We start from the raw sequence: 212,184 nt of genomic DNA, 5'->3' as shown, positions 1-212,184 counted from the left end.
CCCGCCTGAGAGGAAGAGAATGGTTTAGGCCTAGGGGCGGGGTCAAGGGGCGGTCATCCCTGGTTGCCATGGAAGCCAGAAATCGCCAACAAGGCGGCTGAACTGGGGTTGTCTCTAGGCTCTGCGAACGCGCGTGGCCCGGTGGGTCGCTCCGGGGAGGGCAGCCTGAGCCGAGGTGCCCTGCGGAGATTGCCAGATGGAGAGCGGCGGCGGGGGGGCGGAGGAGTCCCGGGAAGCTGTTATTGCTGCGGGGAAGTGTAACGGAGCTCCGGGCTTCTACTTGTTTGAACCTCTCAAATCCTGGGTTTCCTGCTGTGGCTGCGCGGAGTCCGAGGGTTCATTCAGTCGTCGGGCGGTACTGAGAGGCCAGCTCCTGGCGGGACAGTCTTCGCCCCAGGGCACCTGTCGCGAAGCGAGGTCCAGGCACTCCTGGGATTTCTAGCGAAGTCAAACAATTTTTCGTAGTAATCAGCACTCCCTGTTTGCCTTTTCACCTTCACTCTCTCACAGGATTACAGTTATTCCAAGGATACCTATAGAGCATTACGTCATCATTTTGACAGCTAAAAGCTTTTGCTTGCTATTTTTTTTAACATTATTAATATTTGCAGTACGTTAATGTTAGGTATAACCCACATAGCCATAAATTCTTTGAAGTTCTCTGTAATTAAGACACAATATACTTGAAAATTGGATTTTGTGTAAGTGACAACTGAAAACTATAATACAATGAGATAAATTCTACAATAATGATGCAAGTTTTACATGGCTTACCACCTTTACTCCTTTTTCAGAAATGTCTTAAAGAAGGTAGAATCATTCCCAGGGGGCTGGGGATTTAGCTCAGTGGCATAAGCACCTGCCTTGCAAGCAGGCAGTTGTGAGTTCAATCCCCGGTACTGATAAAAAGGAAAAAGACAAAAAAAGAAAGAAAGAAAGAAGATAGAATCATTCCCATTTTACACAGGAGGAAGCCTGAATGGCAAAAAGTTCAGAGGCTGTAGTCCTAAAGAGAGTACAGGAATTTAAATGGAGAAAACAATACAGTATAAAGAACTGGAGAAAGAACTGGAGTTCTCATCACAAAGCCATACTTGTGTGACCTGAAGCCACATTTTCCTTATCTATAGAGTGGACTATCTCCTTCCCACTGGTGGGTGAAAATAAAGTGAAGGAATTGATGGAAACTGTTGATAAGGTCCCATGAGTGTCATGGATATCGTCAGGCCTGGGATGTGGTATTAGCCAGTGCAGTTACTGCCTTCCTCCTCCGGGTGTGTGATGGGAACATCATGAATTCCTAGTCACCTCAGCTTAGACAAGCTTCTTAGGTACAGTGTCTGTCTTATCTGTCAGTAGGACGGAGCCACAATAATACACACCTGCTTTGTATCAGTTCCCACTTCTTTGCCTTCTCCCCAGGGATCCACCAAGAGGCCTTTCCAGATCCCTAGACTTGTTAATAAGAATTAAAAGCAAGGGAATGTGTTAAAGGGCCTTGTAAAGTTGTTTGTAATATGAATAGTCTGCTTCTAGGGAAAACGATTCTTTTATGTCCAGAATTAAAATTAATATGCCAAGAATTTGTTTTTCCAGTCCTCCTTGAAGGAAATGGCTGTGTGACCCACCTGAACAATGAGAAGATGATAGTGTCTTTGAGAAACATTTGAAAAAAGTGCTCGTTCCAACTAAAAAGCAAAGAAAACTCTCTCTTCCCTTTCTTTGCTGTCATTATTGGGAGAGAACATGATGTTCAGTACTCCTAACCTTTTCAGACTATCTTCTAGGCACCTTGTTAGGAGAAATAATACTACTAAGTCATTTAAGAAATGTGTTCTTAACTTGCAAGCAAACTACTTCGGCTGAAGACTAGAGTTAGCCAACATTGAAAGATGGATTGTATGGCTTCATGTGAAGGGAAATCTCGAACAAAACGTTTTCTAATCATCAGTTTCTGAAATGATTCCTCTGATGGAGAGACTTTTATTTGCATATGGTTGCATGCCTAGGACAGAGTTACTATTTTAAAAGTCAATTACTACTTTAAAAATCTATGGCAAGTTTTGGGATTTAAAATGAGAATTTGAAAATTTAGAACCATTTTAATAAATTTAAAGCAGAACTTTCTTTCCCTTGTGTGAAGCAACATGCTAGCCTTGAAAACTGCCAATATAGTACTCTGACATTCGACATAAAAGCAGAGCTGATCTACATTCATACACACACACATGTACACAAGCTCACATACACACAGTGTCTATGAATTCTCAATCCAATGGCCACAACAGGACCACAAACTAGGAAAATGCCTTTTAGTGTTCTTAAAACTAATAAAAAGTTTAGAGATTTCTAAACATTTCCAAAAAATAGGTGTTCTTTAGAAAGAGAATCCCAATTTGAAAATAGTGATGCTGGCATCTACATTCAAGAAGTTTGTTACTTCATGAAGCAGCCTGGACAGTGGATGAAGAAGGCTTGGTTGTCAAAATACTTTCTAAAGAAAGTCTCAACATAAATTCCAGCTAATGTTATTAGTCTTCTCAAGTAAAACAAAAACTCCCAGTTCTAAAGAATGATCAAAGTAACTCAGTGTTTAATGCTCGATTCAAGGGATACTCAATGAATGCCTACTGAGTAGTAGGCATTCTGTTCATGACTTCTAAGAACTGAGGACACAGAAGCAAAATGTGTAAAAGTTGCGCTCGGGGGCTGGGGATTTAGCTCAGTGGCATAAGCGCCTGCCTTGAAAGCAGGCAGTCGTGAGTTCGATCCCCGGTACCAATAAAAAGGAAAAAGACAAAAAAAAAAAAAAAAGACAGATCTGGTGTACATCATTCATCAGATGTTAAGGGGGCTGGGGATTTAGCTCAGTGGCATAAGTGCCTGCCTTGTAAGCACATGGTCGTGAGTTTGATCCCCAGTACCAAAAAAGATTTAAAAAATTATTTAAAAAAAAAAAAAATGGGGCTGGAGATTTAGCTCAGCGGCATAAGCGCCTGCCTTGTAAGCAGGCGGTCGTGAGTTTGATCCCTGGTACCGATAAAAAGGAAAAAGACAAAAAAAAAAAAAAAAAAAAAAAAAAAAAAGTTGCGCTCGATTGACTTTACAGTCTGATAGAGGAATGTAATCCTGCAGAGTAGTAACCCAGAGATGTCAGCTCCAAATCATCAGAGACTGTAAATGTTGACTGATTTGGAGGAAGCATCTTTCAGATGTCATTCAATGAAAAATCCTGAGTTAGCAAGCTCATCTTGGATTATCCTGGTGGACTCTCAGTATATCACTTGTATCCTTATAATGGAGAAGTGAAGAAGATTTGACTCAAACAGAAAGAGAAAGCAATGCTACTCTAGTCACAGAGACTACAGTGATACAGCCACAAGCCACTGGCCACTGAGGAATGGTAGTGGCAGTGGAAGCTGGAAGGGACAGAACACCAAATTCTTCCCTGGTGTTTAGAGAGAAAGAACAACCTTGCCCACATTGACTTCAGTCCAGTAACACTGATTTAAGACATGTAGCCCTCATCTTTGTAAGAAAATAAGTTTATGTTATTTGAGTTACTAATTTGATTTAATGGCCACACAAAGTTAACTCAAAGAAAAATAGAGATATTTAAGTAATAAGAAAACTTGTTATTTAAAATAGCTAAAAATAAAGCAGCTGGTATGAATGGTATAGAGCAAAAATATCAACATTTATTATTCATCACTAGTAAATCTATGTTTTACAGTCTTAAAAAGGGTAAGACATTCAGAAACCGTGGAACTGGGCCTTGGATAAACCTGAACATCTGCATTTGGCAATATGCTTTTGAGTATCTCATCTGCTGTATCTTGTGATCTCTTCTGACACATGAATTTTCACATATTACTTTGGTGAGCATTATAAAAATGTCACTTCCATATATATAAATATATACTTAGCTCACTTGCAGTGAAAACCTCCCTGACTCTGTTTAGTTGATAGAGAATAATGCTAAATTCATCTGAAAGAAGAAACAAAAATAGCCAATAAATGTAAGAGTATGCAGCAAGTCATACAGGATTCATTAATAAGTAACCCAATTTTTAAATATAATTCTATCATATAATATTAGTCTTACATATGTTACTCTTTTATGGAAAAATTACGAAGTGTTATACAAAGACGCAGAATAAAAACTAATAAAGACATTCATGAAGCAATAAAGCAATGTAAATGTCAGTTTTGTCAAGTGACCTACAAAATTAATACAAATCAAATTATACTTTTCATGGAATTTAAAAGGAGTTTGTATATGGATGCCAAAGATCAAGCAATATCCCAACATATTTCAGAAGGAGAACCTAAAAGAACACATCCTACCAAATATAAAGACTTTATATAAAGTCATAGTAACTAAAATATACTGTAGTATTAGTACGAGGATAAATTCCCATGTTTATAGCAGCACAATTGAAACAGCCAAGTCTTGGAAACAATCCAAATGTCCATCAACTGAGGAAAAGATGCAGCATTTTTATACAGTAGAATACTAGTAAGCTATAAAGAAGGATTGCATCAAAGCTTTTATAGGTAAATCAAAGTGACTGAAGACCATACTCATGAGTGAAATAAACTCACATCTGTAAATATATTGTCTCCCTAGTGTAGTAAAATACAAGAGTAAGATCCAAATTTTACAATAAATATTGTGAAAGGGTAAGAAACTACTCAAAAGGAAAAAATAACTGGGATAGGGAAAAGGAAAAGGAAAAAGAAGGGAAGAGAAAAAAGATATAAATTTGGACATATACATAAGATGATTATACTAATTATTTCTTGGAAAGAAACAGTTAATACTCATGATTAGATCAATTTTGTATGTCTATATCTGGAAATCTAAGCAATCCTTTTGAAGATAACATATGCAGTATAACAACCATTATTAAATTCCTATCATCTTGTTTTGAAAGCCTATATTATTATTTGGGGCTTTTTGTTGTCATTGTTGTTTGTCTCTTTAGCTTTTTGTTTTTCTTGTCTGTGTTCCCCCCCTTAAAATAAAAAAAAAGTTGGGGGCTGGAGATTTAGCTCAGCAGCATAAGCGCCTGCCTTGCAAGCAGGCAGTTATGAGTTTGATCCCCATTGCCGATAAAAAGGAAAAAGACAAAAAATAAAATAAAATAAAAATAAAATTTTAAAAAGTAAAGGATAGATAAATTGACCACTACATTAAAATGGTCAGTGCAGAAGTGTTCAATTTGCTTAACATAACCATAAAAAAAGTGCTTAATATACCATTTCGTGCTCAGTAATTAACAAAAATAAAGCAGCCCAGTTCTTCATTAATCAAAACACAGTTACATTAACAAAGAATACAGTGCAGAGAATTTAAGGTAGCAAAAGAGGTAACTGAGGCAGCTAGAAGCCACTGCAGAGAGCAATTACTACCCTTAGGACTGAGGGAACAAAGGGAAGAAGCTGGTCTGACAACTAAGCTGAAAGGAATCCTGGAGGGCTGGAACCTAGGCTTTTGCCTTGATGCTGCCATAGCTCAGGAGCAGAGAGAAGAGATCCCGGAGAAAGATGTAGGACTCCAGGGAGAGAGCGCCCTTGGCCACCACTAGCCATACATTGAGAGATCAGCAGAAGACTGCAGAACTGTGACTGCCCTCCGAGGAGAGGCCTCTGCCCAGCTGCTTCAGGTGCCTCTAAGCAAACACAATAAAGCCTGGGTCTGCTCGTGCATAAAGAAGCTGGAAATGAAACGACCATAGCTGTCACCATCTGCCGCTGTCCACACAAGGTGCCAGAACTCCTGAAATGTACCCTCATTAACAGAAACTCAAAAGAAGCAAGCTATCAAAAGGAAAATGTAATGTGTGGAGTTCTAGTTCCATAATAATGAGTCAGTACTGAAGGTGGCTTTGGAGCTTAAAGAACGACCTTTATAACTGACGCAATGTCAGTCGCTGAGGAGGAGGTTGATCCTAAAGAACTCTTTACACTGCTTGTAGGAATTCTGTAGAGCTGTATTGGCAAAATTTGCCATTACTCCATAAAGTTAAGGATTTGCCTACCCTGTAGCCCAATAATTCTGTGCCAGGTTTAATAACCTAGAAAATCTCATATATAAATGCAGTTGAAAAAAGTTGCAACAATTGTATATTTTCATTCTTATTAGAGAAATATTACAAACGCACTTCAAACAATAAAAAAAATAGATTTTGGCAATTCACTAAAAAATGTATATATATATATATACATATATATATACATGTATATATTTGATAAATAAAGTTAAATGACTTTATCTTAGAAACAATATTTTTTAAAAAACAAAACAATACTGAGTGAAGAATAAGTCAATCCTAAGAGACTACACATAGCATTATGCCATATTTTTAAAGTGCTAAAATAAGAGCTCAAAACTAAATGTAAGGCTGGGAATGTAACTCAGTGGCTTGGCTGACTTGACTTGACTACCACTTGAAGGCCCTGGGGTTGTTACTACCCCAGAAAAAGAAAAAAAAATCTTAAATGTATATACATGTGTGTATTGTACTACTTTTAAAGACTGTGCAGAAGAGAATAGTAAACATGAAACTTCAGCTAGTGATAACTTCAAAAGGGGAAAAAGATGAGAAAGAAGAGGAATAGAATGAAAGTTACAGAGTATAACTGCTTTATTTGGGGAGAAAGTGAACAGTGATTTCAAAAACATATTATTCTGCAAACTAACATATCTTAAATCACTTGCTATACATATCTGAAAGAAAAATAAGTGGCACATATCTAAAAATGTAAATCCTCAAAAAACAGGAGAAGTTATAAATATTTTTTGAAAACATTATTAAACTATCGTAACTAAACTGTGTGGAATAGACAGTGAAATAGGTGGATTCTTTCAAAAGAAAGGTTTAGCAAAGGTCCCCGTATATGAAGAAATTAACTGATTAGTAAAGGAAGTATCTCTAATTGGTGAGGAAAACATAGGAGTTTTTCTAAACCCCTACCTCATTCCTTATCTCAAAATGAATTCCACATGAAATTAAAGCCTATTTTTAATGAAGCCACAACAAATCAGAGAAAAATAGTTATGAATATTTATAATCTGGCCCGGAAAGAGCTTCTCCAAGTATACCATGAAGCTTAAATCCCAAAATTAAAGATTGATAACTTTTGTACTTTTAGAAACACAGTATCCATGTGACCAAAAGCACCACTAAGATTCTGTAAATTTACAGCAAAGACAGTAAATAACCTGTACCAATCCTGATTTTTCCACTGAGGACACCTAGAAAAGTTAGGCATAATGTTTTTAAAATCCTTCTTAAGTTATTAGAGAGTTACTGAATCATAGTATGAATAATTTATATGGCTAAGATCTAGCAGAGGAAGGAAATCTAAAATGCATAGACAGTATTCCTGGTCACCCTCCACAGACAGTATCTCCTTGTCCAAAAAGAGTTGAAAGAGGAAAAGTAGCATTTTTGGAAGCAGCCTCACAAAGCTGGAGGAGAAAGTGTAAACTCTGACACATCCAGGGGGAATGGCCTTAGTGAACAAGCCCTGGTTCTTTGGGTAGGAACATCTTAGAGATAAGGATGAGTAAACAAGATTGTCACACAAGAATCAAAGTCAGTTTATAACCACCTGTCTTAGCTACTTCTCTCTTGTTGCTGAGACAAAATACCCAGTACCCAAAGCTAAAGGGAAAAGGATGGTTTAGCTCACAGTCTGTAGAGGTTTCCGTCCATAACAGACTGGCTCCAAGGCAGAGTGGCTTGGCAGAGAGGCATCATAGAGGAGAAACAGTTTAGGGTGAGCAGAAGTTAGTGAAACAAGCAAGGGAGAAGACAAGCCTCATTCTGTCTCTTCTATTGTATCCAGACCACTAGGATTGGGGTGCCAAGCCAATCGGTGGACTGATTTAGTAATCATGCACCCTTAATACTAGAACCCTTAATCCTAGCATTGAACCATGAATCAATCACACAAGCTAGATTCAGCTTCCTCTGAAAAAGTCCCACCTATGAACACATGAGACTTCAGAGGATAATCCAAACACAAATCATAACATCACTATTAAAGCCTAGTTGGCATCATCTACTAAAGCTGTATATAAATGCAATCTATAAACAAGTAGTTTTAGGCTTCAGTATCTACCCACTGAATCTAGACATGTAAAAGAATGATCATAGAAGTGTCATCCATAATACCGCAAAGCTGGGAATCATCTAAAAGTCCATCAACAGTTGAATCATAGCATGTCCATGCAACAATATTATGCAGCAATAAATATGAATGAATTGCTACATGTTACAATATAATGGTATCAATATAAAAGTGAATGAAGAAGCTGGACACCTATCTTCTATGATTCTTTTTATATAAAGCCAAAAATACAGTATTAGAAGCAGGAATAACAGTTAACCTCTGAGGAAGAAGCTTTTGGAGTACTAGTAATATTCTTTTTTCTGGTTTGGGGGGGGTTTTTTGGTGTTTGTTTGTTTGTGACCGAGAATCAAACTCCGAACCTTGCACTTGCCAGACAGTTGCCATGCTGCTGAGCTGTGTCCCATGTTCTATTTCTTAACTTGGGTGTGGTTCATATTTACTTTGTGATAATTCAGATATTGACTTACAGATTTAAGCAGTTTTGTATGCTTTGTGTATGTTACAATGACAAATATGTACACATGTGGTTGGAGGTAATAGTAAAATTAAATCTAGAAGTATTTATCCAAATTATGATTACCTGTTAATAGTAGTGAGATTACAGGGAACTAAACTTTTCCATGTCACATGGTTTGATATTATATGTATTTTTTACAGTGAACATATATTTGATTTGAAATTTGTAAAGAAATGATAAAAATACATCAACAACCAGAAAAGACTAATAATCCTTTATTAGTTCACAATAATCCTTTTCAATAGGCTGGTGAAACTTTGTCACGTGATTCGTATATTGTGCGAATACATAGAAAACCTGTTAGTTTCATAATCATCTGAAAGCCTTTATTTGAAACGGGAAAAAAAGGCATGCTTGTAACAGATCCCTAGGCCAGTTTATGAGCTTCGATTTCCCAGCTGTCCACAGTTCTGCCTCATTGCTTGGGGACGTGCTTCATTGATTCCTAAAGCATAGCTCCAGACAAAACCAGAAATTTGTAGAGCAAAGGAGTTCTCAAATCACCTCTACAGCTGTGAAAACCGGGTCTATCCCAACCCACCAGTGAGGCTGGCATGGTTAAATAAGGTAATATGTGTGGAAGTGTTTTGAAAAATAGGACCTGGCATGCAAAGGAAAAATATTATTTAAAGGTTCATCGTGGAAGCTTTTGGGGTATGAATTTCCCTGACCGTCAAGAAACCAGCAGAGAGAATTCAGTGATTTTAGGACAACTCTGCATTTCTAGATTCCACAGGATGGTAGTGTGTTCCCTAAGACATAACATCCTTTGCTTTGATCCTTTCTGAATCCTTGTTTTGTACAAAGCTCCCCTGTTGCATAAACTGTTTTATGTTTGATCATTTCTAGCTGCGTCTTCTGGGTTTCCAGTTTCTCCTTGTTGTTATACTTAGCTATAACACGTTCAGACAAGTGAGATGCTCTTCTTGTGTGTCATCTTCACCTTGAGATGTCACCTCCCAAAAGTGAATCCTTTGGGACACTAGTTCCATGAATCGCTTTCCAAATAAAGTTCTAAGATACCTGTAGCTACCCTGCTTTTGAGAAGCAATGATGAATTTGAGACTCTCATTCTTGGAGAAATATTGCTATTAAAAAATCTTCACATTTTAAAACCCAATTTTACTTGTAAAAAAAGTTCTTTGGTCAGAAAATTGAAAAAGTTGGGATTTTTACTTGATATTTACTAACATACAAAGCTAATGTGGTAGAAATGATAAGTTCAGAAGCACTGTTTTCAAACCAAAAAATTACAGAGGAGAAGAAACTCTTGTAAATAGTTGAGAAACTGATTTCTAGTACTCCGTTTATTATTACTGAAGGGCTTATACACAAAAGGCCTTGATTTCTCCTTAAAAATATGTGGCATTCCATCTTATGATATACAAATGTTTTGATTCAGAATGTGCTTAAAGCTTTCTCAGTGCCAAAGTCATTATTGCTGAAATAAATTAATATTGTATGAACAGGAAAGGCTGCTCCCTTAGTGGTTAAAGCAGTAGCCTAGATTTCAGGCGATCTGATTTTTATTTGTAGTCATGCTTATGACTTCGCAAATTTAATTTAAAATTTATTAGAGTTCCTTATCTATACAAGAGAGGTTATGGTAGAAGCTATTATTAAATTACTTATGACAGTGTCTGGTATTATTATTATTAAACTGTCCCATTTTGATATCAAGTAGTGAGATCCCAACATAAATATTCAAGTGAGTTTCATCTATAAAAGAGCAATCACAGCTATCCAGCGAAGGCTCGGTTGCTAATATTTGTTGAAAAAATTTTTGCTGTTGAGTTAATGGAGAGAATATAAACTTCCTGTCTAAAACTGAATGAAGATTTAATGTGCAAAGGAGAATCATTTTCCTAAAGAAATGTAGCTGAGTTCAATAAAAAACATTGGATTAGCACGGGTACACACAGAGCTGCCGGTTAATATGACATGCTGGGTGGTAGTTAATTTCGAAAAACTGAAATTTCCTGGAGAGACTGTCTACCTAAAGTCTGTGGCGGGCTAGAAATCCTACCTGAGTTTCCAGCCCGTCAGTCTGCCCTGCAACTTTCAGACTTTCCGGCACGCACAGACCCAGGCACCAATTTCCTAACTCACTCTCTCCCCACTAAAGCCTAGTGGCTGTTTTTCTAGAGAGCTTGGACTGATACATGCTATGCAAGGTACAAAATGGATCATTAGATATCTCATTAGTATTTATGCTACCTTATGCTACCGAGGAATTAGGAAATTCCTAATTCCTCCTCTTTTGAACACCTGTTAGGAACTAGACACCTCATGCAGAGTTTCAGCAGGCTACATCTAATTTCATCTTTGTGTTCGGAGGAAAGTAAAGAGAACTAGCTCTAAAAATATCACAAATTTCAGTTTATAAATTACTTTTTAGAACAGGAGATTATGAAAGACAGGCTGGAGATTTAGAGAAAATAAAGCAAGAGTAAGGAAATGTAGAAATGAAATAAAAGAAAATAATGGGAACAAAGAAGGTGCTTTGAAAATCCCTTGTCATTTACCTGGGAAACATTCTGAATTGTCTTGATCTGAGTCTAGTTAGCTTTTACCAAGGAAAGTTTAATTTCTATGTAAGGGAATAGAGCACACTTTTCTCTATCTGCTCGGTGTTCTACTGCCTCCTGGAATATTCAGGAAAGTTACTTAAGGATCTATACTAGCAAACGTGAATATAATGAGAGTAATAAAACATGCGTTTCATTTCACCTCTGCTTATTACCAACTTGGCGGCCTTGAGCAGGCCCCTTAGCTTCCGTTTTTCTTACCCTTAAAAGAGAAATAAGAGTGAACGCCTCATAAAAGTACTATGAAGCTCAAGTTAAAAGCTATTATTTGTAAAATTCTATAAAGTATACAGAATATGCACTTCCTTGTTTTTCTTTATTTGAATTTTGTGGCTCTTTTCCTTTTCCTTTTCCCTACGGTTTATTTATAACAAAAATAGGCTGAAGAAAAGCTACGTTTTTGCTTCTAAAAGTTTGTAAAGTACGGACACTATAAAGTTCCTGAAAACAAAGTTAGAGATCTCTAAAAGCTAGAGTACCAAGTTTTTTATGGAATTTTTAGAATTGCCAGCACAGAAATTAAAATCTGAGTCAATAGACTACGCAATACATTTGCAACTGCTCAGTATAAAAGAAATCTGTAATGAAATTACTCAGTAACACAAGTATATCAGAATATTAAATATAGGAAAGAGACATTAAGAAACAGAAAAAATGAGAAGGTATAACATAGAACTAGAGTTGGAGAGAGGAAAGAGAGAACTTTGAAGAGACAATATTTTAAAAGGGAGAGCCTTTTCCCAGAACTAATGAAAACATTAAAATATGTGTATGGAAAACACAATGTATTTAGCAGAACAATAGAAAGCATAACCAGGTCCATTGTGGTAAAACCTCATAGCACACCAAAGACAGAAAATGTTTTGCACAGTATATGCTAATCATAGGCTCAAATCCATTTACTTTCTTGTAACCAGAAAAGTCCAAATAAAAACTTGTGACACCATGTTACATGTAATTTCTGTTTTTAAAGCGCTTTACATTTTTCTAACGTGTTTTCTTTTTTTCCTCCCTCTCTGTATCAGGCCAATTCATTTCTTGCTGGAAGTCATACCACAAAGCATTTTTGCCAACTATTTATGTTCTTTCCTTACTTAGGTAAAGTAAATCCCACACTTTCTCAGTGGGGTTAAGGTCAAGACTCAGAGGGGAGCCACTCCTTCCTAATTAGTTCCCCAGACTCCTCTTTTTTTTCTCCCTTTAAATGGCCACAACAGTCTAGAAAAATGTTTGGAGTCATAATCCCCCTGATAAATGAATCCCTGATCAAGCAGCTGGTTTCCAGAAGGGACCCCTGGCTGTGCCGCAATTATGCTGAGGCTGAACTCCAGTAGTTCAGGTCACAGCTGAAGTACTTCAGGGAAAATACCTATCTCTGAGCTTCATTGTGCAACACACTAAGCTGAGCGATTCTTGCTTCTCCCTGCCAAAGCCCTCACCCAAAACATCAGTATTCTCCTTAGGTAATGAGAAAAATACTTAATGATGTGAATACTTGTGAAGGTTCTCTGTTGGTGACCCGTGGCAGGGGAGGAGCCAGGTTTTCAGAGTACTGGCAATGTAAAGTCCAACTGAGATATCTTGAAAATGACTTTCAATTTCTGAAAGGTATTTAAATTAATTGACTTAATTTCTGAGGTACTGAGTAATTATCTATGGATGTTTAGTTAGTTAGCCATGTCCTATTTTGAGATTTCGCAGATAAAAATCATTCTAGAGCAGAGAAATGTACAAAGTTTTATATGAGATTAAGAAACATACCAAAAAAGGAGTCAGAAAAGGCTGTATCTTAAATATTTTTAGAAACAAGGGCAATTTAAAACAGAATTTTTCATCTCAGCACCAGCTGAGTTTGTAGTCCAGCTACCTTTCTGCAGCTCTTACCAAGCCAATTATTTTCCCTCCCTGATCTTTCTAGGATGATAAAAGTGTGCTCACGGTCCATGGGAAGGCACAGTTTTTCTTCTTTTGACCCTGTCAGGATTCTATCAAATATGAAGCTGAGTTTTGCTAGTCCAAAGGGCAATAGTAACTTCCCTAGCATAAATTTCTGTAATTTAAAGGTAACTTTGCACTAAATTACTGACACCATTAATTTCAGGGGTAAAAAGAAGAAATCAAGTCCTTTTGGAAAATATAGCATGTTTTAGAAGACAATGAGACATTTCTTGCGTGAGGAGAGATGCCAGTAAGCCTGATTCAGAGATAAGTGATAAGAGACAGGCTCCTAGAAGAGGTTTGCAACACATAAAACAGAAAAGGAATTCATAGCCAGAGTAAAGTGTACCTACTCTAGAAGGTTTCTACTAGAATTTCCTAGAGCTGCTGTAAAAAACTGCCACCAACCTGGTGGTATGATGCACCAGCAGTGTATTGTGGCATAGTTCTGAAGGGGGGAAGTCCGACATCAAGTTGCAAATAGAGCTGCACTCCCAATCCAGACTCTAGAGGAAAGTCCTTCCTTGCTCTTCAAGCTTCTGGGGGCTTTAGGAGTTCCTCGGCTTGTGATCACGCTATCACATTATCTATCTCCATCATCACATGACCTCCTTTTCCATGGATGCTCCTCCTCCACGTCTCTTTAAACATTCATCACTGGATTTTGAGCCCATCTAGATAATTTACGCATGGCTCACCTAAAATGCATCCTCAAAGATGAATTTTCAAGTATCATATTAAGAAATTCCAGAGGATAGTGGAGGCTCCCATTCAACCCACTACCATTATTATTGGGCTCCTAGTAAAAACTGATCTCTAAGTTCTTGATTTGAGGCAATCTCCTAGAATTTGAATATATAAAATAGAATAAAGTGCAAAAAGATGATTCAAGATATAAAACATAGCAAATCCAAAGATTAAAGCAGTAAATGGAATTAAATTTATGGGTGTAAATTACTTTGAGGCCTTCAAAAAACAAAAGATTTTAACCCTTTTAAGATTACAGAGACCATGATAGTCTTGTCAGATACATTATTAAATGCACTATATCTTTTGCTGATATAGTCTTTGTGTTGCATATATTTTAAGTGCATTATATTTGTATTATACTTATGATATCGTTAGGTTTTTATTTTCATTAAATTTTCTATTAGTTACTGGTATTCAGAATTGTAACTGATTTTTGCCTATTAAATTTGTATCCAGGAGGGGCTGGAGGTTTAGCTCCACAGGCATAAGCACCTGCCTTGCAAGCAGGCTGTCGTGAGTTCGATCCCCGGTTCCGATAAGAAGGAAAAAACAAAAAAACAAAAAAAAATTGTATCCAGGAGAGCTGCTAAGTTCACTTTTTAAAGTTAATGAGTCATCTATAATTCTTTAGGATTTTCATTGAGCACAATTATATTAATTTCAGATCATCACAGTTTCAATTTTTCATTTCTGGCTATTGTACTTTTCATGAAGTTATGGTCATAGATAGAATTCCTATTACATCAATGATATAATAGGATAGTAGGAATTCTTCTCAACGCCAAAAGAAAACTTTCAATTTTTACCATTAAGTATATTTGCTGTATTATACTTATATTATATTATATTATATTATATTTGCTGTAATGGTTTTGTAAATTCCTTTATCAGATGAGGGGAGGTCTTTTCAATTTCTCCTTTGCCAAAAGGATTTTTAAAAATTAGGAGTGGATTTTGAGTTCTATTGTATTATAATATTTTCTTCTTTCCTTCACTTGTGATGACCATAACTTTTATTCTTTAATTTAAATGTAGCATATTATATTATTTAATTTTATAATGTCAAACTAACCTTGCATTCCTTTATCATGACTTTAAATCATTTTTCCCTGTTAGTCTTTCTCTCACATGCACATTATAGTTATGTCCTTTTAAACTCTACAGGATATTATTATTTAATACACTTAATGTTCACGTATTTACCCACATAATCATCACTTTCTTTGTCCTGACACATCAGCCTCCATGGCATTACCTTTCCCTTGCCTAATGTACAACTTAAAATTGCCTTTTGAGTGGATCAAAGGATGGTAAGTCAAATTTTATTAGTCTGAAAATATTTTTGTCTCCTTTCTTATAGAGTATTGTCTCTGTCTACAGAGAGTGAGCATAGTTGTTATTTTCTTATAGTTCTACGGAAGATTTCACTCCTAGTGTGACACCCACTTAGGCAGTTGAGAAGTCAAGTGTCAGGCTGCCACTTCTTAAATGATAATCTAACTTTAAGGTCCTCTGTATGTCTTTAAAGTTCCACATTTTCTCAGAATGTTATCTGTGTGTGGACTTTTTATAATTTGTTTAACATTCATTATGACTTGAATCAATGGATGAGATGGTCTTTCTTTAGGTGAATTTTCGCTACTTAGCATTACAAATATTGCATCTGCCTTGTATTCTCTTTCATTGTGTTTTAAAACTCAGTTTAGACATTTCTTAGATCTCTTCACTTTATCCTATATGTCATTGAACGTTTGTTTCAAATTCTTAATTCTTTTTGGATATTGTCATTTGGATCATTCACATCTTTCTTATCATATGCATCAAATCTGTTGTGGTTTTCATCTTAATTATTTTAATTTTCATGTTAAGAAATACCATTTGATATTAGTATTGGCTACATTTTAAAACGTTTGGTACAGATGAAATCCTCCCAGAATTTTCCATGTATAGTCAGTTGACTCTGAGGCTGCAGAATCTGCAGATTGCACGAGAATCCTAATAAGATGAGGAATTGGCCTCAACAGAAGTGCTAGGGGAAGATGAGAAACCAAATGTAGAAATGTTCTTAAAAGGAGCCATCTCCCAAACCTAAATTGTTAAGTAAGAAAACCCTAAGAACTATTTAACTATATGTCCTTTATACTTAACTGGAGTTTCAGATGAGTAGAAACAGCGTACCAACAAGTATTAAATTTGCAAGTTTCAAATGGTCATTACCTGAACCAGATAGGTTTTTGAGAAAGGATTTTGATTTTTTAATATAGAAAGGAAAGTTGGCCTCCTGAAATATAATTACTGTCTTGGTAATCAAAATCTTTAAATGTGTATGAATTATTGTAAGGTTTTCTTTATTTCACCATTTTAAATATAAGATGTTGGGTCTGTCTGTTCAAAATAGTTGTTTTATGTCATCCTTTAAAGTACTTTAAAAATAAAACCATTTGAAGAAAGAGTCTATGCACACATCAAAGAATACTTAGAAATACTAAAATCCTCTAATACTTACATAGGCACAGTTTTAAAATTCACTTTGGTCATGCACAGAACATTGTAACACTCCAGAAATTTAGCCAAAGAAAGGATGATTGTGTCTCCTTTCTTTCTGCCCAAATGGGAAGGTTTCACAGGGAAGGCTCCTTAAAGTAAAGAAAAGGGTCAAATCCAATTAAACCTGCAAGGGAAACTTTGAGAGGACCAGTGCCATTAGGCTACACTGGAATGTGGCCAAAACATAGGGTAATACTTCAACTCTTAGAGAAAGTGCCAGGGGGATATTTAACAACTGCAGGTGGCCAAATGCTTTCTCATGCATCTCATCAGAAAAGTCATTTGTGGCACCACTGTTCACTGACCTAAAGTAATATTACTTGACTAACTGAAAATTCAATTTCTAAGTTTAAGCTCTAACCTTGATCAGGTATCAATTGAAACTGCTTCTTTCTAGGATAATAAATATGAAAATGAAAGGCTTCTATTACTAAGTGAAGTTAGAACGTTGGGGACAATCACCATATCAGTCTGGCACTGGACTTTCCTTAAATGAAAAGCTAGTGATCTTTTTGGCCAATAAACTGATCCTGGATATTCATGTTTTTAAATTTTCTTTCTCTGCTTAGGAGACTTTATGAAACTGTAACCCAGGATTTATTCTCCATAATATTTTCCCATTATATGCAAATTTTGTGTGACTTGAGTTTTCTGATTTTCCAAAGCCTACATAAGAATGATCCTCACTAGTTTTTTGATTGTACAGATGCCTCTGTGCTGTGAATTATGACATGGTGCTGTTTCTCACTTTTGCTTCTTTCTATCTTTTAAATATTTTTTTCTATTTAGTGCTCTCCTATATCCTCCACTTCAGGGACTGAGGGGGCAGACAAACACTTTGTGAACCGTGGTTTGAAGGTGATGGAAGATGCAGGCCAGCAGTGACACAATACATCCACCTGGAACCCTGCAGAGGGTATTATGTGAACAAATGCACATAGTGAAACCTAAAAAGGTTCCCATTTTAAATGCCCAATGCATGAGAGCTCTGCTTTTACCTGCTGTGATTTAAAAGGCTAGAGGCCTCATTTCAAGCCTCTAAAATTCAAAGTGACAGAAACCTACAAATTTTTATTGCTGTGCATTTAATAAAATTTACATTTACAAGCTGTCAGTTTGAAATGTCAGATAACTAGTCCTTTTGCATTCAGAGGAGCAGATTCAGGGGTGCTGGGTGCTCATTACTACCTTCTTACACGTTCCCTAAATACTCAGAGTAATCCTTCAATCTATGACTCTTGATATCTCTTACTTCGACACTTCACAAAAACACCATTGAGCTTGCAGCCAGGTCAACAAAAGGAATTTACTGTGCGACCATAAAGCAGAGTGTAATTAAGAGCCCCTTTCTGCTTGTTTTAATGTGCTAATATGAGAACATTAGAGCCCAGGCACAGCCTATTGCTAGGTGTCTGCAGCAGCTGCCTAGGTTTTTGGTAATTTACTTACTCAATTATGTCAACTCTCTTAAATCCACAACACTAGTGGGTGGTAAGGTACAGGGATAATAAAAAAACATAGAGTAGGAAACCCCTTTAATGCATGTTTTATGTGCATCTTGGGTAACGTTTTTTTTGTTTGTTTGCTTTTGAGAACAAGAATTAAAGATTGTAATTCTGGGAAACTCAGCCCAAGAAAAAATGTGAATGAGTTTAAGACACCTTTAAAAATTATGAGATGTCTAATAATCCTATGATTATGTGCTGCTCTGAAAAAGAATATTAAACAGAATGTTCAACTCAGTATTACAAAAACAGATTATCTAATGGCTTCCAAGGGGGAAATATGAGAACGACCATTCATAAAGTCACTAAATAGTCATAAATTGTACACATTTCCTTATTCTCCATAAATGAGAGACAGAAAGAAATTGGAGAGAGATATGTTTGTAGAGCTTTATAAGGATCACTTCTAATAACATATCTTCAAATTATTTGCTATCAAAGTAAATTGGATATTATTTTCAGTCGGTCATGAGATAAAAATGTGCACTACCCTAAAACACTTAATTTTTCTTAATTTCCAAAATAACTCTAAGTACCAACCTCAAAGTTTTGAGTTTTGCAAAGTAACTTGCTTTGTGTTCACATCAGCATACAAACTGGAAAACAATATTCCACATGAAAATTCAACCTGAATTACTTACACATTATTCAAATATAAAAGATAAACTATTACATCAAATACAAATTACCAACTTATCCTAGGAAATTTAAATCACCTTATTTTATATTTAATTTATGTATCTTGAAAATGGGATATTCATACTGTAGGGTTTAGCTTAATGTGTTGAAATAAATTGAAACTTGGAGAAGAGCTTAAGCAGATTTTTCTGGTATTTATATAGCATTTATCATTTATATAACATTTACTATTGATGTATTTTTTTCAATATACTAGGTCTCATGTCTGGTAAATCAATAATTTCCATTACACATCTCCAAAATTGCAAAATAATTTATAAATATATACTGATTAGTTTTAATTGTAAAATAGCTGTCCTTACTCTTTTCTCACTAAAACTTTTATACTGCACTAGACAAAGTGACATAAAATAAAAGGAAACACAATTTTCTATAGCTGCCTTGGTACAATATCTTTAAAATTATTGCATGTATGTATTTTGGTCCTAAGGAAAATTTATTTCCTTTTGGTCTCAAGAAAATTGAAGGTACAAAATATTATACCATACTGAATTAAGTCTCATGCAATAATATATTCAGTAATGTAATTTTCCAAAAACAAGTTTTTGCTTCATTTTTATTTTCACTTGCTAGAGATGAATTAAATTGTTGGAAAGGAAAACTGAAATTTTGTTTTTAAAATGCAAAGTGAAACTTGAAAATGCCTGAGAGGAAATAGAATGACAAACAAACCTTTAGGTTACCTTCTCCCTCTTTTTTCCTTAACAATGAAGTCACTTAGGTAAAGCAAACCTCCCGAGTATTCCCTGTACACAAACCACTGAACTAAACCCTGTGTGAATTGTACGTGCTCTTTACATCCACGCTGAGCTACTTGATTCCCTGTTAATTTAAATCCATCTGAAACAGTGTACAGTGCTCAGAGTATGTGATCAAAAATACCTGCCACAGAATAAAATAATTTCACTCCTTCAAAACATAAAGATGTATTTTTATGGTAAATAATAGCAGTGGTATATGTAAGATAACAAGTGTCATTGACTCATTACTAGAATAAAAAAAGAGAGAACATTTTGCCCTCTTTCAAAAGCTCAGAGCAAGCTCAGGCTGAACACTATTTTCATGTGTGCCTTTCTCAAACACTTAGTTTCAATGTCTGTTTAAACACTAGGTTTCCTGGTATAACATATGCATTGACTACACCAGGTCTCCACTGATGTGACAGGTTGCCTACAAGATAACTGGATTCTAAGGAACTGAAATAACATCAATATTAATATAATTGTATTTACTAACCTCTCCTCTTGCCTGGCATAAGTGTTAGCATTACAAGTCAGACTGCACTGAGCAGCAATCTTCAAGAAAATTGCTTCAAATTGGCCTTCATTAGCTCTCATAGCACTGAAAATCTACTCCAAGTATATGCCTGTAGCAGGAAAGGCAGTAGCAACAGCTCCCCATTAAAAAGACAACACATTACTTCATCACATTTGGTAAATACTATTAAAAAAAAGAAAAAAGAATCCTCCACCACTGAGACTGTTAGGACCAAATTTAAAATCCAACCTGCATGGCCAGTTGTAGAAAATTGGAAAATCATAGCTGAGCTTTTTAATTCTTTTACATAATATTATTCGTTATAAGTAATCAATACTACATAGTGACAAGGAATAAAGAAACTAAAGTTTTCATAGAAAACTCAAATGTAATGTAATACCAAACACCAAAAGGAAAATACATTTCAAAGGGAAGAAAAAAATTCTTCTGTTCACAGCTCTGCTTTGAAGAGTGTGCTTTTTCTCAACATCTGCATAGTAAAAGGGAGTTTAATTTCCTTGGTCAACTATGCTTTTTGAAAATCCTGCATTGGCAGTCTTGGAAATGGAAGGAATTTTTCTCAGGGATTAATTCTCAGCTCTTCCTAACACTCAAAACCCTGAATATCTTCAGTACACAAGCCAGGGAATTTGGTCTTTGGAGTTACACATTTTAGCAAACAAATGTTTTGAAAATATTTTTTTCAGCAGACAGAGACCACACAAACTGTATGGCATACAAATTATCCGATATGAAAGTGATAGGCATGCTAACTTCCCCAGTTGAGCTCCCTCAAGTTTACAATTTGAATGTATTCCAGCATTTTGTCTTTTATATTGGCATTCCCACTTCTGAACCTACCACTGGTTAGGTTCCAAAAAATAATGTTTCAAAAGACAACAGTAAAGTAAAACATTTTGGATCTAGCAAAGACCACCTTCTTGAAAGCCAAGTATTTTTTCTCAAAGTCTCAAGTTCATAGCCAGTTCTATCATTTTGACTTGAAATGTTTTAATTTATTAGAGTTTATTTTAATAAGGTTGTGTGAATTCCTCTCTGTTTAGTAAAACATGGCTATTGACAGCCATGGAGGATGAAGCTTAGACAGTGGTTATTCTTGAGTCTTAAAGCCAGGGGATCCTTGTTTTATCATTTATTATTCTTATGAGTGTAAGTAGGTTACTTATACTTCCTTTACCTTGATTTTCTTATCTGTTAAATGGGGATGATTTCAAAGATTTTTTGTAAGAAAGGAGATGAAGAGAAAGGTATTAAACATGATGCCCAGAATATAAAAAGCACTTACTTGGGGTGGCTATTATACCATGTTTAATTTGATTTTTTATTAAATGGGGTAGTCTTAGATCAAAATGACAAGTCATATCTTCTAAAACTATCAACATTAAATTCAATTGATCTATCACAATTGATCTGTCAATTGATCTATCACAGACTGACTATACTCACCAGATAAAATACAAAGCTTGGATTATTCATAAGTGCTTTTCACCAAAAAGCAAAGTAAAGCACAACGAAGGCCAAATTTTTCCCTCCAAAAATATCTGTTATCTATTCCTACACAGAGGATGCAAAGAATGACAGTGGTGTTGTTTTGCTTTTCCTCAAAACCCTTTGCCATCCTAAAGACAAGTACAGCCACTTTTCCTGTCTCCTGCACACATCCACCTTACAGGTGGCTTTCACTTGCCTTACATAGTCTACTGCCTAGCAGAATTCGAAAGACTTGCTCTGTGTTCTAACTCCAGAGTCAAATAAACTAATACTTTTGTAGGATTTACATTTGAAAAAATATATATATGGGAGATGGAGCTCTGTAGTTTTTTCTTCTTTAGTTTTCTTGACTACATGAGCGATTTTTTCAATCCAGGTAATCTGAATTATTTCTCTTACATCCCAACACCTATCAGGATGCAAGCTGATTTATTTCTAGGGCAGGTTACCTGTTCTGCACTGGGTGAGCCATTTCTAGGAACTCAGTATTGTGTTGTTATTTTCACTTTTGTGCCTGGGAATAAACCCAAGGTGAAGGCCACAGTGTTCTGTCGTGTGGGTAAGAATTACTTCAAACACAAGGCAGCAGGGCAGCTTCAAATTAGATTTCCTACCTGTAGCAAAGTGGAGAAAACAGCTCAGGCAAGCCAACGGGGGGGAACCCAGGGTTGGAGTGGATTTGTCACCTGGTCTCTGAAAAGGCCCTGGCCGGAGGAAGGACCCTTCTGTCCTAAAGCCAAGGTCAGAGACAACCAAGGTTCGGGGCTCACAGTGAGTCCTGCTCTTCTTGCCTCCCCCACCTTTGGAGGTGGCACTCTGGTCAGTGGGAGTTGGAGCTCCTGTGCCTGTATAAAGCACGCCCATTCAGCTCAATCAGGCCCATAAAAGCCAGGAAATGAACCAGTTCAAGTTCTCATAGCATGTTAATGTGCCCACAAATGTGCCTCCTTGATACACTTAACAGCTCAGGTAGTAATGAAAGAATGCCGTGTAGAACACATCGTGGCTAATTAATATGCCGGCTTGTCCTCTCTAACTGTGCCAGGGCTTGTGTTTTAGGTTAATGTAACACTGCAATTTTTTATATAAATAGTTGATGTTTTATATGGAATTTCATGTAAAAGAAACTAAGCAGGAACGACAAAAAGAGGGAAGGAAAATTCTAATCATACTCCTGCTGAATTTCATGAGCGCCATAGCCTCCCTCCCCACCCCCACGATAAATTGCCCAGTTTTGACAGAGAACTTTCGGTGCTGGCATGATCATGCGCCGGCCAATAGATGGCTTCGAATCCACACTGGGAAGATGACCATCTTCCAATTTCAGCCACTTCTGTCCGTGAAACTGCCAGGTGTGAAAGTCCCAGCCTGTTTGTCAGTTTGCAAACGAGGGCAGCCTGCAATACAGACATGAATTTTAAAGTCTTCACTATTCCTGGTGAGGTTTGGTTGTTTTTCTAGCAGAAGCCAGAGGCCACTGAAGATGTTTTTCCACCAATTTTTCATAAGCATTTAAGCTAAGGAATTGGGGTGTGTGTGGGGTGGGGTAAGACACGGTTTTCTCTGGGAAGGAAATGAGAAATCACCGCAGATAATTCACCTGGCTAGCGAAGGGCGGCGTGCAAAGCCTGCGCTTAGGAACCGGGACAGCTTTACCCCTCTCCCCCGGTTGCGGATGTCTCTAGCTCCGTATAGACGGCAGGGACCTGGCCGTGCGCAGGGACCCAGCCCACGTGTAGGCAAGAGGGACCCCGCGCTTCGCAGCAAAACGCCGCGGGGTTCCAGGGAGGTGACACTCGCGGCCCCCCGACCGATAGCGTCCTCCTGCACACCCGGGCCCAGCTCGCCCCTTCCAGGCAGCCCCCGGACTCCGGGCTGCGAAAGCGCGGCAGCGCCGGGCAGCTCCGCGCCGTGCAGGGCCTGGAGCCGCGGCCGGGCCGGCCGGGACAGCACCGCGTGCGCAAGCTCGGAGCGCGCCCAGGGCCGGAGGAAGTGGGCCTCGGCCTGACCCCTGCTGCTCACCCCGGAGGTGGTTTTCCCGGGAGTCCCGGCGGCCCTGGCTCAGCAGCTCCCGGGAGCGGCGGAACCGAGGCCAGACTGCACTCGCCTGCTCGCAGCACTGGGCTTCGTGCTGAGGGCGCAGGCACCGCAGGACGGGTAAAAATGCTGATTTCTGGGCAGCGCCCCTGTCCACTGAAACTGCGATCCAGCGCTGCACTGCCCACTGAGGTCCGATGCATGCTGAGGCTGGCGCGTGCTCGGCCCCCGTCGCAGGGAGCTTTTCCGTTTTGGGGACATCTTCCTGCCCTGCAGGAGGACCCCAAACCCCAAGAGGGTCGGGGCCACGAAACCCCTGCCGGAAGTGGCCCCTCCTGCCCCGGGGCTCTCACCGGACAGGCTCCGCGAGGATTTGGGAAATTCGCCACCACAATCCCTCCTACGTACATGAACCCACTCCCCCTCCACTTGCCCCACACGGATCGGGCAGGATTGCTGGCATTCCCGGAAACTGCGATTGTTAATGGAAGGGAAAGGAGAGTCCAGCATCCGGGCAGAGCGCAGCGGCGGCGGCGGGCAGCCTCCTCTTGGGCTGATCTTGCGAGGCGCAGGGGACACCCACTGCTTAGCGCCGTGGGAACCCATGCTGCGTCTCTGTCCCTCCCCAGTTCCGCCATCCCCACCCCATATTCGCCTCTGTCAGATCTCCTTCTTTACCCACGCCACTGTGCCAATGACCCTCATCCAACCACTACTCAGGATCGCGACTGCCCAGTCCCTCCTACCCGCAGCGCTGCGAGAGGCCACTGGTGGCACCACCACTGCAGGGTACCTCTAGTCCTCCCGCACGCATCACAGCCAGCTCCTGAGTTTAGAGAGAAGCCATCCAGAGGCTGGGTGGCCTTCTAGTTGGGAATCCATAGGAAGAAAACTGAGCTGGACTTTTTATGCAAGCGTTAAATCGTGGATGGATTATGCCTTGCTCCTACCTGAAGGATGGGGTAACAGTGGTAGTGAGTGCTGCGCTGATGGCCCTGGGCCACCCTGTTACTGTCCCCACCTTTTCACCTGAGACTTACTGGGGGTACTAGGGGGACACTTTCAACCCCTTCTGGTCTCTGCCCTGTGGAATCCTGGGGATGGCCCTGCCGTTCCTCTTCCTCTCTTTCCTCTTGCAAGCAGTTTTTCCCTTTACAAGGTCAGTCTCACCATCAGTAAACACTGGGACAACACCACTTTCCTTTTCCACAAATACTCAGAGAATCCTACATGTCAGGTACTTTGCCTGGAACTAGGGAAGGTGGCAGACAGTCAGGGGCAGGGGCAGGAGCCAGCCCTGATGAATTCAATGGTCTGTACCTTGGCCCCTTCAAGCACAGAACTGGGGGTAACAATGTTCCACACCAAGCGGCAGGAATGTGTCACCTAAGGGACAGAGGCAGCTTGCACCCTGGAAAGCCAACTGTGGGTCCCGTGAACAAGCAAGGAAAGCCCAAGTCCTTGTTCTCCCAGGCCTTGCTTGGGGCAATAATGCCCAACGCCAGCCAGGTGACATCTGGCTCTGAGTCTGGCCTGCTCAAAGCACAGACCCAAGTGCCCAGGGAAACCATCTCCGAAGACTCTGGAGGGTGGAAAGAGGCCATGGCTGTTGCCAACAAATACTTGTTAGTATTTTTGAGCGCTGTGGTCTGGGGGTGGAGAGGAGAGCAGACACCAAAGGGCCTCATGGTTTCACCACTTTCTGTTGGGGATCCTCTGATCACGAGAGAAATTCCAGTAGAAAGTGTCTCAAACTCAGAAAGTCCTTCAGTGAATCCACAGAAGATGCCCCAGAAGTGATTCAGATGGTTTTCTAGGAAGGCTTAAAAGTGAGACTTCAAGGCCTGGGGATTTAGCTCAGCGGCAGGCAGTCGTGAGTTCGATCCCTGGTACCGATAAAAACGAAAAAGACCAAAAAAAAAGTGAGATTTCTTGTGTCCCAGAAGGTTCTTACTAACTCCCACCCTCCTTTGGGAGATTATGATCTGATTTAACACCAGGGGTTCCCATTTTTCCAGTACTGTGTGCCAGACACATCATCAGTTCTGAGTCTGAGAAACAGCCAGTGAATCCCACACTGGCCCGCAGTCATGCAGCAAATACTTCAGGAGACCTGGAAAGTGATCCAGATTTTTGCTCAGGATTGTCTTCCAAGAGGGGCATTGTGAGTTCCAGATAACTTCTGCTCTCTCACCAGCACTTTATGAAAGGCTGTCAAAGGTCCCACTTAGTTCCACCCTCAGACTGTAAACCGACATCTCTGTGACAGCACTGGGAGTGACAATGGGAAGGTCAGCACAGTGTCTCATCCTTCCTGAGCACGCTGGGCTGCGCTGGGCAGCTGACCATCGAGGCATGATTAGTAGCCTTTCCTTCTGCAGATCACAGGCCTACATTCAGTGTAGGCCAGAAGCTGCCTTCCCTACCTGAAGGGCTTGAAGACAAGCTTCCAAATGTTCCCAGAACCCCAGAGCTTTCCCTACAGGGAAACTGCTACATGAAAATTGTGATTCTCCTTGGCGAGCGGCAGCTGGCTTCAAGAGGCTGTGACTGATGCAAGACCACCCAGCTCGCCTTGTCAGTCTTGAACTCAGATCACCCCTAAAGTCCTTGTCTCTGAGCAATCACACTTGGTTACCAGAGAATGGACCGATTACCTCATCCTCCCCTCTACTGGCAGCGTTCCCAAGAAGGACTAACAGCCAACAGTATTGAGCACTCACTATCAGGCATATATGTTGTTTTAAAGCAAACGCTAAGCACTCACCAGGTATGGTTCTACAAGCCTGGCAAGTTTTTATTTAAGCTTCATAACAGCCACATGGCATAGGTGTGTTATCCTCATTTTAACTAAGAGGAAACAGACACACACCGACTACGGACTGTTTCAAGCTTACCAGGCTACCGAGCTGACACTGACATCCAGAGCTCTGCCTGGGAAGGAAAGGCTCCGCCCAACTACTGCCCTAAGCAACACTTACAGCTTGTCTCCTCAAATCTCCTTCCACTGTCTGTGGTTTATGATAGCCTCTGTATCTGTCTGAATCAGACAGATTCCAAGACCTGAGATTCCTTCCCAGATGAGCAGGGGTGTCTTTCAAAAATAGTTAACATATATTGAGTGCTTACTCTATGCCGGGCGTCGGTAATTGAGTGATAATTAGGTCAAGCACTGTTCTGTGCCATTTTAACTCATTTAATCCTCAGCAAAACTGTATGGAATACCTTCTATTGCTGCACTCAATTTTCAAATGAGCAAGCAGAGGAAGCCTGATATCAGTAAATCAGCAACAGGCAGAGTCGGGGTGACTCCAGTTGTCTGGCTACAGATAGCTCCATACTGGATGTAAAGATCTAGAGTCCCCTGCTCTGAGGCTTCTGCACCACAGTAGAGCATCTCTTTTCTTCCCGATATATTTTCAGGGAGGTCTTCGGTGGTTTCCCCCGCTGGGCGAAACCTTTAGCCTCAAAAGGAAGAACGCAGCTGCCTATACTCTCGTGGGTCTCCAAACTGGTTTGAAGGAGCGGTCCAAGCCCCCTCCTCTTGCCTGAAACTTGAATGGCAGCCCTCTCTGCCTTTGGGCGGCAGTTTTTACTGGTCAGTGGTGCCGCTGTGCAGGCTTTTCTTTACCCATGCCTTGTGAACTGTAAAACTTTCACAAACATCTTTCCAGTTGCGCTTTTGGTGGGAAAACGTGCGAAGAGCCCTTTATTCTGGCACTTAAGGCACTGAAACTGAATGATTTCTGCTTCAGAGCAGGCTAAAAGTATAGGGCGAAAAACCCTCTACGACTTGAGAGTTAAATGTTTTCAACTTCCTTGGTGAGAATCTCCTATGTATTTATATGTCTCCAATTTATTTGTACCTAAAAAATGCGTTCCTAAGACATTTATTTTAATCAATAAAGTCCCGCTTTGGGGGATACGTTGGGAGAGGTGGAACCGAGAAGCCAAATGCCCCAGCGTTTACACTGGCCGCGGTGCGCAGCTGCCTCCTCGTCTCTCCTCCACTCCCTCCCAGGTGGCCCCCAAGGCGTGGGCTGGGTTAGGAACCACGGAGGCTTCGCAGACACTTCGCGAGGACCTAAAAAGTGGGAAGAAACGTCCCGGGCATAGGTCCGGCGCGCAAAAGCCAGAAGGGAAGCGGCGCCGAACTAGGCGCACTGCGGCTGGAGGGCAGGCGCGCGAGTGGCCAGGACTCGGAGAGCCGGAGCAGAGACTCTTGCCAGGTTTTTTGACCTTGGTGAAAGGCACACAGACCTTGTCCGATTTCTTTTCTTCAACGCCCAGTTTCTCTAATTGGCGCCAAGTCTCGCAGACCCTCCCGGTCAAAACCGTTTCTGCGCCGGTGGAAGCGCGCTGAGCCCCTGGCACTCAGGCGAAGAACGGATCCCCGGCGCTCAGACGCGCCCCTCCTCCCGGCTCCGCATTAAGGGCAACTTCTAAAATTCGCTGCAGCTGTCTGAGGAACTGGGGCGCTGGTCCCGCCTGCTCGCCTGAGGGGTCCCGCGCCTTCGCACCTGCCGCGCTCCTCCACTAGCCGCGGAGCCCCGGCTCCAGCGCTCTCCTACTCGCGCGGCTGAGTCTCAGCGAAGGTTGGCGCCTCTGGACCCCTTGGCGAGAGGCTTATTGGTCTGAGCCATCTTCAGATGTGAGGGTTTTCAGGACTTCGAGGTTCTGGGACCTATTCCTAAAGCAGAGGTAGTGAATTCTCAACTGACGTTGCTCGGCCCGATGAGCAAAGGGCTGTAGCGTTGAGACGTTAAGGAGGCTCCGTAGGGCCTCGAAACTCAACGGAGTAGATCTGTGTCTCCAGCCCTTTATCTGCAGGCTTCCTCCGAGCAAGGTCTGCAGACCAGGTTAGAAACAAAACAGCCGCGCAGCAGATCTGGCGGCTCCTCGGCGCCCCGTGTCCTCATCAACAAAACGGTTACCCGAAGATGCTCCAGTCCCTGAGTCCCCACCGAGCTCAGGTTCTGCCTGTGGGGTGAGGGGGCACCTTCCTTGCGGGGAGAGCCAAGGCTGAGCGGTCAGCAGATTCTACCGCACCCCTCGAGCCCTTCCGGCGCCTCCCGCTCAGGCACTGGCTGGCCAGTCCGGCACGTGGACGCGCAGGCCTGAAGGACAGCTCCGCGTGGCGCAGGAGGAGGACCGCCGGCCCCAGGCCCCAGGTTTCTGCCGCCACATATGGTCTGTGGATTTAGGTGTCAAAAACCGGAGAATTAGAAATGGTAATTTTCCGTCATTATGGCTGAAACGCGATCTGTCACAACAACTGGAACATGTCTCGGAGCTAGCGAAAATAATGTTCGTGATTAGGAATCATTATGCACGTCAAGCCGAGTCCATTAAGTTGTAGGGAGAAATTAGCCTTGACGGGCGGAATCAAACTACAAATATACAGGCCTCGCCTCCAGGAGGCCCGAGGGGAGGAGGTGGGCCGGAGTCGTGTGTTTTCTTAATAGGAAACTGACCAGAGAATTAATACCCTTCCTGGCCCCCTGCGGGAGCTCCCCCCTCCTTCTTCCCTGGACAACCAAGTCCACACCCAGGGAACGGGAGGGGGCAGGGGGTGCGGAGGCAGGGAAGCCAGCAGTTGGCAGCTGTGAAGTCCCACAGGCCCCTGGCCAGTTCCCTGCCACCACTTCCAAACTGTGTGACCCTGCCCAAGTCACTTGACCTTCCTGAACTTTCCTCACTGGTCTGTAAAGGAAGGATAATCCCACCCACTTCACGAAGTGCTCAGGAGAATTAAACCATACTGGCAATGGCCAGTGCCTTACACTTAGAGGTCTGGGAGCCTGTGACAAATCTCTTTTTCCTTCTTGGAGCCGCAGTCTCTGAGGTGGGGACCCTGGTGAGGTGGTAGAGATAATGGGGGAGCAGGGTGAATGCATGTTGGGGGGTGGGGTGGGCGGATTCAGGCCATGTGCCTGGAGCTGAAAAAGTTTCCAGTCATGCCCTGAGAAAAGCAACCGGAATCTCTGAAATGAGAAGCAAATCAGACAATGGCATCAGACACTATGCGCTGTCTCTCCAGAAAGGAAAAGAAGAATCAGCTGGATTCTCAGCCCTGATTCAACCTGCTGCAGCTGCCAGCCCTTTGGGGTCCATGGGGTCCCCATTGTCCACAAGCTCAGCGACAAATGGTGTGCAGCAGAGGGAGCAGGATTAAGGAGACTTTCTTTCTCAGGATGCCATCTCTGTCCCTACCAGAAACAAACCTGATTTATTATTCTCTGTGCCCCCCCCCCAGATTAAAGGAAGGTGAGAAAGAAGGGGACCAGTTACCAGGCAGGATTCTAGAAAGACTGGTCCTGTCCAGCCTTGGGTGCCAGAGAAGCTTCTGGTGCAGGTTATTAAGCGCCAAAGAGTTTACCTATATGATCTCCAACTGAATCTCTGCTTTTCTTTCTTTCTTTCTGTCTGTCTGTCTGTCTGTCGTCTTTCTTTCTTTCTTTATTTTTTTTTTCTAGGGAGACTGAAAGCCACCAGCTAGGGAACTCACCTGCTCATCTCTGGGAACCTGACATCCAAGCTTGGCTCCACATTGCTTTTTTTCAAGCTGCCCAGCTCTAACCAAGCAAACTTTCCTGACTATGTATATATGTTTACTTATGTATATGAATGCTCAGGTTAGAACCCAAGGGCTGGAACAACCACTATTTCCACTGAAATATCTCTTCCTCAGCCCAATTTATTTTTAAAGTACATCTCACAAATTCAGCCTCCCAGAGAGATCACGAAAATGAGATGCAGCTGAGGAGCGTTGCACAGTTGGTTTGCAGTCTGACAGAGCTTGGGTGCTTCTTTAACAACTCTCGTGGTGCCTCAGTGGCTGTCACTGGTAAGTGTGATCCCTCTGCGGAGGCTGGGGGAGGGGCAAATACAAGTGTGGTCTGTGCTGAGTGTTTGGAGCCAAGTAGTCTAGGTTTGAACCCCAGCTCAGCCAGAAATAGCATAAAGTTTATTCCCAAAGTGGGGAAATCAGACTCCAGCTGCTGGAATGAATGAATGGATGAAGTATTTCTTTTTTTTTTTTATCGGTACCAGGGATCAAACTCATGACTGCCTGCTTGCGAGGTAGGCGCTTATGCCGCTGAGCTAAATCCCCAGCCCCAAGTATTTCATTTCTTGCTGTGCAGGAAACAGGTCATGCACTAAGAGGCTGGTTACTGGGGCACAATAACTGATACACACAGGATTGGAAAGTTGCATCTGAGAGAAAATCAGAAGCTGCTCCCAGCTCCCTCTGGCAACTTCTGAGTGTTTCTAGGATCTAACAGTGTCAGTCACCTGGAGCTCAGCCCCACTTGGCTCCCGGGGGCACCTGTGTCTGGAGCTGCAGTCCACAGATAGCTTTGCTTTTGCTCCTCCCTGCAGCCTGGCAGAGTTGCCTGCTGGGCGGTAAGGAAAGGGCCTTGGAGGGAGGAGAAGGGAGGGGAAGGTGCCCCAACTGTGAGCCTGAGATCGGGTCTCCTATCCTATTGTCTGCATTTTGCAAAGCAGAGAAGGCTTCCTAGTGAAGGGGTGCAGAAGGGTGAAACCTGCGCCTCTAAAAGAGATTCCTCACCACACAAATAGAGAGTGAGGTGGCCCAGTGATGCCCACCCAGCAAGAGTGCTAACAAATATCTGGCAAGCCCATGGCCTTCCTTGAGTAACCCTCCAAATCCAATACTTTTTTCGGAGCTCCTCCACAACAACCTGAAAGGTGCTTTATTTTGCTTTTCTGCCTGATCATTTTTGCCTCACAGGAGGCAGTGAACTGCTGGCTGTGTATCCCTGGTGCAGAATATCTGAACAAACAGGTGAGCAAGGGAAGAACGGAAGCAGGAGAGCAGGACTGACAAAGGTTCCACAATGAAGATTGTCCTCATTTTTAAAAAAGAAATCTCTAGGTTTATAGTTCCTCTCTGAGCTCTCTGTTAAGCTCTCCCTGTGCAGAGCACACATTACAGATTCCAGTTGGTCTCCATATACTCTGTGACTGTCCTGCCTGTGTGTGTTAGGGTTGTAGCATCATCATGACGTCTTCTTGGACCCAGCCTTCTGCACAGGAGGACCAGCATGTCCAGGCAGTGCCTGGCTGCAGGCTGCAGTGTGTGGACAGTAATTATTGTAATTCATACAAATAGCAATAGTCTTAGGAAATAATTATTTTAAAGGAATTATATGCATCAAAAAGCAAAGTTCATCCCACAAAGAGTGCATATGTATCTATAGATACATATATAGATATGTATGTACACACACACATATATATATATATATATATATATATATATATATATATATGATGAGAGAGAGACAGAGGGAGCCTGAGGATCTGAACCCAAGGCATGGTACAAATGCTTTATCTCCCCACCACTGAGCTACTCCCCCAGCTTGCTAATGAATTTATTTTTTATTCTATGTATATATGTTTATTTATATATATGAATGCTCAGATTAGAATCGAAGGGCTGGAGTACCCACTATTTCTACTGAAATATTGATCCCTCAGCCCAATTTATTTTTATAGTACAATATGGTAGCTGCGTTTGCAAGGGATAAGAGAAACTTGTTGCTGTGAAGATGGTTTTCTGTGGAGGCTGACTGTTCTCCTTTCATCCTTTCTATACCTTTTTTAATGGCACATTTCCTTATGTAACTTTGCAAACTTATCAGTGAGGCTACAAGTATTTAATGACACCAGCTGCTTAAGGAGCACATGACTGGCTCACTCTCCCATCTGGCTGGGAGTAATTATTTTTTCAGCACAGTAGTACTAGCTAGGCCTTCATGACAGTTGGCTCCAAACCCAGGCACTGCGCCTGTGGGGATTTGCAGGCTGATGTTCTCACCGCCTTCCCTCTTGGAGTGTCAAGAAGACACCTGGCCCGAGTCCCTGGGACTCAGCTTTTCCAAAGAATCACTCCTGGATGTCTTAGCAGTATCTTGGCTTCTGTGACCCCTCAGGAAACCAGGGCTACCTGCGGTGAGATTGAAAGCAAGTGTCAAGAGAACCCATTTCTTGAACTGTGAAAAGATCTGCAGTAGAGATCTTCGGAACTCAGGATGTGCCAGGCCCTGCCCTGGGAAGGCTGAGCCAGCAGCTATCCCAGCAAGTCTTTAGGTAAGGATTCCAGCTCTCCACAGAGGCATTAGCTACACTCACTCCAAGGAGCACATCTGGGCAAAGGTGCTGTCCTGGGATGGGGGAGGCCTGCTCCCCTTAAGGGAAGCCCCATCACCCACCTGACCACTGCTAGGTTTTCCAAGGATGTTTCTGTCCACTCTGCCTCTATGCCGGGGCTGTGCTCTGCTGGCCAGCTGGCTGACCCCAAGGGGAGGGTCTGTCCAATTATGAAACCGGACCATGTCCCCATATGCCATGGAAATGGGAGAGTGTTTCTTCCTTCAAGTCAGAGGTACTAATGTGCACCTTCTTAGGGTCAAGTAGGAGAGGACTGGGATGCTCTGTGAAATGTGCTGGCATCAGAGCTGTGCTCAGACACCAGGAAGAATCTTAAGGGTTGAGGCTCAAAGAACTTGACCCCAAGGCAAATGCAGCATTCCAGCTTTGCTTGGTCCCCAGAGCCCCCACCCAGCTGGCAGACAGAATAAGGGCAGCTTGTCTAGGGTCCACAGAGCACAGTTGCCAGCTTCCCTTCAGTCTCCTTGCACTCTGAGGTGGGGAAGGGTTTTGCAGGTGATTCCAGCCCTCATTCTCACGTCTTCCCACAGCCGGGTCATCCCACAGATCCCTGGGTCAGACACCCTCAGCTCAGACACTGCTACTTTACCAAGATCCCTGGATGTTAAAAGACATCTAGGAACCGAGGGGCCAGCTCGGAGGGACTTTAAATTCACACTCAAAGTATGAGTGACACAGCCAAAGCCTGTGACCTGAAGCAGGAAGAAAACGTGGGTTTGGACAGGCCTTGGTCTTTTTTCTGCTCTGTGACCCACAGGTCTCTTCTCTTTCCTCGACCTCTGGGAGGAGGTGTGTGTCTAACTACTATATCCACAGGTTGGGTACAGTAGGGTCACACTGGCCAACCTTCCCAGGGGAACGGGACAGAAGGAGAGGCAGCATCCCTGGCCTCATCCTGGAAGGGCCAGTCAACCATTCATGGAGGTCAGTCACCTTGTGACAGCCTCAGCTCCTCCCAGTGTGGTTGGTGCATGCCGAAGCAGAACTTTTACTGTTTAGTTTTTGAATCCTCAGGAGCATCAGTTCCACTGAACTCTTCCCCAAAACACAAGGCAAAAGCAGATAGAGCAAGATAACCCAGGGGTGTCTGAGTCCTGGAAGCTTGTGGAGACACTTCCAGACCACCTCTGCCTTGCACTTGAGCGCTTTGGCCACTTCTGAATCTACACAGCCTTGTCTTACTACCTCTGACCGCACCTTAGGTCAAAGCTTCAGGGACACAGAGATCTGGAGTCCAAACCGTGGGCACTGCCTGCACCCACCCACCCACCGCGGAAGCCTCTCGCCTGAAAGCTGCAATTTTGGTGCCATGGTGCAAAAAAACCAGCGCACAGCTCAGCCGCACCTCCCAAGGAGACCCTAGTGCATACGAGGGAAGGGATTCAAAAATGTTAATAAGCTTATTAAAATGAACCGTTTTGCTGGCTCACATATACAGCGACGCGCCCGGCATTGCTTGCTGATGGAGAAAGCACTTTGGCGAGTTTTTCTCTCATTAATGCGTTTTCCATCCAAGGTTAGGGCACTCTCGGGACTTCAGCGCGGCCCAGAGGCGGGACGGGCTCAGGTCCCCTCCCTGCTGTGCGGGGAGAAGTCCACCTCGAAGAAGAGCTGGACTTCCCGAAAGAGCTGACCTGGAAGGCTGACGGAGGAGGCCTAGAGATAATGGCCCTCCGGCACAGGCCTTCCGGGAAGTAACCGGGCGACCCAAATCCTCCAAAACAAAACCCTATCGGTCCCCAAAGAAAAGCTTAGGTTGCTCAAGAAAGCCAAAACTCGTCATCAAAGGTAGAAAGGTGTTGCCCCCCCCCCACCCCCAGCGCGTGGACGCTAAACGTCACCCAGGAGCCTTAGGACTTCTATTTTTTTAAAAAAATAGATTTCCAAAGCAGAGAAGTTAGTTTCCTCAGAGTCACCAAGTTAACGCCAGCTGCGGTCGGCGGCGTGTGCAGACCCCACTGTGCAGCCCCCAGTCCAGGGGTCGGGCCGGCCTGGGCTGGCGCCGCGGGTGGCTGGGAGGAGAGAGACGCGGGGACTCACCGAGAACTGCTCGCCCCGCCGAGCTTGAATATGCAACTGCAGGAAGCCGGGCGAATGCCGGCGCCGGCTACGCGGTCGGTGCGGAGATCGGGGCACCTACTCTGGGTTCTGCGGCTCGGAAACCGCGGGCCGGCGCGGCCGGACACTGCAGGCGGGACGGTGGCACCCTGCGGAGAGCGCACGCCCGCCGTTCCGGGCTGGAAGGGCTCCCACGAGTGCTCGCGAAACTGCTGAGCCGACCCCGAGCTTACCTCGCCCTCAGCCTCGCAACTCTGCCCGTTTTCTTTGAACCGGACTCGCCAAGGGGAGCAGAGAGTCCCATTCGGTGGCCACGGTTCCGGGTTGGCTCGGAGTGGACCAGAACCCCACTCGGGCCTCTCTCTCTGCAGCGAAGCATCACAGGACTCGGACGGGAGCGGGACTGCAGGCCCCTTTCCAGGGCTCACTCTGCCAAGCTGCGGTGCATTTAGACCCTGGGTGATGCTCCGCACCCGGCAGCCCAGCTTTGAGGGCCCCAGGAATCACTCCTGTTTCATAAATGCTTAAGGGATTGAGGGAGCCAGTTTATGCTGAATAACTCCTGTGTGTGACTCCAGGGGAAGAAACCAATTTATTAGATGATGTAACCACTTACATTATAACACAGTTTTTGCGTTCCTGCTTTGGTATTTTTTTAGAAAAGAAATTTAAAACATTTATGTCAGGAGACCCCCCCCCAAAAAAAAACTGTATAGGGGTCTCCAGGTCTTTGACAGACCCTAAGCTAAGCAGAACACCAGACACTTTTGAATCCACAAAGAATACAGGGGCTCAGCACTATCCAGAAGTTCCAGATAATAGTAATATAATAACCACAACAATAGGATAATACCAGTGATACAATGCTTAATGGTTTTCAAAGTCACTCTCGTGATCCATGATCCGACCACTGTGAAGCCAAAGGAGGACTGTGCAGCTGCTCAAGGGCAATGACTCACCCACCCCAAATCATAAAATGTGCCTCTGGGCTTTGACCACCCTGACTTTTCCTCCTGTGATGATGGAAAGGTCACGCTGTCACTTTGAGCCTCAGTTTCCTTTTCTCTGAGAGCGAGGCCTCATCTGCTAGACTACAGGCAGCCTCCGCAAATACAGGCTTTTTAGTGCTTTCTCCGCACAACAGCCAGACAGCCACAGTGTTGCTCTGATGTTGCTGTTATTCTTACTAAATACGTTTTGCTTGCTCCCTAGGCCTCCCTCCAGTTAAGAGCCTCTGCTGTTGTTTCCTTCAAAGTGGCTTCTGCAGCAGCCAAAGGCTTGGAGCAGGGGCAACAGCCATTGCTGCGCCAGCTCTGAGTCCTTCTGACTCAGAGAGCACTTCGCAGTGTTCCCAGCCTCTCCTACAGTCCCCATGCAGATCTGTGCCACTCCTAATTAAGACAAAGTAAGATGGGGGCCCTAAAAGCGAAAGTCCTACAGCTGTCTTGGCAGCATCCAGCACCCCTGCTCCTGTGTATTTCACGTCCTCCTAAACAGGACTGTCTCCCTACCCGCTATTGTCCATTGCAAGCCAGTGTCTCCTCTAGGAGCTCCTGGTTTGGGGAAATGTCAGATTCTGTATTTCATGCTTCGTTGGTCTTGGCTTTTTCTCCAGCAAAGCAGGAGCCTTTCTGTAAGTGTGTTGTTGGATTTTGCAAAGTCTGGAGGCAGAGGCCAGAATCCACATCTTGCTCCTGAAAGTCAACTGAATCTCAGGTCAGGAAAGTGGATTGCCATCTGGTCTGGTGGCACCAAGCTTTTGTGGCCTGTTGGTACTCAGATTTGCAGAACCTCTGCTTTGGGATATGTGTGGGCCTGGTTCCACCCCAGGGAACACTTGGCTACCTTTGCCCATATCCCAGGGTCTGATCCTGAGATCCCATCCCTCTGAGAGCAGAGAACCAGGAACCTGAGCAGCAAGCTAGGATCCCCTCCATGCCTGGCCCCTTCTGATCTGCCCAGTCTCACCAGGTTCTAGATGCTGACATTATGGAGTCACTCTGGTCCCCAGGCATGGGGACCATGTCTGAGATCATTTTAGACAACTGTCTCCTGTGAAATCAGACTTGACACAACTCTCTCCCTTTTCCCAATGCAGGGAAGGAGCAAGGATGCTGGGAATCCCTGAGACAGAAAATGGAACTCCGCTTTTACTCCCTGCATAGCCAAGGTACTGTCTAAGAATCTGAGTCCCACAAGCCTGAGCTTTTGGAACAGGACGTAGCTCGAGATAAACAAGGCTAGAAGGCCTGAAGTGTTGCAAGCTTGTGTGCGGGGGGGGGGGCACGTGTGTACACACACACACACACACACACACACACACACACACACAACTGTGGACCTTTGGCGGCCGAAGGTCCTACACTTGCTTCCCAGACCAGGATTATAGACAGCCTGAGTCCTTAGGATCCATTTCAGCCTAGGTCACCGTGCATGCTGCCCACTATCCCAGTCATTCCTGTTGCCTTAGTTTACCTGTCTGTAAAGTGGGTGGGCTAAAAAGAAGGCCAGTTCTAATACACAGCAAAGGCAGAAAGACCAGAAGGGTGAGAGGGTGAGTGGTGCGGGGCTCAGGCTCAGCTGTTTGTGCTGAGGTGTGGGTGACCGGGTCTCCCGGACACCTAGCACACTTGGCAGGTGGACGAGGAGTCAGGGTGGCAGTGGCATAGAGCAGGGCCAGTAACGCTTCTGGCAAAAACAAAACAAAACAAACAAATAAAGCGGGAAGGGAGAGTTGGTAGTGGAGAAGGAAAAGGCAGTAAGAAAATGCAGAGAATGACACTGAGTTTCCCACCGGGCCAGCGTGAGTAGCCCAGGACCGCTGGGAAATCCTGGCAGGCAGTGGAGGAGACCCCAGAGGACCCAGGCCCCTGCCTCCAGGAATCCGCCCTCGAGGTGCTCTGGGCAGCGAGGGGAACAAGGCCGCCCTGAGGAGCACGCTGGATTCATCTTAGCCTTCCTTCGGGGGTCAGCGCTGGGCTCCCCGAGGATTCGGGCCGGGCGGGAGCAGGAGCCGGACTCCGCCCTCAACGGTCCGAAGAGGATGGGGGGTCTGGGCAGAAGGGGACGCTGTCGGGTCGCAGCCCTGGACCCCCCGCGGATCCTTTTCCTACACGGAAGGAACTGCCAGGTTCTCCCGCCTCCAGGTCCGCCAGCGTCCAGAACAAATTACGCTTGCAGGACGCAGCAACCAGCAACCGCGGTGCCACTTCCAGAAGGAGATGAAAGTGGATCCCCTGCTGGAATCCCTCCCTGAGTGCCGCTGTGCGGCCGCAGCCGGGGAGGAGCCTGTAGGACTGTCGGAAAGGAGAGTGCATTTGTGATCAACTAGAAAATTAACATCGAACATGAAAATAGTTTTAAAAGAAACAAAATGATTGCGGGAATCCTAGGGAGGTAGCTGGATGGGGTGTGGGTTGGGGCGTGCGTACCCCGAGGCCTGCCCTTGACATTTGTTTCCGGAAACGGGGAATCCTTTCTGTAAATCCCCGGTCCCCACGCCGCGCAAGGGGTTGCGGCCTCAAGGCCAAGTCCTTTGCAGTTAATTCCCAGGTCCGGAGACCTGGAAGCCACAGAAGGCTGCGGCCTGGGCGTCTCGAAAATCGGCCTTCGCTCTCCAGGTGAAAATGAAAGAGGTCCCGGCCAGTTTCAAGGTTTCTGGCCTCACGCGGACCCGGACCGCGGCGCCTGCCCCGGGGCACTAACTTTTCCTTGCTGGCCGACGACTGGGCGAGATCCGGGGTACTGCGCGGGGAGGGGGAGTGCTTGCAGTATCAGCCTTGGGGTGTTGTTAATCTGTAAAATGGGATAATAAAAAAATCCTTCACCTGCCCATCCGTGCTCTGGTACTAGGCTTCCGAGTGCATCAATGGAGACATTGTCACCAAAGCAGGAAAAACGCATTTGGAGTCGGCAGGGTTTCAAACACGCAGGTGATACGCCCTGGAGATGAGCTATTCGTGTCTAGTTTGCTCCTAAAAGCCTCAGAATTTCAGCGAAAATCTGTGCCAGCCCATTCTTGGAAGGAAATAAAGACCCGATTCCTGAAGGGAAGGGCTATAAAAATAAAAGGCAGCAAGAGAGGTCACAGAAGGATCCACAGGTTGGGGTAAGGATGGAAATTGGCTGTGGGTGTAACTCCGGGCGCTTCAGATAACAACCCCAGGGATTCGCTCCCGGATTTGGTAGATTCCCCCGTGGTCCTGCGGAACCTCACGCACCCAGCCACCCGGGCGCGATTCCCTGCTGCAAGCTGAGCGGGGCGAAGGTGGGAGCAGGGAGGCGCGGTCTTCATTCAGGGCAGAAAGGGGGCAAAAGCCCGGCTCCTTCCAGCTCACCTTACTGCTTCCCCCCCAAACCACACCGACAAAGTTTCAGAAAAAACACTGCGTCCCGGAGGGCATGTTAAACTAAAAGTTTATAAATTAAAGGAAAAAAATACAGCGAATAGAGCTTCCAAACTTCACAATCTTTAAAGATAATACTCTAGTAGAGTGCACAGTGCCCTTAAGGAGGCAAAAAGCTGCGAGGCTGACAGGACAGAAGGGGTCACCTGTCTTGGAACAGGTGAAGGGGTTAGGGAGTCCCAGGCCAGGGCAGTGGGCGCATCGTGGAAACAGGGCCAGGCGCAGGCCTTCGGGCGCCGTGGAAAGGCTGGCCGGGGATCTTCACATTGAATATAAAAATGACCGTTATTTGAATACAAACAACTGCAAAGTGCTACAGGTCTGAACCTCCTTTGAAAAATAAAAGAAAGAAAGCAGATTTCTGCCAAGAACCATTTGGGCGTGCCCTCCTAGTTTCGGGCTCCCAGGTACCCCGTTAGGGCGCAGCCTTGGAGTTTTGCGAAGGAAAGTTGCGGTGGTCCCTTGTCCGCCCCTGCTCACAAGCTCCCTCCCTTACATTCAGCACCCTACAGAGCTCCCCTCCTGACCTCTGACACCAGGGAGAGGTGGGGCAGAGTTCTGCATCACCAACCCTTCACGATGCCAATCAACTCCTGACCCGGGCTGCCAGGGTTGCGCACTCCTTTGTCACAAATGCAATTTTCAAAAATAAAAGGTATGTAGATACACATAGATCGGTAGCATGGATACCATGAACTAGTGTGGCCTAGCGCACGAAGCTCCCGGCAGGCCCGAAATTCTGGGAACTTTCAGGCTCTGTGGTCTCCAGGAGTCCTCTCCGCCCTGGGGAAAAACAGTCCCCAGGCAGACACAATTCCAAATCCCAATCCTATATTGTCGCGGTAATAAATAATGTCCTGGGGCTTGCAGGCAGGAGAGGGGCGAGCAGAGCCCTCAGGCAAGGACAGCCTTAGGTCCAATTAGAAAGAGGCGCCTCTGCGCAGACTCTGCTCCGCCACCAGGTCGTACGTGCCAGCCAGCGGACTCCAGCTTGGTTGCATCCTCCTCCTCCTCCTCGTGTCCACTTCTCCGGAGGCCCCCGGGAAGAGCCGTCCACGGCCGGCCGTCTGAGCTGCGCGCAAGCTTCCGTCTCTGCCTCTGCAGCCGCAGCCGCAGCCGCTCACTGGGTGCCCGCGGCGGCCGCGCAGGTGGAGAGCGCCCAGCCTGGCAGGCAGTAGTAGGGGTAGTAGTAGGAAGGCTGCAGCGGCAGGAGCGAGGGCGGCCGCAGCACCTCGCCGGGCAAGTACTGTCTCTGGTCGTCACGCACCAGCACCTTCACCGCCACTTTCTTGGCCGCAGGCGCCGATGCCAGCAGGTCTGCGGCCATTTGCCGGCGCTTGGTCTTGTAACGACGGTTTTGGAACCAGATCTTCACCTGCGTCTCGGTGAGCTTCAGCGAGGCGGCCAGGTCAGCGCGCTCGGGCCCGGACAGGTAGCGCTGGTGGTTGAAACGGCGCTCGAGCTCGAAGACCTGGGCGTGGGAGAAGGCGGCCCGCGAGCGCTTCTTGCGCGGCTTGGGTGCCGCGGGCTCTTCCTCCTCCTCCGCCGCCGCTGCGCCGGCCGCTCCGCCGCCGCTCCCGCTGCCGGCCCCACCGCACAGCCCCGGCACGCGTGCACCTCCCGGGCCCACGGCATCGTCCTCGGCTCTCGGGCTGCGGTCGCCTGCGGACCCCCGTGGGAACAAAAACAAGACACTATCAGACGCGCAGAGCTGAGGCTCGTTTTCAGCTGCACAGGTCCCTCGGGCAGACGGGGGCGGGAATGCATTCTGCTCGCAGCGAGGCGGCAGGGAGGTCCCCTATTGCTCTGCCTGTGACAGCTAGGCCTTTTCCTCTGCCGGCCATCTACCCAAGCTGCAGGAAGCACTAGCTCCCTGCGCGCTCTGGGCTCTGGCCCCCTTCAGCGGCGCGGGGGCTCTGGGCCTGAACACCCGTCGCCAGGTCCGCAGCCCTCAGCGCTGCGCTTTGGCTTGCGTCTCTGTCTCCCTGTTGGGGTTTAACCAACTGACTTCCAGGGTGACACACGCACGAGTCTATGTCGCAGCATGCGCGTCTTCGCTACACCGAAGGCGGGCGGACAAACCTGGAGCCTGAGGTACAGGGATCCTCAACCATCCTGGACCCCCACAGGGCCTCAGACGGGCTTCCCTCCGTCACTTGGCCTGAGGCTGGGTGGTGAAGGGGTCCCGGCTCTGACGCCAGCTCCTCTGCAGCTTCCCCTTTGCCCACCCTCCACACCGCCCTCTCTAGGAGTGAGGGCTCCCGCTCCGGGAAGTCTGAGGCCTACAGCAGCCTTCGAACCCAGAAAGGGTGGACATACGGTCTTTCTGTGCCTGCCTGCAGCCTGCAGCCGAGAAGCCCCTCTCCTGCATTCCATCGGGAGGAGCTAAATATTTGGGGCCTCCGCCCCGCTATTTCCGAGTCCCCAGCCCTGGGACTGAGACACTAGATAGACCAGCCCTTTGCCCAAATCCCTGGCTTCTCAGCCCTGGTTCAGTTAAAGGCAGCTTTCGCTACCTACTCTTGGTGATATCAGAGTGGTTCCTGGGCCCTCCAGTCATTAAGGAGTCTGGACCCGGGCAAAGGCACCGTCTATCTGAGGCCTCTGGACTCCTCTAGCAGTCTGAGGGAATGAGGCAGACCCAGCCAGGCGCTGGTCCTGAACGCCAAGCTTTAACAGCGGATCTCCCCCAAGCCCATGCAGGGCGATTCCGAGGAGGACTGGGACTCGGAGGAGCCCTCGGTCCTCTCTGCAGCTGGGTCCTTTGGTGATGAGAGCAGCCCTCGCTAGTGGTCAGAGCTCCAGGACAGGGCCAGAACTGTACCCCCAGTGCAGGCAAGGCCACCCCGCGGGCCTGGTGACCTCTTCTTCCACACGGCCCAGCCCAGTCGTACCTGAAATGCTGGCTGACATCTCGCTGTCACTGCGGCCCGCGACTTCCTCCTCCAGGTCCTTGGCTGCGTGCAGCTCGCAGGCGCCCGGTGGATCGAGGCCCAGGATGCCCCCGCCGCGGCCGGGCCCGCTGGCTCCCGGCGCGTCCGTGCAGCGCCGCCGGCCCTCGTTCTCCTCGCTGAGCGCAGAGTCGGAGTCCCAGCCGCCCGGGCTCTCCGCAGTCTTCCCCACAGCTCTTCTGGTCTGGGCAGAAGACGGCCGCAGAGAGTCTTCGGCGCCCCCCAGCGCGCCCGCGTCCGTCTCCCCAAAGAGCCGCCAGCAGCAGACGGCGGGAGCCGCGGCCACCGCCACCGCCGCGCCCCCGGACCCGGGGGGCCCCTCCGGCGCGGCCAGCCCGCCGCGCTCCTCCTTCTTGTTGAGGATCGCCTGGATGGAGAAGGGCGTCAAGGTGTTGGCGCCGCGCACAGCCATCTGCGCCGCGGGCCGGAGTGGCCGCTGGGGCGCGGGGCGGCTCCGGGAGGGGCGGAGACGCTAGGGGGCCGCGCTCGCCTGGCCCCTGCAGCCCCCTCCCACGCGGCTCGGCGGCCCCCGCCCTGCGCTGTCCCAGGGTCGGCGCGGAAGCTGCGACCCCCGCCCGGAGACCCCCGCCCCCGACGCAGCTCTGGACGCTCGGCTCTCTGCGCGCAGCTCCGCGGTTATCTCATCGGCCGGCGCCCTCGGGGCAGGCGAGGTCCGCCCTCGGGGAAGTGGAGGGGACGGGCCTGGGACCCCTCGGCTCCGCGGTCCCTTTGCCTGGGCGCCGCTCTCCTCTGCCCCGGCCGGATTCCTTTCCTGGCCGGTCCGCGCTCTGCCCTGCCGGGCTGGCTCCTCGGACCCACCGCCCTCCCCCGCAGGCTGCGGCGGCCGCTGGATTCGCAGAGAAGCAGGGCACCTCTTTACCCGGTGCCCTGGATTTATCTGTTTCTTCTCTTTCCTTTGCTTGCGTTCCGCCGTCCCCCGCCCCCTCCCCAACCCCGGGTGTCATTCCTCACCCCTGAGTGACAGCCCCGGGCCACGCCCCTTCGCGGGGCCGTCCAGGGCGCTCCGGGCCGCGGATTGGCTGGCCCCGGCTGGGAGACGTTGATTTTAAGAGACAAAACTGGGCAAGTTGAGCGCCTGTGGACAGGGTCTGACTTAACCCCTTCGCGCCTGAGCCTGGTCCTCGAAGCATCCTCTACTGAGGAGGACGCGCACCTCCAAAGCTGGCCTCGGGCTTCTGCAGACGAACCTATCCGCTGCTGAGCTTTTCTGCAGCGCGGGTGCGAAGTTAGGTCAACATCTGTGGCGCAAACCCAAGATAATGCAGTGACGCGCATGGTTTCTGTTCTGTAGGCAGAACCCTGAAGTCCAAGGACAAAACGCTTCTTAATCGCCAAAATTTCATTACTTCATCACTACTAATTCTCTTCGCAGGAGTTATCAGTTCCTTTAAAGCATGCCAGAAATTGTTTTCCTTCCTTGCTGTCTTTGATTTGCTCCGATATCCGGAGAGAGATTAAAAAAGATTAAAAAAAACTTCTTACAGCTAAAACTGAAGTTAGAGGAGGAGGAGTTGAAAGGCGTCTTGGGGGAGTTTCCAGGTGCACGGTCATTTTTCCGTCAATATTGACTTTAATTGGGATTTGTTAAAGATTTACACGAAGAAAAAATACTTTTCAATTTGTTCTTCAAGTTTTCTGTTACTTGTAAATGGAATAGAGACAGACAATGTATTTGTTTACAAGAAAATCTGAGAATTAACCATAGCAATGACCCAGCACTGACATTTAAAATAAGAAATGTGTGGTTTTATCTAACAGAGCCAAGTAAGAAACACAAACGTTGCCGGTACATCAAAACATATGTTGCTTATTTATGTTATTATTTTTAAATAAAAAAGGTTTGTTCGTGTAATGCATTTGACTGTCTTGGATAAATTTCACCAAAGACTTAGCAGCATCAGCTACACAGACTCGAATCTTTAGACAAATGCAAAGAACCGTGATTTTAATTTGACACGAAGCTGAATCCTGTGTCTTGAACACAGGTAATCCTTCCTCGCTTGTTGGCTTTTCTTTCTTTTTCTGCTCAGCCACCGGGTTCGCCTGCACCGTGCAGACCCCGGGAGAACCTGAGGGAAATATCCAACGTGAAGAGCTCTTGAGGCTTGATCAGTTTGGAGGGAAAGGTGTTTAAATCTGGTGCGGCCGGGCCCTCTCTGCAGGCCAGGCGAAGAGCAACACAATTGCTGTCCAGATTTCCAAGAAAGCCTTCCCCACCCCTCCCCTGACCTTTTCCTGTTTTTTATAAACGCTGCCCCCGCTCTCCAGACCTGGCAGGGATGTTGGAGAATTTGGCGTGGCTATTCTCCGGGGGACAAGACTGACAGTGCCCACAGGTAAGACAAGCAGTGGGGAGTAGTGAGCAGGTGACCAACACAGTGGCCAGTTTTGTGGGGTAAGGACTTGATTGCACAAACAATAGAGTGACTCTGGGATGTAAAAATAGGCAAAGATATTTGGGGTTACCTGACCGAGTGCTAGAGGAAGTTTGGGAGCTATATTATGCTTGAAAGTAACTACTAGGTAGTCGACCAAAAAAAAAAGTCTTTTAATAGAAATTCAAATCAGGTTTGGGTAGGAGTTTTCAAGGCAAGTAAAGACAAGTTTGGGATGGTCCTGGCTTGTTCTGGCTTTCTGCAAGTGACTGCAATGTTCGGAAGTGGCTGTGTTCCTCCTACCCAGAAGGCGACAGCAGCAGTGTGTCTTTGGGCACTGACCCATTGTGGTCTGGCGGCCCTGGGGTAAAGCACTTCGGTCTTGAAATACAAGTTGCTCATAGCTTGGGTTTGGGTGAGGATGAAAGGCTTTGGGGGACGGCGGTGGAGCGCACAGAGACACCCCAGGGTGTAGGCGCGATCAAGGCCCGCCTCGGAGATCAGTACAGCGGCCTCGCTCCGGCCCTCGGGACCGCTTCCTCCGGGCGGGTGGCCGCACTGCCCGGGTTCGCGGCGCCACGATCGGGCCTAGGCTGCCCGGCGTCAGGAGCCCTCGCCTGGCGGCCGCGCCTCCCTCCTCGCCCGCGGCCTCGCGGTTCCCGCTCTCCCGGCCTCCCGCGCCCTTCTCTCCGTCTTCTTCAGCTCGTCCAAGTCCGCAGCAGCTCGGTTCCTGCGCGCCCACTGCGCCGCTCCCTCGGGTGCTCAAACTGCTAGGGCCTCCGAGCACGAGCGGGAGACCAGAGCGAGGGGTAGGGTGGCAGAGGGGACCCTGGCCTCTGGCGCATGCCGCGCTGCAGCTTCTGGGGCTCCAAGGCCGCGGGGCCACCTGCGCCCTCCGCCGCGCACCCTGCGCACCCGGGCTAGTCTGGCGCCGGCTCCACCTCCACGCCCTGCGCCTCTGCAGCCTGGAGGTGGACGCGATGCCCGCGAGCGCAGTCCCCACCCGCAGGCCTAGGGCAGAACTGAGCCTCCGGCGTCCGGTAGCGCAGCGGGCCCGGGTCACCGGCGCCCTCCTTGGTTCGCGCTGTAGTCGGGAGCTACCGCGGGCCCCAGCAGCTTCCTCGTTAAACGGCACTGCCGACTCTGAGCCCAGACCAGTGCCTGCGGCTTTATTTAAACCACACAGCCATGAGGGTGCGGTGAGCACGAAACACGATTATCACCCCACTTCACAGCCACGGAAACGGCGACTCGTGACCCACGGTAGGGGGCGACACCAACATGCAGATCTGGTTTTGTCCGATGCCAAAGCCGGTGGTATTTTCCCCTAGACCCGGGCTGCTCATTAATCTGCAGACTTTTCTAATTATTCATCAGAAAAGGAGCCTCGGCCTGCTTTAAGGAAATGAAAGGAAGTGTCCGTGTCCGAGCAGGCCTAGCTGGTGAGTTGCTCTTCTGTTTCCCAGCAGCGCGCCAAGGCCCCGCGCGTTGGAAGCGAAACTTCAATCAAGGCAAAGGAATCAAAGCGTTTCCCGGATAATCAACAAACTACACCCTGTAGAGGAGGGAGGCAGCCAGGTGGCGGGAGCTGCCTGGGTTCAGGGAGCGGGTTCTGCTGTGCATGTAAGGGGCCAGGAGGCGACCCCATGGAAGACGCTTTGCCTTCGGGGTTTAGCGTTCCTGCCAGTGAAAAGCCGGGGCTCGGCGATTGCTCCGGGCCTCGGAGAGCAAAGGCGCGGGCTGCGCGCCCGCCCGGGACGGTGGAGAGCGAGCGCCACCTCGCGGCCTGCGAACCGGCATACGGGAGCGGTGCGGGGAGGGCTGGCTCCTCCGTCTTCCGGCAGCCAGGCCTCGCCTCTGTGGTTCCGCGCGGGCTGCTCCAGCTGCCTACCCTGAGTTCTCCGAGGCGCACGGTGCAGCGCGCGTGCCCTGGGTATCGTGCTAGAGCCGTAGGAATGTGTACTGGGGCCTCATTTATTCAAGCTACCAAGGAGGGATTTCCCGCAAAGCCTCAAGACGCGCAAACGCACCCATCCGTACCCTGGGTCCCTTCTCCGGTTTCTCAGCTCGATTGTCTGCTGGCGTTTGGAGGCGGGGCGGGGCGGGTGGAGGCGGGGCGGGGCGGGTGGAGGCGGGGGTAGCGCAGGAGGGGAGCAGGTGTGCGAGAGCAGATGCGGGCGCTGGCTGCTGTCGCCTGTGGTGTTACTGAGACAGGCTTGTGACTTTGCAAGAGGAGAAGCTTCCAGATCGATGAGGAAACTGATCTCGGCCTTCTTGGCCTTCTTGGGAAGGCGGCCAGCTCTTGCCTATCTAGTCTCAGGCTCTGGAGGTTGAAACCTCTTAAATCCTCTCAGCAGGCTCATCCTCTAGCAGGGGGACACCATCCCAAGACAAGAGCCCTGGGAAGACCTGAGAGACAGGTGGGGGCTGCGGAGTAAAAGCAGAGCTCCGGCCCCACTGTGCACTGAGTTAGAATTGAAGTAGGAAAAGATACCTCGGAAGCTGGGCGCGTTGGTGCACCACTGTACTCCTGGTTCCCCAGGAGCACGAAGCGAGAGGATCACAAGTTTGAGCCAAACGTGGGCAGGAAACCTCTCTCTCAAAAAGTAAAATAGGTCTGGGTTGTAGCCCAGTGCAAAGGCCCTGGGTTCAGTTCCCAGTACCAAAAAAACCAAAACCAAAACAAAACAAAAAACACCTTGTGCAAATGAAGACATTTGAAAGGTTAGGGATTTGCAAAGACCGAGAAAGAAATTTTTCCAGAGAGGGAAATGAATGCAAAGAAATTATCACCTGCAGTGTGACACCATTAGAATGGGAGGTCTCCAGAGACAGGTGGTAGAGATGGAGCGCTCGGAACCAATTAATGCCCTTATAGGAAGGAATGGGATCGAACCCTCCATCCGTGTCTCTGACTCCATCTCTGTCCACCCGGACCCCTACGGTGACACAACAAGAAGGCGTCTGTCTCTGGACACCGAAACTGATGGGCCCTTGATATGGGACTGCCAAGTCTTCTGAACTGTAAGGGACAAATGTTTGTCACTTAGGTCCTCCAGTATGTGGTATTCTTGTTAGAAAAGCCCTGGCTGACGGAGACATAACCACAGCGCGTGTGCAGACCCCACAGCACGCTTCTGTGGCTGGAGCATGGCTGGGGAGGCGCTGCGGTAAGAGCTGGAGTCCAAGGGGTAACCAGATCGAGCTGGTTTCTGCAACCCACAGTAAAGAGCGTGAGTCTCATTCTAGGTATGTTGGGAAGCCACAGGAATATTTCTAAGCAAAGAGGTAACTGATGATGATTTATAGTTTTAAAATCATACACTGGCTGTTCTATGGTAAAAAGACTGTAGGGGACAAAAGGAGATTCAAGAAGCCCAAGTAGAAGCCAACACAAGACTCAGCTCTGGCTCAGTCCCAGCAGTTCGGGTTGGGGAATACTGCTGGAGAGTATGGTCATACTTCCCACGCACTTCGCCACTATTCAAAAAGTACAGTACTCTGTGAATGTTCAGTGGATCTGTCAGCATGAGTGAGAAATGCCGAGCAGATCCCGGAAGCCCGGGTGTGGCTGTGGATGGTTGACACTGTGGGGGCAGCCCCACCCCAGATATGGGTGGCTTCCATTAATAGGCTCTCAGCCTTCAGCCTCACTGCCCCTCCTGCTGCTGCAATGGTGGATGCCTGCCTCTGGCTTTACAGAGGGCCACCATGATGCTCCTGCCTCTGTTCCTGTCAAAGCCTGCTAGTAAATCCATTGTTTGCTTACACATACTGATTTTTTTGTTGTTGTTGTTGGTACCGGGGATCGAACTCACAACTGCCTGCTTGCAAGGCAGGAGCTTATGCTGCTGAGCTAAATCCCCAGCCCACACATACTGATTTTTATGTTTCCCTGTTCTTCCAGGAATGCTAACCAATACATATATGATTCAAGATCTAGCATTTTAACCTAACATCTACAAACATACAGTTCATCTGGATTAAATATATTAGGTGTTATTCCATCACCACCATCGGTCTCCAGAACTTTTTGATCTTGCAAAGCTGAAATTCGGTGCCCATGAAACACTGACTCTTCACCCACCCCTCCACCATCCCTTGGCACCCACCAATCTATGGTCTCTATTTTGTCCTGTCAAAGGGGGGGGTCTAGTCTACGGAGAGGAGAAAGGTAGAGATGCCTGTGAGCTAGTTACCTAGGTAACTGCCAGTGAGGTAATAGCAAGTGCTTTAAGCATATTGAACTTTCTTAATATGATTCTTTTTCCTGTGATTAAACTCAACTTCTGTGGAAAATTCTTTGAAGTTTTTGGAGCCTTTTCTTTTCTTTTTCTTTTTTTCCTTTTCTTCCTTTTCTTCCTTGTCTTGTCTTGTCTTGTTTTGTTTTGCTTTGTTTTTGAACCAAGGTCTCACTATGTAGTTCAGGCCAGGCTGGCCTTGAACTCAGAGGCCATTCTCTTGCCTCTGCCTCCCAGGTGATGGGATTATAGACAGGTGTCAACATGCCCAGCTGGAGGTGTTTCCTTCCTTCTTTAATTCTTGTTTGCATTAGTAGGTGTTTGCAGTACACAATAATCCCATGGGAGTAGGACATGTTGGATAAATCTAAATTCTGTTTATATCCCCTCGCCCTCCCTTTTCCTCCCTCCTGCTGTGTTTGGTCCCATTCCCATTTTGGAATGATTTCTCTGTTTCCTGTTACCTGTTATTTCACTCTCAATCCCTCTCTACCAAGCAGGAGACCAGCAGCTCACGGAGAGCAGGTAGGGAAGGCTGAGGGGCGTGAGAAGAAATAGTCATGTGGATAATAGGAGGAGAACAGCTGAGGCCACACTGGAGACTCACACCCCCTAATGGGAGTGGGACCAGTGAGTCACTTTCTCCAGGGACACTGCCTTGCTCTGGGCCGGGGCAGGTGGCTGCTGGGCTAGGCGCACTTGTAGGCTTACAGGCATGGACCCATGGGGCAGAGGAGGCACATGGGCATGAGGAGGCTGGTAGGACCAGTGGAGTAGGACTTCTAGAAGGGCTTTTAAAATCACTCCTAAGAGTGAAGAGCGTGGGAATCAGGTGGCCAGAGGGCTGGGTGCCTCCTTCTGAGCGCTCAGGGGTGCCCAGGCTCCCAGCAGTGCTGAGGCAGGATGGCTGGGGAAATCCGGTCTCTCAGATGCTCTGCTGTTTGTGCCCCTTGACCCCTGTCCTGGGCAGATGAGTCTCAGGTACTCATGGGACACCCTTCATGGCCTTGGCTCCTCTGTGCTGTCTCCCGCTCCCTTCTCTGGAGACCTCCTGCTCACAAGGTCTGGCTAAGAGCACATGGACACCAAAGTGTAACACCTAAGAGACCCCTCTCCACCTGCAGCTCGCCTGTAGAGAACCCGTTTTGTACAGCCCTAGGGGACTTCCCACCTGCTATTGTTTGTTTTTCCTCCTGGAAAAGAGGAAGCCTAAGGTTTTAGAATGATTTGCTCTTGGGCTTAACCTGAGTCCCTAAAGGAGGCAAGCTGCCACCCCATGGCAATAAAAAAGGAGGTTTGATTTGAAGTTCTGACTTTTCAGAGCAGTGAGTCCTATACTGCAGTCTTTGCAGCCCCTTCTTTCCTGTCTTTGCCCCCCTGTGTCTCCACCAATCATCATGGTTTACTTTAACACCATTATATAAGTATTTTACCTCTCCAAACTTGCACTAAGCTCCTGCAGAAGAATCTTCTTACAAATAGCATTTAAACCATGTGGCATAGATTTATAAAGATATAAATACACGGGACTCTATTGACTCTCGGTATACTGCATACAATCTCTCACTGAGTATGAACTTTGGCTCTTAGGAGGGGTGAGAGGTAGGCTCCCCACTGTGGTGACACATTGCAAGGACTTTGGAGATGTCAGGACCTACCAGTCTCTGCATTCTCTCTGGCTTCACTAAGAAACTGAAAAGGGACTGACCCAACAGAGAGATACCCCTAAGTCCACTGAGGTGTGCATTGCAACAGGCCCAGGCCCGGTTTTTGGTAACAGCCCAAACCCTTAGAAACTACAATAGTAGAATGGACAGATCAGCATATGATATATTTACAGAACAGGGTAGAATGCAGTGGTGAGAATCCACAGCCCACATCTACACAAACATGCTGATGGATCACCTAAGCTTTAAACTGTTTGTCATTAAGTCCTGCACCATGAACACTGTAGATTCTCTGCAAATATTTATTGAACGGGGATCTCATTTCATCCTTAACACAACCGAATGAAGCCAGCAGGTCAGGTATCAGAATTTCTTTTTCTGAGATCCAGAGAGGCAAGTGGTTCATTCCAGGTCACTCAGAGCCTGGCTGCCGAATCCGCCAGGTCCTGGAAAACAAACGTCAGCTCACCAGCATTTCGAGCTGAATAGCTGGTCCCACAGCCTTTGAACACAAATGGCATATTTTAGTGTCTTTTGTTGTTGCAAATCATCCTGAGAGTGAGTCTGGAGATGTTTGCTTCCTTGATGGGGTGGTTTGGACCAGGTTCTCCAAGGGGGAAAGGTTTTCAGGGCAAAGGGAGCAAGCTTGCTGGAGAGATTTATGCCAAGGGGTCTTGGCCAGCACTGTCACCCTGCCTGAGCAAGTGTGGCTCCTACAAAAGGGGGAAGCAGGGTGCAGAGGCAGCAGAACCTCTGAAGAGCCGACCTCGCCAGCTGTCCAGGAAGTGTCACAGCGAGCGATTTGCAGAGGTTCTGTGGAGTCCCTGCACAGATGCTGGCAACCCACCTGCAGACACGTGTCTCCTGTGAGTTCCAAGCAGGTTGCTGTTGAAGTATCAGGGCAGGCAAAAGCACCTTTGCTGGAGCTAATCCATCTTTGGATCCTAAGGAAGTCAGAACTTAGGGGTGGAAGGTGGACAAATTTATGGAGACCTGGTTTTTTAGTGAGTGCATGGATGTACTTTTTTAGTTTTAAGAATCTGAAGTCATTCCAATAAGTCCAACAAAGTGTCCCAGGGGAAGGATTTTGTTTTATGTTTTTGTTTTTGTTTTTGTTTTGGATGGGCCAAAGGACCCAGAGACAGGAGTGAATTTAACAATGCTGAATACCCACAACTTACTGCAGGGGTTTAATCTGGCTCATGGCTTCAGGCCATTTAGTCCATGTTAGCTGGCTCCAACACGGAAATATCATGGCCAAGAAGCCTGACAGAGGGGACCCTCTTACCTCACTGTGGCCAGGAATCAAAGAGGAGGGGGCAATGACCATATTTAATACCCAAGGTCATGCCTCTATGACTCAACTAGATACACCCAGAAGTATGTTTCTGTTGTTTTTAACACCCTGGTGGCTTCCAAGCCAATCAAATGACACAATTAAGCATAACCATCATATCTGGTGAAGGGTTAGGGGGATGTTAGGAGTCAGAATGTTGTTTGTATTGATTATTAAGCTTTTGTGTCTAACTCCAAATTGATCCTGCTTCTTGCATTCCACCCAAACATATACTGTTTCCACTGAGCTGGAAGTTAAAACTGCCATCTGGTGTCTTCAGGCTCCTCAGAGTTCTGAATTAACAGGTTAAAAAATGAGTCACAGCACTGGCAGGGTGATTGATCTAGACCTTAGGGTGTCTCTTAGTATTCCCTTGCACTGTGACTAAGGTCACCGGGAAACTGCAAGCCAGGTGAGAAGGAATGGGTGGTTCAGACTCCCGCTGACTGAAATGTGTTACTCAAGGATTTGAGGCTGCTGATTCATTCAGCCCTGTTAGAAGTGCAGATGGAGTCCTACAGCTGCCTGTGGACCCTGGTACATTGCTTCTCTGTTAGTGCCTGTTAACCTTAATAAATTGTTATCTTTCACAAAAGATAATGGAAACTGGTTCCATTGCCACAGTTTACCATAGACAGACACCATTACCATTTCCTCAGGCAATGCAGAGCTAATCTTAACAGGCAGAAAGGCCAGGACCACTGAGGGAGAGACTGCATCTACCTCTGGGAAGGGGGAAGGAGAGGTCACCTTTGCAAACAAAACTCACAGAGTAAGAGCCAGTGTGCACAGCCCTTCTGGGTTTGCAGGACACAGTGAGGCTGAGAATTCATCCTGTGTTGTAATATAGCCAGTCACAGGATGGAAGCATGTGTGTGACTGTCAGCACTCTGGCTACAGGAGAGGAAACTCTGCTACACTTTGGAGCCAGGAAAGCATATCCCTGAGCTTACCTGTTTCTTTCATCACTTCCTCTGCGATGATGCTAGGAGCAACCAGTGAACATCATTCCTGGTTTTCTTTCTTTTTATTTTTATTTTAAAGAGGGTAAGACTAAACATAATAGAACAGAAAAGTAGATCAGAAGAAAACAATGTAAGATTTCAAAGCAAGATAAAAGGATATCTACCATGGCTACCATAATGTCTTTTGTTTTCTTCAAAATAACTGTCTGTATCTTCACACACAATGAATTCATACAAAATAAAATAGCATTAAGCTGATCAGAACAGAGTGATAAAGTCATTATAGGCCTTCCTTCAAAACCAGGCAATAGGAAAATCAACAATGGCTGCCATAACGGCTCTTGTACTCATTCCACACCTTCATGTATGTTGAAATTAAACAATACAAAACAGACTAAAACCACTCTGAACAAAGAATAATAGCATTACTGGATCTCTCAGCATGAAGATACGGCATCTGCAAAGGATACCATTATGTCTGTTTTTCTTCAAAGTAGCTGTTCATTTCATCATGCATAATATCCTTCTCATATACTGGTTAGGGGAAGTTCTACGCATGTATAAGCCTCTACATGTATACCTATCTTTTCTGTATTAGAGGGAAAAAACAAAACAAAACAAATTACTAGAGAAACACGAAACAAAAAAGACAAACAAATAATAATAAAGCAAAGAGCCCAAAACAATGACGTTATAGGACTTCAAAACAAGTTGGCAGGAGCATAACTAGGGTGGTTATTTTACATAATATCTTCAAGAGTTCCTCAGATCATCAGACGCTAACATGCAAAATTGTTCCAAAGCTATAGTTGGCTGTTTTTTTCCAAGAACTTATGGAATTTGTAGCACAATCATCTTAGCTATCCTAAGTGTGATTGTATACTTTTAGATATTTTTCTCTTTTCCCGACCTTTTTCTTTTTCATCATTTTTCCTAAGATATTATGTTTTTCCTTTTGAGCAGATTCTTACCCTTTCACTGTATTTATTGAGGTTTTGGTATCATTATGTACTCTTACCATTTCTTACACTAGGGAGACAAAATGATATTTACACATGTGAGTTTGATTTATTTTACTTATGAATATGGTTTCAAGATGCATTCATTTATTTATAAATATCTCAATGTGATCATTCTTTATAGCTGAGTAGTACTCCATAGTATAAAAATATCACATCTTTTTAATTCATTCTTCAGTTGATGGGCATTTAGGTTGTTTCTAAAATCTGGCTATTACAAATTGTGCTGCTGTAAACATGAGTGCACTATGATATATTTTCAGTTCTTCTGGGAATATGTGCAAAAGTGGAATAGCTGGTCAAAAGGGACTTCCAATCCCAGCTTTTTGAGGAACTTCCAGACTGACCTCCACAGTGGATGTACCAGCCTACACTCCCACCAAGAGTACAGAAGAGTTCCTTTACCCCCGAAGCCTCTCCAGCATTTGTTGTTGGTAGTTTTCTCTATCGTGGTCATTCTTTCTGAAGTAAGATGGGAATCTCAGTGTGGCTTTAATTGCATTTCTTTAATGACTAATAATGCTGAACATTTTTTCATGTATTTATTTGAAATTTGTATTTCTTTATCGGAGAACTGTGTATTCATCTAAGATGCCCATTTTTGGACTGGGTCTTTGAATTCTGGGGGTCTGATTTTTTAAAAAATTCTTTATATGTTCTAGACAGAAGTCCTTTATCTGAGGGACAGTTGACTAAGAGTTTTTCCCAATTTGTGGGTTTTCTTTTTACTATGCTGGATATTTCTTTTGACATGCAAAAACTCTTTAGTAACATGTAATCCCAGTTATTGATTCTGTGAATATTTCATGTGTGGTTTGACTCTTGATGTCTTCAAAATTTCTACCTACTTTGTCTTCTAACACATTTAGTGTTTCTGTTTTAATATTTAGATATTTGAATCATTTAGATTTTACTTTAGTACATGGTGATAGACATGGGTCTAGTTTTATTTTTTGGCATATGGAGAGCCAATTTTTCCAGCACCATTTATTGAAGACACCATCTTTCTTTCAGTGAACGTGTTTGGCCTCTTTATCAAAGATAAGGTGGCTGTGTTTGTATTTTTTGATCTATTCCATTGATCTTCAGGTCTGTTTTTATTCCAGTAGCATGGTGATTTTATTCAAGTAGCTTTGTAGTATAACTTCAAATCAGGGATTGTGATGCTTCCTGCCTTGCCTTTGTTGCTGAGAACTGCCTTTGCTATTCTAGGTCTCTTCTGGTTCCAGATGAATTTTAGAAGTGATTTCTCATCTACGAGGTATACTAGTGGTATTTTGATTGGGATTGCATGAAATCTGTATAACAATTTTGGGAGAATGGCCATTTTCACAATATTTGTTCTTCCTCTCCATGAACAAAGGATGTCTTTCCATTTTCTGAGGTTCTATTCAATTTCTTTTTTTCAGGGTATTATACTTTTCCCTGACTAGATCTTTTACTTCTTTTGTTAGATTGATTCCAAAGTATTTCACTTCATTGCATGCTATTGTAAAGGGTGTGGCTTCTCTTATTTCTCTTTGAGTGTTTGTTGTTTGTGTATAGGAATGCTATTGATTTTTGAGTGTTAACTTTGTATCCAGCTACATTACTGAATTTATTTATTATTCCTAGGGGTCTTTCAATGGAATTTTGGGGGTCTTCTATGTAGAGTATCATGTCATATGCATGTTCATGAACAAGTTTTTTCTTTCCTTTTTAAAAAAGATTGGCTTGGGGTGGGGATTTAGCTCAGCGGCATAAGCGCCTACCTTGTAAGCGGGCAGTCGTGAGTTTGATCCCTGGTACCGATAAAAAAGAAAAAGACCAAAAAAAAAAAAAAAAAAAAAGATTGGCTAGGGGCTTATCAATTTTATTTATTCTTCCAAAGAACCAACTCTTTGATTAATTGATTTTTTGGTATTAATTTCTTAGTCTCTATTGCATATAATAGTTTAACTTCCTCTTTTTCTATCCTTACTCTTTCATTTCTCTCTCTTGCCTAATTGCTCTGGCTAGTATTTCCCACATTATATTGAATAGGAGTGGTGATAATGGACATCCATGTCTTGTTCCTGATTTAAGCATATCGGCTTTCACTTTTTGGCCATTTAATATGATGCTGGCTGTTGGTTTGTCGTAGATGGCTTTTATCATATTCTAATTTTCTGTAAGGTTCTTATCATAAATAAATGTTGGACCTTATCAAAAGCTTTTTCTGCATCTATAGAAATGACCATGTGATTCTAATTTTTGGCTGTATTGATATAGTGGATTATATTTATTGATTTACTTATGTTGAACCATCCCTGTATTCCTGGGATGAATCCCAGTGGTTGTGATGTATAATCTTCTTGATGTTTTGCTGCATTCTGTTTGCCAATATTTTATTGAGAATTTTTGCATCTATGTTCATTTGGGAAATTGGCCTGTAGTTCTCATTTTGATTAGGACATTCTCAGGTTTTGGTGTTATATACTTGCTTTCAGGAATGAGTTGGGGAGAATTGCTTCCTTTCAATTTCACTGAAGAGTCTGAGGAGTGTTGGCATTAAGTCTTTGAATGTCTTGTAGAATTCTGCAGTGAATCCATCAGGGCCTGGGCTTTTCTTTGTTGGTAATCTTTTTTTTTTTTTTTTTTTTTGGGTCTTTTTTCATTATTATCGGTACCAGGGATCGAACTCACGACTGCCTGCTTGCAAGGCAGGTGCTTATGCCACTGAGCTAAATCCCCAGCCCCTGTTGGTAATCTTTTAATTACATTTTCAATTTTATTAATTGAAATTCGGTTATTCAGCAGTTTTATATCTTCTTGACCCAGGTTTTTTAATTCATAGGTTTCTAGGTATCTGTCCATTTGTTCTGTGTTATCAAGCTATGAGAGTACAGATTTTTGAAATAGGTATTGATGATATTCTGTATTTCCATAGGGTCTGTACTGATTTTACCCTTTTCATTCATTATTGCATGAATTTGAGTTTTTTCTTTCCTTTTTAAAATAAGGATGGCTAGCAGCTTATCAATTTTATTTATTCTTTCAAAGAACCAACTCTGTGATTTATTGATTCTTTGGATTGTTTTCTTAGTCTTTATTGCATTGATTTCTGCTCTAATCTTTATAAATTCCTCCCTTCTTTTGGCTTTGGGCTTGACTTGTTCTTTTTTTTTACATGTTTGAAATGTAGCATCAGGTTGTTTATTTGTGTTCATTGTGTTTTCCTGATGTGGGAATTCACTGTAATAAATTTTCCTCTTAGGACAGCTTTCATTGCATCCCACAGGTTCTGGTAAGTTGTATTTGTATTTTTGACTTGCTTGTAGATATTGTTTAATTTCTTGTTTAATTTCCTCTGTGACCCACTGACTGCTCAGGAGTGTATTATTCAATTTCCATGTGTTTGTGGGGTTTTTGCAGTTTCTTTTGTCATTAATTTCTAGTTTCATGGCATTATGATCTGATAACATGCATGGGATAATTTCAACTTTTTTTTTTTTTTTTTTTTGTACCAGGGATCAAACTCAAAACCTCATGCTTGCCAGGCAGGCGCTTATGCCACTGAGCTAAACCCTTGGTTGATGATTTCAACTTTTTTGCATTTACTTAAGCATGTTCTGTGGGCTATCATGCAGTCTATTTTAGAGAATGTCCCAACTGCTGCTGAGAAGAATGTATATTTTGATATTGTTGGATGGAACACTCTGTATACATCCACCAAGTCCATTTATTCACAAGTGTGATTAAGTTCTGTTATTTCTTTGCTGATTTTCTGTCTAGTTGATTTCTCCCTTTGTGTCAATGGCCCGTTAATGTTTCCTGTTATACTTGTGTTATTGCTTATTTGATTTTTCACTTCTGTTAATATTTGTTTTGTATAACTGGGTGCTCCCAAATTTGGTGCATAGATATTTAAGATTCTTATCTCTTCCTCTTGGAGTTTTCCCCTAACTAGTATGCAGTGATCTTCTTTATCTCTTTTGATCATTTTTGGTTTGAAGTTCACATTGTCTGTAAACAAAATAGCTACTCCTGCTTTTTTGGGGAGTTCCTGTTGCATGAAGTATTGTTTGCCATCCTTTGACTTTCAGTCTATGAGTTTCCTTTTGGGTAGATGGATTTCTTGTAGACAGCATATGGTTGGATGTTGTTTCTTAATCCATTCTCCCAGTCTGTTTCTTTTAATTGGCAAATTGAGTCTATTTATATTAATGGTTATAACTGACATATATCAGTTTATTTTTGACCTGTTATCTTTCTGCTGTTGATTCTTTACCTTTCCATTCTGTTTAATTGTTTGCCTTGCTTAGTGGTTTTCTCATATGTCTATCTAGAACGTCTTTCAGGATTCTTTGCAGGATTGGTTTGGTAGTCATGAAGTTTTTCAGCTGTTCTTTGTCGTGGAAGTATCTTATTTCTCCAACCATTTTGAAGGACAGTTTTTCAGGGTACATCAGTCTGGGTTGGAAGTCATTTTCCTTTAGGGTCTAAAATAATTCATTCCATGTTCTTCTTTTTTTTTTTTTTTTTTTTTTTTTTTTTGGTCTTTTTCATTTTTATCGGTACCGGAGATCGAACTCATGACCGCCTGCTTGCAAGGCAGGTGCTTATGCCACTGAGCTAAACCTCCAGCCCTCCATGTTCTTCTTGACTTCACTGTTTGTGTTGAGAAGTCTGCTGTGATTCTGATAGGCTTTCCTTTAAAGGTGATCTGTCCCTTCTCTCTAGCAGCTTTTAATATTCTGCTCTTATGCCGGAATTCTCGGATGCTAATTACACCCACATCTGGGTGTAGTTTTATTTTGGTTATGGCTGTTTGGAGTTCTATATGCTTCACTGATCTGTATGTCAGTTTCCATTCTCATATTTGGGAAATTTTCAGCTATTAGTTCTGTAAATAGCCTCTTGATATCATTTGTATTGTCACCTTCTTTTTTGTTTGTACCTAACAATCTTAAAGTGTTTTTCTTTGCATCATCTTGCAGCTTTTGAATTATTATTTCTTGATTCCTTGTTATGTTTAAAATATCTTTCCTTTTCTGTTGATGAGCTGCAATCTTGTCTTTAAGGTCTGAAATTCTATCTTCACTTTCATTGAGGTGGTTTTGCCAACTTTTGATGGAATTTTTTATTTCCTATATATCTCTTTGAGTCTGCTTTATGTATTATGTTTGTTTCTTATATTGTTCATTCAAGATTTCCATCTTTTTTGCATTGTTCCTCTAATTTTTAACTATGTCTTCTTTAGATGTGTTCAGAATTTATTTCATTGCATTTATCATGTCTTCTCCTACCTGGGAGTCTATTTCTGATCTGAGTTCTTTTATAGCTTCCCAGAATTGTTTCTTTACTTCAGTTGCTATCATTTCAGGTATTTCAGGTATATGACTTACATTTTCTTCTATGTCCATGTCTGCTGGATTTGCTTGGATGGGCTAGTGGTTTAAGATTGTATTTTGTGGGGGCTGGGGATTTAGCTCAGCAGCATAAGCACCTGCCTTGCAAGCAGGCAGTCGTGACTTAGATCCCTGGTACCGATAAAAACGAAAAAGACAAAAAAAAAAAAAAAAAAAAAAAAGATTGTATTTTGCTTTTTTGCTTTGTCATTTTCCTATATTTCCAGTCTCTGTGATGTTCCAAGGCTTCCTGTGCACTGGAAATCACCTCATGCACTTTCAGCTTGCACGGTGGGATACAGGCAACTGTCCACAGTTTGGGGGTCACTGGGCATGGCCCAGTTAGGCCCAAATCGGCCTCCAGTATGGCCTCTGGTGATTTGGGAGGCTGGGTGGTATCTGCTGTCTTAGAGCAATGTCCCAAATCTTTCCTGTTCACTGGAAATTACCTCATGCAGGAGGCTGAATGCAGGCAGCTGTCCATGCCCAGGGGTCATTGAGTGTGGCCCGGTTAGGCTGGCAGGGAACTCTGGTGTGGCCTCCATTAATTTGGGAGGCTGGGCTGGGTCTTTCTGGCCCAAAGCATTGTTCCAAAGCTGAAAGATACTTAAAAAAATGTTTTTAACCAAAATGCAGTTGCCCGCATCAACTCGACCCAGAGAAAAAGTAAATAAAGTCAGGTCATGCAGGAACGGTTATTATCCATGACTGTTGAAAGATTCTACTAGACTATAACTTTTACAAAAGGCCTTCTATAAGAACATCTCCCCAGCAATTGACTGTTCCAACTTGGACCAATACCCTCTTATTATTATGGTGGCTGATTATTATTTCAAAAATACCGGACTTTCCTTGCTTTTGTCTTTAAAACCTTTCCCTTGCCTCAACCTCCTTGAATAAACTCAGTTTACCGTGGCATGCATATTCTGATTACTATGCTCTGCTATTCCTGTCACTATTTTTTTCCCAAATTGATAATATTATTTTGGAGAATCTCTTTCTGCTTTGTGTTTTTTGTTGTGTTGTGTTTTGTTTTGTTTTTTTGGAGTCTGGGATCAAACTCATGACCTCAAGCTTGCCAGTCAAGAAACTATCTTCTTTCTGTTTTTTTTAAAACTTAGGTTGATATCTATAAAAAGTTCATGCTACAGAATATCCGTGCTCTCTGTAGTATTAGAAGTAGAATCTTCAGCATTTTTAAGTATAATCCTGGGGCTAGGGATTTAGCTGACCAGCATAAGCGCCTGCCTTGCAAGCCCGCATCAGGAGTTCGATCCCTGGTACCGATAAAAAAAAAAAAAAAAGTATAATCCTAGTTCCAGAAAACCCCAAGCTAAAACAACTTATTCTCAAAATTCTGTCCTACTACAATCGCTCCTGGTGTTAAATCTCTATCAATCAGGGATCTGCAGAGAGATGGAATTCATATTAGATATAGTATGTGTTCAGGATAAAGGTCTAGATAAAGATGTGTAACAGGGGACTTAGGGAATTGGCGCAGGTGATATGGAGGTCAAGAAGTCCCACAGCAGGTCACCTGCAAACTACCCTGGATGCTGAGGGCGAGGCTGGGGAGAGGGAACCTGACTCAGAGACCCAGCACCAAGTGGCATGTTCCCTCTCCCCAGCTATGCAGGGCTTCTCTTTGAAGCTATCCATTCCCCTAAACCCAGAGCGGTGATGACTGCTTCCTGAAATCATTCTGCAGCACATGAGTGCTACTCACTTGTATTTTAGTTCTCTAACGGTTGTTTGAGTGAAATCCTCTTAGATTATTTGCTAAAATAACTGGTACAGTTTCTAATACATGATTGGACCATGACTGAAGCAAGATACACTGATTCTATGATGTGGACAGAAGAGTGTGGTTAGAACCAGGACAATGGTCTGATGACTGGAAAGGGGACGGAGAAGAGGAGGAACAGGAAGTAAGCCATTCTTACACCCTTGCTAATCACAGGCCTCTGGGCAAGCCACTTTGCCAGAGTCGGCAGGGCAGGATGTTTTTTGGAGGGTAAACCTGGGATCTCCAAGTTGGTTTATAGAAACTGCAAAACACACAGAGACATCTTTAGGTTCTACGGGTTCACGGGGCGCGGTTCCCCGGAGACAGTGCAGCTGAGTAGAGCTACTCCGTGACCCAAAGGCTTTTCTCTGCGCGAGTAGGGGGCCCAGACTTCCTTGGAGACCTCAGAGGCCCGCCGGGCAGGATGTGTCTGTGGATGGCGAAGGGGGTTGGCTGTTTTCTCTGCTTCTCCCGCGCCTCGGCGCTATTTCCTGCATCAACATCTCCAGTGGAGCTGGTGCCCCGTGAGTCTGGGTGGACAAGTGAGCCTTTCTCTGTGCTGTTCTAAGAACGTAACTGGTTCTTCATCAACGACGGGAGAAAATGAACAGGAGGAAGATGTAAGAGGGGGGCTTCAGGAAACTTTCAAAGAGGAGTAAAAAACAGGCAAGACATTCCTGGGACAGCCCTGGGAGGAGATTCTGGCAGCAGGAGGTGGTGGCCAGTACAGACTGGACCGTGACTGCGAGGCAGAGTAAGGGCTGACTGCAGCAAGGTGCCCTCTGGCTGGGGGCAGGAGAGCTCGAGAGAAATTGGCTGAGGATCTTGTGGGTGCTGGGCTTGCCCTAACTGAGTGCTCTAAAGAACTAAAGGGAAAACCTGCAAAAAACTTCAAGAGCGATTTCACAGTAGAGGAAATAAGTTCGGCAAACAAATATATGAAAAGATGCTCATGTTTTTGTATGAGGGCACAGTGAAATATTTTGTATCCACTTGATAGGCAAAAATCAGTAAGTCCTCTCTTAGTAAATGTCAAAAAAAAAAAAACCCTATTTTAAAAAAATTGGTTAGCTGGGCATGGTGGCAACTGCCTGTAATTCCAGTACTCCAGAGGGAGGCTGAGACAGGAGGATCACCTCAAATTTGGGTCAGCTTTGGCTACACAGTGAGTTCAAGGCCAGCCTGAACTACAAAGAGAGACTTGTTTCAAAAAATCCCAAAACCAAAAACTAAAAACTAATTGATTTATATTTGTGCATGTAATATTTATGTTTGTTTTGGGGACTGGCACATATATAAGTCATATCTGGATCATTCTTGATCCCCTGGGAGCAGATGTGTTATTAGGGTGACTGTTGTCGTTTCATAGTGTATAGACATATGTAATCACGTTAACATGTCAATATATAATTTAATCTGCAATTTATGTTTATCAATTCTGCCACAATAAAAAGATAGGATTCTTCCTGAGGAGGAAAAGAGAAAATGTCTAGAGGGCTTGGTCCTCTGCTTAGCAGGCTGTCGACTTCCTGGTTAGTAGCTAGCCTTGTCCTTCTGTTTACCTCAATGCACTTTCTCTAAATATCACATCATATGTATCAGTATCAGTATGTTTCGGAGGACCTGCCCTACAGAAATTTCAAAAAATGTTAATAAAAGTATTGGTTCAGCTGTGAATAAGTTAAAGGCAGCAAGCAAGTGGCTTAGAATATGTGATATATATGAAATATTATGTAGCAGTGAAAATGACCTAACTGTAACTACACACAATTAACATAATATTAATTTCAAAACATTATGTACAAAACAGCAAGTTCTTAAATAAAAAAATTCACGAAGTATAACTCTGTAGAAAGCACAATATTCAACATTTAAAATATCATTTAGAGATGTATACATATGTATGGAAACTGACGAACACAAAGAAAATTATAAACCTGTACTTAGAATGGTAGTAGATCACGAGGTAGAAAAGTAATAAGATGGGGATGAAGGATGGGCATGCCAGAAGCTTCTGACGTGTTGATATTGTTGCATGCCTTAAGTGGCATGGGATTTTAGAAAACAAACCTTTTTATCATGTGCATCTATTTTTAAGATCTATCCTTTTGATCATAACATTTTATAAAGTTGGAGTCAGTGGCAGTTGCAGGCTGTGTGGAGGGGAAACAAGAAGCCAACCCCTTCCCATGAGCCAGTGGTAACTATGGGCCTCAGAGAGGAGAAACAGGAACCCCTTCCTGTGAGCTGGCTGGTGTGTGGGCTCGGAAAGGCCAAGCCTCACATCCCCTCCCCTTAAGCAACTGGATGATCTGGAAGAACAATGGCTGGGATGATAGCTACTGAGGTATAAAAGAACTTAATGAGGGGCTGGAGATTTAGCTCAGTGGCATAAGGACCTGCCTGCCAAACATGAGGTTATGAAGTTCAATCTCCAGCCAAATTAAAAAAAAAACACACACACAAAAAACAAACAAGAAAATCCTTAATACTTGTTGTGTTCAGTATCTGATTGACTTTGCAGGCCTAAAGCTGGTGGTCTAAACATCTATTTGGAGGATAATAATATGCAGTGTAGCAATCATGGGGGATCTCCTTTTGAAGTGGTAGCCATTGTTAATTACCTATTAATCTTGGTTTAAAGTCTGGTATCATTTTTATTGTTTTGTTTTGTTTGGTTTTATTCTGTTTATTTGATTTTATTATATATGAGAGCATGGGCAGTTATTTCAAAGATAACAAGATATATTATGGTAGCCATTAGTGATTTCCCATTATCTGGCTTTGAAATCCTATATCACTTTCATTGTTTTTTTTTTAAATGTCTCTTTTTTAAAAAAATTTTTTATTTAAGGAGAAAAAGAAAAAAAACAGGAAAAGGGTGCAAGTTATACAGAACTTCAGAAAAAATAAACAGTAGGAAATCACTAGTTAATAGATTACATATTGTCATGTTAGAAACAGTTGTTCATCGGGAGAGAACATGGCGGACAGACAACAGCAACTGCCAGAGGCTCTCTGAAAGGTTCGGCTCAGAGGCCAGAAATAATGCGGACTAGGGAGACACGAATCAGTAGAGATATGCTCTGCTGACTCAGGAACGAACTGGGCTGAGAGAATCCAACTTGGAATACAGTCCTGGCGCTAAAATAGGAACAGAAAAATCTCGGTGTGGAGGCTCGACTCCGCGCCTTTGGAAACCGGTTTGGATTTCCCGCCGTGCGGCGGCCGGCTATCTCCACAGCGGCTCAGCAAGGAGAGACGCGCCGAGCTCTGGGAGCGCCGAGCTCTGAGAACGGGAGAACGGAGTCGAAAAAAAAAAAAAAAGGACGGACAGAGGTGTACACGAAAACTGACTGGTGGCGAGGTGAGTGAGAATCTGACCCCCCACCACAGTTTGACTCTAGCGGAGATCTCTCTGGGCGCCATTCCCCTCTCGGACGGGATTGGAGAAAAGTCCCTGGCCTGAGTGACGCTGCTGGCGGACTCTCTAGGCTAGACTAGCCTAACCCAGATCCCAGAGCCGGACGATGGCCCGGAGGAGCGACTGACTTCCGCGTAGGCTGCCTCCTCCGACTCCCTGGTGCGCAGCGGTGGGCGGGAACAACTAGCCAGCGCAATTTGATCAGGCTGTGGCTGACAGGCAGGGAAGCCGGGCCTCCTTTGTAAGATTGCATTTTATAAGGAACAAAAAATATGGGGAAGGGAAGCAACAAAAAAAGCTCCTCAGCCCCCAATCCTGAGAAACAGGCAATAATGGACGCCGCACCAGTATACATTAAGCACCATATTGAGAGCCTCATAGACCAATTCAGGAATGAAGTTATCAATGATCTGAAGCTAGAAGTATGCAGAATAGTTAGAGAAATGCTAAACACCACCCAGGAAAAAACAGATGGTGGAATGGAAGAACAGAAAAAGAGGGGAGAATTGCTTGATGGAGAAAACAGAGAAAGCATTGAGTATGTGAAGCAGGTTCAAAGGGACTATCAAGAAATTAATAAATCTATACAAGACTGGCATAACAGCTTGAAAGAAACTAAGGACAGACTATCTGAACTGGAGGGCAGACTTGAAATATGGGAGAATGAAATGAAAAACTTCTTAAAAATAATAAAGAAACAAACAGCAATAATACAAAAACAAGAAGATGATAAGAGGAGCCACCACTTAAGGATTAAGAACATAGAAGAAGAAGTAGGGACACAAACAAGTGAATTACAAAAGCTACTCACAGAAATAATCCAGGAGAATTTTCCTAGTTTAGCAAAAGGTAAAGATACTCAGCTGTATGAGGCATACAGGACCCCAGCTACCTACAACCCTAACAGAGAAACACCCAGGCATATAATAATAAAAATCCCAGAAATTCAATACAAGAACAGAATATTAAAAGCTGTAAGAGACAAGAAACAGATCACTTACAAAGGAACACCCATCAGAATTACAGCAGATTTCTCTTCACAAACCATCAAATCACGAAGAGCATGGGGGGAAATAATTCAAGCTTTGAAAGATAATAATCTCCAGCCAAGATTGAGATATCCTGCACAACTGTCCCTGGAAATTGATGGAAAAACGAGGTGCTTCCAGGATAAAGAGGAACTGGGGGAATTTGCAACCACCAATTCAACTCTACAGAAAGTATTGCAGGATATTCTAAAAAAAGGAAAATACAAAGAACCCAGAAATAGTGGCAGGGAGGCCACAACGAATGGAGCAGAGAACAAAATGAAGAAGACAAACTGACAGCTACTGACAGAAAAAGAGCTCAACAGAAATGAGACAGAGAAGATTGGATGATAGGAACAGCTATTTTTGAGAAAATGACATCTTAATAGGTAATGCTGATTCAGTACCATCTTGTTTTGAAGTCTCATCTAGCTTTTGTTCTTCTGTCTCCAATGGTCTAACCAGGTTGTATCTTATTGGATTTTGTTATGTACGTTAGCATAAGCAAAAACCTTTTAAAGACAAGGAGATTATACAGAGACCATTGTTCATTTTCTGTTAGTCAATTCCAAATACTCTATAATGCTGTCATTCTCTTAAATGGTTTTACATTGTTTTGATATACTTAATGCTACAGTATATGAAGTTGTACTCAAGGACTTCAGGGAGGGAGTCAATATGGTAACTATTTTTAAGTCGGAAATATCTGGTGGTGAAACACTATTCTGCTTAAAAGGTTATGTTTTGATCTGCCCTGTTTCGCTGTTATGCCCTCTTTTTCTTTTTCTCAATCTCCACTAAATTATATACTTTTTTATTGTTATCCATTTAATTAAAGGGAAAAATATAGCAGGATATAATATAGTAACCCACTTTGACTTTCTATTTTCTCGATTTGAAGCCCTGTATTACTCTCACCATCTTGTTTTTGACTGAGGTTCCTCTATTCTGTTTTGCTGAATAGTATCAGGTTCGAAAGTTTAGGCATCAGCTGAGAAGATAATGAGATTCATTATAACGCCCATTCTCGTTGACTTCTATCTACTTTTGAAGACCTACAATATCTCCAATGTTTTGGTTTTGTCGGTTTTATCCTTTATGGTTTTGTTCAATAGTATTACAACTAATGATATAGGCAATTCTATTAGAAATAGCGGGAGGCATTAGGGTAACCATTGTTGATCACCTTGTATTATGTTTTTATATTATCTATTATATCCACCCTTTTGACTTGACCGATTCTGTTCTGTTATGTCACATTTGGTTTTACTCTCTTCCAAAAAAGCAATAAGAACAGTGGGAGCAATGAAACCCAAAATGTGTAATAGTCACTGTACAAAAGAGAGGAAAAGAAAATGCTCTAAACTATATAACTGCATGTATATTTAAATGTATAAGACAGAAAATGATATCACAGAGTTCTAATGGATCATTGAACAGAACTGTTTGCAGTATCATTGCTGGAATGTCCACTCTACAAACTTTAATTCTGTGACTTGAACAATTATTTCTAAGTTGGCAATATGTAATCTATTAACTAGTGATTTCCTACTGCGCATTTTTTTCTTCTGTAAATCTGTATAACTTGTACCCTTCACTGTTCTTTTTTTTCTTTTCTTTTCTCCTTAAATAAAAATTAAAAAAAAAAAAAAAAAAAAAAGAAACAGTTGTTCAAGTTACAAAATTAAATCATATGAAGTGGACTTCCAAACACTGAGACTGCAAACAGTGCCGCTCAGTGATCCAACAAAACTCAGTAATATGGTTATCTATCTTATACACTTAAATATACATGCAGTTATATCCTTTAGAGCACTTCCTTTTCCTCTCTTTTGTACAACGACAATTACACATCTTGGGTTTTATTACTCCCACTGTTCTTATTACTTTTTTTTGAAGAAAGTAAAACCAAATGTGACATAACAGAACAGAGTCAGTCAAATCAAAAGGGTGGACATAATACATAATGTAAAAACAAAATACAAGGTGATCAACAATGGTTACCATAATACCTCTTCCTATCTTAAAAAGAATTGCCTATATCATTAGTTATAATAAAATTGAACAAAACAGTAAAGAATAAAACCAAAACATTGGAGACATTACAGGACTTCAAAAGAAGATAATTAGTCAACCAGAATGGGTGTCATAATGAATCTTATTGTCTTCACAGTTGTTGCCTATACTTTCGAACTTGGTACCATCAAGCAAAGCAGAATAGGGGAAAATCAGTCACAACAAGATGGTGAGAGCAATACAGAGTTTCAAATCAAGTTAATAGGAAATCAAAGTGGGTTACTATAATATATCCTGCTATTTTTTATTTTTCCCTTAATTGAAAAGATAAAAATAAAAAAGTAAATAATTTAAAAAAGGACATTGAGATAAAAGAGGGCATAACAACAAAACAGCACAGGCCAGAACCAGAAGTGCAGTGGCTTCAGGGGACTTTTAGCCAGCTTTATGTTTCAAATCAGGAGCAAAGAGCCCAGCAGGATAATTTCTAATACTGTGAGTTTGGCCTGAAGGAAGATTCCAGGAAAGGTGTGGATTGTAAAGACAGAGTTGAGATTTTGATTCCTGAGGAGAAACAGGGAGATAAGAAAGATGGCCCCGGGGCATCGCAGGAAGCAGGTCCCCACCCTGTGTAGCCTCATAGCAAAGATGAAAAATTTTGCTCAGAGGAAAAAGCTGCAGACTGCCATGCTCCAGAATGGCGACAGAGGCCACGTGAGGTTCCAGAATGGTGACAGAGGCCACGTGAGTTCTCAGAATGGCGACAGAGGCCACGTGAGGTTCCAGAATGGCGGCAACACAGAGAAGCTTTTCATTACAATCAGGTAAACAGAGCCCTGCAATCCAGGCAACTGATTCCTACAGCCAAGAGAGAGAAAAGCCTGGCCACTGCTTCAGCTAGCAGCAAACCTTGGCGGCATCCACAAGGTGCTGATTTTAGGTGCAAGGAAAATGCACAAATTCTCAGGGTAAGAAGGCTTCCACCTCGATTGCAAAGGGCCTGGGAGGCCAAGCAGTGTGCCCCTGAGAGGGCAATTTGTGAAGATATGAGTGTGAAGCCGAAGGTGCAGTGGAGATCCCAGAAGCTTGGAAAAGCCAGGAATGTGGATGATTCAAGGGAAGCTGCAAAAAGCGAGCAGAGAAGATTTAAGAGAAAAGCCGTGGGAGTTGAAATCGCCAGAGGTGCCCTGAGGGTGGAATCACTCAAGTCTTTTGGAGCTTGCAAGGAGATTGCTTCAGATGCTGAGTGTGGAACTCTAGGACTTAATGTTTGCCCTGCTGGATCTTGGACTTGCTTTGTTTCCAATACTTTATATTCCCGTTTGTAAATTTTGGAATGGTGGTGTTTATCTTGTGCCTTTGCATTTCAGAAATGTTTAACCTTGTCTCATTTGTACAGGGCTTACAGTTAAGAGTTTGCCATAGATCTTGGAGGAGACTTTGGACTTGGACTCTTCAGCAATGCTGAAGCTGTTAGGACTTTGGCAACTCTTGGAGGTGGACTAAATGTCTTTGGTATAAAGGATGTACATGAGTCCTGGGGGCCAGGGGAGGAATGTCATGGTTTATGTCTCAAGAGTTTGAATTGTGCATTTGTTATTCGTTCATTGTCTAGTGCTTGGGTTGAATGTGTCAGTGTTCCACCCACATAGGGGTGGAGCCAGGATGTGATGTAATGGCAGGAAGAAGGTGTATCTTTCTCTTTGCTGGTTCGAGCTTGCCATTTTGCAGCCGCCATGAACAGCAGTCCAGCCATGCCCGCCTGTCTTGGAGCCAACTGAGTGTGGACTGAAACCTCCAAAAACTGTAAGAAATAAACCTTTCCTTTCCCAACTTAGGCATCAGGTACTTTGTCTCAGTGACGATCATAAAGTAACTAAGACAAAATGTAAATGAAGATATAAGAAAAATAATAAAAGAAATGCTAAGTACTTCTCAAGAAGACACAGATGGGAGAATGGAGAAGCATAGAAAAAGGAGGGAAACAGTCAATGAAGAATACAAAAAAACCCGTAGAATATATGAAACAGATTTAAAGAGATCACCAGGAAATTAAAAACTCCATTGAAAGCTGGCAAATCTGCTTGAAAGAAACTAAAGATAGACTATCAAACCTTGAAGACAGGTTTGCAATGTGTGATTGAGAAAGGAAAGATCTCTTAAAAATAACAGGGAACCAGGAAGTAACAATACAAAAGCTAGACGATGACAAGAGGATGTATAACTTAAGAATAAAAGATGTGATTGAGGAAGCAGGGTAAATGAAATACAAAGGCTATTTACAGAAATAATTAAAAGAAAACGTCCCAAGCATAGGAAAAGAAATATTATTCAGATACGAGGCCTACAGAACTTTAGCCAGCTATAACCAAAATAGATCTACACCCAGACACATAATAATCAAGATCCCAGAAATTCAACACAAGAACAGAATATTAAAAGCCGTCAGAAAAAGAAACAGATCATCTACAAAGGAAAACTCATCAGAATTACAACAGACTTCGCAACACAAACCATCAAGTCAAGAGCTTGAAGCGAAGTATTCCAAGCCCTGAAAGAATATAACCTCCAGCCCAGATTGATGTACCCTGCAAAACTATCTCTCAAAATTACGGGGGAAACAAGATGCTTCGGATACAAAGAGGAACTAGGGAAGTTCGTGGCCACCAATCCAACCCTACAAAAAGTACTGAAAGACGTTTTAGAGAGAGAAAAAAAAAGACCATGGTTTCAAGAACAGTGACAGAGGGGGCTCACTGAAGGGGACAGTGGAAGGAAGGGGAAAAGTAGACAACCAATGGCAGAAAAATAGCATGGCAGAGATGAAGCAGAGAAGACTGGCCATAATCGCTAACATGGATGGCCTTGATACATTAATAAAAAGAAACACAGGCAGAGTTGATCAGGAGATAGGGTCCATCAAGATGCTCTGTATAAGAAATATATTTAACCTGAAAGAGAATTTATGCACTGAAAGTCAAAGATGAGAAAATAATGCTGTATGTGACAGGGAACCAGAAAAAAGTGGGGATAGTTTGCCCATCAACTGCAGTTTGGTTGGAAAGACGTTTTATACAATGGAGAAGTACTACTCAGCTGTAAGGAAGGAAAACCTTGAGGCTCTTGTAGGTGAATGGATACAACTTGAGACCAAGCTCAGGGGTAAAAATGTTCAGAATCACTTAGGTAAACAGCAGGTTCCCTCCCTGATCTAAATACTAAAGGAGTCAGTGGGATACCAAATGTACAATGCACCCTGTGAAAGTGAATGGGTATTGTCTTCAGAGTAGTTGCCTATACTCTCAGACTTGATACTGTCAAACATAACAGATTTGAATACAATCAGTCAAGACAAGACGGATCGAACAAAACAGATTCAAATAAAATTAGTCAAAGCAAGGCAGTGAAAGCAATACAGGACTATTACCCTCTTTTGAAGTCCTATAATGTCTCCAATGTTTTATTTCTATTGATTTTGTCTCATACTGCTATGTTGTACCTGATGATATGGGCAATTCTATTGAAGGTAACAAGAGATAGCATGGTAACCATTGTAGATCACCTTGTATTGTGGTTTTAAACTATGTACTATGTCCATCTTTTTGTTTTGAATGGCCCCATTTTTTTTCTTTTTTTCTCATTTGGTTTCATTTTTTTCCAAAAAAAAAAAGACATAAGACACTGAAAACAATGTTTTATAAATTCACATAACTTTCATTAAAAGGTCCAAAAAGTAAATATGGAAAATCTCATTATAAAAGACTATAAATATAGTTCATTAATTCAAAGGTGAATCTTTTGCCGTATTTTAACACTTCTGAAATATCTGCCGCTTGGTCAACAGTATCATCTCAAGGCCATTTGTGCACTGGGGGTAGAGAGGACAAGGCCACATCAGCAAGCAGGCCTGGTCTGGGAACCAGTGCCATGAGCAGGCTGACACCAGACTGAGACAGCCAGACCCCAGCCCCTTCCGGTGTGCAAGCTGGCAAATAAGAAGTACCAATCACCAGCACTCCCCTCATGCCTGGAGTTGGTCCTTTTTCCTTCTCTCCACAAGGCGATCCACCTCTCCTCTGCCGTTCTGTGATGAGCCAGGCATCTCAGTGTGGCCCTCCTGTTGGCTTCCTGCTTGCCACCCTTAGATCCGAGTTCTTGTGTCCGCAGGGTTGAGGACAGGCAGGGGCTTAGCACATGTGTATCTGCCTGGCAGAGCAGTTTCTATACAAAACATGCTAGCTACAAAACCAGTTTGCTTCCCTTGAGAAAATGAAAGTCAGTGCCGCCTGAAAACATTTCCCTTTGAATTTCAGAAGAAAAAGATGTATGATGCTCTGGTACATAGTGTGCTTAAATAAAAACTGGGTTGAACCAAGAAGTCTTCCAGTCTCAGAGGTCTGTCTCTGGCATCCCCTGTGTTGCGTTGTACTTGGCTTCAGGACATTTGGAGTAAAGTTCTGCTTGGGATCACGTCCTTGGGGCAGGGCAGCAGAGAAGCCTCTGGCCTGGTGTTGGGTTGAGTTCAGCCCCTGCTTTGGCACCCACTGTGGACTTGTCTGTGAAGGAGTGCTACTTGTTGGGCACTACTGGAGTGGCTCTGGGGGGACCTTAGCTTCTGGAGTTTATTTAGTGGGGCAGAGGTCTAACAGAGGGAGGCCTGAGCACGAAAGTAAGAGGTACGTGGACTGCCAGCTAGGGAGAGGGACTTGGCTACTGTTTGTGAGCCCTGTTCTGGGACTCTACCACCTTCAGGAAGTCTCACTTGGCTGTCCCAGCTGCTGTGATGGGGACACACGGGTCAGGGCCCTATGATAAATGTGGGGATGCTCTGCAAGGGTTTCTCAGCAGGTTAACAGTGGAGGATGCCAGTGCATGTTGGGCTAGGTATCTTATTTTCCCTTTCTAAAATTCTGCGACTGTCCTGCAAACTATAGGATGGTTTGCATCCTTATCTCTTTCTGTACTAAATGCTTCTGGTATCCAACCATCAGCATGGCCAAGAACTGCTCCCACTTTCTTATTTCTAACGGTCCCTGCTGTGGATTGGTAACTGGCGTCCACTTAAACACCAGTGGAACTAAATCAGCATGGTACCGTGTGGCTGGCCCACCTAAGGATTGTCGCCAGCATGAAAAGAAGACCTAGAGAGAGGACGAGTATCGGTGTGGGTTCTCCTAAGTGGTGCTGGTACTCCTGGACGAGCTTGTCATGCTGGCTCCCCAGATACGAACTCAGCTATTACCATCAGAGGAACCTGGGATCTTGTTGCTGAGAACAGCTGCAGTTCACTTTGGTCCTTAATTTATTGCTTCCTGGCTCCAGCAGGGCAGATGAGTGCTGTTCAATCTACAGAAGTTGTCATGCTGGCTTCCTCATATGTACTTGACTGTTCTCATCATTAAAGCTAAGGATCTCATTGTCACTGAGGATGGCTGTGGTACTTTTCTAGGGAGTCCTGGTCCTTATTTTGAGCATTGCTTCCTGGCTTCAGTGCAGACCCTTCACCCTGCTGACAGGCTTTCCAGTTTCCACTGCTGACCTTTGGGCCTTCCAGCAGGTTTGTCAAATAGACTTGCATGAGGCCATGTGATCCAGGCCATTGGCTGGATTTTCTAGGTCTTTAGTGTTGTGGACAGATTTCCTGCATTTTCTTTGTATTTGACTCCTTGTGTGACCATTATAAGTAACACTATAAACCATGTGACCTGCATTGTCTTACTCTCCTTGCAAACCTGAGTATAACAGCCCCTGTGGAAGGTCCCCCATTCTAAAGAGCAGGTTTCCGAGCCACTGAGCGCGCCTACTGAGTTTCCCACCAGGAAGTCCTTCATGCAGTTGTGATTTATCAAGAGATCATACTGCCTCACAGGCCAAGTCCTCAGGCCCACAGCAGGCAGCATCACTGAATCTGTGAACAGTGGCTTCAGACTGAGCATCTGTTTTCAGGCGTGCCTGCCTGGTAAACCAATCTAAAAGGGATGAACGTGAAGACTTACTACTCAGAGAAACGGGCGCTGGAACCTAGTCTGACTTCTACCCTGGTCTGATTTTTAAAAAGTGAGCTAGTTTTTTGAGCTTTGGTTAACTCACCCATATAGATAAAAATGAAAAACTCTCCTGTTCTTGGCCCTAAGGTCCTTTCTAGTTTTGAAGTTAATCCCACCAAGACGGATGGATGCTGTACCTGATGTCTACCAGCATGTGAAAATGGAACAATGTATCTAAGACCAATGGCTAGCAAAGAAACAGTTTACACCGGAAAAATAATTCTTACCACTCAAGTTTTAGGGAAACATTTTATAATTTATATATAAAATCTCAGTAAGAAACCATGTAAAATGACAGAAATATTCACCTTACATTGAGTCGAAAAACAAAAAACAAAAAAATCCATATACACTGAATGTATATTTTAATTATAAAACAAAGAGTATGAACAAAACATTTTAAAATAATCTCAATTATTTGGCAACTCATCACATCATTGCAAGAGACACATCTGACCTTAAGAAAAGATTAATTTTATGAAAAACTTAAGTTGGACAGTTTGCTCATATGGAAGTTAAAACATGTTTAAAAAAGAACCTGGCAATAAAACCAGCTTCTATCAGGAAATAATTGTGTATAAAAACAACATAAAATCCTGAAGCTGCGGAGGCAGAAGTGACCTAATAGTCAGCGCATGTCCCTCTGCTGAGGGAGGGGACGGGATCCCTCGGGAAGCCGCACACAGCACGGCGCAGGGACGGACGCCCAGAGGGGCCCGCTGTGGGGGAGTGACTTTACCTGAGCCGGAGTCCCTACCGTCACAAGGCTGGTGGTAAAGTCAGGGATGCGAGTACAATCTAAAAATGAATTAGTCTTAAAAAGCAGTCGTGACTGTGAACAGGAAGGAGAGCAACAGAGACCCTTTCTTCAGCTAAACTACCTTACTCGGATACATGCGAGAGTTTCTGTATTTCCCGCGGGTCATAAGAGTTACAGGGCAGGCAGAGTCCTACAAAAGTCTCTACTAATGACTGCATAGCATTTAAAACCCTTTTTATTAAAAAAAAAATAATAAAATAAAATAAGCAGATATATAGTAAAGTTCACAGATAAGTTTTCTCTGTAAAATAAATAAAGTGTTCATTGATCAGCATCATACACAGAGTAAAATACAACCTGTTTTTTACATGTTTATATACTATACACAGACCACCAGACGGCAGCCTGGGTCTGATGGGCTGGAAGGACTGCTTCAGTGATGGGTCACGAAGGAAAATCCCGATTTCAAATGTTAAAATATACAACTACTTTGTTTTGAGTTCAGATACAAGTAAACTTATTTTCCTTTATCTGAAATAAATGTACATAATATTTTCTATGAACAATAGTTTATAAAGCTGTTTAAAACAAGAAAAAGCTTGCATCTAGGAACTCACAGCACATGCATATCTGTTTCTTGGTTAAAAAATTGCCTGCAGTACAGGTGGCTCATCCTGTCCGCTCCGCAGAGCTCCCAGAGGCTGTGGGGACGCTGGTTGGGATTACCGCTTTGCCTTCTTCCCGGGGGCCTCCTCCCCTCGCTGCTGGCCTCGCGTCCGCGCCCCAGGAGGGCTCACTTCTCTCTTGCGCTTGGTAGAAGGGGAGAGCTGTGTCTTTGATCTGCAGTAAACGAAAGTCCAGGCAACCATGAGAGTTATAAGCAGCTGCTTCAAATACTTCAGGAGTTCTTTAAAAATGCAAGGAACTGGACTGGACTGCTCAGAGGAGAGAAGCCCAGTCACATCTACAATAGAAAAGGAGTCTGAGCTCTTTGGTCATTTGCTGACCACTTCATACACACAGGGCCCAGGAAAAGTGTTCAAGGCTGTGTTCTGGTTCAGCTCTGACACCTCTGGTGTTGACCTTGGTCAAATCAGTTTTCCTCTCTCAGCCCAAGTTCTCTCCATAAAACAAAGGAATCCACTGCTAACCCTACTAGTATACACACTGCCCCAGGCTGAACCGCCGGGAAGAGCGCAGGACTACAGCCGAAGCTCTGACCCAGTACAAAACCACGTCTCAGTGTGACATTACACAAAGAGCTGAAGTGCTAGATAAGGAGATCCGGAAAGCATCCAACCAGTCCTCCACTACCCACCCACTTATCTCTGTTATTCAGCCACCAGTGACTTGTTAGGGAACTAAACTAATGTCACTGTCCTCAGACACACTCAACCCACACTGGCTCTGCAGCTGTCACCATGGCCATCCAGAGCCTGGCACAGCAGCTCTCCCCACGCATCCTGAGTTCCAGCTCTTGCAGAGAGCTACCATTCCCAAACAAATGACCTCCTTTTACATCTTCATGCTTTGATGTGTGGTATTTTAATAACCATCCTGACAAGAAATAAAAATCATCTTAAGCCACCACCTGATCAAACTCCCTCCACACTGGTGGTGCTGGAGCCTGAAGCCAGGGAACACAGAGCTACAACCCTGACCCTATTTAGCAGAACTGTACAGACAGTTCTGCTAAATAGCCTGGACTGGCCTTGAACTGGTGATTTTTCAGCCTCGGCCTCCAGAGTAGCTGGGATTATGGGGCATACCAGCACCGTACCCAGCTCCGAATTCCCTACTGCTAAACACCAGTTAAAAATCATTTCCTCTGGGAAGCCTTGGGGGTCACACGGCAAGCTGCTCCCTCTTTGGAAACCCCTTCATACTTGGGACTGTCACCACGGTGCCTACCACTATAATTCACCTGCTGGGCTTTTCCACACTGCAGGTCACAGTCAGTATGTTACAGCAGCATATTAATAGAACACAATAGGAATTAACATCACTATCACATGGATTAAGTGGACTCCTCAAAGTTCTGTCTTGGTCACTGTGGCAGGACAGTGAGAACCAGATACTATATACTGCAAAACATATATTCTTATTGTAGGTTGCTGTCTGAAAGTCAGACACCTAACTCTCTCCTATGAGACGTGTCTCCAGGGCAATGGCTGACATTCATTCACTTTCCTAATCCAGGGCTTAATGCAATGTTCAACCCACGGTAGCAAGCAGTAAATGTTTTGTCAGGGAATGAAAAGACTTGGAAAGGAACTGCTAGACAGGGAAAGAAGAAATCTGTGCAGACGCTGTGGTTCTCACATAATGGAATCCATACCTATGTTGAGAATGGCTAATTAGTAGTGCTTGGTCTCCATGAGCATTCATTTACCTAAAAATACCTCACGTTTATTCTTCTTTATGACAGCGTAGGATTCCACTGTATATAAATACCACAATCTTAAGTAAACCAGACACACAGGCTTAAATAGCACACTGTTTTTCTTGTGTGAGAAACACAAAGGGTAAATAAGGGGCAAAATGAAGGATATATATTGGGAAGGGAAGATATTGGGACAGGAAACAAGGGAGGGGTCAGAGAAGAAGAAAGAGAAAAGTAGTTTCAAAAAAAAAAAAAAAGAGGAAGAAAAAATGGAAACAAAGCTTTTATGAATGGGGAGGGGAAGAAAGTTTGAAGGGAGGAGAAAGGAATGGGAAAAAAATACAGAATTAAGATATATTATGTGCAGGTACAAATTCCTCAGGATGAGTAGAACCATTATGAAGATCAAACATACTTTAAAATAAAGTAGTGCATGTTAATAAGCCATCGGGCACTCATTTACTGCAGCAGTGCCCACACAGACGGGAAGGGGGAGGCGGGGGGCGGCGGCACCTTGGGAGGCGGTGCAGGCCCTGCACGCCACAGAGGCAGTGACCCATCGAGTGGCACTGGCACCCAGGGTCTGTGAGCCACGCAGGTGCTGAGGCCAAGCCCAGCCCAGCCCTGGAGTCCTGACCTGCCCTTCCAGCAGACGACTCCTCACTCAACTCTTGAGATGCATGCACGCACATCCTCCTGCGATGCTCCCCTCACACAGTGCTACCTTTCATCTGGGGAGGCTCAAATAGAAACCGCTCGCCTTTCTTCTGACGACACAGGGATAAGTGTGTATTATATTATAAACATGTTGTGAAGATCTAAATGTGTAAGGGTCATCAAAACAGTATGCACTGAATCATCTTTGACTTTTAAGTGCTATACAGTACAGGACATTAAACAAAGATTTTGACCTCAATGAAGAAAGTGCGGAGGAGGAAGCAAAAGCCAGGTGCCTTGCCAGTGCCACCCACCATCCTTACCTATGCAGTACCGCCTGGACGTGCAATAGGAAGAAGAGACCACAAAGGGCTGAAGCACGGGGGAAAGGTACCCTGCAGGAGAGGGGTGAGGAGCAGTGCACACTGCACCAGCACAAGCAAAGGAACGAGAGGGACTCAGCGGGGCCTGCGGAGGCAGAGCCCACTCTGCAGTGCAAGTTTGGAGGAGGCAGAGGCTGTGTCTGAAAGGGCCATGCAGCTGTGTGACTGAATCATTCTTGCAATGCCCTGGGAATGCAGAAACAGCTCTGGGCTGTGACAAGCCTGACCATGCCAAGCCAGTCATCAGGGAGGAAACCTGCCCTGCCTCTGGTCTTGGTGGATGGGAGCTGCCAAACAATGCTCCTGTGTCAGGGACAAGCCTATGTGGCCAGGCCAGGCAGCAAGGCCACTAAAGACATCGTTTGGGTCCGTCCTACTTCTGTTCCCCAAAAACAGTTATTTGGTGAGACAAAGATCTGAAAGCAACTTAGGAAGAAAGTAACACTGTCCAAAAATAGTCCCAGGGAGTCAACATGACTTGAGGTGCAAGCAGGGACTTACCTTCCTAATGGGGGAGATTTACTAACTTTTTCGTTGGTAGGTAACTTCTCTTTTGCTAAGTTTTGGCGATTTCTAGGAGAAATTGTTTCTGGACTGCCAAGTTTGGATGTTGCACGTGTAGATGGCTTGCTATGATGCTTTCTGAAACAGATTATAGAGACACTGGGCAATGGTAGTGCTGAGTATGCCAGTTCTCAGGACCATTTAGACAGGATGAGGCTCCTCATGAGCAAGACAGAGCAGTAGATGGAAGGCAGGCAAGGGCTTCTTCCTTGACCACCACCAGAAGGCAGATCTTGACAACATCCAAGGCTAGGTCTACTTGCGTGACTCTTTTACTGCGCGTGATATTTTACCATGACTTAGAAATCAATCTGTGACACAGAAAGGAGTACACCAGCTGGCAAAATAAAGATACCATAGAGCTCAGAATAGAATAAGAAGCCAGGATTCACAAAAGCACAATTCACAGGGATAAATGGTGAAGTTCCAAGAGTCAACAGCATGAGAAAGAAATCAGGTAAGGGAAGATCTGACTCATCAGTAAAAACTAGGCAAAAGCACTTGTTTAGCTCAAACTAAGACACTTGGATACCTACTGCAAAAGAGGACAGGATAGATAAGGCTGGACAATCATTTTCTGGATTTGTAAGACCACACTTAATACAAAATACCAATTTTTTAATGAGATGAGCTAAAGAGAGTGAACAGGAATGATGACAAGGCCCTAAACAAGCAGCAGCTGCCTGTAAATATTTGAGAGAGAATTATACAAAAGTCCCTGAGGGTAGAACTAGAGCCAAGAGTAGCAGGTAGGAAAGGGTGGCTTCATTTCGACAGGAGACTGATGGGAGGCAGCGGCTTCTCCTGCCCTCTGAGGTACATGTGAGAGCAGGAAGACTCCTCCCAGGAGCTGCTGACTGAGCAGCTCACACACTGAAGGACCACACTACCTACAGAAGGACGACCAGTGGGGACACATCCCACCCAGAGCACCTGGAAATTACAAAGGGCCAGCGTCCTGGAACCCATCACCCAAAGCTGCAGAACTGAAGTCAAAGAAAACAGAGCCCACTTATAAAACTGGGCGATTAGCAATTAATTTCCATAAATTAAATGATTTACTTTTAGAGGGCACTTCTATAGAGAGGCAGTCTAACAGCCTTTTTTGGATCCTCACTGGGCAGCAGACAGGAGGTCTGTGGGAATGCACCCTGAGTGGAGCCTCTCCGACTGGGCCTGTGGAGTGCAGAGGCCATGCTGCAGGTGGCCCAGCTCTCTCCCAGCAGGACTCCTCCAGCTCCGTGACTTCTATTTGCCTGAGTTGCACAACCAAAAAACCTCAAATTGGAGAGCACTTTACTTTCGGTCTCCTGGGCTCCTTGGGTGTTTGGCTTTAAAGTCCGATTCTCTGAGAAACCAAACCTTGGCTAATATGCCTAACTCTGAAGGAACTACAAACAGGTTGATTTTAAGTCTATGTGAATGCAAAATACACTTATTATTATTTTTTTTTTGTGGTACTGAGAATTGAACTCACACTGAGCTAAATTCTAGTCCTTTCTATTTTGAGACAGGGTCTTACTAAGTTGCCAGGCTGGCCTACATTTTATGATCCTCTTGCCTCAGCCTCCTGAGTAGCTGGTATTACAGATGTCTGGCATCATGCCTGGCTTATGACACTGTTACTATTACATTATGGTGAAAGGTGTTAATAATGGCACTTCTTTTTTTTTTTTTTTTTGGTACCAGGGATCAAACTCATGACCTTGTATTTGCCAGGCAAGCGCTTGTGCCACTGAGCTAAATCCCTGGCCCAATAGTGACACTTCTAGAAATGAGTATTTCTGAACTTCTTCATCAATTTTAGGTAATATGATTATACATAATTATGTTAAAATTAGCCATGAATCCTACTAAAAATATAAAACATTCTTTCTTTGCAAAAATAATTGAGAATTCGGATGCGCCTGGATGGCCACACACCACTTCTCCACATGTGCCTTGGAGAAGAGCGCTGGCTGGAGTCAGCTAGTGGTGGGCTGGTGGTCAGCAGAGAAGCACTCGAGCGCTGCAGGCCAATTCTGCTTGTTTAAACAATGTTGAACAGGATCCCTTCCTTGAGGGCTCTGGTGAGCCCTCGATAAGTTAATGTTCACCGAGGCTGAGGGGAGAGAGAAGCGCAGGCTTTCCCAAGCTCTCCTGACTGTGGGGATTTAGCTCAGCAGCACAAATGCCTGCGAAGCTCACCTGATTAGCTACTCTTCTCCCCAGAGGCTTCTGGCTCTGCTAGAATTCAAGAGAATACACTTTGCGAAACATGTGGAATTACCATTCATGAGAGTATAAAAATGGCCACATTTGGGTTGGGAATTTAGCTCAGTGGCATAAGCACCTGCCTGGCAAGTGCTAGGTCACGAGTTCAATCCCCATTACCAAACAAACAAACAAACAAAAAAGCTAAATTTGGGCAATTTCCTATGATCAACAACACAAGTATCGACAGTGAGGTGGCAACGTGTGTGCCTGATTTCCCATGCTCCAAGGTGAAGCGTGCTGAGCGAGGTCCCTGTGTTCACTGTGTCTTTCTACTCACAGAGCTCAGGACAACGGCTGAGGAGATGCCCACAAAACCTGTGTGGAAGAACTGACAGGTTCCACCAGTGAACACAGGAAACCGACAAAGATTCTGAAATGACCCCTGAAATAACTGAAGACTGAGAATGGGTTCTCCAGGAAGACTGGCAGAGGGCTGACAGCAGGAGCCCTCTGCTGAAGATAAAATGAAGCCAAAAGCTTCCCAGTGGCAAGAGCTGTGTAGTTGGAAGACAATCCCACAGAACCTGGAGCTGTTTCCGGGAGAAGCCAGTGAAGCATTCCAGCAGCTGTGTGGCACCCCCGTTACCTCTGCGCCTCTGATCTGGTAGTGGACCGTGTGGTGGCTCCCAAGGGCTCATCCTCTTCCTCGTCTTCCTCCTCCTCATCAGATTCCTGATCTTTCTTGTCTTCAGTTGATTCGGAAACCAATTTCTGGCGTTTTCGTTCCGGCTCTGAGGATTCTGTTCAGACAGAATAACAACACCTGGGTTGTACAATTCCCAAAGACACTTCCAAAGGAGAGTCATGGAGTTCAGAACTTAGGGTATTAGGGACTTGGAGGCAGAAGAAGTGGTTTTCCACTTCCTTTTAGTTTCAGCACTTGCAATTCACAACTGTTTAACTTAATCTCAAACACATTTGGGATAGTTTACTTATGTAGTTCACAGCCAGCATTGATGAAAAATTCACATGTACTCAGAAAAGCATCTGGAATGTAGCATTTCTGACACAGGATTAGAGCTATTTCACACATATTTGCGTAATATTAATACTAGCTGCAATGCACTGGATTTTTTTCCCTCACCCAAAGGAAAACTCTTTTTTTAAAAAAGGTGACTTTGAAATAATAAGACTGTGACTGAGAATGTGCTAAGGACATACCTGCGTCATCTGACAGAGTGAGTGAACGTTTCGGCTTTCTTCCTCTCCGCCGTGCACTTGCTACTGTTTTTTCTTCACTGTCATCCTAGAAGTGATAAAATTAAAGTTGAGTGTGATCAACTCAGCATTTATGAAGCTTATTTTTAAAGGATTTATCTTGATCGGAAAACTAATACTTACATTGCTTGTACTTCTTTCTTGTAGGTTAGTTGTTTCTCTATTGGACTCATCTTTAAGAAAAGGAGAATCTTTGCATTAATAGTTAGTATTATAAAATTAGATTCAACAGTCAGTCTTGCTTAACTGTTAAGGTACCAGTGCTAATTAATAATATTTGGGTTTTTTTTTCTTTTGTTGTGGTGAGACAGAGTCTCACTATGAGGTTGAGGCTGGCCTTGGACACACCTTGTAGCCCAGGAGGTCTTGCAACGATCCTCCTACCTCAGCCTCTTGAGCGCTGGGATTACAGGAGTGTGCCACCACGCCCAACTAATTAATAGTTTTTACATGATTTATCATTATCTTAGTCAAACGAAGACAAAATGAAAATACTTAGGCAGAATAGTAGAATGTAAGGTAAGAGACTAAAGTTTTCATTTCAAATTTGCAACAAATTAAGCTGTGTGATCCAGTTCCCCAAGCCTCAGTATCTTTATCTGTAAGGCAGGAAGTTGGCTTAGTCAGCATTTTGGTTCCTTTCAGCTGCGATGCTCCCAACCCAGGAAAGAAGAGTAACAGGATGTGTAGGGGGCCCCAAACACTGCAGGAACTCTAGGCTGTAATAACTCTAGTGTAATAACCCACTGTAAAAACTCTAGGCTGAGTCTCTATCCCTTAACTAAAATGCTTGGGACTGGAGTTTTGTATTTCCTAATTTTGAGTATTTGCATATATTTAAGGTATCTTGGAGATGTGAAATTCATTTATATTTCAACATACTTTATAGAAACAGGTTAAGGCAATTTCATGCAATTTTTAAGAGAACCTGTTTGGACTGTAGCTGAAGCCCTATCATGAGATCTGCTGTGGAATTTTCCACTTCTGGTGTCACACTGGTACTTGAAAAGTTTTGGGTTTTACAGCATTTTATACTTTGGATGAAGGTCATCTGACCTACGCTTCTTTCAAATCTCAACGCAGCTCTTAAGTAATATAATTTGCAAAAATGAAACGCAAGTAACTTGTTTTCCACAATTTGTTTACACTCGCATGACTAATACACCAAGTGCCACTTCATTTCTTTTGACTCCTTATGCATTATGGCAATTAAAAAAGTACATGCCATAGGCACTATTATAGGTAAAATGTATTACTAATCATAATGTATTTGTTTTCTATATATACCTATAATTTTCTGGCAGTAAATCTTGGCAAGAAAAACGAAGATTAAGCAGAGCAATATTGGAAGCTAAAATTATGGGCATGTTCAAGAGACACTTAAATTCAACAGTAATTCTTATTAATGATGAAAATTATAGCTGTAGATGTCCTTTTCTGCAAGTTCAATATGTGAAAGAAGATGGAGAAATTAACCCAATAGAAAGGCCAACAACACACAACAAAACAACAACAAAAAGCAAGCCTGCTTACACTTCTAATCATCACCCAGATTCAGAAAATTACTGTCAATCCCAAAGATAACCACAGAGCTTATACTGGATCCTGTAAATAGCACAAAATTTATGAAGATTTTTTTGCATGAACTTAAAATATTTTAAAAGCCTTAATGAAAACCAAATGTAAGAATTCTCCCTTCTTTAAAAAAAAAAAAAACATCAACTTATCAAGAGACAAGAAAAACTGAAGTATAATCAAAAGTTTACGGGGTAGGTAAATGTGGAAGGAACTTTATACAGGTATTATGTATACCTTTGCTTTACCTGGCTGATATGATTATGTACTTTTCTAAGTTGACTCTGTATTGTTTATTTTAACAGCTGTCACGTTTACTCTTTTTGCTTTTGTTTTATATTATATGTTGGATCAAATCCAGAAGCATTTTACCACTGAGTTTTATTCAGCCCTTTTAATTTACTAAGTTTCATCTCTAGCCCTTGTTAAGGACTAAGTTGCCTAGGCTGATCTTGAATTTATGATCCTCCTGCCTCAGTGCCCTGAGTATCTGAAACAACATGTGTGTAAAGGGCACACCTTTGCTTTTGCTTTGGTGGAATCTGGAAAGCCCACAAACTGTTCTTGTTTTTATGTTAAAAGTTTCAAACTGTGAATCTAACACATACACACTGTAATATATCTGGAAACTGTCTGCAACACATGCATTCAAAACTGTGATTTCTGAGAACAACACTCTCCTGAGCTGAATCTGCATTCCTGATGTCAGTGCCCAATCCTAGGGTGATCTATTTCTTTCGTAAGGTACATTGGACAGTTCTACAGAAGGAGTGTTACTCTGGGGTTCTGTTATCTTTTCCCTCCTCTACGGAGGCTTCCCAGGCCTCTTAAACCTAGAAAATACCAGATTACAGATAGACCAAAGAGTCAGCCATGGCTCTAAGGACAAATATTTTTACCAAGGAGCCTACTCACTTCATTGAGAAGCAATAAAAATTGGAAACCTTCCCTAAAAGCCAGTCTCCCTGGCTCACTTAGGAAAACAAAATGACTTATAAAGTCAGTTTGAAAATGCCCTGTGTGGACTGCAAGTACACCTAGTTTATTAGGTCACACACAGAGAAATGCTCTAGGTCCATACCTGCTTGTGCTGCTTTCAGCTTGCTGCTAGGTGGAGAATGCTCTACCTAATTTCAAACAAACAAAAACAGTGAAATCAGCAGTTTTTCGTTATCATACAGAAAGGTGATGTATTTATTAAGCCTCTAATTATTACTAGACGGAACACTTGGAACCGAGTTTCTGCAGTGGCTAAGCACACGGAGCAAACATAGATGCCTCACACTTCTGAACACATAGTCTTTGCCACAAGCCTCTTCCCAGCCACCAGCTGCAATGCTGCAGGATGGGCGCTGAAGGCAGTGTTGTATGCCCACATGAGGCGCTCTGTTGGGTTGGCTTACGGTAATTCTACAGCAGTGACACTGTAGGTATCTTGTACCACTTTACAGCCAAGAAGATTAAGTCCCATGTAATAGGTCTCAAGTCACAGGTCTGAAAGTAAGTGGCACTGCTGGTGCTTCTGCCAGGTCTGTGGACATACGCTTTCTTCCTTACAGTGCTGTCACTGACATGCAGGCAATGAAACCCTGGTCCAGTGATTTTCCTAGCTATATACGTTAGAGCCAAAGTTAAAGAATGTTAAAAGATGAGGCAGCACAGAGGGCCTCCTGTGCTGTAATGAGCACAAAGCTTAGCATCAGGATGGTATCACAGACAGTAATAAGGTAGTAAAACACCTCGGAAGTCTCCATCAAAAGCCAGCCTCAAAATCATGAGAGCAAATTTCTGTATTTTAATCAAGATTAACCATAAGGCAAGGCCCTAGATAAAACTGTTTATATAAAAATATTACTGATCATAATATTTGAATGGTTGGGCATCCCATGATTTATTTAACAAAATCTTTTAAAGCTTTTCAAATACTTAAAAGTAGTTCAAATACTAGATATAACAGTACTATTCATTTTCCAGGTCAAGAACAAGTATTTGAAGAGTTCTTTTTCATCTTTTGCAAATACTCACAGAGATACTGCCAGTGTCTGTTTTGGAGTCTTCTTCTAAAAAAGACAAAAAATAAGCAAAAAAGCTCACTTAGAATGATCATTTCAAAAATTTCTAGGAACTGAAAACGTACCAAATACCTACTTGTTTTTGCTGCTGTTTCCACAGGGTATTTACGAGGTCTTCCTCTTTTCCTTTTAATAATAATTGGTTGATCTTCCTATGAGGGCAATGAAAAACAAAACCAGCAATTAAAGAATAATTCTGTTCTCTATTATACAAATAGCTTTTCTCCAAGTGAGACTGAAGAGCTCCTTCTTAAGAGGGCTCCAGTCCCAGCTCTAGGTGCAATGCTTCCTTTCTTCCCGTGCTGCTGTCCTCTCACAGGAACACACCCAGGGGTGAGGACTATGAGGTGAGGAGGTCAGGGAGTACTCAGTGAGTGTTGTTTCTTACTTTGGTAAGAACTGTGTACACGCATTTAAGAAGAGATTTAGTTCAAGTTACTTGGGATCAAATGTTATTGTTGGTAAAAAATAAAGAGATTCACTGAGTCTCATCCAGAAGTATGGAAAAGGACAAACCCCACAAAGGCTGTGTCCCAGGATTTAAGAGCCCCAGACTTGGGCCATTTGCATCCTCTGCCTGTGGGCTCGCTACAAACTCGCACAGGCCTGCAGTTGGGTTCCACCTGTAGCCTCTCGGAGCCCATGACGTGCCTTAAACAACCGGGTCTTTCTCGGACTCTCCTACTGTGTTCCCATTTCTGTCTGGCGGGATGCCACAGCCCTGGCAGCCTGCTGCCTCTTTCCTGTCCTGCTTGCAGGATGGCAGCACTCAGGAGCAAGGAAGGGAACCTGACACTGCCACTGGCATACCGTAGAGCTATCCTTCTGTGGCCATAACATAAGGAGGTCTTACAGAAAGGTTTTGATGCAAAAAGAGAACAAAATTAATCATAATGACATTGATAAAATACAGTGCATGAAATGGTGTTCCATGGCCCTTAGGAAAAAAAAAAAAAAAGAGTACTTAAATAATCTGAGGAAGGAAGCAGCGAAAGCGGTTCTCACCTCTTGTGATTTGACGCCGTCATCTTCATTCTGCTCTGTCTTTTCGCCCGTAGCTTCATTCAGTTCATCTGCAGAAAAGGCAGAGCTCGGTGCATACTAGTGACCACGGTCATCCTTCACCGCGGTCCAGGGCTGCGACCCGGTGGAGCTACAGTCACAGCCACACACGCATGTACGCACAGCACCTCACTGACAACAGGTCCACAACCCAGATCAGTAAGCCTGAGTTCAGTGAAGTGAGAGGCTCTTGAGGTAGAGCAGGGTCCAAATTAAAGAGTACCCCAAATCTTCTGTAGTACAGATGGGGATCAATGACAAAACAGGCGCTTCAGCTGCTTTGGAAGGCACCAGACTGGGAGGCAGGGCCAGCTGGGAGGCTTAGTCTCACAATTTACCTAACGAGATGCTTACTTACCTTTTTCCTCCACAGTCCTCAAAACAGTTGTGTGTGTCTCAGAATTCATTTGAGAAAATTCCTCCAAGTCTCCAGCGTTCTCTTCCTAAAGTTGAACAAGAGGTATTTTAACTTAAGTCTGTCACCATTCACCCTTTGCAAGTTTTTCTTTCTATTTCAAAAACAATTTCCTAGCTGTCTTTTAGAATAATCTGTTGGAAAATATTTTGTAAAAAGTAAATATTATTGCTGCTCGAGAATCTATAGAAAAGATAAAAATTCTGAAGGCAGAAAAGCCTGACATCAGGGGCTGGGGATTTAGTTCAGTGGCGTAAGCGCCTGCCTTGCAAAGCAGGCAGTCATGAGTTCGATCCCCAGTACCGATAAAAAGACACACACAAAAAAAAAAAGTTAAAAAAAAAAGCCTGACATCAGGTTCAACTATAAAATGGCATGGCTCTGATTATTCTTCCTGCAAAACGGAATTTATTCTTTTCCTCTCTCATTCTGGACTTCCAAAACTAAAGGATAAATTCACAGGAATTGGGTAAAGGTATTTTTTTCTCTATGGAGTAGTAGACAGGAGTGAGTAGAGGGAAGAGGTTTCTGGGTACCCATGTGGGTTACTAAAGAGCAGTGGTCTGTCAACAAATTATTCAGTGAGTCATAGAACAGTTTTGAGCAAAACTAAATTTTAAATTGGCTTCTAAATGGCCCATTAAAGTAAATATAAAACCCTCTTTATTTATTTAATTTCTTGAACAGTCTATAGGTTAAGCCTGAGAAAGGGCATCTGTGAAGAGGTATCTAGTAAGACAGGGGAAACCTGTGTCTTGAGTAAAAGGCGGGTGAGGAATAAAGCTGCAGCAGCTACGTGCCTGAGCCCTGAGACCAAAATGAGATCGTGAGAAAAGGCAGCGGGCGAGCCTGACCCTGGCAGCACCTGCACATCAGGAGTAAGACGCTAGCGGAAAAGGAAGTGTAGTGTTAGTATTTTACAGCAGTGTGTATCACTGTGTTTCAGTATTTTGGTGCTGGTATATCTGGACTAAAAGCACATTATACTTTGGAATAAAGTATCTAGAAACATCAGGATATCAACAACATGACTGAAAAAGCCCCAGGTAACTGTTATATCTAAACTGTGACATTAATACCACCTCTTAGTTTAAGAATCAAAAAAGCACATCTTGGTGAGGGTGGAAGTAAAAATAGATATATTTTATAATAAAAAAGGTATTTATTGTTTTGGTTTACCCACAGTAAAAGGGATACCAAATTGAAAACCGTATTGCATAAGAATCCACAGTGATGTAATTAGGGTACCACCAAAGCTTAACATACAGAAAAAGTACCTTTGTGTCTTCTGGTTCAGTTTCAGAGCACTGTCTCTGTTCTGTTTCTATTCTGGAATCCAGGACATCTGGATTATCATCTGTAAATCAGTTTGGACAGAATCACAAAACAATAAAAGCTAAGGGAAAAATGAAATGCACTGTTCTATTTTAAGACAGGTTGAGGCTTCAGTTTTAGCCCTGCAATAAAGTCAAAGTTATTTTAAAAGTATTTAAAATGTCATATGCTTTGGAAGGCACCAAACATAGGCCATTGGCTTGGACAAAGTAAAAAAATGTAAAATACAACATTAAAAAATCTCCAAGTGCTAACATGATCTCAACTAGCCTGGGCTTGGTGACAGAGTCCCAGAGATACTTCCTGAGTGGTGACCAGCTGAGGAGGTAAGGCTGGTGAGTGAATGAGACTGCAGGTTCTGGAATCAGACTGGCTTGGTAGTAACTGCTCAGAACCTTAAATTCTCCACTTAATTAAATGGTAGTAATACCTACTTCATAGGATTACTTGGGAATGTATATAAAATATCACGGCAGTACCTGAAGAGAACACAAATTCAATAAATTACTACAGGGGCTGGGGATTTAGCTCAGCGGCATAAGCGCCTGCCTTGCAAACCTGTGGTCATGAGTTCGATCCCTGGTACCGGTAAAAATACCAAAAAAAAAAAAAAAAAAAAAAAAATTACTACAAAGTACTCTTATTCTCTTAATTACAGAGAGAAATTGGTAAAAACCTATTCTTTATTATATATCACTCAAGTATTAGTTTCTACTTTGTGTCAGGTAGAAAGTACTCTACACTGTTCAATAATGGTGGAATTGAAATTTAAAATGAAAAACAATTAAAATTTTATTCCTTCATTCACACTAATCACATTCAAGTGCTCAAGTGATATACCCAGCTCATCTTCTGAGGAAGTGTAATGCTTCTTCCCCTTCCTTTTAGGGTCATGCCTTTCTTCCTCTTCAATCTGGAATTAAGAAAGACCCCATTACAGGCAATAGAATCATGTAACACCTAAAGGTAAAACCCTTTGGAATAAAAGTTATATATAAACTCACCATTTTCATACCCAGACTTAGGTTAGACTAATTTTCTAGGCTTGAGTCTTTTTTTGGATTGAATGTAAATCCTTGTAAAAATCTGTATCTGTATCTGGTTACATACTGCATTTAACGATTCTAAAACACATGCTTCAAAACATTTTTCACTTTATTTCTGAAATCAAGTTCAGTCCTACACTGATGGTATACTATAATTAGTAGTGTTTTTTTTGCTTTTTAATGGCCCACTAAAATGGGTTTCATGCAGCTGTTGAAAAACATGTACATGAAAATACATTTTGGTCATACAAGGTGGGCATTTCCAATAATCTTGGAACTTACCAAATTACCTAAACATTATCACAGCATAAGCAGGTAAAAGGGCAGCGCTCTTAACACATCCATTTAACAATTTACACAAAGAGTAAAGCCTTTCTAAAGTTTCTCTTTTGTGTTCAGCTCAAAATACCCCCAATGAAACATGAAATGCTTTGAGCTTGTTATGAAAACATACCTCTTTAGGGTCTGCTTCAGTACTGTGGCCTCTTGTGGTCTCTGTGTTGTCTTTTCTGTCACTGGATATCTCTTAGTAAATTTAACAAAGAAAAAACGTCTTAAATACTTTTAAAATGTTTTTTCTATTAGGATATATTTTATTACGGTGTATGAGAAACTGGATGCAGTAGTTCTACTGAGTATGAGTTATGAATGAGGCACTGCAGTAGACAGTTAACAAACGATTTGGGATGGATCGTCCCAGTAACTGTCAGGTACGTTCTAGTTTTTGCTATTGGTAGACATGAGTAAATGGGGTTCATTGTGGGAAATAACATGTCTAGGACCACACAATGGATTTTATACTCAGACTTCAAAGCTTTTCCCTTAAGCTTGGGTTGCATCTCAGCACTGAGAAACGTCTGAGGAAACCAAATACAAAAAGAAAATAAAGTGCTTTTACTAAAGACCAAAAAAAAGCAAAAAAGATCTAACAAAAGCAAAGCTATACTGTGTAACAGTCATCAAGTCAGTGAATATTCAGCAATCTAACACTACCAAGTATAGCAGATGACACAGAGGGACGACTGCCACTTGGATATAGCTGGCACACCTAGGAACACTGGAGAGCTCCCTCTAACAGTGGCTCCACCCCAGACACACAGCTACACTGCACACGTCCTGTGAAACAGGTACAAGAGCATGCAGAGAAACACTCTCTGTAAGCAGAGCCTTAAGGAAGTTGAAAAACACTTTTAACTATCCACCAAAATAGTGAAGGACAGAACCAGGGTACACTGACACAATGGATCCTAAGCAGCAGTTACTCTGATTTCATGGTGCTGGGATCATGCCCAGGGGCCTATGCATGCTGAACAAGTGCTCCTCTGCCACGGCCACCAAGTTACACTGCAGCCCTAAACTAGCAATTCAGAGCTACACAAATCAACACGACCCAATCTAAGAGTACTGCACATGAGCTGTAGTGGAGACAGTTTACATAACGTGGTCTTGTTCCCTTAAACAAGACCATACATGCTACGTATCATTTATGAACCTGGAAACTGTATATACGGAATGCATAATTCCTTTTGGAAAGGGTTAAAGGGAAACAGACTGAGACTGGGGAGGGCTATCAAGAAATCTGAGTACATTTGCAACATTTTCTATGTGAATCAATATGCTAAACTTTAAATTAGGCAATGGGTACATGAGTTTATAATTACTACTATTTTACTTTTGTTTTAAATGTGATGTTATAAAAATAATAGAGAAAAATCATTAGAAAACCAGCAAAATCATTAGAAGCCAACAAAATGCTACATTCTGGCTAGAACTGGTGGTCTGTACAGATTGTGCAGAATGAGGCCTTACCCCTGGGAGAACACCCACAAAGGGTAATGACCTTGATCTGCTACAATACTGAACCTACCTGCCTGAAATTACCAAGTGTTTGGTGTTTAGACTTTGATGGAATGAACCACAGGGCATTTCGTACTCACGTGGGACTGAGTGTCTACTGTGAGATTCCTAGTAAAAGGTCTAGCAGCTATTTCAAAGAAGGTATCACTTCTCAGCTGCAGAGCCTTAAACAATTCACCCGAGCTCTACAAACCTCAACTTCTTCAACTACAGATGTGATGTTTAACATTCACTTCACAACATTATATGAATTAGTAGAGGAATCTGTGAAGTAATTAACACAGAGCTTGGCCCTCAAAAAATGGTAATTGTAATTAATATTAAAATTATTATTAAGGAATTCATTAACTTACCTCCTTTGTTACAAGATTTACTAGGAATTTCTTCATTTGTTTCTGAGCCTGAGTTCTCAACCTAAACACACAACATAAAGGGTAACTTACAGTTTGTCTCACAAAACACTTAAACGTAATGGGAAAAAGGGAATTTATATAATCTCTCTGTGGAAATTCCAAAAGAAATTAAATACATGTTCTTTTCCATATACCCAGAAACTCATAAGCCTAAAACACTGCCTGTGTGAAACAATTCAATCTAATTTCTCAATGCTTATTTTTATCTTCAAAATAGAGATAATGAATTTCTTACCTGCAAAAAAGTAGGAAATGAGAGGCCACTATCTGAATTTTGTGAATTTCCTTCTGATCCAAAGAGTTCTCATGATTTTTTCTTTCCTAAAAAACTGTTGGAAGGATTCTGTCCTAAGACTACCTGTCTGGCAAATCTTATCAATAGTTATTTTATTTATTTATTTAAACTGAAGGGGAACACCTTAAAATACCCTACAACACTCTAAGTCCCAGCTACAGACCTCTGTGCCTATTTGAAGGTCTGCTTGAGATGTGTGGCTGGTGGCAATACAGGCTAAGACAGGAGGGGACGAACGCTGGCTGGTAACAGATTTCAGTCCACTTATATCCTTGTAACTCCCAGACAGCAGCCCCAAACCATACAAGTGGGGCTTTTTCTCTTTCTTTCCAGGTGCAGAACACACATCTAAACTTTCAGCTATAACACAGTGATTCAGTGGTGAGGCAGCCATTAGGACCAACACTGGTGACAGTTACCAAGGATCTCCCAGCTCTAAGGGTGTTCAAGAGAATGTGGCTGTGTTTCCCTTAAATACAGTAGGTAAAGAAAAAAAAAATCATACATGTATATAGTAATTACGTTTTAGTGTTTCGGGCAAGCTTTTTAAAAGAATAACATAAACTTCAACTCTCAAACTATTTTGGCCAGAATGATTTCAAGACACTGGAATCCAATTTTTAATTATCTTATAACAATAAAACCAGATAGTTCAGAGCTCACCAGTAGTAACAGGTGAATATGGAGAAAGGCAAGTACACACTGCTGTCAGCATCTGCCCCGAGGGAAAAGCACACTTCCAGCACTGCCTTCTGACTCCTAACAGATGCAATGACTTCTCCACTGCAGGTCTCCTCCCTCTAGTAATGCTACCAACATTGCCCAAATCACTGCCATCACGGGTACTTACATTTAGGGATTCACTCAGCAATGGAGATTTTCTCTGTAGTTCAGCTGTCAGGGGAAAAAGAGAGAGAGAGACAGACAGAGACAGAGACACAAGGAAACAATATTGCTTTTCAATTACACAGAAAAAAATGCAGACTTTCAGGTTAAATAAGATTATGTCACTAAGTAGGCCTTTGTGAATTATAAAACTCTGGCCAATTATTTTTACAATCTGTGTTCCATCTACTACTAGAAAAACAATTGAAATTAATACTGCATGCATTTTTGTAGTAATGGCATTAACTATTTTGGTGATCTGTAGTTTAGAATAATGTGGAAGACCTTAATGTAACTGTTAAGCTGCAGGATAACACTGGTTCATTTAAAAACAATGCCATCAGATGAAAAGTTAGATCCTATTCCTTCAAATAGCAATAGTCTGTTTATGGTCTCTGGAAACTTGAAGTACAAGGTCTACTGTTTCTACTCAACAGTGACAGAACACACATATTTCTTTTAAACAACTTCCTTTTACGTAAATAGATCTCTTATTGAATTGTATCTAAACACACTAAACTAGCCTAAAATATAACCTTGGGAACAAAGGACTTTGCAGCCCAAAAATGTAACCTCCTTGACAATTAACAAATGTGATGTTATTTGAACTGTGAAACACAGGCCCCGCCATCTATTTTAACAATGTACCTTGGACAGATTCGCCATCTTGGGCATGAGTGACTTACTGGGTGATGGTGCCATATTGCAAGACTGACTGGTATCCCTATTTAGCGATAATCTGTTTACAAGACTCCTGAGCCACTTCAGCTGATTTTTTCTAAGAAGGTCACCAACTGCTGCTGCTCCCACCTCCCAGATAGTGGTCCTGAGGCTTTTACACACATGCATTACTAGTTCTTGAATCTAAGCGTTTCTACACCCACCGCCCCTTACACAGTTGCGCACACATCTCAGTCAATGACTTCTTTTCAATCTTGATTTCCCCAGATCTAATAAGCATCTGACTTGTTTTGTCATGGGAACAATTTTAAGATTAGAGCTGAATACAGTAGCCAATACAGCTGCCTCCCCAGCACTTTCCCCAAGAGCCCAGATGTTGGTCCAGGACAATGTGGTTCTAAAAACAAAGCACAATTGACTTAATTTCAATCAACTAGCAAGGTACGTTTCTCAGTCATAGATATGCATAATGAACACAGAGTTGAGTCCTGGATTTTGGCCACAAAAAGGACAAAGTTATTTTCCTATAGTCATGAATGAGAAAGCAATGACCTCTGTGGAAGAATGAGAGAAAAACCGAGTTTCTACCCGACATGCCTGTGAGGATGGATACCAGCTTGCGCTTGGATTAATTGTAGAGATTTTTGTCATTCGCCCCTGACATGCAGAGATACTCAACACTGTTTAGAGAAAGGAGATCTGGCTTAAATTTGGCCATATGCTTTATAAATGTCTAGTCCTGTGTTTTTTTCACTTTCCTTTGGGGCTGAGGCTTGAACCAGGGCCTTTGCACAGGACACAGACAATCCACCACTGGGCTGCACTTCCAGCAGAAATTTTTTTCTTAATATATGAATCAGAAGAAAATGTACAACATGATTAAAGTGCAAACCAGAAGTAATTCTTGACTATTGCAATTATTCCAGCTCACCTGCAAGCACCTGGGGCTTCTATCAAGCGGTCCACAAGGGATTCACTAATGTCACAGTATTGCTAAGACCTTATTTGGCTTACGAACTTGAAAGCACACAATGGGTTTTCCACAGGTATGAGATGTACCCACAATTAACTGAATAGTTTACAAAAACAATCATAAATCTGTGATTCATGTATTCCCATCAGAATATAAAAATAAAAACAGAGTGAATGTAGAAACGGATATGTAAGAAATCATTTTTTTTTTTTTTTTTAAATTTGTACCAGGGATCAAACTCAGGACCACGGGCTTGTAAGGCAGGCACTTATGCCGTGGAGCTAAATCCTCAGCCCTAAAACCATTATTTTCTATTAAGCCCAACTTAAAAGAGATTTACAAAAATATAAAAATGTTTTTTTTTTCACAAAATTTTGCTCTTTTGGGAAATCCAGCTATTTTTCATTTAAACAATGTTAAGCTACAGGGAGTTAATTTTACCAAATGAATACTTGTCAGTTTTAATTTCTTATTTGGTAAATGTCACCGGGTATAATTCACATAACAAAAACTGTTTGGGGGCCTCAGTACTTTTTCAGAGTGTAAAGTGGTCTTGAAACTACAATGTTGGAAAAAAGAAAAAAGAAACCACAAATTGATGGCTGCTACCCTGCTCGCCTGTGAGGCTGAGGCATTGCCCCCTCACCCCCGCACCGGCACCGTGCAGCTGCCAATGAACAGTGCTGCAGAGTCTGGGGCAGAGCCCCTGGGTAACAAGCACAGTGGGAGCTGCAGACCCCCTCTAGGGAGCACATTGCCAAGGGCTCCGAACGGGCAGGAAGGACATTTGGGACAGTATAAGCATATGCTCTAAATACTTTCTTTTTTGCTAAGTACTTTCTGTTATTTGGAGATATCAAAATTAAGCAATTACCGTATAGTGTGTATAACTGACATTTAATGAAAAAAGTACAAGCTAAAAATTTAATAAAGAGTAAGTAACTTCCTTTAATCTATTTTAAAAAGTGAGCGGCTAAAAATACATAGCAGTGCACACTTGTATACCTGTAACCCTTGCTACAAAGAAAGTTGAGGCAAGAGGAAAACAAGTATGAGGCCAGCCTGGACAACTCAGTGACAACTTGTCTCAAAATAAAAATTTTAAAAAGAGCTGGGTGTAGCTCAGTGGTAGAGTGTTTGCCTAACATGCACAAGGCCTTGGTTTTAATCTACTCCCCAACACAGAAAACAAATGAGAGACAAAAACTCAGTGTGTGTTTGATAATCAGGTATTGATTTTAAGCTGTGATGAAAAGTTAAAATACACACAACACAAAAGCAGTAAGAACAAGCATTAAAAAGGGCTTACCCACTGCACTTGGCTTTCCCTCAAGCAGACTTTTGCACACTGCTAGAACTTCTTGGTTTTTTGGTTCTCCTGAAGGCACAAATGTCTAAAAAATACAAGTCACCATAAGTAAGTTAACTATGACTTTTACAAGGAGGCAAGACAAGCCTCAAGATGAATCAGAAAACCCTGGCATCTTGAAACAATATGAAAATCTACTTTCAAGCTCATACAAAACTGAAAAATGAAGACACTGCCCTTTAACAACAAAACAAACCTAAAAAAGAACAAAAACTCAATCTGATCTTAAGTTTCATTCCTTGCTCTACTCTAAAGCAAACAGTGTGACCCATTGCCCCTCCTGCCACGTTTCTTCTCACCACTGTTGCAGAGAGCTGCTCCAGGCGGCGTGCTGCTGCCTCACCCTAGGGCCCATAACACACCCTCTGCTGCCCACTCAGGTGCCCCTGTGCAAGTTCCCGTCTCCCACCAGCACCATCTGTGGGGGAGCTGCCCTGGGAACACTGTGACCCTGTGACCCTATCAGGTGGCACTGGAGACTGGAAAGGGAGCATGGAGACTGGATTGCCTAGAAATCTTCTACATTGGGACTGGGAACCACAGACTGGGAACATGGAGAGGAAGTGTGACAGGAACTACCAAGCAATGGCTCGGATCAAGGTGGTGGCTGCAGAAGTGGATAAGCGCCTGTTCTGCTCTGAGAAAGGAATTCATCTGAATCAGCAATGGATTAAATGTCGGGGACATCCAGGTTTCTGGCTTGCGAAATGGAACTGATGATGGTCCTATATACTGAGATTATTGAGGTTCTCAGCTCTTCACCCGATATGGCAATACAATACTAGTCATCAGAAGTAGGATGAAAACAGGAGCAGTACACTGTTCTGTCTGGTCTGTCTCTGGATTGTGAAAAGGCAAACACCCACTGGCAGTTCAGCATACCTGAATTATTAACCATACCTTGGTTTTCAAGTTGGCTGTCAGTTCTGATCCTTCTAAAACTTTTGGTGAAGACTCTTCATTGCCTAATGGAATTCAAACCATTGAAGTATTAAGGATAATTTAAGGATCCAATGCATTCTAAGTAACAAACAGAACATTCTTTCTGGCAGACTTGGACCTTCCTGTGCTCGTTCACTTTACCATAAATAAAGAAGAATAAAAAGGACAAAGGGCATTTACTCATTTTGGAGGTGTAGAGTTCCTTCCTGTTTGCCCAGCAAGATGGCTGCACAGAAAAAATGATCAAATGTTACTCAGGGAGGCATCTTATTTCCCAGCAGTTTTCTGCAGTCACTTCCATAAAGTTTGTCCCTAAAATAATGTATTATGAGTTGCTATGTTCTCAGTAAAGAAGGTGATTTACAGACTGATTCATTTTACTTGTCTCCTACTGAAGCAGTGAAAGTGAACATCAATCTGAGAGGCAGACAAAAGGCAAATGGCATTTTCTTAAGTGGAGAGGCAAGTTCATCCTGGTCTTGCTTCTTTCCTTTTCTCCTACCCTTTTGCAGCTGTACTTTCTTCAGTTTCCCTAACCAGGTCCACATATAAAGTATCAAACAAAAGCCTTTTTTCATCCAAGAGCATGCAGAACTTTTCTTGCTAAACATGCTTTTATTTTTGCTCTTCCAGGGGAAAACTGGAGGAGGAAAGAGTAACAAGTAACAGATTGTTGCAATGATTGTGTTATAAAAACTTTCGGAGCACTCAATTTATGCTCAGCTACATTCAATGTAAAATTTTAAAGTTACTCATTTCAATCCTTAAAACATTTCTCAGTGTTTCCTTTCTAAGTCCCTATAATAAACCAGACTAAACCTGCTGGGCTCAATTTTTGGAGTCTAGGTTAGATAATAACTAAGGCCAGGTTAAGTCTAAAAGTACAGGACGGGGGGCTGGGGATAAAGCTCAGGGACACAAGTGCCTGCCTGGCAAGTGCAAGGTCCTGGGTTAAATCACCAGTACCAAACAAACAAACAAAAGTTAATAAAAGTCCAGGATGGTACAATTTACACAGCCCCTTCAAGTCTAGCATATGCATTTCCTTCCAGTTTTCCCCCCAGCCCACATACTGTTCACCTTACCACGTCCCTGACAACCTGGGTACAGCACATGGCTGGATTCACACTTGTCGTACCATCTTGACAGCTGTTTCTAAAAGACTGGCATTCTGAGGAATCTGAATCTGTCAGGAAGGAAATTCTATCACTTTAAAACATACTCTAAACCAGAAATGAATTCACTGTACTTGAACAGTAAATTCAGTTTAAAACAAGTGAGGGGCTGCAGGTGCCTAACTTGGCAGTGGGGCACCTGCCTAACTTGTAGGAAGCTCTAGGTCTGATTCTAGCACACACGAACATCCCAAATGCTCCTGATTAGAAGTAACAAGCTGACTGAACTTACACATTCTGGAAAATTTATGATAAGCTGAATAAAGTCTGTAATGTTTACTTTTATAACATCACTCCCCCGGCCGCCGATTCTCTCCATTTGCTACAACAGAAATAAGGCTTTGATTTTCCTAAGCAGTCCTCAAGTGCTGTACAAAGTATTTAGATTTTCTCTTTTATGAAAGGAGAGTGACATAAAGAAGTACTCCTTTCACACGGTTACAGTAAGGTATTCTTCCTTTTAACTGATGAGATACCCAAAGACCATGCAGCTGGTACAGCCCTGGGCTCAATTCCCAAAGTTTAGAAAATTCTGCAGGTCAGGTCTACAGTTAGCTGACTCCCCATGCTTCAGGCTTCTTTTCTTTTCCGACACATATGGAAACAGATCTGAACCTAAATGTAAGTCTCTTTTGGAGAAGCTTGACTGTTATGGTTTACATCTCTGTGTCTCCCGAAACCCCATGCCACCACAAGTGGGGACTCTGGAAAGTGGCTGGGTTAACAGGGACTTAGCGCTGACTTGCTGGTAGGAGGTGGGCCTGGCTGGAAGACTGTTCCTCTTCCCTGCTCCTCCCTGGAGCCCTCTGCTTCCCGGCCACTGAGCCTGTGCAGGTCTCTTCACCACTCTGCCCTGAGGTCAGATGACCGTGGACTGAAGTGTGAGATAAAATAATCCTGCCCTTCTTTCCTTAAATTTTGGGTTGTTGGTGTTTTGTTGTGTTATAATAAAAGAAAAAAATAATATTCACCTATCAGTATGAAACCAAAACCACCTTCAGAAGATAGCTTTAAATAAACTGCTAAACAACTGTTTTCTTAAAAAGCTAAAATATACAATTAGAAACAGATTACCTTTGTCACACAGATTTTGTTCTGTACCAACAGGAACCTCAAGGTCTCCCTGCCCAAGGAGTGGTGTCCTCATGCTGTGCCCTTCCTCCATCTTCTCAGCAGCTGCCACATCAGTCCGCTGGCCACCACAGCCATGCCCCGCACTCAGGTATCCCTCACATCCAGGGGCAGACGCAGCAAGGTGGCAGGCAGTGGGAAGGACTGCTGTGTGGGAAGGAGCAATTTCTGACTCTTGGCCCACAATCAACTTGGGGGCAGTGGATTTGGCGTTGTCTTCAGGACCATGCTGGTCAGGAGGAAGAGAGGAATACCCTGCAGCAGTGTCTCTGATAGGTGGCATGTCTTCAGCCTTTTTAGCACCGGTACTCACTGCTGCTGGAGAGTGAGTACTGACAGAGAGGCCCTCGGCCGGCTGCCCAAATGTCTGTTCCTGTCCCCTCAGGTGGGCAGCTGAGGTAGTACTGCTCTCCACACGCCCTCCTGCTGAACAATGGGCCATGCCATTACCCTCCACCTTCTCAGCTTCTGGGCTTTCGGCCTCAGTCTGAATGGGGCTCAATGACACATTCTTTTCCACATTTAGGAGATGTGAAGCGCTCTGGTGTTGCCCTTCTGCTATGCATAGGTCTTGCTGAGGGCAGTCCCTGCCGTGTTTCTCCCTCTCTCCGGCACACTCAGCACTTGGTTGGCCTTGGCCACGTGAGGGCTCACAGACTGGCAACTGGTCCAGCCCTTCCTCAGTGCTTGCTGCTAGCATCGGGCCCTCTATTTTGTCTCTTGTGATCAGCCCAGGGCACTGGCTGTTATTGTCAACTATTAGGCTGGGCATGGGAATCTCACACTTGCTCACCACAGCTGCTGACAGCTCAGCACTTCCTTCCGGGTTGCTCGCAGCCTGCTGATTTTCCCTACACTGTTCCAGGCTGGCCATCACCAGCACACACTCTGCTGTACTGGTGGAGATGATAGCAGCATCGCTGGAGTCTTCCATTCTTGCAGTGGTGGCCTGGTCCTCATCCAGGGGGACAGCACCAATCATGACTGCCTCACAGCCTTCAGAAGTACTCGTTGAAATCATGGCAGTGTCATTTGTCTCTTCTGTTGGTGTGACCAAAGGGCAGGCGACCTCCTGTGGGACAGCGCTGGACACAGAGCCCTCACAGTCTTCCACTGAGCTTGTTGAGATGACTGCATTTCCATCTGTAATGGGCTGTGTATTTTCGCTTACACCAGAAACGGATGCCTCACAGTCTTCTGCTATGCTGGTGGAAATGAGAGCACACTCATCTTTTTCTTCCTTACTGGTTGAGGCAAGAGGACTTTCAACTTCCGTGGGAGCACTGGGCATGGGCACCTCAAAGTCCTCGGTGCTCACCAACACTGGACCTTTAGCTCTGTCTTCAACCCTTGCAACGGGCAGCTGACCTTCAGCACACGTGATAGTTACTGCGCTGGAAATAGGCACTTCAAATTCCTCCCCTATGCTTGTGGAAATCATGGCACACTCGTCTTTCTCTTCACAGCTGCTAGCAGAAAGTTGGCTTGCATCACCTGAAACTGCACTAGGTGTGGGGGCCTCAAATTCTTCCATGTTTATCCTGGGGCTTTCCGTGTTTTCTTCACTTCTCAGGGTACTGGAATGGCCTTCTCCTGCAGCTACAGTCATACTCACCTGGTGGGTGCAATCGTTTGATGTACTGGTGGAAATCATCAAGGCTTTGCCTTGACTTTTACCCCCAGCTAAGCTATCTTGTTTGGAAATATCATTAGTGACTGTAGTAGTCATGAGGCCATCACACTCGTGTTCAACAGATGTGATGATGTCTTCATCTTTTTCACTTGGTGATGTGTGGTCAACTTCACATTCCAGGACAGCACCAGACACGAGAATGTCGTAACTGCCTCCCACCAGGCCGGTGGAAATAGAGGTATCTTCAGCCTTTTCTTTCCTACTGAGCTGACAACCACTTTGATCAGAAGCCGCACTCGTCATGGGATCTTCACAACCTTCTGGAACTGTTGCTACTTCGCTCTTTCCTGGGGCTGCGCTGGTCACACTGCTTTCTACGATCCCTTTGGCACTGGAGCAGATCTCCATCTCTTTGATTTCCTTCTCTGCAGCACTCACACTGTCAATGTTACTTTCATTTGCACTCATGAGGGCTACCCCAGCCTCAGTGTCCACACGGTCTGCCGTCAGACCCACCTGACTGTCCCCTTCGGCACTTTCGCAAAGCACTGCCCCTTCATTTTCTTCATTTATCATACCTGAGCAAGTAGAAGTATGTCCAATCTCATTCCCTCTCCCCGTGCTAGTCACAACACCCTCCCCCTCGTCATCTTCCTCCTTTGCGCCCGTGCTGGTCACAATGCCTTCATCATCACAGGGGCCAGCGGCCACTATGGGGACGTTAGTGACTTCTTTGGCTACTGTGCTATCCATTGCGCTCTCTCCACTTTCTTCGGTTTCGGAGCTTATAGCACAGCCTTCGCCGCTGTCTTCTGAGCCTGTGCAACTTGCTGGCCCCTCCCCGTCCTCCTCCGTGATGCCTGTGCTGGTGACCGCACTCTCGCCCTCTGCACCGTCAGTCACAGATCCATCACCTTCCTGGTCAGCACTGGTACCAGGGGGTGCGTCGCCATCTACCAGGCCCACCTCTGCCTCTGTAGGTATGTGCTCCTCCCTGGGCCCTGCTCCAGGTGCTGAGCGGTTAGCGAAGTTAGTGGTTCTGCCCTCTGCTCCTGTGCACGTCACAGTGCCTTCGGTTTCTTTTTTGGGACCCATTCTTGTCCTGTCTCCCTGGGTCCCATCAACCTCTTCACTGCTTGTGGACCCTGTTCTTATTTCAGTACCAGCACTTGTCACTGCTCCATCGCTTTCAACTTCACTGATAAAAGTGACAGTCCCTTCAACTATTTCTGAGTCCCTGTTTGAAGAACCACCACACTTTTCTTCGGAGCCTGCACTGGTTACTGCATCATCTTTTTCTTCAGACATAGCACTGTTCCTGCTAGCTTCGATTTCACCCATTTGGGCAGCTGTGGGGCCCGTGGCTCCATCTTCTGATTCGGCCACTGCACACTCTCCATTTTCACCTTCCTTGGTGCTTGTGAGGAAAGTTTCACTCTCGGCGAATCCCTCAGTGACAATACCCCCGCCCTCTTCAGCTGCAGCAAAAATGGTACATTCACTGGCTTCCGCCCCAAACTGGCGGGGAGTGTTTCCAGTGCGTGAGCCTGCTGTGAAGCCTTCGTCTGCCTCAATGCTGGTGCATGGCAAAGCCACTCTGTTTTCTCCAGTTTCTGAAGAAGTAGTGCTGGCATCTCCACCCTTTATGGGGTTTAAGGTGATGCCCTGGTCCTTCCCTTCAGTACTAGTGGGAAGAGAAGAAGCCTTTTCTACTCTGTCAAACCCAGCGGCTACATTGCTCTGCTGCAAAACGGAGGGTGCAGCATCACCCTCACCACTGGTGTCTACCTCAGTACTTCGGTTTCTTCTTTCAACACTGACTGGTATGTTTATTTCACCTGGGCTATGACTATGCCTAGGTTCAACAGTGTCAGCATTTCTGTCTGTGGCTCTAACTGTCTGCTTCACAATGGGTTCTCTATTCAAGTCATTTTCTTCCCTGGTTGGATTCACCAAGCTGTCTTTGCTAATGCTGTTTTTCACAATCAGGTCTGATGACTTGCTAGCAAGCAATGCATTTACTTTCCCATCTTCACTGTCCAGTGGAGTGGCCTGGTGGCCTTCTGAAATGTGACTTCCACCAGCCATGCTTGCTTCTGCTGAGGCACCAACTGTGGAACCTTCACTATGTTCTCTGTTATCACTTATCCTGGGGATTTCTGATTTTGTAACAGTTAAGCTTTGGTTAGGGAGATCAGAGTGGTCCACCAGGGAGGTGCTACCTATGCCCCCTTCTGCAACGGTTCTTCTGTCAACCACAGGAATTATATCTGAAGCATGATGTTTGTTCTGAGGCACAAAGTTCACAGAACTTAACGTCAGTGAGGGGTTTATATCTGTGGAATGTTCAAGAATAACACCTCCGGCAGTGAGTTGCTCTTCAGTGGGCCTGGCTGTGCTTTTCATGTCCTTCTGCAGCCTATCACTTTCTGCAGGGATATCAGGCAACATTCTGTGACTTATTTCGGAGTCTACACTCATTTCACGAGTTCCCTGTTGAACGAGCTCTTTCTCCTTGGGATTTGGTTTGGATACAGCACTTTGGACATGTACTTTCTTAGCCAACGTGCTTTTATGGTCAGTATGCTTTTCTGAGTTGCTAGAAACTCCTGTTCCACGCCCCAATTTACAGGCTGCAGCTGTTCTTGAATCTGCAGTGGAAATTCTTAATTCATCCTTCACAACTGTGATAGGAGTTTTTTGTTTTGTAACGTTTTCAGAGTCAGTGTCTTGTTGAGAGTTATTATTGCTGTTGTCTTGAGTTTTAGATACTTCAAATACATTTCCAATACCTGCTTCAGAATCCACTTCCATTGGCTCTTGTTCAGGGATTGATGTATCACCACTTCTTTTTGGTCGCTGGAGGGAGGAACTATTTGGAGTACTTGAAGTATTTTTTTCTTCTCCTTTGGTCACTTCTTGTGATAAGCTTCCTCTTCGATTTTCACACAATCTTCTACTTAATTTCTTTTCTACGGCTGAACCATTCCCTCTTGATTTTTCATGACTGCTGTCATCTTTGTCATCTGCTTTGTTTTCTTCCTTCTTTTTCATGTCTTTATTACTGTGCTTTATGCTTCTGCTTTTGTGCCCATCTGAAAACTTTTTCTCCAGTCTGGAGGAGCTTGAATTCTTCTCACCTTTGCATTTCTCCTTACCTGGGGGTAACTTAGCTCTGTGACTAGAGTCTTTCTGTACATTATGTGAAGTAGTAGCACTCTCTAATACAGGTTCACCACCTGTTTCTTCTATAGGTTTGTCTTCAACTTTAGGCTTGCGCTGTTTCTCTGGGTCATTTTCTTCTACAGTCTTTTCCTTCTCTGGTTTTGGAGTGGCTGCCTGTTTTGTGACACTTTCTTGTAATTCTGTTTCAGCACCTTTTAGTTGTTTGCCTTGACCTTTCGATTTAGACTTCACTGTAAGTTTATCTTCCAACAAACTCTTTGTTCTTCTCCTCTCTTTGTGAACAAGCTCCTCTGGTTTTAAGCTGCTATCTAAATTAGTTGAATCTGTATCACATTTATCTTCTGAATAACTTTCACCTCTTCTCTGTAAAGTGACAGCATGTTGCCTGGAACTTAGGGCATCTTTCTGAATTTTGGAATCACTCGATCTTCTTGATTTGTGCTCTGATTTGGTTTTTTCAGTTGACAAATGTCTCTCTTTTTTGTTGTTCTCCTTACGTACATTCTCATCTGTTTTTATAATATATTCAGAAACTGGTTTTCCATCTTTCCCTAAAACTGACAATTTCCTTTCATTCCTATGTTTACTTTTTCGTTCAGCTTTATCATCTGAAGAAGACTTTGTTTGTTGACCTTGCTTTTGAGTATTTTCCTCTGCTTTTAAACCTTTTTCAGAAGAGTGTATTTCAGTCTCATCACCTGTTTTGTGTGTGCTGTCACCCTTATATTTATGCTTCAGAGACAATTTCTCTTCTGACAGAGTTTTTTCTTTTTCAGGCTTCTCCTTGGAGGATTTCACCTCCTTCTTAGGGAAGCTTTTCAAATGTGACGTTTCAGAATCATCTTTCTTTAGATGCTTTTCATTTTTAAATGTGTTTTTCTGTTTCTGAGTTTCTTCAGTGCCAATTTCTGGGTGTTCTATTTGCCTTTTTCCATCTCTTGTATCAATTTCTTCCTGTGCCACTTCCATTACAACAGGGGTGGATGTTCGTCTTTTATGTTCTCTCTCTACTTTGGAATCACTTTTGTTTTCATCAGCAGAATGTAATGATTCTGACAGTCTCCGGGCAGGCTTAGTTGGTTCACTTTTTGCATGAGCATGCTTTAGTTCCTTTGAAGAAGATGCCTTTTCCTTCTCATAGTGCTACAAGAAAATAAAGGTTAAAATATGAGAAATGCCCAAATTGATTTTTAGATTCAAATTTATTATCAGGTACCTTTAAAATGTTAATTGCTGGCAAATATATGACACCTAACTTAATCCGTGGCAGAAACTGTGCTAGGTTTTATTAATCTCTCCATACACACTGAAAAGCTGAAATTCAGTGTGACTCCAAAACCTGACACTAATGTAATAAGGAACTGTTCTAGAAACAAGTCTAGAAGGTTTTGTTGTGAGTCTACCACTCTTCCCAGTACACATTTTAGGCAGCTTTATAGGATCTAACCTAGTTTTTCCTCTGAGGTTCAGCATGCATATGAAAAGTCTTCAACTCTACAATGCTAGAGCCTCCCATGCCTGATAGTCATAATAACATAAGCAGAATGAACGACAGTCCAATGTCCTTTTCAAGTTAAACCCATACATGTGGATGAAAGTAATTTAAATGAAGTAAGTTTCCTAACATTTGTATTTAGAAACACAAATGATTGAGAAACCCAGATAATTCAGAGTACTTGTACAATATCTTATCTATGAAGTTTCTTTTCTTTTTGGTAGTGGAAATCAAATTCACAACCTCACACCTACCAGGTAGATGCTGTGATGCTGAGCCCAACCCATCTATGAAGTTTCAAAGTATACAATAACTCACAGTAACAATATCATATATATTACTATATTTATGAATTCAGGGGATGGTGCTGAGAACACAGCATCTGAATCTTCCTCTTACCCCCAGTCTGCCACTGGATATATTAATATTAATAATGGTAATAGATTTAATATCTATTATCCACCTCATAAAATCTTGGTGACCACTTGCTATAATTATTCGTATTTCAATAATGCACCAAAGACCTCTATATCTTTGAGTCAGCTTAATGATGCAACTTCTTAAAATTCCAGCATGAAGAATATGTACTTCTATTAGTATAGAAACTCAAACACAGCCACACCTCAATACTTCAAATTGCTCAAAGAAAAAAGCAACAGAATTTTATATCAAACTAACTTTTACAACAAAGAAATCCCAGTCAATGTGAGCCTAATTTAATGAGATAATTATTGACAAAAATTTATCAAGAAGTTTTTAAAACTATGCTAACAAGACATCAGGATGTACTTCTAAATATAAATCTAATTTCTAATTATAGAAATCAAAAATATTTACTGGCTAAGAACAAATAATCATTAAATTACTAGTCCTCTCCTCAAAATGTTAAGATGTTTTAGCTAGAGAATTATAAATATGGCTACGTAAACAAGAATTTTAAATCATTGAAAGCCAATGTTTACTTTGGAAAACACTCCAAAAAAGGGAAAGAAACATGTTTTCTGCATGTATCTTCACAGTTGAAAATGATCTGGCAGACAGTGGCAGTGTATCTCTACAACCCCAGCACTTGGATGGCTGATGCAGGAGGACTGCTGAGTTTCTGCTGAGGCAGCCGGGGTATGCAGTGAGCTCAAGGCGAGCCTGAACTACAATGAGAGCCCATCTCCAAAAATAAATACAATGATCAAATCTTACATACAACCTCAGTGTCTGCACCAAAACAGAGAGCTTAAATAATAATATATCCAGTCAACATAACACTACAGTCAAAAACAGAAAATTTAAAAGAAACACGAAATGACTGGAATGTGAAAGACATTTAGTCAGATTATTTTCACTGTAAAAAATTAGATCCACATGTGAACAAGGAATGAAAGAACAAAATGGATACTCTGGTTAAGTAGAGATATTTTAGATATTTTTCCCTTTCTCTTCCTTCTAATGATTATTACCAGCAACTTTGTTACTGTCTGTGAGAAACAGGGTGAGGGTGGAGGGAAAAGAACAACTATTTATGCAAACATAACAAAATAAAACATTAGAAAAAATATAAATCAACTCACCAAAATGGAGAATTCAGGTCATACTAGATGAGTGGTTCAAGAATGTTAAACAGGAAGAATTTTTTATTTTACATGGCAAAGATGAAATTACATTCAGTTTTACTAAAAGGACTAAAAAGTCCCTATCTAACAAAAGAGCATGTGTAACAGGGTTTTTATTAAGGCATACCTCACTTGTTTTGAGATTTTCTTTAGACTCTTCTTCAAACTGCTGTTTCTTTTTGGAATTCTCTTCAATAATCCTAAGGATGATGAAATGTCTATTATGAACACTGACTCAAATGTAAGAATTTTCAGTAAGGCAGGAAAAAAACACTCCTTTACTATAAGCACTAAATCCATAAATGGAGGCTTGTTACATATCAATTTAAAGCCTCTTCTTAGTTGACATGGAGATCATAACGCCAAAGGTGGTATGCACTGCACTAGGTTTAGAAGCAAAGTGCTACTGAAACAAAAATTGACTCACTGCATGAAGATGAATAGTGCAGAAACTATGTTTATAGTTTGTCTTACCATCTTTCAGAGCCAAGAGAGCAGCCTTTTTTACTCAGATGAACAGAAATGAGGCAGAGTAATAAATCTGAGAGCCAACTCTTCTCAACGAATTCTACAAATTATTAATTCATGTGTCTTGAAGCCCATTATTAATTTACATAATTGGAAATTGAGGGGATAGTGAAATTGTAGCCCATGGCTCACACATTCACAGCCACATTCTCAGTCTCTTTGGTTTTCTTATTCTTATAGAATTAGCAATGATTATGTAGTGTTAAAAAAAAATAATCTAGAGGGAGAAATATGGGATACTGGCAATTAGAACTGTGTGAAGACCTGGGGAATGGATGCAATTATTCTAAGTGGCTACCAAATCCACAGAATAGGAATAATTCTAGAGGGTCCATAAGCTCTCTGAAACTCTTAGTGTTAATTGTGTGCTGACACATGTACTTTTTTTGGAAAGAAGGTCTAAAACTTTTCATGAGATAATCAAAAAATAACTGACATATTACTTCAAAGGCTGGGGATTTAGCTCAATGGTACAGCATGTGCCCAGCATCCTTGGATTGGATATGCTGCACACTACTATATATAAACATGCACGTTACTTTGAAATGTTATTAAGACAATGAACGATGACAATAAAAATGAAACCTAAACTCCTTCATAAACATGCATTAACATACACATTGAAAGTTTGATTCTCTACCACCACGAAGGCTTTTTTCTTCTGAAACCATCATGCATTCAAGTGAGTATTACAATTAGACAAGGCCAGATAAAACAAGTACCTTGAATCTTTCCTTCTTTTTTTGCTTAAAGCTACCTTTTTCTCTAAAACTTTCCGTTCTTTAAGAACCTCTTTAATTCTAGGAGCTTTTGGTTCCAAACTCTTTGTTGCTGATTCTTCTAAGTCCGTATTATTTTTGCCTGGGAAATAAGCAAGTCAATAAACTGTATTTCAGACCAGTGTTATAAGCAATGTTATATTTATTTTTCATTCAGATTTTACTGTAAAAATGAAAAATGGCTTTGAAACCTTTAGGTTGAACTGAAATAAACATACTAGAACTCAACTTTGTTTTAGTCAATATTCCACATAAACATTAACATAAGGGCTGGGGGTACAGCACAGTGGTAGAACATATGCTTAGCATGTGTGAAACCCGAGTTCATTCCCTAGCCTTGAAAGCATCAATTTAACCCGAATTCTTAGCTGATGCAAAATACAACAACAAAAAAATCCAACATTAACATTAAAACATGGTTGAATTCCATTATTATCAGCTAACAACCATATTGCAGTGATAATAATTCTATTTTCCAGTGGAAAATAAACTTAACACGGCAGGCATGAGCTGATACTCAATGTTCAATTTACATGTTGAAGTATAATAAAAAGAAAACTGACTAAAGACATCAGATTAAAAAAGTAAGGAAATTGTCCACAATTGAGAATAGAATATTTTATATTCTGCGATAAGACAAGAATAACTAGAAAATAATGGCATTCATGAGATAGTTTAAGTAGCGTTAATATCTACTATACCTTGACTTTTTGCTTTGGAAGACTTGGTCTTTTCTGCTTTCTGTTTTCGTTTTTCTTCAAGTTTTTCCCTATTAATTTGCCTTCTTAAAAGTCTTTCTTCTTTTTCTTTTGCCTAAAATCACAAAATACTCTAACTGATTGTCAGGTAAAAATAAAGACACTGAAAGAAAATATTTACGAAAAATGTCTTTGTCCTTTAAATGTTCTTTTGAATAAATGGACTCAGCAAAAGTATATATATTCTCTCCTCTCTTCTCTAAATACACACAGATGTAGGCATTTATGTGTGTGTATGTGTTTATATGTATGTATGTGTTTCAGTTTGGGAGCTACAAGAATAAAAGAGAAGTGAAACTTTTTCCTTATTCTTAGAATGCCATAATGAGAAAGGTATACTTTTGATAAAAGGTGGTTTAAAGAACGGGTTGTTTCAGTTATAAAGATAAGTCATAAAAGTGGCACATGCCTATAATCACAGTACTCGAAACACTAAGGCAGGAGGATCACCCTGAGTTTGAGGCTAGTCTGGACTACATAGTGAATGCAAGGCCAGCCTCAACTACATAGCAAGACCTTGTCTCAAAAGAGAGAAAAGGGGAGAAAACAAAAAGTATCACTGAGCATCAAGTACGTGCAGGTAAGAAAAAGCCAGTATGCAGAGTCAAGTGATGACAAGTTTGAATTGATTATTATACTTGGGACCCAGGTTTTGGACTTGGAACCTTCATGCTTTAAACCATGAAGACTTTATATGTGTTACTCCCACTACCCATCTGTGGTCCACAGCTGGAAATCAAAGTGCCAAAAATCCTAAGATGACACACAACTTTTACAAGACCCAAGCCTGCAAGGATGACTATCCCCTACTAGCATAGTGGTGTAGAAAATTTTGTGTTTTAATGTTTCTCAGGTTGAAAGCCAACTTAAAATTGATGTACACATACAATTACACAGAAATTTTCTTTGAAGAGATAATATAAATTCAAAGGTACACTTATAACATATGTGGACTGCATTGCATGCTGTCTTGACTTTATAACTGCACTTTATAATAACACTTGCCATGTTACATTTTAGTGACTTGATCCATGCTGAAACAAATGTTTTCATACCATGAAACATGAGATCACTGGCAGCTTTTTACTTATATCTGTAACATGAGACAAACACCTCTGTCCCCTGTGTATGCCCACTTCACAGAGATAAATGACAAATTCCTAAGGCAGAGCTCCTATGTCTCTGCTTCTTACAAACACCTACTCAAGTCTGTCAACCTGATGCAAGAAGCTAACATTACGGTAGCAGACCAAATTCCACTTACAATAGACTGTCGCCGCTGCTCTACTGTAAGCTCGTCGTCAGAATCACTGTAATACTTGGAATAAAGGTAGGGCTTGTGAACATAAGCGTGCCGGACACTTTTTGTTTTTCCTTCAGTGGAATCAGCAGTTTGAGTTTTTGTTTTACTCTGTTTGCTCTTCTCTTCATCTGAAAGTCAACAGAAAGGACGGCACTTCCATGAATTAGCAGACATTACACTTACTTGCGTTATTAAAAGAAAAACTTGAGACAGATTAGAGTTCAGTTTATTTGGGCAAAAACTTATCCACAAATTGGGTATCCACACTGAGAACAAGATGGAGTTCAGAGAATTCTGCATCAGCGGTGTGAACACCAAAGCTTTACGGGCTGAATGTGGAAGCAAAGTCATCACAGGGACAGAGCGAGACCTTTGCCTTGTTTGATATGATGAGACAAGAACTTTCTGGTTAGTTTCTTACAGCCCAAGATTACAGTTCAGTTCACCATTTACATCATTTTCAAGCTGCTCATGCAGGAACCTAGGGACCCACGGAGCAGGCACTGTCTCAGAGCAATGTTTTCCTCTATCCCTAATTTCTTAAAACGATGTTCTTTTGACAGATAGTTTTTACTTCTCAAGTGGACTTTACACTCATGCTTTATAACTGTTCAGTTAAACAAACTCATTTGAAGTTGTAAATGAGGTTTAATGACTACCTGTGCATCCAGAAAAGAGGACTCTAACGGTTCCTACACCAAGCATACATCAAAATCCTCTACGTCAGGAAGAGGAGTGGTTTTCATTTGATATAGCAAGAAGTGAAGAGAAAGAGAAAACAGGTTTTCATTTCCTACCATTTAGTGGGTTAAAACAGCCATCTTACTTATGTCCTGGAAACATAAATTTCTGCCCTAAGGAAATCCTTCAATAGCACCCTGAGCATTGAGTACTGGAATTGTAGTCAGAGGAAGTGGTGTGTTCATAGGATGAGGAGCCTGCCCAGCTGGGTACTACTGAGCTACTTGAGGACAGACAACTGGGGAATGCAGCTGCTGTTTTCCTTAGATAGTTAATTCAGGCTCTCACAGATACAAAGACAGCAATGAAAGAAGGGTGACACTGAGAAAAATATCTGTGGTGTTAGACAGTTCTACTTTTGGGCCAGGGATTTAGCTCAGTGGCACAAGCGGCTGCCTGGCAAGTACAAGGTTGCGAGTTCCATCCCTGGTGCCCCAAAAAAGTTCTACTTTTTTCCTTTTTTCTCCAAATATCCTGTCCAAAGACAGCAGTAAACTACAAGATGGCATCTAGAAGTACTACAAATAAAACTCAGTATTTTTGATTGTTAAAAAGAAAGGCATGAGACTTCAATCATGGAATGAAAAGTATATAATGTATTAGCAGCAGACAGCCACATCTGATCTGTTCTGGTGCTTACTGGCTAAGTGACTTTGGAAGGACACTTTCCATGGGCTGTTGTGAGGATTATGGAAGGTATCACATAGAAGGTCAAAGCCCAGGCCCTGGAGCACAGGTAGTTCGAAAAAAAATTATGTAATAAAGAATCCAGCCTTACCTCGAGGGGTGTGGCCTGTTTCTGAGGGGTCACTGCTAAGTATAACAAACCGAACAACCTAAGATATGACAGAGGGAGGGGCTTTGCACCTTAGAGTTTCAGTCTGACCTCCCGAGGGGGCAGAGGCTGATACGAGCCAAGTGGGCTGTCAACTACCAGTATCTGCTGGAGCACGGATAAAAACTTTGGACACTAAGACTCTGATGAACTTCCCTGGCTGACAACACTTGTGTGTACAAGCAGACATGGATGCCAAGGAACAGCTCTATGGCGGAGGACCATTAGACGCTTGCTGTTTGCAGCTCTCTCTGTCCTACATACCTTTTCATCTAGCTGATCTTAGACTGAGTTATTTAAATGTAATAACCCATAACTGTCATAAAGCAGCTTTTACTGAATTCTCTAAGTATTCCCAGAGAATTATTCAATCGAAGGGCGGTCTTGGGGACCCCTGAACTTGCAACTGGTGCCAGAGGGTTTATCCTGTGGGTTATGCTTCCCTCAACTGTTACATATACATAAACAAAAGGCTCACTTATATACAGTATCTCACCAAATATCATAGTAATCATCTCGGGGACTGAGTTAACAGATGCAGAACCACTCGCTGTTGAGGCTTACTAATATACCAAACTTGGTAAAACAGACAACCTTGCAGACAATACTCAGAAACAATCTTTCAACTGCAAATTTCCATGCTCTTCACATGAAACCACACTGTCCCACAGAATACAGTCACTTGAAAACACAAACAATGCTCAGTGGAAATTTCAGACAGACACTGCTAAGTTAAAAGCTTTACCATCTGATGTAATCTCTCCTTCTTCCATGCTATCAGACATGATAACTTCCTCCTCAGAGTCTTCTTCAAAAGACGAAAGATCACTGGTATGAACAGAGCTAACTGTGATGTCTGTAAGTCCATCCACATCAGAATCTACCAAAGAACAATCTTCCAGAAGAAAATAAAGCAGAGGATAAATCACCTCATTATAGGAACATACTCAAAGCACAATTCCTAAATTAAAATCTGCTAAGTACATGACAAATAATCAAATAAATGCAAAGGCAAACTAGCGTCCTGTAACAATAAACCATTAATGTGTAATATATGTAATATACACAAAAGTAGAAAGTAATTAACTGAAATATCTACTTAACATTTTAAGGCTTGGATATACAACTATGTTAAAGTTGCATGGGATAATGTACGTGAATAAATTTCAAGACAAATGGTAAATTTTATACTTTGTTAATTTTCTGTGAGTAGATATATTAGCATAGTACAGAATATATATTTACTGCTTTCTTTTAGCACAGGGAACAAAAGTTATTTGAAAAAAAATAACAAATTCATTAAACTTCGAATCTCAACTGTTCGGAGTAGAAACCTTTGCTTTAAACTTGTAGAGGCGTTTTGAGCTTTAACATACCTTCTTTGGTCCCTTCAACGGTTTTAGTTCTATTACTGTTCTTTTCTAAGGGAAGTTTTGTACCTTCTACTTCTTTTTCCTTTGCTTGTTTTTCATCTTTTACTTTCAGTGTATCTTCACTCCTTTTTGAGTAATCAAATTTCTTTTCAGTTTTTTCCTTCTTTTCTTTTTTTCTTTCTCCTTTATCATTGCTGTCTGGTTTCTTTTCACCTTTGTCTGTTGATTTATTTTTCTGGTCACTGCTTTCCTGCTGAACTTCCTTATTTAGCAGAGTCATGCTGTTATTCTCCTTCATGTAGTTTTTTACTTCTTCAGCAGGACCCTGGAGCTCCCCAAGTTCTTCAGACTTGAGGGCTATCTCCAGCCCTTCCCCTCCACAGTCAGGTGCAGTTTTTTCTCTGTCCACTGGGTCCTCTGAAGATTTTTCTTTGTCAGTACTAATGTCAGGGTTTGGTTGAGAGGAGAGCTTTTTGGCCACTCTCTCACTGGTCTTGGGGTTTGACATTTCTGTTGAGGCCCGGGCGGCATTAGCTTCTTGGTTAAGAGAAGTGATAGTTTCCAAGATTGACATGGCATCATTGGCTACATTAGCACTGGGCCCAGGAGCAGGGACACCTTGGAGAAAGACAAGTTTTTTAGAGTAAATTCATGCAGAAGATAGATATATCTGATCAACACTCCATGCCGCTGTCACCTCCATACGACGTTTTTCCTTGGGCCTGGGGCTCCAGGCGCCACTGTTAGTGCTATTCACAATTCTCCTTACTAGGTCTCAGGAAGGATACTAGAAAACCCATGAATAGTCTAATTTCCAGAAAAATCTGCTCTAGGTATTTCAGTTGTTACCTTAATTATAACACGCACATGCCTCTACCATTACTTAAATGGTTTTTTATTGTATATTAATCTCAAAAAAAGAAATGCTGCACCAGCTGAGAAACTTGGCTGATATTTAACGTAAATATAATTTCACTGGAGCAGCCAAACAGAGAAACACTGTAAAGAACCAAATATCCCAACCTGACACTCAGCTCAAGAAGAAAAGTGATGGAACTGACCAAGAGCAAACACAAAGCACCTTGTATAATGACAGAAGAGTCTGGTTTCTCATCGGCAGGAACTGCGCTGCTGCCAGCTTCCTCTTTGTGATTAAGTGTGGCCAAAAATTCATGCACAGCTTTCTCCACCTGAGGTCTGAATGTGTGGTTGATCTTTGGATCCACAACCTGAGAAATAATGCGGTCGATACCAGATTCCAGCATTCCTGATCTGAAATTGAAGATAATTCACAGAAAGGTGATGAAGTATTTTTATATTATTTGCACTAATTACTCTTCAATAAACTGTATCTGCTATACAGCAGTATACATGGTTCAACCCTGAAATGCCCTAATTTACTCATCTAGATAAACCAAAAAATTTGCTAACAAAAAAAAAAAAAAAAAAAAAAAAAAAAAAAAAAAAGAAAAGAAAAAATTAGGCAGTAGAAAGCTTCATGGCTTTGGAGACATTAAAAGCCCATCATTGTGCCACTGGCAGAAAAATTAAAAACAAGATAAAACACCTTTATACTCAGCCCATCACCTTTACAGGTAAAGGTGCCGTTTCTGGCACCTTCTACTCCCTTTCTGACCATGGTATACAGGAATAGACAACTGTTAAAGTTTTGAATCTAAAATAATTAACAGATTCTGGAAAAAAAACCAAATTCATAAAGAAAGTTGACACAATTTTATTAAATTAAAAAAGGAAACTTTAGGAAAACAAAAATAAAACCTACAGATTTTTGCCTTTATTTTTAGTATCTTCATACTATAAAACCCCATGATTTATTTATTTGGCAACTGTGTTAGAAGTGCCTTCTACGAAGAGCTGCCAGGCTGGCCACTCTGCAGCTAGGAATGACAGCAGTCTCCCCTCTGGGTGCGGAGGCACATACAAGATGAGCTGGTGTTGTGGGATACACTTGTAATTGTAGCACTTGGGAAACTGAGGCAGGAGGATTTCAAGTTTGAGGCCAGCATGGGCTATGTAGCAAGTTCATGGCTGGCCTGAACTACACTGTGAGAGTATGTCTCAGAAAACCAAACAACATCAAGAAGAAAAAAGATGATAGATACACCATGTACTGTAAGAAACGGGACAAGAATGTGTCCAAGGTAATTGGTGACTAATGCCAGACAAAGAAACTTTTCAGATATTTTAGCTGAGTCTTGATTTCTATATTGGGGAAGAAAAGCTCTCCAGAAAAAGAAATGTACACAACAGACAGAAGTGATGGGTGAAAGATCTAAAACGTGCTTCTGCACAGAAGCATCTGAGCTAAACATGCCGGAGGAATGACAGTGCAGGAGGGAAAGGAGCTGGTCATCTCCAGACTCCAAGCCTCAGTGGGCTCTACAGGATGGGTGAGATGTCTCTTCTTACACCTTACAAGAGCTATTGCTGAGAGTAGCTCTATTTGGGGTGGAGTCAGATTCCATTTTAATTTCCGGAGGCAACTGCTGCCTTGTGATATAATTCTACTTATGTGGGCCATAGAGAAAAATGAGCCGATATGATACAAAGTAAGTTACCTGCTTTTTAAAGTTCTGAATAAAAAAAAAAAAAGCACAAAACAAGGCAAATCCTAGGACGATCACTACTTCTTTTTAAAATAGTAAAAGAAATAGAAGCAATCCTGAACATGCTGCTAAGGCACAAGTGCAAAAGTATAAAATACAAGTAAACAATGTACAGAAAATAAAACTTACCAGTCTCAAACTATTGCTTCAGTTTCTTTATCTGCCTATATTCTAGCTTCCTGTGCTACAAACTAACAAATTCTTCTACTTCAGTCCCCTCTTCCAAGACATGTCAGCTCTGATCTCCTGCAGCAGAAGCCCAGTGCTGCTCCCCAGGGTGGAGAGAAGCCTCAGGCCTAAGCTGCAGGGCAAGGTCAAAAGATAGGGAACCGGGTATTTTCCCTGTTAAAATTACTTTCCTGTCAAATTCTGCTTGGTTAACATCAACCTACAAAGCCATCTAGGATTTTCAGACTCCATAGCACAAAATGAAAGGCTTAGTAAAATGAGAATTTTAGGGGCTGGGGATTTAGCTCAGCGGCAGAAGCGCCTGCCTTGCAAGCAGGCAGTCCTGAGTTTGATCCCTGGTACTGATAAAAACGAAAAAGACAAAAAAAAAAAAAAAAAAAAAAAAAAAAAAAAAAAAAAAAAAAAAAAAAAAAAAAAGAAAGAGAATTTTTTTCCTACTGACTCAAGAGATCAAGAGATCAGTGATTAAATTTAACTATCAGAAATTGCTGATGCTAGACCATTTTGTACTACAAGAAGCGAAGCTGTGGATGGGTCAGCTTCAGTCAACTTTTTCAAAGTACATGTATGAAAAACTATTGGAAATTATATTGATTTCTAAGACTAGTCCATCCCTTTGCTCACAACTAAATAATCCCTCCAAGGAAATTTTAAAATGTTATCTGTAACGTAAAACTTTACTAATGAAATTTAAATGAAAACAGATTATTTTAAAATAAAAGAGTTGGGAGAAAATGTGTGCTGTCCTAGAAAGGAGCAATGCCTAAATTACAGGAGAAGACAGCTTGCTGTCCTCTCCCACAATGCCTGTAAACAAGGGACAGTTGGTCACACATGGGTGGGGTACCTCAGAAATCCATCACTACCACAGTCACAGAACTGCTTTGCCCTCTCCAAACATGATTTTGTGGTAACAATGCTTCATACTGGTACCTGCAAGTGTTTTTGGTAGTTGATTTCACAAGTGCAAGATCTGAGTTTAGTTTCTTTAAATAAAAGAATGACCCTTTCCTTATCTTACAGGTGTTCTATGCTGAGAACTACAGGAAATTCCATGAAGTTTGCCTTCCATTTGAGATTTTTCAAGATATGAAGAAGAACAATGCAATATTCTACAAAACATGTTTATACAGATGTCATGCAATCACTTGTGAAGAGCCAGGCAGCCCGCACAGAGCACGATGAAAGCACCACAGGGTCAGGGGAAAGAGTGCAAATGCAGGGACCACAGGGTCAGTTGGCCTGCTTGGGGCCCAGCCCTGAACTGTTGCTGGCACTGCTCTCCTGTAGGCCTGCAGAGTGAGGAGCCCTCCATGGCCGGTACCCAGGGAATTTCTTGTCTCTTTTTTTTCTGGACTTTTTCTCCAACAGGAATGATGAGGCAACCCTCGAATAACATCTTTAGATCTCACCTGGACTCTTTTACAGGGTCTTCAAACATCCATTAAAATTTAGACAACCAAGCTACTGTTAATTTCCCCCTCTCTTATTCACAAGGAGACACAATCTAAGCCTGCAGGTTCCAGCTTTCTAGTGTTACCAGGGGCTAAACTGGGCTTTTAGTAAAGATGTAAATTTTTAGTTCTGGGCTTTGTGGGGCTGGAGAACTATCACACTAAGGTAGACTCCTGCAGCACAAGAGAAAATAACAGATAGGAGGTAACAAATAGATTGCTTAACTGTTTAAAAGGCATATTTTATTCTTGAAAATGTGCCTGAAGGTAATACAGGAGGATCAGTAGCTCTTTAACTTACCCCTTTTGCATAGAAAAAAGGCAGGGATTACAGGTCTTCTTGTCTTGGCAAATGGTTGTATCAAAAACAGTGGAAGACTAAAATCAGGTTCTGTTTATTTATTTATTTTTCATTTTGTGAGTAAATATTACCTTCTCCCAGGTTTTTTCTAGCACTCTAGTTCTTATTTTCTTTATGAGCCCACAAACTGTCTAATAATAATAAAACCAGCTCTAAAGGTCAGGAAAATAGTTCTAAATACATGTATAGGATATTATGCATTAATAATCTCTTAATATTATATCTTGATTAAAAAAAAAAAAAACTCCTCTATTTTTTCCCTTCGAATAATTTTCTAAGTACATGGCAAGCCTTTGGGCTATTTTTAAAGTTTCCAAGAGAAATGTGAAGTGATTCCCAAGTGTGGTGGTGTATACTTGTAATCCCAGCACGTGGGACGTCAACTCAGAAGAATCATTGAGTCCAGGGCCAGCCTGAGCTACATAGTGAGACCTCAAAAAAATAAAGTGAATAAAACTTTTTAGACTATACGCTAAAATTATACATCCCATGCTGTGGCCACACCATACCTACAAAAAGCCAGGGTCACTAGGTGAATAAACTCCAAGGTTCTACTTTCAGATAAAGCAGGCTATGATACTTTAAAGCCTGTTCCAGAACAGAAACTCTGAGACTTACTTCAGGACTTGCTGCCTAATGTTGTTTCTTAATTGGTTCTTGTTGAGATGTGGGCTCCAAGTATGTGTTGCCAAGTGGTTTGCAACAAAGTTGTCCACCCGCTGCCTCAGATTCTGATAGGCAGGCTGGAAAGAAAACACAAACATACACATTAACATTGCTCCATGTTACACAGTATCAGTATGAGGAATTTGAGTATCTTTATTCCCTATCAATATGGCAACCAAATCCCACAGCACATGACAATTTTATTAATTTACATTCATTTAAATCCTATTACCTCTAAGCCAAAGTGTTCCCAGGAAGGAACACAAAGAAGAAAAAAATATGTCTTTGTAGACAAACAATTAGATTACTAAACACAACTAAATTCTAACTTATGATAGATGTCGAAAAAGAAAGTACAAGAAACAGAAGCAAGTCATTTGTGAGAGTGTGGCCTAGTGAGCTATAAAATCAGTTTAGAAATTTCACAATGTAAGCAGAGAACAAGTGGATGATAAAGTACAGGTCAGGGGCATCTGGTAACTCCCTAAATTGGTGGTCTCATTTGTTTGGAGAAGATATTCAGGCCAGGGGCTGGAAGGTTAGGCTGTACAAGCAAGTCTGTGAAAGTAGGGGGCACAGAATGAGAAATAACTGCATCTGGGAGCAGAGCAGTGACAGGCCAGCTGAGCCCCTGGGTGACTAATCACAGAGAAAACGGTCTTAAATACACTTAGAAAGTTCACAGTAACCAGGGTGACTAAGATCTGTGCCGGCAATCACTCAAACCACGTAGTCGATCTGACAGAAGGCAGCAGTCAGCAATTTCAGTCCCAGGACGGGGGTGGGGGGAGTGCCTGGGCAATGTCTGGGACACTGGTGTCGTGACTGAGGAGGAACTACAGGGATCTAGGCAGATGCAATGATGCCGCCAAGTATTCTACAAAGTACAGAGGAGCCCCACTGCAAGAACTACTCAGCCCCAAATGCCCATAGTACTAAGGCTAAGAACCCCCAATGTACGTGGATCAGAGAATGGGGAGTGGGTCCCACAATCGGGTCATCCCTACTTTTTGAAAGGGCATTCCTTAGAAGGAATGAATAACCACTCACCCAGGGCTGCACTTAGACCTTAGAGGTTTTCCGTACCTTTAACAGCCTTTAGCTTTCTCTTGTAAGGCCCTCAGTGCAGGGAGTTGCAGGGCTTTTAATGATTTCTGATGTTTGAAGCAAAATGGTATGGCCTTTAGTTCCACCATTTGTACTCTGTACCTTTAAAGTTTACATTCCAGCAAAAAGTTCTCCACAACAACCATTTCCCCTACTTGACCCTGTAGCAAACTTCTTGCTTCCAGAGCTTATCCTAACCTGGGAAGTCACCCTGACACCCTAGAGATTATATGGCCTCTCTTCCTCGTCCCTGGTAACTTCTACACATACACTATTTCAGCAATCCTTCTACTGCATTGTAAGTTGGGGAAGGAGGGATATTTATCTCCCCACTCTCCTTCTTCCCTTAATTTTCATTTTCACACAACCTATCACCCTAATGGCAGACAAATTAAAACATAGTTCTTAGGTGACTGGGTAGCTTAGCTATGTATGACACAGAATGATGAAAGTTTCATCCCCAAGAGATGCCCGCTCATCGCTTTCAATTTTGACTTTTGCTGATGCCCCTTTTGTACTAACACTCTAGTCCAAAATTCTCATCTCTTGCCTAGAGTATAGTACCTGGCCTCCTGTTCTATTCTTGCCTGCCTAATATCTATTTCCCACTAAAGTACCGTTATTATTCCAAAATTAGGGTAACCACACAATTTGTCTAAAGGAAATCACAAACGGGTACAAAGGGAACACTACTAATAATCACTCACAGGCCAGGGGTTTAGCTCAGTGGCATAAGTGCCTGCTTGGCAAACGCAAGGTGGTGAGTTCGATCCTTGGCACTACCCAACCCCAAAATCATTCATGGTCAATCTAACTAAAATGGGTTTTGCTCAAGACCTGCCCATGGCTCCTAGTTCAAGAAAAGCCTACACAATTAGGTTAGTATCTAAATCTGGGAGGGAGAGATTTAGAGAACTTCTCAGCAAGTTCTGCTTTGGGTCTTCTGCACTCACCATGGTCTCCATCAGGAGTGCACAAGGTCTTTACAGCCTTTCTGGGATGTCTCAAGTGTTATCTTACTGAAATCTTCCCCAGCAGATGATTGAAACAAAACAGTGGGCACTTCAATCCTTGTCCCTCTGTATCTTTCTTTGATAGAAGCCACTACATTGTTGTGTTTTTTTCTGGCAGGACATGAAGTCTGTGACAGTAGGATTTTTGGTCACTCTTGGACCCCTGGGACTTAAACCACTTTCCGGTACACAAAACTCAATCAGTATATGTTTTTTTCATGAGTAAATGGAACGGTCTAGAAAATGGCCAAAATTTAGGGTTTATTACTTGGGGAGAGAGGAGCTGTTCTTGTTTGTTTAGTCCGCAGCCTAGGACAGAATGTCGGCCCCTTGACCTTTCCTTCATACTCTCTAGTTACTAAGAAACATAAAGGAACCAGAATGGTTGTGAAGCCACCAGGCTTGCTCCAGAGAGCTGAGAACTCATGGCTACAATGAAAGTGCCTTAATGCTAATTGGACTTAAGGGCCCCCACTATTTGAGCAGGGAGAGTTGTTCTACTACAATCAAATTTTCCTTAGTTAAGGACCACCGTTGACCCCAAGACTGTCAGAAGTAGTTCTACAGCCTCTGGAATAGCAGCAGATTTTGGTACTTCTTATTCACGTTTAAACACACTGGCCTGGATCAAAGCTTTGCTGTTGGAGAACCCATTTTAAGTATGTATATGACTGACAAAATACAGTTACTGCTACAACTCTGCTACAGGTAAGCTCTGGCAGACAGCAGGCTTGTTTTTCAGATTCAGTTATCAAAAGCATCATACTACAAGTGTCAGACGGAACCAGATTCCATTCAAGTGATGCTCTTTTGCTTAAACAGGAAATTGTATTTCTGTTTTTCCTATTTATCATTTTGTTATGAATGTTAAGCTACTATGAAGAAAAAGCTTTTAGGACTTGAATTTTCAAAATTACAATTTTTTAAATAGTAAAAATGTATATAAAATGTCAGTAAGAATAAAAAAGTAAAATTGTGGATTAGGGAGAGAAAGAAAAGAAGTACAGTTAAGGTGAGCAGGGCAAAAGAGAAACTGATTAGGGAGGATTTGAACACGCACATGAGAGATAAAAACACTTCTACTATTCATTCTATGCTGCTTCCTGCTGTCTGGAGGAGAACATCATCATTTCAATTGTACTTTTGTACACTCAAACATTAAAACAGGGACGTTCATGCTAGTGCTCTTGAATTCTACTAGGCTGAGCTACATAAAACCACCTAAAGGCAATCACTTTGAATTACAAAAGAGCATTTTAATGCATATATGTACATTTTTCTTGGGCTTAGCTCTCTTTAGACCGTCAAAGGAACTGTGCTTCACCACCAAAAGGTTTTTAATACTCCGCTTTCAGAGGGATATTACACAAAATGAGTAACAATGTGGAATCTTGGATATCGTGTCCTTTTTCCAATGAGTACGTTAAGTAGTATACATAATGATAGTACATATATTTGCAATATTTTTCAGAACAGCAAAGCAAATTTCCACTTGTTAGACACAATGGGTTCTACTCTATATGGGTAACTATTACCTGGCCATGTCTGATTTTCTTCCATTAAACAATAAAAAAGCAATAAATATTACTTTAAGACACATGGCTATAAATATTCCTTTCATAAAGTAAGAAAACTAAATAATTCTCAGACATCTCCAACTAAAGTAAATTCTCTATGGCACAAAAACACCAACATCCTAAGTCAGTGGAACTGTGTCTGGTGCAACTCAAAGCCTGGAAACAACGCGCATGGATGCTGTGAACACCCCTCTTTTAAGAAAAGGGGTTTCTCGGACCAGCACTGCTATTGAAATAATCCTCATACCACAACTCTAACCATAGGACCCGCCAGATTAAAGGGAGGGGGCAATTTTCATGTATGCTTCCCGAATCCTCCTCTCTACTGGCTTTTCATTCGTCTCACTTAATTCTCTTCCCAAGTGTCCTCTGTTTAATCTTTGCCAAACCAGGTAAGATTCCCTGCTGCCGCCACTACCCTCACATTCTGGCGTTTGATGTAAACTTCCTCCTTTCCCCTCTCCAGGCCCCAACTTTCTCTGGGTAGAGACCGTCCTTGCCCGCCTTTCCCCTCCGCTCTCCGGCACCCTCCGGAGCTCGCTCGTCTTTGCAGCTCTCCTCCACCCTTACCATCCCTCGCCCGACGGCTGCCCCATCCCCCACCTCGCTCTACCTTTCCAGGTAAAAGCTAGACCCCGCGCTCCCCGCCCCAGGCGGCCCTGAGAATCGGCGCCGAAGCCCCGCTCGCAGTCCACGCTCGCGCTCGGATCTGCTGCCTTCTCCGCCGCGGCCCCGCGCAACCAGCGAGCCGCTCCGACGCAGTTACTTCGCAGTCGCCTCTGCATGACGCAGAGCCGGGGTCCCTCGGGAGAGAAGGCGAGTGCAACTGGGAGGGCAGAGCAAACGGAGGGACGAGTAGAAAGACACGAAAACACACGCGGGTCCGCGCTGGAGACGCCGCTCGCAAGCCCGTGGGCTGGGAACAATGGTCCGGGGCCGCGGGAAGGCGCGAGCGGGGCCGGGCCCGGCCCGGGGAGAAGGCCGAGCGCAGAGTGCGCCCCGCGGAACCCTCCCGCTCCCGCTCCCGCTCCCGCCCGCACCTTGGTGTCCACGTCGGCCAGGCAGTCCCTGCGGAACTGGTCGAAGAGGCCCTGGCTCTTGAGGTGGTTCACGATCATGGCCACCAGCTGCGGGTCCCCGGCGCCAGCCCCCGAGCCGCCCGCGCCGCTCGCGCTGGGACCAGACCCAGGACCGGGCGGCGGCGGCGGCGGCTGTGGCTGCGGCTGCGGCGGGGGAGGCGGCGGAGCCGGCGGGGGCGGCTGCGGCTGCGGGTTGGTGGCCATCGTGGCCCGGGCCGAGGAGCGCACTGGCCCCGAGGAGCGGCGCGCGGGCGCTCCTAGGAGGAGGCGGCGGCCACAAGGTCCTGCCGCCTGAGGGAAGCCAACGGGATGTTGTTATGGAACCAGCGGCCCCAGCGCAACCCCGGAAGTGAAAGGGAACTGAGGGAAGGAAGGAAAAGGCGGGGACAAGCGCACGGAAGGCCGGGCTATGGTGGCCGCGAGGAGTCATTTCCAGCCGCCTCTGTGTGCGGACGGTCTCCCGACCCTAGGCTGCATCGGAAGTTGGGTAGCTGAGGGCGATGGAGGCTGCTGAGTGCAGGGGTGGATTGCTGTTTTAGGCCGACGGCCTAAGGACAGACTTGACCGTCGTGAGTTCGAGCTGGGAGACTCACAGCTCTGAGTGGCTAAGTGATCGTCTGCTTCGAGCCGGGCCGAGGAGGGTTGCCACGGAGCAGCAGCGAGCCGTAGACTCGGGACCGGGACGCGCACGCTCCGGGCTCTTGTTTCTTCCCGGTAGGGAGCGCCAGATCCCCGGGGTTTGCTCCTCACCCCCCGCGGTCTTCCCCACAGTACCAGGCCGAGACCTCGGCCTCGGCTTCCTGCCGGAGACACTGCCTCCACCCTGGCAGCAAAAGCTTTCGCTATCGATTACCCTGATCAGTGGAAGAGCTTCTACAGCTAGCCCTGCGGTTAGCGCCTGGCATTAAGTGCTTCTACCTTTGTTAACTCAGTCAGACTTCGGAAAACCACTTAAGAGCTCGGCCCCGCTGCGGACTGCCCCTACAATGTGCAGATCAGGAAACTGGGAGACCCTGAGACGAAAAGCAAATAAGCGCAATGTTATAGAGCCAGTGAATAGCCATATTTGGGGCGGATTTGCATTTAAAATTGTTAGTACTCATCTACAGCAAAATAAGTACTACACACCTATTCAATAGGATGTACATTTTAGTGGAATACATTAAATATGCATCACAAATAAATGAGTGTTTTGTTCTTAGAGGGTTAAGCATTAATTCTTTTTCTAATTGGCATCTACATCCATATTCCCTAGAAGACCTTGTTCGTATAAACAACGTCGTTTGATTCTTGACATCAGAAAGTTAGATTGGGTTACTTATGAGCTGAATGTTCAGTTAGGCCCTCCTACAATTTTATTTACAGCAAAGAATTGAAAATAAGCTGACGTAGCAAAAGATTTGCTTTCCTAGTCCTTATTATTATTACTTTGTTTCTGAGAAATATACCGAGTACGCTGTACCAAGTGACTGTTAAATAAACTTTTTTAAAAAATGAGATGTACCTTGCTTAGCCTGATACACTCAACGCTTGAGGAAAATCCAAATCTTGTTTGTTTTCATAGTTTTGTATAAATGCTTTTTATTTTTAGGGGGTTAAATTGTTTTCATCAAAACACTGTGGAAGCAGAGGTTGAAATGTTTATTATATAGGCCAATTAACAGAACCCATTTTCAGGTCAAGCTGTCAAGTCAGATTTTCTTCTCATTAGAGACTCTGACTTCATTGTTTCAATTCAACATGTGTTACAAGTATAATGAAGACTACAGAGAAAAAAGTAGTGATATTTTAAGTTTTATACTAAATGCAATAAGGTTGAAATGATATAAAATATAATTGTTTTTATCCATTTTTAAAATTAGTTTTGAGAGTGAGACTATATCGTTCCTTTAATATGCCACCTGTACAATACAATATGATATGTTGCTAAATGTATGTTACTTATTAAGTGTTAGTATGAAAAAGATTTAGTATTTTTTGGGGGGTATATATGAATGTATAAATCAAATTTATGAAAGTTTTGAGGAATAGTTTAAGAATTAGCTATAAAACTTCTGCAGAACTCCACAAATTTAATTAGATACAGTGATCTAACTTTAAAAAATCTAATGAAGCAAAAAGTGATTTGTAGTTAAAATCTTAAAAAAGGATTTTTCTCCCTGTGGCTAGTATTTCATTTTGTGAATGGCATCTAAAAAATCCTATGTATTTTCCAAAATGTATTAAGGTGAAAATTGATGTTAACTGAAATACTTAACAACTTTTTCTAAAATGTATGATACTGCTGGGGGTTTAACTCAGCGGCATAAGTGCCTGCCTTGCAAATGTGCAGTCGTGAGTTCGATCCCTGGCACCGATAAAAATGAAAAAAACAAAAAAAAAAAAAAAAAAAAAAGTATGATAACTGCCATATTGAACTGCACAGAAATTTGAAATTGTGTAATATTAGTATCCTTGCATAGCTGTTCTCACTAGTTGTATACATTGTACTGGATACAATGTAACATGTACAATTTCTTAGCCTGGGAAAATATTCTGGATAAGGTGAAAAGAATCTAGACCATTGATGCATTCTGTACTTTTGACTGTTCAAAATTACTTTGTATCTGAAGACAAATGTTAGGGATGAGTATTGGAAATGCCTGGGAATACAGGGAGACACATTTAAATCTATTTAAAAAGCAGCTAACATTTCTTGCCAGTGACCTGTGTGCTTTGTTCTCCCTTCCACTTCCTCTGGAGAATTGTTGACTGTAGTTAGGACAAGATGAAGACTTCTCCAATAAATTGTTATCTTTCTTATACTCCACTATATACATGTCTGACTTCAGAACATCACAAGATTGGGTATTTTTCTCCCTGAACATCATATCCTCTGATTTTATTCACCAAGGCTGATGTTAAGACCACAGTTAAGCATATGCTATAACCACTGGTAATGACAGGCATCAATGACAAGTTTTTACGGCAGCCCTTAGAGGTGGACAATGAGTGTCCTATCAAGAGGCAGGTCCCTAGGATTTCTTTTCTTTCTTACTGCCTAGTCTGCTCCCTCCCTCCTCAGCACCCCAATCCTGTCTCTAGCGGCTTCTCAAGTAAAAGTCTTTATCCTGGGGAGCCTACCTGCTCACCATGCAAAGAGACGTTTGCTGGCTTTTGTCCAATGACACCCTGCTCTGTGGCATTCCTGTTCCTCCATAGGGCCGTTTATGATTTTCTTTTCTTTCTTTCCTCCTCTAAACCCCAACCTTCAGAAAAGAAAACTCAAATTCCACTGTAGATCTCTTGACTGGGCACCCCAGGGCGGGCTCAATGTATTGTCCTTGGCTAAGCTTCATTGGTGATCCTGATGTGGCCCCAAGGTCAAGGGCCACTGGTCTGTGATCCGCATCAGTTGGGTCTGAATTTGCCATAATAGCAAAATCACTCAAAGAAGCCCAGGAGTGAAGAAGAACACTAAAGGTCTAGTAATGTCGTCTGTGGTCCAGAGGCTAGAAGGAGACTCACTGGTCCGGTCCATTTGTTTTGTGAAATCCTCACTGGAAGGACAAGTGATTTACCCACAGGTATCTGATCCAGGTTATCACCTATACCTTCTTTTGGTAGACTCCCCCCAAAAGTGAAACAAAGTCAGCTTTAACAGGACAATATTCCAAAAGTGTTACAGTTTTAGTGGATTCTCCCAGTGTACATGGAGTTGAAGACATTTTAAGCTGAAAAAACCTTTGGAGAAAGGAAATAATTGTCACTTTGGTGTCAGGACATGAAAATGAGAGCGTGAAGGAAGTGAATGATAAGGTAGAGAAGCAAATTACTTTTTGTGACATTTGGCAAAGACTGGAACCCTCATTCCCTGCCAGTCTGGAAGAGCCTGAGAATAGAGTGTTTTAGGAATCATGACTGTAAACTTGTGTTATCTTGAGAAGCTGCACAATTTGAGAGTGACTTGAGTCCTAGCTTTTATAAACCTTTAGAATTTGAGAGGTAGGAGCTTCAGAGGAAAGAAAATATGAAGGTGGAGGGAAGATTTTTCATTTGTTTGATTAGATATATTAATCAGTTTGCTATCAAAACTTGACAGGAAGAGAGTGCTGAGTGGATCGTGAGTAAGATTAACAGTGGTTCTCCAATTTTAGCATACATCACATCTACATCTCCCTGAGGGCTTGGTAAAACAAACTCGCAGCCCTGTCCCAGACTGCAGATTTGGTAGGTAGGTGTGAAGCAGACCTGAGACTCCATTTTTAACAAATGCTGACAAATCACTTGAGAAACCTTGAGATAAACAAATAATGGCCCACAGGCCTAATCCAGTTACTTAATTTTATGAATGAAGTTTTACTAAGTGAGCCAATCCCACTGGGATTGCTTTAGTGTCTATAGCTGCTTTAGCTGCAGTGACAAGATAAAGGCAGGGCCGCATGGCCTGCAAAGCTAAGGATTTTTATCACCTGGCCCTCAAGTTTATTGACCCCTGGACTCAAAGGAGGCCGCAAAGGGTGGTTGTGAGAACAGTGACGTGGGTCTAGGGAACCATGTACAGGAGAACTGTGCCTATTGCTAGGTACAAATTCACAGCTCTGCACAGCTTCTAGCATGTGTGAGGTGCATGTGATCTTTACAACAATGAACATTCAATTTCCATTAGGACTGTCCTGTGATGTAGCCCACTGAATTAGATACTCCGTTGATGCATGGGCAGATTTACTGCTTTGTGAAAATAATTACTTTTGTGTTTGGAGGAGGTGATAGCTATGCTGAAGTCAAATTCTAAACTGGAAATTCTTTCATCAGTGTTTGGGGAACCCTGATGGCCATCTATAATTCTCAAAGTCTTTGTTGTCTTTATTTTTGTTATTACGCTCTTATAATGCTCAGAATTGAATCCAGGGAGGGCCTCACACCTTTTACCGTGGTCCTAGTCCATTTAGCTTTATGTTTATTTTGAGAGAGTTTTGCCAAATTATTCAGGTTAGCTGCAGACTTGGGATCCTCCTGCCTTAACCTTCCAAGTAGTTGGTAACATTGTTTTTTCCTTTTTTTTGTAGGTAGTATTACTACTATTCCTCATTCCTTACATTTCTTTGCTTTTAGGATTATTAGTGATAGCAATTAAATTTGAGAAAGTAGTATTTATTGTGAAGTTAGGTATCTAGAATTTATTAATATTTCTAAATTGTTATTTTAAAAATGACTGATAATATTGCAAATGGTATGAAATAAGACTATCCACTGATTTGCTAATAAAATTGGAAAGACATTTTGCATTGTCTTCAGTGACATTTTTAATTTTCAAAACAGCTTTAATGTGTGTCTCCTGAATATTGTAGTGGGCAAGTGAGGCCTTAGAAACTCAAAGCCTACCTCCAGGAATGAATTCATAAAGAGTAGAAATAGAAGGAAGTTCTATAGGAGTGATAGGATATTATCAGAATATCCAAAATCCAATCCAGATTATGTGGAAAGAAAATCTGGGAGAAGTGGTCAAAGACTGATTGTAACAAAATAGATATTTAAGTAAAGATAGTATTCTACATATGAAGAAAGAAGTGTTTCAGGGAGATGACTGGGTATCATGGTTTATGTCAGTGGCCCCCAGCCTCATGAATTATGGACACAACCAAATCTAGCATTTGTGATTGGTTCGTTGTCTAGCACTTGGATTGGTAATGTGTTTCACCTGTCTAGGGGTGGAGCCAGCATATGATATAAGGTGAGAAGAAGCTGTGTCTCTCTTTGTTGCTGGTTCATGCTTTTGCTGTTTGTAGCAGCCGTGAACAGGGGCCCCACCATGCTACCCTGCCTTGGAGCCAGCTGAGTATGGACCGAAACCTCCAAGAACTCATAAGAAATAAACTTTTCCATCCCTAACTTTGGGGGTCAGATATTTTGTCTCAGCAACAAGTAAAAAGTAACTAAGAATTTGGTACCTGTGGAGTGGGGTCGTTGCTGTGACTAAACCTGACCATGTGGTTCAAGAGCCTTTAGAAATGGCTTGTGGGAAGAATTTGGAAAGATTTAGAGATGTCGCCTAAATGCATACAGCTGGAACAGCTTAGGCTGTTTAGCAGGGGAGATTCTAGTAAGAGCTCAGGAGACCAGAAGACTAATAGAAAGCCTGCTGGTAAAGACCAGGCTCAGAAGGTTTCTGCCAAGAAGAAGGACCACATTGGTTGTTGGACTCCAGACCATGTGTGTGGTGGCTTTGTGGAAAGTTTGTCTGCATTTTGCTCCTGTCCAGAGACTTTACCTGAGACTGAGATTAAGGGCAGAATAATCTGGCAAAAGAAATTTTAAGACAGTCTAATGTTGAAGTGGTGCCATGGCTATTGTTGGGGGCTTTTAGCCAGATTTAAATTGTGAATCCAGAGCAAAGAGCCCAGCAAGATGATTTAAAACATTGTCAGTTTGACCAGAAAGCTGTGGATTATAAAAGACAGAACTGAGACCTTGATTGGTAAGAAGGAACAGAGAAATAAAAAAGAGCCTGGGGCTGTCCCAGAAAGAAGCAGCATGGAACCAGCAAAAGTGAAAGAATTTACTTGGAGGAGGAAGCTGCAGACAGTCACATTCCAGAGTGGTGGTGGAAGCCACACAAGGTCCCAAAATGGCAGCTGCTACGCCAGATTCCGGAATGGCAGCAGCATAGAGAGAAAAGCCCGGCTACTGCTCCAGCTGGCAGCAAACCTGGGTGGCATCCAGGTGGTGCTGATTTTTAGGTGCAAGGAAATGCACAAATTCTGAGGGTAAGACAGTTTCCACCCCAATTGTAAAAGTCCTGGGAGGCCAGGCAGTGTGCCCCTGAGAGGACAATATGTAAAGATGTAAGATTGAAGCCAAAGGTTCAGTGGAGACCCCAGAAGTTTGGAAAAGCCAGGGGTGTGGATCATCCAAGGAAAGCTGCAAAAACCGAGCAGAGGGGGCTTAAGAGAAGCTGCAGGAGTTGAAACCCCTGAAAGTGCCATGTGGGTGGAATCACCCAAGCCTTTTGGAACTTGCAACCAGATTGCTTCAAAAGCTGAGCAGGGAACACTAGGACTTAATGCTTACCCTGTTGGATGTTGGACTTGCTTTGTTTCCAGTGCTTTGTATTCTCCTGTTTGTAACTTTTGGAATGAGAAAGTTTATCTTGTGCCTTGGAATTTTGGAAATATATAATCTTGTTTTATTTGTACGGAGGGTTACAGTTAAGAGTTTGCCATAAATCTCAGAGGAGACTTGGGACTTGAACTTTTCGGCAATGCTGAACCTGTTAGGACTTTGGCAACTCTTGGAGATGGACTAAATGTCTTTGTAAAAGAATGTTCATGAGTCTTTGGGGGCTAGAAGTAGAATGTCATGGTTTATGTCAGTGTTCCCCAAGCCTCATGAATTATGGATGCAACCAAATCTGGGATTTGTGATTGGTTCATTTTCTAGCGCTTGGATTGGTGGTGTGAGTACTTCACCTGCCCAGAGGTGGAGCCAGCATATGCTGTGAGGCGGGAAGAAGACTTGTGTCTCTTTCTTGCTGGCTCATGGTTTTGCTGTTTGCAGTGGCCAGTGGCGGCCCCACCATGCCACCCTGCTTTGGAGCCAGCTGAGTGTGGACCCGAAATAAACCTTTCTTTCCCTAACTTTGGGGGTCAGGTTTTTGTCTCAGCAACCATTAAAAATAGTTAAGACACTGGGGTTGCATCTGTGGAAAGGTGGTATCCAAAGCAATAGGAATAGCATTGTCTGTATGGAGCATATGCATTTGCTGCCAGGTGCAAGCCCAGCAGATCATGTAACCCGTCTTCAGACTGTAACTATTAGGTGTTTTGGGTCACGTTTGGCTCCACATTTCGATTTATCAACAGCAAGAAAAGTGCCAATTATCTACAGAATACAGTCTACTTTGTGATTGCTACCTTCCCATGAATGAAGTTTATGTATAAGATCCATAACAGCTTGGTAAATTATGTATCAGCTGAGACTGGGGTTCCTTCTTTGTAAACTGATAGTCTCTGGTCTTTCGAGACTAAAAGCTGAGCCCCACACTGGTTGGTAAATTGAAGTATTGCTGTGGAACCAACTTAAGTGAACCACTTATCTCTCTAACGTAGTACCTAACTGTATTGGATTCTTTTTCTTTTTTGTCTTTTTGAGACAGGGTCTTGATATGTAGTACAATCTGGCCTTTAACTCACAATGTAGCTCAGGCTGGCCTTGGAATTTGTGTTAATTCTCCTGCTTCAGCCTCCCGAGTGCTGAGATTACAGGTGTGCATCACCTTGCCTGGCTATTTGCAATATTTTTAATTCAATTTTTATAGCAATTAAACTGGTAACATAAATTCCTTTGAGAAAACTAGGAAAAAATAGAAGTGTGTTGTTATCAGTGAATCATCTGGAGATGAACACAATACCCCAACTTTATCAATTAAAACTCTTTCATTGGACTTTTGAAAGTAATTAGTGTCCATGCTTAATGTCCGTTGCAAGCGGAAGTTGAGTAGACAGACAGCAGATCCCCTGCTATGTAAATAGAGTCAGTGTTCAAAGGAAAAAGTTTGCCAGCCCCAGATGAAGCACAGATGGGTGGTGGCCAGCAGAAGCCCTGCCTATGCTCCACATACCCCTGAAGCCTTGTTACACTTATCTCTGAACATCATTTGAGTGTGTAGTAGATTCCAAATAATAATATCCTAAGAGTTCTGTTGTGGAACATGGAATGTATTGAGTAACAGCAGTTACTAAAATGGTAAGGGATTATGAACACTGGTACAGCACACGCACGAGATAAAATGGATATCAGCATTTGTCAATAAGCAAATGAACCCTGGCGTGACATGGTTCTAACTGATACATCAAAACACTGATTCAAATCTGATACTGTTTAATCCAGATAGATTGTTCTTTTCATATTAATGGTTCCAGTTACTCCAGGGAGGCCATGGATTAGTATTCACAATTCTTCACAAGCACTATAAAGATTCTAGATTTCCTTAAGAGTTTAATACTACACCTCAAGAGGGAGCAAAGGTAGTTTGAAAAACAAAATATGACCAGTTTTTAAAATCAAGTTGAATGAAAAACTCATCTGAAAGTATTTTAGACCACAAATATTAATTGACCATTATACTTTTCTGGATTCAAATAATGAATTTTTGTTTAAATTTTTGTTTCTCACCACTCTGTGAGAAAAGTTAAGACGTAACTACAAGGTGTAACTTTCCAGGCTTAGAATACATCTTTATCAGAAGTATTCCTAGGATGGCCTCCATGAGGAGATGTACTGGGATAAGTCTATTGGACTAAACACATACATTTCTAATAACAATAGAAATTCAAGGTCATGTTCAGTAGGGATAAATCTTGGCTGTCCTTCAACTTTTTAAAAACAGATGTCTGAATTTCACCTTGTAGTCATAGGTAAAATAAAGGCAGAGATGCTGAGCTTTGTTCTGCTTTTGGTTATCTACAGGGCATCTTCAGGCCCATTTCCTAAGTCCCTGTTACAACTTGGGTGTACTTTGGTACGAGCTGTCTTTTAATTTCTCCTTTCCCCCCTTCCAGACATGGTCTCTGTCTTCTTTTATGTAATTTCCAACCAAAGGGGAAGAGCAGCAGGCATGAGGTTCTGAAGAGTCTGCAGCTGCAGATGGAGAAGGTTTCCTTTTCTTCAGTCTGAGAGCTTGGCTTTGTGGTTTTGAGGTCTCTTCTTGGGTTCTGTCAGTCAGGAACCATACTGGGTTCATGCGTGCCATGTAGCCAACTGTCTTGACAATGCCCTGTGACACAAAATTTTTGCTTTCAAGACAACTAACAAAAAAAGCAGTGAAAGTTGGTACAACAAACTGTCAGAGACCTTACATTTTTCTGTGCTGATCTTCAGCCTTCTCAGACTGGCTACCTTGTGGACAAAGAGCATGTCTGAGAGGGAAAAACATGACCACCTACGAGTACTCCTGAAAATATGCCCTAGTTATAACACCAACTTAGAAACTGGGCCTGAAAATGCCCAATGCGTAACCAAAAGAGGCTAAAACTCAGCCTCTCCATCTTCTTATCTGCATGTTTTATTACATTAAAACTTTGGGCCAGATGTACCTGTAGGCATGATAATCACCCAAGGATTTGTCTGTCAAAAAATTGGCACCATAAAGCTTAGTCCTAAGTTTACCTAACCTGGGCTCCTCCCCCTTTCCACACTGAGGCTCTAAGATAAGAAAAACTAAGTTATTTCACAGTTTGTGGAGATAATTTAGTTGCCAAGCTTTTGTAGCCTGTTCTATACCCTGCAGCCACACCCAGAAGTTTTCAGTCATTGCACTAAAACTGTAGCCCGGAGCCTTATAGAAGAGATTGTCTTGTGGTGAGACCAATGTCCAAGCAGGAGCATGCATCTCCTGGAAACCAGACTTCCCTGTTAGCCATAGACTTCTCTTATTTATTTATTGTTTTTAATCGGTATTGGGGATCAAACTCATGACTACCTGCTTGCAAGGCAGGTGCTTATACCACTGAACTAAATCCCCAGCCCCAACCAGTCCTGAAATAATGACCAAAGAAAAAGTGGCCTTACTAGGTATACCTACCCCACCGACCATGCAAACCTCCCAGTTATGCAAACTCTTGCCTTTCCCCTGATAAAACTCAAAAGTTTCTGTCAGCCCCTCAAAGACAGATCTTGACTCTCTTCAGTCTGTCCTTCCCAATATGGCCATGGCCATGGCAACTAAAGCTCTTCCTTCATCAGTGCTCACCTGGAATCATGTTAGGGGATACATGGCCAGGCTCAGTCAGTTGGGACCCCTAGAGCCAGGGCATAACCCTAAAATTCTGACAAGTTGCCACACCTAAATGAACAAGTTCGTATCATTTTTTTCCCCTGTCAATTTAAGTTTCTAAAAGACAGAGGTAGATTTTTATCATTTGTCTGGCTGGATTCCCATTAGCAGGGACCAAGGATTCTTCCCTGTGTCCTCCCAGCCAGCCCGCATCCCCATCTTAGCAAGCTGAGGGACCTCATTGTCTCTTGGTGATCACTGAACCTGGATTGAGATGTTTTATACTTACTATTTTTTCTCTGAAAGTTCAGTAATTTTATTTTCAGTATATGAAATAAATAAACTGACCATACATTTACTGAGATAAACATGGGAGCCTCATATACCAAGGAAGGAGGCCAGGCTGAAGCTTCTGTAGAGCCACACAAGGCATAGGGAGGGGCTGGCTTGGTGGAAGGAGGCAGCCTGGGGCAGGTGTGCAGTGAGCAGGACTGTCTGGTCCTGCCCATGAAGTCTTCCAGGGAGCAGCTGCTTGTGCTAATCTCTGCCTGGCCAATGTCTCCGTGAAAAGATCTTTCCTAAGTAGAGAGAGAAGCCTATTTACATTTCCTGGCTCCTTGCTTTTTTTTGTAATGTAGCTTCCCTTTACAAAAACAAATTTCTGTTTCAAAAACTTTTTTCTTTTTCAAAAAGGCAGCCTTTTAGGGTCATTCTTGTGTTTGTAGAGATCTATACTTTACCTCAATAGTCACAGTGAAATGTATTTTGGGGTGGCATATTTTGGGGTCCCACACAAAGATACGAAACTTATGTGTTATACTATCTAGTAACGTTGAAATATGACATTCTTATTGTAAAATTTCAGTTGTATAGTGTTCACTGGGTCATTTTGTTTTCTTCCCAAAAGAAAATATGTGAACTATTATGGGGGGTTTTTTTGCAAGTTTTTTTTTCTTCCTAATAAACTGGAACTAGAAAATAGATAAATGGTCCCAATCATCTCATCAGGGAAACTGCTTCAATAACAGTATCTTTAATACTGCAGTTCTACGGTCAGGGAGTAGAAGCAAGCAAATCTTAATTTACTTCATCAAGCCTGCAAATTCCAACCCAAAGCTTATGCATTTAAGCTCTCCGCTGTTGTTCTTCCCTCAGCGAAGACAAACTTTCTTAGAAGCATCAGCATGCCTGAACCTAAGAGACTTTAATCCTCTATCATTGCACTTCCTGCATTTATTAAATATCTGATTATTTTATTATTGATACTTAAAGACTAGTATTCTGTGATTCATTGTGAATTACTCTTTCTTCTTGTATGTATCTAGTCAACTCCATTCCTACTCTGATTTTTTATGTTTAATGTTCTAATTTTTTCTAGTAATCAAGCCAAATCATTACCTGGAGCAAACTTGCTCCTGTTTATGAGGTCCCATGAAATCTACTCTTTTGTGTGCTCTACAATTGGTAACAAGTCTTTGCTGCTAGGCACAGTTTCCCTGGCTGGGAGAGTCCTTTTGTTTCATCATGATAGAAGTCAGACATGGACTTGTTCTGAAGTGAAAGTCTATTACAGAAAAAAGTACAGTGGGCTACCTCATTGACAAACAGCTCTAAGCACATTGGTCTCTCTCAAGGAGACCAATTATTCATGTTTTTTTTTTTTTTTTTTTTTTTTTTTTTTTTTTTTTGGTTTTCTTTTTTCAAAATTGGTCGGGGATTCCTGGACAGGATGGAGTTCTGTAACTGCAAAGGTAGCAAACAGTTTTGCATACAGTTCAGATGTGTGTATCTACACGTTTCACTCTCTCCTGGGAGGAAGTCTTACTATGGGAATGTATTACAGTAGAGCTAGAGGTCATCTCTGGGTGAGAGTCCTTGTCATCTTCCCTGGCATTGGTTTCTTCCAAGCCTCTGGCTTTCTCTTTTCATGACTTCTCATAAGCACGTCTGCCTGCTTTGTTTCCATGGAGAGGCTGCCTCAAGGTCTTGCCTGCCAGCTCTCTGTCTTGGTAGAAGCCAATGCTATAGCACTGGGTTTTTGAAAAAAGAAAACTTTATTACACAATCAGCTGTCAAGGAGGCAAGGCCCTGTAAACTCAGATCTGCCTCTCTGATTGGTTGGTAGGATGTGGGGGAAGAGATTTATAGAAAGTCACAGGGGAGAAGCTGCTTAATAATTGAATGCAAAGAGAGAGTTTTGAGTTTTTTTTTTTTTTTTTTTTTTTTTTTTTTTTTTCATACAGATTGCATATTTCTTGTCAGGGAGATTTATGTTCTATGTGTGGGGTTTTGAGCTTGTAAAATCAAGGTCACTGACCACACAGCTGGCTTCTTCCAATCCAAAGCTTATGCATTTAAGTGCACATCAGCATTTGAAAAACTGGTTTGAAACTGTTCTTGAGGGGAGTCTGTAGACATTTCCCAAAGATGTAGACATGTCCGAAAAGACATTTCTCAAAACAAACTGCAGTTTGTTATTTGAGGAGTCATGTTTGGGGTGGTCCAAGACTTAATACATTTCAGGATGTCACTTGCTCATAGCTGGATCTTCAGCTGATCAAGCCCAGAGCATACTTCATTAGAGTATGTGACTTATGCAGGTCAGTTTAGTAGGATGGCGTATGTTCGCTGGACTGGGGTAAAATACCCGTTAGCCTTTGTGAGAAGAAACCCTGAATGAAGGTACCAAAGGATATTAAAACCAGCTAGTTTCCTTTCTGCTCGATCAAGAAGGCGAGCAGGTCCTCCTTCTAACCAACAAACGTTATTTTCTTAGAGTGCAATCAACTCCATAGGTGTGAACTGGAGCCACCTGAGTCAACTCAGGTCCCCTATTCAGGAACTTTGAGAAATAGCCGATGCAGGTTTGGTAGCTTCAAATTGACCACCATGGGAGTATTTACATGACAGAAATTGACAACTGCCAAACGCCAGGGCTTTTTTTCCACATTGCATCCATTTATATACACTTAGCACTACTTTGCTGCAAGTATCTCTTAGTTGCTTCCTGTTTTTTTCTTAGTTACAGGAGAGCACGTAGAAAGAGGGGGCAGCTGCCAGGCTTTTAGATGGTGTCAGTCTCCTGATTACGTTTGTGTGTGTGTGTGTGTGTGTGTGTGTGTGTGTGTGTGTGTGTGAGAGAGAGAGAGAGAGAGAGAGAGAGAGAGAGAGAGGGAGAGAAACTGCAGAATGTCAAAGATCCCACATTCCTAGGGTCTTGCATTCTTAGCAGTGAGGTTCATTTTCATGTTTCCTCCTAAGTTTGAGTCTCAGCTTCATCACTGCTTATTCTGTGATTTAGCCTGGTCAATTATCCCTATCTCTCTGTCTCAGTTTCCCCCCTGCTGCAATGCAGATAACACTGCCAGGATCACTGTGTGTGGATGTGTGTGTACCAGGGAGGGTGGGAGCAGGTGAATGACATGATCCCTATTTGAGTCTTTGCATAGGACTAAGTTCATAGGCTCTGCATGAATAATAACTCTAATTATATTACTATTTATTAAGTAGTCATAGATATTCAGGGGGCTTTTGTAAAACACTAGTTCATAGAAGCCTCCCTGGTAATGCCTAAAGGCCCTGGACCACCCTGCCTGTACCATCATTTCCTCCACAGGATTTCCCCCTTCCACATTTATCAACCTTGGGCTAATCCTGTATTTTCATGATCAAACTACACATTAGAATCACTTGGGGACCGTTTCAAAAACAGTTTGTTCTTGGGCTGCACTTCAAAAGACTGGTTCAGTTGGACTGGATTTCAGCCTACTTTAGAAGCTCTCCTTGTAATTCTGTGAGCCACAAATGTTAAGATCCGCTAAGCTCCTCTTTATTAATCCCCTCTGAGTCTCAGTCAGACCGCATACTCATAACCCAGAAGTCCCGGGACCGTGTCAGTTCATGTAAACACAGTGTGAGGCTCCTTTGCACACAGCCACTTTATGACTGTCACCCTCTGCCTGCTCAGATTTTGAGGCACTTCCCTATTGCTTGTCTTCAGCAGCTCTTTCACGGGATGCCAAAGAACCCCCACTAAGGCTTTGCAGTTAAAGCATAATTCTTAGGGTTCTTCTTCCCTTGCTGAATCTGGAAGCTCTTGGAGTCTGGACAAATGTCAGTCCTTGTAGTGTTTCCTCAGAGAACAGTGGACGATGGTGACTGTCTTGTGTTCCCCTTGGTAAAAGATACTCTTCTCTGTAATAGGCTGGGTTATCAGGGCCATAGCCATTAAATCGTAGCTTTTAAACTACACAGAAGACAGAGACCTGCGTCCAGAAAACAATATCAAAACAGGCCACTGCATCAACCACTCACCACCTGGACCCAGCACCCTGCTTCTACTTCGTGGGTCTCAGTTATCCATCCCACACTTCTGCTTCTTTCTGGCCTATTTATTCTTGGATGCTCTTGTATTTCTTTTACCACTCGGCCTCAGCTGGGTCAGCTCTTGTCCATAAGATGTGGTCTAGTAAATGTAATAAGTATATACACCCTAAACTCTTTCCTCAGAAGTCTCCTAGGTCCTTCTACATATGTGTACACTAATATGTATAAAAAATATATGGGAAGATCCATCATTATACCTTCTAGAACCAGAATTTTCCCAAATTTGCTCTCTAATTTTCATATAAAAGTGCTTACCTCAAAACCTATGGGTAGAAACAAACTTGCTTTGCTTAGGTTTAACTCAAAGGGACAGTAGAGATGATTATTTCAAGAATTGAGAAATGACTTGCCTCAAAGCTAAATTCAAAATTTTCACAAAGCACCTAGGTTTTTAAAATTTCAAGCAATTCAAGATTCAGTCGCCACTGGTCAGTTTATTACATGTAAATAAGGTTGAATATGAATCTTCATTTCATAGGGTTGTTAAGAATAATAAATGAGATAGACAGGGAAAGGTCAATTTGTAATGTCTAATATCTCCATCACTAATTAGTTATGCTAATTAGAATGTAATTAGAGTTATCCCCTTGGGCTCTGAGTGTCCTGTGTTTCTTCCTATTCTTCCTGTGTGAATTCAAGATAGTGGTTCTGAACCTGATCAATAAAATCCAGTGCATCTCATGATATCTATCTACAATCAGATAACTCTCATTAGTAATCATGACAGGTTTTCACATTAAAATCCCAGACTAAGTGTTACTTGCTCCCTCTCTCCCCAGTGCTAGAGAAAGCAGCTCCAGTTATGTGGCCTTGAGTTGGTTCTTATCCTTCAATTTCCTTCTGGATAGACCTAAAAGTTTCCAAGAGGTATAAAAAATTTGGAGGAAGATCTATATTAATCTATACAGTCCAACACAGTTAAGCCAAAATATTTAGTATTGCATTTACTTGGTATTTTCCTACCCTTAGGAAATTGCAGTAATGTATCTTGGTTCTCATGTGGTTTCTTGGGTCTTCTCTCTAAAAGATAGGAATCTGGAAAGGGGGAGCCTTATACATGGTATCCCAAAGCCTACAATATTTCTCCTAGATAGAAGTCTCAAAGGTTTCTACTCCAGGGTTTTAGTAACCATTGACATTTTAAGAAAGATGTGCATGTCATATTTGGTTTTATTCTCTCCCCCCCCAAAAGTATAAGAACTATGGGAGTAATAAAACCCAAAATATGTAAATGTTGTTGTAAAAAGGAGAGGAAAAAAAAAGTGCTCTAAAGGATACAACTGCAAGTGTGTTTAGGTGTGTTAAGATAGATGACCATATTACTAAGTTTTTGTTGGATCACTGAACACAACTGTTTGCAGTCTCACTGTTTGAATGTTCACTTTATATGCTTTAATCCTGTAACTTGAACAACTATTTCTAAGATGACAATATGTAATCTATTAACTAGTGATTTCTTACTGTTTTTTGAAATTCTGTATTACTTGTACTCTTATACAGTTTTGTTTTTTTCTCCTTTAAATAAAATTAAAAAATTATCATACCAAGCTCCACAAATTTGTACAGTTAATCATAAAAAGAGAAAGCCTAGAATGCAATGAACATTATCAGTGTTTCTCAGTGTATCCTGTGTAACTCAGTAGTGAGACAAAAGCTGCTATGTGATGCATGGATGCGCATTTTAAATTTTCATAGTTACTATATTTATTTTAATGTCTACTAGGAAAAGTATAAGAAATATATCAGCTATATGATATCACTGATATTGATCCTCAGGTGAGACTAAATTAAATAAGTGCATTTATTTGAAGCAAGAAGGTCAGTAAATAATAGTACCTATGTCATAGGAGTATACCTAACATGACTGAAGTTGGAGGAAAAATGACTCATGCAGGGCCTCTTGGTGCTAAAATTCTAGGATTCTTTCTCTTTCTCTGGCCTTTTCTTCCACTTTTTTCTGTGGTCATATGCTCTTCTGGAGAAAGGGTATTGCAAGTATTTTTCCATTTGGCCCAGCTATTGCCTTTGTAGGTATCTTTCTGAAAGAGACATCATGTTACACTGTTCATGCATACCTGTGTTCACAGCAGCACAACTCATAATAACTAAATCTTAGAAGGACCCTATATGTCCTATGTTAGTTACTTGGTGTGACAAAATACTTGACAAAGTGAAAAGAGGCAAGGTTTATTTAATTCACAGTTTGTAGAGATTTTAGCCCATAATTCGCTGACTCCAAGGCGGGGTAGCTTGGCAGACAGGCATCACAGAGGAGAAACAGTTCATGACAGGCAGAAAGTAGCAAAGTAAGGTTTGACCGGCTCTTTCTAGCCCTTATATATTATCCAGGCTACATAGGATGGGTAGCACTCGTGTCTTTATTTCTAGTGCTTTGATCCTTGCATTGCACCATGAATCAGTCCCAGCATCACACACTCTAGATCCAGCCACCTCTGAAGCACTCCCACCTCTGACTGTCTGAAGCTTTGGGGGCACATCTAGACAAGCCATAGCATGTCCATCATCAGAGGAATGAAGAAAATACGGTATTTAGGCACAGTGGAGTACTGCTCTTCCATAAAGAAGGATAAATGTGAAACATTCATGGGGAAATAGATGCACCTTGAGACCATAATGTTACATGAAATACATCAGACACACAAGCTTAAATATTGTGTGCTTTCTCTTATACAAGAGACCCGAAGCGTAAATAATTTAAGAAGCAAAGTAAAAGCCAGATAATAGGAAATGGGGAGATTGATGTTTTGCAAAAGAGAAGGGGACCAAGAGATGGTGGAATAGGGAGGGAGGGGATATGAACAGGTTAGAAAAAAATAGATTGAGGTGTGTTATGTACATGTACCAATTCCACACAGTGAGTATAACTGTTGTGTACCAGAAGCATGCACTAATAGAAGTTTAAAAAGTACTCTCAGATTCCAGATAGCAGCCTTGACATCCTCAAGTTTTGCGCTCTGTGGGTCCTGTCAGTCCTCCCTAGGAACAGCCCTGCTTTTCTGAGGGGAAGCTCTGTTTCCCTATCGCAGGCCCTGGTAAGCTACGTGGAGCTAGCAGGAAGCAAACTAAAATAAAAGCAAGGAAAACAGCCCTGCAGAGAGTGCGTGTCTGTGCTTCACTTGGGATTAGAGAAGGCTTTCTCTGGCTCCATTAGCAGAATATCTAATGTACTTGTGCTTGACAAAGCAAATCTGCAGAACTGACAGCCAGTAAATTGTAGTTTTGTGGACTGTGGATTCTGTCTTGCTCTTTTTTTAAACCATCAGGCCACACTTGTTTACTTCTTGGGTGTGAAATCATTTCCTAGATTCTCTTTATAACTCACCCTTACTAGGAGAATGCATATCTCTTTCCCTTCTTGCTCAGTTTGTCTACTATTTTCTGTGCATGATTATTTTCTGATGTTCAATACGCACAGGTTGTCAGTAGCTGATGAAGTGAGATGTACCACGGTGGACAAATCTGGGTTCTTACTTAGTTTAGCAATCTCATCTGTGGATCAATGTTTCTTGCTTAAATTAGCATAGGCCTTACTTTCTTTTTTTCTTCCCTAGGATTTTTGTTTTATGACATTTTAGAGGCACCAAAAATAAAAAAAAAAAACAAAAACAAAACAGTTCAAGGATGGATGGGTGTGTTGAATTTTAGATACTAGATAAACAGCACTGTTTTTGTTGTTGTGTTTGTTTTTCTAGTACTGGGAACTAAGTCTAATGTCACATGCATGCTAAGCAAGAACTCTTATTATTGAGCTATCATTCCCTGCCCCCAATCCTTTAGTTTTATTTTGAGACAGGGCCTTGTTAAGTTGTGCAGGCTGTGCCTCTCTGCTAAGCAATAGTGAACCTACTGGTGCACGGCCTAGAGTCAAACATCCCACTTCCCTTGTTCCCCTTCTCTGTCTCCCCACTTAGCAAATGGGAACCAGAAATCTGAGCATCTCCTGGGAGGTTGACCATAGCAAATAAGGGGGATTTCCTTCTACCATCTCTTTGAAGGCAAATATTTTTATTACTGTTTTACTCTATTCTGATTAATGGTATTGCTCTATTCAGTATTCTGTTTTGATAAGTTCTATAATGTTCTGTATTTTATTTTATTTTGATATATGTGATTGAAAGACCAACTATTATAAAGATAATGAAGTATACTGTGATACCTACTACTGTTATCCCGGTAACCTGCGGTGAAGATCTGTACCAATTTCAGTGTACGATCTTAGTTGGCTTTATTCTGTCTTGTTCTGTTGTATTTTGCTACTTTCAAAATAAAAGAAAAGAAAAAAAGTTGTGCAGGCTGGCCTCGAATTTGAGATTCTCCTTCCTCAGCCTCCGAAGTAGCTGGAAGTATAGATGTGTGCTACCATGACTGTTTACTTTTCTCATTTTTTTTTAAACAAGGTTGACAAGTCCTTGTACTAGATGTGATAGATAAGGAAAAGCTGAATATTACATAAGTCAGGAGAGCAAGAAGGTTTTTCTCATGTGCTTGCTCTTCTGGCATGGTGCAGCCTCTGGAATTGAGATGTGCTGAGATGGATTTTAAGGATCAGCAGGGAAGCGTCATAGTTGTTAGCTGTGTCCCTCAAACCTCAGGAGGGCACAGTTGGGTGCACAAATATCATATACTTGCCATCACAAGCACAATCCCTGCTTCAGGGAGTCAAACCTAATAGAGTGTGAAATTCGTCTGGAGGAAATGAACAGCTATTGCATGCAGAGACCATGGTAGGGACACTTTTAAGTGCCATGTCTTCAATCCTTTACACAGATGGGGGAGGACTGAATTACCATTTGCAGGACAGTTCTTTAGGTAGCCTTGGATCCACCGAGTTCTATTCCCTTTCCTCTAGTGTCTGAAGAATAACTGTAGAATATACTGGGAATATAGCATCCTGAAATAAGAAGAGACCAGCAGGAATAACTTGATCTCTGCTCCAGCCTGCTGCCTCACAAACAAGACGTGATCCTTCTAAGGATCCTGGTGTCTTTCAAAGTTCACACACTGGAAACTTTATCCTCAGTGCAAGTGCTTCAAGGTGGCACCTAAGAAGAGTGGGTTTGTTATCTCCAGAGGGGTTCCTAAAAAAGGAATGAGTTCATTTGCCTTCCTTTCGGTCTCCTTCTCTACACTCTAATCCTCATACTGTGATGACACAGCAAGAAGTCTCTTTTATTAGGTGCTAGTCTCTTGATATTGGACTCTCACTCTCAAACACTGGGAAACATGAATTCATTTTTCTAAATTGTCCAGCCTGTGGCATTCTGTGACAGTAACACAAAGTGGGCTAAGCACTTCCTGAAGTTTTATCTCAGCACTGCTTATGACCCCAGGGTATAAATCCCAGGGCAGCTTGCTTTCCAGGCTTCTTTTCTGTTGTGCAAAAGCTCACATGGTTGAAACCCTACCCAGCCTGAGCACTTTTCCTTGGCATTTGGTAATGGGCTGCTAGGATTCCTAAGTTTCAATCTTCCTTTGCCGTCTAACCATAAATAATGAATCTGTGATGCATGTGCCTGTGTGTGCATGTGTGCATGTGTGTGTTCTGACTCATTAGACACTGAAAAACTAGTAACAGTGTGCATTGAAACTGCTTCATACTGCTCTCACTTTATAAATGAGGAACCAAGATACCCTAGTTGATGTTTTGTTGATATAACCGAATGCTACAGATTGGGCAATATGTATAATGAGGGAAAGAAACTTATTTCTTACTGTTTTGAGGCTGAGGAGCTCAGGCCCAGTGTGCTAGCATTTCATTTTCTTGTTCTATCATCATCCTCTAGCAGAAGAGGAAAGGACAAGAAAAGGACAGCAAGAAAGAGAAGCCCAAGCTCGTGCTGCCATTCCTGCATCTGCACAGACCGCCCATGAGGGCACAGCCTTCCTGACCAAGCTGGTCCCCACAGGTCCCACCTCCCAACACTTGCACTGAAGATGAAATTTCTGCCATGAGTTCTGGGCACTGTATCGAAAACTTAGCATGGAGTCTTAGCCTCAATATCTTACAAAGTAAGAAGTGGTGGAAATGAGATGAGAAACCAGAAAGAGTGCGTGCGTGTGTATGTGTGTGTGTGTGTGTGTGTGTGTGTGTGTGTGTGTGTGTGTATTAACATTTTAAACTGGAGTGTTCAAATGAAGTCCTTTCAAAAACTTAAGGTATTCTTTGTTGAGAGTGTTTTTAGTCTGTTTTGTGTTGTTTAATTTCAACATACATGAAGATGTGGACAGTTATTTTGAAGAGAACAAAAGACATTTCAGAGCCATTGTTGATTTTCCTACAGTCTAGTTTTGAAGGCCTGTAATGTCTTCATCACTCTGTTTTGATCAGTTTTATCCTATTTTGTTTTATATGAATTCATTGTGTGTGAATATATGGACAACTGTTTAGAAGAAAACGAGACATTATAGTAGCCACTGTTGCTAAGTAGCAAGATTGGGATGTGGGACCTGTTGTCTTGCTTTGAAATCTGTGTGTTTTACATTGTTTTCTTCTGATCTGCTTTGTTCTGTTTTGTTTTACCCTCTTTAAAATAAAAAAAAAACTTGAGGTAAAATTTAGGTCACTTATGGTATATGAAAGTGCCATAATCTTAAATTTGCCTTGTGAATTTCAGTTGGGTGTACCTGTGTGACCCTCACTCAGACCAAGAAAAAATGTTTTTACCTTTCCAGAAGCTTCTCTGCTGTTCCTTTCTATCAGAAATGATTCCATCAAGAGATAAATTGCTATTTTGATACTTATTACTTGGATTAATTTAGGTTATTTTTCAATTTCTCTTGGTTATATACAGAGAAGTATTTCTGGGCCATACATAGGATAAATATTGACAGTTAGTAGGCTGGAGCCGTAATTGTGTGAATGTTGGTCTCCTTTTAAAATTCATATGTTGGAATCTAATCTCCAGTGTGATGACACTAAGAGCCATAAGGATATTTGGATCTTGAACGTCCCAAAAGGCAAATGGGTCCAGCAGCTGGGCTTTGGGAAGGTGACTGGATCACAGGGGCGCTATCCATTTCAGTGGATTCACTCACTGAAGGATTCAGGGCTGAATGTCTTGTTCAGAGGTGGGGTCTGATCAGAAGAGGTGGTCACTGTGTAGGGTGACCTGAAGAGCATATCTCCTGCCTGGGCTCCTCCCTTCACTCTCTGGCTGCTGTCTGTGCCAGACCATGTCACCTGCCAAGTGACCAGCTGAATGGACTGAATCTTCTGAAAACTATGAGCCAAAATAAAACTCTCCTCTTAAGTTTCAGCTGTTGAGCATTGTTGTCTCAGTAAAAAGAAAGTAACTAAGATGAGCCCTCATGAATAGAATTAGCATCCTCATGAATGAAGTTGAAGGATCCCTTTTCCCACCTCTGCCACCTAAGGACACAAGGAGACGCCATCTGTAAGGAACAAGGACTCACCAAACACCAAGTCTTCAGAACCATGAGCAGGAGCTTTTTAGTGTTTATAAGTTACTCACTGTATTATCAGGGTACTGGCCTAGATCTCCAGTCTCCCAAATGAGTGTACAGTAAAGGTTTAAATAAATGAGACAAGTGGTATGAGTTTAGGGCTCCAGGAGGATTACAACCCTTTGCAGAGTTCGAGACTATGGGAGCTAAGACAAGGAATGTCTCTGAGTGGCCTGCATTTATTTAATTTTCAAACAAGAAAGGGGATAGAGTGGAGAATGCAGGAAGGTGAACAGATCTTGCGAGTGATTCAAGGATTTTTCCAAGGAACAGATTATGTTTAATTTAGGAGAACTATCTTATGTTAATTTAGGAGAAGTATCTTAGGAGAAGATCTCCATGTTGCATTTCACTGCAGGAGTGAAATGCTTGTAGCTACAGCCTATAGTTAGTTAACTGGAGTTAGGGCCAGGTGTCCTCAGCTATGTGTCCTCAGGTGTCCTCAGACCTTATCTTGCCCTTTGAGGTGTCTCTTTGTTCTTAGGTCAGCAAGGCCATGCCCTGGTCATCCTCCAGCCTTGCACATGTGTTCAATTTCCAGTTTCAATGGCTCCTAACACCATGATTATTTTAAAAATATACCAGCAGGAATGAACTAAAGTATAAGCCTTTACCTGTCTTCAGGAAGTCAAGGACTCTGGTTCGCTTATGCTCTGGCTGTCCTAGAACACGCAGTATACCCGGCTCAGTTCCAGGCTCAGGCACAGTAACTGAAAATGTCTGTGGAACTGTGTCTTACTTCTTGGCTTTGCATTAGGGTTGTGTTTCAGGGAATGGAGAGGTTAGGGCCTCTCTCTTTGTGCCCAGAGTTCCTTCTCTTCAAAGAACATTTTATGATCTCTCCTTAGATATCTTATACAAAGTTCACAGATCATAGGACCTGCCTGCACATGTATTTTAAAAAGTCAGCATAGTGGTCTAATCATCTATAAGGGAAAATGAAAAAGATATAATTTATACTAAGATAATGAGTAAGTTAGTATATAGATGCTGGGGTACTGCTAGATTGAAAGGCCCTCTGATGTTCACAGATGTGTGTAATTGTATATAGTATCACAAATGCAGAGTGAGGTAGGCCCAATGTTCTGTAACTCATACCATGGATTGCATCATTGTTAGCGATAGGATTTTCCAAATGACAACCAGCTCTTGGTAAAATTTCTCTCTTCCCTCAATTGACTTTGGAAAACTCATTGTGTTAAAGCTATTTAGTTTGGGAAAGTCTGGCATGCATGAGGCTCTACATTTTAATCCTAGCCCCAGTGCCCTCCTAAACAATGACAACAACAAAAAAGAAAAGAAAAGAAATATTTATATCGTAATGCATGTTTTAGGTTTTGAAATGGAACTGGGACCTAGATTCAGGTGATTTGTTCAACTTCATGAATATCCTGGGCTATATGGGACTAAAGCATATCTTCAGGGGCTGAGACTATCTCAGGCATCTTCATCACAGAATGTCTACTGCTCTGGACCCCTGACCATGAAATGCCAGTAGGTCCCTTCTTGTCATAAAGATAGCCATCCCCACACATTCCCCAGTATGTTTGGGGTCAGATGCTTGGTTTAAACTCAACTCCCATTTTAAAAAAGAGGGATTCATTGCCTTGGGAAAGGAAGAATGAACAGCTGGAATAGATAGGGATTTATACGTGAAATATGCACAAGGACCACAGTCTCCTGGCTCTTTAATCTGTGCCATAATATTTTTCCTGATGGTAGCTGGGAGCTCGAGTAGATGTGGGTTCAAACCTTGTCTCTGACCTTGGACAAATACTTCCAGAATATTTATCATTTGTGAAATTGAGACTAGAACTAAACAGACCTTGAAGGATTAAGAGTATGCCTATGAAATCTAGACACACAGTGAGTTCCCCATTGTTTATTGCCTTTTAACACTCATTGACCTAAATGCTAACAGAAAGTCTCGCTTCATAGTCTTGGAGAACTACTGCCTTCGAATTTTCCTCTGAAGAGAAGCTCTAACTGTACTAATGACCCTGAGGCTGCAGAGAGCCCAGCCTGAAACCAGGTCTGATAGACCTTGTCTTGATTTGGGATCTTCAAAAGCGGAATCAGAGACGAGTACTTGAGTGCAAACGCTACATTTGGGAGGTGCATTTACTATCAGTTTTTTTGCCCTCTCAGTTTTGAACTTCCTTACAGGTTCTGAAAGGATAGAAGGATTTAAATATTTATTTCTCCTTTGAAGCGAGCATGCATTGGGGCAGTAGAGGGCGCTGGAGGATACTGCAGCTGCGGGAAGGCCCGGTGTTTGCAGGGGAGGAAGACAGACCAGCAAGTGCTCGTTCTGCGACAGCGCAGTCTCCAGCCGGTGTAACCTTTGGACCGCCCCGTGGATCTGCAGACTGAGCTGGCGGCACAGCCCGGATTCCCCAGAGGCTCCCGCTGTGAGGGCCTCAACTCTCTCCCCGCCCTAGCTCCAGGCTGCCGACTGCCCACTGTTCCGGCCCGCTAGCTCCTCTGTGACCTGCCCTTGGCTCATCTTTGGGACTGAGTCGCGGCTCCTGGCGCATCCTGCAGCCCTCTCCATGAGAAGGGCTCCTCTCCACCCTACTGCAGGAGCCTGCACTACCAGCTGCGGGTTACTCAGCTCAGCCTGTTCCTAGTAATTCCAGATCACCTCCGGCAGGGCTAAAGCCCTTAACTTCTCCACTGAACCATGTGTTTTCCTCAAGAGGTCTGAATCCTCCTCCAGTTCCTTTGTAGGGTACTCTTTGTCAGCCTTAGAGCACTTTGTAGCTTTTCCTTAAGCTTTACAGTTGCTTTTTATCATAGCAAATCATTCTTTGCACTAAACGTCTTTTAAATTTACTATGTGCTTTCTGTCTTCGTTGGACCAATACTGTGCTAGGAGGCATCTGTGAGAGAGGAGTCCATAAGCAGTGTGCTAATAACCGGGTCCCTATTGCGTGCATCTGGAGCTGAATTCCATGGGTGTCCTTCTGAGTCTTGGAGTCACGCCCCGAGGTATTGCCCCAGCAGGGGGCAAATAGGGTGCATATTTACCTGGGAGTCGCTGCTTGAGACTGGCTCTTGGGTGTGGAATCAAGTCTTTATTTTTTCTGTCCTGCTGTGTGTGTGGACTGTGCACTTGGTCTTCCTGCCTAGAATACTGTTGAGGGTAGGGAGGGCCTTCAGGTAGAGAGACATAGGTTCTTGGTGGCCCCAGGAGCGCTGGCCGGCAAGGATGGGTTGGCCACACAGTGCTGCAGGATGCTGGGAGGCAGATAGAAAACCTGTCAGCTGGATGCTGGTGAATGGCTCGGAATTATTCGAGGGTGAATTTTCCGGAAAAGTCAGTTGCAGAAGATCAAATGTTTTCCTGACTGCTGTAATTTAATTGTACAGTCGGTGTTTGCTATGGATAATTGGATTTTTCTTTGACCTTGACAGTCTTGCTGGCTTGCTGTCTGCCTTGGAAGACAGTTTCCTAACTCTCTCGAATACAATAAACCAGACCTGGCTTCCGTCAAGGGCTGGCTGGCCTGCCATTTCCAGGGATGCTGATGGCAGTGGTATCTGACCAGAAAAAAGTCAGTGGTGTTTGTTTTGCCCTTTACAAGACTATTTCAGCTGAAGCAGAAGGCTTTTAAATAGAAATCTTGATGGCATAAGCCATTTTAATTCTGGGCAGTGGCCTGTAAAGTTTAGTGACATCAAAGCTCAGTTCTGCTCTGGGACACAGAGAATGCCATGGAGGGAGGTTTGAATCAGCAGGGACACCCGAGGGAAACACAGGCAGAGCACAAGGTCATTCCCAGGGGTCATTTTCATACCAAGATGGGAAGGTGGGGAAAGGGCAAAGATAAACACCGGAAGCCTGTATCTGGGGGTGATGTGGACAGTGGGGGTTACTTTTACCTTCCGATGTTTAAATCATTCACATTTTACAATCTTTTAAGTAACTTACATGGTTTCCCAAGAGGAATGCATGTTCTTTCCACATATAACATACTTAGTCTGCCCAAAATGGAAAAATGTCTGAGATACGCTGTCCAGTGGCAACAGCAATACAAAGGGCATGTTGAGTAACGGCTGGGTAAGGAGGGAGGAGAGGAAGAAGGCTGCGGAGTGAACACTTGCAGGTACTTACATGAAAACCTAACGAAAATGTCACGTCTGTGTGTGAATCACGAGGGCAGAAACAAGACTTCCTGAAGCAGGTGTTTGTATCACTTTGTTCCAATATCCCATCAGTCTAAAAATAAAAAGGATTTCAGAGAAAACTCATCAATGTTCAAATAACGAAAGTGCTTAATGAAGAGTGTAATTGTAATAATGGACCATCATTACAACCTTCAAAAATTGCTTTGGGTGGGAAAATGTGTCCCAGAAAATTCAAGTACTTGCACGTGTTGTGTGGTTTGCAAACACTGTAGTGGGAGGCAGGTGTGGTGGTTAGGGTTTTCATAGGATCAGAGGAAAAAACCTTTTTGTGTTTCTATTGCTATTCACTATCAAAGCAGCAGGGGGAGGTGTTTCTCTGTTTATCTTTTCCCCCCACTTTCCCCAGCTTAGTATGCAACATGGACCAAGATTTTTTTTATTTCAAACCTATGCATAAAATGCCCCAACTTTGCTAGACTCACGTTGTTACTCCCTCAGCCCCCAAATCTTTAGGGGACTCGGAGGTTCCAGCAGTCTGCTAGTGATTATTCAGAAGGGGCTGATTATTGGGTTTGCCGGTGTAAGGTCCTTCTTTTGGCTTCCCTCTGCCTCTCCTTGTCATTCTCCCCGGCTGCCATACATCACTTGCCATAATCAAGTCACAGAAAACGAAAGTTAAATTATGGAAATTCACAACTCATTTTTTCAGTTTGCAGATGAGACTCAGGATTGGGAAAGCAAAACAAACAATTGAGCTAACAAACAAAAAGAGTAGATTTCAGACCTCCATGAATGATTTTAAAATGAACAAAAAGAAGGTAAAAGGGGAAAAGACTGAGTGTGGGGTGAGTGTTTATCTGTGCAACTGGCCTGTGCCTGCTATGGCTCCTGTGGTCCTCACGACACCGTAGCAGACTGAGGGTCACTAGGGCTGTTTTGCTAAGGAGAGCAAAACCCAGAGGTCTGAGTGACTTAGCCAACACTATATAGTTACAAAATGATAGAATGGGAACCAAGACCCAGGCTGGATCCAAAGAGAAAGCACTTGGGTATTTTTTCCCTACACCCACTGAATGAAAGTGGCCTCTCATCCTCTTCCTTCTGTGGTCTTTGTAGCTGCGTTGTCACACGGCCTCTCACCTGTGCTGTGCTCCCCTAATGTCTACAAAGAGAGGGAAAGAAGAAAGGGACCTGCCTGAGGAACTTCCCAGAAGCTCAGTGGAAGCTACTCTTTGTTGTCTGTGGGGCAGTGATTTCTTTAGAAAAAACAGTAGCGTAGACCAGCCCAAGGTCAGAGCTGTGGACCTGAAGTGCCAGGGAGGGCACTGTGTTATTTAAAAAAAGTATTTTGGAGCATTGTGTGCTTTGGAGTGTGTGTGTTTGTGAGCATTCCACATTCTTCCACGCACTTTCTGCAGTGACCCCAGGGCAAGGTGACAGCCAAGATGCAGAAGGGGGCAGTTTGGAGCCCTGGGTGGACTGATGGTAACATGAGCTTAAAGAACGGTGGTGGAAACATTTCACTAAAGCGAAGTTGTAGGATGATTTCGGGGGCTTCAGCCTCCGTACTACATTTGTGGGGAGAATTCTGTCTCTCTGCATCTGTCTGTCTCCCCATTCTGATCAAGTAAAGAGAGTCTCCTTTGGTGCTAGCATGATACCAACACCTCCCTTGCTGCCATCTCATGGGGAAGGACTAGAGCTGGGCCTGAGGCAGGCACAAAGTCCCAGCCAGAATTTTTGTAGCTCATTTTATTTTTCCTCAGCTATGATTATAGCTGTACTAAATGATTAAGATTTTCTGCTTATCTTATTGATGAGGCATTCTGTTTAAAGAGGTGTATTTTTAAAAAGTGAATTTAAGAATAATAAAGGATAATAGGACAATGATATATGCATGTGACAAAAATGATGAAAGTGGCATTGGACTATGAAAAATAGGACTGCAGTCGTGGATTTCTAAACATGTCTTTCATCTCAGACTTTTTTCAATTACAACTCGATCATCTGGGAATCACTAGAAAACTTGGGATAGTATAATATCAGAAAAGAAAGGGATAATAAAATTCATTTGCTTAAATTTGCAGTTGATGAAATGGAAGTTTAGAATGATGTCGCTAGCCCTGTTGACAGAGAGGCACAGAGACAGAGATAGACAGACACAGAGACAGAGACAGAGACAGAGAGAGAGAGACACACACACACACAGAAAGACAGAGAGACAGAGACAGAGACAGAGAGAGAGACAGAGAGACGGAGAGAAAGACACAAAGACAGAGACACAGAGAAGGAGAGACAGGGAGAGACACACAGAAATACACGGAGAGTGACAGAGACAGAGGGACAGAGAAAGAAGCAGAAGAAGAGACAGAGAGAGACAGAGAGACAGAGACAGTCAGAGACAGAAAGAGACACAGAGGGAGAGCAGAGAGTCAGAGACAGAGAGAGACTGAGACCGGTGGGGGCAAGCAGGGGAACTGAGCCGCCCATGGCCTCGATAGATATTGCACTACTTAAGCCTTTGAGTAATTCAGGTAATCTTGGTGCTGTGGAGGGAAGCAGGAGGAGGAGTGGGAAATGGGAAACCATCTTTGTAGAAATGAGACTTCCTAGATCACTGGGCAAGGGGTGTCCTTGAACTCTCAGTTCCCAACACATGCTGCAGCCACCAGGGAAAGAGCTGGCTGGGTGCCCCCAGTAAATGCAGCAGTAGATTTTTGCAGTGGAATGTGGCATTGAATACAATAGGTCAGTGTTAAGCCTGGATAAAATGTGATGACTGATTAGGAAAGCATGGGATTGTGGTGATGGTTATCAGCACCCTCTCAGAACAAACAAAGCTGCAAACTGTGCTTGCATGGCTGACAAAACTGGCCCCATATGGCCTGGTCCTTGGACAATTTACCCTGGTCATGCATCCTCCCTGAGGAAATCAGGTGTCCCAGGAGGAGAGGACCAAGTCTTACTCAGAGCTTGCTCTAAGGGTTCTGCCTCCGCTCTGCTCTCTCTTCACACATCTGCTTTGAGCTTGGCTTTCCTACGAGCATCCCAAGCTTGTGAATGTGGGATGCTTTAGGAATAAGACAGCTCCTCTTTGCAGAAGGGGCTGGGAACCCAATGTATGGCTCACAGGAGATTTAACACACGTTTGTGAGTAGGATGACCAGAGGATTGGGTAAATCACTGGTCCTTGCCTGACAGTTGGTCTAGAGCTGGCATGCAATAAATGATTAATCTCCAGTTCACTCCCATTCCTCGCTAGACAACCAGTGGACGCTTCTCAGTGTCACTATTCCTTTATGGCTAAAATTCAGGTAAGAGACTGTGTCCTACAAATGTGTTCTGGATATATGGGAGGTAATGTGTCTAGTGAGACAGAGAGAGAGACAAAGGGAGAGACAGAGAGAGACAGAGAGACAGAGGAGAGCCAGGAGGTTGCCTGTTTACTCATTTTAAGTCATTCACTCATTGAGTCATTTAGTAATTCATCCAGTGAATTTTGTTACATCAGTTTATATACAAAACGGAAATGGAACTGAGGCACCTCTTACAATCTGGAAGTTGGATAATAAACATGTAAATAAATAAATAGCCAAGATAATACTCTCCAGACATCAAATATGCTAAAATGAACTTTTAGCTTTTATCAATAAAGCTGAGTCTTAAATACTATGCATCAAACACTTTGAAATACTTATCTGTATTATGTATTTAATCCTTGCCATCATCTGAGAAGCTAAATACTATAATTATTATCTTTCATTTTACAAAGGGAAACTGAGGCACAGAGTTAGAGCAATGCTGAGGGGAAACTTTTAAACAGTGTGGTCGAGAGAAACATCTATGGGAGGTGACATTTAAGGAGATGCCAGGAGCTGGATGTGGCTCACACTTGCAATCCTTGCAATCGGGAGACTGAGGCAGAACTGCGAGTTCAAGGCCAGCCTGAGCAGCACAGTGAAACTGTCTCAAAATGACCAAAAAAAGAAAAGAAAGGCCAGGGATTCAAATTTGCTGTCTGTCGTTAAGTCCTTTTCTATGTACTCCTTCACAGGTTAGAGCTTCCATGTGGCTCACTGTCACTGGGCCACCATCTACCTGGGTGCCCTTCCTGCAGTCATAGCAAGTGTGACAGCCTGGAAGTGATAGACAGGGGTTACTGGGCGGGGCCTTGAACAGTGTTTCTCCCTCCCTCATCCCTTGACCTCTCTCTGCTTCCCACTGCCATGAGTGAGGTTGACCAAATGCATCTGATTCACTTACTTCCCATTTGATTTTTTTTTTTTTTTTGTCTTTTTGAGACAATGTTTCACTGCGTAGTTCAGGCTGGCCTTGAACTCATGGTGATCCTCTTGCCTTGGCCTCCTGAGTGCTGGTATTACAGGCATGTGCCACCTCTGTCTGACTTTGTTAGGACGGCTTATTGATATCCTCTGAATTTGAAGGACAAGAAATTGTGACTTGCCACTATGCATTTGCCTGTGGAGAGGCTGGTTATAGTTCTGCTTATGATGGGAATGGGACAGAAAATGAACCAGTCTTGGCAGCAGAAATGAGGAAAATCTCATCTATGCATGGAGCACAATAAGCTGCACAGCCTTTTACCTCCAATATCCCATCTGGGTCTTCCAGCAACCTTGTAAAATGAATATTGTTATGCCTGATTGAAATATCTGAGAAACACAGGCTGAGCTGCTACAGAAGTTTAGCCAAGGTCATAGAGCTTGCTGGGGACAAAGGTAGTGCTTGAGGTTTTGTTAATTGTATAGTCTGTAAGAATATCTTGCTTAACATGGGAAGCAATCACAACTATTTATTATTATAATTTATCCTAGTCTTTTATGGCTACCATAATGAAAAACATAGACCAGGCTTCTTATAAACAACAGAAATTTCTCAGTCAGGAAGCTGGGAAGTCCAAGATGAGGAAGCTCACTGATTTGGAGTTGGTTATGCTTGTTCTGTGATGGTGGCTGCTAGGGTTGATACCTGGGTGTCCTTCCAAAGCTTCATGAGCTCACAGAGGGGGTTTTGGGGGAGGTGATTGTATTATGGGAGTGCAACACTCTATAGCTAAATGGGATGTTGGGAGGTGAAGCCTAGTCTGAAGAGGGGGGTAATTTGGTGGAGCTTAGAATAGTGCCACTCCCTTCCTCATCCCTTGACCTCTGTGCTTCCCACTGCCATGCCATGAGCTCTTTTTCCTCTCCCATGACCCTCTACCATGCCACCCTGCCTTGGAACCAGATAACTATGGACTGAAACATCTACAAACTGTAAGCCAAAATAAACCTTTTCTCCTTGGAGTTGTGCATGGTGGGCATTGTGTCCCAGTGACAAGAAAATAACTAAGACAGCATCTTCTCACCATGCCATCATATGATGGAAGATACAGAAGATCTCTCTTGGGTTTCTTTAATGAAGGTACTAATCTCATTCATGAGATCTCTGAGCCACTACTCAAAGGCACCACCTCCTAATACCATCACTTTGTGGGGCTAGGGTTTCAACATGAGAATTTTGAATTTCATGTCATAGCACCCTGTCCTGTGTCCCCCCAGAGTCATGTCTTTCTCACATGCAGAATTCACCCCTACCATCTCAATAGCCTCAAAAGTTCTCACTCATTTTATCCATAAATTTATAGTCTAAATCTAATCCAAAGCCTCACCTAAATATATTTAGCTATTGGATATGAGTCTCAAGATATGATTCACTCTGAGACGAATATCTCTTTAGCTCAACTTATGTGCTTCCAAAATAAAATGATGGAATGGCATAGAACAGATATTCCCATTCCAAAGGGGAAAAATTTGGAAGAAGAAGGAAGTGGCAGGCTTTTATGACTCCAGTCTTTGGAACTGAGAATGATCTTTAACTCAAGTCCCAGTGGGATGGTGGTCCTACCTGCCTAGCTTTGGGAAACCTTGATTCATGGATCTACTGCGTGATATACAAAAGGAGCTCTCTGTGTTAGCTTCACTCTCTAGCAGCCCTCTTCCTGGCTTGTGTCTTGTTATGGCTTGTGTTAGAATGCCCCTCCCCCCAAGCCTCATACAATCATGGATGCAGCTGAATCCAGTATTCGTGATTGGTTCATTGTCTAGCACTGGGATTGGTGGTGTGAGTGCTACACCCGCCAAGGGCCAGAGCAACATACAGTGTAAGGGTAAAAAAGAAGGCATGTCTTTCTTCTTTTTGTGCAGTTCACTCTTGCTGTTTTTTGGGGCCCATGAATGGCACCCTGCCATGCCAACCTGTCTTGGAGCTAGCTGAGTAAGGACTGAAACCTCCAAGATTAAACTTTTCTTTCCCTAATTTTGGGCATCAGGTATTTTGTCTCAAGAAAAAGAGAAAAGTAACTAAGACAGTGCCTGGGGATGGGTGCTCCATCCTTTGAAAGCAGCTACATCTGCACTGAGTGTTGGTGAAGATGGCAGCTCGTGGACACTGCCTACTGTAATCATCTGTACCTTCCAGAGGCATGGCTTCTGTGACCTGTGCTATAGGAGCCACACATGGGGTGGCTGAGACTTGTTGCCCTTGATGTGGGAACACAGCCTTGAGGAGAAGCCAGGACTGTCTTTGAAGCTGTTTTTTTCCTCCAGGTGTTAGAGCTCTGGGTTTAGGAAGGGAAAGACAGTCCTAGTAATCTCTGAAATACCTTTGGGTTACTCTCCCATTGTCTTGGACAATCAGTTATGGATGACCCTTACCACTTTTTTTGTCAAAAAATGGCCTGACCTAATTTCAAATATGCTTCATTTTAAATCTTGTTACGGTTAGACTGATCTTTAAATTCTCTTTCTCTCTATCTTTGTCTCTGTCCCTTTCCCTAACGTCCTGGAATATTAAGCCCAGGACTTTGTGCCTGCTAGACGTGTTTCAGCACTGATCTACTTTTCCAGCCCTTTTTACTTTCTTTTGAGTCGCCTTAAGTTGCCTCAAACATTTTTAGGCTGGCCTCAAACTTGTGATTCTCTTGCTTCAGCCTCCCAGCAGGCTTACAAGTATATACCAGTACCACCAGCCTTTATTTCTCTTTTGAATAAAAACTCAGTCTTATCTCATTTGTCTCTTTTTGTGCTTTACTGTAAGCATTTAAGAGAAGCCAAGCTGCACTTTAAGCACTTAAAGCATTTCTTTAAGTACACATTTTATGTTAGTATTCATAAGCTCTACCTTCTACAAAACACTAAGACACATGCAGTACAGCCAGGTTCTCTGTCACTTTATACAAAAGTTGGCTTCTCCAGTTTTCAATAACAAGATAATCATTTCTGTCTGTAAACGCATCAGCATGGCTATTTCCATTCATTTGGCTATAAACATTCTGTGCAGGGCCACTTGAGTATTTTCTAAGAAGACTGAGTTGCTCTCAGCTGCTTTTCTCTTTTTGTCCTGGATCCTCTCAAAATCACCTCTAACAGTCCACCTGCAGCAATGTCAGCTTTTCCTGTTATACACCCCAAAACTCTTCCCACTCTCTCCCATTCCCAGTTCCAAAGTTGTCCCTATATTTTGGGTATTTTTCACAGTAGCATCTCTACTCAGTATCATTTTTCTGTCTTAGTCTGAGCTGATATAAAGTGGGCAGCTTATAAAACAGAGAAATTTACTTCTTAGCTCCCAGGAAGCTGAAAGCCTGAGATCAAGGTGCTGGAAGTCTCAGCTCCTGCAGAGGGCTATCTGTCACATTAGGTGGGTCCCTCAAATGCCAGAAGAGGGGAGGGGACTCCATATAGAAACATCGATCTTATTCATGTGACCTGTGCCATGATCTAATCATCTCCCTAACTTCTAACACCATCACCTTCAGGTCTAGGATTTCAACATATGCGGTTTAGGCAGATAACATTCAGACCATAGCTGCCAAGTTCTGTGCCAAGAGCTTCACCTACACAGACTTACTTAATCCTGTTATATGCCACATGGAAATCATTTGGCACAGGGCCTAGAATATGGTAATAATCAGTGTTAACTTACACAATTTCTTGTTTGAATAAGAGGCTCAAGACAGGCTAACTAACTTTCCAAAGTCACACAGTCGGTAAATGATGGGGCTGACGTTTGAGATCCGAACATGTGCCAGGTAATCACGCAGGCAGCTTTACCTTCAGATAATGACAAGTTCTCAGCCACAGTGCCTGTTGCCCACTCGCATCATGGTTGGTCCCCTGTGCCTCAGTGGGTGTGTGCAGAGAGTGCTTGTGAATTTAGAGTTTTGTGCAGTGTGTTTCTGGCAACACAGAGTTGCTTTGGTATTTCGTCTGAGTGGCTATGTGAAGTCATTTTGGCTACAGGGCTCCAGCTTTGCAGAGACTCTGGCACTATGGCTCATTCTGTGGTTTCTCTCCGGAACCACTGTGTTCCTGCCTCACTCAGAAGAGGTGGAGGATGCTGAGCACTGGTTGGGGAGCCTTTTCTCCCATGGTGCCCAGGGACGCATGTTTCTTGGAAGAGGTGGTAGGATTCCAGCCTTATGAACACAAGTGAGTTCTAAATCCAAGTTGTAAGAGTTTCCTGTTTTACCTTTTGCCAGATTTTGAAACATAAAGCCATTTCCTAAGCAGACAATGTCTTGGCATTCTCCCATCTCTCCTTCAGGCTTCAGCTTTATACTCTCTTTGCTGCATTCCACAGATATTACTCTGTCAGCCTCCATGCTTAGCAACACAGAGAAAGTAAATTGGGGAAGATCTGGACTTTATTTCCAGGTCTCCGGAATACTGCAGGGGAAAAGCAGACGAATCTTGGTGGAAGGTTTAATCAAGGAAGTAGAACTTCATCTAGGCCTTGAAAGATGTCAGGATTTTGATAGATGGAGCAGGAAATGAAACTTGGAAAGCCAGACCACCAGAGCTAAGGCATGAAGGTGAGGAAGGTCAAGGTGACATAAAGGAGTCGTTTCAGACAAGCGGAAAGTTAGTGTTTGCAGTAGAGGAGAGGATGACTGTAAGTTTCTGATGGTCTTCTCTCATGGCAGGGTGGACACATCAAGGGACACTCTTTGTTCTTTCCATTGGTACCCCCATATGGGAGGTGACACCCCCGTGACACCAACACAGAGGATGACGCTTTATGTCTCACAAGGTCACCTGTATGAGCCCTCCTCCATCATGCACTGCTGTAGACAGTCAGGCTGCTGTAACAGAATGAGTGGCTTGTAAACAATAGGGGATTATGTCTCACAGCTTTGGAGGCCAGCAGGTCCAAGATCAGGATTTCATACCTGAAGAGTGTCTGTTTCCTGAATCATAGAGGGCAAATTTATTTTGTTTAGAGAAAAAAAAGCAAAATGGAAAAAAGTGTAGAAATAATAAACAATTCAAAAAAGTAAGAAATCACTAGTTGATAAATTACATACTGTCATCTTAGAAGCAGTTGCTCAAATTACAAAATCAAAGCAAAAAAAGTTGAACAATAAACAATGACAGTGCAAACCATTCTTTTTGATGAACTAACAAAAACAGTGTGGTGATCTATCTTGCACTCTTAAACACACATACAGTTACATCCTTTAGGGCACTTCCCCTTTCATTAGCTCAGTATCTATTATACATTATTATACATCTTGGATCTTATTACTCTTTCAAGTTTTTATTATTATTTTTATACTAGAGAGACAATATGATCTTTACAAATGTGAGTCTGATTTATTTCACTTATGAGGATAGTCTCAAGTTGCCTCCACTTACCTATAAAAGCCTCAAGATCATCTATTTTTTTATATCTGAGTAATGTGCAGTTTTTTACTGTAATTTCATGTGGTAGAAGGGTTGAAGGAGGACCTCTCTAAGGCACTACCCCACGAAAAGGGCTGTACCTTTGCTGTGTAATCACCTCCCGAATGCCCCATTCCTTCATCCTGTCGCAAAAGGGTCCTAGATTCAATGTACAAATTTGGGAGGAACACAAACTCCCAGTCTGTCATCTTCACTGGCCTTGTGCTAAAGATAGCACTGATCACTTTTTATACATCACTGCCTTTGAATCGTGTCTATTATTCCAGTTTTGCGGGGAAAGAACCAAGAGACCCAGAGAAGTTTTGTCATAAGTTTCAGGTCCCAGGTTGAGTCAGAAATGGTGTTGGCTCCATTTCTGGGTGTTGTGGGGTTCTGTCCTTCACACTTGGTTCACTACACTTTGGTACTAGAAGGGGACTTTCCAAAAGCTGGCTGACAACACTGCTATTGGCTTTAGGGACTGCGGTGGTCACTTGCAGATGAAGGCTCATGTTTATGTCCAACCTGCAGCCTGTCCTCTTTTTTTAACTTTTGCCTTCTTTTTATTTTCATTTTTTTGAGTGAAGAGGAATTGTCTTCAGCTCTATGTAAAATATCTCCTATAGTTATATTGGTTAGGTTTTCTAGAGGAATAGAATCAAGATAAATGCAAAGGGATTTATTAGATGGGTTTACAGGGTCAGAGCAGGGAGAGTTCACGGTAGCCATCTGAGTGTTGGAGAGCCAGAGAGAAGATCCAGTAGCTGCTCAATCCAGGGAGCTGGAAGCTGCAGAATAGAATGAAAGGGGTCAAGGATACAGCAAAAGTTCAAGACTGAAGGCCCAGAAGCTCTGTGGAGATTTGCTGGTGTGAGTCAACACTCAAAGATGAAAGAAACTGGAGCCTGATGTCCAAGGGTAATGGCAATAGCAATGGATTTCCTCAGATTCCTAGATTCCTCCTCCTCCTTCCCTTTTCCTTCCGTCTGAATTGCAAGCCTGCTGGGTGGTACTCGTCATAGTCAAGGCAAGTCTCCCCTGAACCTTCCCAGTTTGCTGATCTATTTGCCAATCACCAATGGTTTAATCGTGTCTTCAAGGTTAACGTGTGGGGGGTGTTGAGAGGTGGGTCCTAAAGGAGGTGTGTAGCATGTAAGGACATCACAGTCCTGATTGTGATTCTCACAGAGTGGCTTTGTTATCAAAGCAAGCTCTTTTTAAAAAATTATTCTTAAGTATTTTAATATTTTAGATTTTACCACACATGAAATTGTTTTTTTGCTGTCTTTATTCAGGTAGCCTAAAAATGTAGCTGATTTTTGTATTTTGACTTTGTATTCCAGATATTTTAATGGCTCTATTTGTTATTCCTTTTTTTATTTTCTGGAAATAAGTGAAACAATTTCATAACAATATAATAGGAGAATGACATTACATGTTACCTTTAAAGTAGTTGCTCAAGGTATAGGATATGGGCATAAAAATTTCTCCAATTGATATTAGCACAAACTTTCCTTTTTCAATGATGTGAGAGACACTAATGGCATAACTGATTTGCATTTTTTCCCTTTTCCCTACTGACCTTTCTCCTTTCACCCATCCTATTCTTTTTTCTTTTGAACAATGTCTTTCCATTTCACAATATCTATTGTATATTTTGGACCTTATATACTCTTTCAATTTCTCATACAGAAAGACAGCAAGATGTTCACACATGAGTCTGATTTAGTTGACTAATGAGTATGGTCTCAAATTGCACCCATTTATCTATAAAAACATGAAGTTTATCATTCTTTATGGATGAAGAGTACTTCATTGTATAAAAGTATCATGACTTTTTAATCCATTCCTTGGTTTATAAGTATTTAGGTTATTTCCAAGATTTCACTATTACAAATTGCACTGTTATAAACATGGCTGCAGTTATATTGCTGTGGTATAATGGTTTCAATTTTTCTAGGAAGATACCCAGAAGCGGAATAGCTGAGTCAAATGGGACCTCTAGTCCTAATCTGTGACAAATCTTCTTTCTGATTTCCACAGCGGTTGTTACCAGTCTACACTTCCACTAACAGTGGAGAGAAGCCCCTTCTTCCCCACAGCCCCACTACTATTTGTTTTGGTTGATTTTTTGATGATAGCCATTCTTTCTGGGGTGAGACAGAATCTCAGTGTTGTTTTAATTTACATTCCTTGAATGACCAGTGATGTGGAAATTTTTTTCATGTATTTACTTGCCCTTTGTATTTCTTAATTTGAAGGTGCTCACCTTAGATGCCAATTTTTGGATTGGATCTTTGAATTTTGGGGGCCTGGTCTTTTAAAAATTATTTATATGTTCTAGATAGAAGTCCTTTGTCTGTGGGACAACTGGATAATTTTTTTTTTTACTCTGTGGATTGTCTTTTCACACTTTTGGTGATTTTTTTTTGCCGTGCATAGGCTTTTTATTTTTAATTTTAAAGAGCTAAAACTAAACATAACAAAACAGAACAAAACAGATCAGAAGAAAATAATGTGACACAGATTTCAAAGCAAGACAACAAGAGATCTGCAGTGACTACCATAATGTTCCTGTTTTCTTCTACATAGTTGTCCATATCTTCACACACAGTGAATTCATGCAAAACAAAATAGTATCAAACTGATCAGAACAGAGTACTGAAGCCATTACAGGCCTTTGCAACTAAACAATAGGAGAATCAACAATGGTTGCCATAATGTCTCTTGTTCTCTTCAAAATAGCTGTCCATACTTTCATGTATGTTGAAATTAAACAATACAAAACATTACTGGATTTCACAGCATGATGGTAGGAATCAGCAATGGATACCATTATGTGTCTTTTTCTTCAGAGTAGCTGTTCATTTATCATGCATAATATAATCAATTCTTGTAAACTGTTCAGGAGAAGTCCTACTCATGTATAAACCTCTACATGTATACCTATCCTTTTTGTATTGGAGGGGAAAACAAAACAAGACAAAACAAAACAGATTACTAAAAAAATAAGAAACAAAAAAGATGAATAAATAACAATAGCAGATAGTCCAAAACAATGACAATATAGGCCTTCAAAACAAGGTGATTGGAACATAACTAAGGTTGTTATTTTACATAATGATCTTCAAGAGTTTCTCAGATCATCAGGCACAAGTATGCAAAATTGTTCCAATCCTATGAATGTTAACTGTTTTGTTCCAAGAACTTAAAGAATTTGTAGCACAATCATCTCAGCTAACCTAAGTGTGTTTATACAAATTAAGATTTTTTTTTCTTTTCCCTTCCTTTTTCTTTTTCATCCTTTTCCCTGAGATATTATTTTTTCCCCTTTGAGCAGATTCTTACCCTTTCACTGTATTTATTGAGGATTTTGTATTTTATGTACTCTTACCATTTCTTACACTAGGGAGACAATACGATATTTACACATGTGAGTTTAATTTATTTCATTTATGAATATGGTCTCGAGTTTCATCCATTTACTTATAAATATCTCAATGAGGTATTTCAGGAGACCAAAGGAAGATGGTGGATCGATAAGTAGCAAAGTAAAGAGCCTTTCTGGGAGAAACAGCTCAGACGCTGGAGTTTGATATCATAGAGAGGACCAGATGAAAAACTAAAGCAAGGAAAAAGGAAGAAGGAAAGAGAGAGAGAGAAAAAAAAAGGCAAAGAGAGAGCTGGATGGAAGGCTGTAGCAAGATGTGCTCTAACCGGGGCTGATCCCAATGTGTGTGAGGCACCATTGGAAGCTGAAGGATGTGTGGTTGCAAGCCAGAGGATTGGTGAGCCCAAAGGATTGGAGAGTTCGAGGGCCTCAGTGGGAGGACATAGTCATTGAGGGAAGTGGTGGAGTGGAGAACGGAGCTGGCATCTTTCCTGTTCAGTAGTCTTTCAGCAGATTTAGTGTTTCTGTTTTAACATTTAGATCTTTGATCCATGTTGACTTTAGTTTAGTACATGGTGATAGGCATAGGTCTAGTTTTAGTTTTTGGTATATGAAGAGCCAAGTTTTCAACATCATTTATTAAAGAGACTATCTTTCTTCCAGTAAATGTGTTTGGCCCCTTTATCAAATATAAGGTGTCTGAGTGTGTTTGTAGTTGTATCTTCTGATGATATCCCATTGATCTTCAGGTCTGTTTTTATTTCAGTACCATGCTAATTTTGTCACAATAGCTTTGTAATATAGCTTCACATCAGGGATTGTGATGTCTCCTGTCTTGTCTTTGTTGCTCAGAATTGCCTTTGCTATTCTAGGTGTTTTCTGGTTCCAGATGAATTTTAGGAATGACCTCTCTAGATCTGTGAGGTATGCTAGTGGTATCTTGATTGGGATTCCATGAAATTTGTATAACAATTTTGGGAGAATGACCATTTTCATAATATTTGTTCTTCTTCTCCATGAACAAGGAATGTCTTTCCATTTTCTGAGATCCTCTTCAATTTATTTTTTCAGGGTATTACAATTTTCCCTGAATAGGTGTTTTACTTCTTTTGTTAGGTTGATTCTAATGTATTTCTTTTTTTTTGGATGCTATTGTGAAGGTGGCTTCTCTTATTTCTCTTTCAGTGTTTGTTGTTTGTGTATAGAAATGCTATTGATTTTTGAGTGTTGACTTTGATTCCAGCTACATTAGTGAATTTAGTTATTATACCTAGGAGTCTTTCAATGGAGTTTTGAGGGTCTTCTATATAGAGTATCATGTCATCTGGTAATAATAATTTAACTTCTTCTTTTCACATCCCACTACTTTTATTTCTCTCTTTTATCTAACTGCTCTGGCTAGTATTTTCAGTACTATATTGAATAAGAGTGGTGATAATGGACATCCTTGTCTTGTTCCTTATTTTAGAGTAAAGGCTTTCAGTTTTTGAACATTTAATTTGATGCTGGCTGTTTGTTTGTCATAGATGGCTTATATCATATTCAGGTAAAGATATCTATTCCATTTTTGTAAGGTTCTTATCATGAATGAATGTTGGACCTTATCAAAAGCTTTTTCTGCATCTATAGAAATGATCACGTGATTCTTATTTTTGGCGTATTGATATGGTGGATTACATTTATTGATTTGTGTAGTTGAACCATCCCTGCATTCCTGGGGTGAATCCCACTTGGTCTTGGTGTACAATCTTCTTGATGACTTGGTGTGTTCTGTTTGCCAACATTTTACTGAGAATTTTTGTATCTGTGTTCATTAGGGAAATTGCCTGTAGTTCTTTTTTATTGGTTGGGTCCTTCTCTGGTTTTGGCGTTAGAGTAATACTTGCTTCCAGGAATCAGTTAGGGAGAATTGCTTCCTTTTCAATTTCACTGAAGAGTCTGAGAAGTGTCAGCATTAAGTCTTCCTTGAATTTCTTGTAGAATTCCACAGTGAATCTATTTGGACCTGGGCTTTTCTTTGTTGGTAAGGTTTTAATTGCATTTTAAACTTCATTAATTGAAATTGGGTTATTTAGCAGTTTTACATCTTCTTGAGGAAGCTTTAGTAATTCATATGTTTCTAGGAATCTGTCCATTTCTTCTGTGTTGTCAAGCCTATGAGAGTAGAGGTTTTCAAAAGAGGTATTGATGACCTTCTGTATTTCCACAGGGTCTGAAGTGACTTCACCCTTTTCATTCCTTATTGTATGAATTTAAGTTTTTTCTTTCCTTTTTGAAATAAGGTTGGCTAGGGGCTTATCAATTTTATTTATTCTTTCAAAGAACCAACTCTTTGATTCATTGATGCTTTGTATTGTTTTCTTAGTCTCTATTGCATTAATTATGCTCTGATCTTTAAAATTTCCTCCCTTCTTTTGGCTTGACTTGTTCTTCTTTTTCTAGATGTTTGAGTTGTAGCATCAGGTTGTTTATTTGTGTTCATGCTGTTTTCCTGATGTGGGAATTCACCACAATAAATTTTCCTCTGAGGACTGCTATATTACATAGGTTTTGCTAAGTTGTATTTGTATTTTCATTTGCTTGTAAATATTGTTTAATTTCTTCTCTAATTTCTTCTGTGACCCACTGATTGCTCAGGAGTGTATTATTGAATTTACATGTGTTTTTGGGCTTTTTGAAGTTTCTTTGTCATTAATTTGTAGTTTCATGCTGCTATAATCTAATAACCTACATAGGATAATTTTAGTTCTTTTACATTTACTTAAGTATGTTCTGTGGGCCAGTATATTGTCTATTTTAGAGAATGTCCCATGTGCTGCTGAGAAGGATGTATATTCTGATGTTGTTGAGTGGACCACTCTGTATACATCCACCAAGTGTATTTATTTGTTCACAGATGTGATTCAGTTCTGTTATTTCTTTGCTGATTTTCTATCTAGTTGATTTGTCTCACTGTGAGAATGAGATGTGGAGGTCCTCCATTACAATTGTATTATTGCTTATTTGATTTTTCATTTCTGTTGATATTTTTTTTGTATAGCTAGGTACTTCCAAATTTGGTGCATAGATACTTTTTTTTTTTTTTAATTTAAGAGGAAAAAGAGAAAAACACAAAACAAACCAAAGCGGTGTAAGGGTACACGTAATACAGAACTACAAAAAAACAACAACAACAACAACAACAACAACAAAAAAAAACATAACAGTAAGAAATCACCTGTTAGTAGATTACATATTATCATCTTGAAAATAGTTCCTCAAATCACAGTATCAAAGAATACAAGGTGAACATTCAAATAGGGAGACTGCAAACAGCTGTGTTCAATGATCCAAAAACATTGATATAGTCAGCTATTTAATACCCCTAAACACACTTGCTGTTATATCCATTAGAGCTCTTTTTCTTTTTTTTTTCCCTCTCTTTTTTACAACAAAATTTACACATTTTGGATTTTATTACTCCTTAGTGCTTATTACTTTTTTGGGGGGGGGAGAGAATACAGTCAAATATGGCAAAACAAAGCTGTCAGTCAATACCAAGGATAGACATAGCACATGGTGTAGAACAGAGTACAAGTTTATCAACAATGGTTATCAACGTTGTCCCTTGTTTCCTTAAAAAGAATTGTCTATCTCATTAGATATTATAAAGTTGGACAAAACAGTAGAGAACAAGACCAATAAAACTTAGGCATTGTAAACATTACAGGACTTCCAGAGAAGACAATAGTCAAACCAGAATGGGTATCTTAGTGAATCTTATTGTCTTCAAAGTAGTTGCTTATGTCTTCAAACTTGATACTATCATATTGAATGGAACAGAGTCTAATCAGTCAAAACAAGATCATGGGAGTACTACAGGACTTCAAAACAAGTTAATAGGAAATCAAAAAGAGTTACTATTTATATATCCTAATTTTTTTAATTTTTTCTTTAATTAAGACAAACATAAGAAATGACTAAATAATTTTTTTAAAACAATAAGGGGGAGATTGAGATAAAACAGGACATAACAATATAACAATAGAGGTCACAGCATGACTCTTTCAACAACCTAGTACTTCACCACCATATAACCTGACTTAATAGTAGTTACCATAGTGTCTTTTTCCTTGAAATATTTGGATAAAATTTCATATACTCTAGCTTCAAATATTTTCATATCAAGAAGGCCAGAATAAAGCCTTTCTAATTAATGAGTGAAAACTTTATAAGGCTTCAAGGCCACCTAATGGGGAATCATGATTACCACATATTTTTATATATTTGAATCATTACTTACATTAGGGAAACTATTCGGTATTCACACATGTGAGATTGATTTATTTCACTTATGAGTATGGTCTCAAGCTGCGCCCATTTATTGATAAATATCTCAATGTGATCCTTCTTTATAGCTGAATAATACTCCATTGTATAGAAATACCACAACTTTTTTATCCATTCCTCAGTTGATGGACACTTGGGTTGTTTCCAAGATCTGGCGATTACAAATTGTGCTGCTATAAACATAGGTGCACATATATCACTGTGATATGATGCTTTCAGTTCTTCTGGGAATGGTGCATAGATACTTAAGATTGTTATCTCTTCCTTTTGAAGTTTCCCCCTAAACTAGTATGTAGTTACCTTCTTTATCTGTTTTGCTCATTCTTGTTTTGAATTTCACATTGTCTGCAAACAGAATAGCTATCCATACTTCTTTGGTGGGGGAGGATTCTTGTTGCATGAAGTATTGTTTTCTATCCTTTGACTCTCAGTCTGAGTTTTCTTTTGTGTTAGATGGATTTTTTTGTATACAGCATATGGTTGAATGTTGTTTCTTGATCTATTCTGCCAGTCTATTTCTTTTAATTGGTGAATTGAGGCCACTTATATTAATGGTTATAAGTGATATATATTGATTTATTTTTGACATGTTATCATTCTGCTGTGGCTTCTTTACCTTGCAACTCTGTTTGTTTTCCTTGCTCAGTGGTGTTTTCATATGTCTATCCAGAATGTCTATCAGTATTCTTTGCAGGGTTGGTTTGGTGGTCATGAAGTTCTTCACCTGTTCTTTGTCTTAGAAATATCTTATTTCTTCATCCATTTTGAAGGATAGTTTTGCAGGGTAAATCAATATGGGTTGAAAGTTGTTTTCTTTTAAGATCAGAAATACTTCACCCCATGCTCTTCTTGATTTCATTGTGTTAAGAAATTTGCTGTGATTCTGATAGGCTTTTCTTTATAGGTATGTGTCTCTTCTCTCTAACAGCTTTTCATATTCTGTTCTTATGTTGGATTTCTAGGATGTTGATCATTGTGTGTTTGGGTGTGGTTTTATTTTGGTTATGGATATTTGGAGTTCTATATGCTTCACTGATCTACATATCAGTTTCCATTCTCATGTTGAAAATTTTCAGCTATTCTATAGCCTCATATCATTTGTGTTGTCACTTTCTTTTTCATTTATATTTATCCGTCGTATGTTGTTCTTTGCATCATCTTGCAGCTGTTGAATTATTTCCTGATTCCTTGTTATGTTTGAAAGATCTTTCCTTTACTGTTCACTAGCTGCAGTCTTGTCTTTGAGGTCTAAAAGTCTATCTTCACTTTCATTGAGGTGGTTTTGCCGACCTTCAATGACAATTTTGATTTCCTGTGTATCTCTTTGAATCTGTTTCATGCATTCTGTTTGTTTCTTATATTGTTCATTCAAGGTTTCCATCTTTTTGCATTATTCCTTTACTTTTTTTAACTATGTCTTCTTTAGATGTGTTCAGCATTTCTTTCATTACATTCATCATTTCTTCTTTACCTGGGAGATTACTTCTGATATGAGTTCTTTTATAGTTTCCCAAAGTTGTTTCTTTACTTCAGTTGCTATTATTTAAGGAATTTTGAATGTTTGGCTTACATTTTCTTCTATGTCCATGTATCCTAGGCGTGCCTGGGATAGGCTTCAGGTTTTTCAAGGTAGGTTTTGATGATCTTCTGAATTTCTGCAGGATCTGTAGTGACTTCAACCTTTCATTTCTTTCTGAAAGAGTTTGAGTTTTTTTGATAAAATTGGCTAGGAGTTATCAATTTTATGTATTCTTTCAAAGAACCAACTTTATGATTCATTAATTCTTTGTATTTTTTCCTTAGTCTCAGTTGCACTAATTTCTTCCCTGATCTTTATAATTTCCTCTCTTTGGGCTTTAGACCTGACTTGTTCTTCCTTTTATAGAAGTTTGAGGTGTAGCATTAGGTTGTTTATTATTCAGTTTTCCTCATGTAAGAATCCACTTCTATGAATTTCCTTCTGAGGACTGCTTTTGTTGTGTCTCATAAGTTCTGGTAGTTGTATTTACATTTTCATTTGATTGTGTATATTGTTTAATTTGTTCTTTAATTTCATCACTAACCCATTAGTTGTTCAGTAAGGTGATATTTAATTTGCATATGTTCATGGAGCTTTTGCAGTTTCTTTTGTCATTAATTTCCAATTACATTGTATTATGAACAGATAATATACATAGGCTATTTCCTACTTCTTTGTATTTACTTAAGCATGTTCTGCCCACTAGTAAATGATCTATTTTAGAGAACATCCCAGGTGCACTCACTAGGAGAAAGTGTATTTTGACATTGGGTGGAACACCGTGTTGCATCAACCAAGTCCAGTTTTTCACAAATTTGATTCAGTTCTGTTATTTCTTTGCTTATTTTATGTGCAGTTGATTTGTCTCATTGTGAGAATGAGATGTTAAGGTCCTCCATTATAATTGTATTATTGCTTATTTGATTTTTCATGTCTATTAATATTTGTCTTAGTTGGGTGCTCCCATATTTGGTGCACATTTATGACTGTTTTCTTCCTCTTGAATTTTTCCCATAACAAGTATGTAGTGACCTTTTAAAAAAATCTCTTTTAATCATTTCAGAAATTTTAGTGTGTTATTTCCAAATTCATCCCTGTCCCTGTTTGCTGGACTTGATCTGGATGGACTGGAAGTTTGAGAATGTATTTTGTTGTTTCATTTTGGCATTTCCCTTTGTTCCTCTGAATCAGCTGGATGCCAAATCCTAGTTGCTTCCTGCTTTGGTGGCCCACCTGGTGTGCACTCCCAGTCCCTGTGGGCTTCAGAAATGATTCCAGTGTGGTGGATTTCTGATTGCTGCTTCCTAGTCCCCATGAGCCTCACCTACTGCTGTATTGTGTGGGTAGATAACTGGGTGCAGTCTCTGTGGGCCTCACTGAGGGTTTGTAGATAACTGGGGGTCACTGGGCACAGACTCTAAGTCCTTGTGGGCCTCAGAAATGGTTCACAGATATGGATAGGTCATTGGGAGCAGACTCCAAGTCCATGTGGGCCTCACTGAGAGTTCCCAAATGACCATGTGTTGTTGTGTGTGGACTCCTGTCTCCACAGGCCTCAGAAATGGTTCCTAGGTGTGGATGGGTAACTGAGGGGGACTCCCAGTCACCAAAACCCCCACCAAGGTTTCCTGGGTGACTTGGGGTTGCTGGGCATGGACTCTTAGTCCCTGCAGGTCTCAGAGATGATTTCTAAGTGTGGAAAGGTTGCTGTGGGGGAAGAGACTGGATTTTATTTCTTGATCTATAGTGTAGTCTGTTTCTTTAAATTGGTGAATTGAGGCCATTTACATTGATGGTTGCAACTGACATGTATCTACTTACCTTTGCCATGTTACTTTGCTGTTGTTGGTTCTCTGCTTTCCCCCTCTGTTTTACTGCTTGCCCTGCTTGGTGTTTCTTTCTGTTGTTGTTCTTGGCATTGTGGTCAGCTTTATTTCTGTCTAGAATATATTTTAGTATCCTTTGTAGTGTTGATTTGGTAGACATGGATTTCCTCAGTTGCTCTTTGTTGTGGATGTACCTTATTTCTTCATCGGTTTTGAAAGATAGCTTAGCAGTGTACTTCAATCTGGGTTGGAAATTGTTTTCTTTCATCATTTTAAATAGTTCACTCCAAGTTCTTCTTGACTTGAGGGTTTGTGTTGAGAAGTCTGCCATGATTCTGATAGACTTACCTTTTTGGTGATCTGTTTCTTTTCTCTAATATTTCATATTTTGTCTTGTACTGAATTTCTAGGATCTTGATTATTATATGTATAAATTTATTTTGGTTGTGGATAATTGGATTTCTATGTTCCCACCTATCCATAGGTCAGATTCTTTTCCCATGCTTGAGAAATTTTCTGTTGTTACTTCTGCAACTAGTTTTTTTTTTAAATGCCTGTACTGACACTTTTTTTTCATTGACACCAATAATTCTTATAATTTTTTTTTTTGGTGTCATCTTGCAGCCATTGAATTGTTATTTCCTGGTCCTTTGTTATTTTCAGGAGATCTCTTCTTTCATGATTGCTAGTGAAGAACCTATCATCAAGCTCTGAAAGTCTGTCTTCAGTTTTGTTCAAGTGGTTTTGCCAGCTTTCAGTGGAATTTTTAATGTCCTGGATATCTGTTTGAGTCTGTTTCATGCATTCTGTTTCTTTTCTACATTGATCACTCATGGTATGCATCCTCTTTCTATCACCATCTATTTTATTTTTATTTCTTTGGTACCAAGGATTGAACTCATCACCCTGGGCTTGCCAGTTAGGTGCTCCCATGGCTAATCTAACTACCTAGCCATTTGTTTTCTTTAAATCTATCTGTATTCTAGATTTGCTGAGTAATGCTTTTATAAATGTTGACATTTGTTTTTTCTTGCCTGAGAGATTATTTTTGATGTGATTTCCTCTATAGCCTCATGGATTTGTTTGTTTACTTCAGTAGCTATTATTTCAGAAATGTTAGTTGTGTATCTTCCATTTCCCCCAATCTCATTGTTTCCTGGAGCTATTCTGTGTGAGTTGGATACCCGAGGATGCATTTTGCTTCTTTATCTTGTCATCTTCTATTTTGAAAGTTTTTATTTTATTTTCTGTGATGATTTTTGTAATAGATACCTTTATTACTACTATCATGGCCTTTATAGGTAAGGTTTGTTCTTTAGGGGTATCTTCTGTGTATATGATGTTCTTGGTTTGAAGAGCCTACTTTTCCAATTAAGTAAAGGTAAGATATTGGTATCTGTTTGTCTCAGTGCCCAGTCCTTTGGTGTTGAGGTGTAGTGAGGTTATTACTCCAGAATTTTCTTGTATTATTACAGAAGTGAGAACAACTGATTAAAACAAGTATGATATCCTATTTAAGTAGTATAATTAGCAATAACAAGAACATCAAGCACAGTTTAGAAACTGACAAACCGTGGTAACTATTAATTTTGTACCTTTAAGCATAGAAGCAAATTCTACAATTATGTCACAAAATGGATGGTAAATTAGGAGCTTGTATGCAAAATGTTTTCTCTTGGTAGAGTGGTTTTACCTTGTGGTAGGGAAATTTAAGAAGGACAGTTGGTAAAATAAAGATAACTGAAAAGAAAGAAGTCAGATTGGAGGGCAAAGGATGATCACACAAGCTTTGGGAAACTATAGACTGAGGCAGAAGAGAAAGAATAAAAGAGTAAACAAGGAATTATCTGAACTTGGTCTCTCAGTTTGGGGGATGGAATTAGTTTATTGTGGCCAGAGTTCTCCCTAGCTTTTTAAAAAGAGAAAAAAGAGAAGGAAAGAAAAAGAAAAAAGAAAGAGATAAGGTAAAGCCCCATCCACCTGATTCTAGTCTCTGTGTCTTTGTCCCCAAATATAACATGGGTTCACCTAAATTACCACATATTGGGTCATGTTGTTACTATTTCTTTTGAGAGTTTCACTTTGCTTGTCCTTCCTGTCCATCCTGTGCATGGTGGCTGGGGGTCTTATTGTGTGGCTGATGTTCCTGAGGATTCCACTCAGTTTACCTGAATTCCAGCAGCTTTAGTGAGCTCATCTCTGATCCTTCTTGCACTGTTCAGATGGATCCCACCAGCCACAGTTGGCGAAGCCAGTTTCTGGGCTTTCCTACAGTGGCTGTTGACATGGATCCCAGCAACGCACATCTCTCTCTAAAAGCAAACTATTTTACATGTTGATCCTTGCCTTTCTGCTCTTCTTCCCCACTATGACTAGAGTATTGGGACCTTCACCGAAAGCTCACGTCATGCTCTTGGACTTGTAAGTGTGAAGAACCATGAACTTCTTTTCTTTGTAAGTTACCCAGTCTGTAGTATTCTGCTATAAAAACAGAAAGAAAGAAAGAAAGAGAGAAAGAAAGAAAGAAAGAAAGAACTAAGACATGCATGTTATTATCAGTGTCTTCTAATCAAATGCAAAATAACAGCACTGCTAGGGTTTCCAGAGAGTGGCAGAACTTGAAAATGCAGGTTTTCATAATTTTTTCCTGATAGGCAACTTGATCTTAGAATTGAGAGGCAAGTCTGTGAGGAATTAGTTGGCTCTAAAGATGGGATTGAACTGTAAGATTTGGTACCTTGTGTAAAAAAAAGTTGTTCATACTTTGGGACTAGCTTCATCACCTTGGAGTTTTATGAAGTCCAGGGGACCGAAATAAAGAGATCCAGAGTGAATATAGATAGAGTGTGGGGTAAATTGTGTCCCCTTAGAAGATATGATGAGTCCTAATCCAAGTACATGTAAATGTAGCTTTATTTGGAAATAGGACATTTGCATCTGTGATTAGTCCAGAAGAGGTCCTACTAGGTTAGAGTTGCACTAAATACAATGACTAATGTTTTTGTCAGAAGCTGTTTGACGAGAGGGAAAACATTAGGTGGAGACTGAGCCAGAGATTTGAGCGATCTATTTATGTGCCAAAGAGTTCTAGGGAGAAGACAAGAGACAAATGTGGAATAGATTGTCCCTCTGAGCCTGAAGAAACTATCAAGTTTGCAGACACTTTGATTTTGCACCTGTAGCCTCCAGAATCATGAGACAATACATTTCTGTCATTTTAAACTACAAGGTTTTTGCAACTTTGCTCCAACGACTTGAGAAAACTAATACAGGTGGGATGGGATAGACATTCATGAAAATAATTGCTTTGGATGATGATAATTATGACTCAGAGAGAATAGAGGTGCAGCAAGTGTCTGGAAGCTTACAGCAAAGAGTAATTTCAGAGGACGATGGGAATTACAGTCTCAGAATCTCCATACAAATGTACAGCCTTTGAAATAAAAGAAACTAATGACACAAAGTGGTGGATGTGATATTTTAAATTCACCAAGAATTGGATTGGGATGCAGCACTGGTATGAACTAAAATAAAAGGAAGACAGCCTTTACCTTCACAGCTTCTGCCTCTGTAGATTCAACCCACCATGGATCAAAAATACTGCAAAACATTCTGTATGTTACAAGTATGTTCATACATTTGGCTTTAGCTTTCTAAATAACACATCAGAACAGCTATTTGCATAGCATGTATGCTGAACTGGTTATTTAAGTAATCTAGAGATGATTTTTTTTATTTTGAAGAGAATAAAACCAAATGAGACAAAACAAAATAGAGTCAATCAACACAAAAAGATCAACATGGTACATGACTTAAAAACAAAATATAAGGACATCAATAATGGCTACCATAGAGATGACTTAAAAGATGCAGGAGGATGTGAGTAGGTTATATGCAAATACTATGCCATTTTATGTAAAGGACTTGATATTGTGGATTTCAGTCGTGGAGAGGTACTTGAAACATTCTCCTGAGGATACTGAAAGACCATGTTCACCCATTACATAAAGTGGCATATTGTATAGAAAAAGTCCGAGGAAGCCAGAAATCCTGGGTTTAGGGTGAAGATATAAACAACGATACATGGAGTGATACTCTTTTTTGTTTTGTTCTTGTTTTTGGTATGAAGGATTAAGTCCAGAGCATTTGCACTGACCTATACCTCCAGGCCATTTTTAGTTTTTATTTCTTTTTTTAATGAGAGACAGCAGCTCACTAAGTAGCCCAGGAGGAACATGGATTTGTACTTCAGCCTCCCAAACTACTGCGATTACCACCAAACCTCATAGGAGCAACATTCTTAAAAGCATACTAAGGGCTCTGAGAACCTCCAGGTAGACTAGGCCACAGACTGGGTCATAGTCAAAATGTTAGGGTAGAGGGCTTTAGTCATCTCTACAGAAGTGCGGTGGGGCCTATCTGGCTGAAATCAAGAAATTGTGACATTTTTACATGGTTTTACTGACAGTTTAGCTTACAAAGGGCAATGACTAAAGAATTTTCATTGTGACCTTAATTATGAGCTGCTAATTGCTTGGTAAAGTGGAAATGACAAGAATCTTAAGATAAAACCAGATGGGATTTCTCTTTTTAGAGTGACCAAGGCTTCATGCAGTTTATGAATGAGAAGTAAAGGAAAACAGAATTGTGCAACAGATTAAAAAGCTTAAAGAGCATCCTTTTTGTAGATGTATCTGTGAGTGTGATTTTTTTTTTTTAAATCAGGAACTGAATTCAAGACCTCATGATTGCTAGGTAGGCACCAGGCTGCTGAGCTGTATCCCTGGCCTTTGCGTGTGATTTGTTGTTGCTGTTGTTTGAGATAGGATCTCATTCTGTAGTCCAGGCTGGCCTTGAACTCATTAGTAGCCCAGGCTGGCCGCAAACTTGGTGATGATCCTCCTGTCTCAGTCTCTCAAGTGCTAGGATTACAGGCATGCACCACTATGCCCAGCCTCTTGTGTAGTTTTTATTGGTGAATGATACAACATTCTATAGGCTTTTCTTCTTTTACTCCCTTCCCCCTGAATGCCGCATAATTCTAACTTTTAAGCCAATTATTAAAGATGTTAAATGCTGCATTTGAAAACTGAAATTTGCTAGTGCTATTGTTGCCTAAGGGTGAAAATGGGGTTCAGCTAGGGCCCCATAAACTCACTTGTATGCTGCACAGAGGTGGTGAGCACTCTTGCGGTTTTCTGGAAGGACTCATGGTATCACTAAGGACGCTGGCAGGATGTGCTTTTAATCTGTCCAGTATAGATGGCTGTTTGCTTTGATTCCCCAGTATTAATTTAGACTGTTAAACATTGCTAGATAAATCTTATAATATTTTGCTAGCACTGTGGTGTGAAATGAAAATAATGGTATCATTTGTATATGTTGAAACTATAGTTTTCCAAAAATTACATCTTTGGTTATGCACTCTTATGTATAATAATTTGAAATAGTGACTTTCTATGGTAAAGCAAAGGTATGCAGTGCTTATACCCTCACCAAATACACTGTATTTTACAATGAGCAGTGTGGATCATGGTCTTGTGTAAACTATTTAAGTCCCTCTTTCGTCTATGAACTGGTATAACAAGACCCACCTCAGTGAAGATTGCATGGCATCATGTATGCATATTGTTTGAACAGTAATGTAAAATATTGAGGATTTTACAATGTAAGTTTTTCTAAAATGTCAAATAACATTTGAATTAAAATGAAAGAAAACCCTTTCATGTATTGTTTTTTAATAAATGGAAACCATATGTAGGCTATTTTAGCTATCTAGGCTATTTTAGTTATCTGAGGCTATTTTAACAAATGTTTTAGAACTTTAAATGCATGTATGTACTGTGCTCACCGACAATAAAATGGTGACAGTGTTATTTACTGCACTCTGTGAGCATACGGGTGAAATTTCTGTACAACTTGTGTCTTGTTTTACACACCTCAAAGGAAGTGTTCTATAAAAGAAGAAAAGCATTCAAAACATTCAGATGTGTATCATTCGTGAAAGTCTCTAAGTGTTTATGAGGCAAAGTAGACAGTACTTTGCACAAATTCAAACTATTCCACTAGTGGAAACCTTAGAAAAAGGGCTTTGAATCCAGGGCTCTGTTTGAATCAAGATCCATTAATATATTATGTTAACAGATGTGCCATTGGTGCAATTGGATTTTCAAAGAAATGGCTAGTTTGTATTTTGAAATGAGCAGCTTATGTTATGCTTGAAAAGGAAGACAGTGGTGAATTTAGGAGAAAATATTTTCCTAATGGTTACGTATTAATGGTGGTCAAAGATAATAATGACTGTCAACTAGTCAGCACCAACCACTTCCGACACATATGACCTAGATATGGTCCTTTGATCTTCCCTTAGAGCTGCCTCGTTTTTTTTTTTTTTTTTTTTTTTTTTTTTGCTTAAATTTCAGGTGTGGCAAGAGTCTCGCCTTCTCCATATGTGGCCCATGAGTTACCATGAACAGCGATTTTATCACTTTGTCTTTCTTTCAAAAAAAGGTAAAGTGAGTTATTTGGTGCCATCTATGAAATATGTGGAGGATTAGGAGCAGGGAACTCCAAATTCTGTGGAAATAAGTGAAGACCAAACAAATAAGAACAAGCAGGGTCTGTTACTGAGAGTTTGCTGCAGCAAGGAAATCCACCACTGTCATTTGTGTTTTGACAGAATCAACAGCAGGTAAAGTGGGGAGCCCAAATATGTAGCAGGGAAAGGAGGGGAAGGTTTCCAGTGTGCTTATGTTGGGGCTCACAAGCCTGAGGAACCTGAAAGCAGCTAACTAGAAGCAGGGCATCCTATGGAGCTAGTTGGAGATATACAACTCATGGGCTTTAGTTGGCCCTCTGTTGGGACCAGAGACAAAAAATAAGAAAGCTGTCATTATTAATTATGTTCTGGTTGTTTTGGGGTGATTGTTATAGGAGTTATTGTTTGGTTTCCTGAACCACCTGCTAGCCCATGGGGAATAATGCTAATTTTGGCATAAAGGCTTGTTGTGGGTGTAAAATACCCACACTTATTCTTTAGAATATTTCTATTGATGAAATTTTAATTTTATGAGCTTTATTATAGTAAGTTATGAGTATTTAACAGGAGAAAATATAAAAAATATTTAATTTTTAATATTTAATAAGTGTTTATTAAAAAAGCATCAGCATTTTCAACATCAACTGTTTTCTGGTTTACAAAGTCAAAAAAACAACAGAAATTTCCTATATGAACTACAATGAAAATACAAATAGCATTCTACAAAAGAAACCTTACTTCAATTATCACACCTAAGGCAGTCTTCACACATGACATCAGTATATTTCATACAGATGTGTTGCTTACACTGACAGCACATGTGTTTTGCTTTCCTGGCCTTTTTTGTAGATATACTTGACATTGACTGGTCTTGCTGTTTGCTCAGGAGGTTCTTATTATATTATATTATGTGTAGTTAACAGGAACAAAAAATATTCATAAATTATTAAATTCTTAATATGTAGTACACTTTTAGAATAAACAACATTTTCACATTAACTGTGTTCTTGCTTACAAAACCTAAAAGATAATATCAGAAATAAGTTCCTATATGAACTAAAGTGAAAATATCAATGAAAGTCTGTAAAAAGTCTTTCTTTCAATTTTCTTTACACATTACAACTGTATGCTTCATGCACACATCTCCCTTACACAGAGTACTTAGCTGTCTCTTCCTGCATGGCAAACCATTCTTGTCAACTCTGTTGTTTTTCTGTTTTGTCAGAAGTTTTCTACCATATTATATAATGTGCACTTAGCGGGCACAAATTTTTGCATTTGCCGTGCGCAGAAACATTCTGCTTTTCCTTTGCTGTAAATGATTGCTTATGAGCTCCAATCCCTATCCACTAAGAAAATTTCTCTGTGATACTTGCACTTGTTATTTCTTTTTTTAATAAACCATCAAACCATTTGAACCACACATGTAGGATCAAGGAAAATACAACCCTTGGCCAATTCTTTGTGTTTCAAGTGACATCATAGTTGCGGCATAAAATAATTAACATCTTTTCCATCTTTGGTTTTGGGTTACCATAGTTCAGCCAAAAGAGGTGTCATAATTAATACATTTTTAAGTATGGCTATTGGTACATGTAGAGCATTTTACCTGCATTTCGGCATTTGTATAACATGTTGTAGCATTTCACCTGTTACAAACAATCTCCAACACTGAATCATCTCTGCTAAGTTCCTCATTATGTTTTAAGACATAGTTCTAACTTTGGACCATTCCATTTGGTTGAATGACCATCTTGTACTATTTTGGCTAGTCAAATATGTACTTAACAACTGTGTTCTCCAGCGTCTGAAAGCCCTGCATTCTCTTTGTCTATATTGGTTAACTCTTACTCTGTTTCACTGTCACAGAAACTTTGGCTCATATGACCAACATCAAAGTCATTATCATCTTCATCACCCATGCATGAGCAATCTGATGATTCACTTTCAACCTCCTCTAAAACTTGCAAATCTGGTTTTTCAGGGCTATTTCTACCAGAAAATACAGAAATGATCTTTTTAAAAACAAGTCCTAGATAGACAAAGATTTAACAATGAGTATTTTATAGATTAAACTCACCCATTGCTGCTTTGGAGCTCCCTTACAAAATGGGTGAAAACCCAGATGGTTTTTTGCTCTCCCTCCACAAGGTGCTATGAGGTACATCCACATTCCATTATGGTACAGTACATGTTTACATAACAGAAGAGTGGTCTGGGTGTATTTTAACCCCAGTAATGCTCAGATAAACATGCAAAACCTGTTAGATGGAGCATTATGTGAGTAAAAGTCCCAGTTTGACACTTTTGCACAGGTACATACAACTTGCCATTCATTTTACCAAGTGAGTAAACACATAGATTGCTTCCTGCATTCCCCGGGTACAGCTACTGAGACACACAGCTGGTTATGATTATGCTACAATATGAACAGTAGAAAAGTATGCAATGAGTTGTTGTAGTCCAATGTTATGCCTTATGCGTTGGAGATAGTTGTTTGACTCCTAGAACTCTGAATAACAGTAGGAGGCTGATTTTTAGCCTGATTCTACAGATAACAGAGTGTTTCTCTGGACTGGTTGCTGCAGATTATGTCTCAGAGTTCTTATGGTCCATGTGATTTATTTGTAGATATAATGTCTGTTAATCTATCTATCTTCTTTCTGGATCAGGGCTCAGCAAATTTTCTGTAAAGAGCCAGATATAAGACTTTTTTTTAGCTTTGTGAGCTATATAGTTTCTCCTGCAGTTACTGAACTCTGAGATTTTAGCACAAAATCAACCACACACAGCAGGTAAACTCATGGATTTTGCTGTGTTTCAATAAAACTCCCTTTTCAAAACCAAGCAACAGGGTCATTTTGGACCTGTGGCTCTCTTACACTGGCCCTGGTTCTAGAGTGAAAAATTTGCACAAATCAAGAAATATGCAAATAACAGCTTTCCCCTGTATTTTGACTCATTCCCTTTCAACCTGCTTAATGCTGGAGGAGCTATGATCTTTGTGGTCTAGTTTCTGAGTGGTATCACTTGCAGTAAGCACAGTTCTATAACTGAAAAATTTAAAAATTCCATTATTCTTCCTTTTTTGGGTCAAATGCTATTTTATGCCATCTATTTAATAGCTGAAAAGATAGTTCTTATCTTACTGCTTTCCTTTAGTTTCATTCCTTAATTTTTCTATTCTTCCATGTTTTTTTTATCTTGAAAAGAACAAAACCAAATGAGATAAAACAAAATGGAATCAGTCAAAACAAAAGGATCAACATGGTACATGCTATTTTTCTGCCATTGGTTGCCTGGTACATGGTACATGGTACATGGTACATGGTAAAATAAAGGAGATCAATAATGGCTACGATAATGCTTCATGTTATCTTAAAAAGAATTGCCCATATCACCAGGCAAAATAAAATCAAACAAAATAGTCCAGAACAAAACCAATAAAAACAAAACAATGGAGATACCATAGGACTTCAAAAGAAGATAATAGTCAAACCACAGTGGATATCATAGTGCATCTTACTGTCTTCAAAGTAGTTGCCTATACTATCAGACGATACAATAAAAAAAACCAGAATCTAATAAAATCAGTCAAAACAAAACAATGAAAGCAACACAGGGCTTCAAATCAAGCTAATAGGAAATAAAAAATGGTTACTATACTATAACCTGTTATCCTTGGAATAGCTGTCCATGCCATCAAATGTAATACAAGTAGACAAACAAACAGAATAAAACCAAAGTAAACCAAATAATGAAAACAATATGGGTTTCAAATCATGAAAATAGATTAACAATGACCAGTGCCTTCCTTTTTTAGACAATTCCTCCCCTTTCACTTTCACAGGATGTATTATGCATTTGGATCCTACTAACTCCTTTAGTTTTTATATTAGGGAGACAGTCCGCTATCTACCTAACTGACTTGCTGAAACTGTTTTACCCTGAGCATGATCTCAAATTGTATCCATTTACCTACAAAAGTCTCAAGATTTTCTTTCTTTATAGGTGAGTAGTTTTCTGTTGTATAAAAGTGTCATGGCTTTCTAACCAATTTACAGCTGCTGGGCAAGCTACCCCCACTGTTTTTTAGTTCCCTGTCACATAAAGCATTGTCTTCCTCTCCTTTGACTTTCAGTCTATAAACCCCCTTTTGGATTAAATGTATTTCTTATATAAAGCATATTGATGGATCCTGTCTCCTGATCCACTGTGGCTATGTTTTTTCCCCTGCCATTTATATTAGTGGTTATGACCAACCTTCTCTGCCTTCTGTCTGACATGCTATTTTTCTGCCACTGGTTGCCTTCTTTCCCCTTCATTCCACTGTCTGACCCTTTCAGTGAGCCTCCACTGCTGCTATTCTTGAAACCATGGTATTTTCTTTTACTCTCTAGAATGTCCTTCACTATTTTTTGTAGGGTTGGTTTGGTGGTCATGAATTTCTTCAGTTCTTTGTCATGAAAGTATCTTGTTTTGCCATTAATTTTGAAAGATAGTTTTTCAAGATACATCAATCTGGTTTGGAGATTATTTTCTTTCAGGGCTTAGAATACTTCATTCCAAGTTCTTCTTGATTTGATGGTTTGTGTCAAGAACTCATGATTCTGATGGGTTTTCCTTTACAGGTGATCTGTTTCTTTTCTCTGACTGCTTTTAATATTTGTGTTTGTGATGAATTCTGAGATTTTGATTATTATATGTTTAGATGTAGATTTATTTTGGTTATAGCTGGCTGGAGTTCTGTATGCCTCACTTATCTGAATATCATTTCCTTTTCCTATGCTTGTGAAGTTTTCTTTATTTCTGTAAATAGCCTTTGTATTTCATTTGTGTTTACAGCTGTTTTTTCACTCACATTTTTTATTCTTAAATTATATTCTTTCATGTCATCTTCCAACCTTTGTATTGTTGCTTTCTGGTTCCTTAATTTTTGAGAGATCTTTCCTTTCATGATTGCAAGCTGCTAACCTGTCTTCAAGTTTTAATAGTTATCTAGTTTCTTTCAATCTGTTTTGCCAGCTTTCAGTGGAGTTTTTAATTTCCTGGTAATCTCTTTGGATCTCTTTCATGTATTCTAAGTCTTTTTAATATTCCTCATTGAAGGTTTGCCTCATTTTCCTATGCTCCTCTATTCTTCCATCTGTGTCTTCTTTAGAGGTGCTTAGCATTCTTTAACTATATTTCTCATTTCTTTTTTTATCTGAGATAGTATCTCTGTCATAATTTCTTTTATAGCTTCTTGAAGTTATTTATTTCAGTTGTTGTTGCTTCAGAAACTTCAGGTGTGCAATTCCTGATGTCTTCTGTGTAAACACAGACAGTGTTCACTGGACCAGTACTGCTTGGGTTGGAGGCCAGGGACTGCCTTTTGTTTCTTCCTCTTGTCACACTCCTGGTTTCTTCTGGACATGTGGGTCTTGGTGTCCCTGGTACTTCCTGTGCTGGCTACATTTTTTCTGAAGTGAGACTCTTTCTCTTTCTAGCCCATGTTGATATGTGATATCTGATGTGACCACTGGGTGCACTGGTATAGGCTGTTTGCTGCTTTTCCCAGCCAGCTTTGGCTTACCAGTGGCTGCTGGAGTGCAAGCAGGGGTGGGGAAAGCTGTTGCCTCCCTCCCAGGCTGGTTAACAGCAGGGAGCCCTTACCAGACACAAATACATGCAGGGGGCAGAGCTGGTTGGGGATAGCTTTAAGGAAACCTCAGTGATGGCTTTTGGAATGTGCACAGGGTTGGAACTCAGTCCAACCAATTTCTACCAGTCTGCACTGAGCTAGGAGTGGCTGAATGAAGCAAGCTGCAGTTCTGCCTCTGGGCTTATCCTGCCCTACTCTAAAATGGCCCCTGGCCAATTATCCACTCCTGTGGGAGGACTGAGTCCTCTACATTCACTGCCAGCCAGTACAGTTCTCTAGTCGGCTGCTCCCCTCTAGCACTGGGTCTCCCCACAGAGGCCTTTGGGCTTGCCATCACCACCTTCACTCTGACCCTGCATCCCCAGGTTTCAACAGCTTTTCCTGCCTGGTGGTTCTGGCTCTGGGTACTGCCGGCTACTATCTTCTTCTGTTTAAGTTTTTCTTTTTTAAATTCTCGCTGTGGGCTTCAATTCTCACTTTAGTTTTTTCCTGGGTTGGGGAGACTCACTTCTGTCTTTCTTGTCTTCCTTGCAATGCTACATTGCAGCATCTGGATTGTTTCTCTCAGAGAGGCTGCTTACTGTTCCACCATCTTCATGGACTCCCCATGCCGCCATTTTAGAGCCTCTTAGTTGTCAAAATGCTTCCTCCAAAACCCCTGTCTTACACAGTGAATCAGCACAATTTCTCCTTTGGCACAGGAGAAGAACAGCATTGTTAAATCGGTGAAGGTGCTCTGTCCTTAGCCTAAGCCCTTTATATTTGCGTGATGGCTGCCATAGTTCCAGTCACCACCCACAGATATAATAGTGTCCAGAGGGAGCAGGGGCCATTTCTTCCTTGTATCCTCTTAAGAGTGGAGAGTCTTCTCCGAGATGCTTCTGAGAGGACTTTCCTTGTTTATTGGCCTGGATGCATGGAACCTAAGCTAATATTGCTAAGGGTAATCGAACCACCCTGGCTGATTTAGATCAAGTAGGAGTTTCCAGCTGAGGCTGGGGATAGATAGATACTATCTTCACTGATGCACCTTGGTTTACAGAATGGGGAAGATGTGAATAAATGAACTCCAGGTTTGTCAGGAGGAAAGAAGGAACTGACATAAGGGATGCAACCTGTTGTATTGTCAGTAAGAGCAAAAGGGCAAGAAGAGCAATGGCCACCAGAAAGGCAGCAGGATTTGGTGGGGAACTCCTCTCTAGGCTTTGAACATTCCTTAGAGCAGAAGCAGTCAGGGATCTTCCTTCTTGTGGCAGAAACAGGCTTGGATTTGCTGCTGAGGACTTGGGTCTCCTGTCAACACATCAATTTTGAGGCAAAAGCAGATAACAGCAGCATTGCCAACTTGGAAGAGATGGCTTTTCTGTTCTGTAGCCCAGTTTGGATATCTTCCACTCTCCTCCAAACCTCACCCCTTGAGAACCTTGCATACTTCATGATGAAAGCTTTGAGCAGATGGGAATACTGGGCATGGGTTGTGGTTTAGTGTGTTCTGAGTCCATAGCTTTAGACTTGAGCATGGTACATATTAGTTACTTTATCAATAAAGAAAGACACTGTCCACCCTGCTAGCCTAGGAAGCTGTTGTGAGGATTAATGAATGAAATATTGTTAAGAACGTACTTGCACATGGGCACTAAATATTTGTTTTCCTTTGGATTAACCAAATCCATCTACTCATTGTTCTCTAAAGTCACTCATTTTGAAATATTTTTACCTTTACAGGCAGCTTCATGAACAGCTGTTCATCCTTTCTTTTTTCTACTCTGCCACTTCCTCCATCTGAAATGCTTTTGCCTTGTTTCCTTGGTTCTTATTTACTGTTGAGTTTGACTTTACCACAGACTTTTTTATGAGGGCCTCTCCTCTCACACAGATGTCAGCACGTCATTCTCTGAAGGATCCTGTAGAGTGGAGAACATTGTAATTTGCCCTCATTGTGTCAGAAGGAGTCTTGGAAGGTTAACACTGTCTGGGAGATAAGTGGATCACTGGAACTGTGGAATCAGAAGGCTGTCAGTGAAGGAGATGTCCAGGACCAAACAAAAGACAAATGTACACTGGCAGCCTTTGGCTAGAGTCCTGGTCTCTCACATGGTGTTTTTCTTGAGTTATATATGTTATTTAAGCATCATGTTTTTCATTTTTCAAGAGGAATCCACACCTATCCTTCTTCTTTTCTCTCTTCAATGAGAGTGTAAAACCTCACAAGTCAGAGACCATTCTTATTTTATTTATAAATTTGGCAATTACAGCCAGCTCATAGCAGCACAATAACCTGGCACAATAACCACTGGTTGAGAAATGATTGAGTATAAAATAAGAAAACATAGATGCTTAGGGTAAGATACAATACGAAGTATTATCCCTTCCCTTCCTGCATGAGCTTCTCATGGATCCCAATAGAGACTAATGATACCACTGATAAAGGCTGAGAGGTCACCTATTCTTTGGACTGTACACTATGAAACTGTTTTAATTAAAATCTGGAATGTGTGAGAGCAAGGGAAGACCTATCTTGTATCAGGCTGTACCTATGTATTTTGTCTTCAGGTTGTCCAATATCTAATGGCAAATGAGTAACATGCGTACCTCTCCCTGTCTCCTCTGCACTTAGGGCAGACATTGTTAATTGATATGACGCTTATGCACTGAGTTTGTACGTGGCTTCTGCATTCTTTTCAAACCACTTTTACAGGCAGCTAATACTAATTGCTTAGAACTGATACTTAAATTTAAGTCTATTTTCTATCCTTCTTAATCTTAATTCCAGTATAGTTCTTTTTTTTGTTTTTTTGTTTGTGAATTTTTCAGAAAGTCTCTGTCAGTGGAAACTCCATATTCTCCTGCTGTTAATCATGTCTTTGTTCTTTTTTGTTTTTTGGCCACTGAAATGTTCTTATATCTAATTCAATCTTTCCTGCAGAAAAAAATAGAGCCGTTCTTATTCTTCAACTGGAACAAGTATCTCAAAGAAATATGATTTACTTTTATGTCTACAAAATAAGAGAACTATCAAAGGAGAAATGAATCAGGCCAGCTCGGTGAGATTACTGTGGAATTTATTAGAACTAAACCCCTATGCATAGAAGGGCTGCACCTGGAACCCAAATTCACTTTCAGTGTACTGCTTTTGTTTCCGTCATAAATTTAGGCACACTTTAGAAAAAAATAATTTCAAGACTTTATATTTTCTAATTGATTTATTACCCTGGAATCAGTTCAGAATCACGGAACAGGAGTGATTAAAAAGCCAGGAGCACTGATTTACGATGAAAGCTTAGGGCTGAATAAGATCTGCACCTTTGTGAATCGGGGAGGCCCAGCCAGACGTCTTCACTGCTGGAACGACCTGGGGATGTGCAAGGGCCAAAGCACGAGACCCATTATTGCACTTGGCCATCAGATTTTTCAAAAGGGAAAGTTTATTTATTTATTTATTTATTTATTTATTTATTTTTAAATGAAAAAAATTCAGTCAGGCAGCTTGATTCTCATGGGTTAGTGGCTGTCCCTAAACACTGCATACTCAAGATTGCTGATGGACCAAGGCTGAGATAAGGAACTGGCAATACTTCTGCATTTATGGGAAAAAAAAAAAAAAAAAAAGAAAAAGAAGGCACCTTCCACCTTGCCCTTCCATTCTCCTCTCTCTAGCAGCCCATCTGTTTTAAATATATGATTTGGGGGAGATTTTCCTCTCTTTGTGTCTCTGGAAATAAATTGAAACTCAGCAACACTAAACATAAGAAATGTAACAATCTAATTCACTGTGGAGAATGCTTCTTGTCAAAAACATTGTGTCTGTGGATTACAAGCATGCACATAAGCACGCACACATGGGCATTTACATGATTAGTTCTTCCAGGTTTTGGGCTTAGCAAATCTTCTCAGATTCTTCAGAAAATGGGTAATAATAATACCAACAAAACGGCTTATATATTCTTTATGTTTTTTTAAAAATCCTTTGATTTTATTTGTATTATTCTAAGGATGTACATCTGTCAAATAAAGGTAAAAGCTATTTCTTTGCTTCATAGCATGCATTTAAAATGCATTCATACCCAAAGTGTTAAATGATTATTTATGATGCATTTCTTATTACTTAGTTGTTTAGGGGGAAAGAAATGCTTTAAAGAATTGGAGAGAATCATACTGAGTTGAAAGGTACTAATGCTGAGGATGGGAACCTCAGCCATCTCATATCACTGTATGGCTGGGTCCTCTCAGGGGTGAGGTGAGGGCAGGATGGATGCTCTTTGTCCTTCTCAGAGATAGCTCTAGGGGAAGTCAGTGACGCTAACCCAGGCGAAGCTGAATTTAAGAACACTGGAGAAAATAAAATTTTAAAATCTGGAAGCAGAGGGTTTGCAAAAGGAGTTGGTTTGATGAGTGAATTGAGTCAAAAGGATGGGCAGGTCCCAGGAGATCTTGAGGGGGCCTCACTTAGGGTCAGGGACAGAAGTAAACTCTTTGTATAGAGGACTTGAAGGTGGGGAAAGACAGGGCAGCGAATGATTCAGGGTCAAGCACTTGGTGCTGCCATGTGGCACAACCTCAGGCACTGTCATTCTTCTTGTTTTCAACAAGAACGGGGCCTCCTGGGATTGGGGACACTGAAGTGCTGAAAAGCATTTCATAAACACTTTCTGAGCTTCTGAGCTTTTCAGAAGTGCTCACAAAGAGTTTCTGATGGAGCAACATTTAAGTTAACCCACAATGATATAGAATTAACTAGAAGGTGGAATGAAGAAAACTCTAGGTCTGACAAAAGCAGCTGCAAAGGTAAGGGAGTCTACAAGGACACGACCTGCAGATGACAAGAGAGAGCATAGGGGACCGAGGTAGAAGTGTTGGGGGGGAGGGGGGCCTAGGCACTGATCTGCAGAGAGCCAGGAATCGTACACTGGACAATGGGCATCATTCTGCAGCATGTGGTACCACGGAAGAACAGATGGAGTTCCTCCATCAGAGAATGATGTGGAGACTGTGTTGTCAATAGCATGGAGAACAAAGGTAGACCAAGGAGGAACCCATTGAAATAACCTGGGCAAGGAGTAGTGAGGATTGGAGCAAAGCCACCCAGCAGGATGGAGAAGCAGCAGGGCCAGGACTTCACAACAGTTTCCCTCAGATTTCCTACGCCTGTGTCCTTCAGAGCAGTCAGGTTGGAATCTTTGAGAATCGTGTTGTTGAGGTCACTGCTTGCTGGCATGTGAAAACAGCCAGAAAGGATTTATTTTTAACTTGCTTAGGCATAGAGATTGAGAAATATCTAGAGCAATATAACCTGGCACATTTTTCATCATCTGGAAGAATAATTCTGCCTTGTTAATAGTAGGACCCATTTTCACATTGCTTTTTCTCCTTAGTAGTTTATTTTATTCCTATTTACTTAAAAGATGGATTTTGTATACATATGTTTAAGAGTTGAGAATATACTACAAAACAATTTTGGCATTCTACTTTCCCCCTTTAACCTTCCAAGTATTTTCCATTCATCAAAAATTCTTAGTAAACATAATTTTGAATGATTTCATAATTTCTTTTGTACTACTATATTTGTACCAGTTTATTTATTTATTTAATTTTAAAGAGAATAAAACAAGAGAACAGAACAAAGCAAATCATAACAGAACAATGCAAGCAACACAGCACTTCATAAGGCAATGAGACATCAGTAGTAAAGTAGAAATTTGATACCGAGATAGATATCAAGATAGAAATTTGGTACCGAGCAGTGGGGTCATTTGCTGTGACTATACCTGGCCATGTTTTTCAAGAGGCTTTGGAAATGGCTTGTGGGCGGAGTTTGGAAAGGTTTGGACATGTCACCTGGATGCATAGAGCTGGAGCAGCTTAGGCTGTTCTGTAGAGGAGATTCTGGCCAGAGCTCAGGAGACCAGAAGGCTGATGATAAAAAGCCTCTTGGTAAAGACCAGGCTTGGGAGGTTTCTGCTGGAAAGGACTGCATTGGTCGTTGGACTCCACATGATGTGTGTTATGGCTTAGCAGAAACTTTATCTGCATTTTGCTCCTGCCCAGAGACTTTGTCTGAGACTGAGACAAAGGGCAATGGACTGATTAATCTTGAAAAAGAAATTAAAAAGCAACTAAATGTTGAGGCTGTGGCATGGCTATTGTTGGCAGCTTTTAGCCAGCTTTATGTTTCAAATCAAAAGCAAAGAGCCCAGCAGGATAATTTACAATGCTGTGAGTTTGGCCTGAAGAAAAAGTCCAGGAAGGGTGTGGATTGTAAAGACAGAGTTGAGATTTTGATTCCTGAGGAGAAACAGAGAGATAAGAAAGATGGCCCTGGGGCATCCCAGGAAGCAAGTCCCCACCCTGTGCAGCCTCATAGCAAAGATGAAAAATTTTGCTCAGAGAAAAAAAATCTACAGAGTGCCATGCTCCAGAATGGCGACAGAGGCCACGTGAGGTTCCAGAATGGCGGCAACACAGAGAAGCTTTTCATCACAATCAGGTAGACAGAGCCCTGCGATCCAGGCAACTGACCCCTACAGCCAAGAGAGAGAAAAGCCTGGCTACTGCTTCAGCTAACAGCAAACCTTGGCGGCATCCACAAGGTGTTGATTTTAGGTGCAAGGAAAATGCACGAATTCTGAGGGTAAGACGGCTTCCACCTCGATTGCAAAGGGCCTGGGAGACCAAGCAGTGTGCCCCTGAGAGGGCAATTTGTGCAGATGTAATGGTGAAGCCGAAGGTGCAGTGGAGACCCCAGAAGTTTGGAAAAGCCAGGAATGTGGATGATCCAAGGGAAGCTGCAAAAAAGCGAGCAGAGAAGATTTAAGAGAAAAGCTGCGGGAGTTGAAATCACCAGAAGTGCCGTGGGGGTGGAATCACCTAAGCCTTTTGGAACTTGCAACCAGATTGCTTCAGATGCTGAGCTTGGAACTCTAGGACTTAATGTTCATCCTACTGGATGTTGGACTTGCTTTGATTCCAATGCTTTATATTCCCCTGTTTGTAACTTTTGGAATGGTAATGTTTATCTTGTGCCTTTGCATTTCAGAAAAGTTTAACTTTGTTTCTTTTGTACAGGGGCTTACAGTTAAGAGTTTGCCATAGATCTTGGAGGAGACTTGGGACTTGGACTTTTCAGCAATGTTGAAGCTGTTAGGACTTTGGCAACTCTTGGAGGTGGACTAAATGTGTTTTGTATAAAGGATGTACATGAGTCCTGGAGGCCAGGGGTGGAATGTCATGGTTTATGTTTGTGTCCCCCAGGACTCATGAGTTTGCATTGTTCATATGTGATGGTTCATTGTATAGTGCTTGGATTGATGGTGTCAGTGCTCCACCCACATAGGGGTGGAGCCAGGATGTGATGTAATGGCAGGAAGAAGGTGTGTTTTTCTCTTTGCTGGTTGGAGTTTGCTGTTCGCGGCCGCCATGAATTGCAGCCCAGTCATGCCTGCCTGTCTTGGAGCCAACTGAGTGTGGACTGAAACCTCCAAAAACTGTAAGAAATAAACCTTTCCTTTCCCAACTTTGAGCTTCAGGTATTTTGTCTCAGCAACGAGTAAAAAGTAACTAAGACACTACCATAATGTCTATGTTCTTCAAAATAGTTAAGTATACCTTTACACACAATAATATCAAATGTAACAGTACAGTATAAAACCATTCAAAAGAAGGAAAGCATTATGAGACTTCAAAACCAAATAATAGGAAATGAACAATGGCTACTATAATATCTCATTTTCCTCAAAAAATTTGTCTATACCATCACACATAATAAAATCAAATAAACCACAACAGGATAGAACCAATCAAAACAGATGAACAAAAGTATGGTAGGACTTCAAAACAAGATGATAGTAAATCAGCAATGGCTACTATAATGTCTTGTTTTCTTCAAAATATCTATTCATACCATTACACATAATAAATTCAACAAAACAGAAAAAAACCAAGCAAACAAATGAATGAAATAATTATGACTTCAAATAAATAGGAAACCATAATAACCATAATATATCCCATTATGTTCAAAATAGCTGCCTCTACCATCTGATAGCATAGAATCTAATAGAACAAGCCAAACCTAACAAAACTGTGTAAACAATGCAAAAGTTCAAGATAAGACAATAGGAAATTGACAGTATTTTCCACCTTTCTCTCCCAGGTCTTTCCTCCTTTTTGCTCTTACATTAACTATTTTGCTTCTGGATTCCATTAATTCCTTCTGTTTCTTATGCTAGGGTCCATGTGTATGAGTTCGAACTGTTTCAGCCATGAATGTGATCTCCAGATGTGCCCATTTACCGAAAAGGGCCTTGAGATTATTCTACTTTGTAGCTGGGCAGCTTTCCACTGCATGAAAATACTTTATTTTTTGTTTGTTTGTTTGTTTTTTGTTTTTGAAGCAGGGTCTTGCAATGCAGTTCAGGCTGGCCTTTGGCTCATTTTGTAGCCCAGGATGGTCTTGAACTTGCAACCACTGTCCTGCCTCAGTCTCCTGAGTGCTAGGATTACAGGAATCATATCTTTCTTACTCATTCTGCAGTTGATGGGCAAGTTACTCTTGCTTTTTTTGGTCTCCTGTCACATGGAACAATTGTTTTTTATCCTTTGATTTTGAATTTCCTTTCCAGTTAAATGTGTTTCTTATCTACAGTATATTGATGGATCTTGTTTCTTGATCCACTCTTGCTGTGTTTCTTTTTATTGGTGACCTGAGGCCATCTACATTAGATATTACAGCATACATTGGTTTGTCTCTGCCCTATTACCTTCCTGTTGTTGGCCTTCCACTTTTCCCCTTCATTCAGTTTCCTTTCTTGCTTGGTGATCCTCCTCTGCTGCTGTTCCTGGATCCATGGTCATCTTTCTCTCTAGAATATTCTTTAGCACTCTCTGTTGGGTTGGTCTGGTAGTCATGAATTCCTTCAATCTTTATCATGGAAGTATCTTATTTTTCCACCAATTTTGAAAGATAGTTTTTCTGGGTAGATCAATCTGAGTTGGAAGTTGTTTTCTTTCAGGGTTTGAAACACTTCACTCCAAACTCTTGACTTGATGGTTTGTGATGATAAGTCTGTTGTGATTCTGATAGTTTTCCTTTAAAGGTGATCTGTCTCTTTTCTCTAACAGCTTTTAATATTCTATTCTTGTGCTGAATTTCTGGGGTCTTGATTATTATATGTCTGTGTGTAGATTTACTTTGGTGATGGCTAGTTGGAGTCCTATATGCCTCACTTAACTGCATGCCAGATCCATTTCCCATGTTTGGGAAGTTTTCTTCTATTACTTCTGTGAATGTCCTTTTAATTTCATTTGTGTTGACTCCTGCTTCTTCACCCACACCTGTCACTGTTAAATTATGCTTCTTTGCCTCATCTTTCAGCCATTGAGTTGCTATTTCCTGATTCCATGTTATTTTTAAGAGACCTTTATTTTCACAATCACTAGCTGCAATTCTATCTTCAAGGTTTGAAAGTCTATCTTTAGTCTCTTTCAAGTGGTTTTGCCAGCTTTTGATTGAATTTTTAATTTCCTGGATCTCTTTTTGAATCTGTTTCATGCACTGTAATTCCTTTCTACATCCATTCAAGGTTTCCATCATTTTCCTATGCTCCATTTTTGTCTATGTTTCCTTTAGACCTACTGAACAATTCTTTCAGTGTGCTTGTGATTTCTTCTTTTACCTAACACATTATTTCAGATTTGACTGCTTTTACAATCTCATAAGGTTGTTTTCTTACTTCAGTTGCTACCCTTTCAGGGATTTCAGGTGTGTGACTTCCATTTTCTTCCATGACTGTATCTCCCAGACTTATTCTGTGTGGAATAGAGGTCTCAGTTTGCCTTTTGCTCCTTGTCTTGACATTCTTGTTGGTTCCTCCCAACAAGCTGGTTGTGGGGCCGCAGGAACTCCCATGTTGGTTGCCCCTAGGCAGTGTAGGGGGATGGGACAGCTACCTGGGTTCCTCTAATTCCAGATGTACAGGGAGATAGGAGGGCATACAGCGGGTTTCTCCAGACCTATGCAGCTACACTGTGGCTTTACTGGTGATCAGGGGTACATGTACGTGGGGCTGCTTCTCTCAGTATGTGTGTCTACACTGGGATCCCATGGTGGTGGCAGACTCACAGGGGTGAGTTTCTCTGATTCTGCTAGTGGGTGACAGCTGCATGAGGATCCAAGGGACTCTAATGGTGGCCTACAGATGCACAAGGCTTACCTGGCTGTGTATCCCTGCTCCTGCCGGTTGCCTGTAGGAAGGAGCCTTCTGGTGGCTGCCTCCCTGAGGTGAATCTGCTGGTTCTCTCTGCCCATACTTGCCACCTACAGGACATGGCCCTTTGGTGGCAGTGCACAGCAGACAGAGATGATCTGTCTGTCTCCTGTGACCCGTGCTGGGTGCATGGAAGAAAGGGCCTTCTGGTAGTGGTGCTCAATAGGCAGAGGCAGATCTTCTGGTTCCCTGTGCATATGCTTTATACCAGTTTAAGTAATCTGGTGAGTCATTTATAGTTTTTAGTTACTATGAATAATATTGTAATGTAAATTTTATAAGAATGTTTATAGCAGTCTTTAAATAATAGCCCCAAACTGAAAACAGTTCCAGTAGCTATCCACAGAAGAAGAAACAAACTGCTGTATATGTATAGAACACGATACTACTTAGCAATGTATAGAGATTAATGATTTCGGTAATACAAATGAACCACAAAAACATTATATGGAGTGCATGATGACATACACAAAAGAAGACATACTTTACAACTTCATGACAGGTTGCTCCTGAATGGCTAAAACAGAACTATGGCAGTATGATTTGGGCAGTGGTTATCTCTTAAGAATGCAACTGTTTCCCATAGACAAGATAGAACTTTCTGGAAGGATGAAGGTGATCTATTCCTTGAATGGAATGGTGGTATATTGGGTATATGCCTTTATGACAGCTCACTGAACTGCACATTAAAAATTTATGAGCTTCATTGTATGCAAATTGTATCTTAATTGTTTAACATTTCTAAAAAACACTTCTCTTTTCTCGGAGCTGATGAATTTGATGCAAATTCGGAGTAGTGTGGAAACATTGTATGGAGCGTATCACATTTTCCAGAGGTTGAGAACCCTGTATTGTTTTTTAAAAATTTTATTTAAAGAAAGACTAAGCAAAACAGAAAATGGGTAGAAATAATACATGTTCAAAGAAAAATAAACAGTAAAAAATCACTAGTTGATGTTTACATACTGTCCTCTTACAAATAGATGTTCAAGATACAAAAGTGGAACATATAAAGTGGGAATTCAAACAGTGAGATAGCAAACAGTTTTGTTCGACTATCCAACAGAAACTTAGTAATATGGTTGTCATTCCTACACACTTAAACATACATTCAGTTATCCATATCTTCAATTATGTTGAGATTTAAAAAACTAAAGCAGGCTAAAATCATTCTGAGCAAAGAATAATAGTTTTGCTGGATTTCACATCATGACACTCCAGGATCAGCACTGGGTACTGTAGTGTCTTTTTAAAAAATTTTATTTAAAGAAAGACTAAAGAAAACAGAAAATGGGTAGAAATAATACATACTTTCAAAGAAAAAAACAGTGTCACTAGTTGATGATTACAGATTGTCCTCTTACAAATAGTTATTCAAAATGCTAAAGTGGAGCATTTAAGTGGAGATTCAAACAGTGAGACTGCAATCAACTATCCAACAAAAACTTAGAAATATCAATCCTATACACTTAAACATACATGCAGTTATCCATATCTTCAATTATGTTGAGATTGAACAAACCCAAGAAGGCTAATATCACTGTGAACAAAGAATAATACTATTGCCGGGTGTCACATTATGACACTCCAGGATCAGCACTGGATACTTTAGTGTTTCTTTTTCTTCAAAGTATTTATTCATTTCATCATGTGTCATAAGATCAGTTATTATAGGTTCTACACATGCATGAGTCTTAACATGTATTTCTATCTTTCTATATTAGAGAGAGAAACAAAACAAAGCAAGACAAAACAAAACATATTCCTATAAACACATGAATTGAAAAAGACATAAAATTGTACAAGGAGTTCTACCATAGTTGCTTTTTTGTCTCTTGTTATCTTAAATACAATTGGCTATATCACCAGACATAGTATAATTAAATATATACTAATAAAACACAACTTTGTATATAGCACTAATAAAAACACAACTTTGCATATAGTATAAAACTTCAAAAACAGGCAATAATGAAACTAGAATGTGTATCGTAATGAATCTTGTCATTTTCAGCATAGTTGTCTATACTCTCAGACTTGATACTATCATTCATATCAATTTTGAATAAAATACCAAACAGCAATCAAGCAAACCAGATTTAACTAAGACCAGTCATGATAAAACAGTATAGGTCATACAGGGCTCCAGATTAAGTTAATAGGAAATTAAAGATGATTACTGTGCTATATCCTGATGTTTTTGGGATAGCTGTCTGTATCCTCAAATCTGATGTAAGTAGACAAATTGTGACAAAATAAAATCTATCTAAGCAGAGTGGTGCAAGTAATGTGGGTTTTAAATCCTGATACACTATTAACAATATCTTCTACCATCTTTTTAAAGACTATCCCTCCTCTTTCACTTCCCCAGGATACACTGCATTTTGGATCTCACCAAGACTCTTGGTTTTAAATTGGGGGGGGGGGTTCCAGGAGAACATGGCAGACAAATAACAGCAGCCATGGAGGCTCTCTGAGATTACCAGCTTAGAATCCAGGAGTGGCGCCCTGTGAGGAATCCTAAGTGAGGGGAGATGTACCCTGCCGACCCAGGAATGAACTAAGCTGAGAGAAAACAAATGGAAATGCAATCCTGATGCTATAACAGGAACAGATAAAATCTCAGCATAGAAGCTGGATCCCACACCATTGGAAGCCACGATTTGAATTTTCTGCTGCTGCTGCTGTGTCCCAATCAGCACAGAAGGGAGAGAGATGTGCGAAAGCTCTGAGAGCGAGAATCTGCGAACCAAATGGTGTTGAGAGCAGGACTGGAAGGTAGCCCTGCATCGACCTTCGGTGAGTGAGAGAAATGGGGACCCTTTCATAGACCATGAGGCTTCAACAGAGGACATTCTGGGACTGGGCAGACTAACCGGAACAGGGCACTGTAGGGACTTTAGTTGCATATTCCCCTCTCAAGCAGGATTGGTGGGAAGTGCTTGGACTGGGTTACGCCACTGACTAAGATCCAGTAGGCTAGCCCAAACCAGGTCCCTGTGCCTGGTGGTGCACCCTAGCAGTGAAGCCTTCACTAGGTTGATCTGGAGGTGTGGGGCCAGCAGAGGCTGCCCAGGTCTGTGTCTCCCTAGTACACTGCAGTGGGTGGGAATGCCTAGCTTGCAGATTCAAAAAACTGTAACAGACAAAGAGAAAAAAAAAAACTGGTCCTCCTACATATGCTTGTATGGAAGGAACAAAAAGTATGGGAAGAGGGAGCAACAAGAAAGGGTTCTTAGTCCCCAATCCTGAGAACACTGATCCAGGAAAGGTAAATGCAAAAGAGAATGAAGACAGAAAACATGCAATATCAGAAATGGCACCAATAGACATAAAGCGATATCTCTGGAGCCTCATAGATGAGTTCAAAAATGAAGTATTTAATGAAATAAAGCAAGAAATAAGTAGAATAGTTAGAGAAATGCTAAGCACCACCCAAGAAAAAACAGATGGTGGAATGGAAAAACAGAAAAAAAAGGGGAGAATTGTTTGATGGAGAAAATAGAGAAAATATAGAATACATGAAGTAGGTTCAAAGAGATTACCAGGAAACTAAAAACTCTATTGAAAGCTGGCATAACAGCTTGAAAGAAACTAAGGATAGATTATCAGAACTGGAGGACAGATTTGTAAGGTGGGAGCATGAAATTAAAAACTTCTTAAAAGTAACAAGAAAACAAACAGCAATAATACAAAGGCTAGAAGATGATAAGAGGATCCATAACTTAAGAATTAAGAACATAAAAGAAGAAGTAGGAACACAAACAAATGAACTACAAAAGCTATTCACAGAAATAATCCAGGAGAATTTCCCTAATTTAGCAAAAGGTAAAGATACTCAGATGTATGAGGCATAAAGGACCCCAGCCACCTACAACCCAAACAAAGCTACACCCAGGCATATAATAATCAAAATTCCAGAAATCTGATATAAGAACAGAATATTAAAAGCCATCAGAGACAAGAAACAGATCACTTACAAGGGAACACCCATAGGAATTACAGCAGACTTCTCGGCACAAACCATCAGATCACAAAGAGCATGGGGGGAAATAATTCAAGCTTTGAAAGATGATAACCTCCAGCCAAAATTGATATATCCTGCACAACTGTCACTAGAAATTGATGAAAAAACAAGGTGCTTCCAGGATAAAGAGGAACTAGGGGAATTTGCAACCACCAATTCAACTCTACAGAGAATACTACAGGATATTCTAAAAAAGGAAAATACCAAGTTTCCAGAAACAGTGGCAGAGAGGCCACAATGAATGGAGCAGAAAGCAAAATGAAGAAGACAAACTGACAACTAATGACAGAAAAAAAGCTCAACAGAAATGAGGCAGAGTAGGTTGAATGGTACGAACAGCCATTTTGGAGAAACCAAGACATCATAGTAGGTAGTGCTGATTTAATATCATCTTGTTTTGAAGTCCCATCAAGCTTTTGTTCTTTTGTCTCCATCAGTTTTAACCTGTTGTATCTTATTGGATTTTATTATATGTGATAATATAAACAAAAACTTTTATAGACAAGGAGATTATACAGAAACCATTGTTCATTTTCTGTTAGTTGATTCTAAATACCCTGTAATACTGTCATTCTCTTGAATGGTTTTACATTGTCTTGATATGTTTGATGCTACAGTATATGAAGATTTTAAGGAAAGAGACAGTATGTTAACTACTTTTATGTCGAGATTATCTTGTGGTGAAACACTATTTTGCTTAAATGGCTATGTTTTGACCTGCGCTGTTTTGTTATTATGCCCTCTTTTTTTTATCTCAATCTCCTTTTTATTATCTACTTTTTTTTTGTCTTTTTCCTTTTTATTGGTACCAGGGATCGAACTCACGACTGCCTGCTTGCAAGGCAGGCGCTTATGCCGCTGAGCTAAATCCCCAGCCCCCTATTATCTACTTTTTAATTTTTATCCTTTTAATTAAGGGAAAAATAAATAAAAATAGCAGGATATATTATAGTAACCCACATTGATTTCCTATTAACTTGATTTGAAACCCCCTGTATTGCTCTCACCACCTTGTTTTGACTGATTTTCCTCTATTCTGTTATGCTTGATAGTTCCGAGTTTGAAAGTATAGGCAACAACTATGAAGACAATAAGATTCATTATGATGCCCATTCTGTTTCACTATTATCTTCTTTTGAAGTCCTCTAATGTCTCCAATGTTTTGGTTTTATTGGTCTTGTTCTTTACTGTTTTGTTCAATTTTAGTATAACTGCTGATATAGGCAATTCTTTTTAAGATAGCAAGAAGCATTATGGTAACCATTGTTGATCACTTTGTATTTTGTTTTTACATTATGTATTATGTCCATCCTTTTGATTTGACTGACTCTGTCCTATTATGTCACATTTTGTTTTACTTTCTTCAAAAAAAGTAATAAGAACAGTGGGAGTAATAAAACCCAAAATGTGTAATTGTCATTGTACAAAAGAGAGGAAAAGAAAGTGCTCTAAAGGACATAACTGCATGTGTATTTAAGTGTATAAGATAGGTAACCATATTACCGAGTTTTATTGGATCATTGAACAGAACTGTTTGCAGTGTCACTGTTTGAATGTCCACTCTGTATACTTTGATTTTGTAACGTGAACAACTATTTCTAAGATGACAATGTGTAATCTATTAACTAGTGATTTCCTACTGTTTGTTTTTTCTGAAATTCTGTATAACTTGTACCATTTTTCTGTTTTTTTCTTTTTTCTACTTAAATAAAATTAAAAAAAAAATAAATTGCAGGGGGGACCTGCTATTTACTTAAGTGGTTCCAAACCTTCTCTCTCCTGAACTTGATCTCTAATTGTATTCCTTTACCTATTAAAGCCTGTCTTTTCAACCTATCCACAAATATTGGTCTAGTTGCCCCTATTACTCTCTGGTTTTTTGTCACATAGAGCATTGTTTTCTTATTTTTGATTTTCAGTCCATGTACTCTTTTTCATGTTAATTATATTTCCTAAAAATAGCATCTTGGTGGACCCTACCCCCCTTATCTACTCTATGTGTGGTTCTTTTTTTAAATTTAGTGTATCAAGGCCATCTATATTACAGATTATAACCAACTTTCTCTGCCTCTTTTCTGTTATGCTCTGTTTTTGCCATCAGTTGTCTGCTTGTACTCTTTATTTTGTTTTTTGCTCCATTCACTGATGCTTCTCTGCCACTGTTCCTGGAACCCTAGTACTTTTTTCTTTCTCTAGAATGCCCTGAAGTATTTCTCTGTAGAGTTGGATTGGTGGTTGTGAATTTCCCAAGTTCCTCTTTGTCTTGGAAGCATCTTGTTTCTCCATTAATTTCTAGAGACAGTTTTTAGGGTATATCAGTCTGGGTTGGAGGTTATTTTCTTTTAGGGCTTGGAATATTTCACTCCAGGCTCTTCTTGACTTGATGGTTGTGTTGAGAAGTCTGCCATGATTCTGATGGGCCTTCCTTTATAGGTTATCTGTTTCTTGTCTCTAACAGCTTTTAATATTCTGTTCTTATATTGAATTTCTGGGATCTTGATTATCATATGCCTCGGTGTAGCTCTGTTTGGTTGTAGGTGGCTGGAATCCTGCCTCATACATCTGAGTATCATTTCCTTTTCCTATGTTTTGGAATTTTTTCTTAATTATTTCTGTGAATAGCCTTTGTAGATCCTTTGTTTGTATCCCTGCTTCTTCATTCACATTCTTTATTCTCAAGTTATAGATCCTCTTGTCATCTTCTAGTCTTTGTATTGTTAATGCTTGTTCCCTTGTATTTTAAAAAAGTTTTTCATTTCATAATCCCACATTGCAAAACTGTCCTCCAGTTTGTATAATCTATCCTTAGTTTCTCTCAAGTAGATTTGCCAGCTTTCAATGGAGTTTTTAATTTCCTTATGATCTCTTTGAATCAGCTTCATGTATTTTATATTTTCTTTATATTTTTCATCAAATTGTTCTCTTCTTTGTTTGAGTTCCTCCATTCTTCTGTGTCTTCTTGAGGGGTGCTTAGCATCTCTTGTATTAATCTTCTTATATCTTGCTTTACTTGGCTAAATATTTCCCTTTGGAACTCCTCTATGAGGTCCCAAATATATCTCTTTATGTCCATTGGCAGTGTGTCTGATATTGCATGTTTGCTGTTCTCATTCTCTTTTGTATTTACCTGTCCTCCTTCAATGTTCTCAGGGTTGGGACCTGGGGACTTTTTGTTGTTGTTTCCTCTTCCCACCTTTTTGGTTTCTTCCAGGAGGCCCCAGTTTCTTTCTTTGTTGGTTACAATTCTTCTTAAGCATGCTGGCTAGGTGACCCTTCCCACTGCAGTGTGCTAGTGAGTTGCAGACAGGGGCAGCATATGCTGGCTCCTCCCCTCCAAATCAGTCAACCTGCTGAGGCTTTCACTGCTTAGTGTACGCTGCTGCCTTAGGGAATTGATTTTGGATAACTTATTGGGTCTCAGCCAGTTCGAGAGACCCAAGCTAAGCTCGCTCCACCAATCCCATTTGGGAAGGGAACAACTGACTGAAGTCACTGCTGCTCCCTTTTCCTGCCAGTCCTGCCTGGTCCCAGAATGTTGTCTGTTGGAGCCCTTTTCTCTGTGAAATGGTTTTATTCCTGTCACTCACCACAGGTTGATGCAGGTTCCCCACTAGCTCAGCTCTCTGTTTGGCTTACCAACCCCTGACCTCAGTGCGACTGTGTTTCCAGTGAGTCAAAGTGGTGGAATTTCTGATGGCTTGGTAAGTCACTGCCGCTTGAGTTCAGGCACTGCAACGGGAGCTTTGAACCTTTAACTGTTCCAATAGTAGCACTGGGACTGTATGTTTGATTGGCTTTTCTCAACTTAGTTTCTTCTTGGGATGAGAGGATTCATCTCCCTCTGTTCAGGACTCCCCACGCTGTATTATGTTGAATTCTAAGTTGACTACCTCAAGGAGCCTCTTTAGCCTACTGTTATCTATCTGCCATCATTGCTCCTCTCCCAAGAACCCTGTATTGTAAACCATTGATGGCAACACTCTAGGGAATGAAACACGAAATACAATTCCAGCAAGTTCCAAGCTCTGGGTCTACCACAGTGTCCTGAGTTTATGACTCTCCTATAAGATACCTAATACATGAGATTGCTGTGCAATGCTATAGAAGAACTTACTTAGTGTATTCTGGAAACCATACTTCAATAAATAAATGGAGTAACAGGATATAAGGGATATAAAATTTTTAGAAGGTCAGTACAGCTTGGGAAGATAAAACTCAATAGTACAGGGACAGATAGATATGCAATGGAATTTTCTGCATATTAGATAGAAAATTACAAGGCACTGTCTGAGCTTATACGGATTTTGAATAAGACCTTTAGGAGTATAATTTACCAGCTAGGCAAGAATCTCATTTTAGCCACAAAGGGAAATGAATGGACAACTTTTTGCTGTTCTTTTTCACCATGAGAAGAAATATTCTAAAAGCAAGGGAGTTCATTGATGATCAGGAGAAAACATTTCATCCTGTTCTGAGTGGTAGCTGCATGAGGGTACAAAATTGTCAAAATTCATAAAACTGAGCATCAAAGACTAGTGCATTTTGTTGATACCAGCACCTTGTTAAAATCACATAAAGAATAAAAAACAGAAGAAGAAGAAGAAGAAATATTATATTTGCCACTGCCTCACTGGCAAATTAACATCCTTAGAACCTAGTACATTGATAACAAATAGGCTGCATCTTCTCTTATGCATGAATCACAAAGGAGCTTTAGGTAAAAGGAGATACCAAGACCTATTTTTTTCTTTTTACCAAGACTTAATTCTTGCTCAAAGAGGGGACTCAGTATTGTTTGGTGATGTCTATTGAGGGTTTGATAGGGTGGATTAGAGACATGTATGTCAAATATTTGCTAGTCATTCATGGCCTGAGGTTTTGCATGAAGAACAAGAAGGCTTAGGGCTAGATTTTTAAGATTACCAGAAATTTCTTTTAGTTGTGGGAGTCATAGTTATAATAATCCTGGGAATGTTCAGATATACTGGGCTGGAGATCAGATTCTATTTCTACTAGCTTTCAGAGGTGAAACTGATTTAAGAGAGACAAACTATTGTTTGAATGAAATGTTGATCTGAAGGGGGTGAGAAGAATTGGAAACCAAGTCCATGAAAATGTATGTTAGGGAGCCACAGAAAATGGGCACAGAGAATGAGAGTGTTGACTAGTTTGGAAAGAAAGTAGCACTGGATTCCTTTAGCAAATAGGGGTGTAGAACCAGACACTGTGTGAATAGGGTACTTTCAGGATATACAACTGGTTTGGACTACGGATAAAGTCACGTAATTATGAATTTTAGTGCTTTTATTTACACTCCCTTCATTGAGGACAGGTTTGATGTCAAGACCTGGGCCCACAGATCAAATGTTCTACATTTTCAGCACAACTCCTACCTCAAAGTTTTCTGTATGATACACCCAATCCTACAAGCTGTTCATCTGGGATCATTACTGTGGTGACTTACTGTCAGAGTTGCCTGAGCCTGAGGTTGCCTGGGATGGAGAGGCGTACTGAAATGTGGAATATCCAGTGCTAGAACAGAAAATTCCAGGAAATTCAGGACAATTGGTTACTCTAATCTCCACTACTCTGACTTCAGACATACTTGGTTAGTTTTGGCTAGTGTTGAGCTTTATTTAATGGAGCCAGATACTATGTCCCCTTTTCAGTGATTGTATATACCAGAGGCACAACTGGAATCCAGACCGTCTGGCCCAAGACCTAGTTTTCCCAGTCACTTCATTTAATGTTTGTCATGGAAACAAGTGAAGTGTTATTATTGGGAGGGGATTCAAATTTAGGCCTTCTTAATATCATAATGAAATATATATGGACCTTGTACCTTCAGAAAGCCACAGCTGTCCACCATATTCCCATATCATGTGTGACTGTGGACTCCAAATCAGTCTGCCCAAGAAGGAAGAGAATATGCTTTTGATACCACCACAGTGCTGCCATTGCATGATCTTCTGGGAATTAAGATGGTAACTGAGTGTAATCTGTGTTTCTGACAGCTGGACATTGTGAGGTTTGGAAGAGGTAGAAAATGGAGATCCCAGTTTATCAGCAGAATGAAAATTACTGTTTCCCATATAGTACTTCTAGAACTATGGGGGCCCTGGGAGCGGTCAACTTTGGACAGGAGGAAAGTTCTGTCCTCATATTCTTTGTGCCTGAGGGCCTGCACCAAAAGGACCTGGTATCTTTGCTGGAATGGGGTGAATCAGTGCCATCATTAACTGAATTGTTTTCCACATAGGCCAAGGACTAAAGGTGAAGTGGGCAGATAACACGAATAATTACTTCATTTCAAGGATGAGTCATTTCTGGCCATGAGCACTGGGTGCAGATTTCAGTTTGATTTCATCACATACCTGTGGTCACTGCTTCTTTAGCATAGAGATTAATTTTTATAATGGTAGATATGTGTGGCAAAATCACTCTGTGAGATATTTAAATGTTTAATTATCAAAGCAGAAAAAGATCTGTGAATTATAAAAGGTTAAAAGAACACAAGGCGGTGATGAACATCAGATAGTCACAATCAACATTCACCTAAAAAAATTTACTGATCCCATCTGCTGGTCTGATTCTTTTCTAATTAGTTTTTTCTTTCTCATCCTCTTCCTTCCTCTTCCCTAGTCATACTAATTATTATCTCCTTCTTCTCTCATTTCTTCTGCATTTGTCAATTACATTCACTAATTCCTCATAAAACATAATGGAAGCACAAACCCCTAAATGTTAAGAGTAATCCCTGCAGTTTACAAACATAAACTAAGGCATGAGCTGGGGGAGAGATCTGAAATGTTGGCACAATAGACACTTGCCCTTGTGATTCACTGCCCACTGTTTTCAGTTTTTATTATTTTTTTATGCAGGAGATTGAGCATCCATTGTGTAGTGCAGATACACCCCCAACCGCCAGTTGAAGAACATTGCTCTTATTAGTGACTAAACAACATTCTCATTTATTGTTTGCTAAAATTATTTACAATATTATTGCATCAAAAAATTATGTGGCCTTTAAAAAATATGTTTAAAGCTACAGAAACTGAAAAGCAAAAAAAAAAAAAAAAAAAAAAAAAAAAAGTGCCTACTATTCCTTTACCCAGAGATAAAACACTATTAGCAATTTGGATATGTTTAATTCCAATCTCCTTCCATCCAAATGAACAGAAATTATGTTTACTTTAATGAAGTAGGGTTCTAGTGCAGAGGCATATTTGAATCCTGTTTTTCCATGCTTAACATTATCTGTCAGTATTAAATATTCTCAAAAATGTGCTTTCTAAGTAGAGGTATACTATGGCTGGACTATAATTTGTATAACCATGGGTGGTGTCATTGAAGAAAACTTGTTTTAATTTGAAAGTAAGGGAGTGGCTTGGAGAACTGTGGAGTTTCCAGCAAGCAGGCGGGCGCACACTATTCCCGGAGCCCAGCCTATTTGGGACTCCTGCACGGCACCATCTGGGTGCAGAGGAAGGGCTGGGCAGATCTGGGGCACCTGCATCTGCCTCCCTGTGTGTCTGGAGAACTGTGGATATCTCAGAAAGCAGGCAAGCATCGCAGGTTCCAGAGGCCCCGTGGCCTGTGGTAAGTGCTCAGAGCACTCTGCCCCAAGCCCAGACTGTTCAGGATCCTCCAGGCTTCCGGGTGCAATGAAGTGCATAAGTGGGTTTGAGGCATATACATCCACCTCTCCATTCTGGCTGCACTTGGAGAACTGTGGAGCTTCCAGCAAGCAAGTGAGCACACAGTGTCCCTGGAGCCCAGCTTATCTGGAACTACGGAGTTCTAAACAGGCAGAAGAGGGCCATTGATTCTATAGGCCCAGTGGCTTGGGGGAACTGGGTGCCAGAGTCCCAGGAGCCGGGAACATAGAAGTGGATTTCCAACAGACCCTGAGGAAACTTTCAAATAACACTTGAAACACAGAAATTTAGGAAAATGACAAAACAAAAGACCAAATTACAACCTCAAACCTCCAGCCCATCTCAAGAAACCCTAGGAGTGATGTATATAGAAGAAAATATATGCCATTCACCTCAAATATTGGGCATAATAGCTCCTGAAATTAACAAGCAACTCCAGGAAGCTTTAAAGGAATTAAAATTCAAAATAATCTCCCAGGTAAAAAAAGAAATGATAAAAGAAAGTTAAAAAATTGGAGGAACTAAACAAAAAGATAGAATCCCTAGATGATTTCTTTCTTTTTTTTCATTTTTATCAGTACCAAGGATCAAACTCACGACCGCCTGCTTGCAAGGCAGGTGCTTATGCCGCTGAGCTAAATCCCTAGATGAGCAATATAAGAAACAAACAGAATACATAATGCAGATGCACAGAGATATACAGGAAATAAAAAACTCCACTGAAAGTTGTAAAAAACGTCTCAATGAAAGTGAAGATAGAATTTCAGACCTTGAAGACAGGATTGCAGCTAGTGAACAGGAAAGGAAAGATCTTTTAAAAATAACAAGGAATCAGGAAATAACAATTCAACAACTGCAAGATGATGCAAAGAAAAATAACATAAGAGTGATAGGGATTAATGAAAAAGAAGGAGACAATGTAAAGGATGTCAAGAGGATATTTAGAGAAGTAATAGCTGAAAATTTCCCAAGCATGAGATCAGAAACCAACATCAGGATCAGTGAAGCATATAGAACTCCAAATAGTCATAACCAAAATAAAACTACACCCAGACATATAATAATCATCTTCCCAGAAATCCAACACAAGAATAGATTATTAAAAGCTGTCAGAAAAGACAGATCACTTATAAAGGAAAACCTATTAGAACCACAGCAGACTTCTCAGTACAAACAATAAAGTCAACAAGAGCATGGAGTGAAGTATTCCAGATCCTAAAGCAAAATGATTTCCAACCTAGACTGGTGTACTCTGCAAAACTATCATTCAAAATTGATGGTGAAATACGATACTTCCATGACAAAGAACAGCTCAAGAATTTCATGAGCACCAAGCCAACCCTACAAAAAATATTGAAAGACAGTTTAGATACACAAAGGAAAAAACCACTGAGCAAAGCAGATAATTAAACAGAACAGAAAGATAAAGATGCAACAATAGAGAGATAACATGTCAACAATAAACCATCATTTAATAGTTATAACCATTAATGTAAATGGTCTCAATGCACCAACCAAAAGAAGCAGACTAGCAGAATGGATCAAGAAACAAAATCCAACCATATGCTGTTTACAGGAAACCCATCTAACCCAGAAGGATACTCACAGACTGAAACTCAAAGGATGGAAAACAATACTTCATGCAGCAGGAATCTAAAAAAAAAGCAAGAGTAGCCCTTCTGTTTGCAGACAACATGAACTTTAAACCAACAACGACCATAAAGGACAAAGGAGGTCACTACATACTCGTTAGGGGAAAACTCCAAGAGGAAGAGATAACTATTTTAAATATATATGCACCAAACTCCAGAGCACCCAGTTATATAAAACAACTATTATCAGAAATGAAAACTCAAATTATCAGTAACACAATTGTAACAGAAGACCTTAGTATGCCATTGACACCAAGGGACAAGTCAACCAGACAGAAAATGAGCAAAGAAATAACAGAACTGAATCACACCTGCGAACAAATGGATTTAATAGACATATACAGAATGTTCCATCCAACAACATCAGAATAAACATTCTTCTCAGCAGTAGATGGATCATTCTCTAAAATAGACCATATATTAGCTCACAAAACATATTTAAACAAATGCAAAACAGTTGACATCATCCCTTGCATGTTATCGGATCATAGCGCTCTGAAATTAGAAATTAATGATAAAAGATACTGCAAAAATCCCACAAACACATGGAAACTGAACAACATACTCTTGAGTAATCAGTGGGTCACAGAAGAAATTAAAGAAGAAATTAAAAAAAATACCTAGAAGAAAATGCAAATGCAAATACAACTTACCGGAATCTGTGGGATGCTATGAAAGCTGTCCTCAGAGGAAAATTTATTGCACTGAGCTCCCACATCAGGAAAACAGAACGAATACAAATAAATAACCTGACGCTACACCTCAAACAGATAGAAAAAGGAGAGCAAGTCAAGCCCAAAGCCAAAAGAAGAGAGTAAGTTATAAAAATCAGAGCAGAAATCAATGCAATAGAGACTAAGAAAACAATACAAAGAATCAACAAATCTAAGAGTTGGTTCTTTGAAAGAATAAATAAAATTGATAAGCCCATAGCAAACCTTATTAAAAAAAGGGAAGAAAAAGCTCAAATTCATGCAATAAGAAATGAAAAAGGTGAAATCACTACAGACTCTACAGAAATACAGGAGATCATCAACACCTATTTCGAAAACCTCTACTCTCAAAGGTTTGATAACACAGAAGAAATAGACAGATTCTTAGAAACATATGAAGTACCAAAGCTAGATCAAGAGGATATAAAACTGCTGAATAACCCAATCTCTGTTAATGAAATTGAAAATGTAATTAAGTCCTTACCTACGAAGAAGAGCCCAGGCCTAGATGGATTCACTGCAGAATTCTACAAGAAATACAAAGAAGACCTAATGCCGACACTCCTCAAACTCTTCAGTGAAATTGAAAGGGAAGCAATCCTTCCTAAGTCATTCCTGGAAGCACATATTACTCTAGTACCAAAACCTGAGAAAGACCCAACTAAAAAAGAGAACTATAGACCGATCTCCCTAATGAACACAGATGCAAAAATCCTCAATAAAATATTGGCAAATAGGATGCAGCAAATCATCAAGAAGATTATACACCATGACCAAGTGGGATTCATTTCAGGAATGCAACGATGGTTCAACATACGTAAATCAATAAATGTAATCCACCATATCAATAAAGCCAAAAGTAAGAATCACATGATCATTTCTATAGATGCAGAAAAAGCCTTTGATAAGGTCCAACATTCATTCATGATAAGAACTTTACAGAAAATTGGAATAGATGGTCTTTCCCTCAATATAATAAAGGCCATTTATGACAAACCAACAGCCAGCATCATACTAAATGGCCAAAAATTGAAAGCCTTTACTTTAAAATCAGGCACAGGACAAGGATGTCCTTTATCACCACTCCTATATAATATAGTAATGGAAGTACTAGCCAGAGCAATTAAACAAGAGAGAAATAAAACGGGTAAAGATAGGAAAAGAAGAAGTTAAATTATCATTGCTTGCAGATGACATGGTACTCTACATAGAAGACACCCTAAACTCCATTGAAAGACTCTTAGATATAATAAATAAATTTAGTAATGTAGCTGGATACAAAATCAATACTCAGAAATCAATAGCATTCCTATATGCTAACAACAAAATTACAGAGAGGGAAATAAGAGAAACCACACTCTTCACACTAGGAAGCAAAACAATGAAATACTTAGGAATTACTCTTTTTTTTAAATTTTTATTTAAGGAGAAAAGAAAAGAAAGAAAAAAAAACAGTGAAGGGGTACAAGTTATACAGATTTACAGAAGAAAAAAATGCGCAGTAGGAAATCACTAGTTAATGGATTACATATTGCCATCTTAGAAATAATTGTTCAAGTCACAAAATTAAAGCTTGTAGAGTGGACATTCCAACAATGATACTGCAAACAGTTCTGTTCAATGATCCAATAAAACTCTGTGATATCATTTTCTATCTTATACATTTAAATATACATGCAGTTATATAGTTTAGAGCACTTTCTTTTCCTCTCTTTTGTACCGTGACTATTACACATTTTGGGTTTCATTGCTCCCACGGTTCTTATTGCTTTTTTGGAAGAGAGTAAAACCAAATGTGACATAACAGAACAGAATCGGTCAAGTCAAAAGGGTGGACACAATAGATAATATAAAAACATAATACAAGGTGATCAACAATGGTTACCATAATGCCTCCCGCTATTTCTAATAGAATTGCCTATATCATTGGTTGTAATACAATTGAACAAAACCGTAAAGAATAAAACCGACAAAACCAAAACATTGGAGATATTGTAGGTCTTCAAAAGTAGATAAAAGTCAACGAGAATGGGCGTTATAATGAATCTCATTATCTTCTCAGCTGATGCCTAAACTTTCGAACCTGATACTATCCAGCAAAACAGAATAGAGGAACCTCAGTCAAAAACAAGATGGTGAGAGTAATACAGGGCTTCAAATTGAGATAATAGAAAGTCAAAGTGGGTTACTATATTATATCCTGCTATATTTTTCCCTTTAATTAAATGGATAAAAATAAAAAAGTAAATAATGGAGTGGAGATTGAGAAAAAAAAAAAAGAGGGCATAACAGCGAAACAGGGCAGATCAAAACATAACCATTTAAGCAGAATAGTGTTTCATCACCAGATAATCCTGACCCAAAAATAGTTACCATATTGACTCCCTCCCTGAAGTCCTTGAGTACAACTTCATATACTGTAGCATTAAGTATATCAAAACAATGTAAAACCATTTAAGAGAATGACAGCGTTACAGAGTATTTAGAATCGACTAATAGAAAATGAACAATGGTCTCTGTATAATCTCCTTGTCTTTAAAAGGTTTTTGCTTATACTATCGTACATAACAAAATCCAATAAGATACAACCTGTTTAGACCATTGGAGACAGAAGAACAAAAGCTAGATGAGACTTCAAAACAAGATGGTACTAAATCAGCATTACCTATTAAGATGTCATTTTCTCCAAAAAAAGCTGTTCCTATCATCCAGTCTTCTCTGTCTCATTTCTGTTGAGCTCTTTTTCTGTCAGTAGCTGTCAGTTTGTCTTCTTCATTTTGTTCTCTGCTCCATTCGTTGTGGCCTCCCCGCCACTATTTCTGGGTTCTTTGTATTTTTCTTTTTTTAGAATATCCTGCAATACTTTCTGTAGGGTTGAATTGGTGGTTGCAAATTCCCCCAGTTCCTCTTTATCCTGGAAGCACCTCGTTTTTCCATCAATTTCCAGGGACAGTTGTGCAGGATATCTCAATCTTGGCTGGAGATTATTATCTTTCAAAGCTTGAATTATTTCTCCCCATGCTCTTCGTGATTTGATGGTTTGTGAAGAGAAATCTGCTGTAATTCTGATGGGTATTCCCTTGTAAGTGATCTGTTTCTTGTCTCTTACAGCTTTTAATATTCTGTTCTTGTATTGAATTTCTGGACTTTTTATTATTATATGCCTGGGTGTTTCTCTGTTAGGGTTGTAGGTAGCTGGGGTCCTGTATGCCTCATACAGCTGAGTATCTTTACCTTTTGCTAAACTAGGAAAATTCTCCTGGATTATTTCTGTGAGTAGCTTTTGTAGTTCACTTGTTTGTGTCCCTACTTCTTCTTTTATGTTCTTAATCCTTAAGTTATGGCTCCTCTTATCATCTTCTTGTCTTTGTATTATTGCTGTGTGTTTCTTTGTTATTTTTAAGAAGTTTTTCATTTCATTCTCCCATGTTTCAAGTCTGCCCTCCAATTCAGATAGTCTGTCCTTAGTTTCTTTCAAGCTGTTATGCCAGTCTTGGATAGACTTCTTAATTTCTTGATAGTCTCTTTGAACCTGCTTCACATACTCAATGCTTTCTCTGTTTTCTCCATCAAGCAATTCTCCCCTCTTTTTCTGTTCTTCCATTCCACCATCTGCTTTTTCCTGGGTGGTGCTTAGCATTTCTCTAACTATTCTGCATACTTCTAGCTTCAGGTCGTTGATAACTTCATTCCTGAATTGGTCTATGAGGCTCTCTAGATAGCGCTTAATGTATATTGGTGCGGTGTCCACTATTGCCTGTTTCTCAGGATTGGGGGCCGAGGAGCCTTTTTTGTTGCTTCCCTTCCCCATATTTTCTGTTCCTTATAAAATGCAATCTTACATAGGAGGCCTGGCTTCCCTGCCTGTCAGCCACAGCCTGATCAAATTGCGCGGGCTAGTTGTTCCCGCCCACCGCTGCGCCCCAGGGAGTTGCGGAGGAGGCAGCCTACGCGGGAGTCGGTCGCTCCTCCGGGCCACCGTCAGGCTCTGGGATCTGGGTTAGGCCAGCCTAGGGAGTCCGCCAGCAGCGTCACTCAGGCCAGGCACCTTTCACCAATCCCGTCCGAGAGGGGAATGTGCGGCTGGAGTTGTCACCGCGCCCTGCTCTTACAGGACTGCCTGAGCCCAGAAAAACCTCCGCTGGAGTCAAACTGTGGTAGGGGATCAGTTACTTGCTCACCTCGCCACCAGTCAGTTTTCCTCCTTGTCCGTCCTGTTTCCGACTCCGTTCGCAGACTCCCGTTCCCAGAGCTCGGCGCGTCTCTCCTTGCCGAGCCGCTGTGGAGGCAGCCAGCCGCCGGGCGGCGGGAAACCCAAATCGCGGTTTCCAATGGCGCGCGGTCGAGCCTCCACACCGAGACTTCTCTGTTCCTATTTTAGCGCCAGGACCGCATTCTAAGTTGGATTCTCTCAGCCCAGTTCGTTCCTGAGTCAGCAGAGCACATCTCTACTGGTTCGTATCACCTTAGTCCGCATCATTCCTGGCCTCTGAGCCGATCCTTTCAGAGAGCCTTCAGTAGCTGCTGCTGTCTGTCCGCCATGTTCTCCGATCTCCCCAGGAATTACTCTTACGAAAGAGTGAAAGACTTATACATGGAAAATTATAATACACTGAAAAAAGAAATTGAAGATGATCTCAGAAAATGGAAAGACATCCCTTGCTCATGGATAGGAAGAACAAACGTTGTGAAAATGGCCATTCTCCCAAAACTGTTATACAGATTCAATGCAATCCCACTAAAAATACCATCAACATACCGTATAAATCTAGAGAAATCACTCCTAAAATTCATCTGGAACCAGAAGAGACCTAGAATAGCAAAAGCAATTCTAAGCAGCAAAGGCAAGGCAGGAGACATCACAATCCCTGACTTGAAGTTGTACTACAAAGCAACAGTAGTAAAATCAACATGGTAGGGGAGTCAAAACAGAGCAGCGGATCAATGGAATAGATTAGAAGATACAACCACAACTACAAACACGC

General features: G+C 41.6%; 2 protein-coding genes and 1 long non-coding RNA gene across 5 annotated transcripts; 1 reads left to right on the top strand and 2 right to left on the bottom strand.

Moving 5' to 3' along the window:
* Window positions 1-39,150: 39,150 nt before the first annotated feature.
* Window positions 39,151-43,416, bottom strand: Nkx3-2 (NK3 homeobox 2). Its single transcript, XM_003464358.4, has 2 exons — window positions 42,052-43,416; window positions 39,151-40,819 (listed from the first exon to the last, which is right to left on the bottom strand). The coding sequence occupies exons 1-2, from the start codon at window positions 42,518-42,520 to the stop codon at window positions 40,278-40,280; spliced, it is 1,011 nt and encodes a 336-aa protein (XP_003464406.2). The 5' UTR covers window positions 42,521-43,416; the 3' UTR covers window positions 39,151-40,277.
* Window positions 43,417-73,637: 30,221 nt separating this feature from the next.
* Bod1l1 (biorientation of chromosomes in cell division 1 like 1) lies at window positions 73,638-123,501 on the bottom strand. Of its 3 annotated transcripts, none has more exons than XM_003464359.5 (27): window positions 123,122-123,501; window positions 118,337-118,461; window positions 114,169-114,359; window positions 113,091-113,705; window positions 112,460-112,609; window positions 110,100-110,266; window positions 108,779-108,890; window positions 108,021-108,159; window positions 106,898-106,970; window positions 98,793-104,811; window positions 96,502-96,566; window positions 95,542-95,626; window positions 92,544-92,587; window positions 91,339-91,399; window positions 89,583-89,653; window positions 88,923-88,995; window positions 88,025-88,104; window positions 86,691-86,775; window positions 86,276-86,343; window positions 85,347-85,422; window positions 85,224-85,258; window positions 84,280-84,325; window positions 81,747-81,796; window positions 81,567-81,651; window positions 80,992-81,145; window positions 78,087-78,227; window positions 73,638-75,002 (listed from the first exon to the last, which is right to left on the bottom strand). In XM_003464359.5, the coding sequence occupies exons 1-27, from the start codon at window positions 123,362-123,364 to the stop codon at window positions 74,885-74,887; spliced, it is 9,171 nt and encodes a 3,056-aa protein (XP_003464407.3). In that variant the 5' UTR covers window positions 123,365-123,501; the 3' UTR covers window positions 73,638-74,884. The 3 variants fall into 3 exon arrangements, with proteins under 3 accessions (XP_003464407.3, XP_063086224.1, XP_063086225.1); XM_063230154.1 differs by having other exon boundaries at window positions 113,154-113,705; XM_063230155.1 differs by lacking the exon at window positions 78,087-78,227.
* Window positions 123,502-123,607: 106 nt separating this feature from the next.
* On the top strand, window positions 123,608-190,397 carry LOC134471398 (uncharacterized). The gene is made up of 2 exons (XR_010040856.1): window positions 123,608-123,874; window positions 144,107-190,397. It is a non-coding gene; the product is annotated as an uncharacterized LOC134471398 (long non-coding RNA).
* The last annotated feature ends 21,787 nt before the right edge of the window (window positions 190,398-212,184 follow it).

This window comes from Cavia porcellus, unplaced genomic scaffold, assembly GCF_034190915.1.
Source record: "Cavia porcellus strain 051 isolate PalLab524CR breed Dunkin Hartley unplaced genomic scaffold, mCavPor4.1 scaffold_18, whole genome shotgun sequence".
NCBI classification, from domain to species: Eukaryota; Metazoa; Chordata; class Mammalia; order Rodentia; family Caviidae; genus Cavia; species Cavia porcellus.
The sequence above is the reverse complement of the archived record's forward strand: the minus strand, read 5'-3'. Positions and strand labels throughout refer to the sequence as shown.

Coding starts and splice junctions, on each gene's coding strand:
- Nkx3-2 (XM_003464358.4), bottom strand. CDS start 42,520: ATGGCTGTGCGCGGCGCCAACACCTTGACGCCCTTCTCCATCCAGGCG. Junction 40,820..42,051: donor GATGTCAGCCAGCATTTCAG/GTACGACTGGGC, acceptor GGGGGTCCGCAG/GCGACCGCAGCCCGAGAGCC.
- Bod1l1 (XM_003464359.5), bottom strand. CDS start 123,364: ATGGCCACCAACCCGCAGCCGCAGCCGCCCCCGCCGGCTCCGCCGCCT. Junction 118,462..123,121: donor TGGCCGACGTGGACACCAAG/GTGCGGGCGGGA, acceptor TTTTCTTTCCAG/CCTGCCTATCAGAATCTGAG. Junction 88,996..89,582: donor CTGAAGCAGACCCTAAAGAG/GTATGTTTTCAT, acceptor TCTTAATTCCAG/ATTGAAGAGGAAGAAAGGCA.